The sequence below is a fragment of the Cydia pomonella genome, chromosome 24, assembly GCF_033807575.1.
Source record: "Cydia pomonella isolate Wapato2018A chromosome 24, ilCydPomo1, whole genome shotgun sequence".
Lineage (NCBI taxonomy): Eukaryota > Metazoa > Arthropoda > Insecta > Lepidoptera > Tortricidae > Cydia > Cydia pomonella.
Genome location: NC_084726.1, coordinates 4,408,600 through 4,696,957, shown reverse-complemented (window position 1 = coordinate 4,696,957; position 288,358 = coordinate 4,408,600). Strand labels below are relative to the sequence as shown.

Genomic DNA, 288,358 nt, shown 5'->3' with positions numbered 1-288,358 from the left:
AAGATCAGACATCCAACATTTATGAAACATCCAATTTTTTCTTCTTGATTTCGGGGTTGGTTCCATAGTAAAAGTTTCTCATAATGACCTATATATTCACCCCGTAAATTATTGCAGGTGACTAAATAAACGTCCTGTACCCCTAGTGTAAATTTAATGGACATCATAACGTGACGAACGCGTTTGCGTTAAGTCTCATTTTGTATAGGATTTTGAGTTTCCAAAACGTCCCGCTTGGCGCGCTCTTTCTAAATCCAATACAAAATGAGATTAAACGCAAACGCGTACGTCACGTTTCGAGATCGAATTTATTTACACTAGGGGTACTGTATAAAAAAATACTATAAAGTATATCGCCAAATAATATATTATAATGTAAATTAAGTAGGTAATACCTGTTGCAAATTTTGCAATGTTTAACTCACACTCACACTGAAATATCAGATTTTAGGAAATGACTAAGCGTAATACTTTAAACTATTTCGGATGTTAGAAATTAGAAACAATAAATCTGAATTTGTCAGCTTTCGCGTCATATAAAAGCATTATTATGCAACACTATTATAATTGTAATTACAATGACGTGAACAATAGTTTTCAAGTTAATTATATTTGGTCAGTGGCATACTTACCTAGCTATATTTAGTACACTAATCATGAGTTAATATATAGAAAGGATGTTAAAATGCTTGCGAAACAGAAAAAGAAACATTTTTACCATAGATTTATAATTAGCCTAGATGCCTAGTCGTACATCCCTAGTGAAGCCATTTCGAGTACGACATTATGTCGCCCTCGTGTCATCGTATCCGAACGGCCCTCGCAGTACTCAAGGTCGAGTTGGTTTGTGTACACCTCCCGGTTATAAATTAAAAAATACAAGAAAGATGGTTGTTTGTGCGGTGAATGGATGTCACAACACATCAGTGAATAAAAACAAACCGCCTGATATAACATTTCACGCGTAAGTATCCAGTTTAATGTGATATTTTTACGTAATTGTAAATACAAAAATCCAAATTTTCGTCAGCCGCCATTACTTATAAATGTTGCCAGGTGATATGAATCTTTTTTCCTCCAAATGAGGCATGACGATTATATTGATAAAATAAAATTAATATGCTTACTTTAAGTTCCTTGTATGACTGTAGAAAATATTCTTTTTTAGTTTTTCATTCTTTTATTTCAAATTATGTTTTGTCTTTGCGAGGGTTTCAAGTTACGAGAGTTAAACAAATTTTGCCCCAAGTGAAACACAAAACTTTTCACCACACCAACCCGAAGAAAATATTAAATGTAAGATATCAAATAAAATCAAACCAAATCGAATCCAAATGATCGTCATTAAATATTTATCATTTAAAATCATTATTCCAAAGTCAATTCTACCAGCTATTATCTGTGCACATTTGTACAATAAAAAAATAAACGTTTTTTACTTAAACATTATTTCACAAAGTACAGAAATGCATGCAGTCCTTAAAGAAACCTTGAAAGCTTTTGCTATAAATTTAGTGGTTAAAATCCATCTACTTTAAGGGGAATAAATGAACTCTGGCAACCCGTTTTTGTATGTATGTGTGTGTCGCTGAGCGTAAGACACGAGCGTCGCACGCACACATCGATCGTGTTTCGGCTTCACTTTTAACAGATTAGCCTTATGAGGACTAACTGTCTATGTGTGATAGGTCAGTGATTTTTACCACACCAGCTGGTAAAGGCTCTCATTATTATTAAAAACTGATGCGAAAGTTGTATTTTATCAACAAGGGTGGCAAAGTAAAATGATGTGAATTTTGTGTTGTTTCCATGGTAAATATTTAATAACATCTAGCTGGATTTGATTCGTAATGTTTTACAGTTAGTATTTTACTCGCGTTAGTGGTGAAAAAAAAATGTGTTGTCTTTCAGTAGCAAGGTTTGTTTAACCTTCGCGCCTTGAAACCCTCGCAACGCTCAGGATTTCACTTTTCGAAATGCTCGGTACGCTCGTGGTACGAAGTTAACGAAATCTTTCGCTTATTCGTGTATCAGTATTAGCACGAGGGGTTGATCAACAACAACTGCAAATAAATACTTAACTATTTTTTTGACTCCCAACATTTTACATGCCTACTATAGATGTTTGGAAGCTCTTTGCCTACTATTAAGTACTCAAAAAAAAATACATTTTGGACTTTTGAGAAACGTTGTTTTTCTATTTATTGTATTTTATGTTTATGTAGGTATATTGGTTCCGCAATAGTGATTTGCTGTTTTTATTGATATTGATTTGTATTGAAACTCTATTGCCATTATACTATCGACGTTACATCCTCGAGATTTAATTTTGACTAGGTAGTACACTGTTTAATGTACTAGGCATCCAGCACAATATTTAGATATAAGAAAATAAAAATGTCAATTGATCCTCTCGTTCTCTCCGCTGCGCCCTCTGTCGGCGCGCGCTTCACCTCATTCGCTTTTTTTGTGCGGGCATCGCAGTACACTCTCGTTCAAGTTTTTTCAATTTAAATTATGAATCTTGTGAAAATAAGTGAAATCTTACCGCATACGTATAAAAGGATATCACGACAACATGAGAAAACGAAGAAGACGTCGCTCAGAATATATTAACAAACGACTAAAACGCAGTGTGGATCGGCGCCATTATTATTATAGTGACGATGAAGGTGAGTTTATTGTTTCGAAGTAAATTTGTTAAAGCTGATTGCGCGGACACTATGGTGCAGGAGCGGCGACGGCGAGCCTCCGCTGTTTGCTACCTACCGCACATCTTAAAAAATGTAAACACACCAATCAAGTGCTTCACGGTTCGTTTATGAACCAGTTACCAATGTAATTAGGCGCATTTTACACGGATCGACATGCATGGCTATTAGAATGAATCTGTTACATAAATAGCCTTGTTAATAATGAAATATTCGTCCTTATGTAACTGTTTTTAAGCCCTACGCTGTTGTGTGCTGCAAATCCTAATATGTGTGGATATCGTATGTGTAATGAACACAATAAATTATAGTTATTTAGAACCGTGATGCGATTACGGTCAATAACTGGTCTAGAATTGCGATGCGATTGCAATCAATGACTTTAAACGTTAAGTTTGGCAACAAACTTTTTAATGTTTAGCCCTCATACCTTGACTTGTTTATAATAAGTTATTTAGAACCGTGATGCGATTACGGTCAATAACTGTAGTCTAGAATTGCGATGCGATTGCAATCAATGACTATAAACCAGGGATCGGAACCGGTTTTTTGCAAAAACATCGAAATAACCATATATATTTTATACTCAAAATGTAGGACTCAGTTGTGTTTTTAGATAACGACTTCGTATTATTACATTGCCCGATTAGAAATGAAATAATTAACAAAGAACGAAAAAATACCGTTTTCGTTCCCATACAAAAAATACCGGTTTCCGATCCCTGCTATAAACGTTAAGTTTGGCAACAAACTTTTTAATTTTTAGCCCTAATGCCATGATTTGTTTATAACAAGTTATTAGAACCGTGATGCGATTACGGTCAATAACTGTAGTCTAGAATTGCGATGAGATTGCAATCAATGACTATAAACGTTAAGTTTGGCAACAAACTTTTTAATTCTTAGCCCTAATGCCATGATTTGTTTATAACAAGTTATTAGAACCGTGATGCGATTACGGTCAATAACTGTAGTCTAGAATTGCGATGAGATTGCAATCAATGACTATAAACGTTAAGTTTGGCAACAAACTTTTTAATTCTTAGCCCTCATAACTCCACTTTTTTATAACAAGTTATTTAGAACCGTGATGCGATTACGGTCCTAACTTTTTGTTGTCTATAATTTTTTTGAATCGTGATGCAATTACGACCTTATTTAAAATACAATTTTGCAAAGTAAAATACAAATTCATGTCGAGGTATGCACTTCATATTTACGCACACATCAACGTCTGATCGATATATGCTCATACCTACTTGCTCGAAGTTGTTTTAGTTGCATGGGAACTCATTATTACAGTTTCCAAATGGAAAATTTCAGCGGAAAAATTACTAGTCTGACTATGAAGAAGTATCAGAAACTTCGACATCGGACTACTCTAATGCAGAAGAAATTAAATCGGTAGTAATACCGGTTAAAACTTCGGTCGACGCCCAGGCTACACAAACACCCATTTCTGGTCCTGTTGCAAGGCCCAAGCACTTTAACGCCGGAAGTGCCATCTGTGGAGTTGCCAGCTAATATCCTGGAGGCACTGGGTGGATAGCTAAACGTTGGGGGCGAATAGCAGTTGAGGGCGTAGGCAAAACAGGAAAGGAGGAGCTTTCAGAGAAATGTCTAATTCCGGAAAACTTTAAATTACTTAAAGCTCCTAAACTGAATGCTGAAATTGCAGCTGTAATGTCTGAGTCATCGAGGCAAATAGACAAAAGAATGGGAACGGCCCAAACCCAACTAGGATTGGCTATTGCAGGTTTATCCAAGCTCACAGGTTCCCTAATTTCAGAAAACATGGAAAAGCTTGCTATCATAAATCAGATGGCCGATGTTAGCCAATTAATAGCTGATCTTCATTCTGGGAATACCAATAGCAGAAACCTCGCGCCAGGGAAACTGGAGGATCACAAAACCCAGGTAACAGGGTTCGCGAACAAACAAGCTGGGTGGGTACCGGACTCGCGCCTCTCCTCGGCAGCCCCGGCGGACGACCTCGGAGAAGTACCAGCCTTCGTTGTCCAAGAGAGACAGCCGGCAGCCATGCAAACATCAATAGAGGTAAAGCAGCACTCAGGTAGACTCCAGTTTTACTTTGATAATTGGCGTGATATCACAGATGATCCGGTTGTTCTGCAGTATGTTGTTGGATACAAAATCCCATTTAATTCAATAGTTGTACAAGAAATTGAAAGATATTCGTACTGCCACAAAACTGGTACCTAAATCAGGATACCTAGCAATGATTGACCTTAAAGAGGCATATTTTTTAATTCCGAATCAAGCCTGTTTTTACTAAACTTATGAAACCATCAGTTATTACACATCTTGGAAGTAAAGGCTTAATGCTTGTAATATATCTAGACGATATATTGTGTATATGTCGTCCTTATAGCGAATGCCAGAAACCGTATCCCTCTTAAAGAAATTAGGATTTGTGATTAACGACAAGAAAAGTATATTGTAGCCAAAACAGACATGTACCTTTCTAGGATTTGATTTATAAATTTTCGCAATATAAGCCTAGAGTTGCCCTACAAGAAACGAAAACATATCTATGATCAGTCAAAAAATATTTCCAAAGAAAATGTTTTAACCAACAGAGAATTTGATACTTTTTCTTGGTTCTCTTACCTCTGCTTGTTTGGCAGTATTTTATGGTTGGTTATACACCAAACGTTTAAAAAGAAAAATTTCGTGCGTTAAGGAATTCAGGTGATAATTATGATATTAATATGATATTAAATGAAAAAATTCAACCACACTTAAAGTGGAGGCAGGAAAACATAATGACCACCAAAAACCCGATCCGATCACGCATACGCATTGGAAATATTTTTAGACTCATCACTCATTGGCTGGGGCATATATTGTAATAGTAAACGTTCTCACGGTTTCTGGAACGCTACATATAGGGAACACCATATTAATATAATATAAATTAGAAAGCTATTTATTTTCGCATCCTACTTATATAAAAATCAAGAGACAGCAAGGAGGCCGATCAAGAGTCCAGGCGCACCAATATCGATATAGAGTGGGAGTTATCAGAGGATACGGATACTCAAATTATTGACAAATTTGGTGTCCCTAACATCGATATGTTCGCCACTCGAATTAATTCTAAATGTCAGAAATATATCTGTTGGTTCCCGGATCCAAGTGCCTTCAATATTGATGCGTTTACAGTATTCTTTTTTCTACGCATTTCCGCCCTTCTCATAAGTTTTAAGATGCTTAAATAAGATAATTGCCTATAAAGCAACTGGCATAATTATTGTTCCCTACTGGCCTAGCCAGCCGTGGTTTTCGCTACTGACAGCCTTGTCGACGTCAGAATTTTTTTTCCTGGTACCTAGTATTAACTTGCTCCTATCCCCTTTTAGGACTTACCATCCACTCTGGAGGAAGTTTTGGTGGCGATGCTATTATCAGGAAAGCATTTTCTAGGCAGTCATTAATGCCCCAAACGATTGATATAATGATTTCAATTTTATCTGCAAATTCTTTAAAACAATATAATTGTGCATTGTGTAAGTGGTGGCTGCATTGTAAAAACAATAAATTAGATTTTTTCTCAGTGGACACATCCATAGTATTACATTTTCTAACGGAGCAATATCAACGTGGAGCTAACTATTCAAGTCTAAATACTTCTCGCTCAGCTCTATCATTAATTTTAGGAGAGTCGCTTACTAAAGATGTGAGTGAGACATGTGTCTATGTTTTTAAAGGGAGTTTATGAAACCAAACCCTGTTTCCCCAAATACCAAACAACTTGGGACCCGAATATAGTTTTGGATCACTTAACTACCTTATATCCAAACGAAGATATACTTGAGCCTGGATCTATTAACACGAAAAACCGTAACTCTGCTCGGATTGTCGACGGCACAACGAGTACAGTCGTTATCCTTGATTAAGCCTCCCAATGTTCAAATATATAAATATAACATTAAAATCATTGTTGATGATATAATAAAAACATCCGATCCCGGTAGGACAATGCCACGTCTCGTTATTCCGTTATTCCCCAATAAAGTAAAAATCTGCCCAGCCAGGACATTGTTAGCATACATGGATAGGACCCAAACTCTTAAAAATAGCGTCAGCATAGAACGACTTTTATTAACAATAAAAGACTAATACATAACGCTAGTTCTAGCACAAATTAGTTTCTTGATAAAACACGATGGTGACACTGGAATTGGGTACGAGCTTGTTCTATGCTCACAGCACATGGCACGCTGCTACCTCAGCGGCCAATCGCCAAGGCCCGTGAGTTGAAACAATTAAGAAGACAGAAGGCCGGTCCGGGAATTCGTTAGTATTCTCAAAATTGTACAATAGACCCCTAACAACTGAAGCAAATGCTGACAATGCCTTTGCTAAGGCAGTTTATAATGTCTGATTGATCATGAGCGTATATTATATAATCATACACATATAATGACAGAAACTAATTAAAACACCATGTGATTACAGTAGTGTTTTTTCCTTTAGTTTTCACCCAACTCTGCGAAAGGGCGCTAAACATCTACCTAGTCAAAATTAAATCTCGAGGATGTAACGTCGATAGTATAATTTATGATTAAACAAACTTACCTGAAGTGAAGTTTGATCATAATTATACAAGACGTTACATCCGAAGAGATTTAATGTCCCATCCCGCCCTGTTTGAATGGTAGTTAGTTGTTACATCTTACCATTCAATTCATCCCAAAATTTCGCAGAGTAGATGCCTTAACTCTCTAAAGTAATGAGGTGACGCGCGCGCCGACAGAGGGCGCAGCGGAGAGAACGAGAGGATCAATTGACAATTTTATTTTCTTATATCTAAATATTGTGCTGGATGCCTAGTACATTAAACAGTGTACTACCTAGTCAAAATTAAATCTCGAGGATGTAACGTCTTGTATAATTATGATCAAACTTCACTTCAGGTAAGTTTGTTTAATCATAAATTATTATTGCTATAAAATAAAATATATAGGTACCCACTGTTATGGATTTTTACTTACAATAGTTACAATAACAAATCATTTACATTCTGAAATTACTAACATTTGTTTGTTAGCAATTTCAATGTAAATAAATCAGAATATAAAATTCCCAGTTATTGGCTGTATTGTGGTCTCGGTTTGGTACTGACAGTACTGCCGGTCTAGCCAAGGTGACAATCGCTATCGCTTCGACAACGAATCGCTTTGTGTCTCTCTATCACTCTTCCATATTAGTGCGACAGTGACAGTTGCGTTTCGATCGCTACGGGAGCGTAAGCGATTTGCACGTTGGCTACGCGGCCTGGTTAGGTACTTTATTATGGTGTAGTTTTTGTAAGTACCTAATATTTGCCTAGGATTTACATAAGGGGATTTTCGGGAATTAAAAATCGATCTAGCTAGGTCTTTCTGGCTACCACCAGTTCGGCACTGATCGATATAGTTCTGTGGGCACTGACATAAACGCTATCGAGAACGTAACTTACTTTATTATTACTTACGAGCTTTTATTTACTTTCACCTGACCGTTGTCTGTTTGTATAAATCAAATCTTGCAAGTTAAATTTGACCCATTTCCCGGTTTCCGATGAAGCTGAAACTTTGCATACATATGTAAGTCGGGTGACAATGCAATATTATGGTACCATCGAGATGATCTGATGATGGAGACAGGAGGTGGCCATAGGAACTCTGTGATAAAACAACGTAACCTAATTGTGTTTGGGGTTTTTAGAATTGTCTCGGTGAGTATTAGTTACTTGTGGAAAGAAGAGTACAGTCAGCGATAAAAGCTTGTACCAAAAATATTTTTTTTGCCAAAAACTTATATTCTATGCATCTCGCTCGTACTGGCATATAAGTGGGAGCGAGGTGTATATAAAGTAAATTACGCCCTCGATAGCGTATAATTATGTCAGTTTTGAGTTTTTGACACAGTCAGTGACTCATGGTACACGGGTACGAGTATTTCTGCTTATGGCGAAATGCGCATTTTTGAGTTTTATATGTCTCCCAGATATTGATGATGGTACCGATGTTCTATTCCAGGCTCTGAACCTGCTTCTCCTCGCGACCCTGGCCAGCTGCGAGCCCCCGGTCAGATACAACCGCGGACGAAGCACTTTCCAGAACTCCGGGTACAACACCCCTAGCAACACCTACCTGCCGCCGGTAGACACAGGTAACCTTCCGGCTTTAACAGGTTAACTGACCATTGGAGGAAGTTACCTCGTTGCAATTAGATTAAAGAATTGTGTTATGTTGGTAACGTGTGCTAAGTAGTAAGTACACGCTACCAACACAACACACTCACTACTAACTAAAGAGTACCAGTACCAACCAGTACCGAGTTAGCGAGAATAGCGAGGGAAGTAGGTATCTGCACAACCCACCGCATTTATTCCCACTGGTTTGCCTGCTTCATACAGTACCCAGTGTACCCAATTTTTCTTCGGCTTACGAAAAGGGAAATAAATTAATTCCGGCTTGGCCGGCTTGCTTATAAAATATTTTTGAATGTTGCAAGTGAAAGTACTACATGTTCCATCTCGCGGCCGAGTTTATGTTGGGACAGTCTTTTGTTATTAGTAGATTTGTTAAACTTTTACTACTCGCCGATAGAGGGCGTTAAAATAAATACTATATCATTTGAAAAAAAAAACATGCAATGCTTACCTGGTAGCTATTTTATAAAGACTATGAAATCTAGCTTATTTTATGGTGGTTTGGTTTTAGAGTTTTTTTAGAGAAAAAGCAAAATAATGGTAGTATGATTAGGTACATATAGGTACATCGCAGACGCACGGAAGTGTAACCTACTACTACATTACTATTGTTTATACCTAGCTTGAATATTATACGGACTCTCTTTTGAGGACGGCTCTAGCGCGGCCCGGGCCGAGCCGAGGCGTCCGACACGTCATTTTCTATGACGGCTGATCGGTGATCACGTGCTGGTGCTTTCCATAGTACACGAAGCACCGGAAGCTACGGCACGGCCCTGGCCCGGTCTAGCGTAAGCTGCGTGATAAAATTGTTGTTACGTACTTTTATGACTGACTTGCTTTTCAGGGTTCAGTTCACCCAGCAACAGCTACCTGCCGCCCAGCAGCTTCGGAGGGCAGTACGAGGGCAACAACCATGGACATGATCATGGCCATGGTCACGATCATGAAGTAGTAAGTGATTTACGTTTTATACCTACTAGACTCACCTCGGTTTCGCCGAAATCTGAGGGCCTACCGCGAGTACCTTGAACCACTTCGTTCATCTTCTTATCCCTTAAAACCTTAATTTTTTAATGTACAAGAGTGATAGAGAGGCTGATAACAAATTTTCGCGGTAAACCGATAAACGTAAATAATTGATGTCCCCTTACTGAGCACTAGAAAAAAAAATACAAAGGTAAATGCCTCAGTTCTGCGACGCCTCTATATTAAGGTACCTATGCAGTTTACCGATTGACAGAAATACTCCTAATTTTAGTAAGAGTTGTAGGTATTTAATATTTATAGCTACTTCATGAGCAATGAGCCCATGAGCGTATCGTTTACCATAGCCGTTTTTCGAATGGTTTCTAAATTTTACGAAAGTAGTGCCTAAGTCGCAAACGAGTCAAAAAATTGTTTATAAGTAGTATGAATTAGGGTTATAAGTCTTACCTGTGGACATTATGAGAGAAATGGATCTTAAAGCAAAGCCTTTATTATTTAGCTGGACCCTTGATACATATTGAAGACATATTGAAACCTTGATTTTTTTTAAAGCTGTATGATGAAGCCTTATAAAAATGTGGGTACCCTAATTGTTAACTGAAAGAAAGACACCCGTATTATTCAACGTTTTTAGGGTTCCGTACCCAAAGGGTAAAACGGGACCCTATTACTAAGACTGCGCTGTCCGTCCGTCCGTCCGTCTGTCACCAGGTTGTATCTCATGAACCGTGATAGCTAGACAGTTGAAATTTGCGCAGATGATGTATTTCTGTTGCCGCTATAACAACAAATATAGGCGAGTCCGTCTCGACTTGTCCGGTTTTTAGCAATAAGATATAAGTTCAGTTGTTAGTAGAATATAATGTAACTACAACATAAATAAAGGTTTGTTTAGTCTACGTGTTATAAATAATACGAATAAATCCTTATCAAACGTTTTAATATTTACGTCCTCGACCTTTTTATATCGAAAACAACATAATGATTGATCGGTTTCAACTTAAACAAACCGACATCGGTCGAATAATATATGTCACCATAATCACCAAATGTTATACTTCTTATATAAAAATCTATATCCGCTACTTTCTTTGCTGTTCCATTCTGACAATCTATTTCATACAAAGAATCCAAAGTCATTCCAAAAGTTTTCTGTTCGTCTATTAGAAAATGATAAACGAGGGGCAAATTTTCATTTTTCACTGCTTCTTCCGCGCCATTCGGTACGCAAAAAAGTCCACATATATTCACAAAATGTAGGTTGTTACTGTAATCTACATCAAACTCCATAACTGTTTTCCATTCACCAACTTTACTAGCTTTTCTAGTGTTTCTAACTTTATAAATGCTATGGTTGTTTGCGTCTAAGACGTAGATTTCATTATTGCGAATTACAATTTTCATTATGTTAACGTTATACAGACCTAGTACTGTAGCATTTTTGAATACAGGATCGAATTTGTATAAGCCATCGTCTGAACCAAAATAGACATCACCAGTATCAAAATCAACTCCTATAGCTTTGTTTCTAGCTATCCCATCTATCTTCTTAGTCTCTTTCGTTACCACGTTGACGTAGCCTCTTCCAGAATTTTGCAACTCATCATCCATATATGTGAAGAACAGATTTCTGCTCGAAGAATCGTAGGTCAATTCTCTCGGGTCTTGAAATTGGTCTGTCAGTAACTCTTCTCTGTAGAATCTACTGCCGATTTTCCGAATAGGAACATTCGACACATACTTTGTAACTTTCGCTTCAACGCAGAACAGGAAAATCGCGAATATATAATTCATTATCACGTTTATTTGGTCTGACTCCACGCTGAGTACTGATGCATGTGTTTATACTTCCCTATTATCTGGTAAATTACTGACTTTATCATATTGCGACATTGAAATGTGACCCTTGCTCCTTCCTATTAGTGACTGTATTCGGTTGTGCCCTTATGGCCTCTATTCGTCACAGTGTATGAGCATGTTGGGGACTTATTATTTTACGCGTTAGAATTTGATCAACTTTTTATAAAATTTACACTAATTTACAATGTGGATTTAGTTTCGTGTTAATAGAATAAAATTTAGTTAAATAAATAATTAGGAAGGCCATACAAAGTAAAACCAAGACATTGGACTGAAACTAATGACAGTTGTATGCAAACAAAAATAGGCAACTACTAGTCTACTAACCTATTCTTAAATATAACAAGACAGATAATTTAATAAGTAGACGGTATAAGGTAGGTATATAAAACACTTTATTCATTTGCAAGGTGTAAGTCTCACAACATTTGTCGCATCAGCGTACACCAAGTTGTTCTGATTGTCAAATGCAACACCAAAAGCATCATCAATGTCCACATATTTCCCTAAATAATGATGCGTTTTATTCACAGAGTAAATACCATCTTGAACGCAAACATAGACATCACCATCTTTATTTTTAGTCAGTCCTCTTATGCGAATATCTTCACCAGATATATTAATCGCATCTTTCGTGCCTTTCTTTTGACTGTACAAACCGGAGCTGTTTGAGAAAAACAGTGTATTTTCATCGTCAATAAGAAAACTATCTACTAGAGTATCTTCCAGATCTTTGAACCTTGTTATTTCACCATTATCAAAAGTGTACAGGAACTGGGATGGAAAAATAGAAAAGTAGAGCACATCCTTGTAGTATATCGTCCAAATGTCGGTGCCGTTTGCTCCGAAAAAATCAGCTTTGTTTGCATTTGGTTTATATTTATATATTCCATCACTTCCACCGATATAAACTTCGTGAGTGCTTTCGTCTACCGCTTGTGCAAAGCCATTTGGGACGCCATCTATATCTGAGAATTCCTTTGTGTTTAAATTAAGCTTGGCAGATTTGAAGCCTTCTTCTTCACCTTTGATGGTGTAGCTGAAGTAAAGCGTGTTACTACTGAAATCTGTGGTGAGAAGGTACGGCCTGTCGAGGTCAGTTTTAAGTATGCCTTTGCTGTGTTGAACTCCGTTTACAAGAGGTCCTTCGCATTGAGTGTCTCGCTTTGTAACTCCAGCTTGGACGATGACTAGACTTGATATTAGGATAACGAGCTTCATGATTAGCTGAAATGTAAAAATGGAAATAATTAATCCAAAATAAAGGTTGTGAACTCGAAGTATATTCAAAGCAGTAAAGTATAATAAATTGAATTATTGTTCCGTCTTTTAAATGTATCAAAGGCATTTGACTCGGTAGTCCAGATAATTTATAAGTAAATTAGAGTTTTAACACTGTTAGAAATCCTGAATTACATAGAATTAAGTAATATCGAAAAATTAAAAGTTGAAAAGATCTAATAATATTTGAAGTTATAATACAGACAAAAGTTAAAAGAGCAAACTACGAATTATTAGTGTCCCACAGGGAAGCACCCTTGGGCCTCTGCTTTTCTTAGGGCCGCTAGCACCAATCACTTATTACCGTGGTTACCAGTACAATTTGACACTAGGGTAACGGTTTAACCAGTTAACCCCTTGTTAGTGGGATCGTGGAAGTGGCCCTTAGTGTCAACGCCTAGGTTATTCAATATAACAAATATCCAGCTTAGATTTTTATTATCTCTTATACAATATTGCTCCGAGGTTAATTTTCTCTATTTCTTAAAGTTTTAGTTGCATTCTCTTCAAGAGGTTGATTTGATACATTTTATAATTTTCAATTAGAGTTTAGTTTAGATAAAGTTTAAGTACCTACAAAATAAAATAAAAAGGACTTACCGTCTGAATCCGCGTGTTCATGACAACTAACATAATAATTGTTTGCGCACGCTATCATAGTAGAATAAAAGATGCATGGAGTAGCAGACCAAAAGTCATATCTGTAATAAATTCACATGAAGAAAATTTTACGCAAAATACTTGCAGCGATTAAACTACCATAATAAATTATAGACATATTTCTAGTACTTTTATGAAATTCCGGATCCCTTTGTTTGACATAATTATTGAAAGTCATAATGTAATGATAGTCATATTATCATTAGTCATAACTCTGAAACCGTTAACTTTTCAGGAATTTCCTTAGATTATCCTATAGATAGGTTAGGTTAGGTTAGGTTTGTTTTATGGCAATCCTGAAAAGTTACGCGTTTCTGAGAAAAACCAAATTATGACTAACGAAAATGCGGACAAACAATACATTATGACTTAAAACTTTATGGGAAACAATAGAGACCCATGAAATTCATATGAATGTACGGTACAGTTTACGGTATTAAAAGTAGATTGTTGAGCAAGGGATGAAGGGCACCCATTTCTGTCGAGCTTCACGCTAGTTGTAGCATCCTCCACCATGTAAAGGGTGCCGCCTAATTGTGGTGGAGAATAAACGCTCGACTAAAATTTCTGACTTTATGTATATTTTTTCATCAATCAGCTAGATCACAAACATCGACTACACTTAATGACTGCCAACCCACGAATGCTCACCTGCAGATATTTATTCATCAGTTTTACAGTACATATGGCTCTTGAAAGTTTCGATATATGCACGGAAAGTGCTCATTACCGCACGGGTCCGGGAAAGTAGCACCATATGTGCTGTAAAAATTTTAAAGGGTCATATGTACTGTAAAACGTTGTACGATACATGTGCGAATCGAATAGGTAATTCGCAACTCGTGTCGATTTAAAACACTCCCTTCGGTCATGTTTTAATTTATCGCCACTTAACTCCTACCAATCTACCATTAACCATTATCATTCCTGCACATCAATATGTTGCCAAAGTTATCCACGGTTGCGTCTGAATCCTAAAAACGCATTTGTTTCTCTAGACAGATCTAGTTTAGATTTTATAAATGATTATCTATTATGTTTTTCCTGTTGCGTCTTATGACTTTCTAACCTCGAGGCGAAACTAGGCCTTTATTGTTCATAGACAGTCTTCTAGAACTTTTTCTTTACCAAAAGCTTTGCCAAATTCAACATCAAATTATAAAAACGAACCACTCTACTCATCCTCTGTTCCAAATCATGCGAAATGACCCGCCGTAGGTTATCTTTATCGTGGAGTCGTAATGACAACTTCGACCAATCACGGATACATATTCGTCATCTTAGAACCCTAAATACTCGTACAAGTTGAGGTATAGTTGACAAGTAGAGTACTTCGTAGTTCGTAGGTACTATGGGTCTATGTATTGCACCAACCTTGATGGCGAGGTTTACGGTATGCAATGATAATAATGCACGGAAAAAATAGTTATGTAAAATTTACAGATAATTTGTAAAATTTACAGAGAAATCTGTAAATCTAACACATATCTCTGTAAATTTTACAAATTATCTGTAAATTTAACATAACTGTTTTTTCCGTGTGATGATGCAATGTGATGAAGCGCAGGCATAAATGATTGGTTGGCCATTTGTGGGTATTTAAGCGAACATTTTTCGAGGCATATATATATTTAGGTACAGTCAGCATCAAAAGTAGCGGATCAAACAAGGTTTCAAAAGTATTTACCATTCTGTAACAGCTCAACAAAATGTGGTGGTTCTCTATGTAGAACAATTAAGACGTTAAAAGATATACTTTTGATAGTAAATTTTAGAGATTTTTCAATATTTGGAAAAGTTATCCGGAATATCAGTTACTTTTGGCGCTTTGTTTCATCCGCTACTGTTGATGCTGAACCTATTTACTCATTATTTATGTCGTGGGTTAGTAGGTACATAATATGGCGACCGGTCTGGCCTAGTGGGTACCTATATAGTGGCCCTGCCTACGAAGCCGTTGGTTCTGGGTTCGAATCCTGGTAAGGGCATTTATTCGTGTGATGAGCACGGATAATTATTCCTGGGTCATGGCCGTCATGGGTATTTTCTATGTATTTAAGTATTCATTAGGGATTGCAATCCGGTCCGGCGGATCCGGTAATCCGGCCGGATCCGGCACTTTTCAGGAGCTACCGGATCCGGTAAAAATCACCAGATCCGGTCCGGATCCGGTAACATTAAAAAATGCCTAAATACAGCACGCGCTGTGCGTTTTAGAAGAGGAATAGGCGACGGATGAGAGGTATGAAGTTGAACAAAACAGAAAACGAATGAAAAAGTTTAAGTTTGACTGGGAACAGGAGAGGATTTCTTCTTCTTTCATATTGGTGGTACGATATGACGATTACATAAATACTGTAATAGAAGGAAAAATTAAAGGATGGAGATGCCATGGAAGGCAATTTTAATTTAAGCTAAAGAGAAGGTTAAGGTTATATCATAATGTTGGGATAGAAGATTAAAACAAAACAAATGAACAGGATTAAGTCGCCGTTTAGCTTACTCCGATTAAATTAATTCTCTCTTAAATTTGATAAATATTTATGATAAATTATAGATTCTTGTCTATTCAAATTTAAGAGAGAATCTTTTGTCTTTACAATTTCATCCAATCTTATGCAATTTCCTTTATATCCTGGTATGTGCTACTCTACGTCTAGTCAATTCTTTATTTGATCCATGTAACTTTTCTTAGGAAGTCCCTTTCCGCGATGGTTTTTAATCCTACACTCTATTATTTTGCGCATGAGATCGACATGTCATGTTTCTTTTCCCTTTAATTGGACCAATATACTTTTCTGTATTTTTTTAAAATCATATAGTTTACTACTTTCTCGGACAAAAAAATTAGAACAAGATAATATTGGAGCGCATTAAAAGTAAAATATCTTTATTCGTTACTAGAATGGATACCAACGTTACAAAGAATTTAATCAGAGAACAGTACCCCTAGTGTAATTTTAGTCGATAGCGAAACGTGACGTACGCGTTTGCGTTAAGTCTCATTTTGTATGGGTTTTTGAACAGCGCGCCAAGCGGGACGTTTTGGAAAGTCAAAAATCTCATACAAAATGACACTTAACGCAAACGCGTACGTCACGTTTAGCTGTCGAAAATATTTACACTAGGGGTACTGTTATGAAAACTTGTCAAACAAGAAGTGATATTGACATTGTAACACTTTTTTTCTACTAAGTTCTATTTTATTGTTAAGAAGTTATTTATTAACTTCAAGTTATAGATTTAGGAATAGGTATTACGCAAAAAAGTAGAAAAATATGTAATTTAATTAACTTAAATATTCCTATACCAATCCGGATCCGGTCCAGCCGGATCCGGCCGGATCATGGCCATCCGGTCAAAAAAATAAATTGCCTACATATTTGACCTTTGACTCTTCCGCTAAAAAACATACAATACAAACATACATACAAGGGTCACGTCCGGCTCGCGGGCCGTAGTTAGTACTAAAACGTTACTTTTGTTCCAGCCCAAGTCATACGAGTTCGGGTACTCCGTAAAGGACGCCCAATCTGGCAACGACTACGACCGGCGAGAGAGCTCAGACGGCAACGTGGTCAGAGGGGAATATAGAGTAGCACTGCCTGACGGACGCACGCAGATTGGTAACGTGTTTCCTTACAATAAGGTTGAGTTTAGAATGACACGACGTCTACGACCGACGATAGAAATGGCAACCTGGTGAGAGGGGAATAAAGAGTGGTGCTGCCTGACGGACGCAAACAGATTGGTAACGTATCTCTTTACGTTAAGGTTGAAGTTTGAATTACACGACGTCTACGACCGACGAGAGAGTTATGACAATGTGGTCACAGAGGAATACAGAGTGGCGCTGTAGGGCGGACACATGCAGATTGGTAACGTATTTCCTTACAATAAGGTTGGAGTTAGAATTATACGAAATTCTGCTTTAAATCGTTTTGAAATTAGTAAATAAGTACTACTAATACAGTACAGATTGAGTTTCTAAAAAGTGAAGTCAAAATACGACTAATATAGTCTATTTTTTCTACCTATTATAACAAGTGAAAGAGCAATACTAGTAACTTGTCGTAATAGCATAGTACCTAAATAAATATGGATTAACTACAGTGGGCGTGATGGGTGGATAAAACAATTTGCTACTCTAGTGTTCCATGGATCCATTCCATGCTTTGAGATCATAAGTGTACAAACAGCAACACTCTTAACTGTCCATCGGTGGACCTTATGCCTTTTGTAATTAGGTCCACCGATGGACAGTTAACAGTGTGGGCGATCGTACGGCCTTAGTGACAAGCGTTCAGCGGGGCGGGCAACGTAACGTCAAACGGCAAAGAACAATGTAATGTAAACTTGCTATGAACACCTCGCGCTCTACTCCGCTGAACACTTCGCTCAGTTTTTAGACTTACGCGTATAACATTTTTTTTTTACGGAAAGTCGTGTGAGTACTTATTTCTCTCAAAATTGCTGTTTATTTCCAGTGACATACCATGCTGACTGGCAGACTGGCTTCCACGCTGACGTCAGGTATGAGGGCGAGGCGCGGTATCCCGAACCTACTAGGAACCAAAATCAAGGTGAAAACTAAGAACTTTCTTCTTATGTCTACTTTTGGCAGAGTGGGCGCTTTGGTAATAAAAAAAGAATAACACCGAGAGCGACAGTATAATTATCTGATGAATCGGATCGGTAGAAAAAGGATAGCAGCATGATTGGTTATCTTCAGTTCCGTTAAATGTCGGTTTCGTAAGACAGCAAGCCTATACAAAGTACTACTTATTATACGATATCTAATCCTACGTTTACCTGCTTGTTTCAGGCTACAACTACCAACAACCCTCAGACTTCAGCGGTTCTTTGACTGGGTTTGGATCCCGCCCCTCCACCGCCTACGGACCTCCCGGCTATCATTGACCACCAAATATGTTTAGTTAGTTATAATGTAAGCAAACGTCATAAACAACAGAAAAGGGAGGGTGAAGACCGGCGCCTACGGTCCCGGCTATCATTGACCACCAAATATATTTAAATAGTTGTAAAATAAGCAAATATCTCCTACAAGCTGAACAAGCATTCGCGCGCAGTACCGATTAGATAAAAGTCCTTAAAGGTACCGCTCTGGTATAGCGAAAATTAATGGTCTCTTCTCCACGACGGATAATAATAGCCCATGGAAAATATATTCTTGCATAACAAATTCCAAATTCAAATGGCTTTTCTGATTTCTGTTAAGGCTATAGTGCGTGGTAGGGAAGTTATAAGTACCCTGATTACCATTGACCACCAATATTTAAGCTAGAGATACACGTGTAGACGTGTCAGTGAGACAGATCTGTACTTATATCTCTAGTTTTACGAGGTACCTATACTGCAAGTTACAAACTTTGATCGTGATGGTCCATAGGCAGGAAAAGGAACACGCTACATAAAAGGAGTGCAAATAGTAAATTCTTAAGGTTACAGTACAAAATACTTAGTTGTAAAACTTTTTGTGATAAAAGTGTTACCAGTATTTTATTTAAGACTTTTGTACCAGTATTATTTTGTAAGAAAATAAAATGCGAAATGAAAATAAGACTTTTTATTTATTTATCAAACAACTCGTTCAAATATCTACAATCTTCTATGGTGAAAAAGTTATTCTGATTACGTTAACAATTTTCATCCCACGAATCAGAAAAAATTGATACTGTTACTTGTTTGATATATTAGGTATTCAATATTTATTTATAGATTAATTACATATATTAGGTATATGTAGGGTTGCCATAATATTACCGAAACTGATACGGGACAATGGGGTTTATGGGGTAGTAATGGCGTTACTTGGTGCAAATACATAAATAGCTTTACTCTGTTATGCCCCTTTGCTTAGTTACATACTAGGTATTCTACAGCGGTATCGATTATACGGGACAAAAATGGGACAGGTACAAATACGGGACACGGACCTTCAATACGGTGAGAGACCCGTATATACGGGACGTATGGCAACCCTAGGTATATGTAATCTATACCTATATTGTTTTACATATCTACATGTAAAATATCGAAAGATATATCAGAAAAAATTCAGGTTCACATTTCCTACGTGGGATAAAAACATAATTCGAATTATTTTTTAAATACATACAATACCCTCGTAAGGCCCAAGGTCCTACCTATAGGACTTATTCAGTTCGATGTTTCATTTGTTTTGTTTCGTGCAATTTTCAAACAAAATAAAATCTACTGTATTCAGTGCACTATAGGTTCAAATTCCAGTGGCAAATTTTGGATTTTTCATTTCTATGGCTGGGCCTTAAGAGGATACAATAACGGAGTTATCTCAATATTTATACTTTAATTACATGGGTCCATAATATTACAATATGTTGGCATAATTCCAATAAACTTTACATAAGCCAACACCCAACCCGGCGTTTCTCGAGCGTCGGTGTCTAGAGTTAGTTAGAAGTTAGCAGCGATTTTGATAAGGCACTAAGGCCTTGACGCACGCGACCGACGGGGCAGCGAGCGGCAAATCAATGCCATTTATACCAATTTCTACATTGATTTGCCGCTCGCCGCTCCGCTGATCGCATGCGTCCAGACCTCGGCCCAAGGCGCTTAGCACCCTGGCTCCGATTCGCCTTTGATTCAGATAACCATTGTCTCTCATTGGTATAATCTGACATTGGTACAACTCCGTTATTTGCATAAATTAGAAAAAGTTTTACTTGTTACTGGCGCATTTTTAATCATCCTCGCACATTCCAAATCTTCTTGAAAATTATCCGAATTTAGTACTGCCATACCGACTGGCAAATTTATTCCAATAGATTTAGCGAAATAACCCCCCCAGGTGGCTATCCCTATAAGCTTTTTAGATTTTTCTTCCAGTATAACGTGCCCTTCTCCAGCGAGCCGTCTATTACACTTGTACCTACTGTAACCGTCCATAAGATCGCATGTATGGAAACATGGCACGAAATAGTGATCACTATAATATTTTGGCTCTTGTAATATTTCTGTATTGTAGAAATGTTGGCATATGAAGGGGCTTATGTAGACATTTGCTTGATACAAAGTCCCAGATTGTTTTTGATCCTGTAAATGTTGAGGTCTCAGTTATTCTTAAATACTTACACTATTTAGCTACAACGGGAATACTGTGTTTTAATACGGACAAAAAGTTTTAATTTAACCAACACAAAAAAGGGATGTACATGGATGGTGAGTTCAAATCCTCTACCCTACTTTATATTACCCCATTGCTAATAAATATTAGAGGTAGCCCGGTATTATAATTTAGATAAGTATATATATTCGATATCGTTTCGATTCGATATTCATATTCCTAATTAATATTATAAATGCAAAAGTAACTCTGTCAGTCTGTTACGTCTTCGCACTTAAACTTCCAAACCAATTTAGATGGAATTTGGTATAGAGATAGTTTGAGGCCTGAGAAAGAGACATAGGATAAATAAATAAATAAATATTATAGGACATTATTACACAAATTGACTAAGTCCCACAGTAAGCTCAATAAGGCTTGTGTTGAGGACACTTAGACAACGATATATATAATATACATATAAATATTTATAAATACTTAAATACATAGAAAACATCCATGACTCCGGAACAAATATCCATTGCTCATCACACGAATAAATGTCCTTACCAGGATTTGAACCCGGGACCATCGAGGAGGATGGAGGAGGGAGGATAGTTTTAATGGAATTGAAAGTGCCACAAATTGGCGGCAAAGCGTGCCTGGCTTTAAAATAACAATAACTTACACCATTGACAAATCCCACCGCCGTACCCTCGATTTCACCCATCTTACTCAGCCAGAAGTAATTCTCATCTGTCCTAGTGAACATTTCATTGTCCTGTTTGTCAAACACTTTAACTGCGTTCCATGTATGGTTAGTTTTGCTGACGACGATGAAGCCTATGTCGTCAAACATCTGTTTGGTCGGTTTCGAAGGTACTACAAAGGCTCTGGGTCGAAGTCTGGAACCTTGGTTGATCACAGTTGTAAAAGACACTTTTGCTCTAGAAATAATAGTTTTCTTAAAGATAAAGATAGTTTGCACTTATAAACGTCAAATAAAGCTAAGCCGTATTATTCACTTATAGCAGTCTGGAAAACTACTCGAGTTTTAAAGACGCTCATTTAGACGATGTAGTAGAAATCGCATGAGATTTTCGAAAAAAAAAACAACACATTTCAGCCAAACATCATAATCAACCTACCCAAAAAGTCTTAAAACTACTTATCTTCACACTAACAGACAATACTTTCGACAAAGAAACGCACTCATATAGTATCATCCATTTGGAAGCTAAGATGCCAGAGACCAGAGGCAGAGACACACGATACTCGTACTTGTAATTTTTTTTTGTTTTGGGGGTTAAAAACGCAAAAGGCGGATAAAGAAAATTAGATTTTCGCGGTCCGCCAGATACTTTTATTTTAACCGTTGTATGGCGGTCGCCGTCAGCGTTGAGCGTGCAAGTTCAGAGCGCGGTGAGAGCGCGCGTTTCGTGGTGAAGGCTTCGCGGCGGCAATGACGCACGCACCGCTCTGCTCTCTCAGTTCGTAACTTCGTACATTTAGGAAAGGAACTCATACAAAAGATATAGATGAAATGCGCGTGACATGTGCACAATAACAACTCGAGGACGAGCGGTAAATAACTCAATCCGATAAACCAATACCTATCAAGTGTGCGTGTGAAATCGGCTTGTATTAAAGTCACAGCTTTGTCAACCGATCCTACCTCTCAACTAATTTTCTACTTCTAGGTATGTACTGCACTTACTGATAGATACAGCGAGCGGCAGTGACAAATATTCTGTCTTCTATACAAGCCGCCGTGCACAGGTAAGGATGGTCTTTGTCCGGGGAATGCACAACGCGAGCTATCCACGGATACTCCTTCTCGTCTGTCTTATTTGCATCCTTTTGTTCGCTTCTTAATAAACTGAAAACTGTAAAAATAAATCGTGAATTGCAAGTGTGGGTACATAATTTCCAAGACCTGTGTGGATGTGTAGCGGGGAGTTAGACGTTAAGTTAAAGTAATCGTCCTACTGCCGTTGGCCGCCACGCTGCCCGCCCCGCCGAACGCTCCGCTCGTCACTCAAGCCGTATAGATCGCGGGCCAGGAACATATACCATCAGTCATCGTCGGCTGATACTTTGCCAGATGATAGTGATGATGAACAAATACAAAAAAACGATGTTTTCTTAAACCGTCTATTTTTTCTGTGTTCACTTAAACATCCTGTAGCTCCTAAAGTATTGATTGTAGAGTAAAGATAAACATAGCCAAATTTTTAATGCTATTCGTAAAGATATTCAGGATATGAGCAAAAATCTGAAAAAAGGTACGTTCAACCCCCTCCCCCTACACCGTCAGCAAAACCCCCGGTCTTGAGGACTTTTAGTATCTTAATCTGGACACCACAAGGTACAATAATGTACTATAATTTACAAAAACTACACGAATTATTTCCCCTGATTGCCCATAATCGGGTTAATTTTCTTGAGCTCATAGTATTTTTAATAAAAAAACACGTCATAATTGCTTACCTTCTTTCTAACGCTAAAGAAAACGAACTGTAAATGCATTCAACTATTTAATTTTTTATTTAAACACGTTGCAAGGATCGAGGCAAAAAAAAAATGCAAACAACGCCTACCTACCTACGTAAGAAACAGGGGTAACTTACCAGACCTATTCAGAGAGGGATTTTTTGGTAAGTTCGTCGGAATTATTTTAATTACTTCTTTTGCTGTAGGTTCCTTCCTAGGTTTTTTAGGTTTCTTAGTTTTTTGTCTCAACCAACCCGAGGGATAGTGATAGTGAGGATATTCGATCTGGCTCTCTCGGGATAATATAACGTTACGAACCGGAGATAAATAATCATCGTAATAGGAAGATATAAACGGTAATAGTAATACCACAAAAATCAAATACGCGTACATTTTATACTGCAAATGCTGGAAATGAAATTGGTTCGTAAACAACATAGTAACTAACTATTTTATGGCGTTTAGAATTGCGACACAAAATCAATCCTATTATGTTATGCGCTTAGCACGCTGCATCCGATTTGCACGTGCGGGCGGGAGCGGGATACGCGCATAGCGTTGTCCCGCTGAAACATCGGATGCAGTGTGCCATGCGCTGGGCGTTCGTTCGTCCATTCGCCGCCTTGGTGTGAGAGCAAGACATACCTATACGTGGATAGCGCTGTCTCACTCGCACACCGGACCGGCGATCAGATGCGCACGTAAAATTTATAAAACTTACTGCAATAGTTTTAAGACTTTCAACGCTAATCATCTTATAAAAACTTCGCGAACAACAATAGTAAAGTAAAAAAGTATTTATAACAATAGGATATAAATCGTACCTATTAATCAAAGTACCCTAAAATCAAGGACAGTTAAGTAAGGAACAAACCCGTGTAAGTTGGTGCGTTATATTGTATGTCTATGGTTGGTGCTATCTATAATAATGACATTTCGTAGCCGACATCTAGCGTCAAGTTGCGAATTTATCAATATTACTACTTGACAATAGATGACAGATGTGACGACGAATGAAAAATCTAATGCTCAACAATTTTCAGTTTATACCTCAAGCGGATTTACCGGAACTTCTTCTGCTTGCAATATTAGTTGTAAATTGTTTTGGCAATACATATTTAGTCCGTTGCGACACTAATGACATCTGCGGGCCTACCGCGAACCACGTTCGACGGGTTGCCTCCCTATCACACTTACGTACGAATTTACAAGTGCGACAGAGAGGCAACACGTCGAACGTGGTTCGCGGTAGGCCCTCAGACGTCAAGTAGCGGTACTGATAAATCCACTACTTGAAGCTTGATGTCGACTACGAAATAATCTGCGTTTTGATAAGAAAACGGATCCTCTATCCTTACTTATTTCTCTATGATAATGATGAGACAAAAGTGCTTTGCATAAAAATGAAGCGTTGTTATTTTTTATATAAACTTACCTTTTCCTAAAAGGATAAAGCTCTGAATATTACACGGGGATTTCAGCAATTCTTTGGGTTTGAATATACAAAATGATCAAGTATCCTCGTTGTAGTTGTTGTTAAAAAGTTGTAGACTTTTTAATCACATTTCTTTTTCTGGATCTTAGGTACTATAATAAAACATGCTATACATAAATATGCATTTTTATTAACTTTTTTTTTTTTTTTTTTACTGTTGACTTTAGCAAAACAAAGGCTGCATTACAATTAAAAAAATTATTTTTTTCCTTTAACATAAAAAAGAAGTATCACTTGCAGGTGTTACTATTTGATTTCCATCACTTACATTTTAACTTTATTCACACATGTCTTAATTAATTTGCCCATTCAGCAAGCTAAATTTAGCTAGGATGAAAACAGCCTTACTTTGGCCAATTTCACACACATGAACTAATACTTAGATAGCCTTAATCTTAGGAATTATTTACATTAAAATTAAATTTAAATTCAGAATCAGAGAATGTAAATTTAAATTTCTTGCTGTCTTGTGAATCAGTGACATTTTTCATACTGGTATCACTATTTTTATTGTCTATGGGTGCTGAATCACCTTCTTGTAAAGTGCTACCATCTACTGTGTTGCCAGTGTCAACTTGATCTGGAGCCAAATTGAAATTGAACCTAAATGAAGAGTCTCCGGTTGTCAAAAATGCTGATTTTCTGAGGAATGTTGCTTTTGGCTGGGCCGGTGTGTCTGTTATCTTGATTTTACTTGTCACTGAAATTAATATTTTTTAATGATTATGTGTGTTTATCCTCCTGGGTATCAAAATTTACTACTTTAAATTAAACTCTGTCAAGTTGACAAAAGGTCAAAACTTGATTGGGGGAAATGTACTATGTGTAGGATGCTCATTGTCAGGAGGTTATAAGAAAAACAAGGAACTTCACATTCTAATAACAAAAAAAAATTTTTATTATAAAATTGTTGTGAAATCGATAATTAATTTGATGACATCGAAGTTTTATAATTCCTTATAGGTAATCTATTTATTTAGAACCATTTGTTTTATTGGAACAAATCTTTTTTACAGTAATAAATTGCCATTATGAGAACTTTTTTAACCATATTCAAAATTTTGAAGAAGAAGATTCTTAACTCGACGGGAACTTTGTTTGACATCCCCAAATTAATATTACCTACTGGAACTTCTATAAAAAAAATATTTTTAGGTCTCTTGAATCTAATTCACTTACTTTTAGCCAGCTTCTTTTCTTCAGCCGCCATTTTCACCCTGTAGTCACCGAAATGCGTCCTCATGAGCTGCCTTTTCCGTATAATGGGTTGGCTGTTATTTTTTAACACATTTACCACCTTCCATGCTTCGGTCACTGAAAAGTTATTATTTAAATTGTTGGTATTTTTAACTTAACACAACAAATAACAGGTTATCTATAATTTAACGGCAGCTAAAAAAATAACTGTCTTTTAATACTTACATTGCCTTTCATTGCCTTTGTTTTCAGCTAATGTTTTCTCCAACTGTTGGATACACCAACACAACTCCAACTGGAATTGTCTTAAAGATTCTTCAGGATCTGCTCCCGCAGAGCTCTCGTTATCTACGTTCACCGACTTCTGAATAGAGGTAGGCTTCTTTTTCGCATGTAGCTTCGTAGGTTTCGGCATTATGAATATATCTAATTCAAATTAAGATAACCTCACGTTTTGTTTTGAGCTGTGTATTTTTTTAATTATATTTTGACATTGACGTCAGGAGATTTACGAAACGGTAAAAACCGAAAGTATTTTTAACTTGGTAAATACTCATACTTGGGAGTGAATAACTAGTATTTTAGCAAACGCTCGTTTGTGGGGTAAATCGTAAAGCGCACAATGGCGCCATTCATGTGTGACATAACGTGATAAAATTTAGAACTAAAACATAACCTCAAACGAATTTTGTCATATAATTTTCCATGAGATTTGTAGTATGCCGCTACCAAAATATGGGAAAATATTAATTTCGTGGTAATTACTTCAATATTAAAAATTGTACAGTGTGTATTTATTACGTTTACTGCGGTGAGACCCGTTGATTTGATATTTTTTTAGCTTTTCTAAATTGTTCTATTTTCAAAGATTTTTATCAAGTATGTATTCTGTAATCTGTTTCTTAAAATATGAACATTTTAACGGGTTTACATAGATTCATTTAAGATTATTAAGCATCCCAAATCAGTATAAGGGACGTATTATACAGTAAAGTTATTTCTGTGCTAATTTTCCTCATTTTTTAGGGTTTCCTACCCAAAGGGTAAAACGGGACCCTGTTACTAAGACTCCGCTGTCCGTCCGTCTCTCTGTCTGTCTGTCCGTCTGTCACCAGGCTGTATCTCATGAACCGTGATAGCTAGACAGTTGACATTTTCACAGATGATGTATTTCTGTTGCTGCTATAACAACAAATACTAAAAAGTACGGAACCCTGGGTCTTGTCCGGTTTTTTTTATTTTATTTACTGGTTCAAAATATAGTTCTCATTGGATATTTTATCAGCTTAAAACTCCTGTGTACATTCCCTTAAGCTAATATAATAGCTAAAAACATAATTATAATATACCCTAAGTTTTTATGTATTCAGAATATTCTATGTTTTCTCACTATCTCAAAATGTAATGACAATAATTTGTGTTACCCCTTGAAGGGCTCCTTCGCTCAGCAATGGCCTTAGTATCATATTATAGGGGGCAGTATAAATATCTCAAAGGGAAGAACTAAATTTATGTCATGTAGTAATATTTTATTTCCAGGGTTGGTATAACTGTAGCGAGTCTATCCCTGTTTGTGTTGTCCCGGAACTCTATCAATGCGCACCGTCTGGAGAACATGAGAGCGCGCGAACGCATGCGCAGAGCCAACGAAGGAGAATACCCTGATACCTACAGACGACTTTGAATTTTATTTTGTGAGTTTACATTTTACAATTTCTAAACCATGATCTAAAACATACTTTTTATTGTAATCATAAGCTCTTTGTATTAACTACGATGTTGGCGACAATCTATCACAATTATTATTATCTCCTGGTTGTGGAATATGTATTTTCAAATAACTATACCAGTGGGTCTCAAGATGTTGAATAAAAGTATGAAAAATCTCCAATTAAAACTTAAATAACACAAACCAAATCAAATAAAGGTAAAATGGGTTGGATGGACTTTGTATATGGACATAGTATGCTTGTTATATGTTATTTATGCAGAGAACTTGGCAAACAAATGTGTAACATAGACTCCTAAACATTGTGTACAGTCAGTAAAGCAATAGCTAGCTAGCAAGCAAACATATTTGTATTCGGTTAAATGGTTTGTTAATAATAATTATGTATGTCTGTTCCAGTTTTAAACGAAGCAACATAAACCATGGCGGTGCCCCAGCTGGACCCTGCGAAGCTGCAGCTCGTCCAAGAGCTTGAAATTGAGATGATGTCAGACATGTACAACCGCCTCGTCAACGCTTGTCACCGGAAGTGCATACCTGTCAAGTACCACGAGCCTGAACTAGGTTAGTCTATTATGTGAATTTAAACATTAACAAATTATACTGACAAAAAAAAATATTCAGCCAAATACACTGCTGCTATTATTTTGCTAGCAAATGTATGCGTGTAACGAGTCAACACAACGAGGGTGTGGATTGTTAGGGTCGGCAACACGCATGTAACTCTGGAGTTGCCGGCTTCTATAGGCTACAGGGACTGCTTACCATCAGGTGGGCCGTATGCTTGTTTGCCACCGCCGTAGTATAAAAAAAAGTTCTTCAGCTCGTTTTATTTTTATCGCATATTTATCTGGGTTACTTTTGTTATACAATGGATTTTTTTTTAGGTAAAGGCGAGTCTGTGTGCCTAGACCGCTGCGTGGCCAAGTACCTGGACGTGCACGAGCGCATCGGCAAGAAGCTCTCCAGTATGTCGCAGGGAGACGCTGATGCTGCGCAGGACCTCACCAAGATCAACCTCCAGGATAAGAAATAAGATGTGGACAGAGAAGTGACACAAGTTTTATCTTAGTTTTGAGTTGTCCATGCATTAAAAAAAGTACCTAGGGTCATTTAGACGGTGTGGGAACTCCATGATTAAAGGATCTACTGGATAAGACATTTGGGATGGGGTGAAATAGCCTTATGGAACATTCACTAGGAGTAGCAGAGAAAGCGCTATTATTAACTAAACTCACATTCAGATTCGCGCGCCGTCTAAATGAACCCTGCGTCACACAATAAATATTAAAGACGGGTTCTCTAAATAAGGTGAACCCTGAATATTCTAAATTATGAGATAAAAATATTGGGTCACTTTTTTACGTTCTCTTGACCTGTTGGGTAAAGCAATGAATCGTTGGTGAACTAAGTTTTAATTATTACTGACAAATAAATAATGAAAATATACAAAGATTACCCCCACGATTTAGATAATTTTGTTATTTCTTGTCAATGTTTATTTTCAAATCGAATATTAGGAAAGGTGTTCCAAGTTTTTCCATTCTGTAACCATTAACAATATACCACAGATGATGCATGGTACTGAAAATACAAAAAAAATTGGAACACATTTTTTTTATGGTATGAATAAATGATTTTGAGTCGGAAAATAGAAATTTAAAAACATCTTTTACTGTTAACAAATTTTAGAAACCTACCATGTGTATTTGCGAATAATATTGCAATTATAAAAATCATGTTAAATCACTGCAATTTTCTACCTCAATGTAACTGCATAATGCAAGATTTTATTTTATAACGATTCATTGCTAATAACAATAAGATATAGAAATCTACAAATTAAAAACTGTTTTAGAATTAATTATTATTACCAAATCGTCGGAATAAAATCCTTTTAATTTGCAGATTTCATAACTTTTTAAATTTATTGTGCACGTGAATTTCGGCTATTGTACACAAATTAATAAGGTATAATTTGCCTATGCATTTTATTAGTGGAGGTTTGTTAGATGTATGAATTTAGTGACTGTTAGTAATGTTGTTGGAAAATAAAATTAATACAAATCATTTTGAATATTTATTTGAGAATCCATTACATTCTATATCTACAACATCAATCTATGCTAACATATGCATATTGCACTCTCTGTAAACTACATATTGAAAAACGAATGGCTAAAAATACATGTTTATTATATTTTAGTTCTCACAACACCAAAGACGATTAAACTTGGTTATTATAGCAAACATCGATTAAAGTTGACATGGCGTACGCTATCAAAGTGACCTTAATGCCTATCAGGATAGGGTTTATATTAGCTTCTTTATTTTCTTTTCTCGTCCAAAGCCAGAAATTCCCCAAAAGCATAACCAGGCGAATAGCTCTTAACGAGTTGTCCAAGAACGTAAATATTTGCACAGAAAAACACAATACTCTTCAACCAAATAAGCATAAAAACCTGTCTGCATTTAAACTCGAGTAAATACGCGTAAAACAGCCAACCTGCTTGGGCAAATAACCAAACGACAGTTAAAAATAAACCATTGGCCGGTTTTAGCCTGAAATTGTGCACAACCAAAGGCAGCAAAGATATGAACCAAATGAAATATTGTGAAGTCATAACACTGTTATATGCGACCAGAACTACCGCTTGGAAAAATAAAGCAAAAGGCAGGGTTTTCGGATTTGTACCAAAAGCCAAACTACCCACGAACAATATAATACCTTCGAATATTTGAGCGAGAACTTTGACAACATCAAAAGTCAGCTGATCCATTGTTAAATACGAATAGTAGAAAAGCACAGAGAAATTATGGCGAGTATCTTTTCTGAACAGATGGTAAATGTAGGTTTCGAATAAAAAATCATAGCCGTATAATTTATACATATAGCAAGTTATAATAAAAAGAGTTCCTACACAACTCGACACCAGAGTCATTTGCTTCAGATTAGGCAAAAGAGAAACAATCCCATCCTTGATATTAGTATTTCTATTAATTTTATATTCGCCTAAAGACAAATACATGGGGAAACTGAACACCAACGGGTATAAACGTAGATGTATCGAAATACCTAATAAAATACCGGATAGAGCATACGTCCAGTTAGATTCTATAATATCAGTTTGTAAAAAAAGAATTGATAGTATAATGAAGAAACATGGTATTGAATCAGCATTACCTCTAGTAGAAATAGCAATACTTAAAGGGTTGTAAAGCCAAAAAAGAGCGCAATACACAGGTATATTCTTCATTTTATCTTTCTTAGAACGTAATTGATATTCCACTAAAATTTTAACTGCAACAGTGATCAAGATATCAAAGACAGAAAATAGTAATTTCCCAGAACTTTTGCCCCATCGTATATTACAGACTAAGAAATAAGCTATCAACGGGCTATATCTGTATGTATGACGTTTGTATGGAGAATGTCCTTTGGCAACATGTCTAGCCGCGTCAGTAAACACTTTATAGTCAACATCCGTGTATGGAACATCATATAACTTGTCATGTACATCTCCATACGCAATCAAAGCAACTCTGATGAGGATTCCTATAAAAAGGTGGCATACAAAAGGTATGTCAAGAAATTCCTTAAGCTTCATCTTAGATCCTTGTTTTCAAATCTTTGGCAGCGGATTGCAAGCAGTTCTTAAACTCCTGGAACTCTTTAGCGCAACTGTCTTTTTTCACCTGATCTTCAAGTTGTAAAACACAACGGGCGTATAAGGCGCTTTGCTTACTACACTTCGCAAATATTAGAGGGTATTTTGCGAATCTTTCCCTTGCTTTAGACACTGCTTCCATGCTACCTAGATCTAAAGCCTTTTTAAAGTAGTGGGGGGTTCAGAAAAATCTTCCGGCTCCCGCGGTCGAAGGAATAGGTCGTATAAGGGCTTGGAAAAGAAGATGCCCAGGCCTAGCAAAGTGAAGGTAACTTGAAAACTCTTGGGGTACTTGTACACCCAACTCCTTTTTCCGAGAGGCTGGCTTCGCTGACGTCTCTCTCTGTCCATTACTTATCTGTGGACGAACAAATAGTTATTTGTTAAAAGGGGGCAAAGTTGCTGTTTAACCGCTCGTACTAATATTGATACCTGAGCAAGCGAAAGATTCAGAAATCTCGAGAGTAGTGAGACGTTCGAAAAGCGGAATCTTGAGCGTTGCGAGGGTTTCAAGGCACGAGGGTTAAACAAACTTTGCCTCCGAGTGAAACACAAAACTTTCACCACACCAACGCGAGGAAAATACTAACAATACAATAGCAAAAAAATCTAATCCAAATGAACGTACTTAATTTAAAAAAAATATCATTCAAAATCATAATTAAAAAGACCAGGTAACATAAGGAAACAACTGAAAATTGCATCAGATTCTTTGCCCAACATGAGGATAAAATGCAACTTTCTCATTAGTCTTTTAATAATCAAGAGGGCCTTTACCAGTTGGTGTGGTGAAAATAATATTTCGTCGTTACAGCCACGGTATGTATAGCAGGCCAGACCTAATCTACGATAGATTATCTACCCGTACGACTTGATAGTGTGCCTACCGGCTGCGCCATGTAGGTAACGTTTACTAATAACATTTGTGACAGTCCACGGTAAAAAGTACTTTATGGTCGGTATGGAGTTACGGGCAATTTAATAATCTGCAATTGTTAAGCTATCGATATCAAAATAGATTATTGCCCTAAGAATTATAGTTACGGAGATATGATTTTTTGAAAAATGTACTGTAAATATGCAAAGTTTTGGAAACTGACTGTTTAAGTTTAGGTCTCTAAAAAACTATGTTACTGATGTAAGTTACATAGTGGACTAGGAAATCTGGTTAATTGGGCTTCTGTCCATCAAAATATATACCGCAAGTCTTAGAATTGCAAATTGAATCTTGTACAATCGGACAATTAAATATGACTGATGATTTATTTCAAGGATATGATGTTGTGTTATATTTTCTCAATGTTAGGTGTAGATAGTCAATATTTTATATGTATCTATTATAAGACAAGTTATTAACAAAATATAAACAAGAAAAACGAAAATTAGTAGTCAAAATTCTTTTATTTTTGATTTTCATGCAAAATCACAAACATAACATAATTGAGTTCTAATGTAACAATGAAACATTTTTTTTGCATAAATCAACAAAATCTGTTCATTAACATCAAATATAACTATTAACTTCGTTATCAATCATTAATCCTATCTTTTTAAGTCACTTAAAGTTGCATCACAATAATAGTCTTCGTTCCATACATTTATGAAAAGGTACCTTATGGAAACACATCAATACATATATTAGATAAATTACGATAATTTACATCCTAGAAACCCTTTTCATTCATGTTTACTTTTATTATTTTCTTATACTAAATTATCACAAATAATTAAGATCAGTTCTTTTTCGTAATCTACTTAAAACTAAAATTTGGTCTTATGTAAAGAAAAGGTGCCTTATGGCTAAGTTTAGTAATTTTAGTGATCGGCTTGCTCTAAACGCCTTTTTTTACAGAAAAATACACCCCCGCGAACTTGGTTTCTGTGACCCTCTTCACCACAATATGAGCATGTAGGCTTTTTGCGTTTTATGATTGGCAACTGCTGAATACCACTGGTACTAGGCTGAGGCTGACTAGGTAGTAATTCGAGAAGGCTTTCTAAGGGATCATTATCTTTAGATACTGCTAGCTGGGGAGTTGGGCAAAGTATGTCTTGGGATTCAGATGGTACGAATTGCCTAATTTTTTGAAATAGATACTTTTGTCTCTCGTAGGAGAGGCCTTGTGGTTGAATAACTTCAGGCATTTCATCATTCACAAATGTATCGTTGACTGACCCTCCCTAGCCGCCTCGACCGACCGACCGACATGCGAGGCACGGCGGTGACAGAGAAGGGACGATGAGTAAAGTTTTAGTGCGAGTAGTACAGATGCATGGCGGCGAACTCAAAGTATACCTATACAGACGTCGGCGTCGGTAGGAATACAAAATACAAGAGCTAAGCATAATTTTAAACTTATAATCGCCATAAAGTACCTTTTCTACTAAACTTGAAAACCATAATTAAGTGACTTTAAACTCATTTATACGGAAAATAAAAACAGGTAAAGAATTCTTGCATGTTATATTTCTTGATAAGCTATTAAAAATATAAACAGCATTTTTACCCATTTTTACGAAACATTTAATATCTCTGAAACTAAAAACCGCCATAAGGTACTTTTTGCCGTGGACGGTCACATTTTGTTAAGTTAATACTCTGTTTATTAATATAATTACATTAAACTATGTTTTACACTATGTGAGATCAAACATCAACATATCTCTGAGCCAGATCTACCAAGTAACACGGTTAATTTTAACCAGCGTCTGTACTAACAAACCCCGCTCGGCGCTCGCTGTCACTGTCATATGCATTGGGTCATTACTCATTTCAGACAGTCTGTAGTTGCGTTCGGTTACAAGCAATAAAAAAAACATCATTAAGGATTTGTTATGAGATTGAGACGGTTTCTTAGATGACATTTTAGAGAGATAATGTTGGTTAAGGTGGTTCGATTTTCATACAAAAAACAATCGCTATTTATTAATTAATTACACAATATTATTACATAAATAGTTGCGCATCTATCTACTTTCGAATATTCATTTGCGCTAAATTAATAGAAAAACTTTGTTTCATACAGAAATCATGCAATAATCAACGTTATATTTTTATAAATTTTTCTCATGTGTGTGTGACAAATGTCGTGTACAAATACATTGCGGCGTTGCCACTCCATGCTTCGGACGGCCATCGGCGCGACGTTGCGATGTTTGACGCGTTTTTAGCTGACTCTGTCGACACTGACACTCAGTGTGACCAGGCGTACGATAATTGTCGTACATGTACGATAATTTGGGCCCCGGTATGACATAATGTTCCAAAGAGCATTATCGTACACTAAAGTACTATAATTTCAGCCCTTGGATGATGCCACCTTAAAAGTCTAGTAATTTGAAGCGACATATGACACTTTCTCTCAGAAATAGGCTAAAATTAGTATATTTTGGGTGTTCGGCTCCTTGGTGTAAGTTTGAAGTTTAAAATGTCTCAATTTCCTGTATACCGTTTGAGTCTATCCCAAAAATACACAAACATAAACAGATTTTTTGCGCAATTTAGACAAAAATTGTCTTTTTTTTATTATTAATTGGAAATTTAAGCTTATTTTGCTAGACATTTTTAGGGACTGCCTTTTTGATTGGCGTACGATATTTTTTTCAACGGTACAATAATATTGACACTCAAGTACGATAATTCTCTTCCGCTCGCCTGGCAACACTGCTGAAACTTGACAGGACCTGGGGGCCTGCTACCGCGAAAACCTAAATTCGCAAATTGCGGGAATCTTTCTCTTTTACTCTGACTAAGACGTAATTAGAGTGACAGAGAAAAATGCCCGAAATTGACGAATTTCGATTTTCCCGGTAGCCGCCCTGGTGCTTGACGTACTTGATAGAAAACAACGCTGCCGCATGTTCTGAATTGTGATTTTATGTGTTTTTGGATTGAAAATGATAGCGACGTCTAAATCAAGTTACAAAAATCATCGATATTCTGGTCCGCGAAAAACCAGGAAAAGTGTAACTGTAATTGGAGTCTACAAAAATGACCAATTCATAGAAAATATGACCTAGAAACTAGTTCATTTTTATAAAACTCAATTTTGCCCGAGATTGTACTTAGGCGAATACCTAAGGGAGCTAAGTGTATTGATCTTGAATAATTAGTTGGCTAATATATGACTCCAACATGATATGGACATTTACATCATAACTATTATACCTAGTTGGTTACTAAGTTCTGTTACTCGATTTCTTTCTTTCTTCCTAGCGTTGTCCCAGCATATTGCCACGGCTGAATGGAGCCTGGGGTCCGCTTTGACAACTAATCCCAAGATTTGGCGTAGGCACTAGTTTTTACGAAAGCCACTGCCATCTGACCTTCCAACCCAGAGGGTAAAACTAAGCCTTGTTGGGATTAGTCCAGTTTCCTCACGATGTTTTCCTTCACCGAAAAGCGACTGGTAAATATCAAATGATATCTGTTCTGAAGTTCTGTTACTCGATTTGCAACCTCTTTATTCCCGTTAAAACAAATGCTACCGAAAAAATAAAAAATGGCGTAATGTGGTGGATTTGTGAGCTATAATTATATACCACACATAACGCTTATCTCGTCGTATCTATAATGAATTGGGGCCTAAAAGAGAATCGTATTCCAATTTTTTGAAACGCTTGTATTACTTTCTATATTAACTAAAAGTTGCCTTGCAAAGTTGCAGCTTTTATACTAAAAACGGCTTTAAATATGTTAAATTAACAAAATATATTTTGACAGATGCTTTCGCGCCCAAAACGCTCTTTGAAAATTGTGTGACGTCACAGTTTATGGTTTGACACATAACTACATACACACGTAGAAGATACGAACTGTCAACTGATATTTGTCATTTGTTGTTAATCGCCTAACTGTCAACAGTGTCAATCCGAGAGATGTGACGTCATCAGAATCTTCAATGACGTTTCGAGTTTGGTCACGTGACGTGTGCCAAAAGATATTTTAAATTCAATATTTACAAAAATATGGTCATTACAGGTCCCCTAAAAGTAGTTAAACGTGTTCTTATAATCCAAAAGAATTTATTGGGATACAATTATGCCCTAAGATTTGTAGATGGAAACAACCCTATTGCGTTGCACAAATGTGGGCACCCGCCAAACATGATTTTGGGTGTGTCATACTCAGGGCTAACACAGATTCATTTCTGTGAAAAAGGTGTGAAAACCGGAAACTGGAAACCGTTCTCGAACCAATAGTGAAGCCCTTCAGCCACACCCTATTGCAAAACCAGCCATGGATCTTTGAATAAGACTCAGCTCCTGCACATAAGGCAAAAACAACTCAAGCCTGGTTTCGAAGGAACAAAATTGACTTTATTGCCCACGAAGACTGGCCGTCCTCCAGCCCGGACCTTAACCCCCTGGATTATGCCATATAGCAGGTTATTGAGGAGAAAGCCTGTGCTAAACCCCACACAAATCTTAACTCCCTCAAGCGGGCCATAGTTAAGACAGTGACGGAATTAGACATGACAATCGTGCGTGCCGCTATTGCTGACTGGCCTCGTCGTTTCAGGGCCTGTGTCAAAGCCAGAGGAGGCGATTTTGAATGATATTGTCATATGTGATTCCTGATTTTGTGTACTTCATTTTACTTATTATTTTATAATATATACTTTATAGAGATGTGCCGACTACGGTTTTGGCCGACTAGCCGACTAGTCGGCAGTCAGGTGGCCGACTAGTCGGCCGACTAGTCGGCGTAGCCGACTATGGTCTTCGCCTAAGTTCGGGCGTAATCGGGAACGTTCGGGTCGCCTGATTCGCTGTCGCACGTGGTTGCGTTTTCATGTTTTGACTAGTTTTGTTTACCTTTCCGATTCACTTGTTGCTCCGGTGTGTTATTATTAGAAAAACATACAAAACGAATCGTAATTGTTGTTTAAAAGTTTAAATAAACAAGTAGTGATCTTTATAAACATTATGTCTAAAAGAAAATCACGCGTGTGGACATTTTTTGACGATGTTGAAGGTGATTCAAGTAAAGTAATCAATGCCAAGTACTTATTTCGTGAGGTGGACTGGTACCAATCGGCAGACACTTCGAGTGTGGTGGTTTTTTATTTTATTTCCTTATTTTTTTGGAAGATCTAGGCAGCCGACTATTCGGCTCATTTTGCCGACTAGTCGCCGACTATAAATGTAGCCGGATAGTCGGCTTTCCCGACTAGTCGGCGACTAGTCGGCACATCTCTAATACTTTATTAAACTTTCGTTGGTATATTTTATGTAGATAAAGATTATTGCAGTAACAGAATTTAATAACCAACTAGGTAGAAAACAATGCAATACATAAACACATAAATTGGATATGATGTGATCCGTTGAATGAAATTGACAATAAATAAAATAAATAAATAATTTTCTATCCCTAGGCATTGTGTGAAACTTCTAGTTGTGTCAAAATATCGGGAAATCAATAATATAAACAAACATGGTAAATATCTCATTTCTTTTTATAATGGTTATAAAAAGAAGGCCATGCAATTTTGTAACTCACTGTAATTTAATTAAATGTATCGTAAAGAAAGGTTTTAATTCTACTGTAAAATAGTACCTACTTTTTTAAAGGCTGGGCAGTAAGGGAAAACAGCGTTTTTTTTGAAAAAAATACTGGAAAATCTGACTTACAAATTTGGACTTTCTTAGGTTCATTCTACTTAGAATCTTCTCCACCCTAGCATTAAAAAAAGATATCCTAAAATATCCATACCATTACGTCACATTTTAGTGTGAAAGAAATTTCAGGGTAAAACCAAAATTTCAATACAAATTTTCGGGTTTTTATAGCACGAGGATTGATTATGCTAGTGATTCTGAGTTGGAAGAACCCAAAAATATCATGATGTGTGAGAATCAGATTTTTAATATTTTTATGGAAAAACGCTCATATTTCTCATAAAATAATTTATTAATAATAGGTACTTGATAATACTGATAACAAAAAAAAATTAATGAGTCTCGAACCCACATCCTCTTGCATGTATTTCCACGTACATACCGCAACGCTATTGAAGCCTACTCACGCTGTGCCAAATTGTCTACTACAAGGATCCCAGTACGACTGTTTGAATGTGTGAGTGATAGTTAGAAATAGAGTCAAGAAACATTCTGTCGACATTAAGGGGTAGTTTTTGTACAATGAAGTGTTCAATGTTTGTTTTAATAGTTCAATATTTATTTAAAGAGTGCGCTAAACATAATTTACAGTATAGAAATACCAAAGACTACTCCACAAAAAAATTAAAACTCGAAATTTGCAATTGTGGCGCCATCTACTGAGGTTTAAGCTTTGGGTAACCTAGTCGAACCACCTTAAGCTGGTTCTTTTTTGAATACACAATACCTTAACTAATTATACACCTAACGGTCAAGCACATGTCGCGTAAGCATTTATCTGCGCAATGCACTTATAAATAATTGTCATACTTGTCATACAATTTATTTTTCAATAAAATGTATGGAATCGAATGGCAAATGGTACCATTTTCTTTTTGAAAGTAAAAAAATGGAGACTCTGGACTTCTCAATAGGTATTTTTAAATTCCACTTTTTTATAATGGATTATCATATGGATTATTTTTATAACATGTGTCCAGTACCTAATTGGTCGAGAAAGGCGTCCTGTAGAGGAGAAAGGAGTAAACTCGGCTTCAGATCGTAGGCGGAACACACACACAAACAGGCTTATGTAACAGCTGTATAGCCCCGTCCCAGTTACACTTACTTCTGATTGGGCCTGTCAGTGACAGGGGCACACTCTCTCGGGTTCAGGGCGTAGCCGGAACACAGCAGAGACAGGCTTGTACTCGTACGTGAGGCGGTGGTTATATTGACTACTACACTTACTTCTGACAGTGCTGACTGGGCCTGTCAGTGGCAGGAAACTCTCTCGGCTTCAAGTCGTAGCCGGAACACACCAGAGACAGTATAGCTCCGTCCCTGTTACACTTACATCTGTTTGGGCCCGTCAGTGCAGGGACAAACTTTCTCTGCTTCGGATCGTAGCCACACCAGAGACAGGCTTGTACGTGAGGCGGCTGTCGCATTGATTACTGCACTTACTTCTGACAATCCTGATTGGGCCTGTCAGTAACAGGGGCGAACTCTCTCGGCTTCAAGTCGTAGCCGGAACACACCAGAGATACAGGCTTGTGTTTCAGACAGCACTGGCGCATAGCCTCGAACACGGCGTCGCAACGAACCTCCTGGAAATTGTTAGCTGGAAATACAAAATGGTTTTATTAAATGTATGTCGAGCGACAGCGATATTTTTAACTTTACGTATGTTTTTGCAATAAGCAATATTGAGAATGGTCAGATAACAGCGTGGGATTAAAACAGAAGGTGTGGAATGACATCTGTATCTGCCAAGGGCAGATGAAAATAAGACCATTCCCTTTCTTCATCGTGCAGATAAGATCACATACACGTTAGTACTAATAAGATGAAATAGAATCGTGAAAATAAAAGTACATAAGCTTTAAGTTATAAAGAAATTAAATTCTAAATATGGTATGTTAAGCCATTTCCGTAAGCAGTTTTTGTCCCATAGTAAATTTTAATTTCGCGCCTTTTTCTACTGACAAAGTTTTTTTTACACTAGGTATGTATGTATGTATGAAAACACTTTATTGTACATAAGGGACAGGTAAAGATACAATAAAAGGAAAAAATAATAATGCTGGCAATGTACAAAGGCGAACTTATCCCTATAAGGGATCTCTTCCAGTCAACCTTTGAGCAATTGAGAGTCAAAAGTAAAACATAAAGACAAACAAACACTATGTACGAAAAAGTAAAACTATGGTTCAATCATTAGTAATGATCCAGTGATCTGTTATTTGGATTCTCCCTCGCGGGATATCAAGTAGAAAAGTTAATATAGATACGACAGTTTCCCGCGATACCGAACAAACCGTACAAAAATAAAACAATTTGATATCTAAGGAATTGTTTTACTCTTACATGGCAACCAGTTGAGACAAAAACTTCTATTCTTTTCCTAATCTCAACATTTTATTTAAAGAAAAATATATTAAAACCTCCACAAAGTATTAGCTTATATATCTGTCATGATGGAAAAAATACTTCAAAATCTTGACATTGACATTTCATTATTTTCTCTAGATTTCAGTTCTAATTATTTTTGGTGACCAATAAAACCATTTGACATTGTGGACATTGTTTTTCTCAAGCTACCTCTCAGTTGAAAGAAGTGTAATTGACTTTTTGATAACGAATTCATTTATTCAAACAATTAACCCGTAGTAACCATATATTAGCTGATAGACACGCGTATTTACTCGCCGAACGTTTATCCAAACGGTACAAAATGTGCCGCTTTGGAGGCAGCAAATGAGCTGTCAGTGTAAACACTTGTGCTCATTTGTTCGATTTAGACAAAAGAACGGTGAGAAAGTACTCGTCTATCAGCTACTTAGATGTTTTAAAGTGTAATAAAATAAACACATTGTATTTTTTGCCTTTTCTAACAACATAAAGCCCGGATTCCCGGGGCATATCCATAGTAACATAATGATTGAGGTCGTTCACCCCTTGTCGAATCCAAAAAACCGATCACTTTATTCATTACACAAGTAAATAATTATTATATATACATATAATAATTATCAATAGATATACATATATAAATATATATATTATCACAATTAAATCGGTGGCAAACAAGCATACGGTCCACCTGATGGTAAGCAGCCTATGTACGCCTGCAACTCCAGAGGAGTTAACATTCGCGTTGCCGACCCCAACAATCCGCACCCTCGTTGAGCTCTGGCAACCTTACTCACCGGCAGAAACACAACACCATGAGTAGGGTCTAGTGTTACTTGGTGTTTTAAGTTGTTTAACCTATTGGGAGCGTGCACAACTGTCACGCAACCTAGTGTCCGCAAGTCTAGGGGAAAACATCACTTCACTACATCTTATAAAACTACTCCAAAACTAAAAACTACTGAACGGATTTTCATACGACTTTCATCTATCAATAGAGTGATTCTTGAGGAAGGCTTAGGTATATAACTTGTTAAGGTTTTGTGTAAATTGTTTGAAATATAACGATGTTGCCGGAAAAAATCACGCTGGCCAGGAGCTTTAATCGAAAACGCTGCCTATACCGTTTGAGCTATAACAACACAATGTATGGTGGGGTTGTTTCCCATTCATAGGTCTACAAAAAAGTCCGCGATGTTAAATGTCTATCTTTTAAGGATAACTTACTATATCCATTCTTAACTTCTAGAAAAAGATCACGTAATATGTGGCATTTGCAAAGCTATTTACATGGATACATTATTAACAATTATCAAAATAAATACGTTAGTTATATTAAGCATTTCATACAGATTACATTGGTCCCTTACACCATACAATTTAAATGAATATTTCAGGAGTAATCGTAAATCAAAGTTTCATTTCGAGCCATATAATTGTACGAAATGTTAAAGACGCTATCCGCAGTTAGTTCAAATTTTTACCACCTTTAGCGCTGGGATCGCTTTATTTACCCCCACCATGCACTTCGCACGTTCCCAATACATTTCCACAAAAGTTAGTGCAGGTATTATTCTATTCTGTGTATTAGACTATATGTAATTCTGAATATTAGTGTGATGTAGGTATCCTTAATTATGTAGGTATCAGGAATTTCAATGCCAAATCAACGACAACAATCAGCAATCTTCACCGTATATAGCGTCATGTTATCCAGATCTAGTTCAGCTAAATAACCGACTTGCTTGTCTGTCAATGTGTCATGCAAATAATCCAAATATAAGTATAGAGAAGACAAATCTCCCCCACGATTTGACGATTTTTTTCCGAGCTTTGACTGCCCTAACCGGATTGTAATTGGATTTATTGAGTTCCAACTCATACATCGGCTCCCCAAATGCGGGCGCCGTTTCCTTATACACAAATGTTAGATACTTACATAAACATAATACAAAAAGACACGCTTTTATTCAGTATAGACTGAATAAAAGCGTGCCTTAGAAAATACAGTGCTCGGGAGCAGAATCGTATCATTTTCTGCACAGTTTTTAGAACAAATACTAACATGAGAAATGAAAAATAATATTCTAACCGCGTTTGACAGCTGAAGAAGATAGCCCTAGGTACAAAGGGCCTACCGCGAACCACGTCGCACAGGCAACACGTCGAAATTTGTTGAATAGTCAAACGTGAGCACTCGACAACCTAGTTACCGCATAATGAACGGGTCCGTGTCCGTAAACCGCCAACTACAATTTTGCAACTACAACATTTTGCTCTACTTTACGCTTCTCAATATATCTATATCAATATAAACCTATAATGTAATGGCGTCTGCCGCGAATGCAGAAGGATTTTCGATTCCAGTCCTGGGCACTGGAGCCCCCCCCCCCCCCCTCTCTCGGTCACATTTTCAGCAGGTAGTTGGGCGTGATGAATGGTTTGTGAGAAGATGGATGCACTTCATGCACTGCACGTCCTTCTACAAGTTATAATGTGCTAATTATTTATTTTTAGATGTTAATATTGTAATTTGTGATGAATTGTGTCTATGTGTCTAATTTTCTCTGTAAGTTAGCAGTGGTTTGGTAATTGTATTGTTATGCGGCTTTACTTGTTAGAAGAGATAAATAAATAAACTTTATTTCGTATATTACATATATTTCAATTTATAATCAACCATTAGTTATAAAATTCCTGCACTTAGCTGACGTTATCTAAAAATTAAATTGACACATAGTGGGCGGGTCGCATAATCGTTACATGGAATTCCGAACGTACTGATAACAACTGATAAGAGTCGAATAGGCGGTGATTTTTTTCAGTTCACTTTGCAAAGAATATGATAATAAATATTTTTTATCAAAGTAAGCTTATGTTGCCGACTGTACTTTAAACAGTTAATTACGGGACGATTCCAACGAGACAAATTCATTAAGGTTGCATTGTTTTACTTTAATAGCCTTTGGTCTCCATCCCATATAGTTGGCCACTTTGGCCGCTACTATATATATATTTGATGCTTGCCGACATCTACTTTCCTCTTTTTCTTCTTCAATTTACAGTTTACTACTATTTACTAATTGCAAGGCCTAAGATAGGCGCAGAGAGTAAAAGGTGAATTGAACTTTACACGAACGCAAATAGGTCGATATTTCAACACAAAAGAACTGCGTGACCTGATGACGTCTTTTGTAGACGTCAGTCAGTTGACGAGTCAGCAAAACAAATCGAACCATGGCAGTCTCGTCAGAGACGAGTCATTAGTAAAGACTACTAATCTAACTGTGACAAAGCATATTCTCCAAATGTTGAACAGCACAGTTAGTAAAGTATGTGGGGGTTTTCACACATTTATCAGTCATTTTTGTAATGGTCCATACAACATTTATGGTTAACGGCGTCTAAAACCCAAAATTTGTAAGTACAGTCTTATATTCTCTTTTCTGAAAATGCCCATTATATGTGACACCGTAAGATTGTGCACCAGTTAGTTTACAAACGAACGTAGGTTAGGTTAGCTCGTAATATTCCTTCCGACAGTCACGTTTATAATTTAACTAGCGACTTAGCGAGGTTGTGAACTGACGGGAGAATTTTTTTTATTAAAAAACAAAACTACTGCGACATACGAGTATACAAGTCTTTTTGTACATAAATCAGTTTGATAGTTTCACTGGACTATAGTTACTGAGGTCGAGGTCGCAAAGTCTTACTTCGCCAAACTCTTCCTTATAGAAGAGTCTATTCTATAGACTATTGGTATGGCATGTCTTAGCATATATTTTGGGCAGTTTGTAAACAAAAGGGTCCTCTTATTTAATTGTCGGTCGCAGTAAGGCGCTTGCCATAAAGATTCAATAAGGAATCAACCCTATGTATGTCCCTACGACCGATATTACCCGATTGTTTTCAGTAAAAAGTAAAAGGTAAGGTTCGGCACAAAATATCATATGAAAAAAACAAACTTCATATATATATTACATTTTATTAACAATATGATATAATCGACATGCGACATGCGCTCTTAATCTCATTAGAAAAAAAGAATAATCCTTTTATACAATAAGACACTAAAACCAAAACAATATGATATACATATAACAGAATATGTTTTACATAACATGGACTTTCCCCTAATTTACATTATAATAACAGTGTTCAGAAATACGGTGAGCCATCGTGCAATCTATGTAGTTATGTAGTAACAGCTAAAGATCAAAATTACTTTTAAATAATGACTATTTTCTATTTCCATATAAAGTGATTGGATGATATTATTTTAGATGATGCGACTAAGATGTTTCAAGTATATAAATAAAATCGCAACGCCATTTTATTTAACTCTCAGAGAACTCACTAGATGGCGTTGCTTTATTTCTATGCCCGAGATCGCGATGTGGCACCATCTACAATTCTACATCAAAGTACGCTACTTTGTACGAGGTTGGCTTTATAGAAGTCGTTTAAACTATTTTCACGTATTATTATTAAACATAGATGGATGGCTCGCAGTTTTTTCTATACACTGACAATGAATAACTATGGCGGGCCGCCAGGCGAAGTTAAAATAATAAAAGTTTATAATACCCATCATATACAAGTCAAAAGCAAAGCTGAAATAAAACTGGACCCATATTTAAAATAATATACAATTTGGGCGCCATGACAGGCCCGCATCTTTTAAAACCTAAATTACTAATATTTTCATAATTATACAATGTTTAGTATACTTTTTACAGACAATTAGTCTTTTAGATTCATTTCTATCTTGTCGCTGAGGTTACTGAATCGTTAATATTTAACTTTTAAACCAACTTTTTGACTAAAAACGGAGACAACTAAATAAAAGTATAACAGTATCCATAAAAATAATCGTAATCCTTATTATTGTTGCAGATGAACGATAGTAGTATGGAGATTGACAATCTTTATTATTTACTTATCTTTGATTTTAGTGTCAAAGTGGCTAAAGCTTCGTTGTTGAGCGGCGTAGAAAGGACAACATACTCGAGAGCACAAAAAAGGGTTTCTACGGAAATGTCCATACAACGTGTCCTATTTTCATTGCTCTTGTGTACAAAGTTTGATTTCCGACTCAATTGGTAGCGTACACTTGATTGATATAAATTGATGATAATGATGCAATCATGTTACAATAAAAATATTGTATATATAAAATCACTGTACGGTGAAAAAGATACACTTTGATTTCTATACGAGGGTAGATCTAGGAATATAGGCTGAAATTCAAACAGGAAAAGGAACCCTATTTGTGTGTTTACTATCAAAAGGGTAACGTTACTGTCACAAAGGCAAAGATTAAATTAGAAGTGGACCCTATCACTATCACTACAACTTATAAAACTCCCCCTCCGCGTCTGTCTGTATGTATGTTCGCGATAAACTCAAAAACTACTGAACAGATTTTCATGCAGTTTTCACCTATCCATAGTGATTCTTGAGCGTTCTTTCTCATTCATCGCTAATCACAATACGTCGTTTTGCCTCTACGCAAGCATTTCTGCTACATACCGGGAAACCTATGTTATCGGCTACGACGTAGCGCTACGAGTAGCTCCACGGTGATTGTGTTAAGGTTTTTTGTAACCCGTGCGAAGCGATTCAACTCTTTTGACAGCTATTAAAGTTCAAATTTAAATAAAAATAATAATTATGACACGCTTTAAGGGGTTAAAATATCCGAACACAACAGTTAAGGTATTAAAGTGTATGCTTCAATAATTTTACTGTGCCTTTAGACTCCATTAGGATGCAACCGGGATAATATAAAGAAGGTAAAATGCAGTAAAAAACTACGACAGAAGAGAATGCTTAAAAATAAATATCCATTAGGCTATTTCCTAGATCTCCCTAAGTTCCTAAAATTCATGTGAGACATCTATCTACATATTCTCGCGTGTTAGTACAGGCACAAACCAGTATTTGTGACGCTGTCAGGCAAAAAGTACAGCTTCGGAAGTTGTTATAAATAACGCGCTAGGGGTAAAAATTAAGATGCAATTAAAAAAAGGAATTATTGACGAGTGCCTTTTGCCTGAGAACGTCACATTTGTTGAAGCAGTTATTAATCACAGAATCACTCACACTATGTGAGATACAATAGCAGTGGCGGAGCGTAGGAACTCGGTTTCAACCGGCTTGCCTTGCCTATTTAATGCGAGCAAAAAGGCATCCCAAATCGTGTTTGACGCACCGCCACTGTCCGGTAGTGACAATTAAACATATAAAAAGCTATTCTACCTGACAATACCTGATAAATTGATAATATAAAGTAATACTTGAATAGCGTTAGTACTAATGAGATTTCATCTCATTCACACATACTAAAACTGGCAGAGAACCAAAGAGTCAATACTTTTATCAAACATTTCAGAAAACAAATATCAAATGTGACGTTCTCAAGAAATAGTTTATGGTAAGCGACAATGTGGTACCTTTTCATTGAGTACGTCACAAATGTGTATTTCTGAAAAGGGACCTTGTGGCAAGCTTGACTTGCAGTCTCTTTTTAGAGTACGTGAGAATTAGTTCCCAAAATATGATAAATATATTCACCTTCTGTTCTATAACTTTTTTCATAGCTTATGGCATATTGTCGCTAATAACGGCACTATTTGATTACAAAGTGCCAAATATGATCCAGTCATATATACAAAATGTAATTTTATAGCAAAAACAAATTGCTTATTAACTGAATAGCGACTTGTATTATTAAAATATAACTTATAAAGCAGTGAATAGCTTTTTAGATAACATATTCTTTCAAAACAACTTTAAATATATAACTGTTTGATAACTCTCGATAATACAATTATTTTAACTAGTCATTGTTATAAATATTTTCTTTGAACAGAACATAATTAGGTATTTTGGATATTTAATTTTCTGTCATATTTTACCAAAATAAATGGTATCTGCCGAGTATAGAAAATGCATTTCTTTACATTACATCAAATTAATAACATTTACCCCCCTTTTTATATACAAACTTTAACTTTCCAGTCTTTTTCATAGTTGTTGACTTGTTTTGTTATTTATATGCAACTTAGCAAAACTACAACCACATATACCATTCTATACAAGGTGCCCGTGAGCATTGCGAGAGATTTTAACGGTGCATTCCTGATGGCAACAGAAGCAAAAAATGTTATACGACTTTTTGTGAAATTCAACAAAAAAAAATGTTTTGATTTTGTTTTTTTTTTTTCCCTTTTTTTGAATACTCCTGTACATAAAACGTAATTTTTATTGATAAAAACATAACCTAAAATGAACTTAAAAGTTTTTTTTTTTTTGGGAGTAGGCTCTCGAATACATTTTTTTAATTTTTCGATGTCAATCAATAGGTATGTCCAGACTAGACCTCAAAGTGGCAATACGCATTCAAAAATGTGTTTTGTACCGACTTATGGCGAAAGAATGATTTCGAAAAACATTTAATTATCTCTGAAACTAGGCCTAATCCAGAAAATTTTATATGACATTTTAGTTTCTAAATATTACCAGGAATGCATAGTTAAAATGTCTCGCAATGCTTACGGGCACCTTGTAAATACCCAACCTAGCAATCCTGGCATTGGTAATATTGAGGATTTATATATGTTGTAGCCCAAGGCATCATAGTAGTCCATCAAAGCTAAATTTGTATTGACTTAATTCAACAAAGTGAGCTAGGTCATTATAAATGTCATATTTTCATAGAAATTTGACATTAATGAAGACATTTCCACACTTGTTGCCATACAAATTTGGCTTGGTTTGACTCTAGCTAGATTTTATACATAAAAGGTTGAGTATGTCTGACTGAGACTGTTGTTATTTCACAAGTATGAATGTGTTGAATATTTCATTTTAAATGGCTTTTACTAGTTTTACTTTACATAGAATATAATATAACTTCTGTAAAAGCTACATCTCCTACTCTAACATTGGCTAGAGCAAGGCAACATTACAAACTGGCAATAATTGCCAGCAACGGAAATATTGCTGTAACAGTCATTCTGAAACTAATCTACAGGCTGATTTTCAAGCTTATATCCATCAAATAATTCACTTGTAAGTTTTGATTGTCTAATTTGTAAAATGAAGATTGAAGTTTATTAGGTAGTAATAGTAAACCTTACCAAATTGAACTGTTATTCAAGTGTTTGTAACATAAGACTTAAATGTCACTGTAAACTTAACAACGAAGCATTAATCGTAAAAATCATAAACTTTCAACTGAAATTTTTGAAAGATACAAGCTTAAAATCCGATTTTGAACCTTCACACAATTGTTTTCAAGTACGAAAACATACAGTTCATCTCGTCGTCCACAGTAAGGTTGACGGCACACATGCATATCGGCTATTGACTTGGCTCGGCTTCTGCACTTTCTGACCGGGTTACATTCACTGGCTTCTCCGCAATCTGTGGCTTCTCGGCAATCTGCGGCTTTTCTGCTACTTGAGGCTTCTCAGCTACCACTGGCTTCTCAGCAACTTCAGGCTTTTCAGCTACAGCAGGCTTTTTTTTCTCTGGATTTTCAATTTTTTCAGCCTGGTTATTCTCAATGTGTGTATTGGACATTTTGTTGGTTATTTCTACAGTTTTATCTTGCTCCATTTCAGAGGGTTTGTGGTCTTCGTCAATAAGTGGAGGGCCTTGTTGATGGTTCTCTTGGTGTAGTGGAGAAATCGCTCGACCCACATAATCGGAATTAGCTGCATTTTGCTGCCTTTGAGATGGGGTCTCAGAGGGATGCGTCAGAGTTTGTGGATGATGAGGATTATGTAACAGCAACCTCGATTTATCACTCTTTCTCCATAGAGTCACCTCCTGTTGTTTGAAGTAACGGCGATCTTCAGTATCCATCAGTACTAGATTTAGGTAATACCTGACGGAAAACTTGTTATTAATGTCTCTCATTGTCGGGGTCAAATCATATCCAGCCAGGAACACTCTTATAGGTATGCTTTCACCTCTCACCGGAGCCCCATCCATGATCTCATATTTTGCAACGGTTTCATTCTCTGTAAATGTATTTGGTCCTGATCCTGTTGTCTCACGTTTGATAATAGATATCTCCATATGTTTTATCTTGATACGGACTAGCAGAAAGTAGATTTTACCAACTATCACATCTTTGAGATGATACTTTGATTTGTTGTATTCAAACTCTATGTGGAGGCAGTCTTCAATGCCCACCTCCATTTTTATGGAGTTCAGAACGTCAGGGTAGCTACAGAGCGTGTGTACAGCGATGTCCACCTCCTTTACGACGTCGGTTAAGCGGCGAACGATGGTAGCGCGTAGGAAGTACCTCAGTCTGACGTTAGCGCCTGTGTACACCTCATAGGGCTTCTCTACGTTCGCAAATTCGAACGGATACGACGTATGTTGCAGGAGATCTCCAGGCCGAGCTAATTCCTTCACTAGCGATATGAATTCATGATGGTTACCTCTGTCGTAGAACAATTCGATCTGCCCTATTAGTTCGACCTTGATTCCTTGATGCTCGAGCTTCGACCCCGGCTTCCGTAGCGTGACGTTCACACGCCCCGACACCGTTTCACCGTCATAATACAACAGTAATTTCTCCTTTTTGCCGTCATCCGTTTTCACCTCCGCTACCTTCCGCTTGTCAGCATCGTCGAATACGATCTCTATATCCGCGGTTTGTCCGAATCCGAAAAAACTCATTTTCACACTGAACTGTTAATTGAACTCCAGGAAACTTTTTACGCTATTGTCGACAAGAACAATCACGTTTTGTTTAAGAAAAACATTGAAAAACGGCGATGAAACGCCCGCGAATCCGTAGAGGCGATTGAAGGTTGAAGCAAAGATGGCGACTAAATTCATGTCGGCTGTCGGCCGAGAGGTTGTTAAATGAAATAAATAGTAGAAACTCACCAACTAGACATCTCTGGATCTCACACGCATATTTCTTGCAAGGGTCGGCCGGCATATATGATAATAATTAGTACATTAGAAGGAAAATTTCAAGAAAATGGAATATTTTATCATGTGTACATTTGACAAATTTTACAGTGGCAACCTTAGAAAATAAATAGTGCGTTCAAGATCTGCTAATGGATAAAAGTAATAAATTTAGAAAATTCGAAACATAGACTTTATTACGTTTATTTTCAATATAATATTCACATAGTTAGTTAAATGTAATTATCCTTTGCATAAAATCGTGATAATTCTATTTTGTATTTAAATTTCGTGAATGCTTTCGACTGTCAATGCTGCCAACATAAGTCCTTTTTGCTAATAAATGGCGGATCACAAAATTTTGTAACAAAAGCGAGCCGTTATTTCTGTGAATAAATCGCTACGAAATATAATTTTACAATGGAGTTGACTCGCACAACACTTGGAATTGCAGTGGGCATTGCCGGGACTCTGTTCCTGGGGTATTGTGTATATTTCGACCAACAACGTCGCAAGGACCCTCTTTTCAAAAAAAAGCTCAGAGAACGTGAGTGCATTGTAGTTTTTTGTGTTTAGAAAACATTCTCATGCTCTATTTGAGTCTAATATCGTGCAAGTGTGAAGATATTTTATGTAAATCACACGCTGCTTGCGCACATCATTCATTTTACACTGTCAGTGATTGATTTATTTCTGAATAACCTACAAACCCAGTGATCGTTGCGCACTTGTGTATATTTTCGCTTCAATAAGCGCATAAATGTATGTACAGATGCGCTGAGGTAGCGCATGTGCGAGTAATTAGGCCAAATATTGTGTAACATGCAGCAATGACATTGGTTCGTTGATCGAAGTTCATTGGAAACAGACTAATGTCTCGCATCTTTTAGGGGAATTTACATTGTTTCTTCAACAAATATAGGTATTTTTAATTTACTTATGTAACTGTCTACTAACTTCTTAATTTTTTTTTTGCGTTTCAAGCACTGTAGAATAGCCAATATGATTTTAGGGTTCTATTTTCAGAGTTACATCTTAGATAAGTTGGATACCTTCATTCGTTAGCTGACTGACTTCCTAATCTTTCCTGCTATACCTGTTCCATTGTTTATAAAATAAGATCTGTTCAGAGCAGTCTAGTACATGGCCCAACATAGGGTTAGTTCACTATGAGCATTTTGCCACCTGTGACAAAATAATAATTGATTTGTACTACTAACATTTTTATAACAATAAACAAAACACAAATGGGTAGAAACATGATAAAATACTTACCACCTTATCCATAAACGTGTACTAAAGTTCCGATGCCCCTAATCATCATTTGTCCCTTTCCGACGTATTGGTATGATGCAAAGGGACAAATGATGATTAGCGGCAACTTTAGTACATGTTTATGAATAAGGGGGTTAAATTAAAAAGCATTATTAAGTGTATCTATAACTATAAATAATGGAACTTTTTCTAATAGGTTTTGATATATTTTATACCATTTATTTAAACGATTTATCTATTAATTTAAACAATAAATCATGTTAAGTATGGGCCAATCAAAAGGCTCCCTATGCAAGCACTAGTGTTTCACAAAAAGGTGGGCTAGGCACTCTAGGGTTAAGAGAAACTAATAGGTATAATATAAATGTGTTGCACATTATTTCTTTAAAACTGCAGTATATAATTTAGCTCAATATTTCAAGGGAAAGTTACACACAGACTGTATTATCTACACAACTCAACCATGAAACTCGTAAAAGTTATAGTCTATTTGTCTGTAATTTGATAGCTATAATTACTGTTTGCTTATTAAATTACAAAATAGACTTACTTTCATGCTTTTCTGATTTAACAACTTGTTAGGCTACTTCTTTGTCAAAACAGCACAAAAGCAACAGTCTTGGAAAGCTTTTGAAGAAACCTTACGCCTATGAGGTCATCCATAAATTACGTCATATGTTTAGGGGTTAAGAAAATGTGACACGATGCGACAAGGGCGTGGAGTCACAAACTTTGTGACATCACTTTAAGTTCTTTGGGGGGAGTAGTCAAATGTGACAAGTAGGGAGGGGGGTCAGAAAATTTAAATTCGTGTGATGTAATATATGGATGACCCCTTTTATAGTGGAATGTAGGAGATGACCCTTGTCTTGCATTGTTTCCCATCCCTATCCAGGATAACAACTATTAACCCTTTAATTACCTTTGGTACCTTGCAATAAGATTTTAATATCTTATTGCAAGGTACCAAAATATATATAACATTGCGGACTCGATCAAATAGTACGTAAAAGATATCGTATGATGCCGTATCTGTTGGTATATTATCGCTCCGTTTGTGACAGGCTTACTTAATGCTTAAAAAATTCTGCATAAGAAAAAAATTTAAAAAGATGATCTAATATGGTGGTCAATTTTTTCATATAAAATCTTAATAGGTATTCCCTAATGCCCTATAAAGGGTTTTAAGGATCAAAAAGGTCACAACCTTCCCTGTGTTGTGATTGTGACGGCAATGGTTGAATATTCGTCAGTGTATAAATGGTTGATTATAGTCCCATAATTATGATACGTGTACCATTTCAACCGTACCATATAAAATTTAAGGTGTGTCCATACACATCATAATTTTACACAGTAAATTTTTGGACTTACTGAGTATCAAATTTGCTAATTTGTACCATAAATTTGTTGTTGGCATTTAACATCACTGATATTCCTCATTATATTTGCAGGCAGACAGAATGCTCGCAAGAACGCGTCACGCTCAAACGCCATGGGTGGGCCCCTGCCAGATATGAGCGACCATGAGGCTATGCAGCGGTTCTTCCTGCAACAGGTATAAGAATATCTTTAATACACGCAGTTGTATTATAAAAAAACAAAGTTGAACAATAAAACTTATCTTTGCGATACAGTAAACTACATTTATAATAATTATTAATGAGGGCATCACTACGGGGGAGCAGGAGATCAAAGATTAGATAAAAATTAAAATGCATTTTCATCTTCTTCCCCTCAGCTAGGCCTTCAGCATATCAACTTGCCCTCCCCAATTCATCGGCTAGCAGCACTGATAAATCTTTAATAGGAAACAGGAATGGATAATAGAATGTTAGTAAGATTTGGCATTTAACCTTTTCGACGCCGTGTCAAACACAAAAGCTGTCACTCGGACGCCACAACACCAAATGTGAAAACTGAAATTGAACTTTAGCATATGCACGTAGGGCTATGTTGCTCTGTGGTCTGTGACGTATTAATCCGTCTTTGGCGTTGGACCTGCGGTGCGGATATATCGGTGTCGGTTGTGCGCAGATCCAGCTGGGCGAGGAGCTGCTGGCGGCCGGGGACCTGGAGGCGGGCGTGGAGCACCTCGGGCAGGCCGTGGCCGTGTGCGGCCAGACGCAGCAGCTGCTTAGTGTAAGGAACTTCCCATTTTTAATCTAAAGGAGCCTGGGGTAACACTCGATTGTTCCGGTGAACATTGAAAACACACAAATTCATGATCATACAATGGATTTTTAGAGAGAAAATTTAATGACAGATAAACTCAATTATCTATAATTTTCCCAAATACTAGTTATAGCCATCAAACAGCTTTGTTTGTATTAGGTATTTCGGATTTAAATTCAATTATAGTCTACAATTCAATTATATTTAATGTTCGCTACGTTAGTAAAAATAATGAGTGAAGTTTCAAAAATACTTTCTGTGTCGAGTTTATCAATATAAGAACACAGTCGTTAAACTTAGCCCCCATGTTCATTAAATTGGTAGCACTTAGAAAGGATGAATTTGTGCCATCATGTCGTGTTCGGGCCAGGATCCGTGCCGCCCCTTCATCCACCAGCACTCACCTTTTAGGTTAAATCTGGTCTTGGATATGCCAAATGCTATGTAAATTTGTTCAGGCGTTTTTTCTGTCTTTAAGCTTAGTATCATCCGAACATTGAATTTTATGATGTAAGCTATATACTAATTGCGCTAACATAAATTTCTAAAGTCTGTCTGTAATCTTTTCGTGGCTAAACTACTGGGCCGATTGACTGGGCCTTATGATATTTGATTGGCATGTAGAAAAGCTTAAAGATTTGTTAAATCTAACCGCAGATTAGTCAAATCTAACCTTTAATAGCGTGAATAGCACAATCTATATATTAATATTGACATCAATTTAAGATGGAAATATAATATACTCTAATCAGTATTATTCATATAATTCTGAAATATATTAAATTTATCCTGTTCAATTTTGTGCCTAAGATATCTATCAGTTCTTTCGGTTAGATTTCAGTGACCATAGATTTTCAGATTTGAATTCCATTGTCTCTATGCCACATAGACAGACATATACTAATTTTGTTGTTAAATGTACAAGTAAAATGAGGGATGAACAACCCTTAACTTAAATTATAGTCAGTACTATAACAGTCATAACAAAGAAGCGCTAAAATTCAAAACTTCACAGGTTAAAGTAAAAAAATACTTCTCAACACATTCCCAAAAAAGTTACTTCTGCGTGCAACGAATATTAAGCGGAACTCCATTTTCAACTCCTTCTTACCGTATAGAAAATAAACTTCCTACAAACCGAAGTTTGACAGCGATTCAGGGACGAATCGTGATGTCCCTTTCTAATGCATGGCACTATCCCTTTCGGCTATTTAGGGTTGTCAAAATTCAAGTCATTATCTTATCTGTGGTTGTGCATGCAAAGGGACGTCAAGTTGTGCCAACCCTAATAATTTCTCGGAACTATGCTGAGCCGAACGGAGCCGAGAACGCCCGAAAGGACCAGTTATGTCCTCCTGATATTAGTTGTAAATTGTGGAGCAATACGCTTTTCTTCAGTCACGACACTTGTGACATCTAGTGTCAAGTAGCGGTACTGATAAATCCGCTACTTGACGACAACGAAAATAATAAGCGTTTTGGTAAGAACACTGATGTATGGAATGAGCACGCTTACTTATTTCTCTATGGTGGCGGTTAAAACACTTTCGAGTAATAAAAAGTCGCAGTGTGGGGACCTAAAGGCACACGTCTCAGTTTCATTGTTCGATAACTCTGTCCATATACAACGTACGGCGACTCCCCACAGGCTGTACAACTAGTGAAACTCATAATGTTTGCATACGCTGTAGCTATCTGCCGGACAGTCTCATGAGAACCGTGGTAGTTCCTATTCCAAAGAATAGGACGGGGGACCTCACCAGTCTAAAAAACTATCGTCCCATTTCTCTTGGAACCATTACAGGAAAAATACTAGAAAGGCTACTACACCCGTCCTTGAAGCATAATCTGGAGTTAAGCGATGCGCAATTTGGTTTTCGTACCGGGCTCTAACAGATTCCGCTATATACAGCCTAAAGTCTACCGTAAGTCATTACCTTCATAGGGATACTTCGGTGTATGCTTGCTTCCTAGACCTTAGTCGTGCTTTCGACCTGGTAAATTATAATTTACTATGGGAGAAACTCGATAAGTCAGACGTACCAAAGCAAATCGTGAATCTGTTGAGATACTGGTATGAGAATCAGTTGAACTCAGTAAGATGGGGCGACTCGACTTCTAGCGAATACAGGCTAGAATGCGGAGTTCGTCAAGGAGGGGTAACCTCACCGGATCTCTTCAGTCTGTATGTAAACGACCTGATTGAGGAACTGAGAGGCACCAAGGTTGGCTGCCATATTGGGTCGACTTGCGTAAACAATATAAGCTATGCAGACGACATGGTGCTTCTCAGTCCCTCAATTAGAGGACTGAGGAGGCTGCTGAGCATTTGTGAAAGATATGCTTTAGAACATGGACTCCAATATAATGTTAAAAAGACCCAATTCCTTGTTTTTAGGGCAGGAAAGGGTCCGGATAGGGTTCCCCCAGTATTCTTAGATGGCACTGTAATCGAAAGAGTAGTACAATTTCGATACCTGGGGCACGTGGTGACGGAGAGTCTCAAAGATGATGCCGATGTGGAGCGTGAGCGCCGGGCTACTGCAGTTCGATGTAACATGCTTGCGCGAAGATTTGCACGGTGTAGTGACCCAGTGAAGCTGACACTGTTCAGAGCATTTTGTCAATGTTTCTACACATGCCAGCTTTGGGTCAACTGCACAAGACGAGCAATAAACACGATAAGGGTGCAATATAACAACGCGTTCCGTATACTTATGAAACTACCCCGATATTGCAGTGTATCGAACATGTTCGCGGATGCTAGAATCCCGGATTTCTATGCGGTGATGAGATCGCGCATAGCATCGTTTAGGGATCGCCTGGGCACATCGGACAATGAGATTCTCCGCACTCTGTCTGAACGTCTGGACTGCCGATTTTTTAAATACTGGGTAACAATGCATCGCGAACGAAATAGAAAATAAGTGACCAGTTGTATACATTGTAAGAACGTTTCTATTTTATTCTTATATACCTTTTTTTTACATTTTAGGTTATTGTATTTTAATGTGATATTGTAAATTTGTGATATGGGTACATTGCCTGAAATAAATATTATATTATATTATTATTAATGGCATGCATTATTGAAATGTTGCAGCCCTATCGACCAATGAAACTGGACCTTATACTTTATCCATCATGTTTCCAGGTGCTCCAACAAACCATGCCAGCCCCGATCTTCCACCTGCTCCTGAAGAAGCTCCCCGAGGTCTCGGAGCGACTCCGGGCCTCCATGAAGGCGAGCGGAGGCAATGTGCTGCAAGAGGAGGACGTGGAATAAGCAGGAGAGGCCTAGACGACATTGATTTGCACTTGCGGGACGTTACATACGAAGAAAAATAGTTTTAACCCATTCACCGCTACAGTTGCTCATAGCTGACAAAGGTTACGGTGTAAAATTAACCTTAATGCGTTTCTAAAATTTGAGACGAAAGTGGAGGACCCGTGCGAAATCGCCTTTTCATACAAACGTTGTCCTCATTTTCCTCTCTGGATATTAATGGATATTAACATTATTGAAAATATTTTGACACAATTTGTTGCATATGCACCATAGCTATGCCCCCTACATTTGATTTTTATCGATTTTTTTATTATTATAAGAGTTAGGAGCACTTAGAAATTTGGATGAAATCTGTTTTACTCTCCTAATTTTTACAATAATAAAAATATCGGAAAAAAGGACTATGATTGTATGGAGATATGGTCGTCCCCTTTCCTCTTAACTATGCTGTGTTATCTCTTCTAGTGGCAAGTGGCACACGTAATTTTTGAATTTTGGAATTTTGATTTTATTTCAATCAAGCAAATTTGAGGAGCGCTGGTAGCCTAGCAGTAAGAGCGTGCGACTTTCAGTCCGGAGGTCGCGGGTTCAAACCGCGGTTCTTACCAATGAGTTTTTAGGAACTAATGTATGAAATATCATTTGATATTTACCAGTCTCTTTTCGGTGAAGGAAAACATCGTGAGGAAACCGGACTAATCCCAATAAGGCTTAGTTATATCCTCTGGGTTGGAAGGTCAGATGGCAGTCGCTTTCATAAAAACTAGTGCCTACGCCAATTCTGGGGATTAGTTGTCAAGCGGACCCCAGGCTCCCATGAGCCGTGGCAAAAATGCCGGGACGAGAAGAGAAGAATCAAATTTAAATGACGTAATCAGTCGGGAGCCGACGCCATACCACTCCAAGAGTGTGTATAAAATAGTGGCGGTTAAAATGTTGAACTATTTTTTGTGCTTTTTCTTGCCGCTGGTGGGATGGGTTAAGTTACAAAAGTGTGTTTCTTACTAGAAAGGAGAAACAAGCGACTAATTATTATTACGGGGATGATGATGATAAATGAATATAAGAATTGTATTGTATATACAGAATGCAACCCTGCATAAACCTGAAATAACGGAACTAATTTCAAAGCATGCAGGTTCATTTTACAATGACAATCTAAAAACGTCGGTTAAATGAGACAGTGTCGCAATCGACATACATTTTTTCTTCCGGTTCGAGCGCCATCTTGATAGTTAGCCTTCCTTTGTTTTTTGTTCAATAATATTGTTTAAAGTAATATCGATAGCTTATTACACAGTAAACTAATGTGGTAGTGTGCAGTGAATGGAGAATTAATCTTGAAACGCATTTAACCACCATTTTGGAGTCAACGGCCGGTAGTCCACGTGCTACTTGTAAAGTCCAGCTATCGCTTTACAAGAGCTGATAAAATCACCGTACACTGTCTTGTACTAACCGTACAATGTTAGTCGTATTTAAGGCTCTTAATACCTTGATACTGGCGAAATAGTCCCACTGGACTGAAGCTATAATTTTAAAAGAATTAATGTTATTTTTCCGCAAGTGCAAATAAAGACTCGAAAACATCAAATGACTGAACATTTTCTCAATCCCCTTTCCTTTTGAGTCGAACGAACAGAGTTCTATGGCATATTGAACCCCATACAACATAGAACCTTGTCACTTCGAAAAACGACAGTCCAATCGTATTATTTGTTCCATTGCGTATTGGGCTGTTCTATTTTAATGTACAATTGGAACAATCAAACGAGGTAAAGTATTTTCAAATACATTACTTTATGTAACATTTCTTTATAGCGAATGTTAAAAGAATTAAGTTGAACAATAGCATGTAGTCTTAATTTTAGTGATTATTGATACAATACTTGTCTTTACATTTCTTAATAATTTATACGAATCATGCTTTATTTTTTAATGTCATGTCACTAACAATAATTAATAAATTACTCAGTTCTTTTTAATGCTGTAGTGTTGAAATATTTAATGTTGTGCATTGCCGACTGATGTTAACCCTTTAATCGTCTTGTCGGCATTTCTGGCGCCTATTACACGATGGCTCAGTTTCATTAGTTGATACCCATATGCAGGGTGCGGGAGATTTTCAAAACGAAAACCATCGAGTTTCACTAGTCGTTATACCGCCTGCGGGGAGTCACGCGCATGCTGTTTATCAACCCAACTATCGACTTATGAGTTTCACTAGTAATTATACCGCGCTTTATATCGACCTGTGAAACTGAGCCACGATGGGGAGCACGTACTGCCCGCCTAAAAGTAAGCGAACGACATAACCTAAGGACACTTACAGTAACGTCAGCGGTATATGCGCGTTAACATTTTCTAAATTTTACCTGTTCAAACGTTTTTTTTTAAGTGACATGTATATTTAAAATCTGTGCGGTAAGGATTGGCTGTGATAGTTCACAAATATAATATCCGCCATTTTTCAACATCGTGACTATACAAGTTGTTGTTTTAGGTTTTGTTCGCAACTGGTTAAGGAATGCTTGTGAGTTTTGATTGAGATTTTATTGTGAATAAAAGTTGTGTAAAAATGTTGCCTTTTATTTGAGTTATTCTAACTTGAAACCACCACGAATACACTACACCTTATAACACAAAGTCCCCGCCGCGTCTTTCCGTATGTATCTATTCAACATGTGTGTCGACGTCAAAAATATATTTACAGTTAGTGCCTAAACATTTATCAGTTAGATATTATTTTTTTTATACCACGACGGTGGCTAACAAGCATACGGCCCGCCTGATGGTAAGCGGTCACCGCAGCCTATAGACGCCTGCAACTCCAGAGGTGTTACATGCGCGTTGCCGACCCTTTAAAAACCTGTACACTACTCTTTTGAAGAACCTCGTACTGTATGTCGGTAGTTGAGAATTGTGCACCCACCCTAGATTATTAATAAACAGTCTTGAAGTCCAACTCGAGTATCATTGACGCCTACCCTGACATGGCGCAGCCGGAAATTATTTAAATGGTTCAAACAAAGATAAAATAGTATAAAAAGTTATAATATTTAATTAACAGGACTCAGTTGTTTATATACTAAAATGGAAACAGTGCTTACGCCTCCGTTACCGTTTACTTATGATCAAAGTTTATTGAACATTACTACGGGCAGTTTAAGTGATAGTTGGAAAAAATGGAGTAAGGGATTTACAATATATTTCGACGCGTGTGAACTTTCTAAAAAAACATCGGCCATACAAATAAATATATTGCTTCATATAGTGGGTGAACAGTGCAGGGAATTGTATGAACAACTAAATGTGAAGTGTACTACGGTAGAACAGGTTTTGGACGAATTTAAAAAATATTTTGATCAAAGGAAAAACTTAACGGTTGAGAGGCATCGATTTTTTACGCGAAATCAGGCAGAAAGTGAAACAATTGAACAATATGTGTTTGATTTAAAGAAATTATCAACTTCATGTGAGTTTGGAACTTTATGTGATTCCTTAATTAAGGATAGGTTGATATGTGGCATCGCGAGCAAAGCTATTCGGGAGAGATTATTACGTGAAGCCGACTTGACTTTAGAACAAGCTATGGAGATTTGTCGAGCGGCTATAGTATCTAAAGTGTATTCGGAAAAAATTGTTGAAGACTCGCGAGAGAAATCGGTACATAACATAACGACGGGTGACAACAACAATTCATTGCAAGATAATAATGTATGGCAAATATCACAAAGAGGAGGTTACGGTCGCGGCCGTGGACGGTTCGCGGGGTCGCGAGGCGGCCGTGGCGCCGGGCGCGGCGCGGGAGCTTGGAGCAGGAGCGGTTGGCGCGCGCAGGACTCGACCGTGTCGGCGCGAGCGGCGGCTGGCGCGGGCGGGAGCGCCGCTGGTGCTCGTAGTGCGGCGCATGTGTATAATAACGGTACTCGTTGTTGTAACAAATGTGGTACAACGCACGGAAACTATGCGTGCCCAGCGTATGGGAAACGTTGTTTACGGTGTTCGCGCATGAATCACTTTTCGCGTATGTGTGGCGTATATCAAATTGAGGAGTCGGACCAACAGGTAATATATTGTCTTAATAATGAGATAGATGAATGGTCGATTGTTTTAAATATTAATAGCCATAATTTAAGGTTTAAACTTGATACGGGAGCCGAAGTTAATGTTTTGCCATTACGCTACTTATCTCAAGTTGGTTTAAGCAAAGAAAATTTAATGGTTACCACGTCGCGGCTTCACGGTTATTCTGGAAAGAACTTGGAAGTTCTAGGCAAATGTTTTTTGAAAGTGGTATATAAAGATAATGTATATTTTTTGGAATTTAAAGTGGTGGATGTGCCGTCCTCTCCTGTATTAGGTAAATATGATTGCAAGGTAATGAATTTGGTTAAAAGAGTATTCGCAGTGAGTGAAATGGAGCAATTGAACTCTCCGGCTTTTGTTACGGAATATAAAGATGTATTTCAGGGTATAGGTTGTTTGCCTGGTAGTTATAAAATTAGAGTGAATCGCGAATGCAAGCCTGTGGTGCACGCTCCAAGAAAGGTACCAATACCATTGCGAGAAAAACTAAAGGCAAAGTTAGAAGATATGGAGCGACAAGACATCATAGCAAAGGTTGAGGGCCCTACTGATTGGGTCAACAGCATGACTATCGTAAAAAAACCAAATGGAGATCTTAGGATATGTTTAGACCCGAAAGAATTGAATCAAGCTATAAAACGAGAACACTTTAGGTTGCCTACGTTAGACGAAATAGTTTCGAATTTGTCAGGGGCTCAGTATTTTAGCACACTAGATGCTACTAATGGTTTTTGGCAAGTAAAAATAGAAAATAGTGATCTTTGCACTTTTAATACACCGTTTGGGAGATATAAGTTTCTACGTATGCCCTATGGAATATCGTCTGCGTGTGAGGTTTTCCATCGCAAAATATATGAGAATTTTGACGATATCGAAGGAGTTTGTATGTACGTAGATGACATTTTAGTCTTTGCAAAAACGAAATCTGAGCATGATGAGAGGTTGAGACAGGTATTAGAGAGATGTCGTAAAATTAATTTAAAATTAAATTTTGCTAAGTGTAAATTTGGTCTTGAGGAAATTAAATACTTAGGACATAAAATTACGAGGAAAGGTCTATACCCAGATGATAGTCATATATCGGCTATTATTAATATGCCTAGGCCACAGAACAGTAAGGACGTTGAACGTTTGTTAGGATTAACAACGTACGTGGGTAATTTCATACCTAATCTTTCTAATAAAACCGAACCACTCAGAGAATTGTTGCGGAAAGATATAGAGTGGCATTGGAGTGAGAGACATGAAAACACATGGAATATCATAAAAAAATGTTTGTCCGAAAAACCAGTGCTACAATATTACAGTATGTCTAAGCCCATAAAACTTTCAGTAGATGCGAGTAAGAGTGGCCTGGGATGTGTACTTTTACAAGATGGTCTGCCCGTGTGTTATGCCTCAAAAGCACTTACAAAAACTGAGCAGAGATACGCACAAATAGAGAAAGAGTTATATGCATGCGTATACGCATGTGAGAAGTTTTATGGTTATATTTATGGGCGCTCAGATATAACGATTGAAACTGACCATAAGCCCCTGTTGAGTATAATAAAAAAACCGATTGTGGATGCCCCACCCAGATTACAGCGCATGCTATTAAGGCTCCAACCATATTCATTTCAGCTGGTTTACAAACCAGGCAAGCAGTTGCATATCGCGGACGCTTTATCGCGCGCCTACGAGCCGCCCGCGGCCTCTTCCAGTGATCATCATGACCTGCAAGACGAACTTACAGAGGCGGTGCACACAGTGTGTGCATACAATGAGCTAACTGATACGCACTATTTAATAATACAAAAAGAAACAGATGGTGATAGTGAGATGCAGCTGTTAAGAAAGTATATTAGAAAAGGATGGCCAGAAGAAAAAAAAGACGTAGAAGATGTTGTGAAGCCGTATTGGCAATACAGAGAGGATTTAACAGAAGGAAATGGATTATTATGGAAAGGATGTCGAATAATAATACCTAAAAAGTTACGCGGTGACATGCTTCAAAAGATACATTATGCGCATTTTGGCCTTGAAAAGTGTTTGTTAAGAGCGCGAGAGTTATTGTTTTGGCCCGAAATAAACAATCAATTAAAAAACTTTATATCAAATTGCCAAGCGTGTTTAACATTTAGAAAAAACAACACAAAAGAAAAACTAATTCCACACGAAGTACCAAAGAGACCATGGTCTAAAATAGGTATTGACATATTTCATATCAATCGAAAAAATTACTTACTGATTGTCGATTACTATACCAAATATGTGGAGGTACGCGAAATGCGTAGCACACTCTCTCACGCGATAATAGATGAGTTAAAATGTATATTTAGTAGTCACGGAATACCCGAGATAATTATGTCCGACGGAGGACCTCAATTTGTTTCACGTGAATTTAGTAATTTTGCAAATGAATGGCAATTTAATCACGTACGCTCTTCTCCTCACTATGCCCAGTCCAATGGACAATCAGAACGCAGCATTCAGGTAATAAAAAATATTATAAAAAAATGCACCTATACGTCGACCGATTTTCGCCTAGCCTTGCTAGAATATCTTAACACACCAATTAGCGAATACTTACCCTCTCCGGCAGAATTACTTCAAAATAGAAAATTACGTAGCATTCTACCACTACGCGAAACAGTCCTAGATGCGACAGTTAATCACAGCGTTAGGAACAGATTAATTGACCGTCAAAATAAATATAAAATGTATTACGACATAAACGCAAAAAACTTATCTCCCTTAAAAGTAGGGCAAAAAGTAAAGGTAAGGCATGACAATAACAGCATTTGGATAAGCGGAACGGTTAGTAAAATTTTAAGAGATCGGTCATATCAAATATTAATGGGAAACGGTAATAAAATAATACGGAATAGACGTCACATCATACCGGACTCCCCGCACCGTCCGGAAACCGATCCGGAGTATGGGTTCGATTACGACCACATTCTTCCGCCGCAAATGCAATTCACATCAACTTCGGTTCCCAATTCAAATATTGTTAATGTAAACACAAACCAAACTGATTCTTATGTAACTCGTTCCGGCAGGACAGTGATACCTCCCAATAGATGGGGCAATTGGAGTATATAACTGGAATTCAAGTATACCTGCCTGTTGGAGACCTGCCTGCCTAATAGGTTGTTAAAATAAGTAAAAATGAATACTCAAATATACTAAGATAATCGTTTAGTAGATTAATTTGTCAATTTCGATAAATTTAAGTAAAATATTATATTTAATGTTTATTTAGGTATGCATACATTATGTAAAAAAAAAAAAAGATAGTACCTAATAATAAACAAACATTATAAACTAAAACGCATTTAATATTGTATAAAGAAAATAAATATGTTAGAAAGTTAAAAAAGTATGAACAATTTAAAAATAATAATAAGATATGTACTTCATAAAAACAAGTAGGTACCTAAATAATGTTCAAATTCAATAAATACTTATTTTATTAGTTAAAATTGTAAAAGTAGAATAATGTATTTAGTAAAAACAAAGAATTATATAATATACAAATGTTATCTAAATAACTAATATTATTGTATAGGTTCTTTACAATCTATGGAAAAGCATAGGTTTGTTTAAAGTACTAGGTTAATAGAATTAAGGTAATGCATGCTTCTTTTAAGGATGTTGTTTTCTTATTTTTGATTTTAAGAAGGAAGATGTCGGTAGTTGAGAATTGTGCACCCACCCTAGATTATTAATAAACAGTCTTGAAGTCCAACTCGAGTATCATTGACGCCTACCCTGACACTGTAGACCCTCGGGAAATCATTCCACAGGCGGAATTTTTGAAAATTCGAATTTCGCGTCTTTTCTACTGACAAGTTGGTGTGTTTGAGTATAGTTACATACCGTCATTGTTTAAATAAAAGCTTTCAAGTATTAAAGCTAGGTGTAAGGATAAATAAAAGTATGAAACCCATATCAGTCACCATTATATTTAACAAGTAAAATTATAAAATTCAACAAAATATGTCATCATAATAAGTACTCGTATATCTACAATTAAACTAGTAAAACATTATTTGTTCATAATAAAAAGTACAACAGTATATATTAGAATGTACAATTTTTCAATGGTTCCATGAATGTTAAATATTTGACACAACCAAAAATGTCACACACCCGCCAACATGATTCGTATAGTTGTTGGCTTTGTAGCTGGCCCCCAACGGCTTATCCTTTGTCTATTGTTAACTAAAGCACTTACCTGTAAAAAAGGGCCGGGTAACTTTAAGCGATTATTTAGTTAGAACTCCTATGGTAACTGAAATAAGATTCAAAATTAACAAATGGAAAAATAATTTGTGTGGTCCCTATACGGTTACTGAGTGCCGGCGAGTCGAACGCTACCCAACCAGTCTAAAATGTGTCCTCAATATGCGGAACAAAGGCGCGTTATCGGAGAGCGCACCTACACTGGTTTTTTGAGCGTTGGACTAGCCCGCGCTCAGATGCCAATTAGAATTATACGACCCTTTTTTGCAGGTACTGGCACGCGCGGTTTTAGTTAACAATAGACAAAGGATAAGCCGTTGGGGGGCAGCTACAAAGCTAACAACTATACAAGCTAATAAATATAAATATTTGAAAGCAACAACTCGCGACGCCTTGAGTTCCTAGTATAGATCTTGTCATCCACGATGACGCGCAGATTTGTCAAATCTAACCTTTATTAACATGGCAATACGAATCAAGCCACGCGCCTTTTTGAATAACACGATCTATATCATGCTAATTTCGAAACTCAAAGCTTTTCTAACTCCGTCTCTGAATCTTGCAATGTAGTAATAGAGGTGTAAACACAGAAACTCCGAATCTAAACATATTTGCATATCAAATGCAAACTTGTTTTTCCAAACCGTGTAACACAAAGATACCTAGATGCGTGTAACGTGAGAAAATAAGTCCAAATTACTTTAGTATATATTTTCGCTACACACTATTTATGGTCAATGATTGACATAAATCTGGCAGTGTAATAGCGACCTTAATCCATGTGCATAAGGTTCTATATCACATACAATTCCTTTGTCTATGAAGTAAAAACCAATGTAAATAATGTGATAAACCAATTAGACGATTTACAATAAAATAAAATACCAAAAATCAGGACTTTACAACAGTAGAGCTTCTAATAAGATCCTGCGTTACCTTCATAACTTCTAAGGCGCCTTTAGAAATAAGAGATTCAGCCAAATCCTTACCCAAAAGATCACATTTCTCTATAACATCTACAGGCATATTCGGATTTTCTATTAAACCACAAAAAATCTTAGGCGTTTTTAAAGCCAGTATCTCCTCTAAACTTCGAGTGTCTTCGCAGTTTAAATTTCCCGCTCTTTCCGTTATCCTTCTATTTATTTCTTCAGGATGATTAGGGTCGACGTTGACGTCAGTTTTGAGTTTTTTACCGGTTTTTTCGGTTTCGTCCGGGCTGAGTTTGTGCTTGACAGTTTTTCTTATCTGTGGGAAGGTTTGTTCGAGGGAATGTTCTATGGTGGTGGCGCCGTCGAGGCTCCATACTGCTCCGGATATGGTCAGTTTGAATTGTGTGTCGAACGGCTTCAGTCTTGTGGATACGCCGACGGGTGCGCTGCAGCCTCCGCCTGGAAACAAATCATCATCATCAGTAATTCAGTACCTACTAGTGTTGCCAAGTTGTCTGGGTTTTTGCCGGCTAAGGGAGACCTTTGTTTATGGTTCGTTTGGCACTTGAATTTTCACATAGTTTGGCGCGCTGAAGACGTTTTATTGTTTTGTGACTGGCCCCTGAAACTCCAACCAAGACTCCAGAGCACAGACTAGGACTTATTGGGATTTAGTAGTTACCTTCACTGCAAGCTTAGTTGCCGTAGCAAAAGTTGACATTCGTCTATCCTTATCGACAAACGCTAATCGAAAAGTAGATGTACGCGATGACAGGTGTAGGCGAAAAGTTGTGATATTTTCCGTATCTTTATAGGCTTTATATCTAAGTTCCAGTAGAATGGCAGAATATCAGCGATGTGGCTTGCCGCGTCATCATGCTGAGCCAGCGCCTATTCTCTGCCACGACACATGGTTTTGCATTCAAGAATTGTAAACTAGTTTTAAGAATAATTCTAAGCTGCATGTTCTTCTTATTGTCTATACCTACCTAGCTACCTACCATGTATGTTGTGGAAACGAATAAAGTTTTATCTATCTATCTATCTAATGAATGAATGAATGAATGTTTATTTGAGACAAACAAGCGTATATCGTTGGGAGTTACATTTTTGGTTTTGACCGATCCTTGTTTTGCCATGATTGGCGTACAAATATTGTTTTTTACTTACTAACTAAAATAACTAAATTAAAAATAGAGAAATAAGTATGTATAGAGTGCTCTCTCATCAGTTTTCTTAACAAAACGCTTATTATTTTCGTAGTCGACATCTAGCGTCAAGTAGCGGTACCTATAAATCTGCTACTTGAAGCTAGATGTCGCGACTGACGAAAAGTATACCCTTGCTCAACAATTTACAACTAATATTACAAGTAGAAGGAATTGAAAATAGAGTTCCGGTTATAATATAAGCTGAAAATAGAGACTTTTTGAATATTCGAACTTTTCGTTCGTCGCTACATCTAATGTCGACTACGAAAATAATAAGCGTTTTGGTAATAAAACTGATGTATGGAATGAGCACTCTATGATTATTTATTACTCTTTTTCTGTGGTTCCACTTGCGTTTCTTATAAAAAAATGACAGTTTAGGCACGCAAAAAATTTTTTTTCGTGTTCTCTCGCCCCATAACGGACAGGCGCATCATTCATAATTTTCCAGAACTTACCGAGTGTCTTGAGAAAGCTTCTCTCCGCCAACACCCTGCAGTAAGTCTCGGCATGGTTGAAGGGTGCTAATAATGATAATATTGCATCATTGTCGGCGCGACACTCCACAGCTAACGCGCCCTGCCCTACTGCGTATTTTATTTCTGCGCACGGTAGGATCTGAAAAAAAAAACCACAATTTAGGGTCACCCCACACAGGTCCAAAAAATCCGATGCCATAGACAATATCTGAACTTATTTCATCCAAAACAAATAGTCGGACTACTAAAACTCACAAATTGCAATAAAATAATTGTATCTACAAAAATCGACCTTGTTTTTGGTTCTCGTCGTTCGGGTAACTATGGCTGTTAACTTGTGGTAGTAATTAGGGATTTATGGTTGTCACCTGATGAAATATATATATCTCGTATCTGATATTCCCTTAAGTAGGTTAAAGGATCCATCCTCATCTGATTAAACACCCCGTGAGTTGATTCCATACATGACGTATCGTACGTAGGTAACCTATTGGTATTTGATAGATGATGTATTTTTGAACAATTGAAACCATATATGTCTTAATATAAACGTAGTATTTTTTTAATTAATCAAAATCTATTATTTTACGAAAAATATCCAGAGTTCCATAGTAACAGTCCATAAATGTATACATATATTTAATGAAATAAAAAACAGTATTTTCCTAAAATAAAAATCATCTAACTCCTAGAAAACTATAAAACAGTTTACTGTTATCATACTGACCCAGTCACGATATTTTCCCATGTCTTTTTAACTTCGATTTCGTTTATCGGGGCTCGTTATCAATATCAGCCTAGCGATAAGAACACCGTAAAAACATGATGATGGTGCTATTTCTGCGTACCATGTTCATCTCATCTCATTTATTTTTTCAATCAATCTATAACACTCGAACGAGAATTTAACTATAAGTAACAAGACTAAATGCATACACAACTGAACATTTATGGGTGTTGTCATTGTTGTCTAGCCTTTAAAGCATGTTTCGGTGTTATTGACCAGACGCAGATCTTCATGTTACACTTCTATTTAATATCATATTTGTATTCCTCGTTTTCGTCTAGTTTCCGAAGGCGATGACCGAAAATTCATTCATTCATGAAAATTCACGATTTTCGTCCGGTTTTGTGAGCGAGTATCGTTTGTATTTAAGTTAGCAACTGTCAAAACTGAAATCCTAACCTTATCCGTTGCAGCCCGGCAGCCGTAAACAACAAAGCTGAATATTCGCCAATTTCGTCCAGTTCAGTTCCGTCAAGTATTACGGTTACTAAAGACAGTTTAATGAATCTCCATCCTATCCTTTGCAGCCAAAAATAAGGCTGAGTATTAGCTATTGCCATTCCCCGTTTTCGTCCAGTTTCACGATTGAGTGTTGTAATATTACCTTATAATCTTAGATATTAGTCACTCCCCCTACACGCTGTAGTCCCGTGGCAGCCAGGAGCATAGCTGAATATTCCCCACTTTCATGTAGTTTTGCAGGCAGTCTTATTAGTAAATAAGGTCAGTTTCATAAATACCAATGGAATACTAATCTTAGATATACGGTGACTCCACCTCATCCGTTGCAGCCCAGCGGCCGCCAACAACAGCGCCGAGTATTCGCTACTTTCGTCCAGTTTCATCAAGTACCTATTACGGTTATAGTATAGATAGTTTAATGAATAGTTACCGTAGATATTCGGTTACTCCATCCGTTGCAGCCAACAATAGGGCTAAAAATTCTCCATTTTCGTCCAGTTTCCAGGCGAGTCTTGTTAGTAAATTAAGGACAGTTTGATAAATACCAATCAACCTTAGATATTCGGTTACACCCACCCCATTGGTTGTACCGCCCCGAGGGCTATATTCGTCCAATTTCCGTAGGCGAAAGTCACAAGTAACCATTATAAGCAGTTTTTATTACTACAAACCTTTGATATTCGGTCACTCCACCCCATCCGTTGAAGCCCAGCGGCCGCCAGCAACAGCGCCGAGTATTCGCCGTTTTCGTCCAGTTTCCGTAGACGAGTGTTAAGGTTGCCGCGAACGTCGCGGACACACAATTGTGGGTGTTTGCCGCGGAGCTGCGCTGTGCGGCGGAGAGATGACGTGCCTTGAGAAAAATAAGTACGTGGTTAACTAGGATTTTTTTAAGTCAAGGCCTAGGGCGCAAATTATACATACCAAAGGCTAGAAAAAAAGAAATGTTTGTAGATTAGAACGAATTATTGCAAACCTTTGTATAATAATAGATGACAACGCAATGTCCTAATAAAAAAATCATAATTATTAATAATGATTAAAAATGTTGTACCAAAGTTTGCAACTTTTAAGTATCGTTTATAGTTTTGTTACATTGTGTTGAGTTGTTGACTTAACTGTAGTTGACTTGAGGGGTTAACAAGTTGTTATATAACAATGAAATACAAAGTATAGCAGTAACGGAAATACAAACGTGAACCATAAATACATTTTATGATAAAATCTTTTGGTAGGTATTTCACAATTACCGTAAATTTCATAATGGCAACTTACCAATGACGGAGCCTTCTGGCAGGGTCTCCAATGTGTGCTCTTTCAGGTCTTCCCTGAGCACTAAGGCATCTCTAGGATCTTCCCTATAATAACGTTCAAGAATAAATATGAATGGAATAATACACCACAATAGGTCAAAACTGTCCTAACCGGCCATTTTCTGACCAGTGAAATTCACTACTCTCTATGAAACGTCAAGACGATTTATTACTAAGGAGTTAGTTAACATACATAATACAAACTTGATCTATGACGTCATAATGAAATTTATATTAATTTCTGCTGATTTAAAAGTGAAAAACATGTTTGATCTTGTTTTTCAGTGTTTTTGCCTACTCGTATTATAGCAGGCTCGCGCGGTTATTCCTCGTTTTCGTCCAGTTATTATCGCGCGAAGTTACCGAAGTTGGATAATCTATGTACAAGATCTTATAATTAATGTAGAGAATACACACAAGAACAGATTTAAGTCTAGTAATACACACAAGACATTTTCTTTTGACCGCCTAAGACGTCATATGACGCGCGCGGCTACAGCCCAATAATAAAATAAAAAATAAAAATCATTTATTTCAGATTTGTTTAAAAATCCATAGAATGTTAGTTTTAAATTATATCATTATGTTAGTATTAGATTAGATTACATTAAATTAAATTAAATTAAATTACCTTATAAATTATTACAGATAAGTTACAAATTATTAAATTAAATTACAAAATTATTTAATGAAATATAAAATTATAAAATTATTTTACATTAAATTAAATTATTCTGTTTTATCTTATTTTCATAATTAACTAATTTTATCATTTTACCCTCCCCGTTACAATCTTTACCCAGTGGCCCAGAATGGGGCAGTCAAGGCGTCCAGCCACCATCTTCAGGATGACATTACCACTACCTCTCACTCGTCTCAGCAGAGAGGCAATCCTCTTGCGTCTGATGGCATAGAAGTCATCTCAATATCAACCTTAATGCGTACCGACAAGGTTCACAATTACGCGCCGCGTGCGATAGGCGTGGCGTTCAAAAGGTTAACACATTGAGTACCGGGAACCCGGTTGGCGGGTTCTCTTTCGTAGTCGCTTTCGTCTAGAAAGCGGGAAAATGCTGGGATCGGCTACGAGCGTAGCGCTACGAGAACGTTGGTAGCGAATGTGTTAACTAAATACATTTTTTAAACAAATCCTTAGACTTGACATACCTAGTTAAAAACATAAAAGTCCGTCTAAGTTTACTTTGCACCAACTTCAACGGAAGAAAGTGAAGTAGTATGATCATAAATGTCATATTTTTATAGAACTTTGACCTAAATGATGACATACAGTCACGTCTGAAAATATCGATACGGAAAAAGTGCCTAAAATATATATATACATATATATATATACACGACCTTATTGCCTATATATATTAAGGTAGTGTGTATTTTTGGCACTTTGCCAAACAATAAGTTACCTTTCAAACACTGCTCCTATAGCCAACCCCTCCGGCAGGGACGTCGGCAGATCCTTCAATGAATGCACCACAAAGTCCACCGTGTCGTTCCTCAGGGCATCTTCCAGGTCTTTGGTGAAGAGAGACTTCTCGCCGATCTTCGGCAGGGACACGTCTAGAATGCGGTCTCCTAGGGTTGTCATGGTTACTGGAAATAAAGGAGGAAAATCAAAATTTCTGTGATAAACATAGCCCGGTCTGAAGGAGACAATATTGGTTTTCGTTAAATAGTGCATATCAAGTTCATGTCGCCGTGTACCGAAATGGAAGGGGCTATACAAGTATTCTGCTGTATAAGTCGATACCAATAAAGTTTGACATATGCTACCATTGTGTAATTCAGAAATATTATAATTGTTATTACAATGATATGAACTTAATTAAACTTTTGTGAGTGACCCGAATCATTGTCAGATGTCGGACATTTAGATCATGGTCACCGATTATATAAAAAACGTGTAGCCAGATTGAAGTGGGCTGGTCGAGTGGCGACCACGGAGGAAGGAACGTCCCCAAAGTAGACCCTAGATGCGATGGGATGACAACATCAAGAAGTGGGGAAGAAGTGGCTTCAGGTTGCAGTGACGAGTGGCGTAAAATGAAAGAGGCCTACACCCAAAGGGTAGAGACGAGTTAAAGAGAGAGATTTCAACTTGATATACCGCAGTATGGTATACAAAACCCTGATCACAAACACTTGAGTCAATATTTATTTAATGCATTTTTGCACCAGTGCTATTGTTACAGTTGAAACTACATTTTATTCAATACATTTTTATGGATTGAATCAACTGTTCTACTAAGTTCTGTGTAATAAGTCCCATAAAATTTCTAGAAACTTATAGGATATAATAACTCTTTAACAACTCACCAATAGTAAACTCTTTCTCGGGATGTATTTTCTTCAAGCTGTCTATTACAAAGTTTGTTTGTATGAGCGCCAGCTAAAACAAAAATAATAAAAATGTTAAATTTTACTTGTCTATAATGACTATCTGCTAACATACATATCCAGTAAGTATACATTTTTGTGAAATAAAAATTAGGAAAGTGTGAGAACTTAATACATTATCTTAATAAGTGGTCTGGTGTTTTGGTAAACCCTACATGTTTAGGTAAACCCTATAGTTTACCTTAATGGCCTTCTAGCCTACTCGGTTGACTACCGAGTACAGAGGGTATCACCAGCTGATGGGGGGCAGTTCATATGGCCAATATTCAAGGGGAGGGGCATACATTTACATAGTTTGAAATGTTATTCTCTATATAAATTTTATTCGGGATTTTTAAACAAAAACAACTTAACTTATAATTACATCTAAGGAACAGTTTAAAACGTCACCGAAAAGGCATCCACTCACCTTAATATCAAAATATCTATATCTATCTATTATATATATATTGTCTGGTACACATGACACAAGTCTTATTGAGCTTATTTTTGGGGGAAGGTTGATTAACCCATAATAATTATTTATTTATTTTAAGATTTTTAAGTAGTCTGGTGTACATGTTTTGTTGAAACTATGGAGTTAACCATAATATAAATAACTTTGTCTATGAACTCCTGGACCGGACCATGTAACAACTTTGCAAGAAGGATAATCTTAGTAATTTCTGCAAGTACAAAAGTTTCCTCACCAAGTAGATACGGAAAATCCTTATCATAAAAAATATGTCAGCAATTAATTTCAAGAAAATTAAACTCACCTCGCTTTTCCTTGAACCGACACGTATAACGGTTTTCACTTCGTTTTCCATTTTCAATAGCTTCCGATACAGATTATTGTATGTAACTTACATAAAATTATAATAGGATGTTTCTAACTTTAAGGTTATGTCATGAATTGCACCCAATTATTCAAATTATTGTATAAACAAATTGGATAAGTAGAGTATCTAAGTGACTTGTCACTAACACTGTAGTGGACAAGTTAATTAGGGACATAATTTAAAAATCAAAGTTCAATCAAAACATCGCTTTCGCAAGGTGATTGTGCAACTGTCATGTCATTTTTTTTTTTTTTTTTTTTAATTTATTACGAGCATTGGCAACTAGGCCATCAGCTCAAGCATGAAATACAAAAGTAACATAAGTACTTATAACTAATTCACGTAAAAATGAGACACGAATCTAATAGTTACATGAGATATTTACAATATTTACAAACTACCTATAGTATGAGTAACAAATTGATAGATTACAGGATATAATTGTGGATATTTCATAAGGCCCTGTACTGAATTTGGCAGAACTTGCAAACCAGTATCCATACACATAGCAACAAACGATAACCTTTGTAAATTAAATGAAGGACAATGGAAAAAAATATGTTCAAGATCACATACATCAAAATTACAATGTGCACAAACAGCAGAATCACTTAGCTCTAATCTAAAAAGATGTGCGGGAAAACGAGCATGACCAATGCGCAATCTACATATAGTTGTAATAAATGCCCTTTCTACATATTTTCTTTGGTATTCAAACCACGACTTGGAGCTGGGTGCCGGGACTATTTCTGCAAGCCATTTCCCTTTGACTTCTTTGGATTTAGACCATGAGTTATTCCAACGTCTAATCATAATTTCTTTAACAAAAGGTACTAAATCGGATTGAGGTACTTTTAAATCACAAACTTGTATATCTTCTGTAGATTTGGCAAGCTTGTCTACTAGTTCGTTGCCAAAAATTCCTGAATGTCCCGGAACCCAGCAAAATTCAACAGTAATATTTCTATTCAACAAAGAACTTAAACAACTTCTCAACTTATAAATTAAATAATTTACAGATGCACTTACACATTTACTTTTAAGCGCTTGTAAAGCGCTCATCGAATCAGATAGAATCAAAAACTTATTTTTAGTTATATAATAATTACGAATATGTTCTAAAGCATAAATTATGCCTAATACTTCAGCCGAAAATACTGAAAAATAACTACTACATTCAAAAACTTTTCCTATGTTCAAAAAAGAGTCAAAAAATGCAAAACTGGTCCTATCTTTAGTTTTAGAGCCGTCAGTATATAACTTAACAAAATCAGTCTTATCATCAAGAAACTCCAAAAAGTCATATTTCGATTCAAATTTGACCAGTTCAACAACCACGTCTCGCATAATATCATTGTAATCATGTTCAAAACAGGGAAGCAAATTAGACCAATACACTATATCTTGAAATTCAAAGTTTAAGTAAGTTATAACATCACTTATGGAAGAAGAATTAGGAAACGGTATTAAATTATAATTTGGAATATTGATATTATTTAAGTATCTATAAATTAATTCGTTACCACGACTAACTAATTTAAGAACATACTTGTCAGTGATGTAACATCTGCGTACAAATAAAGGAACAATGCCAGCCTCTATTTCCAGAGAATTAATTGGAGATGACGTCATAGCCCCCGTAATAATTCGTAGGGCCCTATTTTGGATAATATCTAGTTTCCTTAAAAGATGGGTATTCGCATCAGCAAAAAACATACAACCATAGTCAAAATGACTTCTAATTGTCGCGATATATATTGTTTTAAGGACCTTAGGGTCTGCACCCCATTTTACTCCAGTTAACGACTTCAATATGTTTACACCCAGTTCAGCTCTTTTAGAAATTGAATCAATATGAGTTTTCCAAGAAAGATCATAATCAAGAAATAGGCCAACGTATTTGACAAAAGACTGAGCAGGAATAACGTTAGAATTGTATAAAACTTGAGGATAATGTAATCCATTTTGAGAAAAGAGAATTACAGAACTTTTGGAAACATTAACCTCCAGTTTTAGCGAATTTGTTAATATGCAATGAATATTACGCAGACAACTGTTCGTAATAGATTCACCATTTTTTATGTCATTACAATTTACATATAAAACCAAATCATCAGCGTAAAATAAGTGCTTAACAGAAGACGGAATTTGTTTCATGAAACAAACTTAGAATGAATATAAGAGGAGATAATACAGAACCTTGAGGAGTACCCTTTGTAGAAACTTTAGAACCTATTAATGTAGATTTATTAACTTTTAGAGTTACAGATCGATTGTTTAGAAAATTGAATAACCAGCGTAAAATATGACCAGGAAACCCTAATAAAGATAAACTTTTAATAAGGTATGCGTGATCTATGTTATCAAACGCCCCTTTGATGTCTAAAAAAACCGCCAAAGTATATTGATTAGAAAGAAAATTGTTCTTAATATCCCCAATTAAACAACTTAAGTTATCTATCGTGCTTTTACCTTTCCGAAAACCATATTGAGTACTTGGAATGACTTTGCTATTTTCTGTAAACCACTCAAGTCTATTTTTTAAAATGGTTTCAAAAACTTTCGCAAAGCAAGACGTTAAGGAAATTGGCCTATATGACTCAACACAATTAGAATCCTTATAAGGTTTTAGTATCGGGACGACATGTTGCATTTTCCACGTTGGGGGAATACAATTACTTTGCCACAAATCATTAAATATTTTACAGAGTATTGTCTTGGCATGAAGAGGTAAGTTTTTAATTACTTTGTAAGAAATTAAGTCAGGACCAGGTGAAGTTTCTTTTTTATTTTCTAATGCGGCTAAAAATTCACTAATAGAAAATGGGTTGACCATCCATTGAGCCTCCGGGCAGCCACGATTTTCAAAGTAATCATTAAGGTCACTATTTGATACTTGATTATTTTCGGAAACAATTCTGTCTAAAAACAATGTCACATTATCAGGATTTTGAAAAAAATTTGAAGATGAAGAAACGGTATTCAGTTTTGCATGTTTAAATCTACGTATATGGTCCCAAATAATTTTACTCGATGTCATACGATTAAAGGAGGAACAAAGATTCAACCAACTCACGCGTTTAATTTCAAATAATGTTCTTTTCTTTAGAGCATCTAGTTTTTTGTATATAATGTAATTCTCCATAGAAGGATATTGTTTGTAAGATCGTAAGGCAATTTTAGCTTGTAAAACTACACGGTCACATTCATCATTCCACCACGGGGTAGCTTTTAAGGATTTATTTGTGTGATGGTAACACTTTTTAGGAAATGTCATTAATATGTCATGCAAAATACTCAAATACTTCTTATAGTTTTCTAGAGGGTTATTTACAAATTGAAAAACTTCAAATTTATCATCACATAACTTGTTAAACTTAGACCAGTCAAGCTTTTTAAAATTTACCTTAGCTAGCGAATTATCATCTTGTTGAAGATTAATACCTGGACCCTTAAATAAGTTATTAGAATAATATGTATGAGTGGGCGAGTCAAAAACCACACTAATGAGCAAAGGGAAGTGATTACTACTAAGAAGATCATCAAGAACAAATACCGAACAACTAGAACTAAGAGCTCGGGATGCGAATACCAAATCCAGAACATTACCTTGTTGGCCAAACGGAGCAAAAGTGGTGATAGTGCCATCATTTAAACAAATTAAGTCAGAATTCTCCACATAAGCATGAAGAGCTTTGCCCCTTCCATCATTGACTCTTGAACTCCAAGATGAGTGATGTGCGTTGAAGTCACCTATTATCAAACGATTATTACTTACAAATTTTGAACATGTATCTTTCAATGAATCTATAGTAAACTTACCATTTGGAGGTGGAGGAGCGTATACACATAACAAATCTAGAGAAAAATTATGAATGTTAATATAAATTAATATATTTTGAAAATGGTACTGTGATAAAGTGTTGACAATACTGAACTTGTATTTGGAACGAATTGCAATTGCAACACCACCATGGGGATGGTTTGAGTCTCTTCTAATTACAGTAAACCCAGGCAATTTGATAATTTTGCTAGGGGTCAGCCAAGTTTCATTAAATAGTATAATGTCGACACTTTCATCACAGCTATGCAAAAAATGTATAAGTTGACCTAGTTTTGGAAATAGACTTCTGGAGTTCCAATGAAGTATTTTTAATTGTTTGATACCCAACCTGTCCATAATTTAAGTGGTAAAACTTGTTACAAGCAGCTCTTTAATCATTTGGGAGGATATTGGTAAAGGACCAGAGGAAGTATTATTGACTTCTCTTTTTTTCATTAATTCTACAATTGTTTTGGTGATTGCATTAAGGACAATATCAGAATTAATAATGTCAGCAATCATAGCACGTCCGTGAGGTGTTTTAGCAGGTGTTTTTAAAATCTTACTATTTGGATTAGTACTATTATTAGGTGTAACAGCTATTGCAGCTGCAGTTGCATAAGAGAATTTGCCATTTATCTTGTTCTTAATTTGTGCAATTTTTTCTGCCTTCACTTTACAGGTATAAGAAACTGCCGAATGGGGTCCACTACAGTTTGAGCACTTGAAGACTGATGGTGTGGTACATTCTTTGTAAAAATGACCCGCCGAACAAATGGAACATACTTGAGTGCTTTTACAAGCTCCACTGCCATGTCCAAATTTATAACATCTGAAGCACTGAAGCAGAGGTCTGATGTATTCCTGTACAGGCATCCAGATATGGTCATAGATTACATGGTCGGGTCTAGACGAGGCCATAAATGTAACCAGGACGGTTGGGAGAGGTTTGAATTGCCCATCGTCCTGTTTTTTGGTAAAGCGCTTTACACCAAGAATCATACAACTCGCTTTTAAGTCCTCAAGCAATGTCTCCTCACTAAGATCCACAGGAGCACGAATAATTCCTTGGCACTCTATGCTGTCATATGGAATTGTTGCTTTCCAATTATTTTGTTGTAGTACAGGTTTGTTTAGCAAAAATGCATTTGCATCCTTGGCACATCCGAAATAAACTTTAACATAAAAGTTACCAGCCGCCTTTACATATTGCACCCCCAAAATCTCTTTTAATATTCCATTAACTTTGAGGATGTCCATGGGGACTTTATGAGTCAGTTCATTAGAAGCAGATTGTAGTAGTACAGGATACTCTTTTTTTGTCAAATCTTCATATATGGGGTTGTGGTCTTTGAAGAGACCGCGACGACTTCGTATGTATGTCATTTTTTGCTTACATGATGTGACTTCTGTATCAGAAACATCTTTATTTCTTCTTTTTGTTGAAGTTTTGGCGGTTTCTGTTTCCATGGGGGAGGGGCCGCCGCCCGCACCCCCGCCTCCTGGCCTCATTCAACGAGTAGAATCAGAAATTTAATCTAACATTAAATTTAATAATAAATGAGCAAATATATCTCGGTTTTGTCAGTAAAAAAGGACTTAAAACATTATAATTAAAATATTTTCAAAAATGCCGCCTAGTATTTTCGGTTTCCCGCCCTTTTTTTCCTGTCATGTCATCCCCATTGTCATGAACTGTCACTGTCAAAAATTATAGTGATGTACCCTTATTACTTTATTTTACCGGTAAATAAAAGTATTTCTACTTCTTTTTTTAGTAAGAATACCTGTTACTTCTTAAAAGTAATATAATACTTAATAATCCACCTTTACACGGCTGCCAATATCATTTCCAGACAAAATAAAGCCGGAAATTACATTATTAAAACACAACGTGACACCGTGTTGAGTCAATCAAATCGTATTATTTTCTAAGGCCAGAATCACACTATGAATGCTTGAACACCCGACGCGACGGCACGTAAGCCTTGCTGGTTTCCAACCTAAGTGTCTACAGATTACCGTACCGCACTAAGGTCGCAGTGCGTTGCGGCGCAAGCATCGATAGTGTGTAAGGCAAAGAATACAATACTCACTAGGAGGTGTAAGTTGTTCACCGTCCGTGCGTGTAGGTTACAGGTATAAGTTAGAGCGAGAAAGAGACATTTTGACCTCACCAAGGTCACTCTCCGGAGCGGTAGTCTGTTATGGCTATTAAAGTATTAGTTTCGAACCGTGTAGTTTAGATCTGGACAGCGGTTTTTGCATGAGTGCTTTTATCACGGGAAGACAACAAGGTCTCACTCAGCTAACCAGAAAACGATATCACTTAATATCATGCTTTGTTTTTGTTAATAAATGTACTTTACATTGAATTTAGATCTAAGATAAGTACCTTACCAAATATTGTACGCCTTTGTAAGGCAGGATATGGAGAACATGACTCATTTACCTAAGACCTTTGTAGAACCCATAACCATACAATAAAATATTTTTGATTTTTGATAAATATTAACTCTAGAAATGCAATGCAATGAATGTGATTTACCTTGTTGACTAGGTAGCTAACATGGATGGTAGGATCAACTAGTTGTGCTATACGCGTGCGCCCGTAAGGGACAGAACATACGCAATGCGTCAAATAAAAAACACGTTTTAACATTCCTGACAACATACCAAAAACATCCTACGTATAATAATTTGGTTATTTGTTGCCCTCCATAAGCCATACTAAAATTTACGGTGGGGAATAAAAAAAAAAGAAACTGACAAGGACAAATAATCATAGCGCTTTCTCTGCTACTCCTACTGAAAGAGCGTCTCGTTCGGTCATCTGCCGGCTCTACCATTTCATCTCTATATTCTCTATACTTATTGTGCCTCTATGGTAGCAAACTAGATATCCAATGCAAGGTGTAACAAAAATAGTGGGAGTCCGTTAAAAAAAAGGTATATCCTAATCGGAACACTATACCGATTAGGAAAAAATCGAAGAGATATTTTTTACGCAAAAGCGTTTGGCCTATGTATGGATGGATAGTTGGCTAACTTGGACGACCTGCCCCATAAAAAAACATGTTCTATTTTTTCTAATCACAACACCCCGTGCCCAAGAACCCGTATGTGTTCATTTTGAACTAGAAACGGGGCGTCCGACACCGAAGGTTTTAAACAGATTCCCACATTATCATCACTATTTTTGATACATATGTATAAGGGAAGAGAGGGGTTAATAAAATACAAAGTATTCTTATTTAACAAAATCATTATATTTCTACCAGAAATTACAAAAGCTTGGAAACATACACGAAATTATACTTAATGCATAAGTTGAATAAACCATTTAACTACGGACCAAGTCAAACTTTCTAGACGAATATTGAATGTAATAAAAATCAATCACAGACATCTTACTAACGAACAGCAAATATATATAAAAATTCGAAAGGTCCACTAACGGCTGAAATCAATAAGGCAAGTATGTCAAAAACAATTGATAATTATTTTAGAGTCAGCTCTGCCAAGTTGTAAGTACAGTCAGCAAAACTTTATTATCTTAGCACCCCTGCTTATAAAATATGCATGTATGCTATTAAGCTAATAATTTTGTTGACTGCATATAATAAGAGACAAATCTCTATAGCCCCAATCAGACAAAAATCAATCAAGACAAGTTAATTCAATACATTTGTTGATACCTTTTTATTTGTCGAGGGCCAAAAATTCTTAGCAGAGACGTAAATAATAGAAAATTAAGGACGCGTAAAATAGTGCAACATATATTATACAGATCAGATGATGGTTAAAGAGCTCTATACGGCGTGATAACGGCACGGAATTACAATGTACGGGCTTTATACGATTATCGAGCGCTAGTATTTAACGAGTTGACGCGCACTGTCCAATAGGCAGCGCTTCCGTGTCTTTCAGGCGTTCTAGAAATACTTTCATGTCTTTTCCCCGTCGACACCTTTGGGTCGTGTCCTAACTTTATTTGCCTGCAGCTCGACCTGCGGCCTTGCAACGAGGGCAATGTGGTTCGTCGAATGTGGCGTTGTGGTGCAACTTTCCAGTTCATTTTTGACACAACTAACCATGGTCGTATCCGAACTCCTGCAAGTCAGTTTTGCTTGCACCGCGGTCTATATGGATTTTTGAGAGCTGAAATCACTCCCGCCCCACCATTTCGCGCGTAATTGCGCGTCGGCGCCACTTAAACCTTTTTTCCAAGTTTTTTTTTCACATTTGGCATTTTGGCCCTCGTACCATTTGGCGCCTAGAGCAGCCGCCCCACTTGCTATACCCTATATCCGGTCCTGCCAATAGGGCTTCAATATTTAGCACGAATTTACGTGAGAGTCAGAATGGCGGGTGTACCTAAATAAAAATAAATGAAAAGCATACCATATTTTTGTACCTAATTTGTACTATTTAGTACCTCCGTTAAAAAAAATTGTACCTCACGGTACACAAAGTTATCATCAAAAAACAGTACACCCGCCATTCTGACAGTCAGAACTTGGAAACCACAAATAATATGGCTCATATTATAATTGAATATGAAGGTACAAGATTTGGCTTTTATAGAATTTATCAATAACCACGGGAATGTAGCGTAATAAAGTACACCCACCATTCTGACTGTCAGGATGGCGGGTGTACTGTTTCTTGGTAATAACTTCAAGTACCGTGACGTACAATTTTTTTTAAAGGAGGTACTAAATAGTACAAATTAGGTACAAAAATATGGAATGGTTTTCATTTAATTTTATTTAGGTACACCCGCCATTCTGACTCTCACGAATTTACGCGTTTGTATTCCTATTATTCATTTGGGCTATTAAATATGATTATTCTATTTTAAGGCGGTTGAATGGAGATGGAGTCAGATTGAATGGTTTGACAACAGTCGCAGCGTCAAGCGCTCCGCTTGCTGCTCCGGAGGCGGCGTCTGTTGTTAGGAACAGTGGTGTTTCTGGTTCTTGCAGATTTCGTTGATCTGCTTGGTGATGATCCTGAAAACAAACTTGGTTTTAATCGTTTTTTTACACTAAAGTAATTATACACTTTTATAATCAATTTATTTAATTATGTTACTTTATTGGACTCAATATTAATTCAAACAATAATATTACTTAGCTTAACCGAGAATATAAGGAGCATAAAGAAAGTATCAAGGTTGGACTGAAGCTAAATCCTGATAAAACAAAGATTATGACCAACAATAAAAAAATTCCCATAACAGTGGCAGAAGCCCCAATAAGCTATGTGGATGAATATATCTATCTCGGACAGTTAATGGCCACGAAGGACCCTATTGACAAAGAAATAGACAGAAGAGTAACAAACGGATGGAAAAGGTACTGGAACCTGAAAGAAGTGATGAAAGACAAAAGTCTCCACATCGCAACAAAATCGAAACTGTTTAACACCTGTATTTTGCCAGTTCTAGTATATGGAAGCGAAACTTGGAGCTTAACAACAGAAAACACTGAAAAACTGGCCACTTGCCAAAGAGCGATGGAAAGGAGTATGATAGGACTAAGGCGAGCAGACAAAGTTAAAAACACCATCATCAGAAAGAAAACAAAAGTGCAGGACATAACCAGAAAGATCAAAAGGCAGAAGTGGAAATGGGCAGGTCACATAGTCCGAGGAAAAGACAAGTGGAGCAAAATAGTCAGCCTATGGTATCCACGAATAGGAAACAGAAAGCAATGCAGGCCCCAAAAAAGATGGGTTGACGAAATAAGAGAGGTGGCAGGTTTAACTTGGTGCAGAGTAGCCACAGACAGACGAGAATGGAGAAGACTGGAGGAGGCCTTTGCCAATTGGCAACCAGATGAGCAACAGTGGAATAAGAACGAAATTTACGAGTATTGAACGGCATCTGTCAAAAAAGGCTTATAATAAAAATAAATAAGGAGCATAATATTATTGTTATCACAATCAGCACTAGGTATATCTCTGCTACTATTATTTTAAATAGACAATATTATTTTAAATGCACCTCAAGATGGCATATTTAACTTCTTGGATGTTAGATAGCCATTACGAGCTTATTTCACCTTACTTGAGTCACAGATACAGATATTCCTTTCCCTTGTGAATCTCCAGGATGTGTGGATGGTGTAGATATACCTTAACATAATAAAATCAATTGTACTTACTTTTAATCTTGCTAGCAGGAGACTTTGGGCGCTCAACAATCTTCACTTCCTTCTTTTTAGCCTTCAACTTCGTTTTTGGCTCAATCTTTTTCGCATCCAACTTTTCAATAGCAACCTTAACTTCCTTTATCTTAACGCTATCCACGCTAATTTTATTCCTCCTAGTCTTTGCTTCAGTCTTCGGTTTTTCTACTTTTTTCCTCATTGACCTGGTAGTTCTTGTAACAGGCTCCAAAGGCATTTCTTCAACTTGTTTCACAGCTTCCATCTCTTTTGCTTCTCTCTTTTCTTTAATCCTATGAATTTTAATCATTGCTGGAGTATATCCTTGAAGTTCTTTCGGTATATCTTCCGTTTCTTTAGCTTTGCCGGCAAGCCTTTTCTTAAAGTTAGCTAAGACTTCTTTCATAGCGGGTGTCCATTTCACGCCTTGCAAGTAGTCTTTTTGCATCAACGGGGACTGTAGGGAGTCGCTACCTTCTGATGAAGCATCTGACAGTTTCCTGATCCTGTATTTACAGGTATCTTCGTCATCGTCTTCATCACTGTTGACTGTGTTACGCTCCTTACGAATAATATCTTCTGGATTTTGAGCTAGAATTTCTGCCCAAGTAAATTGTTTAGCAGAACCCATGAAATTCCCAAACTTCCCAATGCTACTTCTGTGTGTTCTTTTTCCCCTGCGTTTCTGCACTTTTTTCTTTGATCGTAAGTTTTTCGGGGACAACTTTTTGCCCAAAATGTCGTGAGGCATGAGCGACTTTTTCAGACGAGCAATCAAATCTGCATCAGAAACGAAAAAGTTTCTGGAAGTGCATGGCTTTCTTATGCCTTCACTAGATATATTGATAGTTTGCTTTAACAATTCCAACTTCAGGTCATTTTCAAGTGAGCACACATTCTCTCTTTCATAGCTTTTCTTGATCCCGCTTCTGGCTAAAAAGTCTGTTGGAGTGTTCTTCCTGCCAAACCTTCTTGAGTAACACAATTTGCGGCCCATCGGTGAATTTGGAGGCTCAGCTAGCTTCAAAGACACTTCCTTATCTGCATTCTTCATCAATTCACTCTTGAATAGACTTCTGCAGTGGTCATAATCGGGCTTCTCTGTAAATTCTAAGCTGGTGACGTATTCCAAGTATTTCTCCATGAACTGGGGATAAAACTCGGTTTTAAAACTGGTTTTTAAGAACGACTTTATATTGCTCATGTAATTTTTCTTTAAAGCGTGGACTAAGTCAGGTTCAGCAAGAACTTCCGCAGTCTTCCAAGGTAAGGATCCAGTTAGCCAGTCAATCAGGTTGTAGCCAAGTGTCTCAAGGTCCGACCTTCTAGAATGAGCTCCAATATGAGAATCCCTGGAGCTGTATTCTAATGTTCCATCATGAGCTTTCCTCGCGTCCATGCCAAAATCTTTATGCTTGCCTTCGGAATCTAGAAACTTGGAAGCCAAACCATAGTCAAGCAGATAAATCTGTCTATTTGACTGTGAAAGAATCGCTTCTTTATGTATTTCGTCATTATTAAATATATCAGTTTTCTTCCTTTTCGTATCTTCATAGAACTCTGCAGTAGTTCTAATGAGAGTTTTATTGCCAAAATCATCAAGCAACTTCTGGTACGACTGATCGGAGCAAACTGAGCTAGTCATGTCCTCATAGTTGACATAACTCGATAGTTGCCTGAGATTGAAAGCGTGGTGTCTGTGTAAAGTCCTACTGTCTCTATCGTTTAGTATTTTCCTTAGCTGTTTAACACTGGCCAGTCTTTTCTCATCACAACTATTGTTAAGATTTAAGCCTTTAGAGTCTTTAATCACATAATCCTCATCATCATAATAGTTTGAAGCTCTCGACTTCCCACTTTTAACTCGCCTGTGTTTTCCTGACAACACTGCTACTTCTTTTGTTTCTTTTTGGAAAGATTGTGAAGTTTTTGCCATAGGGAATTTATTTATTTTGCCACCCTCAAATCCGAGCATGAGATTCGAGCTTTTTATATCCGAATGCGTGTATCCCTGATTGTGTAGGTACTCTAAGACATCTAATATCTGCAAGGCGAGTACTAAAACATTCTTCAAGTCTAGTACTTTGGTCCGAGCAATGATTTTGTGCAAGTCTATGTCATAACGAGGTAGGACAAGGAACCTGTATTTCATGCCAGTCTTTTTGTCTATAAAGGACCCACTTGCAATGTATACAGGCATGCCAATGCGTTTCCGTTTGTTTTGTTGGCGCCATGCTTTTACTGAAACAACAAAAACGTTATTACTAGAGAAACTATTGCAGAATAGGGAACACTAATATAGTAGATTATTCTGTGTGGAACAGGCGGCTTCGCTTCAAATACATAGTGCTAGCCAAAGTGGCAAGAAAACTTTCTTACGATAAGAATAAGGATTTACGATATATTTTGACACTTTGTGTATTGTATCACTATACATTTGACGCTAACTTTACCACTGAGTTTCTTGAAACTTGGTATTAAATATCATTTGATGGGTACCGAGGGCTCTTTAAGGAAGGAAAATTTCGTGAGGAACCAGACTAATACCACTAAGTCTTAGTTTTGCATAGGCAACCCATAGGGGTTGGAAGGTCAGAATTTGATGGCAAAAAGCGAACCATTTCCAGCACCGTCAGATTACAAATTTGATGAATTCTTTCAACATATCCTTACTTTTTGCCACTTGAGAAGTACGAATCAGGCAATGCACTTCCACAAACAGCGGACCATTGGAGTGTGGTTCTATCTTGACCACATAGTTGGCGTTTAGCTTAGTGACCTCTTTGTCCACGTTGTCGGACGCCAGATAAATTCGACCGAAGCTGCCACGGCCTGAAAAAAAAAAACATTTATACAATACAAATTATACAATATTATACACACACATATGATTTGATATACAATAGTCAAATCAATACAAATACAATAGTCAGTCAGTAGTCTTTCAATAAAAAGAATCGTGCCTTCGGTTCGGGCATCCTGTAGTCTCATGGCGACGAGAGGTCGGACTGAACTAGAGCGAGGCCAGAAGAGTTGCTGAGGATAAGAAGGCGTGGCGCGAGCTTGTGAAGGCCTTCTGCACCTCTGGGGTGGCTTACGACAACTACAACATATGATTCGACAGAGGCAGGCCTATGGAACTCTCCGCGCGAGCTCGGATTTATGCCAACAAATCTCGTCCAAACAAAAGCAAGCCACTTGGTTGCCACACGCGCTCGCATACGCACGTCGTGTCGCCGCGCGCTCGAATATGCCAAAACGTAGATACGAAAGAAATGTCTCCGTCACGAACAAATAACCAGGCCCCTCTTTCCCTCTGGGCACGTGCCCGGGGCCCCCAACCTCACGGCCCCCGTTTTTTTTTAAAAAGTGCCCCCGTTTTTGAGTGCTCTAGGGCCCTCTATTCCTGAGTGCCCAAGGCCCCCGCGTGTATAAAGACGGCCTTGCAAATAATACAGGTTGTAGTGTGGACGGATGCAAAAACAACAAAACTAATAAAAAATATCGTTTTGCTCTTCCGATAAATAGGAAAAGTAAGCAGATATTCTCAATATAAGTACACCTATTGTTATTATTTTTAATTACCATATTTGCAGGCTGCGTAGGTGGTATTGAATTTCTTTAAAGATGTAATATTTTTTACGACAAATTAGCTCATACTTATTTTACGCTATCCTTTTATCCACCTAATGGCAAGTTCTAATACTAGTTTGACAATTAAAACTTATATTTGTACCTACTTAAGGTATCTTCTATAGAATCTACAGTTTAAGTAGGTACTTCATTTGTAAAATAATTTCCAAGCGTTGGCAACCCTAGCGTTGTGCCAGTGCGCGTGGTGCGGCGCGTTGAAGGTCACTCCATAGTATTTTTGTGTAGGTATTAAAATGGTAGCCATTTGCCATTTCTTTGAGAGATAAGTATCTGTTCGTAAGAACTATTATATAATCTGTGACAGAGGGTAACAGGATTTCACTATGAGAAATAAAGCGAGAAGTTTCCCATATAAAATATAGAACAGTCTTCATAACAGCACCCTCTAGTCTATGCAGCAAGTGATAGCATTTCAAACTGTTTTGTACAATTGGTCTATATTTTGCTAAATTTTATGATTTAGGTAACATGGTATTATGTTTGTCCTTAGTAATAATCCGTTTATTAAGTTTGAAAATTACTAAACCTACTGTCAATATTCCAGTTTGATACTGTTGAAAATTCTACAATATTCCAACAGAAGTACCAATTACCATTATGATGATTATAATCATTAGTAATTGCCAAATCGATCCACCTAAATCCAGATAATAAATATACATATTCTAAACCTTATTCCAGTGACATAAGCTCCACTAAAATCTTTATTTGTGCTCTGAACAATGGACTGAGCAAATCCATTTTGTTATATGTGTGGGCGACAGATAAAATTGCAGCTATCAATTCATTTCCACAAATGAGTTTCCCATTTAGTGAGGTCATAAAACAGATGTGTGTTCAAGGTTGACTTTAGCCAAACATAAGGTTTCCTATATTTAGCCGACCTGAGGAAAAGACTTACTGATTTTGGTTAATTTTTGAATAGATAATTAAATATTCATAAGAAATCAAGTTAAGTGTATTACAAGTTCTTATGGAAGACGACATATCCAATCTATTTTACAATGACAGAAGAAACTTCCTGTCCGGCATAACTAAACTGTGAAATGAACGTCACCCTTGATATTTCCAATCCTATAGAAACCTGCTAAAATCGTAACTCGTTCCATCCTAAAGGCCAGCCACGCACTTGCAACCCCTATGATGTTGCATAGTTCTGAACAAAATTGAATAGTTTGCCTATATCTATTTGTGTACTTTTAATGTGTTTATGTGGTGTTATGTGTATATGTATGTATTGTTGTATGTGTAAATTACATGAAGGGAATAGTTTCGTGTAAAATAGTTAGCAAACTATTTAGTACAAATAGATTGTTAGCTCCAGATATGCTTTGAAATGTTAACCCTTGGAGTGGTAGGTTTAGGTTGAATTTTATTGCTAATATCGACTCCATAGCTCGCTATTAGTCTTACCATGCGATAAAAACTTTGATGCCTGGTTACGATCATCACATATAATGAATCTAGGTACTCACTTTAGTCTTTTGAGTTTTTCTAATCCTAATGATACATAAACAATATTCTATATCTGACAGCATTTTAGATTACATACAATTTTAGGTTATTTGGTAACTCAAGTCTATTTTTGAAGTATTCATTGCAGTTATAAGGGAAAGTAAAGTTAGTAACGACTATTTAGAGCTAATTACTCACCTATAGGCTTTCCAATGCGCCATTTCTTCTTTTGTATGTCCGAAAACACAATACCTGGCGGCAAGGCCTGGTCGTCGGTAAAACTAGCGTCCAAGCTCGGACATAACAAAGAAAGTTGCTCTAAAACCACTTTAGGTTTCTTTTTAGGGGGCTCCGGAGGCTGCACGGCCTCTGTCCCGCGCCGCGGCATAGTACTATTGACTAGTTACAAAGTGAAAGACCACAATAGTGATCAGAATTTCTTTCTAACAATTAGCCCCGATATCTAAAAAAAACGTAACACAATGAATATAAACATGTAAAGGCTTGATCCTAATTGAATAAAAGACAACGTGCGCTGCAATGTGACAAAGAAATGCAATTAAATCGGCTTAAATTGTTATTCAACAGTCTTATATCTAAAATCACATCACAGAGGCAAATAAATAATCACGGTCACAACTATCTACTATTACATCTAGCGCATAGATTGATTTAAACAATTTACCAGTGAGAAAGTTCTATGTTTTTTTATTTAAATTAACCCACGAAGTGCAAATCTTGATGCACAACAACTGATTTCATGTCCGCCATGTTGTTAGAAATCATCGGGTGACGGTCGTGTCGTCCGATCAATGCGGGTGACGTCACATGACGCATTGGTGTAAACGATTTGCACGATAATATTCCATGTATTGTCAGACCGAAAACGACTTTAACCGAATGTAATAGAGTTTGCTTTGTATCATATATATGAATAATTTTTAATAACTCAATTTGCGCCAATGTATTTGATCCCAGTTCAAAAACTTCAACGTCCGTTGGAAAGTTGTAATGAAAAACTTTTTAAACTTTTCCATTCGTTTTTTTTTTTATGGAATGTAATTATATATATTTTTTTTTACAGCATAAAGTGATTACTCCTTTTATACATTTTTGAGATGCCATTTTTACTGTGAAAGATAAAGACAAACACCTACTTTAGACTTATAATCAAGGCAATAGCTATGAAGTTTGCCCCATACAAAAGAAAATGGTGCAGAATTAGCGTTAAATATTTTTCACATAGCTTAGGTACTAGGTACGGGAACAGCTGTCATTTCCATACAATTTATATCCTTAAAAAGCAAAATCTCATAAAATATTGATATGACAGCTGTCACCGTACCCAAGCTATATGAAAATAGTGTAGAAGGATTGACATAGAAAAATATTTATTTGGCATAAAATCAAACATAAAAACAACAAAGTAAATAATTACACGTACATCAAATAGGATGCCACTCAGCATGAGCCGCGTCTTTTAGACTGTTATATATTATGTTTTAATGTTATGTGTTATGTTAGAGTAAAGTACCTTCGAGTTTTACCTTCGATTGTACAGTCCGGCTCCGTGACTATTGAGCCATTTAGGGTTCTAGCTAAATTGGACAATCCATGGAGTAAGTAATAGACAACCAATTTAGCTAGGACCCTACTGGGATACCTATGATATATTATTAATTATTATACTCTTTGAGCGTCTTTTTGGCGGCGTGGTGAGTGACTTTTAAATAAATAAAAATGGGTTCCTTTTTTGCCATTTCGGCTACGGAACACTAAAAAATGGTAGGTAATAGAAAATAGGTAGGTATATATTTTTTACTCGTGCATGATTAAGGAATCTTCTTATTCTTCCTCGTTTGACCAAGATTCACCCTGTCCTCCTCGTCCTCTAATACGATTGTCCGGTCGGCCAAAGTATTTTGACAGATGGCGCCAGCATAGCTTGTCCCATGCTTGTCCTGTTCCCTAGACTTGTGTCCAATTCTTGTTTATTTTTATTTTTATGGCCTATGGGATATAGAGATATAGAACAAGTTTGTTTAATCTATTTCAATAGACAACAATGGTCCATATAGGCTCCTGGATATTTAGCAAAGGGCAGGCTTACGTTGCACTCTCTAGATGTAAAACCTTAGACGGAGTACATGTTATTAATCTAGATCCAAGTCAAATCAAGGCACTACAAAGTTCTATAATATAATACAACCGCCTACGCACATTATACCCCGACTTGGCCAAATTAAACATAAACCGAAACCGTGTAAGAAAAATTGCAGATAATGAATGGGCAATTCATCCTAATATTTCAAAGGTAGGTATAAGAAAATATAGAAAATAATACAAAAAAGAAAACTATACAGCGTAAACGTAGAAAAATACGAGATTAACGAGAGAAACGTCATTTACGAGAGAAAGTTGCTGTAAAACATTTAGTGGGGTTGAAATCTAACTTGTTTATAATACAATAGGTATCCAGCCTTCTTAGATCAGATGTAGTGCACATGCATCAGCCGGTGAGCTAATTTTGGCAAAATTCCGGCACCGGCCGGCAAAATTTCATGTCGTCAGCAAAGCTGAGCAACTTAGAGAACTGGAAGCAGCTACTATTATGTCGTTAACAAAGATATTAAATAGAAGTGGGCCCAATAAAGCCCCTTGGGGGACTCCACTTGGTATAGATACCCAGCTCGACATATATTATTAATCAATCACCACGGACTGGCACCCATTTTTATTGAATTGCACTAATTTTTTTAATAAGGCTTCATAAATGGCATGTTAAGACCTGTTAATATTGACAGATAATTGACAGCATCATAGCATTATGTCATCGATGGCACCAGTCGTGTCAGTATAAACAAACCGATAAATTATTAAGCAAAGGCAATTATGAAATTTAAAATTGTACCTCTATTCTATCCGAATACCTAATTACCTAGGGCAAGGCAAAAAGTAGTGTTAAGTATGATGAATTGACATTAACGTAGGAAATTTCTTAAATAATTAAGTGTAACTGTACATTCATTCTAGGGCTCCGCAATTCCGCATCATACCTTGAAGCAGCCCAAGATAGCTTGAAGATACTATTTTAAACTTATTCAAAAGTACACTATTTTCTATCGCATATATCGCAGGCAGAGTGAAAAGGACAGTGCTATAAGCGCATAAGTGCATCCCGTTCAACGCACACAACGACACGATTGCATCGTTGCCATCGTTTTATTTGATTTCTCATTCACTCGGCGGCGGACGGCGAGGCCGCACGCCCTGTCGCGTCGCATTTCCCGGTTTGTTTGTCAACAAAAAGTAAATATGTAGCGAGTTCAGTGTTTTTTTGTGACATAAACATTGTGTTTGTAAATGCTGTAGTGTTGGAAGATGGACGGTGCTAACGACTCGGACCATTCTATGACTTGGGAGGATTTTTTCGGTACGTACCTTATGAAGTGACTTACGCTTACGTTCTTATTAGTTTTGCGCTCGTAACTTCATTAGTGAGTGAAATGAAATATTATATGAAAATAAATAAAAAACTTGAAGTCGTGTCTATGGAGTAAGGATTAAAAAAAAGGTTTTTATTATTAAAAAGTTTGAATAATCAGTGCTTGCGAATTTCTCGGCCGTAGAGCAGGTTTGTACAGCATTTCCCCTTATGGCAGTATGGTTGCGTCGCCTGTGCCTTTTGCACTTATGTTAAAAACGTGATCAATCACTTTGCTCTTTATACTTCGTGTGCCCGATAAGAAGGAATTTATTAAAACATACGCACTTGAAACGAAGGTGTGTGAAAGATATTGTTATGTTGGCTACAAAGCTACACAATATGACTTTATTTGTTATCATTAAATTGTACTAGTCGTACCTAGTACAGTACCTACTGAATTACCTATTACCTGATACCTGGTAGGTACCTAAGTTATTGATTACTGTGGCATTCGACTAAAACTAGGAATAATTTAACGGAAAAGTATTCATATTTATTTCTTATTGGATTCATAATAGATTAAATAGATCCCAAATAAAAGTTATTTTATTTATTTGTTTATTTACCTATACAAGGAACGCCAACACCTATAAATATAAACACAATTATAGAGGGGTTGGGGGGGTGGAGATGGTTTTTTTCACATTTTCCTTCAAAAATCTTTGTTCCACTATGAAAAAAATATATATTTTGGAGTGTTCAATTTTAGCTCTTTCAAATGATATCCCACGTGACCTAGTAACCTAGAATTTGAAAATTTGCCCTATATTTATATTGGGCATAATCAATACTTAATAAAAAAGAACACTTTTAATGTCTCTGGGTTAGCGTTTTTAGGGTTCCGTAGACAAATGGCAAAAAATGGAACCCTTATAGATTCGTCATGTCCGTCTGTCTGTCCATTTATGTCACAGCCACTTTTTTCCGAAACTATAAGAGCTATACTGTTCAAACTTGGTAAGTAGATGTATTCTATGAACCGCATTAAGATTTTCACACAAAAATAGAAAAAAAAGCAATAAATATTGGGGGTTCCCCATGCTTAGAAAGAACTGAAACTCAAAAATCTTTTTTCATCAAACCCATACGTGTGGGGTATCTATGGGTAGGTCTTCAAAAATGATATTGAGGTTTCTAATATCATTTATTTCTAAACTGAATAGTTTGCGCGAGAGACACTTCCAAAGTGGTAAAAATGTGTCCCCCCCCCCTGTAACTTCTAAAATAAGAGAATGATAAACCTAAAAAAATATGTGATCTACATTACCATGCAAACTTCCACCGAAAATTGGTTTGAACGAGATCTAGTAAGTAGTTTTTTTTTAATACGTCATAAATGGTACGGAACCCTTCATGGGCGAGTCCGACTCGCACTTGGGCGCTTTTTTCATAACTACTTATTCCAAATTTCAAATCGATAGGTCAAGATGTAATAATATAATTAAATTTTTTATAGTTACTTAGAGAAAAGTGCAATTTAATAATGTACAATATAAAAATAATGTACAAGTATTATTTACTATAACCTATGTATAGGCCGTGTTGTACGTAACGTAACTAATATGAGTAATAGTAAGCAAAGTGTGATATTGTGAACTAGTTAACCTTTTATTTTGCTACACCCTTTCCAGGGTCCATGTATGTAACATATATTGGAATGTGATTGGTATGCAAATAAAAAAAAACCTCTATCTAAGATATTTGGTAATGTATCAGACAGACGGAGGACGGACAGAGTCGCACCATAAGGGTTCCTTTTGTACCTTTTTAACACGCTTTTATTAGGTCGACCTGTATGTAACTATGTAATGGAATCTAAGGTAACTAATTTAATCATCTTCCAAGGATCGTAGCGCCATGAAAATTGGCAGCTGTATGTAGTTCTGATGACAATACAATAATATGGTACTGTCGAACTGATCTGATGATGGAGCCGGAAGATATGAACTGGAACTTCATGATGGAACATCGTATCATAGCTGTGGATTTGTTAGAAAAGTCTTGTAATGAACTTTGACCACAATTAGGTTTGAAGGTCTGACGATGAAGCCGGAAGATAGGCACTGTCATTCCATGATGGAATATCGTATCATAAGCGTGTTTTCTAGTGTTTTTTAAACTACTTATTAATTATTGGTACGGAATCTGAAAAAATTATATCAAGATCTGCAACGGTTCTCTAGCACAGAGCGTGGAAGTGTTATTGCTGTTATTATTAAGCGTCATAATTTCATAGACATTTGACGTTTATGATAAAAATTCACGATGTGCTAAAAAATCGCTGCAGAGTTATCTTGGTCTAACTCTAACATTGATGCTATGGTAGTAAGTAGCAACTTATTGTTAGTAAGGGTTACGTGCGAGTCCGATTCTCACATCGCTGATTTTTTAAGCGCGTCTTGGCATTGACCCTGAGATGCGTCAGACCATTTTTTTCTCCGACTAGTTCCATGTATGGGTCAACCGCCTAAACGCGTGGAATGAGGAATTCTTTGTTTTTTGTCAGAAGTCTTCCATTGTCTATCAGTCACACAGAGGCCCTACCACGAAGAATAAAAATCGAATTTTCCTTATCTACCTCTATAATCGCTCTTGCATATTCGAGCGATAAAGAGGCATTAGACAACGAAATTTCTATTTTCGTTTTTCGCGGCAGTGTCTCAGGTACTTAGTACCTAAGTATGTCTAATAGCTTACCTTAGCCTTCATCAAGGTAAAAATAGTTTTGCTACCTAGCGACGATCCGGTTCGAAGAACCCAAATATGGTACAGTCACCACGCGTAAAATTTGGCTGAAGGTAATACAGAACTTTTGTTTGCGCACTATGGTACTAATTACAACAAAATGTTCGCTGTAATTAGTACGATTGTGAACTAAGGGTGACGATATGTTACTCTTCGAAGGCCGTAAAAAAAAAATTATCTTATACTTAGTAAGGCATCTTACGATATATTTTACCTACCATTTGACAGAGTCCACACGACTATAATGTTATTAGTACCTTACTACTTCTTACTCGTACTTACCATTTCTATAGCAGAAAAAGCTTCCAGAACATCAGTGTACATTTTTTGCGTTTGCGTTAAGTCTCATTTTGTATGAGATTTATAAACATCGCGCCAAGCGGGACGTTTTGGAAACTCGAAATCCCATACAAAATGAGACTTAACGCTAACGCGTACGTCACGTCTCGCTATCGAATAAATTTACACTAAGGCGTACAGTTTAGTAAAAATTTGTTGCTTTCAAAATTATCCTGTTTTATAGTTACCCTAATGAAAGATACATTGATTGAGTAAGATGCATAAATCTAAGACAATTTTGTGCTTCGAATTTAACAGGTAAACGGGATGGCGCTGTACAGCTCCATACATTTTGCGGTAACTCATATTGTCAAAAGTTGACGTTTGACAATTAAGTGACCGCAAAACGTATGGCGCAGTACAGCGCCATCTGTTTTGGATGTCAAACGTCCGATCTGGCCTAGTGGGTAGTGACCCTGCCTATTAAGCCGATGGTTCCGGGTTCAAATCCTGGTACGGGCATTTATTCGTGTGTGTGTGTGTGAGCATGGATATTTGTTCCTGAGTATTGGGTGTTTTCTATGTATTTATATATTTTTAAATATTTATATATTATATATATCGTTGTCTAAGTACCCTCAACACAAGCCTTATTGAGCTTACTGTGGGACTTAGTCAATGTGTGTAATAACGTCCTATAATATTTATTTATTTATTTAAACTAAGGGGCACGTTTTTTTTCTTAGACTTTACTTTTCTATTACAATCAATTCTTTTTACCCCAATTAGGGCTTGCAATATGGGATAATGGCTCGATGACTCAATATTGGCTCGATGAGTATTAGTAGCCTGTGGAAAGAAAAGTACAGTCGGCGATAAAAGCTTGTACCAAAAATTTAATTTTTGCCGAAAACTTATTTGCTTGTAGATCGAAAACGGTACGTCCAATGGAAGATTTGTCTTAATCATGATGACAATTGATATCTGAGGATCCGACGATCCGAAAAGGTACCTTAACATGAAGTCGTACTCGAAAGTTTGTAAGATATGGCCGCCACTTTGAATTTAATTTTTTTGGTATACTTAATCATATAAAAAATCCGAAAACGCCTTTTTACTAGTGTCTGATCGACCAAACTCTCTATTGTAATTGATTGTGGTTCTTGTACATCGAGTGGTTTAACAATCCAAGGAAAAATGTATCTCCTAAGGCTCCCAAAATTTATGCACATCTCCTGGGATGAAACGAATTAATCGACATTCATGCCAATATCATTTCTTCCTATTCGCAATTCTACACAGTCTGAATTCCTCACAGTAAGTATTCAACCACATTCGTTATTGTGCACAGTTATTATTTGTGTACAGTAGCGATTCAGCCTTTTCGCAATTCTGCACAATCTGAATTCTACACAACGGCATTTCACCACAGTCGCTACTGTGCACAGTCATTATTTGTGCACATTAGCGATTCTCCCTGTTCGCAATTCTGCACAATCTGAATTCTACACAACGGCATTTCACCACAGTCGCTGCTGTGCACAGTCATTATTTGTGCACATTAGCGATTCAACCTTTTCGCAATTCTGCACAATCTGAATTCTACACAACTGCATTTCACCACAGTCGCTACTGTGCACAGGTCTTCGTATGTTTTTTTTTTTAAATTTCAGACTTTCCCATAGGTACTGAAAGTAGATTAGAAAACATAGTAGTGTGACTACTGAAAAATATAAGTGAAAAGTTTCTCTTACTGACCAATTGAAATGAGACACCCGGTATAGTACCTAGGTGTTATTTTATTCATGATACAAACTGCCAAAAAATATATAGATGATGGACGTACTAAACAATTTCCACTATGGGACCAACCACGAAATTAACCAACCAACCAACCAAGACTTATAGCCGTTGAAATACATTTTGATCGATCGAATATCGATGTTTTGTGTGAGGTCGATATTTTTTTGACATTTACGGGGTTGGTCCCATAGTGAAAGTGGTTCAGTAGGTACGGTCGCGTGCATAAATTTGTGACCCACTTAAGGTTGCACTTAAGGATGCACGCGACTGTCTATCTTTATCACTTTTTGACAGTTTGTAACACCTTGTATATTAAACGTGCGGAAGTGGTAAAATAAAAAGTGGCAAATGATTTTAGGGTAATATGTTATAGGGTTTTATTCCATAAAAACCTTGACGTGTGAGGTATTAGGAAGGTTTTTAGGTCAGAAAATAATTTGTAATATGATACCCGTCATAACGTAGGATTTTTTTAGTATGTAATCTCAATAGCATATATCAAATAGTTCACTTTAAATCGGAATCACTTACTATGACTGTCGGAAAACCACGGAACCCTACAACTAAGCATGACCCGACATGCTCTTGACCACTTTCTAGTGGTATGGAACCCTTCATGCACGAGTCTGACTTGTACTTGACTATATTTAAACTTTTGAGGTACCATCAAACCCAAAAAATTACAGTTGACTAAATATATCGACTAAAAACGAAAAAATAAACTATTAATGCGATTAAATGATATTGCGTAGAATTAAGATTGTGCGAGATTGCGAACAGGGAGAATCGCTAATGTGCACAAATAATGACTGTGCACAGTAGCGACTGTGGTGAAATGCCGTTGTGTAGAATTCAGATTGTGCAGAATTGCGAAAAGGCTGAATCGCTAATGTGCACAAATAATGACTGTGCACAGTAGCGACTGTGGTGAAATGCCGTTGTGTAGAATTCAGATTGTGCAGAATTGCGAAAAGGCTGAATCGCTACTGTACACAAATAATGACTGTGCACAGTAGCGAATGTGGTTAAATACTTACTGTGAGGAATTTAGACTGTGTAGAATTGCGAATAGGAAGAAATGATATTGGCATGAATGTCGATTAATTCGATGAAACAAACTCGGATTGCACGCATTTAGGACTGAATGAGCGCGTTAAAAATTGGAACTGGAGTTTGCTGGGAATTAATTCTTCGAAGAAATCTAATTTGATTGGCCTAATACCAATTCTAAGTAATGAGTGTTTCTGAAAACAGCTAACGGTTAAAATAGCTGGCATTCTCTAGCAGGTGTTTAATTAAAGTTAATCAGCACGTGCGTAGAAGAATGTATTCAGCACCTACTATCTACGCAATCTAAGCATGCTAGGCGGTCATCAATATAAAGGATTGTTCACACGAGCCTTGTATTGATATTCTAATTTAAATTATGTATGTACGTGTCCCTGTCTGTTTAAGTTAACTTCGCACCGACTTTAACAGTCAAAAATCGAAGGGAACCATGCCAAAACGAAACCGAGAGCAAAAACGCGTGTAAGCGAAAACGAATGTCGACAGTCGAAAAATCGAATATCGTTAGTGTTATGTGTCGACAGATTAACATCCCTAGTGCGTAAGATATTATAATATAATTAATAAACTAGATTAAGTGCGGGTAGTTGGAAAAACTCGCGCGGCTAGAAGATGTTGATGTCAACTGCCATTCTTCGAGACCACGGGGACAACGCCGTCCTCGAAATGACGGAAGTAAATTTAAAACTTAATACGGGACTTATCCCGTTTCTATGAGTTAACCCTTTTCCAGGCCGCACCAATCTACAAGGTTTTAACAAAAATTCAAATATATTCCAATAAATCCAGCTTTGATGATTCATTTGAAGACAAATGAAAGACAAGAAAAATAAGAAAGAAAAGTCCATAATATACGTGTATAAGAATTTTCAATGATATTCGATCCCGCATAAGAGTTAAGAACTTCCAGAAGCCGAGTTTAAGAATAAGTTCAAAAACATATGTAACGCATGCTTATACACGATTATTGACGAATATTTTAGTTATTTGTTTTAGTAATTACCCATGTAATTTTATACTTATATAGAACCTTTGACATTCAACAATTGTAATTTGAAATTTAATTTAATAATAATTGCAATATTGATAATATACATTAGGTATTAAAGGTTATAATATGAGCATAATATACTTACTTAGTATTTATGACGTTACATGCACGCAATTAATATTCACATGTATGGCATTACCATGTCATGGAAAAACCATTTTCACATGCCTTATGGCAGAACTTAAGGGTCAACAATATATCAAATCTACTGTACTTGTGAATAAACTATAATTTATTCATTCAAGTGAGGAGATGTCATTATCAACATATTTTCATGAAATTTTACATTAGTGATGACATCGCCACACTTTGTCCGACTCTAGAAGCCTTCCCAAGAAGGCTTCAAGCCTGATATGAAATAAAACGTTGAATTGAATACATCGTATCGCATTTCATTGATCTTGACAATAGGTAGGTACCAGGTACCTAAGTATTTGCATAGAGACTTATGCAAGCACAACCTTTTTTGATGTCGCATTTACCTTGCGATGACGGAAATTCTATTAGAAATTACCATATCCTCCTTTCAAGCGAAATGTTGACGTTTTTCTCTGCTGCTATACAAATGGTATAACTACATCCTTTACCCTATCAAAGCATTCAAGTTAATTTTGTATTTACATCTCGTGAATCTCGTGATCGGTAAGAAATATTAAAGTTGTATAAAATGGTAAGTCTATTTTGAATCTTATTAGAATTATATACAGTTGATATTTGTCTAAATAGGAGCTGTTTAGGTAACGATTGGTACAATAATCGTGTATGCCGCATGCAAGCCCATATTGGGCTATTACAAAGTGAACGTCCCGCTGTGACTTAACCGTTAGGTTTGATGTTTAGTTAGCTAATTAAGGGACAATTTACACTTTTGTCGAACACTAAACACGTCATTATTAATGTGATTATTAACTTTAAATCCAATTCAAATTTACTACAATCAGTGATTCTAGTGTTTAGGCTGTTGAATAAAAATTCAGAGAAATCATCTACATTCGCGATTTCATATGAAAACCAATTAATGAACACTTTACACAACTTATCCTAAAAATATACCAACAGTTATTTTATTATTTATTATGGTCGATTCTCTCAAAAAAATTGAAAATAATTTCATTGAAAGTTTAAAAATTGTCACATTCACAGAGAGAAAAAAAAGTCTAGATTTAGATAAATGTAAACTTCGAAATCGGCGATTTATGCCGCAAATGTAGTTTATGTAAGAATTGTACTACTTTTAGATAAGTACTTATTACTTTTGAATTACTTAATATGATATAGTATTAAATCTTTATAAATTATTACAATCCTTTGTCTATTGTAAGCTTAATTTGTAAGACAACTCTCGTACACCTACTTATCGAGTACGTGACATGATTTTTTGTTGATATTTATTTAAATGCGATGAATCATTGTATAAGCCGAGTATCTACTTACTCGTAGGTAGTTTCTCTTGTCTTTACAATCCGAGAAAACATTCAACAATTATATTTTGTAAAATAAAAGGAATGCTTTATATAGTTCGTCAGTAGAAAAAGGCGCAAATTTCAAATTGTCTAATGGTACATTAACCCTTCGCGCCGACATTTTTAAAATTTACCCCTTTCTTCTGACGGAAATGGCTTGAAAGAATATACCTATGCGAACTTGTTTTATAAAAAGCTAAATTAAAAAAAGTTGTAGACACCATTTTCCTCAGAAAATCCTGTTTAATAAAGTTTTAGTAGGTATTGCAGTTATTTTTTAAAGATGTTCTTTTATAATTAAATAGACACTAATTTCACGCTATATCGAGTCCTCAACTTGTGTTGCAATAATAGAACAAAATTAATGAAGTGTGCTTCCTCTGAACGCGACCGTTCGCCCGGAAGTTGCATTTTATATTTTTTCCAGACAGTTGCCAGATTGGAAGCGTATTTTTCTATTAAAAACGAGCGAACGCCGTTGTTGTTAAAATTAAAAATGGTGCGCGAAAAGTTTTGCTTGCGGGTTTTTAATCAAGATAGTCTTTAGTTTCTACGAGTGTTCTATTCAAATACAAATATACCGTCTAATTTTATCTTAAATGAAAAAGAACACTTTGCATTTTTTTGTATTTAGAATTCTCCACAGGGTATAAAATATTCACGTGTTCCAGAGATGAATCAATTTCCGTTGCGTGGAACATTGTTATTCGTACAGGTAAGTGGAATGAAAACCATTGTTCTGTAGATTGGCAAAGCTGGAAAAAACATTAGTCATCACAACAGCTGTGTCTAACTTTATTCACGGCTTCTATAATATGTATAGGACTGAGAATACTGAGATATGTATTTAGGAACCTAGATTTTACTTCTCAGTACCTACGACACCTATATAGATAGTTACACGTATTGTCTATGTAAAAATTTTTTGGTAAAGGCTTTTTGTTAGCTTTTGCAAGTATCTTGTTCTTTTAAAATTATTTTAAGCTTAATAGCATCGTTCGCAGACGTTTCTGCTTGTAAAAAAATAATTTAGTATGGATAGCAGATCATTACTGGTGAATTTCCAATATGACTTGGAACTCCGGTAGTCGCTAGGGTCCCCTAGACCTATATGGTGGGAAAATTTGCTGCCTATGGATGAGGTCTTGGTGGCTCAGATGGCAGAGCGCTGGAGTATCGATCCAGATACCGTGAGTTCAAGTCTCACCCAAGGCAGTAATTTTTCCACTTTTAAATTTATTTTAAGCTTATTTCTTGTCATCTTACGGGCGTCAGATTTAGTTGAAATGTGGGAGGAGTATTGTATACGGTATAGCACCATCAATCTGGTCTAATAAAATGATGGAACTCAATGGTACATGAAGAATGAGGTAGTAACTAGTAACTCTAAGTTTGAGTTTCACAAAGGTGCGGTTCTGAAATTAAGGTTTATATTTAAAAAATACTTTAATTTCAGGCCCTCCTTATTACTACATAATATTTAAACTAAAACGGTTCTAAACAATCCCACCTGGCCAAGACTAAAGCCTTTATACTTTATAACGTTCACGATAATCTATCGACTGTAACATCATTATTTTACAACGCTCCATCGACACAATTAACTGATTATTCATAATCCTTTTTGCAACGAGATAAGGTCCACCAATGATGAGTACGTTGTTAATACAGCCAAAGCGGTCGTTACTAGAAGCAGGCTTTTTACTTCGCTTTTTACATCATTGCGTGAGTTCTTATTTAATAACGTAGGTAGACGCATCGCTATAAAAAAACTAACGAGTTCTTGTACAAAAAAAACTCGGTACATTACTGAGATCATGAGTCTCCAATAATAAAGGAACAGAGGCTATTGTGGATAAAAACTTGGCACAGATAAAAAAAAGAAAAACAGTTAAAAGGTTGATAATTACTTGTTAGTCTACTCGACATGTTCAAAACGGTGAAAAATAGAGAGTTTCTACTCCTGAAAATACGTGTGATACCTCAAGGGATTCGGAATGATGTGATGTCTAAGTGTTTATTAGTACACAAAAAATTTCAGAAGTTATAGAAAAAAAAGGCGGAAGAAAGAAGATATTTACTTTTTCGCCAACATCTCTAAAAGTAATAATATTTAAGAAATCTAAATAAAGAAAACGAAAAAGTCCCTACTTGCAGAACTATATATTTTTTTCTTTTTTTATACTACGTCTCCATTGGTTATACTTTTTACTGAACACATCTCTCCGCGCCGGCACACGCGCGCGGCGTGAAAAAGCGAGTACGTAACATTCAATATTATTTGAAATGTTCTAAAAATTTGAAAAAAATATGGTGGCACTAAGTTGTTCCTCTTTAGTGCTAGTTCGATAAATTTAAGACTGGCGGTTATAAGGTTATAACGTATAATTTTTCTCGTTATAGTTCCTACGAATACGTAGGTTTTAGCATTTTATCTTTACTTACTCGTAATGTAACGATGGAAACTTTAAAACGTGTTTCGTCTTTGAGGTGTACGCTATATACACGACACGAATAAAGTCAAGTTAGCAAACCTTAACAAAAAAACCCAATTGAAACTGCACGTCTTCCCAGTACAAAAATCTGTACAACTTCCCCCTGCAAAGTTATATATGTATATCTCGTATATTTATACATCTCTCCTAAAAAGCCTTTTCCTAAAGTTGTAAGAGCTAGTTTCGCATAACATTCAACGCCAGACAAATTGAAATTGGCAGACTTTGTCTAATTGGACTTTAAGGCACATACTTCCGTTAAACTTCTTCCAATTATTCTAATAGTCTACGTCTCTGATTCGCGACGTTTATAAAAGTCAATTTACGGTGACTAGGAGTTATACTGAAGTTATTTGATTAATTAAATAGAAATTCCTTTCGGCTATTCCCCCTGTTCTTAGAGATATCTAATAAATGATTGCTTAAATTTATATAAAGTGGTAAGTTCTATATGGTACTTATAATGAGATATGTGTATATTGTGTGTGCAAATTGAACATATATATTATATATGACGATAAAGATAGTTTATTATTCAAGTAGGCATATTATAATGCGCTTATGAACGTCAAATAAAGCTACACCGGCTCTAACCCTATACCTCTGACCCGAGAAGATTTAAATCCCCCTTCAATTGGAGGAGCGTATCCCAATATGGACCGGCAAGAAACTCGGCGGGACACATCTTTTCAAAACATAACATCTTATAACTAAAATGCATTAAAAAAACACAATTTAGATTATTCATTCAGAAAACAAATCTACTTACAAATTATACTTTTAACATCAGCTAATTCAACATTTACTACGTAACACCGAATGGTTTGGATTGAAAACACTCTTGTATCTTCTTTTGTATCTCAAAATACTCGAGCGAGACGTTGGTAACCCCAATTAGTTGGTACAAGTGCTGTGAGTATTTATTATATCATTGTTATTAATTAAGTTTGGTATTTTTGTCATCTGTACTACAGCCCCAAGTCGAACCTATTGTCATATAAGGCAATATTGTACATTGTTGATTGTAGAACTGTTGCTGGTGTCTGACTCTATTTTATCTATGGCACTCAGTTATGACTGTTGAGAGTAACCTTGTACTCGTACAATGTACGCCAGACAGCTTGGCATGTTGATGACATTTTACGTTAAGAGAACATTTGACGCGTTCAACTTTGATAATCTAATTAGATTCCTTGTAGAATGTTATGCTATGTATGAGCGTTAACATAGAAAATATAGTTTAATGGGCAGCGTAAAGGATCTAACCGCAAAAATGAATAAATAGTATATTATACAAAATTTACTATGAAGTATGAATAGGTACTGAGTACTACTGAGTGGAATAAGGTTATCCGGCTCGAAGGACCAAAAATGTTTTTTATATCAGATATTAGAGATTTTAAATATTACTATAATTATTTCTGACAAGTTTAGTAAGATACACAAACTTTTTTTACTCGTATAACTCGCGTTTTTTGCGCCCAGCGTCGAGGTACCACCATCATTATACTAAGCTGATTAGAAAACGTTTCAGTGACATTATAGTGTTTTAGAGATATGTGTTAGGCAAGTTTTTGTTGTACTCTATTGAAAACGATCAAGCTTGAAGTTTTTGTATCCGCCTCGATTTGCTTAAACGCCGAGCTTATTAAGTACTTGCAATAAAAGCTGAGCAGTAAGTGGGTATGTGTGTCAGTGCGCAGGACCACTGGCGCCGGCGCAGGGCTGGCAATCTTGCCAGTTGACAACCTTGGCCAATCTGTACTCATATTCAGAATGGGCATGAATTTCTGAAGAAGAGTAAAATGTCATCAGTTTATGAGCAATATTTTTTGATCGATGAAAAAAAAATATTCAGCAGAAAAAGGATCGAAATTTTTATCGACCTTTCGACTATTATTTATTTAAAATATGATCTAGAAATGGAGCCTCGTAGGTATTTCCTTTTGCTGCATATTCTAGTGACTAGAAATAAAATAAGCTTTATCGTATAAGTGTCTCGTTGCACCTTGCACCGCAACTCTGGCGAAAGCGAGTTCATTACGAGTAAAATGTTTTCATTCGCACGAGTTCGGGAAACGGTACCTTCCTATTCCTTCTAAATACGATTAACTGTACATATGTTTATTTTATTTTAATGACCAATCTTCCTTATTGCTATTTTAGTTTAAAAAAAAAGGTTTATTGTACTGTGGCAACCCTAAAGCCGCAGATAAAGTGTCTTGTTGCACCGCAACTCTGGCGCAAGCTAGATCATTAAAACATGCGCATGAGTTCGGGAAACGGTAGCTTCCTGTTCCTTCTACACAGGATTAACTGTAGTTGTAAGGTGCATTGGGATAAGTTCGAAAGCGGGGTAGTTTGGAAATGGCTAATATCTACTTAACTAAAGTCAGACTAGAAATATATGATCATTCTCAAGAGGGCGCTGCTATTCTTAAGTATAGGGTGACAGTTTAGTTTAGTAAAAAAAATTAGTTCCAATGACATTCCGCAATATGGCGCGTAATCATATATTACTGGTCAGACTTTAAAATCACTTTCTATTGTAGCAACAGCCTGCAGGATGCTGTTAATTGATAAACGTTGCAGTAGCCTAAGTGTGTTGCTAAAGATTTTATGTTGTTCTAAAATTCTTGTATGACACATTTTGACACAAAATCGCTTCTCCTGTAAAATTACTAAAATGGCACTTATAGCGTTGTGCCTCTCAGGTACGGTATGTATTGCTTCAAGTATAAAATGAAATGCTTATTCTGGTTTAATAAATATTAGCAATTTTCAAAAGTATCCGGCATACGAAGTTACGAGCATCTTATATGTTTTTACAAGCTTTTATTCAGTTTCACTGGTCCCGTTGTCTGTGTATAATCAAATCTTCTCTTCCCGGTATCCAATGAAGCTGAAAATTTGCATACATATGTAAGTTGGGTGACAATGCAATATGGTACCATCGAGCTGATTTGATGATGGAGACAGGAGATAGCCATACCAACTCTGTGATAAAACAACGCAACCTAATTGTGTTTGGGGTTGTTAGAAATTTATGACAAAAAACTTATTTATATATTTGTGAAACTGCAGGCGTAATGATAGACTTATACATATATTATTTTTAACTTTAATAAACTTTCTGAACGTTTGTATTGCAATAAAGCTCATCACAGACGGAGCGATAATATATATTAATATACCGTAAGATACGGACAGATACCTTATAGTTTAGCTAACAGCTAACACACACGCCAACGATACCAAAATATACATCGCTGTCTGTCTAGCACCTACATTGTGAGAGAGACGAAATATACGGAAATATATCGTAATATACCGAACTATATATCGCAAGGTATTTTACGATGCCTTGCTAAGAATATCGTAAGATACCAAAGTATTATATTATAGCTTCGTGTGTGGACTCAAATGGTACGTAAAATATATCGTAAGATGCCTTAAGGTGGTTCGATTTTCATACAAAAAACAATCGCTATTAATTAATTAATTACACAATATTATTACATAAATAGTTGCGCATCTATCTACTTTCGAATATTCATTTGCGCTAAATTAATAGAAAAACTTTGTTTCATACAGAAATCATGCAATAATCAACGTTATATTTTTATAAATTTTACTCATGTGTGTGTGACAAATGTCGTGTACAAATACATTGCGGCGTTGCCACTCCATGCCTCGGCCGGCCATCGGCGCGACGTTGCGATGTTTGACGCGTTTATAGCTGACTTTGTCGACACTGACACTCAGTGTGACCAGGCGTACGATAATTGTCGTACATGTACGATAATTTGGGCCCCGGTATGACGTAATGTTCCAAGGAGCATTATCGTACACTAAAGTACTATACTTTCAGCCCTTGGATGATGCCACCTTAAAACTCTAGTAATTTGAAGCAAAATATGACACTTTCTCTCAGAAATAGGCTAAAATTAGTATCTTTTGGGTGTTCGGCTCCTTGGTGTAAGTTTAAAGTTTAAAATGTCACAATTTCCTGTATACCGTTTGAGTCTATCCCAAAAATACACAAACATAAACAGATTTTTTGCGCAATTTAGACGAAAATTGTCTTTTTTTTATTATTAATTGGTAATTTAAGCTTATTTTGCTAGACATTTTTAGGGGCTGCCTTTTTGATTGGCGTACGATATTTTTTTCAACGGTACAATAATATTGACACTCAAGTAGGATAATTCTCTTCCGCTCACCTGGCAACACTGCTGAAACTTGACAGGACTTGGGGGCCTACCGCGAAAACCTAAATTCGCAAATTGCGGGGATCTTTCTTTTACTCTCACTAAGACGTAATTAGAGTGACAGAGAAAAATGCCCGAAATTGACGAATTTCGATTTTCCCGGTAGCCGCCCTGGTGCTTGAGGTACTTGATAGAAAACAACGCTGCCGCATGTTCTGAATTGTGATTTTATGTGTTTTTGGATTGAAAATGATAGCAACGTCTAAATCAAGTTACAAAAATCATCGATATTCTGGTCCGCGAAAAACCAGGAAAAGTGTAACTGTATTTGGAGTCTACAAAAATGACCAATTCATAGAAAATATGACCTAGAAACTAGTTCACTTTTATAAAACTCAATTTTGCCCGAGATTGTACTTAGGCGAATACCTAAGGGAGCTAAGTGTATTGATCTTGAATAATTAGTTGGCTAATACATATATGACTCCAACATGATATGGACATTTACATCATAACTATTATACTTAGTTGGTTACTAAGTTCTGTTACTCGATTTCTTTCTTTCTTCCTAGCGTTGTCCCAGCATATTGCCACGGCTCAATGGAGCTTGGGGTCCGCTTTGACAACTAATCCCAAGATTTGGCGTAGGCACTAGTTTTTACGAAAGCCACTGCCATCTGACCTTCCAACCCAGAGGGTAAAACTAAGCCTTGTTGGGATTAGTCCAGTTTCCTCACGATGTTTTCCTTCACCGAAAAGCGACTGGTAAATATCAAATGATATCTGTTCTGAAGTTCTGTTACTCGATTTGCAACCTCTTTATTTCCGTTAAAACAAATGCTACCGAAAAAATAAAAAATGACATAATGTGGTGGATTTGTGAGCTATAATTATATACCACACATAACGCTTATCTCGTCGTATCTATAATGAATTGGGGCCTAAAAGAGAATCGTATTCCAATTTTTTGAAACGCTTGTATTACTTTCTATATTAACTAAAAGTTGCCTTAAAATTCAGCTTTTATACTAAAAACGGCTTTAAATATGTTAAACTAACAAAATATATTTTGACAGATGCTTTCGCGCCCAAGACGCTCTTTGAAAATTGTTGACGTCACAGTTTATGGTTTGACACATAACTACATACATACGTAGAAGATACGAACTGTCAACTGATATTTGTCATTTGTTGTTAATCGCCTAACTGTCAACAGTGTCAATCCGAGAGTTGTGACGTCATCAGAATCTTCAATGACGTTTCGAGTTTGGTCACGTGATGTGTGCCAAAAGTTATTTTAAATTCAATTTTTATAAAAATATGGTCATTACAGGTCCCCTAAAAGCAGTTTAACATGTTCTTATAATCCAAAAGAATTTATTGGGATACAATTCTGTGGCCCTAGTGAAAAAGAGTACAAGTCTCTGGCAGCGCAGGTGTAAAGGGGTGTAAGTTCCACGTAACACTTATGCCCTTATACACCTAAACTGCCAGAGACTTGTACCCTTTTTCACTAGGGCCACAGAATTATGCCCTAAGATTTGTAGATGGAAACAACCCTATTGCGTTGCACAAATGTGGGCACCCGCCAAACATGATTTTGGGTGTGTCATACTCAGGGCTAACACAGATTCATTTCTGTGAAAAAAGTGTGAAAACCGGAAACTGGAAACCGTTCTCGAACCAATAGTGAAGCCCTTAAGCCACACCCTATTTCAAAACCAGCCATGGATCTTTGAACAGGACTCAGCTCCTGCACATAAGGCAAATACAACTCAAGCCTGGTTTCGAAGGAACAAAATTGACTTTATTGCCCACGAAGACTGGCCGTCCTCCAGCCCGGACCTTAAGCCCCTGGATTATGCCATATAGCAGGTTATTGAGGAGAAAGCCTGTGCTAAACCCCACACAAATCTTAACTCCCTCAAGCGGGCCATAGTTAAGACAGTGACGGAATTAGACATGACAATCGTGCGTGCCGCTATTGATGACTGGCCTCGTCGTTTGAGGGCCTGTGTCAAAGCCAGAGGAGGCGATTTTGAATGATATTGTCATATGTAATTCCTGATTTTGTGTACTTCATTTTAATATATACTTTTTTAAACTTTCGTTGGTATATTTTATGTAGATAAAGATTATTGCAGTAACAGAATTTAATAACCAACTAGGTAGAAAATAAATTGGATATGATGTGATCCGTTGAATGAAATTGACAATAAATAAAATAAATAAATAATTTTCTATCTCTAGGCATTGTGTGAAACTTCTAGTTGTGTCAAAATATCGGGAAATCAATAATATAAACAAACATGGTAAATATCTCATTTCTTTTTATACTACGTCGGTGGCAAACAAGCATACGGCCTGCCTGATGGTAAGCAGTCTCCGTAGCCTATGTACACCTGCAACTCCAGAGGAGTTACATGTTATTTTTATAATGGTTATAAATAGAAGGCCATGCAATTATGTAACTCACTGTAATTTAATTTAATGTATCGTAAAAAAATGTTTTAATTATTCTACTGTAAAATAGTACCTACTTTTTTAAAGGCTCGGCAGTAAGGGATTGCTTTAATTTTAGAACAAAACAGCGTTTTTTTTTTTAAAAAATACCGGAAAATCTGACTTACAAATTTAGACTTTCTTAGGTTCATTCTACTTAGAATCTTCTCCACCCTAGCATTAAAAAAAGATATCCTAAAATATCCATACCATTACGTCACATTTTAGTGTGAAAGAAATTACAATGTAAAACTAAAATTTCAATACAAATTTTCGGGTTTTTTTAGCACGAGGAGTGATTATGCTAGTGATTCTGAGTTGGAAGAACCCAAAAATATCATGATGTGTGAGAATCAGATTTTTAATATTTTCATGGAAAACGCTCATATTTCTCATAAAATAATTTAATAATAATAGGTACTTGATAATACTGATAACAAAAAAAATTCTAATGAGTCTCGAACCCACATCCTATTGCATGTATTTCCACGTACATACCGCAACGCCATTGAAGCTTACTCACGCTGTGCCAAATTGTCTACTACATGGATCCCAGTAAGACTGTTTCAATGTGTGAGTGATACTTAGAAATAGAGTCAAGAAACATTCTGTCGACATTAAGGGGTAGTTTTTGTACAATGAAGTGTTCAATGTTTGTTGTAATAGTTCAATATTTATTTAAAGAGTGCGCTAAATATAATTTACAGTATAGAAATACCAAGACTACTCCACAAAAAAATTAAAACTCAAAATTTGCAATTGTGGCGCCATCTAGTGAGGTTTAAGCTTTGGGTAACCTAGTCGAACCACCTTAATATAAGATATCTTTTGGTATTTTATCGCTCCGTCTGTGACGGGCTTAAGGATTGTCATGCGAATGCGAGTTGCGACACATCCAGCTGGCTGTCGCATGTAAAACCTATAAGATTTGTGGTTGACTAGCTAGCTGTTTGGTATATTAACTGGGCGAAACAACTATTTCTTGTTGATATTCTGCCTTGTCAGCCAGGCGACAACATCAGTAGCATAGTTTGTAAAGAACTGTTGTACCACGTTATATTATCGTGCTTGGTAGATGGCAGACGGCCCAATGTGCAAAGAGTTTATAATTAAAATACAACTTATTAATTGTTAATTTAAATACGATATCCAGGATTAAAAGAGTGACCCAGGCGGCCATAAACCTCAGCAACAAATGACCAGAATAATTTAAACTTTCTTGCAAACCTAAAATACAAAAAATACAAAATTATTTATTTGTCCGACATAGGTGTACATAGGATGTTACAGATCAGTTTCACTATGTGGCGCCTTACGGCATACAAATTTTGAGAGCATGCATGTCAAAATATAACTGTATGTATATATTTACAAGTAAATATAATATAAAAAGCCTAGCTGGCCTTTAGCTGATTTATGTCTTTGCAATTAAGTTTGACAATTGTCAGATAGGTAACTATGTGTATGATGTTGATGGTATAGTAAGTGCTTTCAATGGAACCTCCATTTCGAAATGTTTATAGTCGTTTAATTATTGGAAACTTAATTAAAACCAAGTAATTGGCAAGAAATAGGAATATTACTTACACAAGCTCAGCTTTATAACGGGCCCGAAATTGAATACTTTGCGTTGAAAGTGTCGAAACGTTCTCCTCCCTTGATTGTAATCTCGCTGGCACACATTAAGGAAAAACACAGATAATATCAATAAGGTTCTTTTATGTTTTATGACTTTTATGAGTAAAAACCGCGTATAAAATTTATAGAATAAAAATCACGTCTTCAGCAGCAAATTGTAAACCATGTAATATGTCCGAATACCTACATATTAGTGCGACTAAACAGGGTTAGCTAGTTCATTTCTTTCGCATCGCGATCGTTTATTTCTTACCCCGAAAATACAATTCGTAGGAAGTTTGCTTTGTGTACAAAACATGATTCACAAAAAGATCAACAGTGCAGAAACGTAAACGTGCGTGTACGTTTACCACAACACTTGATGTATACTAATGAATTAAATTGTTTTTAATTATGTCATTTTGATTTGTCTGCATCCACCTGCAGAGAAAGGAATAAAAATAAATACTTCTGTTATTATCCTGGAATAAAACAACTTATCTACAAACCTGTAAATGTGCCGTATAAAAGGAAATAGCCACTTATTTATGTCTCACCTGTATCCGTGACCAAGGAAATTACTTAATCTACTCCGAACCTCGGCCGTCGAGAGTTATGCGATAATGCCGTAAATTATGATGAACACTACAGAAAACTTGTAAAGAATGTCGGCCATCTTTACAAAAAGGCATTAATCATCAGTTTGGCCAACATGCGAACGTAACTGTTAAAATAAAATTTGGAAAAGGAGCGCGCGAAGGATGAAATAAAAATTAAACAAGTGTATTTTACTCTCTATCATTATGCACCATTTATTTTTTTCTTTACTCAGATAACTAGCTGATTGTGTAATTGTGTGAAATTGAACAGGATTGTAAGTAACTTATTTCCTTTTCTGCCGGAAACGAACTATCTCTACAGACATCTGTTAAATCTACATCAGTGGTTATTTAACCTCCTTTGCCCCAGGTGATATGTAAGATGTAGCGTATTACAAATGCTATTTCTGGCTTGATTTAATAAATATTTGTGCAACAATCGGGAATTAAAAGGAAAACATGATTGGAAAAAAAATTATATGTATCTCCAATTTCTATTGTACCTGCTAACGTATCTATTAACCCCCCTTATTCATGAACATCTAGTAAAGTTAACGAGCCGCTAATAATCATTTGTCCCTTTTTGACTTATTGATATGACGGAAAGGGACAAACGATCATCATTGGCTTGTTAAATTTAGTAGGCGTTTATGAATAACGCCATAAATATGCAAAAGTTTATTATGGGTAAACATGTAGGTAGCCTCAAATTGTGTCTAATAATTTGTTTTTAAAATAATACCGCAAATCAGACTGTGAAGACAGTTATAAACGTTAACTAATAAGATAGCCATTGATTTTAGTACGAAATTAATTAATTGACAATGTTTTCACTTCTAAAAGTGGCTGAGTGGACGAAATTTTTCAATTTATGTACCCCTTTTTCCCTTATCAATAAAGTGGTACATATACAGATCATTTTAAATACACGACTGCTGACTATGCAAGATCATTTGGACCGTATTATTTTATGCAAATTGTACATAAAGTATACTTAAACATCACATGTTTATCGAGACCACCGAGCGTGTAATCCTCGTTTATCACGGCTGAATGACTCGAGACATGGTCCGTTGTGATATAGTCTGTGGCACAGCTCTGCGTTGTCTATGGCAAGTTGAGTGTTGATAGATCAAGGTTACGTCCGGGCCGATTGGCGCCCAACGTGTGACTCGGTTAAGCTGGCAACTGCAGATGGTATTAATTTATTCTAACTGGATATAAAGTAGGTACCGTCGGGGTTACAGTTACTAAATGGTCGAGCTAAGTTTATTGCAAAGGCATAAAAGCTACTAATACTCACTTGATGAGTGGTGGTGTTAACGATCAATTTAGTTGATTAGGTACGGACTGAATTAAAGCATTTCTACACCACGTTCCTTCTAATCAGTACAGTGTAAAGAAAACAGTTATTTTTTGCTTACTATTTAAGATGGTCTATACTCCTAATAGTTTAGAGTGTAAAATGTAAGCAAATATAGGTAATACAAATCAAATTTTAATACATTTCATTAACAAATAATATAGCGAACAAATATGTTATTTCCTGAAACAAACAGTGCGTTCGATTTCCCTTTTGTTTAAAATTGCACAATCTTATCATTTACGCCTCAACTCCCTTATTCCACTGTGATAAAAGCTAATTTCCTCTAATCTTCATGATCGTAAGTTGGCTAAACTGCAAACTTGTATTGTCAACGTCACAGATATGTTTACAATTTTGCTCCTCACTCCATTGTAATAAGACTAAAAATGGATACATATTTTTGACGTGTAGTGTACGCATGCGCACGCCGCAGACACCGTCTAGACGGGGAGGTCTTTTATCACGTCGAACTAGCAGGCATTATACAGACGACATGACCAGTATGAATAGAGCTTTGATGTTTGAATTTGGAACGCGACGATATTAACGTATATTCGTATTTTTTAGAATTAGTTTTGATCTTGCCAGTGGACATAACATGGAATCCAGAATGAAAATAAGCGGTTAAAACATAAATTAAATAATAAAAGGATAAAACACAAATTAACTAATTGAGGCTTGCAGCGCGTTTATTAATAAGGGGGTGTTTCAAAAAGAATAGTTTTAAGTTGTACTATTTTGCCCTGTAAATTTGGAACATCAATGATTTATATCGTTGATGGTACTCGTACTTATCTATTCAGGTATTGAATCAATAATGAGTATTTAACCTCAATTTCACAAATATTATTGTTATGTTTTCGTAGCTTGTTCGTATGCAAGGTTCAAGATATAATAGTCGTTCCCAAAAATGCACGAAATGCTTTTGGCATTGGCGGCGGGCCAAAATATTACGGAACGCTACAGAGACTGGATTCAATAGGGGATGCAGATTATTTACTTGACTTTCGTTTAAATGCTTTAATTGTTTTGGATTCCACAGCAGCGGTAGGTTATAATTAGGCATCGTAATTTCCAACACACGGTAAGATTATAATGAGCTATAGAATAGATATTAACATTAAAATTAGAGTCCACTAAGATTAGAAGTGGAAATCTGGAAATTCGAGAGTCAGTGCTTGGGTTTACATAGTGAGTATTGAGTTTTTTACGCGTTTCAAACCACGAGGTTAATTTAATACCACAGACCTTCACAGACAAATAATGCGATTTGCGCGAGTGGAGCCCTTAAGTTTTGATACTGTTGCATCGCAAATACCCGGGAATCACGGAGTGCAGAGCAAGTTACTCTGTGAAGATGATTCTTTGAACAGTGCCAAAATATCTAGGGTACTCATTAAACAAATATACAACTTTACGTGGAAAATATCCTTATTAGATTTACAAGATTAATTACGAGTTTTGACTACGATTTTGAAAACTCGTAATTAATTAAATAATTATATAAATCCACTTGCCATCATTTTCTAATCTACATTGTTTTGTATACGTATATGTACTTGACGGTGTTTTCTCGCATCTGTATTTACATAATCTGTCGATTCTGTCGCCCGTCAGTCGCATGCGGGTGATAACGCCACAGATAACAAACGTCTTGCCATAGAGCAGGGGTGCTTTTATTGCCATGGGTGTGGATTTTTGTCAGGGCTGCCAAGAAATTCTTTTTTTTGGTCGGAATAAGAATCCAGTAGTTAAATCCTCCAAGATTGTGTACATAGTATCTACTTATGTTTATTTTTGGTGAATGTTGAAAAATAGAATGGAGGCATATATTAATTAGATGCAAAAATATTTTGTGTGTATTTATGCTTTTTATTATCGTCACGTAAGTGCAATTTATTATTGTTGTTGTTATTTCTGGTTTTTAATACCCAGTTTATAAAGATACTTGTTAAAAATATGTGTAAAATAATAAAATGAATCATTATATTATATAGGTAACGATTTGTACGGAAAGTAAGTGTCAAAGACATTATTTATTATACTGATATTACCTAAATAATATTTAAAACATTACTCTGCAATACTCAAAAGTCGAACGTGAATGACACATATATGGTTCGTTTTGTGCTTAATGGCATTACGTAGTATGCATTACCGTTTTTATGATCAATAAAGCGTCTTATATACATAAACGTTTCAGAACGTCTTAAATTACATATGCAATGAACCGAGACCAATTTATATGCACAAATATGTCACTCAATTTATTACTGGCCACGAAGACGTAAACGTCAGATTCCAATTTTAAAACTTAATTCGTCCAAGGGTTGTTGAGCTGTCAAACCAATAACCGTTTATTAATGGCTGAAAACTATTTCAAACAAAGTTGAATCTTAAGTCGGAGACAAAAGGTTTAAAATTGAAGTGCAATGATAATTGCTCTCATATTGATGCATCGCATAGTCTGTGTGAGATATTCTTCGAAAAAGTTGTCGTTCTTGTTTTTTATGGTGGTACTCGTTTTTATAGTTATTATATCGGCGCCTGTAAAATTGAGTTATGCGACGCGACTCACGCGACGATAAACGACAAACCTCTACTTGCAGTTAAAAATTGATATTGTGTCGTACAAGTACAGTCAAGTGCAAAAATATGTATCGAAAGAATCGTCTCATAAGTATGGTACTACGCTCTTATTACACTGGAATAAGATGCTATGGGACATATTTTTGAGTAAGATGTGTACACCCATATTTTTACACTTGACTGTACTGTATGAGAAATCAGTACTTAACGGTATTATCTTCAGTTTTGCGGGCGAAAAATATGTTTGGTTGTAAAAGGGACGCAGAGGTTATGTAAAAAAGGAATAGTGTACTTATGCTATAATTATATTTTGATAGTTAGTTATTCTTTACGTCGTAACAGGTATTTTTTTATTTACTTTAAACTGAGTGAAATAAACATTTTGTAAAATTTCCCTACCCACACAAAATGTATATCATTCTAATATTTCTTATAAAAATGAAAGATTTAAAGTTTGTAAAAAAATCGTCTTAATTTGTTTGCCGTTTTTCGCAATTATAGTTACATTTTCAAATCAAGCAAACCTAGCCGGCGGTTATAGGCTCATCTTATTTTCAATTACATAAGACATAATTTAAAAAATGTTTTTTTTTTTTTTTTTTTTCTATTTTCGTGTGTTGACAACCCTACGCACCCTAGTCTGCAGTTTGGGATAGGTCGGCGCCGGTCGATAGTCTTCGCCATTACTTCTACACGCTGTTAAGGCGCATAATACATAGCTGTAATTCCTGTCGAGACGTCTTTGACGATGGTGTTATTATCTCATTGATGTAATCCTCGAATGAGGGTAGAATTGTCGATTTTAAAGCATGGACATCACCACCTGTCAATAAATTAGTGTTGTTTTTCATAACTAAATAAATTTATATCATAAATAAACCATCTAGAGCGCTGGTGGCCGTGGCCTATAGCGGTAAGAGCGTGCGAGTTTCAATCCAGAGGTCGCGGGCTCAAACCCAGGCTCGTACCAATGAGTTTTTCGGAACTTATGTACGAAATATCATTTGATATTTACCAGTCGCTCGGCGAAGGAAAACATCGTGGGGAAACCGGACCAATTCCAATAAGGCCAAGTTTTTACCCTCTGGGTAGGAAGGTCAGATGGCAGTCGCTTTCGTAAAAACTAGTACCTAATTGTTCGACGAGAGCTGATTTATATTGTCAGTGACTCGCTATTGACAAATAGAGGGTGAAGAAAGCATGAAACCGTAACCTGTCAATAAATCAGTTATATAGGTAATAATAGTGCTGTCAAAATAATAAAGCACGCACTCAGTGACAATAGGGAACTTGTAAAATTTTTGTTAGAGTGCAAAAATCGTAATATTCATAATCAGGCCTCGGAGTTTTTTTAGCACGGTAAGACTAAGGAGAGCTATGGAGTCTTTGTTAACATTAAAATTAAGTTCATACTCATACTCATCCTCATTAATTTAGTTCATAAAATAAATAATAGCTATAAAAAATACACCACCATCTTCATTGACGAGTAACAAATAATATGAAGGTAAACAACCCCATAGAATTAACAATCAATATCCATAGAACACGTAGCTATAGGAATGAGTTCTTCAAAATCTTCACATGGTACGTGTACGTTGTTTATTTCATCAGTCCAGTTGTAAAATTCAGCGGCCAGTGACAACGTATAGTTCCTTATCTTAACAGTAATTATAGTATGTAGGTACGTTAAGTACTTAAATAAAATATTGGAGCGATGACACTGCAATATGGGTAATATAATAATATTAACATACACATATACATATTATTACTTTTTTATAATATAACATTTAATTAAATATATGTAAACAGAATTAATTACATATAAGTAGTCTAAGTATTTATAAAACGATTCGGACGAACTTAATTAATGAGGATGAGTATGAGTATGTATTTAATTTTAATGTTAACAAAGACTCCATAGCTCTCCTTAGTCTTACCGTGCTAAAAATACTCCGAGGCCTGTTCATAATCAATGGCCACTAGTGTTTCTGGTTGGTTCGAATCTCAGTAAGGACATTCTGTGTAATGGCTCCTCTAGACGATGACCCAGTGTAGGCCAGTCCACAAGGGACGCATTTATGCGTTAGAGGGAGCAAGTGATAATGCTATCTTATTCCACCGCATAGCTGCGTCCCTTAGACTGGCCTACGCTGGGCCATCATGTAGAGGAGCCCTCAAAAGCGCGCGGAATGTTTTCAAGTAAGTATTTTGTTTTACCTGTCTATTTATATCTTCTATATCCACGACATAAACAAAGACGAAGGTAGGTACCTACCGTGGGAACAGGAAAGCTACTGTTAAAAGTATCATAAGTTTTTTGTTTGAAATTGGTCATAATCATAAGTCAACGTTATTGGCAAAAGGCAAAACAAAATAACAATGGGTACATGAAAATACGCAATAGCGGGCACTCTGTAGAAAATTACATTATGTTAGCACAGTAGGCCTTTTAATAGTAACAAGTAGGTAATTACTACAGCATGAGAAACTCAAACATTTACCCAGAAACCAAAACGAAATGAACTTAGCAGCACGTATTGACTGATTTATAGCTAAACGCCCCTCTATTACTTCACTGGGGGAAACTAAACGTAATTTGTTTTTACAAACTTAAATTTACCGTCGTGAAATATGAATTGTATCTTAACTGTAAAGACATAAGGTTGAAAATTGAACGTAAATAGTAGATTTAGGTGCAAATACTTGTGAGTTATGGTTATGGTAAAATGCACAAACAAAACTAATTGACAATATTTTAAGGTCAGAATAGATAGTCTAGTTCAGGGGTTTAGTTATGTATTCTGACAATTATATGCATATACTTACCTAATTCTAGTGTTTTAGTTTTAAGTACTTAGGTAAAAAAACTAGTTGGCTATAGAGAATACAAGTAGCAGGTGTTAAGTAATGTAAAACATATTCTATCCTCTAGTGAATCAAAAATATATCAATATTCCTGTAAAACTTGTATTCGGACCTATTCTGAGCAATTATATCCTGATATAAATATAAACTTAATCAAGCCATCCAATGCGCAGCTTTTGGCAGATATAATTTCCATTGTATTATGCCGGCATGTGTTTAAAAAGTTAATCTCGCTTTGTTGTCTGTGGTTAGCGCCAAAACACGTTTTCATTGCATTCATTTTGTAACGCCATCTTTTTAAAAAGTTTATCCGGCTTTGTTGTCTGTGGTCCGGATGGGCATTAATATTTGGCGCCAAAATATGGTTTTTTTTTGTACAATGAGTATGACTTGGATGAGAGGCCGTTAAGCCACATTGCGTGGGAAATGGGGGTGTCTAATACAGTAATTATGTTTGCGATTGAATTATTTGGAGTTATGAGTATGGGAGGGCAAAATTGCTTTATTAATAAAGCTCTTGTTAAAATAGTCCTTAAAATAGCCAAAGCGTATCTGGCGCGGTGCTGGCGCGTTAAAATATGACGATGAAAATAGCTCTTAGGGCATTCATACACTTTGGTATAGGGGTGAGGTCTGTCATGATTCATAGAAAATGATGTTTTTTCTTTATTGCAATACAATAAAGAATAAAGAATAAAGAATACATCAGCACAGTACTAACATGTATGTACAATCGTAAATATATGTACATATATTTATAAAGTTTCGTGCTTACAGTGAAGTGCTGAAATGGAATGCTTCCAGAAAGATTAAGCCATATGTATTAGGCCGAATATGTTTTTTTTCTATCACATCCGTATTAAAAAAAGTTTTATGTGATTCATTGATAAAACGGATAAGTTAGAACCGTGACATTTTCCTGCTCAAGGGCGTAGCCAGCCAGTGAAATAGGGGGGGGGGGAGGGGATAAGTTGATATTGAGACGCCGCAGAGAGATACATTGTACCTTCCCATGTTCCTGCTAAATAAAGATCGAAAGTGACGTTCCGTCGTTAACTAGTCAGTTATTTTCCGAGCGAGCTACTAACGAGGTGGTGAACAATGATTGTCTAATTCTACACGACATGAGCGATCAGTACCCCTAGTGTAAATAAATTCGATTTCCAAACGTGACGTACGCGTTTGCGTTTAGTCTCATTTTGTATTGGATTTCGAAAGAGCGCGCCAAGCGGGACATTTTGGAAACTCAAAATCCTATACAAAATGAGACTTAACGCAAACGCGTTCGTCACGTTATGATGTCGATCAAAGTTACACTAGGGGTACAGATGATTACACGTTTACACAGAAACTTGTATAGATGTAGTCATAAAAACTAAAAAGAAAAAAATAAGCCTCTAGAGAAAGTCAAATAATGTGGAACATAGCCATTTTAAATAGTCGTGACCACGAGCGAGGAGTGTATGACAAAACGCAACACAAGCCAAGTCACCCATTCGCTGCGTTTTTTATATAACTCTTTTTAAGTTGTTCGCTCTCAGAGCTCTCCTTAAGGTGCAGTAGCCTCAGAGAACGGAGTTTTTGAAAAGTCGTAGGGCTTTTTTAGATCCCAATCCGGTTGCCGAAAAATGTATTAGCGATCTTGAAGCCTTTCTCTAGGGACTTCAGAGCCCCTCAACGTGCTCACTAGCGCCACTGCTAAATAATTATTAAATTTAAACAATCACAATTATTTCCCAGTGGCGCTAGTGAGCACGTTGATGGGCTCTTCAGCGATTTATTATTATAGGTACCTATAATAAAAAATTACTTTTTTTATTATTAAAACAAAAAAAATCAAATAAAAAAAAATGATATCCGCGACATTCCGCGGTCCCGGGCACGCACATCCATCGCACTCTCGTTTATGCTCAGTGAAAATGAAAGAAGAACACGAAACTAAGGCCTTAAGAATCCTGCCCGGAGCGTATTTATAGAAATCAGCTGACATACGTTTTTAATGAATACTGCACCAAAACGTAATTTTTATTGACTTTGGTAAAAGAGTTACGAACAGGAGGTATTCCCTTACCCACTTCAATCCATCAAAAACCGCAATATATTTACTACAGCAGATTTAGCAAATTAGCAGCAACCAAAACAATCCATTAGTACAAAGTTGTGTTTAGACAGCGCCACGAATAGCGAGGTGAACGGCCGACGATACCTGCCTCATACTATACTTCCGTTTACAATACAACTGATATAAATGTGTAGTTACAGATGAATGTTTTGGAACGCATCTGTTTTTGCAAATAGGTATACATTCAATTGTAGACTAGATAATGTAGCGCTGTATGGGGTGACATCGAAAAGTTTGACGGGTTCAAGCTGTTTAAGTTTACAAATTACATAACAATTTTTCTTAGATCCCACAGGGTTACAAAAAATGCCCAGTTAAACAGAAAGAACGCTAATATTAGTCACATTTGTGGGTATTTACTGGACAATAGGTACGACGAAGTATAGCTTAAAGTAATTGTATCGATTGGCCATCAAAATATGAAAAAATACATATACAATACAATAGCAAACCTTTTTTACAAATTGACAATAATATCTCTGCTTAATATTGCTTTGTAAGACTGATTAACATAAGGTGATTTGGGGCAACACTTAGTTACTTATTTAGTTAGTTCTTCTGGGCATTTTCCGCAAATCGACAACCATTGTGCCTATTTCGCGTAAAACGAGGTAGCACTACTCTAACCACCCCAGCTGTTAGTAAAATAAACTATGTTCGTCTTATCCCACTTTACCTTAGATGATACAAATAGACTTTAGTAGAATCGGTTGAGAAATAAAACCAATAGAACAGCCGGACATATGAAAGCATTTTTGTCCAAGCTGAAACGTATGTTCTTTGTGGGAGGAAAGCGTAATTGACGTAATTGTGTAGACTAAACACTAACAACCAAAAATGGTCACGCGGGTCACATCGTATAGAAACAGAGGTTGCACTAACATAGTTCGGCAATCGATGTGTCATTGAACTTGAACTGTAATTGGGGTGCGACACGCCCTTGAACGGTGGGAACGGCTGGCCGCCCCCTCGGAGCGATTTATGTATATGTCGCAGAGCTCTTATGAGCTTATGAAGACTTGAAATTTTCTATGCCTGAGCGTGTTTGGACTGATTATTGCGAATTGTGATTATTTGAATGATCCGACAAGCTGTGTTTATTGGTTGCTGTCCATGGGCTTCGCCAACCCCCCCCCCCCCCCCCCCCCCCCCTCCCCCCTCCCCAGAAAAAAAATTCCTAAATGTATGCCCCATAAGAAATGCATAAGTCGTAGTGAAAATTTGTCAAAAATCTTTTCTAAGGCATGTATAAGTTAATCTATATGGTTTACGATATGTGCTTGTGCTGCACTCTGGTGGTATTAGGACTTTGAACTCCAACAGGTGGACTGCCTTTTTTGGCCTGTTGAACCTTTATCTATTCCCATTGTTCTTGACTATATATCTTCTAGCTAACCTCATCAATATTTTCGGTCGCTCCCACAGCTGTCACGGAGCTATTTGCTAATTATTTAATTAAGTCACGACTGCGATAATTAAGTTGACACGTCAATTAAGCGTCACCTGCTGTATTTGCATTGTTATTTGTATGCTAGAAGTTTTAGACGTGTCTAATATATATAGCTAAGGATAATACACATACATGTTTATTTATTTATTTAATCTTTATTGCACAAAAGAAAACCTTATAGTACAAAAGGCGGACTTAATGCCATGAGGCATTCTCTACCAGTCAACCTTTACATATAACACAATACTATTTATTGCATACCTCACACAGTTTACAAGTACATACATGTACAGAAACTTAAATAAAGAAGAGGATTTAATAGAGGTGATAACAGGGTATAGTCAGACCAATATAAGTTGGCAGCGATTTTGACAGCTCAGACTGGGCAAGTGTTATTTTAAACGTCAAACTTCTATGAAATAATGACGGTTACTTAACACTAGCACACACAGATAAAAAATATATCTTAATTCAAAACGCAAAAGTCTCTTGCGCACAGTTGCTTCAAGAAAATAATAAATTGGTTAGTCCAATAAATATGTCTTGAGTTAAAAACATCATGATTTTTTAAAGGAGAATAAAAAATATTTAGTTTTATCCTTACACATTTTTATAGCGAATGGTAGTGATTTGAGTTAAGATATTAATTATTCGCCACAATAAAAAAACGTCTTAGCAAGAGATATAGCACGCTCTTAAAAAACGGTTTTATCTTGAGTAACTCTTCCTCAAACTAAAAATATTACCATTCCAAAGAAGAAGCACCAAAATTTTCCTTTGAGACTTTAAAGTTTTTAGACAAAAGCGATAAATTATTAGTTTGATGTTTTCAACCTACAGTCAAGAGCCAAAGCTATTTCAAAGAAGAAGCACCAAAATGTTGCTTTGAGACTTTTAAGTTTTTACGCAAGAGCGATTGATTCTTGGTTAGATGTTTTCAATATACAGTCAAGAGCCAAAGCTATTTTAAAGAAAAAGCACCAAAACTTTGGTTTGAGACTTTTACATAAAATAATATCAATGTATTTGATGAAGAAGACAAAAGCGCTGGTGGCCTAGGGATAAGAGCGTGTGACTTGCAATCCGGAGGTCGCGGGCTTAAACCCCGGCTCGTACCAATGAGTTTTACGGAACTTATGTACGAAGTATCATTTGATATTCACCAGTCGCTTTTCGGTGAAGGAAAACATCGTGAGGAAACCGGGCTAATCCCAATTAGGCCTCTAGTTTACTCTGTAGGTTGAAAGGTCAGATGGCAGTCGCTTTCGTAAAAACTAGTGCTTACGCCAATTCTCGGGATTAGTTTCCAAGCGGACCCCAGGCTCCCATGCGCCGTGGCAAAATGCCGGGACAACGCGAGGAAGAAGAAGAAGATGAAGAGGATTATTGAAAAGTTTAGAACTGCAAACATTATATTTTCAACGATTGACGAAAATCATGTTGGTTAAAAAAAAAAATCTTTATTCAAGACATACTAAACTTGGCGCTAAGAAATTTCAGCTCTAGATATAAATAATATCATATTTCACATTGAGTAGGTAACGCACTCTTGAACCAATGCTTTTTCTTGTTTTTATGGAGAAATATTATTCTCAAATCAATGATTAACACTAAGAAATAACTTAGGTTCAATTAAAAAATACAATACATAAAACAAACCGCAAATGCTCTTGGTGAGAATATTGAACTTTAAAAAAAACTTTTTATAGCTCGGATAGAGAATTGAATTATTTAGCTTAAATAATAAATTTTGAAATATTTTATTTCTTGACACATTTTATTGTTACACCTTATATAGGAAATACAAAATGTCTTGACACGAGTATTTTTTTGGCTGGAGAACTATCTTTTTTCTGTGCAGGCTGTGCTATCAAAATCGCTGCCAACTGATCTTGGTCTGACTTTAATACGTTTTCTTTAACAAAAGGTTTGATTTTGGAAAATCAATCATTGACTTTACTACACCCCCTGCCCCGATATTTTACACGTGTTAATAGTTTTTTGATCGATTTAATTAATTTCCTATGATATTGTGGTATTCCTCCAACATCGCCGCATTCACGTTGCTCTCCAATCGATTAATAAAGTAGCCGAAAAAACCTCGCGTGATTTGTGCACAAGCCCTTGGATGCAAATAAAGATCTCTCAATGTATCTTGGCTAGGCACCCTAATGTTTCAAAGGAACAAAAGAGGTTTCTTAATAACTTTTGTTTTCTGAATGCGTATGACGGCAAAGTTATCTTTCCGCAAACCATTCATGTAATAAATCTACTTCTAATCCTACTAACTAGGTAAAACACACAAAACAAAACCTTTATCACGAATCCTAAAGTCTAAACCCAGCACAAAACTTATCTTTGGATTTTAAATCTTATAGCCCAAGGGACAAGGTTTCAAACGCCTTAAACTCATCTACCCTTTGTATTAATGTTAGTGCTTAAGTCTATGTAGTAAGGTTGAAGATCGTGTAGATATTAATGCACGTGATTATGGAATGAATCACGACACCTTTCTGGGAAGCACACGTGTGAGTGTTGACAGAAAACTTGGTTTTGCTTATCTAATTGAGCAACAGATAGGCACAGGCATATGGTTAATCTTTGTTTATTATTTCTACTAAAATAGTATGCTACCAACTTTGGGAGCAAATTAAATTATTAAATAAAAAATTTGATTTGTGTTTTTTAAGTAGTTACACTTCTATAAATTATAAACTGAAATAGATGTCATATAAAAAAATTGGTCACATTTTTTTAGTTTATCACTATACCTTATAAATAAAATCCTCCGCCGCGTCTGTCCGTCTGTATGTCTGTATCTTCGCGACTATTACTCTCGCTAAACTACTGAACGGATTTTCATGCTGCAGTACCTATCAATATAGTAATTCTTGAAGATAGTTTAGGTGTATAATTACTATCTGTACGAAGCCGGGGCGGTTCGCGCTACTCACATCTATTTCAATTCATTATTTGGTATGTTGCCTATTTTCGCGAAATTCAAAATTGTTGTTGTATTGTATTTAAGCTGGCATATTATTTATAGACTAACTAGTTATGTTACTAAACTCTGCAACTATTTTTATATCAAAGTGTGAAAGTGTTTATATAAAAGTCTTATTTTTATATAAATTTGACATTTAATCCGTCCAGATGCAGAATGCCGTGCAGTGAACCCTACTATATTTGTTGAATATATAAAATTTACTTAGTAATTATTGCAAATGTTCTAAAAGATTTTAAAATTGTTATGATCCTGAATTCAAATATATTATATACCATTTAGTATATATAGCTTACATTTATGTAAATCGAGTATTTTTTATAAGTTGTCACTCGGCCCGATTCGAAGAATGATTAAGACACGATAAGATCTTTAAAAGATCGATAACTAAATGAAATGTCAAAATTGACGTTTATGTCGACTCCGCTATCATCCGAATAAGATCTATCCACGATATTTCTAACGTCAAAGTGACATTGGTTGCCCGAATCGAGCTGATTCTGTCAATTATACGACAAACAAACGATATCTAAATGAGAACTTATCTAAACCAGAACTTATCGTTATCGTATCGCATTCTTCGAATCGGGTCGTCTGTTTTGATTTTCAATATATCACCACCACCCACTTACCACCATAAAAAACGTAACATGGAACAAACCGATTAATATTGTATCAACATTTATAAAATGCTCTCATAAATGTTTCATAACTGTTTATATAAATATCTGTCTGTCCGTTAATACGATCCAGATGGCTTTAAGGTCGCCTCTACAACCAATACAATCATCCATTCATCAGATATATCTGATACGTGATAATCAATGTGTATACGCAGTGCAGTAAAAACTACACGCAAGTTAATGAAGTGTAAATTATTCACTTTATGCATATGTGCACGCATTCATACCGTATGCAATGTAATATTACAGGATTCGTTACTTCATTCATCATTTTTAAAACAATACGAATACATTTCGCGAATACCGTAAAATAAGTTACTGTAAAAAAAAAAATGTGACACGCTTTTTTTTTATATATATATATACGTCGTCGGTGGCAAACAAGCATACGGCCCGCCTGATGGTAAGCAGTCTCCGTAGCCTATGTACGCCTGCAACTCCAGAGGAGTTACTTGCGCGTTGCCGTCCCTTAACCCGCCCGCCCCCCTCGATGAGCTCTGGCAACCTTACTCACCGGCAGGAACACAACACTATGAGTAGGGTCTAGTGTTATTTGGCTTCTATTTTCTGTAAGGTGGAGGTACTTCCCCAAATGGGCTCTGCTCTAGATCTGGAATGACATCCACTGGCTGTGCCCTACCACACAAAGCCAGATGACATTCACAATGCCCATACCTCTCTTTTGAACGTAGTTTAAGGACGTACCTGGGTCGGGCTTTTATTCCTGACTTTACTTCTGTCTATTCGAGACCTCTCTAATGAGGCCAAACACGATGAGTTTGTGTTCTTCCATCAAGGAGATCTTTTGGCTATCTTTCGACTGCATCATCAGATCAACTCCATGTTGGAATATTATTGAATTGTCATCGGAATTATGGAAGTACTCCTAATTTCAACTGAATCAGATATCAGGAAGTGGCTCTAATTTAAGTTGCAAGATTGAAGTAAACATCCCAACTTTGCAGTGAAGTTAAATAAAAGTCTGTTTTTACATACATATCAGAAGCGCACTTTAATTGCAGTACTGAATTATTTTATTAGGAGATAAGATAAGATAATATTTTATCGTAAAGATGTTTAAAAAGTATTAACATGTTATTAATGTATAAAGGTATCAACAATTTTGTCCATTTCGAGCGTACAATATAGCTTTATTAGGTAGTAAATATAATGTCTAAGAAAGAATAATTATAAAATTTATAAAGCTGGTCTAGTCAGCCAATCTTTTAACATATGTTTAAATTGAACTCCATCCAACGACTTAATACTTTCAGGCAAGTGATTGTATATTTTTATATTCTTCCATTAACATTAGTGCTCTTATTTAAATTATAACTTGAAGGGCGGACTGTGATATGTCATATCTGTATTGAGATCGTATATTTTCCTTAGAATTACATTATTTAATAAATATGTCGTTGTATTCTTTAACAAATAAACAAATCACATGTCAAGGTCAATATTTTATTATATAGGAGTAGAATACTTAAGGAACTTTGAGTGCCTATAATTTCCTTTATGTCATCATACTGGCGCCATCTACCGCAACCGAAATCAACAACGGTATGATAACAACCTAGCCTGCCTAGAGCATATTGTATATTTGAAAAAATATAGAGGGAAGGTCTTTCTAAGATGGGATCCTGTACTATAGAAGGAATCTCGTGTAAAAACGTGGTAATGGTACGTCGCATGTCGATAATAAGGTTTTAATTCCTTGATTATATTTTAATCACGGGTTGGTTAGGGTAACGCGTGAATCTATTTAATTAATAAACAATCTGTTACGAGGCAACTTTCTATTGTTATGCGTGTTACACAAATGGTTATGATATGATACACAAATAACGAGGGGCTACTGCGGACCACGTTCGACGTGTTGCCTCTCTGTCACGCTTACGATTTACAAGTGCGACAGAGAAGCAACACGTCGAACGTGGTTCGCGGATAGGGATTGCAATCCGGTCCGGCGGATCCGGTAATCCGGCCGGATCCGGTACTTTTCAGGAGCTACCGGATCCGGTAAAAATCACCGGATCCGGACCGGATCCGGTATAATAAAAAAACGCCTACATACAGCACGCGCTGTGCGTTTCAGATGAGGAAAAGGCAACGGTTACGAGGTATGAAGTTGAACAGAACAAAAAACGAATGAAAAAGTTTAAATTTAGTAAGTTAAAAATATATTTATTATGACGATGACTGGGAACAGAAGAGTATTTCTTCTTCTTTCATGTTGGTGGCACGATATGACGATTACATAAATACTGTAATAGAAGGAAAAATGAAAGGATGGAGATGCCATGGAAGGCATTTGTAATTTATGCTAAAGAGAAGGTTAACGTCGTGTCATAATGTTGTGATAGGAGATTAACCGACTACAGTTGGGCTCATCAATATGTGTGAATGAAGAATATATGATAATATTGATAATCTTTTGTTTTCTCCGATATATGTATATATATGATAAAATATAGATTCTTTTCTATTCAAATTTAAGAGAATCTTTTGTCTTTACAATTTCATCCAATCTTATGCAATTTCCTTCATCTCCTGGTACATGCTACTCTACGTCTAGCCAATTCTTTATTTGATCTATGTAACTTTTCTTAGGGAGTCCCTTTCCGCGATGGTTTTCAATCATACATTCTATTATTTTTCGCATGAGATCGTCGTGTCGTGTGTTGTTCCTAATAATTTGACCAATATACTTTTCCATAAATTAAAAAAAAGGACAATTTTTTAAGTCATACAGTCTACTACTTTTTCGGACAAATAAATAAGAGCAAGATAATACTAGAGCGCATTTATTTAATATCATAATTAGTTAAAAGTAAAATATCTTCGTTAAAAGTAATAAATAATAGTAAGCGTAGGAGTTTAAAATAGAGTTCCGGTTACTCTGGTTATAATATTAGCGGAAAATCGTTGAGCATTAGACTTTTTGTCGAGTAGCAGTACTGAGAGTTCCGCTACTCGATGCAAGATGTCGACTACGAAAATAATAAGCGTTTTGGTACCAAAACTGATGTATGGAGTGAGCACTCTATGTACTTCTTATTTCTCTATGCTAGAATGGATGTCAACGTTAGAGTTTGTGAGGAAAGAGAAGAGTCGTGGAATGTATGGGGCCCAATACATTCCACGACTTCTCTTTCCGAACAGACTCTACAAAGAATTCAATCAAAGAACAGTTACGAAAACTTGTCCTTTCAAGGAGCTCCAATTCTCACCCCACATCCCATCATCAGGTTTTGGATACTAATCAAATTTATAGTTGTAAACGAAAATTTGAGCACTTTAGAATGGTTAAATATAATAAATTACCGATTTAAAATTTTGTTTTTAAAATGATATTGACATTGTGACACTTTTTACTACCAAGTTCTATTTTATTGTTAAGAAGTTATTTATTAACTTCAAATTATAGATTTAGGAATACGTATTACGCAAAAAACTAGAAAAATATGTCATTTAATTAACTTTTATATTCCTATACCAAACCGGATCCGGTCCGGCCGGATCCGGCCGGACTACGGCCAAAATCCGTCCGGATCCGGCCGGATTGAAAACCAATCCGGTTTGCAATCCCTATTCGCGGAGAACATTCAAAGCGAAACCATAATCAGATTGCTTAGCATGCCTTGACTTCAAAAAATGGAGGAGTATGTTGTTGTTATTGTATTTTATTACCCGTTATGAGGTTGTATTCCCATTTGTCCTCGCCAGGCATAGATGGGAATAGATGCTGCCTATAAGTCTCCGCCCTATGTATGGCGGCGATCACGTGGGGTGGGGGACAAATAGGAATACACCGTTTTGAGAAGAATTGCGAAACAAAATACAACTAGACAGGATAACTAAGATACATACATATATCTCTCGATATAATTTACAAGAATGTGGATCATGTGGAAATCGTATCAAAGAATATTTCCTATAAGATTGCGCTTAGCTAAGGCTAACCACTGCTTCCTATTCTATGACCTCGAGTCATCATGATATAATGTCGTTGCAGGTTTTCCTCTGCTCCTGTTTTGAGATCCTCTTACGAGTTACGACCTCGATGTTTTATTTAGCGAAGGCAAATACAATACAGTGTTCACCGTCCACAATTCACATGTTTAATATCAGTAAATCGCTAGTATTGCATTATGCAATACGTAGCGTGAATAACTCCGGTTGACTATTCCACGACAGTGACGTGTAGGTTTTGTGGGAACGGAGTGGGGTACTTAGAAAAGATAGGACTATGTAAATATTATTAAAATAACCTTTTTTTATAAGCGGTCAGGGGCACAGGACAAGACATTGTGCATTGGACAGGACCAGAAAGCGTTACAGAGGATAGGCCTTTGCCCAACAGTGGGACACATTTAAGTATAAGCTAGTAAAAAAATGTGTGTATAAAACAGACAGCAACCACTCATCAAGACTTGAGCCTCCAGGCGTCGCTATAATGGAAAGTACAAGCTTACTTATCCGTCTAACTTGGACCTTATATCATTGCAACAAGGCATACGAACTGCCAATTAAAACATGTGTGTATTTAACAGAGATTCGCCCATTAATCTCACCCTAACCGGTGATTAGCCGAGATTGCCCCTCATTCATTAACATGCACGTGTTGCATGCAGTTTTCACTTTATACGGGTGATGATAACTTAGGGGAATATGGAGTTTCTCTGTAGCACAGAATATGTAGCACAATAAGCACCAGGAGTAGCGTATATGCAACTACGTACCAAAAGTTTCTGTTGTCCTCGAATACTTTTCAGAATAGAAATATATGTATCTCGATAGTTCTGGGTCAAAAGTATCTGCAATAGTTGAATTGATGTATATACGAGTAGATCGTGTCATTCACGATGACGCGTGCCTTGACTCGCATTGTCATGACATTACAGGTTAGATTTGACAAATCTGCGCGTGATCCTGGTCCACGGTTCGTAGATGACACGGACTATATACAGACTCTTTTTAGTAGTAGTAGTAGTAGTAAAACACTTTATTGTACAAAAAGAAACATAAAACAGGAAAGAACACACATCATTTGTACAAATGTCAACTTATCCCTTTCAGGGATCTCTTCTAGTTAACCTTTGAGTAATTGAGGAAGACTTGGAGAACGGTAGACATCAAAAATGTACTAAACGGCATAAAAGAAAATATTTCATTTCCTAAAAGATAGGTAAACCTTTAAGCCCTATAATCTACAATATATAAATGGGATATGAAATAAAACAAATATGTAAATAGTTATACATATATAATACATATATACAAAACTACCTAACCGCACACATCTTTTTGATTTTTTTATACTACGTCGGTGGCAAACAAGCATACGGCCTGCCTGATGGTAAGCAGTATCCGTAGCCTATGTACGCCTGCAACTCCAGAGGAGTTACATGCGCGTTGCCGACCCTAACCCCCTCCCACCCTCGTTGATTAAGTTCCGCCCGAAAGCCACAACATTTTTAAATTCGCCTTTAGCGATGCGACCGATTAATCAGAATCAGAAACTGTCTGACACTCTGCTTTTGATGCTGACTGTACTAGGTACGTACAGAATACTCACTGTCAACAAGATCGATCTTGGACAGCCGAAGGCTGCTCAGGTGCTCGGAGCAATCCCGAGAGCAACCGTACAAAATGAGAGATATACTCAACCTCGTACCACTGTTAGTTATATAATAAATATTACTACTAATTTTCTGTATTAGCAAGATAAAGGAATTCAATGTTGATCATTGAAAGGCGATGGGAAAATCACCAGCTGCATATATGTTGGTTTTGAATAACTACTCCAAATTTAAATTCTTTTCTATGACACCATTTCCACGCAAGATTAAACATTTTCTTCTCTCCTCTAATTCTTTAGACACGTACTTTTACCAACATAACAAAAGATACAAACAAGCTCTCTGCAAAGTTCGGTCCAAAATACGGGCTTCGCACAGTTCTGCTAACTATCATACAAATAGTACAAATATAGGTACACCTTCGTTTGTTTACAGGGACGATTCTAATTGGTTGCGAGAGCGGGAAAACCATTGTAAGATGACCTCTAGATACTTTAACTTTTTTGTGGTGAGAGATGATCAACCATGCTTGTATTTATCTGAACTACGTTCCTGCTAATAGTTATGAACATTGGGTAAATCCACTCAAGATAGACCAACGACGTGAAACACAAACATGAAAAGTGTAACCTTAGTTGTAACTAATCCTGAGGGTCACGGGCCCTGCGCTCTGAGCATACGTTTCGTGGCCAAAACGTAAGATTTATTTATTATTTATTTTTTTAAACTTTATTGCACGATAAAAATAAGTACAAATGGCGCGCTTAATGCCTTAAGGCATTCTCTAAGAGATCACACTTCGCTCTGTTGAAATCAAATTCGTTATAGTTTTTCACCGTGATGTCCTGATGTCTATTTAGATAGTAAAGAAGAAATGTCACTTTTAACAGTTGATAGCTGATACTTATCCATTACAAATTAATATCTCAATAGACCTCCGTGTTGTACTGTTGTGTGTAGACGTAAACCATTGCAACAACTCACTTGCACCCATCCCTTGGCTTGGCTAGCAAATGAAATTACACTCGTGTTGAAACAGAACTTGCTTTACAATTACAAATGAAGCCTCAGAATCAGAAGCCCTTTACATTATGCAATGGCTTGCATGTAGAATCATGTTGCTAATCGAATAATCTAAAGGCAGAGAGAGACGGGCACGGACAGCAATGCAACATTACATTAGGTACTTGAAGATTGATGACACCAACCCATGTCATGTTGTTGCTACGAAAAAGAAATTGTAAAATAATTAATATATCCCTATTAATATTAATTATTATTATAAATGCGGAAGTAACAACTTTTCGATGAGGTACCAGACATACAGACAGACGTATGTAGTCTGGTACTTCGTAGAAAAAAATAAGATAATTTGAGGCCCGAGAAAAGACATAGGATATTAATTTTTATCAATAATAATTATCATCCCACGCAGACGAAATCACAGGCAGGCGCTAGTGTAATCATAATTTATTAATATTTTTACATTTTACTTAGGTACAGCCTTTAAAGTTTATTCCGTTAATTTTGTGTAACTGTTTAATTGTAATTAAATAAATTACTCTATGATGATCAGCTATCTCAAATAATTGAATTTTCCATTGTCCACAGGTAAGATATGGAGAGATATTGATATGGGAGTGAAAGAACTCCGAGACGTTCCGTAAAAAATACCCTCAACAAGCTACAGACGATCTGGTGAAGATTATATGTAGATGTAAAATAGAAACACGATAGAAACAGATGAGAACCATTAAGTCGAGGATCATCTCACTAGTATCAAAATGAATTTGAAGATTCTACACTTAGTGTAATAGTGTACTAAATGCGTCTGTAAAAACACGGAATGTCACCGTATACCCTAAAAATGTGCCTAAAAATCTTCTAAGTTACGAAAACGTACCTATGCAATTATCGTAACTCAACGGAAAACTACGTAGGTACATTTTTTTGGCCTAAAAAAGGCTACAAAATAAAAATTGGCCCTAACATGGAACGTTATTAACTATCCGTTAGCAGTATGGGGTTCTTCAAAAAAGAAGTGTACAGGTTTTTAAAGGGTCGGCAACGCGCATGTAATGCTTTTGGTGTTGCAGGCGTCCATAGGCTATGGTGACTGCTTACCATCAGGCGGATCGTATGCTTGTTTGCCACCGTCGAGGTATAAAAAAAAAACTCCTTTGAATTTAGTAAGGTGCGCTCCAACTTTAGCCAGCTAAAGTGAATCGTACATCTTATGCTTAGATACGTTCTTTCATTAGAGTCAAGCTTGACTTTTGAGCGTTGGTGCTCTTGTGCAATGTTTAACTTAACATTCACTGAGACTAGCATTTAGCAACTTGCAGCCATTATACAGCCTATGTAAGTAGTCAGTATCGTCGACACCGCTGAATGATGGTCGTGAGCATCGCGTAAGATCGATCACCACGCTTTCTGAAGTATCCAGACGGGATAATCTGATTGATTTTGTGGTGTAGACGTAAAAATAAAATTTACTCGGATCCTATCGTCCCACTTGCTTCGGTTATAAGATTGTGATTTTCGGATCTAATGAAATCTCTCGAACGACTTGTACCTATGTCGAATCGGTGCAAATTATACCTATTTCGTCGACTATTAGGTACTTATTGATACTACTGATGTACGATTCCCACCGACCGGCCGGAACGCATCTTAAGTATGTCTATACATTACGTATGGCAGAGGCGATGGAATGCGTTCGGAGCCGTCCACGTCCACGATCAGCCGACCGGCTTGCTGCCATACAAATGTGCAATGCGCTCCTACTCCGCTCGTTCGTTAGGAATCGTACTTTACGAGTAAATACGAGTAAGTATTTATTTGTTCGACATGGAATTCAGATAAGTAACTACAAACAGTCTAAACCTTCTTTTTTGAAGTCTCGCAAAAGTAACAAGCGGTTGAAAACAAATAGCTACCCTCGCCCGGGGGTATAATTACAATGTACCCAGTTCGAGTGTATAAACTAGACGGTAACCGCTTGAAGATCATTGGAAAAGATTATCCTGTGTACTGCCGGTATCGTATTCTGTACACTTTAGAACCAAGAACAGATTCTTTAAAAAACGTGAAAATTAACAGTTTTGAATGATTTACGATTAGTTTCATTTAATATCGGCCCGGATATTTTATTATTTTCGAGCTATCGATATTTCGATCACCATTGTTACCAGTGAACAATAGTGACAATAGTTGCCTATTCTCGGTCTCGGCAAGAATCTCGGCCCATTTTGGCCGAGAGCCAAGACCGAGAACTCGGCTCGATTTTTGGCCGAGAATGCCGAGACCGAAACCGACATCTCGGTCGGACCTTAAACAATACAAGGTGCATGTAACTGCATTGAAATATCGGGTGTTCGAAAATAATACAATAGATAATCTTTACTGGCACACCAGTCACCACAGTAAACGATACAGGTTAAAGCAAACAAAAAAGATACCTAGAGACGGACAAATAAGCGGTCTTATCGCTAAAGGGAAAGAGCAATCTCTTTCAGACAAGCTTTACAACAATAACACAAGTAGTATGTAGGTAGTAATGAATTTGCAAGTGTCCATAAGCTGTGATAAGTGCCTAAGACGGGCTGCATAGTTGCCAATGTTGCCATCGACGTAGTATAAAAAATCGTTTGCGACCAAATATATTCATTAGTTTCTCAGCGACAAATCAACGCCTAAACTTACTAACTGAACTAAAAATAAACTTTGGGATTGAGTATTAACTGTCCACTTGCCACAAGGTTCTTCAAACTGTGTCAGTCTTTTGAATTCGCTTCTTTACCGTGGGCGAACCGGCCTGTGTTTCATTCCAAGTGGAGGACACTTAGGAACAAGTCAAACTTGCAACTTCCCCAGCGAACAGAGGACCCGAGATGTCAATCTGACGATTTTTTTGATGATTAGTATGCAAATGTGCAGACGAATTGTCTGATGGTAAGCAAATTACCATCGCCCATGGACACGTGCAACACTAGACGGGTAACAAGTGCGTTGCCTGCCTTTAAGATGGGAGTACGCTCTTCTTGAAGGGCGTATCGGTCTGGAAATACCGCGACAGTTCATTCATAGTAGTTTCCATTGACGCAATTTCAATGAATGCCTTATTATTTTTGGGACTTTCAAAAATATCACGTAGATAAAACGATCAATCGGTTGCTTCAAAGATCTAAATGGGATTCAATAATCATTTCCGTCATTTGCCTTCACGTACCTGCCATTGACCATCGCTTCGATATGCCTATGCCCTCGGTGTGAACGAGTACTTTAGACGAAGATTGGCTACTGCAGCCACATGTGGGTGCAAGAGCGGGCGGACCAGCTTATTTCCCGCACCTAACGAATATAATGCACTCGCTGTGGTCGAAATCGGCTAGGATAAGAGAGAGAGATGAGGTTGTAAAGGATCAATACGTAAAATTGACAATTGCAATTGATCTTTTTCGTCCCGGACCGGTTCTAGTGCGCTTCCAGATTCAAAAGTTGTCATATTGTAACCACGAACATCTAAATTCGAAATTTTATATCCCTCTATCGCTCGATGCAAGAGCAGCAAGAGCGACGGAGAGGTAAATATACGAAACTGCTGTTCACAGCACCCCAGGGTGTATTGCCATGTGTCCCCGCCTCATGAATGGCGGCGGTCACGAGGGACGGAAACAAATGAGAACACACCCACCCCAGATCTCAATCCCAAAAATTGGTTATTCTGAGCGCTCGCCTCGTTTCGTTCTGTAACAACGGTGAATACAAATTTTGGCCCACGCTGAGTTTTTCATCCCACTATTACAATCATTCTATAATTTGAAGTGTATTCGTTTCGTTTAGTACCTTGTGAATCGGCTCTTAAAACTTTGTAGAACACAGTTCACACTAGTTCACAGTTATAAAAAAAACAATTTGTTGTAGCCTTTTGCTTTCGAAAATTATAAAACATACATAACGAATTTAGAATCGAGTCAGTAGACCAACATTGCGCTTTTAAAAATGATAAAACAATGATGCCGTTAGTAAAAAAAACGAGCATCTCCAAGCAATGTCATTCATATTTCCGAGTTTCTGAACGCATCTTTTCCTAGAACTAACACCAAATTATACGTGCAGCCGTTGAACCGGTACCTGGCTCTTGTGAACAAAAACTTAAGGGTGATTTTAACTTGGATTTGTGTTATTACATTGCAAATGTGGTCAGCAGAGGAAATTGCCGCCATGTCTTTTAGCAGAGTGCAAATTAGAGGCTCGAAGTAATAAATTGCGGAATCCAAGAAGATTAATCATAAAAATGACATGGTTATGGTAGTGCAATTTGTTCGTCTTAATTTTTACAGTAATAAAATAATTGCGCGGTCCATCATAGATAAACGAGATTTTATACTTTAGTTGGTAGTAAAAACTTTACGAGTTACTTTCTGAATTTGATGGAGTTACTGATCTCAATGCTAGATTGTTAATTTGTTTTCATCACACTTGCTCGAAAAAATCTTATTTCATGCAGGTATACTGAAGGACAAAGGCATGTATTGTTCCCGCGGGAGTTATGGATTGTAAAAATAAAACTATAACTAGCTTTTTAAAATTGTGTCACTAATTCATACGAAGCAAGTAGTTATAAATGAGTTTTACTTTAAAAATGGTGACGTTTATAATTTAGTTTTATTGTTTATGTTAAATTACATAATTTGATTAATTTAATAGCCGTTTAAAATATTTTTGCTCCGTCTATCTGTGCCTTCCATGCCTAACCTGTCAAAGAATGACAATATGGCGGACGAATTTTTGAAATGTCACCGTATTTAAGAATCATTTCGCTTAAAAAATTTTTTTTTTCGCAAATGTGATGAAAAAATTGTGTGTAACTCGGGGGGTAAGAATATTCGGATGGTAAGCAGTCTTCGTAGCCTATGGATGCCTGCAACTCCAGAGGAGTTACATGCGCGTTGCCGACCCTAATAACCCTCCCTCCCCTCGTTGAGCTCTGGCAACCTGCAACCTCACCGGCAGGAACACAACAGTAATAGGGCTAGTGTTACTTCCCCAGTTGGGCGCTGCTCTAGATCTGGAATGACATCCGCTGTGCTGTTCCCTACTACACGAAGCTAGACGACATTCACAATGCCCATACCTCTCTTGTGGACGTAGTTTAAGGACGTACCCGGGTCCAAATCAAATCAAATCTAAAGACCTCGTTTGCAAAAACCTACAACTTAATGTCTATTTTTCAGTACTTTATTTTAAAGCTCTATAAAATCTAATTTCTTCTTGAGACTTTTCTAATGTGCCTTCAGGTCATCATCCGATTGTATCTGTTAACGTCGTAGTTTAAATTCGGAACAACTTTGGGGAGATGTATGACACCATATTGAGATAGAGAAAAGAAAACCATTACATCTAACAATAGTAACAATGTGCCATAGACTTCACACGCTGAGACCGTATCCGTATAATACGCATGCAGCATATCAATGCTTACGCCTACCATTTCAAGCTTACACCAAACATAATGACGAATAACGCTGTAACTAAACGCAACACAATAAAATCATCACTAACGAGCTACACGTATAAAAGCAACAATATCTATTGCGATAACTTTGAACCCATAATCAACATTGACGCCGTATTAGACCATCAATCCACCTTAATTTTCATTGTTATGACTTTCTCCATCCATATTTGAAAATGGAACTTTCGTTTCGAAATTCCAAATTCAAGTTCAATGACAGATGACGCAACGAAAGTGACAGCTTATTTTTTTTAAACCGTTTACGGATAAACTTTCATCACCTGTCGGAGTTGAGCGGACGATTTTGTTTTTCTTTTTAATTGCTTTCACTCGATTTTTATGGCAACATTGCAATTATCGTGAGTTTAATGCGTAATAAAAATAAAAGCGAAGGTCTGAGAAAGCGTAACCAACATGCCAAATAAAGGGGAGTAATGGTTTATAAGTAAAAAAATATATTTTTAATAAAATTGTTTCATATTTAAACAAAAAACTTATCTTTTTTCGCTTATTATTATGATAGTAATTGAGATCAAATCAACCTTATTATTCAAAGTTAGACATATAAAAATATCTACTCAACATCGGCAAGAGTAGACAAACATTCGCATATACTCATATAGCGTAAACTAAAATATTTAACTTCTTAATTTAAATACTCTTTTTATTGTGTTTGCACTACGAATAACAATAATAGTACCGACTTTGGCTTACACGTAAAATAAGTAATAACATATCAATTTTGCGACAGCTATACAGAATATGGCCATTTTGTTGGCATTAAATAGTTTTCAACTAAATCTATCAGTCTAAAATCATGTTAAGTACTAAGGTCTTCAACAGGAACTGTATAAAGGCATTTCGGTTATATTCTTTAATAAATTTCCATTAACACTTACATAATAATTAAGTCTTAAATCTCAGTCAGCTTTTTTTAAACTTTATATCAACACTTAAATAATAATTAAGTCTCAACTTTCAATCAACTTGTAATAGACATAAAAACCAATAGGTAGGTAGGTACTTTTATTTGGAAACTACTGTAAATTGTATTTACTTAAATTGATATTATTGAATACAATTTGTCCCCGTCGAGAAATTTTTGGTTCGGGCAATATTAAAAGAATGTCATCTAAATGCTTCATAGTACATGCAGATGTCAACTCTTGGGTAGAAAAATACGAATCCTGTATTAAATTTCGATTCTTTCACTTTCCTCACGAATTTGATTTCGGGGACGTTACCTTTCATAGTTATTACTTTTCCTACAAAATGCTTTACACTCTTTTTGGTTACGAACTTTGCCAAAACCCAGGAGCCTGTATTTAATTTCTTATCGTCCTCTATGAGATACCCAATATCAGAAATTCCGAAAGGTATCGGCGGTTCTATATTTTCTTCTTCTTGTTGTAAATACGCCGCGATATAATCGTCCATTGTCCCATATTCGGAATCATCCGTAATCTAATCTACTTATTGACTTTCCTCCAAATTGTTAAAGCCATTTCCGAAAAACCAAACACAAGAAAATATTTAAATTTGGAAACAATTAAGTAATGTCATCCACCAATTAATGTGGTACTACAAATTTAACAACCCTAGGTGTAGGCGAAATTTGGCAATAAGACGGACGCAAACTACCCTCACCAATGTTTTATCCACTTGTGACTTCTAAACGTAAGCTAGCCATTAAATACTAGTTTCATTTGAAAAACAAATAGTTATAGGATATAATCATCTAAAAAGTTTAACATTACCTGGTCCGTATCACTGTTTAAAACTTAAGTTAAAACACTGGATTAAAAAACGTCTCGTCGGTGTCGCGAAAAAACCTCACTGAACGTCAACTGTGTGAAGTTAGCCGCAGGTTGTTCGAAGAATGTTGACACCCATAAAAAATACTTTGTATTTAGCAGTTTTATGTAAGGCTTCCATTAGAAACATTTTGTTAATGGCAACTAATGTCAAACTAGGCGAAAATAGGTAGCACAGGCGAAGATAAGAAACTCGACGGTAATAAAAATAAAAGCGAAGGTCTGAGAAAGCATTTTGTGTAACACCTGTTTCTTTACGTGAAACACGTTTTAGTACATTGTGCAACGAGGGGGGGTAAGTGAAATTTCGGATACGAGGGTGGTAATTCCCGACAGCCGCAGGCTGGAGGGAATTAAAGACCCGAGTTTGCAATATTCTTACCCCCGGAGTTACACACAATGTTTTTCATCACACTTGCGAAGAAAAAACTAAATTTTAAGCGAAATAATTCTTAAATACGGTGACATATCAAACGTTTGTCCGCAATTTTGTAATTTCTCGACAGGTTAGGCATCGAAGGCACAGACCTATTTGGCATTCAGCCACAATTGAAAATTATGTAAAAATATTATAAACGGCTGTTAAATTAATCAAATTAAATAATTTTAAACATAAACAAAAATATTAAATTACAAACGTCAGTTGTATGTGTAACTTGGTTTGTATGAATAAGTGACATAATTTAAGAAAAAAGCTAGGGAGTTATAGCTTTTTTTTCACAATCCATAGCTCCCGCGGGAACAAAATAGGCCTTTGTCCTTCAGTACACCTGCATGCAATAAGATCTTTTTCGAGCAAGTGTGATGAAAAATATTTTTTGGTAGCCAAATGGTTCTTGCGTATGTTTTTGTTTAAAACATACGTTCGTGGCGTGGGTTTCAATGCCTATTAGTCTGTATATAGGTATAGCCGCCCAGCAACATATGAAACCGCCTTCCATTTTCGAACCTTATTTCAAACAAAACAAATTGCACTGCATTTTGTCTTGGTAGGTTTTGCTTTGTAGGTGGCTACAAGAATGAATACTAGGCACTTGCCTTCAAGGCTGTTTTGTATAATTGTATACAGTAATTTTTGTGCTGACAATACTAATATTTTACTGATAAATTCAAGTGTTGTGCAACTTTACTTGAAGGCGTATAAAACAAGTAGGAGTAACCAACTTATGTACCCAAGTCAGCACATTAGCTCTATAGAAAAGTAGATACTTCTGTTAGGGCATTTACTACAGTACCTACAATCCAAGTTGCGTATCATTTAGGCAAGTTGTTTTAAAATGAGAGTGTAATTTAGATTGTAGATGCGGCGCCGGCTAAATAGCTCCGTGTGACTCTTAAGAGGGTAGAATAGCTTTTTGAATTTAATGAAATAACGGTAATTTTTTATGAAATTCCATTTCGGGGGGAAACGTTTTCCACTAACTAAATCTTAACAAATCCCGCCGTCGCCGGCCTTAGCTCAAAAAAACCCTCGTGTGATAGGACCTACTTATTATACTGTGTGATCTGGGGGCCTACCGCGAAAACCGAAATTAGCAAATTGCGGGGATCTTTCTCTTTTACTCTCACTAAGACGTAATTAGAGTGACAGAGAAAAATGCCCGCAGTTGACGAATTACGATTTTCCCGGTAGCCGCCCAGACATTTTAACGCCGATTGAGAGATTTTTTGTTGGATAGACCGACCGTTGTATTCTTTTAGTGAATTTATGAACGATTAATAGAGTTTGACAATCCTCTACAGGAGATACTATCATGACCTTGTTTTTAAATCCTATAGTATCCTGTAATTATTTAATTTTTAAAATTGATACGTTATTGATTATGTTTTTGTATATCTGTTTTGACGATCATAATATGAATTCTTGTAGATTGACAAGCCTGCAATTTATAATGTAATCTGTATTATAAAATAAATAAATCTAAAACTAAATCACTTTGATTTTGATGTCGATCGCTTCAGCATAATATATTCTAGGTTTATAGGTTTCGTTTTTTTTCAATTTTTTTTTTGTTGTGCAAATTTAAAAAAAAGGAAATCCTATAAACCTAGTTTTTCCTTGTGTCAATAACATAATAAAAAATCATGGAGAATGGAAAATATTTAGAAGTGGAAAAACGTTTTCTCTTTTTGTATGGTCGATCACGTGCACTTCCCTCTTAACGACGGATTGTTGAATTTATGTTTATGTTTTGTTTGGAATTTCTGTTATTCCGCGTCATTTTTACGAGATTTTATTTCTTATCGTAATCAATTAAAGACAAATAAAAAAGTTACAGTATACGTATTTCATTTCTCATCACCCAGCTCTTAAATAAGTACTTAACATTCTTTGAATACTTGTAGTCCCATTGTCCATTATTTTTAAGTGCCTCAAACGACCTCAAAAAATATAAACGTTCACTCTTTAGTAATATAGTTATATTTGATAACTTTGTGTTAGTCACATAGTTGTAAAAAATATATAACTACACTAGTTGTAAAAAATGCATAAAATAGAAAAAAAATATATTTTCGCGTCACAAAATTATAGTTCAATATGAGTTCAAACGAAAATTGTCATGGCGATGGCGTATGTACGAGCGAAATAAGCTAGTACAGTCAAGGTATTAAATATCGACACGGACAAAGTGCCAAAAATATATATACACGAACTTATTGCCTATACTTAAAGGCAATGTATACGTATTTTTAGCACTTTGTCCGTGTATATATTTAATACCTTGACGGTATCTATTTTGTTGAGACTGCATCCGTGTAAATTTTAAAGGGTCATCATGGGCTCATCGTTACGTGTGTAAAAGCGTAGTAAACTTTCGTATATAAAAATACTTACAAGTTTAACAATTACATACATCAGTTGCTTTACTGTGCGACATATTTATAAGTTATGCAAACTATGGTAGTTGTGTTTTCTGGTTATAAAGTAAGTTATTTTTTCGATGGAACACTTCCCGAATTCCGATTGAGCTGAAAATTTTCATACATATGTAAGTCGGGTGACAATGCAAGATTATGGTACCATCGAGCTGATCTGATGATGGAGACAGGACTATAGGAACTACGCAACCTAATTGTGTTTGGGGGTTTTACAATTGTCTCGATAAGTATTAGTTGCCTGGGATAAAAAGTACAGCTAGCGATAAAAGCTTTTACTAAAAATGGTTGTTTAGAAAAAAAAACATATTATAAATATTACAAAACTTACAGCAGGCGTCTAAATTGGGTAACAAAATTTCTAAATTGACACATGGCTTTCACCAGAGATAATCAATGTCACAGAAATAGCTCAATAATCGCGTGGGCGTATTGAAAAGTAATTTATAACTCGCCATAGAAATTATGACGTTTGGGTGCATTTGCGGACCGTTACTGTCAACGTGATATACCATTGTAAATAAAATGTCCGCTTTCACTGATACTGGTATTACGGAGAAATCCCTATTGGGTGAGATGAAAACTTTAAAAAAACTTCTAAAAGGAGTTTTCACAAAAAAAAAAGCGTTTTTACAAGCTTTTATTTAGTTTCACCTGTCCCGTTCTCTGTCGGTCTGTAAACAAACCTTGCAAGTTAAATTTGCCCCACTTTCCGGTTTCCAATGAAGCTGAAAATTTGCATATATATGTAAGTCGGGCGACAATGCAATATTATGGTACCATCGAGCTGATCTGATGATGGAGACAGGACTTTTAATTGAGATAATTGTTTTTTTTTTCTGTATAGGAGTGATAGGCAGCTTCTTACGGACCCGTTTTTTATATTTTCCTGCATCAGTCCGTCACCTGCTGGAATTGTTAATGTTTTTTGTCTGTTTCATTCTTCTCCTTTAATAGACTTTTGATTTGAACCCAATAATCGTTGAGAGAACGGCACTGCAGGACGTTTGATCTTACTCTGCTCTTTGGCAATTACCAAATGCGAATTTTTTTACGAAGGAAATTGTATGATTTTCGACTAGGTTTAGAATTAAATAACGCAAATTTTCGATTACCTAACCTTCGTACGACGAACTGAACTGACTTTCGTCGTAGATCGTTCCACTTTAGCCGCATATGAACCACAGTTTTTACGATAAATATGACAGGCATGCTTCGTTTTTTCGAATTCTATTAGCAATCTTTCTGATGGGCCTAGGTGACTTGCTCCTAGAGGTCTGCCGCTTCGAGGCCTCTGTTCAAAAAACACTATACTAAATTAGTTATTTATTATGAAATGCGCGAAACTTTGAGGTAATTTTAAGTGTTTCGAAACCAAGCATATAGAATGTTACCAATTTTCTTCCTATTTGGAAAATACCAATATTCAGTGATCTTTTCTATTTACCGGTGTATATTAGAATATATATATTATAATAATAAGACTTTTGATCGCGGTAATAAAATCATAGTCATCTTGCTTGGAATGGACAAAATTACAGCCGTTGGTTTTTATAGTTTTATTTCGGTACAGGCCTTAACCTACTGTAACAGACGTCCAGTTATATACTTATATTTTTAAATCTATACCAAATATGCCTATTGCTTGACCAGTTTAATTTGCGAATTTTGATTAAAAAACATCATTTACTTTTTTCTGTGTCTCAGAGGATTAAACTAATTGACGTTATCGTGTTATGAGTAGGTTTAAATTAAACGGAAACTCGACTCTATTGTCAATGTGGTAAGAATTAGTTTGTTTTTGTCTCATTAAAAAAACTAGGCCGCCTGAGTTAAATGTATTTAAGTATTTAATGTTTTGCTAGAGAGGAACTTAAGGAGAAGCTGTTTGATATTTAATTTTACAGTAGGTACATATGTTCCTATTTTATCGCACTAGTGCGATAATTAGCACATTACGTAGCTATGTCGAAAATGTAAAGGGCCATATGTACTGTATAACGGTGTACGATACATGTGCGAATAGATAATTCGCAACGAGTGGCGAAAAATAAAACATGACCGAAGGGAGAGCGATTTTTTATTTTTCGCACTTGTATCGTATCGTATTATGATTATGTAAATCGTTTGTAGAATTCATACAAATACAATGTAACATTTAAAATGTTGGCAAGGACTCGAGTCTCCAAGTCCTCCCAGCTTGTTTTTTTTTTATATTTTTGGGGCATTTTCCAGATTTGTGCCTGCGTCTAAACTCCATCAAATCATACTAAATGTATGAAAAGTTTAACAGAGTTGAGGCTGACCGCAGTCATATAATTTGAGAACAACCCTTTTAGATGATTTATTTTTAGACCAGCGGTTGAACAAAAATGGGTTTCGATAATATTAAAGTTTTTTCTTTTTTGATATGTCATTGGGAGTATGTTAAATAATACTTTGGTAAAAAGTTAGAAATTTTAAGGTTGAGCTTTCGGTTATATTTAAATATTTTAATTTTTGCTAATAACTAAGTAAATATAGAATTAAAGTTACAGAAAACTTTAGCATATCGAATAACACTTCAATTTATGTACAATTTTCAGTTTTTAGAAATCTGGAACAGCTGCTTTCTGGTAAACGTAAAAACACGAGTTATTTTGTAAATATAGAATTAGAGTTGCTGATATTGCAAAATTACGATATTATCGATCAACTTAGTATTCTAGTAAAAAGTTAGACATGTAGACAATGTGCTTGTCTAGATATTGATTTCAGGTTAAGCAGTATAGCTAATATTGAATTAAAGTTTGTAGAGTTAATAATAATCGATCATCAACAATGATCTCAGTTACTAAACAAAAATTTAGAAATATAAAATCACGGCGACACTCATTACTGATATGTATGCATTCCTTGCTTATATAAATACGTTACGTTTCAAACGCGCGCAAGTTTGCGCGCGCCGCGCGCTGTGGCAGGAGGCAGCGAACAACGGTAGTGGGGAGCGGGGTGCCCTTGACTGCGTCTACGGTCCATCATAAAAATTCCTAAAGCGTGTTTTAAATTAATAGCAATAGAAAATTGTTATTTTGTTGTTACTATAATAGGTATTGCCCGCGGTTTCGTTCACGTAGAATTCGTTATCGCGTTACATGAATATTATTTATTTATTTAAACTTTATTGCACAAACAAAAAAAACACAAATGGCGGACTTAATGCCAAAAGGCATTCTCTACCAGTCAACCATTGGGTCAAATAGAAACAAAAAAAACACATTCTCATACAGATGACCACCCTTCCTTGTACCATTTTAAAAGCCAGTTGCAGCTTTTCTTTCCCGATTTTTTTCAGATGTTTGGACTTGGTATTTTCCTCGCGATAGTTATTTGTTTTAAGGGGAATGTTGTCGTTAACCGCTAATGCTAATATTGATAACCGATAGTTATATAGAGATACGTTATAAGGTATATGCACCCTCATGTTATTTATTTCTGATAAGAAATAAATGTAAGACAAAATTCACAGTGACACATTTCAAGTAGGTTGCCTTGTAAGATTGCGTACGGATAGTTTTTTTGTTTGTTATTTCATCGTATGATATATCAAATGAAAGCTTATTTGAAAGTTGCCGTATTAAAAAAGTTGGTCCAGTTAATGGTCGCCTAGATTAACCGATTTTTATATAAAATGTAGGCAACCATGGACTGGACCAACTTGTTAAAAAGGCAACCTAGTACAGTTAGTAATATAGTACCTGGGCGACCGAGCTTTGCTCGGTTATAACTATTTATTGTAATATGGTGGTGATAATCTACATAAACTTAAAAAGTAAAATGTGAACTGACAATTATTATTATTTACAATCGATTTTAACCTTACAGCACTTGTCACAGAGTAACGCCATCTATTGTCGATTTCTCTTATTACATAAGTCATTTTTTTTACTAAATTAAACTTGTGTAAAACAATAAAAATTAAAACATTATATATAAACTTGAACATATAAAAAAAACAAAAGTTAGTCACCGGGCGAGATTCGAACCCGTAACACTCGTTTAGCAGTCCGCGTCTTAACCCGCTGGACCAGACGGACAGTGGCCGGCAACACGAAATTAGTCACGATATTCTGCGTCGAAAGAATAACGCATGAAAACTCGAAAACACGCGTTTTCCCAAACATAAGACTAATCTAGATAGATTGTATACCCCCAAAAACCCCTATATACCAAATTTCAGCGAAATCGTTAGAGCCGTTTCCGAGATTACAGAAATATACAGGGTGATTCATGAGACGTGAGCAGGACTAAGCCTACACAATCAGTAAATGTTAATGAACCGTTCACCATCATATTTAAGTAAAACAATCTCGCTTTATTTCTGTTATTTAACTTTTTGGGAAGGACAAATTTGATAATCTACAATCATGGACACCCTACAACACTTAATTAAGAAAGATAAAACCTCTTTAACCGTTATGACAGCAGTTTGATTATGAAGAAAACAAAATGTCACACTTGAGTGAGATACGATTTTTCAAAAGTAACCAGACTCCGATGACATTCAATTTGTCACTTGTTATGGATAAAACAAATAGGGTGACCATACATGGTGTAAATAAATTATAACATTTTTTTTTGAACAGTAAAAAATAAAAGAACGTTAATCTCACAAATACTGGTACGAAACAGTTGCTTATAACTTACTGAATGCTCAAGCTTGATCCTGCTCACGTCTCCTGAATCACCCTGTATATATATATATATATATATACAAGAATTGCTCGTTTAAAGGTATAAGATAAAATAACTTTTCTTTTGATATATCATGTGACGTTTTCGTTTACACAGTAAAAGCACAGTGTAAAAAGTAACAGTGGGCCGACGCCTTTGATGTTTGCGTAAATGCCGACACCGCTCAAGGTCTCCGTACCTACCTAGGGTTATCACAGACTTACACAACTGCCCAAAAGAGGATGGAAATGTTTTTAGTTTTCATGTTGTATGATGTATGTGTACTAATTTTACAAATGACGTCCATTTTGGAAATAAAGATGGCGTACGTCACTTTTTTGAAAAAGTCGTCATGGGTGTTGTTTTCTGGGTTTTTAGGGGTGTGGATTTCAAAAATGGCATCTATTTTGAAAATAAATATGGCGGACGCTACTTTTTGAAATGGGTGTCGATGTGTGTAACCGTGATATCAACCACCTTTAATTCTAAAATGGTCTCTATTTTTGAAATCTGCACCAACAAGAACCGCCAAAATTGACGTCATTTTTGTAATTGGAACCCCGAGGAACCTCGGAGATGACACCCATATCGATTTTTAAGAAAAATTAATATCCGCCATCTTGGATTTCAAAATAGACGTCATTTTCGTAATCGGAATCCCGAGGAACCTCGGATATGACACCCATATCGACTTTTAAGAAAAAATAATTTCCGCCATCTTGGATTTCAAAATGAACGTCATTTTCGTAATCGGATCCCCGAGGAACCTCGGAGATGACACCCATATCGATTTTTAAGAAAAATTAATGTCCGCCATCTTGGATTTCAAAATGAACGTCATTTTCGTAATCGGAACCCCGAGGAACCTCGGAGATGACACCCATATCGATTTTTAAGAAAAATTAATGTCCGCCATCTTGGATTTCAAAATAGACGTCATTTTCGTAATCGGAATCCCGAGGAACCTCGGATATGACACCCATATCGACTTAAGAAAAAATAATTTCCGCCACCTTGGATTTCAAAATGAACGTCATTTTCATAATCGGATCCCCGAGGAACCTCGGAGATGACACCCATATCGATTTTTAAGAAAAAATAATGTTCGCCATCTTGGATTGCAAAATGGACGTCATTTTCGTAATCGGAACCTCGAAGAACCTCGGAGATGACACCCATACCGATTTTTAAGAAAAATGAATGTCCGCCATCTTGGGTTCCATAATGGATGTCATTTTCGTAATCGGCACCCTGAGGACTTTCAAAAATAATGAAAACATCAAATACTACATGATACATATACAAACAGAAGCAAGAAACAATTTCTTGCTTTTTAAAGTCTTAAACTACTCATAATTTCTTAAAATAAGTTATAAAACATGTCCGCCATTTTGAATTTGAAAATTGATATCATAATTATGATATATTTTTGTTTACACTGAGACAAATAATTAGCACATGTCGTATGAAATATTTTAATTGTGTGTTTTTATTTATTTATTTTTATATTACGTCGGTGGCAAACAAGCATACGGCCTGCCTGATGGTAAGCAGTATCCGTAGCCTATGTACGCCTGCAACTCCAGAGGAGTTACATGCGCGTTGCCGACCCTAACACCCTCCCACCCCTCGTTGAGCTCTGGCAACCTTACTCACCGGCAGGAACACAACACTATGAGTAGGGTCTAGTGTTATTTGGCTGCGATTTTCTGTAAGGTGGAGGTACTTCCCCAGTTGGGTTCTGCTCTAGATCTGGAATGACATCCGCTGTGCTGTGCCCTACCACACAGAGCCAGATGACATTTACAATGCCCATACCTCTCTTATAATGCCTGTGCTAAAAATGTGATTGCGAACTACCTGCAATAACTATACAGTACCTGGGCGACCGAGCTTTGCTCGGTTATAACTAACTATTTATTGTAATATGGTGGTGTATAGGTGATAATCTTAACTACATTCTTTTACTAAATTAAACTTGTCTAAAACAATAAAAATTAAAAAATTATATATAAAATTGAACATATAAAAAAAAAACAAAAGTTAGTCACCAGGCGAGATTCGAACCCGTAACACTCGTTTAGCAGTCCGCGTCTTAACCAGCTGGACCAGACGGACAGTGGCCGGCAAAACGAAATAAGCGACCATATTCTGCGTCGAAAGAAAAACGCATGAAAACTCGAAAACACGCGTTTTCCCAAACATAAGACTAATCTAGATCGATTGTTTACCCCCAAAAACCCCCATATACCAAATTTCAGCAAAATCGTTAGAGCCGTTTCCGAGATTCCGGAAATATATATATATACAAGAATTGCTCGTTTAAAGGTATAAGATAATTAGGCATTAAAACACTCGTGTGATCTTTTTAAGAAACTCACTTCGTTCGTTTCCTAAGCCCACACTCGTGTATTTTAATGCCTTTTATTATGTAGCAGTAACATAAACTACTAATATATGTTGAAAGTAAGTACAGGCGGCTGACACAATGGTAACAAAAGACAAAAGTTTTGAAAATGTAATTTTCATCATCGTCACTTGGCTGTACATTTGAGGGCCTATCGCGAACCACGTTCGACGTGTTACCTCTCTGTCGCACTTGTAAATTCGTACGTAAGTATGACAGGGAGGCAACACGTCGAATGTGGTTCGCGGTAAGCCCTCTGATGCCACCTCCATTAGTCTTTTGTACGCCGGTATAGCCTTCGACTCAATGTATAATCTACACTTTTTATGGAAACGTAGTTCCTCCTTCCCGTAGAAATATTTAACTTTCCCATCACCAAGAAAGATTATTTGCTCGCAGTTATTAGCTGCTCAATTCCTCGTTTTTTCTCTGTTACTAAGTCAGTACAGTACACATATCAAACATTTTTCACTCATTTTGAAGTCATAATAACTTTTATTCTATAATTAAATTCATGTAATGTCCGCATCTAATTTATGTGCACGATAAACAAACAAATGAATGATTTGAAAGAAAAGACAAACAGCGCTTGCGAAGCTGAGCGGGGGGCGCGGGCGGGGCGAGGTATCTATCGCTCACTAGGTCGGCTACGATAGGCTCCCGGGCGCCGAGCCGACATGTTGACGGACCAGCGCGGCGTGGTTATGAATTTCGCGCTTTTTTAAGTTGATTTTACTATAACAATGCAAGCTACACACAGATATTTCTTACTTTCCATAAAATGGCTGCATATATTATTTTATAGTAATAGACTTATCTCTACGGACTTTAATTCAATATTAGATCTTACAGGACAAAAAACGCATATTAATTGTAAAGCACATATCCTATTCTTCAAATTTTTTGCCTTGCCTATTAACTTAAGAATTTAGATATGATATTGTGGATTTTTCAAACTTTAATTCAATATTGACAAAATAATAAGCTAATTTGAGTTTGACAAAGTAGCACGTTGATTTTTTTTCTAAAAATTTGATAGCATAAAGGCTCATACATATTATAAAAGACGATGCTTAAATTTTGTACTTTAATTCAATATTCAAAATTCATCAATAAAAATACATAAATACCTTATTTATATCTAACGCTCGTTCTAAATTTTCTTCATATATTACAAATATGCTTAAAAATATGTCCCATACCAGATAAACATCACTTTTCACTCTTTAGAATTATCGAAACTTATAGGGCAAAAATCCGGTCCCACTATTGGTCTATTTATATTCATTTTCATTATTTTATATTCACATATGATGTGATTATAGTCCCAGCTTTCTTCTTCTTCAGTCGGTCCCTCAATGCTGAGGATCGTGACATCATGTCCTCCTGTTGAAGACCCAGATTCCTACTCCTATTCTCGCCAAGCGCATAGCCTCGTGCAGTTTTAATTGCATAGGTGCAGTGATTTGAGCACACCATCTAGTAGGGGGAGGGCCCTGAGGTCTGGTGCTTTCAACTTTGCCCGTCATAAGAACTCTCTCTAGGCTATCCGGGGAGGGGCGTGGGAGATGTCCGAAGTATATGAGAGTTAGGTCCTGGCATATCGTTGACAACCGGCGTTTTATGCGTAGCTCCAGTCCCAGCTTTAGTTTTTGGTTTTTAATTTGGGATAAAACTGCCATAAACCTCAAACTACTATAAAAATATGATAGTTTTGTACAAAACAAAAACTTTAACGACTCCAGACAATTAGGCATATCACAATTAAGCATAGGTTTGAAGAGGGTCGAATCGACCCGATGCCACAGAAAACTCGTAAGGAGACTTAAGAGTGTGCGTCGCCTTATAGAGTGGCATTGACTAGGGTGACAGTGTCAGTGGCCGTTCGTTAATCCTAGTTGATTTGCATGCGAGATGACATTTCATTAGCGATATAATGAGCACAGGCCTGTTTCTTACAACTGTCTTTCAATGTCACTGGAGCCCGTCTAATGGCTGTGGGCTAGTGGGACAAAAATATCATAATCGTCAAACTACTGTAATGAAAATATGTTTTTGTTGTGCAAAAATAAATTAACCTTTAATCATTGGAAGCCTAACGTCGCCTCAACACATCTATGGCAATTAGTTACCATAGAAAATAAGCAATAATTAAGTAAGAAAACTGCAAGGGGTCGAATTGACCCGATACCGCACAGTATATGTAAACTTTTGTTCGAAAGCATAACGTCGTCTTAAGAGTGGCATTGACTAGGGTGTTAGTGTCAGTGGCCGTTCGTTAATCCTAGTTGATTTGCATGCGAGATGTCACTTCATTAGCAATATAATGAGCACAGGCCTGTTTCTGTCTCACAACTCACGAGTCACTGTCTTTTCAATGTTGCTAGGACTGACGCTCGACGGCGTCTAATTTTCATACAAAGTTATGCGTTTTTACAATTTTATATTTCATTTGAAATGTTTGTACGTATGTATGTTATGGCCAAATCACGCAAGGCTAAATAAAATAAATAAATAAAATAAAAAGCTTTTATTTCGGACAAGATAACCGATATTACAGCATAAAATACAAAACAAAAAAAATATAAATACAAAGGTAAAACACAATAAATTAAATAATTTTAGTTTAAACATTATTTATTACGTACTCACATAAATATATCAAACAATTAAAATATTTATAGCGTCAATTAACCCCCTTTTTAGGGTTCCGTACCCAAAAGGTATAACGGGTACCTATTTCTAAGATTCCGCTGTCCGTCCGTCCGTCTGTCTGTCCGTCTGTCACCAGGCTGTATGTCATGAACTGTGATAGCTAGACAGTTGAAATTTTCACAGATGATGTATTTCTGTTGCCGCTATAACAACCAAATTCTAAAGAGTACGGTGAACGAGTCCGACTCGCACTTGTCCGGTTTTTTTTAGAAATCTGCCACTAAGCAGCAAAAGGATTTGTCGATTGTGGGCCGCTCGGCGTTATCGCCATCTTGTAAACACGATAATAACTGCTATTGAGGACAACCTACATTACACAGTACATGTATATTTGCTAAAAACATGCATATATGTTTACTCTTAAGAGGTTTACTTATTAGGCCTGGGAGAAAAAACTGAGTTATAGAAGTGTAATAAATACCATAGTTCACCAAAATGTATGTCGTCAGGTGACAAGCAAAACTCACTAATTACTATAAAATATATAAATAAAAATCAATCTTATTTTAGTAGTAATATTCATTATGGTTATAAACTTATGGTGGTAATTAGTGAGTTTTGCTTGTCACCTGACGATTTATAGAATATAGATTGCTAACAGAAGCGTAGAATATAAAAGTGCGATCATATCCAGCATTTTTTTATGTAATAGGCCGCAAACGAGCAGACGAGCCGCCTGATGGGAAGCAGTCATCGCCGCCCATGGACATAAGCAACATCGGAGGAGTAAAAAAAAACATTTTACCCCTTATAGTATCACTTTATTGTCCGTCCGTCTGTCTGTCTGTCTGACAAGACCCTTTATCTCGGTAACGCGTGGAGGTATCGAGTTGAAATTTAAACCATAAATACCTACTTAGGTCTACAGTCTCTTGAAGCTGGAACAAATCAAACTTCTAAGTTAACATAAAAAAGGCCGTTTAGCCGCACAAAACGTAGGTTACTTCTCGTTGACCTAGAACTATGAAATTTGGCATGTTATATCGTCTTACACAACAAGTATCGGAAAAAAAAACTATACTTAAATAAAAAACTTAATATGTAAAATTTGTACGGAACCCTCGTTGGGTTAGTCAGACTTGCACTTGTCCATTTTTTGTTACAAGTTTTTATTGCTGACTGGCCTTTTCGTTCAACATACCATTAGAACACCAAACACAATTAGAGATCACAGAGTTTCCTGTAGTCACCTACAGTATCTATCATCAGATCAGCTCGATGATACATACATACCATAATATTGAATCGTCATTCAACTTACATATGTATGTGATGGTTCAACTCAATCGAATAACGGAAAGTTGGGCTAATTTAGCTTGAAAGATTTGACCCGAAGTTGCAAGTTAATGTTAAATAAAAGCTTGGAAAAAAAACGGAAAACGTGCGAGTCGGACTCGTTCACCGAGGGTTCCGTACTTTTTAGTATTTGTTGTCATAGCGGCAGTAACTCAGTAAATTTCAACTGTCTAGCTATCACGGTTCATGAGATACAGTCTGGTGACAGACTGACAGACAGACAGACAGACAGACGGACGGACAGCGGAGTCTTAATAATAGGGTCCCGTTTTACCTACTGGGTACGGGACCCTAATCCTAACCCTAAAAATGAATTAATATGGAGTAGTTCGAACCACCGCCAATGGTGTAAAGATGTGCCTACGCTAAAACGGTAAAAAGTAACCGTAAAAAGACCTAAACCACATCACAAGAGCCGCCAACTCATAATCGTAAACTTACAATGAAAATGCAAAGCGGCGGCTTCAAAGTGTTGCCAGTAAAAAGTAAAAACATGGTGTTGCGGCAAAAAGGTTGGCAAAAAGCGTGTTGCGGTTTTAATATTTACTGGCGGGCGCAACCTTTACAAGGACTTTTCTTCCTTTCGATTTCCGTTAAGGGCATTTTCTGAGCTTACTAGAAGTGTGCGATTTTTGTAAAAAAGTTTCGTATCGCACGGTACCGACAAGGTGGATAAGGAATTGTGAAAGGTGTTAATTGTCTATGCCGTGAACAAAAATATTGAGTTAATAGTGTCGTGTCCTAAAATGCTCAGTACCCCTAGTGTAAATTTAGTCGATAGTGAAACGTGACGTACGCGTTTGCGTTAAGTCTCATTTTGTATGGGTTTTTGAACAGCGCGCCAAGCGGGACGTTTTGGAAAGTCAAAAATCTCATACAAAATGACACTTAACGCAAACGCGTACGTCACGTTTCGCTGTCGAAAATATTTACACTAGGGGTACTGATAGTTGGAATACTCCGAATGCCACAATAAGTTAGGATTGCACAGTGACGTCGCTTATGACTCGAGTTGCATGAGCATTACACACATAGCGCCATGGGGCGCCACCGGCGCTTACAGGGTTGTCACGTTCTGTCATTCTGTCAGTGTATGTCGGGAATCAGGCACTGTACCCCTAGTGTAAATAAATTCGATTTCGAAACATGACGTACGCGTTTGCGTTTAGTCTCATTTTGTATTGGATTTAGAAAGAGCGTGCCAAGTGGGACGTTTTGGAAACTCAAAATCCTATACAAAATGAGACTTAACGCAAACGCGTTCGTCACGTTATGATGTCGATCAAATTTACACTAGGGGTACTGATGTGTATGCGGACAGATCTTCCAGACATAACCATTTTTTTTTTTTTTTTTTTTTTTTTTTTTTTTTTTTTTTTTTTTTTTTTTTTTTTTTTTAAAAAACTGATCGGCGATTGGCTCTAGTCACACCTGATGGAAAGTGAAGACAGGGCCTAAGATGGAGCTCACCGGTTCAGTAGTAGCCTATTCACTCTTGCTTTAAAGAGACCGAGGTCATATTTATCAGGGAATACAGATGGCGGGAGCGCATTCCATTCTTTAGCCGTCCGTAACAAAAAAGAGGAGGCAAACCGTTTAGTGCGAACAAATGGAATGTTTACCACGAACGGGTGCATTCGCTCCCCACGCCTGGATGTCCGATGATGGAAAGGGGAAGGTGGGATCAGATCGTGCAGTTCCTGTGCGCACTCCCCGAAATGTATCCGATAGAACACCGATAGGCTAGCGACTCGACGGCGATGCTCAAGGCTCTGTAATTTTATTAGACACATCTTTACTGCACTGCACATCAGTTGTTTGTATTCCCAACACTAAAAGGTTTAAAATTTAAATTTTTATATCTTTATTTAGGTGTCTTAATCCCCGACGCAAAAAGAAGGGTGTAATATGTTTGACGCTAATGTCTGTCTGTCTGTGGCATCGTAACACTTAAAAGGATTTCGATACGGTGATGAAGCGAGTTTCCTTGCGATGGTTCTTAGTTATGTTTGATAAAAATCAATCGAGCAGTTTGAAAAGTATCAGCTCTTTTCCAAAATTATGTTACGCATTTTTGGTATAAAATGGATATGTTTTGGCATAATGCGTAGGGGGTTTTAATTTTTTTTTTTATATCAATTGTTATATTTATACTCTGTTGGTAGCGAAAAAGCGTATAAAATTATAAACTGCGTATTCATCTCTCTTTATCACTCTTCCATATTAGTGCGACAGTAACAGTTGCGTTTCGTTCGCTACGGAGCGTAAACGATTGGCACGTTGGCTACGCACCCTGATTGTAGCAAACAATGTCACTTACTGACTTCTACACCTCAAACTTTAAAAACCTTTACCTCTTTCGTTCTTTGTAGAACCCCATACATGTAGTCTCTTAAATCTGTTACAGTTTCATGTTTTAAGCTCTTTAGCTCTAAGATAGTCGAATGCAATCGTGAATTAATATGAATTTGAATTTCTTTATCATTTCTAGTTTTGCGAGTTGACAACCCTAGCCCGCATTTAATTGCCACAGCGTGGTGGTAGCTCAGACAATGACAAACGTTCGCCGCGCGCCGCTTCTCAAATGGTCCGGTTACACGCAAGCCCGATTAGGGTTGTCGCTTATTAATGGCCGAATTTAATGCAAGTTGTGTTTATGATAATCGGCCTGATTTCATGAATGTAACATGAGTCGGACTGGTCTTTTGACCATATGTGACTGTTTTTGTTTTATTTATCTTTTCGTGTTTTATAATATCGGTTTTATTTTTCACAGTAATAAAATCGGTTTTCACAGTAATAAAACCGATGAATTATTAACAGTGGTCATGTAAGTTAAAAGCACCGAGATGTCGGTACACGTGACTCGGGACGAGTGAAGAATGACATTTCCGCACGTGTATCGAACGACGTTTTTTAATACAGTTGCGAAAAAATAAGAAAAATAACAAGTATTTTTTTATGCATGTTCTAAAAGACAGAAACAATTGTAAATATAAAACATTGTACTATTATTACCTACGTATCGTTATATACGATTATTTGTGTATCGTATATTTAAATTGCATAAAAACAATATCGAATGTTGCCTTTGGAAATGTATAACATATATGCTTGCAGTAAGAAAAAAGGCCTCTTCTTTGACAGGTGTTTCGGTAACTATTCCGTTCCATTCAGACAATTTATCATGTTATAATAATCAGAATCAGATTTTTAATAGAAACTAACATTAACATTCATCAATAAGTAGTCATGAATGGGAACAAGTATAAATAAAAATAGAAATGTGAAAAGCACTAGTTCGGGAAAATCAACTTACCTTTCGTTTATTTAAATTGTATGAAAACAATATCGAATGTTGCCTTCTTAAAACATTCTTGCAGTAAGAAAAAACGCCTCTGCTTTGACAGGCGTTTCGGCAGCTATTCCGTTCCATTCAGACAAGTTATTAAGAACGATTTTTCAATATTCAATATTAAAAAATAAACGTGTTATAATGATGAAGAGGTAAGTAATAAAATATGAAATATGCTTATACTTATTATTATTACATTAAGAGGAATTCCTAGTGGTGATTTTTCCATACAAACGCTCTCGACTATTTCCTCCCTGGATTTTGAACCTAGAGCAATGATTTTTTCAAATAAGATCAATATCATCAATATCTGTGCCGCTATGTTTTGCTTTTTTGGATTATTTTATTTTGAAGAAACTTACAGCGCCTCAAAAATCGCAAAAACGGCTCAATTGAATTGGCTGTAAAAAAAGGCACAGTATACAAATATGACAATAAATATCCAAAAAATCAAAACATAGCGGCATAGATTATTTCTTCCTCTTGCAATTTCCAAAATTTCATAATGATTGGTTGCGTTTTGGAGGAGGAAACAGTCGAGAGCGAAACCTCGATTTTTGAGTTTTTTGCGAGTGAATTTTAGTCCGAGCTGCAGTTGTCCTTATCGCACGAATTGGAGGCGGAGACAGTTTATAAATATACGTACACAGACGGATTAGTGATGGGCATAACATCCTTATTAGGGATTGCAGAACCGGTACTGTTTTAAAGAACCGGGATTTTCGGTACTGGTGGAAATAGGAACAGGGATTTCCCGGTACTTTCGGAACTGGTCTAATTATTTCATTATTTTAAATAAAACGACAGCATTTTGCGAATTTAATAATCAATTAATCACAATTTCTTTGACTACGTATAATCACAATAAACATTTTCGCAATTTTTTTCTTCTATCCGATCTTCGCCCTGTAATTTATTTTGCGTATTGTGACGAAACTGTTTTTGTTTTAATGTATAATTTCTTTTTCGATATTTTTTATATAACTATCCAATCAAAACAGACCTAGGACTGCTGCAGACCGATATCCGATCTTGACCCTTCCAGGTAAAGATCCGAGAGAAACAACCCGATCTTTACCTATTTAAAAAACAGCAGTGATTGTCAAACTTTAAATTTTCTTCAATTTACCTACTGACCTACTTAATTATCACATTTATTGTTTTCTTGATCACACTTTCGTACCATTATTTTTATCCAGTACCACTACCAACGCGACGGTAAATCAAAAGGAAGAGATTTTGGGAGTCTATTTTGTATGTATGTATATTGTATGTGTATGTACACCTACTTACGGACAATGTAATTTTTTTAATTTCCGCAACTCAAAGGTAGCCTGGAAGAGATCGCTTTTTAGCGATAAGACCGCATGTTGTTTACCTGTGCTTATGTTTCTGTTTTCTTTTGTATTGTTTTCTTTTATTGAGGTGTGCAATAAAGAGTATTTATATTGTATAGGGATGATGATACATGTTGAATTTTATAACAAAATCGAGTAAAATAGATAGCAAATGAGCAATTTTTTGCAATAAAGTACTTACACATACAGATGCATATGTAGATGTGCACGCATACATACATAGCTACTTTCGGATACAAAATAGAGATAGGGCTTCGAAATTATTTTCCTTAAAATGCTTTAAGAGGGCTCCCTTTTCCTATATATTTACTTTACTCTTTACATACGATCCTTACATTTTATAAAAAAAAGATTGTATATCAACTATATATATAATTTAAAAATTATACCAATAAAATCGCAATTTTACTTATTTTCCATACTTCAAGATGGGCTCTCAGTGACTTTGACCTTTTTAAAGAACTACTTAGTCTTTTTGATTTCTAAGTTTGATTCTTATTTTTTTGGCGACCTTCATTAAAAATGACTGGGCACGATTATTTTTTTATTCCGATTTTTGTCCCTCCTACTTAAGCACGTAATATCTTCCAGTACATTCCTTTCAATAAACAATACATTTACACTTTCACTAAACCTGTACAGTTCACGAGATCTTAAATTGTCAAAACTTCGAAACCTATCTATTATTTTAGTCGTTTTTATTATTTTATTACTTCGGGTAAACCTTACAATAAGAGGTTTCTTAGCACATTGCTTACATATCAAATTGCCTTATATTAGGTATCAAAGTTTGAGAGCCACAATTTCCTTCTGACATAGGTATCAAAGTTTGAGAGCCACAATTTTACCAATTTTTGTATCAGGGTTAAGATCGGATTCTAAAATACGAATTAAAAACTTTCGATGACAACTTTTAAGTTTGTAATTATTGGTGGCTGCAATTTATATACATTCGAGAAGGGTAGAAACCGGACCTATTTTTTTGTGATATCTTATTCTCTTTCCATTAGAAGCAACTTTTTTTCACCATCCTATGTTCTCCCTTGATGGCAAAACACTCGTTACCCTAAAAAAAGTATGTCTCATCTTTACACAGGTACAAAACTGAAACCGTTCTATATTGAAGATTACCAAAATTCAGGCCGAATCTACGGTTATTATTTAACGATTTGCTCCGTACTTCAAGAATCTATCATGTGCTGAGATCTTGAAAAAACGTTTTTTCACGAGTTCTCTCAATTGGTCCCAAAATTGTCCGGCATTAACCCAACATACTTTACTCAGATTGTCATTGCGATACGTTCTTCAATAAGGCGACCCAAGTTTAGCCCCATCGTACTACAAGTAAAATAGATTGTAGTTTAACCATATATTTATACCTACTTACAAAATTTCACAACACACCATGATCACACCCAACTTACTGTCACGGATAGGTACAGTCAAGTGTAAAAATATGGGTGTACACATCTTACTCAAAAATATGTCTCATAGCATCTTATACCAGTGTAATAAGAGCGTAGTACCATATTTATGAGAAGATTCTTTCGATACATATTTTTGCACTTGACTGTACGACGACGACCGAAGCAGGGACATCATTCTTTTTTGCAGTTTTTACCTATATGGTAATTAATAGATACAGTATAATATAAAAATGAAAATAGTACATTACGATACAAGTGCGAAAAATAGGAAATTCGAAACGAGTGGCGATAAATTAAAACACGACCGAAGGGAGTGTTTTAAATCGACACGAGTTGCGAATTACCTATTCGCACATGTATCGTACAACGTTTTACAGTACATATGGCCCTTTAAATGTTCGACACAGTAACATAATATGCTACTTCTCGCACTAGTGCTATAAAGTAGCCCCATATGTACTGTAAACAATATTATGTGATCAAAATATGAGATCTGTGATATGAGACCAAAAACAACTTGCTTCGGGCAGCGCAGGATGAATTCCGTCCGGCTCGCGGGCGACGTCGACATGTCGACGCAACGGCGCGCAATGAGTGAGCGCTCACGTCTCGCGTCTGTGTGTGTGCACTCACACTTAGATAGCTCCCGCTCCCGCCCACCGCAGCGCGACAGAAACATAGCTTCAAAAATTCGAGATTTGAAAAGTTGCTCAGCTAGGAATTGCTCTTAACAGGAGGTTTTTATATTGATTACGACTTTTAAAGGAAACTAACATTAACACTCATTAATAAGTAGTCATGAATTGGAACAAGTGGAAAAGTAAAAAGCACCAGTTCGCGAAATCCAACTTCCCGCACGCTATACAGCTACGTAAAGTAGCACTTTTTGAGCAACTGTATTAAAAAAGGTTTTCCATGTCGAAGTCGGTTATAAATGCAGAAATATATAGCGTAATAATTCATAACATAACACGCACACGTTCTTTGCCGCATCGGGTCGAAAAAGCCCGACACTCGTGGTGCTCGACACCTTCCCGTGGTGTGTTAAAATACCAATTTATAAACAAACAAACAACAATATAAGCTATATTCATACAATAACAATAATTACTCAACAGAAAATTCCTGATATTTCCAATGTACGAGGGTCATGCCAAAAGAAATTAGATACTCAAAAGTTACCGACTTTATTCTTTATTACAGCTATCTATTTTTTCGAAGTAGTCACCGTGAACACGTATACACTTTTCCATCCGTCTAAACCACTTAGAAAATACCGATGACCACTCTTCTTTAGATACCTCAGAAATTTCATAATTATACGCAGCCAGGGCATCTTCTTTGTTCTCAAATCGCCTTCCTTTTAATTTTTCTTTAATTTTGGGAAATAAGTAAAAATCGCAAGGGGCTAGGTCGGGGGAATATGGCGGGTGGGGCAAGATAGTCACGTTTTTTGAGCTGAAATAGTCAAGTGTTCTAGCAGAAGTGTGAGGGGCAGCGTTGTCATGGTGCCAGAGCAGGTGCTGAGTTCCCGATTTCGGCCGCTTGTCACACCAAGCTGACAGTACTCTGGGGGCACAAACTGTCACATACCATTCAGAGTTGACTGTCCTTTGATCTTCTAGCACTATCGTAGCAATATGTCCCGTCTTGCAGAAAAATGAGGCAATCATTTGTTTTTGTGTACTTCGGGTTCGGCGACATTTTGTTGGCGTCGGCTCATCTTCAAAACACCATACTGTGGACTGCCGCTTTGTTTCGGGGTCGTAGTTATATAGCCATGTTTCGTCACCTGTAAGTATATCATATACATTTTTTTTCTCGCCAGCGTCGAATTTATCTATCATAAATTTGCACCAATCTACGCGGCGGTCTTTTTGCAAATCGGTGAGTTTGTGCGGCACCCATCTTGAACAACGCTTATGAAGGGCCAGATGATAATGAATTATAGTTTGCAATGCTGCTGATCCAATACCCAGCTCACGCTCGAGCTCTGCATATGTAATTCGTCGGTTCGCACGAACATTTTTTTCCACAGCCTGTACGTTTTCTTGAGTGACTGCGGTTGGCGGCCGTCCGGTCTTCGCCTCATCTTCAAAGGTCTCTCGTCCCCTTTTAAATTCAGCAAACCAATTAAAAACAGTTGCACGTGAACAAGCAGACTCGCCAAAAGTTGAAACTAAAAGTTCAAAACACTCTTGAGGTTTTAAACCTTTTTTAAAATCATAATAAATCATAACACGAAAATCACGTCGAGTGAGCTCCATTGTTGCGAAAATTTCCCTCCAAAATTACCCAGAAAAAAAATAATTAAAAAAGGAATCCTAACATTTTCCGAGTGTTCCATATTTGAATTTATTAGCAAATAACCTACCTTTACAATGGTGTATAACTGGCCAGTATCGATCAAATGACCATAGAGTATCTAACTTCTTTTGGCATGACCCTCGTAAATGACAACTTTTGTATGCATGAAGCGTTGTATGCAAATCTAGGATATTGTCATCGCCTAACTAGTATTTTTCACTTAACTAGCGTCAAAGTGACCTCAGCCATCGTCGGTACTACTCGGTAGTGTACTAACAGTCTAACATTTCGCTTGTAGACACTTTTATCAACAAAATTGGGCACGTATTCAGTTTTCAAGTGCACTTTAAACAAATAATCCCTAAGGGCCACCCCACACTAGCGTCTCCCGAGCGTCGGCATCTAGTCAACTCTATGGCTGCTGCTCGATGCAACGTTGGCGCAACTGCGCAGTAACGTCATATTCCATAGCGCTGACTAGTCGCCGACGCTCAAAAGACGCTAGTGAAGGGTGGCCCTAAAACCAACTGAACGTGTATGTACACATTTGCTGTGGCTGAATCAGTTTGCAGACCATAATCGTCATTACTGTGAGTTTGAGTTCCGGAACTATTCGCTACTACAGAGGGCGCAAAGGTTAGGGGAAAGGTTTTTTGATAGCTTTAGTTTGTCCGCCCGAAGCACCAACTGGTGCAACTTTGCTATTTTGTTTTTCGATGTTGTAGTGAATAATAAAACTTTATTTATAAGAACCATCTATAGCATCTGTATACCTGTATGTATAAAAAGAAAAAAATCTGTAGCTTAAAGTTAATAGCTTAAAACTTCATTCTAGATCAGTTTATACTGTTGCCTGAGAATGTGGGAATAAACCTGTTATGATAAAATGTCGGGGTTTGGTAGTGACACAAAAGGCGTTTGTAACCTTTTATTTTTAATAACTTGTATGGTAATGTGCTGACAGTCTTTAGGGCTTGGTTTCACTTTTGTCGGCGAAAGTGAATGTTTTTATTGAATATTTACTTGTACTTAAATTAAGATATTCATTATCAGCAAGGTTGTTTCACTGCAACAATTCAAGTTTGTTTTGCAATTATTTATGATTTCTGTTTAATTCCTTTTGTGGTGGTCCTTTTTTAAGCGCAAAGGTAAATGTACCCATTTAGGAACCACGGACAAAAATCAAAAATAAACCTCAGGTCTATGTGGGGAAGACCATCTATCAGAAGACCTAACTCTTACGTTTGTACACATACCTACTGAACTTACAGAAGGTCGGGAGAGCAGGAGCTAAGCTCTCCTTCTCTGACTGTGTATGAGCGTACGTATATAAATACGAGAGTCCTCTTCTTCTTACCCATTTTTTTATATCTCTCCACACTTTTATATGTCTTCACCACATTCACCTTAAGGCTAAAATGACCTAACTCACGATGTAAGTTCATATGAAGTGGTATTCAAAATTACACAGGGTAAATGCTAAGCGGATTGAAAAACAAGGATTTTTTTGATATCATTTAGGTATTATTTGACGAACGTAGTAGAAATTATGAAAATAATATTTTAAAGAAATTTTAATCTAATTGTTTTTATTTGTCAGTCCTATTTTGTTTGCTAATTTGGGGACAAATAAGTAATAGATTGTAATTGTAATAGTCAAATTCAAAACTAACTTTTTTTGGGCGGCGTGGCACGGATACCTACTGATATTATCAGACATATCAGTTACCAAACAAAATGTTTACAGTTACCAATTATATGTATTCTATGGACTCTATGGTGTCTGTAAAAACGCGTAACCTTAACCCGTCATAAAATGACTTAACCGAGTAACACGATAGCTCTAAAAAACTCTATAGCACGACAAACTTACATTTGCTGTCAACTGTGGCGCTACAATCGCAGACTTGTTTGTATTTTATATGAGGATAACTAAATTACGGTGTTCGCTAGCGGTATAGAAAAATTGGTTTTATTTTGAAAATGGAACAGTCGGACGCACTTGCAAAGTTTGACGTGCTGTTACAAAGCATCTTAATATGTATGTAAATACTTTTAGTTCTAATTTTGAACAGTGGAACAAATAACTATGATTCCTTTTAGCTTTTGAATTCAGAATAACATGACAATGTTAAGCTTGCACCTAGTAGCGCTCTTAAGTGAGATCCCATACAATTTAGCATAGGAAGATTTTAGTTACGGTTTTCGTGACCGGTAAAGTTAACTTTGTTTTGATTGTATGTTAGTGGGTTCCTAATAACTTCGATTGTTTATACTCGTAACTAGAAATTTTATTGGGACGACCTAACCGATACAACTGATTTACATAGATTGGTTTAGAAGATAAGTTGTATAAAAACTTCTTGACTTAGTTTTACAGTCTTCGAAATAAAAAGTGTTAAATTTGATGTTTTTGTCCAATTTCTAATTGCCACGCGTGACGACCCATTGAGTATTACAAAGGTATATCTCTTTGAAACGTTATCTTTATCTCTAGGTACTCTTTATAGGTAAATGGTGAATGGATCGACACATTCGGCTAAGATTTTCAATCCTCCAAAAATTTGGCTATTGAATAGTAAGCTTTATTTGTAAGAAATTGTTTTAATTTATTAACAAATGTATTGTTATTTTCTTCTGATTTAATCAGTCTGGGTATGTTTTTCTTTCATAGCAACCACCAACAGTTTTTCTAAGTTGTCAGGCTGCTGCGATGTAAAATAACCGGCCATAAAAAGTAAAACAAGTTACAACAAAGGATGGGATAGAGTTACGGCAAGCATGCGGAAGGTCGGCCCTTTGTTTTACGAGATGCCTCGGTACAGTGAGTGCCACCCCGCACTAGCGTCTTTTGAGCGTCAGCGTCTAGTCAGCGCTATGGAAAATGGCGTCGCTGCGCAGTTGCGCCAACGTTGCGTCGAGCAGCAGCCATAGAGTTGACTAGACGCCGACGCTCGGGAGACGCTAGTGTGGGGTGGTCCTTCTAGTTATGTAGTTAGTTATTTATATCGGGATTTTACGCAAGTTTGTTTTCAGTGAGATATGTTTAAGGAAACATCATAATCTATTTTGTACTAGTTACGTATACACTGCCTTTCTTAACTTGTATGCTTCTGTTTTATCTCCTTGTAATAAAAATAAAAAGATAAATAAGTCTACATCATCACCATCGGCTTTTTGCCGCGCCGCGGCTTAAATATGGGAGCTTGGGGTCCCACCGTGAAAAGTCCAAATTAATCCCAATAAGGCCTAGTTTCCCCTCTGGTTTGAAAGGTCAGATGGCAGCTGCTTTTGTAAAAACTAGTGCCTACGCCATTACTTGGGACTAGTTGCCAAGCGTACCCCAGGCTTCCATGAGCCATGGCAATCAGCAGGGACAAAGGATAGAAAGCAGATAATAATGATGGCCTTTTCTTGGCAACATAAATGTATTTTGATAAGATACATTAGGACTTATTAGGATGCCCAGGATCGCAAAGTGGAGCAAAGCAAGTAGGAAAGCGGACCCTGACAAAGGCCGGGTAACGGTAGAAGAAGAAGACATTCGTAAACTCTAATCATAATCATTCTTTATTGCAACCATGGTACAGTATAGATGTTATACATGATTAATGTCTCACATGGACCCTCTCTAATGTCTCTTTTTATAGATAATAAATTATGTTTGTTTTTTTTTTATTTGCTACTAAAATTACGCCACTACTCTGGGTTCCTACTAAAATTACCCCACTATGCTGGTTCCGAGATATAAACAGTACCTATAAACACACATATGACAAGAAAGAACAAAGGGACATGAACTGAAACCTAAACCCTTTTTCTTCTAAACAAGTAAAACACGTTTAAGGCGAAAACCACTAAAACGAAGCATGGAAATAGCTATAGAGTTGCGGTATGCCACAGATGGCTTACCCAGTAGATGAATGACCGATTGAATTTAAATTAATATCCAGTATTTTTCCAAAACATGCGTCGCTGGATGAGCTAATCCGTCCGACCATCAATGTGCCTGCTCTTCTTGAGCCGACTGGCATTATCAGGGATGACGGCAAGAGGCCTGATGGGGTGGGGTGTCTTTGGTCCCTTGGAGCCTGGGACGGATGTTAGCGTGGGATGCTACCTGCGTAGACACACTGGCACCGTCCCAGCTCCAACGAACTAATGTGAAAGCGGGCGCAGCGGTGGAAAGCGTCGAAATATTGAATCGTAATAAATATAAGAGCCTCGGTAGAGACTGTAGAGCAGGGGTGGCCAACTTGATTAGACTCAAGATCTCCTGTTTACTAACGAAACCTTGTGCGATCTACCAATTACATACTTCTTGAAACCTTAAATGAAACTGGTCTACGTATTTATATTTTTTGCCTTGCCACGATCGACTGGACTAACAGTTCCTGTTGGCCACCCCTGCTGTAGAGAGTACCATTTTGTACCATTTGGCGTTGAGACTCTAGGTCCAAGCTACGTTTTTTCTATACCTGTTATGTATTTTGTTTTTTACGAATAAACATATTTCTATTTTATGACGTTACCTTACCAGAATACACCCAAAGCCATTAGATAATATTAGAGAAATATACCCAAAATTGTTAACTCACTGTCCACAAGGAAGGCACGTTTTACCTTAACGCTTAATAATGCAGTATCCGTGGGAGTTAGTCTATGGGTGACGCTATGCGGAAGGTCGTGTGGCATGCGTTTATGTCTTGTTTAAGTATAAAGACCTAACTGGGCTTATAAACACGCGTATAGTTACGATATCATCAGTAGCCACAGTCTAGGTCGAATAGATCTAGACCTAACTTCGGGAAAATCGAAATTGCTTAATCTGTCTATATCGCCCGAATAGATATTCATGATATGTTCATAAGAAACCGATACGGCTACAAACAAATAAAAAGCGGCCAAGTGCGAGTCGGACTCGCCCATCAAGGGTTCCTTTATGACGTATTAAAAAAAAACTACTTACTATATAGATCTCGTTCAACATTTTACCACTTTGGACACACATTTTACCACTTTGGTAGTGTCTCTCGCGCAAACTATTCAGTTTAGAAAAAAATGATATTACATAAAGAGTGATAAAGTCGTAAGTCGGTGTCTGAGTATGAGTAACCACAATACAAGCGGTGACAAGCCTTCTTGGCTTACCGTGGGACTTAGTCAATTTGTGTAATAATGTCCTAAGATATTTATAATTATTTATTTATTTAATTGACTAAGTCCCACGGTAAGCCAAGAAGGCTTGTCACCGCTTGAATTGTGGTTACTCATACTCAGACAGCGACGCGACTTACGACTTTATCACTCTATACGATGCATCTACAATTTACAGAAGGCTTTGTTACTTTTGTTCATCATCATTTAAGAGCATGGCTCTTGTCGGTGGAGTAGACGCCAGTTTTCGCGGTCCTCGGCCAAGTTCTTTAGGTCCCTGTAAGACACGACATTTACTTTTCCTTTTAGTTGCTGCGTGTAACTTGCTCGTGGTTTTCGTCTTCCTCTTCTACCTTCGATCTTGCCTTCCAAAATAGTTTTAAAGAAAGTGTCGTGTCTTATCAAGTGACCTATCATTTTTCCTCGTCTATTCTCTATGGTCCTCAGTAGGTAATGTTACTTTTGTTGTAAACTTTTAAATCGCATTGCTTGTTACTTTTTTTTTGTTTCTAGCCGTATAGGTTTCTTATTGGTATCTTAACAGAATATTGTACCATCGCCCACACTGTAAACTGTCCATCGGTGGACCTTATTACAAAAAGCATAAGGTCCACCGATGGACAGTTAAGGGTGTTGCTGTTTGTACAATGTTCAATAGTAACTACTGTCTGCCATTACAGCTTTTTATAATAAATTACGTATGGAAGTACAGTCGGCATTACTCATACTCATACTCATTTATTGGTAAAATATACAATTTTACATGTCAGCAATAAAATACACAGTTGAAATTAAATTAAATTAAAAATTATTTACTTGATCTACATTCGATTAAAATAAAAGGATACAAATACAAATAAATAAAAATGACAAGTTAAAATTATTAAGTTATTCGGATAAATTAAAATCATACATTAATATTATTTAAGCTACATTATGTTATTACATTTATAATTAAGAAATTCATTAATGTCATAAAAGCTTGGATCATTACCATTAGTAGTAGCGAATGGAACAAAACACCAAAAGTGCCGCCTGGGTGGCTAACGATAGAGTAACCCAAATGATGGGGTAACCATGACCTCTGGGTAACCATTTAATAGGGTTACCTTATCGAAACGATTAATCAATTGAAGGGGTTTTCCGATCCCTGTCCGTAGCGAACGAAACGCAACTGTCCCTGTTGCACTAATACGGAAGAGTGATAAAGAGAGATGACTACGCTACGCTACGGGGCGTGACCGATTGGCATTTTGTCTACGCACCCAGTAATAGTATACCAAACAGAGATATCTCTCTACAATTCGTGTTCAAAGGTATTCTGTCACAAAGTTATTGTTCTACATATAGAGGCAAAACTCGAATTTAAACTGTAGTGAGACATACTTACATTAAACTAATTTCACGATTTACACTCAATGTTTTCAGTAAATCGCGCGAAATGTTTCGGAGAGTCGAATTCCTTTCTCAAGCACTAACAGTGCGAACAGCGTTCACGACGGCCGTGCTTCGCGTACTGTTGCGCGCCACTATGGCCGTACGCGAAGCACGGCCGTCGTGAACGCAACTCGTCGTCGTGAACTGTTAGTGCTTGAGAAAGGAGACCTAGGCTCTCCGAAACATGTCGCGCGAGTGACTAAAAACCCATGAGTTTAAACTATAAAATTAGTTAAATGAGATAATTCATTATTAAGCTTTTAGAGAATGTTAGATACTTTAGCCTGATCCGCTACTTTATATGCTGACTGTACTAGATACTTTTAAAATGTCAATGAACAAATAACGATGTTCATAAAACTCTCATTTTACGACCAATGTTTATAATTATCTTGTAATACAAGCATAAGCTTTTAAGAAACTATTACGATAATATGCCAATTAGTAATGTTATTTTTAACATAATATTAACTTCCCCGTGTGATTATTTATTCTGATGAAGAAAACAAACTTGAATGCAAAATACTTTTAAAAATATTTAAATATTTAAACTAAAAACATTACATTTTTTCTTAAAACAAATATACATATTTCAGATATATGAAACGTTTTTTTGTGTTGCTTAAGTTATAACTAGTATGTATCATACATACATACTTTATTTATTTATTTGTTTTTTTACAAAACGTTTTAAAATATTGCTCAATCATTTAAGTAGGTACAATAATAACACAAACAATGGTTTCGTAAAGGGTAGCTTTATTGTGGTCCCATCTATTTCTCTGCATCAGTCCATTTGTCATAAAATAATAAGTTAATATCATAAATTATACATTTACAACAGGTATAACAATGTCACTTTTTGTTTACAGGTAAGACCCGGAAAGATAACCGTTGCTGATATTGTTCAAATAACCGCCATTCCAAGGTATCAATTTACCAGAAAAAAACTTTATTTACCGCCACGCCACATTGCACATTGAAACACGTCTATCGTGCACGGCGCGTCATCGTGAACCTTGTCGGAATGCACGAAGGTTCATATTGGGCTGAAGCCGCGCGCGTTACTTGACGTCTTTGGCGGCCAAAGGGTTATTATAGATCGTGTCATCGATGACGCGGACCTTGACTTGTATTGTCATGTTATTAAAGGTTAGATTTGACAAATCTGCGCGTCATCGTGAATGACTCGAACTGTATTTGGAGTATTTTCGATATTTCACCGACACCTGTAAAATTTCTACCGCTTTATGCTTTAAAAGTTGAATGTCCAATTCGTCCTTTAAGTATTTTATGTATTTTTTTTTATATATACTACGTCGGTGGCAAACAAGCATACGGCCCGCCTGATGGTAAGCAGTCTCCGTAGCCTATGTACGCCTGCAACTCCAGAGGAGTTACATGCGCGTTGCCGACCCTAACCCCGCCCCCCCCTCGTTGAGCTCTGGGAACCTTTCTTTTTGGTATTTAATGAAAGCTACTGCAATTGGTTTCAAATTTTCAATATTATTAACCAATTAAAACTATGGTTTTTTTGCTCCAGTCATGGGATGTATGGCGCCATTAATTTTCAATTTCACAAATATCAATGAAAAATTAAACTTAAGCAGCTCTTTGGCTCTTGTTTATAGTAAAATATTGCCAGCGATTAAAAACTGATGTTAAATACTTGTTTTACAGAATTTGTCTATACCATCCCATTACTGGTGCCTGTTCCATTATAGGGTGTTGTGTTTACTATACGTCTTTAGTTATCAATTCCACCATAATTCGTTTTAATAGATGGTGAGGTTGGGAGTGGGGTTCCTGGTTTAAAATTATTTACACTATAGAAACGGTAGTTAATGTGTAAAATCGTGAAAGTTTAAATCAGTGTTATACTTTAAAATATCAAAGTTAAGGTGGATATAAAATTATAATTGAAATAATCCCGATACATATCTAATCCCAACAAACATACCTAATAGTAATAATTATTGAACACACAAGAGCTCAAAACAATTGAGAACATCCTCCTTTTTGGGCTGCCCCCCTAACTAAATGTATGCCATTAACTGGTGACGGCCTCGTCGGGGCTTTAAAATACATAGATAAGTGTATGTATTGTAATACATTTTTTATCCAGAACAGCCAAAGTGGTGCGTAGAGCCTAGTCTAACTTAAATCGTATCTCCAACTGATAGTCAAATGGGACATGCGAATCATTAATCAAGTAAGGCAATATTATGAAAAGCCTAGATCTTAGTACTTGTTCTCAGGCACTGGATTGCACATATTTCACGCGGTAAAATCGATTACAGGGTCGTATTTTAAATATAAACAGTATTATACCTGCGAAAGTCATGAATAAAATTGTGTTTGTCAATTACTTTATTACGCTGTGCTAATTATTAGGTGCAGCATAAGGGACATTTCCGCAATCTCCTAATAGAGTCAAACCAAGATAAGATGGCAGCGGTTTTGATATCTGAACCTGTGCAAGTGTCAAGTAAACGTCATAATTTCATTCTACCCTACCGTCCACTGTTCTTAACCTGTATTTTTTGTTAGAAGCTTTCTTTAAAAAGTCGCTGAGTGGAGCACAGACGGTTTCCACGCAGTGCTGCGTAAGAGGGTGGCGTCCCTGTGGGACCGCGTGCGGGGCAGCACCAACACTCTCCTGAGGATGATTGCGGAAAGGGTGGATAGCCCTCTTATAACTCACTGGATGACAATGCATGTTAGATCCAATGAGCATTATGTGTTCCACTAACATTAATGTTAACTTTATTTTTAAGATTTTTCTTGTTATTTTACTAACAGTCTTGTAGACAAAAATATGGATACTTGGTGTCTGAATTAAATATTTTCATTTTCAAAAAGCTTTTGTGGGGCCCTTTTGATTTACGAAAAGGTTGCGACTGTCGTGACTCGCATTTTTTTTTGCACAACGAATCGCGTAAAAATATCTTACTCGATCTTTTTTGTAGAGCAAGAGTTTGTCATTGTATTTTTACGAGTATTATTATGCAAAAACGATTTCAGGCGATTAAATATATGTAGAAGTAGCTGAACGGGCGAGGTATTTAGTATGATAGTAACACAACTACGTTTTTAGGACATTAAGAGCGTGTACAGCTAATTTTGACCTCGAGGGCCGTTTAACGACTCTTGCTGCTAACTGTATTATGATTAGATTAAGTTTGGGATAAAATGTCAAAATACTGCTTGCACTCTTTAAACTTTGCCTTGGCGTAGTTCACATTCATAACTAGTTTTGATAAATGACACAAGCGTAGTGAATACAGAATCTTGTACACTCGACGCCAATGTAAACGGGGCACTATTTAAAAAATTCTGTACAAACGGTCCCGATTGCGTTGCTCTTTAATGTTGTTATCAGACCTCGTATCATTTCGCGCGATATGGGATTAGAACATTTAGAACGTGCTAGAACCATACAATGAAAAGATAAATGTATTTGTAGGAATGAATGAAAATAGCCATTGATTTCGGTCTCTGAATCATCCATCAGTTGAAAGGACTGGAAAGGCAGACTGGGATGGGATGCGCTCGTTTTTTGCATCCTATCCTTGGCGGCCCTTGTGCTTCTCTTCGGGTGATCCTTCAGCATGTGCGGATGCTATAACTGATGTGCTGCGCCAAGGTATGGAATACTTTATTCCTTTTTCCGATTCAAGCACATCTAGCAAAACACAACCCTGGTTTGGAGCTGAGTGCCGACGTGCTGAAGCACAGAAACACGAGGCCTTCCTTGCCTGGGCTGATGCTCGAAACCGCAATGCTAGTGACATACCAGTTAAGAAGAGAGCCTATAATAGGGCAACCAAGTCCAGTAAAAAGGCTCTACGGAAGGCTCGATTTGACCATATACGCCGGACAGGAAACAAACTTGCTGCGCACCCTACGGGTAGTAAAGCGTTTTGGACCCTAGCGAAATCAGTCGAATCGAACTTCTGCCGCCCCTCACTACCCCCACTGCTGAAACCAGATGGGTCACTTGCCCACACTGCTGAAGAGAAAGCGAATTTATTTGCTTCCATCTTCGCTGAATCTTCACGTCTAGATGTAACTGGCGCAAAACCTCCTAGTCCACTAGTTTGCGAGACTTCTATGTCGGACATACGCATACGTCAGACGGAGGTCCGCAAAGTGCTGCAAAACCTAGACGTGAACAAAGCAAGTGGTCCTGACGGTATTTCAGCCATAGTTCTTAAAACCTGTGCTCCTGAGCTATGTCCCATATTGACGCGCCTCTTCCGCCTCTCTATGACTACCGGTCAGGTTCCGAAATCTTGGAAGCTTGCTAATGTGCAACCAGTACCGAAAAAAGGTAGCCGGGCTGACCCTGCCAACTATAGACCGATTTCGGTCACTTCCATACTCTGTAAGAGTATGGAACGTGTACTGAATAACCGACTCCTGGCATACCTAGAAGCGAACGACCTGCTCAGTGACCGGCAGTACGGGTTCCGCCGAGGCCGGTCTACTGGAGATCTTCTAGCGTATGCCACCCACATCTGGAGTGAGGCCATCGAAAAGAATGGAGAGGCTTTAGCCGTCTCTCTAGATATATCGAAGGCTTTTGACAGGGTCTGGCACGAGGGCCTTATTAGCAAGCTACCGTCCTTCGGTTTTCCCCCTAGTTTTTGTGACTGGGTATCAGACTTTCTGAGGGATCGATCGATTCGTGTGGTCATTAATGGCTGCTCGTCCGATCAATTGGCAATCAATGCCGGAGTCCCTCAGGGGTCCGTGCTTTCAGCGACCCTTTTCCTGCTCCACATAAACGACCTGCTGAAACCAGGTACGTTCGGATATGCAGATGACACTACGGTTGTTGAAAGCTACATACCCAATTCACGAGCTAGTGGAGTCCAAATACAGGCGCTCAGGGAGGCAATGGTCGAACGCATGAACGTGTCACTAAAGGCAGTCTCTGATTGGGGTGAAGCCAATTTGGTCTCGTTCAATGCTAGTAAGACCCAGGCGTGTCTTATCTCCGCCAAACGGAGTCCATTCCATCTGACTCCTACTTTCCGAAATGTATCCCTTCCGATAACCGACCATCTTGAGCTTCTCGGAATCTCGCTGACTTCGAAACTCAACTTCGGCCCGCACATCGAGTCGAAAGCACAGTTAGCAGCAAAAAAGCTGGGCATCCTCAACAAGGTGAGGCAGTATTTTACACCTAGGCAACTGCTCGACCTTTACCTAGCACAAGTGCGATCGTGTGTGGAATACTGTTCGCATCTGTGGGATGGTTCAGCAAAATACCAGCTTGAGGCGCTCGAGTCAGTTGAGAGGAGAGCCAAGAGAATCATTAATGATGACGATCTGACGAATGCTCGACTCCAAAGTCTGGAGCATCGTCGCAAGGTTGCCAGCCTAACGATCTTTTACAGGATACATTTCGGAGAGTGTGCCGAGGAACTGCACAACCTTATTCCTCCGTCCCCATTTCACCATCGGACTACCAGACAATCGGCACTCCGGCACCGCTTCATGGTAGGTATTCCACAAATACGCACGAAGCGTTTTGCTTCAACATTTCTTATGCGAACTGCCAAGGAGTGGAATGCCCTGCCCGAGTCTGTGTTTCCGCATGAGTACAATCTGGGTCTCTTCAAGGCTAGGGTAAATAGGTATCTCATAGGTAAGCGTGCTCCACCGTAGACCGCATCATCACTTACCATCAGGTGAGATCGTGGTCAAACGCTTGCCTATCGTTATAAAAAAAAAAAAAAAAAAAAAAAAAAAGGAATTACATGAAGACTTACTTGAGGGAAGAATAGCTTTGCGATCCAAACGAAATAACGGTTATTTTCTATGAAATTCCATTTCGGGAGAAAACGGTTTTCACTAAATAAATGTTAACAAATCAGTTTGGTTTTGATGTCGATCGCTTCAGCATAATATATTCTAGGTTTATAGGTTTCGCTTTAAATAAAATGTATTGCTAATTTTGAAAGAAAAAGGAAACCTATAAACCTAGTTTTTCATTGTGTCAATAACATACTAAAAAATCGTTGCAAATTTTGAAAAACTTGAAAAACCTATAAGTACTTAAACCTAATTTTCATACTAAGCAATCCGATGGAAAATATTTAGAAGTGGAAAAACATTTTCTCTTTTTGTATGGACGAGTGTAGTAGATACCCCTATAATGGAACAGGAACCGGTAATGGGACATAAAACCACAAATTTTGTAACATAAGTAACTAAAACTAGTTTATAAGCACTGGCAACATACCATACGTATACTTCCCTCTTAAGCTTAATCTTAGAAGAGTGATATTGTTAAGGTTTTTGAAAAATCGTACCGCTTTTTTAGATAACAATACTTTAAATTTAATTCAAACGTTTAAAAAGTTTGTTACCTTGTCGCAGTGACAATCAGTATTAAAGTCGCTAAAGTTCTAATTTTTTTTTTTGTGACGAGGTATAGGTAATGGTACAGAAAGCAAATTAAGTTTAAAAAACCTTACATTTTGAAACTTTCCGGTCCTGATTTTTTTGCTCATTTCCATATATTATTTCAATATTCACATTATTGCGATAAATTGGTCATTTGCTATATAATATTTTACTAGTTTTTGTTATAAAATTCAACATATATCATTGTCATCATCCCCATTGTGTCGATATTGGGGTCGAGTGTACATTCCTGACCTAGACCGATACGCTTCATCTGTCCTTTCCCAGCTTTCTGACTGCAGGAAACACGAACTATGGGTTTCTACATTAAACCCCGAACACACTAAAAGCAGTGCCTGGGAACGATTAAATCCTAAGGCATTGAGGGTAAGACCGTCTACTTAAATGAAGCTAAACCTTTATAAAGTTATAAAGGTGACATTCAGATGACAACTGCAGCAACGTTAATGCTGCAGCGTTGTTGGTGCAGCGTTTGCTGCTGCGGGAAGTGGGTGATGTCACTGGCAATTTGCCTGTAAATTGTGTTGCTGTATTACCACATGGCTGTAATTAAAAGGTTCAATCCTTCACTCATTTCAACAAGGAAATTGATAGTGATATCGATCAATTATTTCTACTGCAGCGCTGGACTGGATTTTAGCAGTAATGCTGCTGCTGTAGCCATACGAATATTACTTTAATTCTCGTGTTGGTATACGTAGGTACTCCGCTTAGACACGATAGTAAGACAATTTTGTTCTTAACGTCTTTCTGACCACGCCACGTGTCTAAAGTCTAAACGTTCAGTCTTATCCACATTGACTTTATTCGAATAATATTAGTATATTTTTGCGAATGAACTCTCGACAGTTTCGACACGGAGATGTTTTTGAATTAAGATCAACCGAAATTGAACTTGTAGAACTTGAGAGAAAGAATCCAGTCTTGAAAGATAGCGGAACATAACGGTCTTTGTAAAGTATACACGAGCGGACAGAAGCTAAAGTACTATATATTGAAAGTGCGAGTCGGACTCGACCAACGAGGGTTCAATAATTTTTAGTATTTGTTGTTATAGCGGCAGCATAAATACATCATCTGTGAAAATTTCAACTGTCTGCGGTACATGAGATACAGCCTGGTGATAGACGGACAGGCAGACAGACAGACGGACGGACGGACAGCGGAGTCTTAGTAATAAGGTCCCGTTTTTAGGGTTCCGTAGCCAAATGGCATAAAACGGAACCCTTATAGTTTCGCCATGTCCGTCTGTCTGTCTGTCTGTCTGTCTGTCTGTCTGTCTGTCTGTCTGTCCGAGGCTTTGCTCCGTGGTCGTTAGTGCTAGAAAGCTGAAATTTGGCATGGATATATAAATCAATAAAGCCGACAAAGTCGTACAATAAAATCTAAAAATTTAATTTTTTTTAGGGTACCTCCCCTACACGTAAAGTGGGGTTGAAATTTTTTTTTCGCTTCAACCCTAGAGTGTGGGGTATCGTTGGAAAGGTCTTTCAAAACTAATAGGGGTTTTCAAGAAACATTTTTTGATAAAGTGAATATATTCAGAGATAATCGCTCCGAAAGAAAAAAAAAATGTGTCCCCCCCCTCTAACTTTTGAACCATAGGTCCAAAAAATATGAAAAAAATCGTGGAAGTAGAGCTTAAGAAAGACATTAAATGAAAACTATAGCAGACATGATCAGTTTAGCTGTTTTTGAGTTATCGCAAAAAGTTTTCCCTTCATAGTAAAAAGACTTACTTTAATTAGGTACTGATTATGCAAATTTGCCTATTTGTTTAACTCGGGTGAAAGGTACCGTTTCATCCCTTGGTTAACAATTTACTATACTTTAAGCTCCAGTTTAGCTTATTGTGACAGAAGAGTAACTACGGAACCCTACACTGAGCGTGGCCCGACATGCTCTTGGCCGGTTTTTTATCCTTTGGGTACGGAACCCGAAAAAAGGTTGACAAAATAAAAGATAACAAGAAAATAGCAAACCGTCGGTGCGCATCAAATTCTTTGGCCCTTGAGGCAATTCGTCTTTAGATAAGATCTCCCGCGCCCTACGAGACAAATTCTTTGCCATTTTTTACGAAGAAAGTAATATTAGCGGAAGTTACGTTCATTAATAACCATTTCTGTGATTAATTTCTTTTGGATTTTTGGTAGGTAATTTTTTTTAAGAGAATTTTTTATCAAAGTTTCAGCAAGGCGCCGACGGAGGCTAGTCATCAATAATTACAATTTGTGTGATGCTCTACGTTAAGTTTTACTGGCGGGGCGCATTCCTCCTATGCATTCAGTGTAATCGCAGTTTTATAAGGCGGGCACGAATCGTGCTGCGAGCGCATGCGCGATGCTAATGTAGCAACTAATAAGGTTGTGGAGAAATTATGAAAGTAATGCTCTATGAGACTATGGCTTTGTTGGGTTCCTTTATTATGCTAAAGAATTACTAAAATAGATCAGTGTAGTAGGTATGGCCAACTATTCTCATCAATTCATCACTAAAAAAGACTTTCCTATGAATTTAAAGAAAAGGGCTGACTTTTTCTATTGACAAGTTGGGTGTGTTTCAATTATTTCAGTATACCTACCTATAAGAAAATCGAAACAAAACGATAAATTAACAAAAAATAAAACCGACTTCAAATATTACCAAAAGCGCCATACATGTACCTATAACATTTGAAGAGTTCCCTCGATTTCTCAACGATCCCATCATCAGACCCCGACTTGGTGCCAACGGGACCATATCGGGGTTATACCCGTTCGATTAAAAATAAAATTTTGGAAATTGGTTCACAATTCTCGGAGATATCGAGTAACATACATACAAAAAAAAAACAGTCGAATTGAGAACCTCCTCCTTTTTTGAAGTCGGTTAAAAAGACCCTGCACAGGTGGGCGGTAATGGGTTAAGTTAGGTAGTTGTTTTGTGCTGGCGAGGTCGCGGAAGCGTGCTTTGGCGTCCCTGGGGCCTCGCCATATAGCGTGGAGACGGCAAATAGAGGGGTTTTTAGTGGGTACACCATGGGTAGGGAGTCCCACATAACCACCGGGGCCCGTCCCAACGCCTCGGTGGTATGCGTAACGCATTTTCCACTCTTAAAAAAAAAAAAAAAATTGTGTTCGCAGTTTACTAAATAGATACCAAGAAATTTCCAAACCTTTCATTCATCACGCTCGTTAGACCGTTTAAATATAAATCATAGAATTAACTTTTCAAGTTCACTCATTTGTCTTCCAATCGCCCTAAAACAATTTAACACTTCTCCGACACTATAATTCTTAGTAATTGCCTAAAATACGACGACCAACGGAACGGAGCAACTATAGGAATACAAAGTTAAGTTTGCCGTCGAAAATAGCGCTGTAGTAGCAAGCTAGTGCTTGAGAATGGTAGTTCTAAATTTAGCCACCCGCACAACTAAAGTTTGCAAGTAATTTTGGGATGCTACCCCACCAGCCGCCATTTTCTAACTTTGTCTGACATTGGAATTCTACTTTTGAAACGAAACGCAAAAGCGCGCCGAGATTGGCAGTTTCGTTTTTTAAATTCGCTCGGCTGGTTGTGAATTCGCGCGTGCTAAATATCTCATTATGATTTTTTTTTTCACTTTAACTTAAGTCTGCTGTCTGTTCCAAAAGTAATTGTGTTTTTTTTTAAGTGACAATGGCTGAGAATTTGGCCTGTGTGTTAAAAAGTTTTCATTCCATGTTTATGGGTAAGTGCCTACTAAGAAATAGCTCTAGATTTTGGTGTGTCATATTATGAGCCTGAAATGCTTTTTAATAGCTTCATAAAATAAATCACGCAACGGAGACTTAATTGTATAATTGTTATTAACTTTATCATTGTCCTTAATACATAATAAGGACAATGATAAATAGGAATGTTATGACATCATACATTCCTATTTAGTTTCACTGGTTATCCTTTAATTAGTTCTATTGACGTATATTAACTAAGTGAATTTAACGCCACCTACTCTTAAATCGCTCTAAATTACATCACTAGATGGTGCTGTAGAAAAACTGAAACGTCGATACAGTCCCATCACTGATTGATGGTATCTTGTTATCCCTGACCTCACAGGGACATAGGGCTCTCAGAAGGGACTTCAATTTTTCACGGTCCAGCGCGGCCGCCTCCAGCTCCGCCAAGTCTCGTCACTAGTTTAGTGTAATCAGAGACATAGCGGCTTAGCAAAACAATGAATGTGTTTATTTAATAAATGTCATATATCTGTATGTGACATTAGTATAGAACTATATAATGTTCAAAATTAGAATAAATTAATAGTTTAAAAAACACTAGAAAAACACGCTTATGATACGATATTCCATTATGGAATGCCAGTGCCTATCTTCCGGCTTCATCGTCAGACCTTCAAACCTAATTGTGGTCAAAGTTCATTACAAGACTTTTCTAACAAATCCAAACACAGCTATGATACGATGTTCCATCATGAAGTTACAGTTCATATCTTCCGGCTCCATCATCAGATCAGTTCGTCAGAACCATATTATTGTATTGTCATCAGAACTACATATAGCTGCCAATTTTCATGACGCTACGATCCTTGGAAGATGCTTAAATTAGTTACCTTAGATTCCATTACTTAGCTACATACAGGTCGACCTAATAAAAGCGTGTTAAAAACTGGGATATATCGATACAGTCCCATCACTAGTTCAGTGTAATCAGAGACCGGGTTAACAAAACAATGAACGCGTTTACTTTCATCGTGGACATGTGTTTTATGTACATGCACTGGCTCTGCCTTCACTAACGATTATATAATTCAGTATAAATATTAGTGTTTTGTTTAATGTTTGATTTAGTAAAGTAAAAAAAAAAATTGATTAATTAATTATCGAACGTTTGGAACTTGTACCTGCTTAAAACCATACGCAAAGGAAAACTAAGACAACATGCAGAAGTTTCAACAAATATAGCCACAAGTTTTCCAGCTTTTTGTTCTATGTAATATCGATTTTAAATAGTTATTATCTACTATTTACTTAGTTAGGTACTTCATATAGAAATAGTCCTTATTGACTATTTCCTTAAGCCGCAATATCTCTGCTTTATTGTGCACATCTTACCATCTACTCAAAATCTATGGAATTCGGTTAAGACTATTTTTAAATGCTTCATTTGTCCTACTCAATAGGTCATTGACAACAAAAATCAAACATTCGAAGTTTATAAATTTCAACTCGATTTGATATATCTCGCATAGTGTACTACGCGCACCTATTTATAAATAACGAGCAAGATGCAGTACGAGTAAAATTAAATCAAATTTAATATTAAAGGAAAAATTCCCAGTCTATGGCTTGCCTCGGACTTGCGACCTTTCGGAACACCGATCCGATCGCTACTACCAACTGAGCTACGAAGGCTTTACAGAAACGTGCGAATACTTTATGCTTAACACGTCTCAGGCATATATGCATATGTCATTAGGCATATGAGCATATGCCTGCGCATAGCAAGATCTACCGTCAGAATGTTCTATCTTATTTTCCTTTAATATTTAGAGTTAAAAGATAAAAAAAAAACTTACCTAAGTATTTCGTTTTAAAATATATTTTTATAAATTGTATGCTAGTATAAAGGTATATATCTATGGGCCACTAGTTGCTATATAAAATTTATATAATCGCTAGCAGACGTTTCTGCTTGATCAAAATATAAAATCAAGTTGAGAATTTTAAAGATAGAGTGTGGCTCTTTCTCGAGTGTTTGACCAACTCTAAACTAGAATTTTGGGAATGGTGAGGTGGTCAAGTCACTTGAATCGAGTGGAAAGCGTGACTAGGAATAATAAATGAGTATAAATTGGTGTTAAATTAAATGGGGTTGGCCGGGTCAAAGCATTTTACAGATGGCGTCTATATAGGTTTTTTCTGTCAGTAGTCAGTTCTAAGAAAAGTGTCTATACTCTGGCACAGCGACCTTTTCAGTAGAAAAAGCGGTAAAATTAAAAAATCTGGCGCGAATAGTTGCCTCCCCATAGAAAATTGGGCATTTTTATACGAACTTTGATCTTATACGAAATTTTCCGTTAGGCTTAGGCTGCTTTAGGCTTTCCTTCCGCGGTAAATAATGTTTTTGTTTACCCCATTGAAACCATTTTTGAGATAAAACAAATCATACATATGTGTATAGGGATATAAACGTTAGCTAACGTGTTATTGCTATTCATAATCATATAAACTAGTACAGTTAAAAAATATTTTGAGAATAAAGTAGGATTTTTTTCAGGAAACAGTTAATGAGACAAAACCGCTCGAGGGCCGCCGCCGTAGGGCAAACATAAAATTTTGGATGACTAGACAAATTGTTGACTGCGTAATATGACATATGACACTAACAAACACTATTAAATAGGTACCTATTTATTTATAAATAATAAAACTAGGTCTCTCCTGTTTCCTCTCCTGTAGTCGCAGGGCCACGTGTAAGGATATTGTGACTGCGCTTTTATTGTGCGCCCGCGCTGGCGGTAGGGATGTGCCCAATCACCGTTCATCGGTATTTCGTTATTTGGGCCGATTTTTATTTTGTTGTCGTTTTCTTCTGTTCGTTAGATTTCGACAAAATTTCAATGCAATTCACCTAAAAATATATATGTCCTAAAAAATTCCCATGAGTTACAAAAATGTATGAAATTTTCGTTTTAACAAAAAAAATCTATTTATTTTGTCATTGGGACATTGGGATTTTATGTTTATCTTTATACCGCTAGGAATGAGCAGGTCTTAATCTTACCAAGTTAAACAAAATATGACAAAAAAATACATCAAAATTAAAATCAGCCCATTTCTTAATTTTCCGAAAATCTTACTCAATATTTTAACTGTAAAAGTTTATATGTTTGGTACGTTTTATAACTTACTTACTTTTACTTGGGATACTTTGGTTAAAAGGCGGTGCAATTTATGGTCAGTTGCACCAACTACAAATGACGACTGAACTACGGCAGTCGGCAATCGACAGTGACCTATGAAATTTCTCATACATTAAAATTTAGCGAATGTTTCAATGGTGACGGATGGTTTGGTGTAATCGACCCTTAGACTTTCATCTTAATGGAGAGGGGTGGGACCAGTTTAACGACTTCTACTCTGAGGAAGTCGCGGGCATTTGCTATATTCTATAATAATAATACGATAAAATATTAGTCTATAAACTTTACGCGAAAAGACATATATACGATAACTTGCAGTTTACCGAGACACCTGTTTGGAGGTTTATTCACTCTTTACGAATCTGTTGTTTGAATGAATAAATTCAGTAAAATAAAAACTTGCTTGTTAAACGATAATTAGGTCTACAAGTGACGCCTCACCCATCCAATAAACATAACGATGCCTTGCTCATAAAGTTCTTGATTAAACCCATAAAACTGTCGTTGCATCGACATCGATAGACCGTAGTGACGTAAACCGTTATCGACCTACAAAAGTTATCGATAAATCGTTAAGACGTATGGTCCCGTGCAATATGATGTGTGAGGTCATTGTACCAGTGCAACGGTAGCTTAGAAGCAAAAGGGCTTAAGGGAGCGTGAGTTCGTACGGTTTTAATACTTTTTTCTTTGAGTTGCAGCTGTAGTGCCAACATACAGATGATTGAGTTTACTTTTTAATTTAGTTCTGGCTCTGACGTAGGTTGTTAGAACTTTTAGAGACTTTACAAGTTCAACTTTGTCTGTCGGTTGGTCTGTTTTGAAATCTTAGCATGATTATTTTTAATTCAATTGAAATGATGGGCGTACCTACCTACCTAATATGTGTGATGGTGATGCATTGATGGAAAAGAAAAATATAATTTTAAATTTAAAAAAAATAGTGATTAAAGATATAATTTTTTTTAGCTTTTTTTTGACATAGTCTGGATCTGGACTGCTGTATGACCACCTTGCTCTTCGCTACTTTCTTTTTCCAATAGTTTCCAAATATCTCACCTTGTTCGAAAACTTGTGACCACCAAATATCACATATTTAGTTCTCCTGGCACACACATAGACATCTATGTATATATTACTTACTTTTACTCTCTAGCCTCTATGGCAAAAAAAAAAACAGGTATTTGCAACATCTTTCTAATGAAAGTAATTTATAAAAAAGTATACGGGTTAACGAACTAAACGTCATAAGTAATAAAGATTCAGTGTGTAGCAGTTCTTTGTAGGTAGCCTCTTAATGAATGAGTCATAGTTGACCGTGTTGTAATTATGTCAAACACTAAAGATAGTATAAGTGCTTTCGTAATATGTGCGCTTCCTGAGCCCCTAGTGTAAATTTATTCGATTTCGAAACGTGACGTACGCGTTAAGTGTCATTTAGTATGGGATTTAGAAACAGCGCGCCAAGCGGAACGTTTTGGAAACTCAATGTAACACTTCTTTAAGAAAAGGAGTTACAACTGAAATTAATTAATAGTCAACGCCTAGCCAAGGCTAAACAAACAATAAATAAACAATATGGCGACCTCTTAATAACTATTGGCTAATCGATAATGAATTGAACTTGAGGTCGAAGACATCCTACGCTTGGCGAACCTCCTGACTGACATTTATAATGTGTAATTTATTTCTGCTTATAATCGTATAGCTTTAAGAGCCAGCATAGACAATTAGACACATCTGGGGGCCTAGCCAAGATGATGTTTGCTGTAATGCCGTGTAAATATTATGTTTATAAATAAATAAATGATAATCGTTGATAGAAAACGCCAATCGAAATCTATTGAACTAGTCACGTGACTTTTCGTAGCATCTGTCATTTGATGTCGATATCGATTCCCGATATATAAATATATATATTTTTTGGTATAGCGTTTGTCGATGTACGATTGTACAAATGTCTCTAACTGTCTACCACATCCATAAAACTTGTGACCTTGACCTAACCTATGCTATCAGACAGATTTGGCAGATGTTGTAAGTAAAACTGACATTTAGAACCATACAATAATCATTCGAATTTAAATTTAGATGTGTATGCAGTGGCCATTGAAGTAACACATGCATATGTTAGATCCGCAAATAATATAGCCAACTTGAGCAAAAATAGTGCCATAACATCTTAAATTATGATAAAGAATTCGGAACTGTAATTTAAACTACTTATATGTTTAAATAAGGAGGATAAAGCAATGACGATTTCATAGATCGTAAACGTAACACTAAACACTTTTCATACAATACCTTTTATGCAGTTAATTATAAACGCATGGGAATAATAAACAGGGTTTAACATAATAAATCTGGTTATTATAGATCAAGTAGTAATAAAGTAATGTTATTTACTATCCCAATTACAAGTACAAGTTTATAATAAACAGCTTTACAAACTAACTTCATCTATAAAAGCGGTTAACCATGAATTCTTGCACTTTATAATTCATTCAGAAACACGTCATACTTATCTACCAATTAACATTTGCATCTAATCGCTAGCTCTTTATATGTTCTATTTCCCTATTACGGAGAAATAAAGCTCAATATCGTAGGCGAATGTAATTCACTGACCGCAAATGGTCTTGTCGTTTAATTGGTAGTATTTTGTTTGTGATTCACCAGCCAGTTACGTTTAGACCAGCGACAGTGTCACATCACTATTATTGTTCTTTTTAAAATTTATGTTTTTTTTTTCTTTTTAAATCCAAATGTGGCGTGCATTTTGAGACATACAGCCTGTGATTGTAACTGTGACAAGTGTTGTGTTAAGTTTCATCGATTTGAATGAAAGTGTTGTTTAATAGTGAAGTGTTTCGAAGTTTTAAAATGATGTTAACGGTGAGTATTAAGATGATTCATTTAGAGGTATAGGAAGATTTTGTTGGAAATATACAGTTATAAGACGTAGGTAATTCGTTTATGTAGAAATGTTTGTGTGTAAAGTATCCTTCCGTTACTTTTAACGGTTTTTAGAGCGCAAGTGGGAAAACCTACCATTCAAGTATCTCAATACTTACCTGAATTATAATATAACAATTTATAATAAACCTTTGGAATTTCGTCTTCGGTATGTGTATTGTTCTTAAGACTTGAAATAAATAAATAATAGAGCTAGAGCCGAAATGTCATAAAAAACAACAGTAGCTCTTAAAGTGGCAATTAAGTAGTTTAGTAAATTACTGGTTCTTGTTATCACTATCTTTATCTTTAGAGGTAGTGCTTAGTTTATCTTTTTAGTACAATTCTGTTGTTAGAAAAGGTAATTAATACCTGTACAAAAGTCACGTTGAAATAGGTTTTTATTGTCTATTGTTTTTGTTACCTACGTAGTAAATCTGCACAAAGGGGTATTTAATATTTATCACTTTAAGGGAATCGTTTCTAGCGAGTGTGTGACGTGTTTACCTATTATTTAATATTCTCTGGCACAGTTACTTTGTCAGTAGAAATAACGGCAATTTTTTAAATGTAGGCGCGAAGAGTTGACTTCCCGAAGAAAATTTGAATTACGCGCCTTTTTCTACTGACAAGTTGGGTCTGTTTGAGTATAGTAACTATGACATTATAGAGTTGACAGTGAGAAATGGTAATAAAAACGTTACATTAACCATACATTAAAAACAATACCTATAGTAAACACCCATAAAATAGAACAGGCACCAGTAATGGGATGGTATGGACAAATCCTGTAAAACAAGTATTTACCATCAGTTTTTTTTTTAGCGCTGGCAACATTTTACCATAAACAAGAGCCAAAGAGCTGCTTAAGTTTAATTTTTCATTGATATTTGTTAGCTTGAAAATGAATTGCGCCATACATTCCATGACTGAAGCCAAAAACCATAGCTTTAAATAAAATATAAAGCACGAATTGGACATTCAGCCTTTAAAGCGTAAAGCGGTAGAAATTTTACAATATCAGTAATATCAAAAATATTTCAAAATTCTCTTAAATGTCCCATGATTAACGTTAACATATATGTATTCCTAAATTTCCTAATAGTACAAATATTTAATTTATTTATCGATTAAAACACGAACAAAGGGAATAAGTTTTAAAAAGCTGTCACATATCATATCACAGTAGTTTCCTTAGCTATGTCATATAAATTAAATTACTTTTTATCATGTCATTGCAATTTGTATCTCCTAGCCTGTAAATTATGGTCGATATTTGAACGGAAAAATCGACTAATAATTTCAACTATTATAAATAGCATTATGTATAAACAGCTGTTTTTCTTATACCTAGCATTTCAATTCAATAACGGCTAAAGTTAACATCAGTCAAGACCGTAATTATGCCCTTATTCGACTTATAAAGCGGTTGTGGTGACATAACATGTGTAGTGTTACTTCCTGCTTGCTTCTTTGTTTGTTTTCGAGATTACACTGTGGTTCCCATGACAGTAGTTTGTGGTGAATAACAGTGGCATAAAGATTCGTCATTCGAGTTTTATTTACAAGTAGGACGTAAATCATAAATCTTTTATTGCGAACCACGGTACATAGTTGTTACAATTCAATTAACTCTGCGTTCATAGTTTCTGACTTGGGGCTCAATTCTCGATCGGTATTAGTCTAATATTATAAGCAGGGATCGGAACCGGTTTTTTGCAGAAACATCGAAATAACCATATATTTCGGTTTATTTTATACTCTAAATGTAGGACTCAGTTGTGTTTTCAGATAACGACTTCGTATTATTAGATTGCCTAATTAGAAATGAAGTAATTAACAAAGAACGAAAAAATACCGGTTTCGTTCCCATACAAAAAATACCGGTTTCCGATCCCTGATTATAAGTGTGTTGCCATGGTAACCCATACGTCTTGACAGTGCGTGGACTAATAATATTAGTCTAACACCGTTCGAGAAATGGACCCAAGAATACTACCTATAGTGTAATATTTTGCTATTTTGAAACCTTCATATTTATGTTATTTAGCATTATATATGCGGAAGCTTGTAATTTGCATGTAGTAGATTAGTCTATTAATCTATGTATTTTAGGCAGTAAACATTCCAAATAAAATAAAATAAAATAAGTAAAATTATAGGAACACATGGCACCGTAGGTAGCACAAAAGGGTAGGTATTGTAAATATTCTTATAGACGTATAAAAAGAAAAAAGTCAATACCTAACCTACCAACTATTACTTCAGAGTTCAGATTATCGGTTAATTTGGATGATTTGTTGGAATTACGGCTGACGACATTCTAAAGTACCTATTTCGAAAGACTAAAATAAACATATACGGCTACCAGCAGTTTGACCCTGCCAGATTCGCTAGCGTGTGCGCTTACTTTCTATCCATCTCACTCGTACTCGCATATTAGTGCTAGTAATAAGTTACTCAGACACTGCTATGCCATGTATGCTATGCTATGATATGTGTATGGCTATTGGCTACTTAAGTGGAGTTTGACATTTGTTTTTTTTTTCTTAGCAATGTTTTATTTCGGTTTTTCTTTACATGCAATACAGATAGTTAAAATATAGAACAGTCACGTTTAAAAATATCGACACGATTGAAGTGGCAAAAATATGTATACGCGACCTTATGGCCCATATATTAGGGCAGTGTATACATATATTTTTGGCACTTTGTCCGTATCGATATTTTCAGACGTGACCGTACTTACCTATATGTTATAACATGTTAGATATTATGCATCAATTACAAATGTTGACAACGCATACATGTATAGGTAGTTTAGTAGGTATGTAAACATAAATCCGGTATCTGATTTCCTGTGATTTGTTTATTTTGGTCAGTTCTGTACCCCTAGTGTAAATAAATTCGATTTCGAAACGTGACGTACGCGTTTGCGTTTAGTCTCATTTTGTATTGGATTTAGAAAGAGCGCGCCAAGCGGGACGTTTTGGAAACTCAAAATCCTATACAAAATGAGACTTAACGCAAACGCGTTCGTCACGTTATGATGTCGATTAAATTTATACTAGGGGTACTGATGAATAATAGTGCGATAAGCAATCTCTTACGGAAATCGGTAAAGGACGTTTAAATAGTTATTAAACACAGATTTTAGACCCCAAAAATAAAGCACTTGATCCTAATAATATTGTCTTATTATAGTTTTCATATAAGTTCAATAGGGTTGTGATTATAAACAAAATAACACAATACAAATGTAAACTCATCAACAAACAGTGCTAGGAAATTATTAAATACAAATAATTTTTTGTTAGATTTTTTTTTAATGATTAGTAATAAGTATTGGTGGAAGTAAAAAAAAAAAGTATTACTTAATACTTAGGCACCACCTACTGTTATGGATTGTCGACCACATTAGGCATTATATTTCCTTTTCTATATATTTTTTTAATTTGCCTGTAGATAATATTATGACTATACTAATATGATTAATGTAACCAAATTTCCCGAACACAATTTAGTTTTAAACAATACAATACCTTATAAGTCGCTTTTTCCCTCTTCTGTCTTATGAAAGGTGAACCATATCCAAAGTGAAATTACATTAAATAATTATTTACTGCGCGAAACAAGGAAATATTCACATTTATAACATTAACGCCAATTCATAAAATAAGGTAGGATATGACTCGTCCACTTAATTAAAACAAACACCTCATCTATACTTAGAACACACGTAATGAAACCGCAACGTTGGCAGAAAAACTACACCTTTATTTCAAATAAAAAAAACCTTCCTCGCCATTGTTGTCTGTGGCGCGTGCTTGGTATCGCGTTAGATTATCACGTCTATGCTATGAAATTAATAAACTTCTTGGTTCTCATGGACTCATAAAATCATGAACTAATTATATTTATGTCAGAATATAGAGAGTAGCAGTAGTTAATTTGTGTTACATATATTTAATAACGTTAAAACCTCTTCCTAAATAGAAAGTCACTTAAATTTCCTCTATACATACTCGTAAAGTTTTGATTGATGGGCATAATGAGCACTATTTATATAATAAATTAAACTTAGTAATATCGGTTCTGAACCGTTATATTATTTCGTTTATTAATAACCGGTTATTTAATTAAACAAGAACTAAAAAGTGCCGTTCTCTCTCCTTACCGGTTAGAAGAGGGAACGAATATTACCGGTTACTTACTCTTGGATTTCGGAGACTTTCGGTTAAGCTCGTCTTCATACGTGAACGAGATAGCAATACTTACATGTTTCCGAGCTCTAGATGCGCCATAAACGGACTAAGTACTAAAAGCACACCGATTCAGTGGCTTCCACGTCCTGTAACCTTTCATATACCGCCTCGCCTCCTCACTTATGCCGAGTAGACATATTGGGCCAACGTATGGCAATCAGGGACGTGGTTATGCGTTCGTAAGGGATGCTCCCGGGAATAGCCGGAAATTTTAATATGCGGATTTCCCGGGCACCATTAGTTCTCTTCTCCGCTCCGCTAGGCTCTTATCGTTCCGTTCATCTCAGCAGCCTTAGCAAAAAGGCAGCCTTACTTATGAAGTGAATTCTTTTTGAAAGCTTATATAATAACCAAAGCAATCCGATGTATCTTAACACGACTGTACCCAGTTTATCTATTCTCCCTGACCCGATCTGCTCATTTCAAAATGGCCACCCAGGCGGCCGCCCCGGGCTGTGACGCAACGCAAACAATGCCATGAGGAAGGCTTCCTAGTGCCAATTATTATGTTTGCTAATATTGCCAGAGAAGAAAGCAATATGTGTAATTTTCTTTGCAATTAAGTATCCTTACCACGAGTTTGTCACTGACGTATTCCCTAGCAACTGCGTGAACTAACTCACAATGCAACCCCCCCTCGTGCTGACATTGGTGCAAGCGAGACGCACTGTGTTTGAGGCGTAAAACTCATGGTGAGGGTAAAGTAAAGCGTGACTTAGTGGACTTGACGTCCTACTTTCAATCCGAAGGTCATCGTCAAATCCTGGCTCGTACGAACGACTTTTTCGGATCTTGTGTGCGGAATTTTGGTCTTTTGATACTTACCACTTTTCGGTGAAGGAAAACACCGTGATAAAATCTGTATGTGAAGTCCCCAATCCGCTATGGGCCAGTGTGGGGACTATAGCCTTATAAAAAGCCTATAGCCTTTCACAAATGAGAAGAGGCCAGGCCAAAGGTTTACCGAAAGAAATGTCTTTACTTTAAGGGAAAAGCTTCTGTACAAATTTAATATTTTACTTTTTTACCACAGCATTACAAATAAATAGGGTCACTGCGACAATTCTATTGTCATTTTTCCTTGAAATGCCAAGACCAGCTATTGTATGTTTCAAGCAATTGTACTGTAATAGAATAATAATTAGGTCTTGTACTAATAAGAGTTACGCACGACGAAACTAAGGTTATTGCTAGAAGTTCTCGAGGAACAAAAATTAAGAAAGTTATGTTGAGATGGTTTGGAGATTTGACACGTGGAAAGAATGAGTGAAAGAAGGCTAACAAAGAGAGTGTATAAGAAAGAGTAGAAGAGGGAGCTGGAAGGGGTAGACCTCGGCGGACTTTCTCTGATCAAATCGGGGAAATCCTGAACAAAGGCCAGGTCAAGAGCACCCTGAGCCGGCGAGTGTGAATGTTATGAAAGTGAAGGAAGCAAAAGAGGTACTAGTATGTCAGGATTGTAGCAAGTGAAAATCCGTGGTCTCTGTCTACCCCTCCGGGAAATAGGCGTGACTATATGTATGTATGTATGTTCTTGAGGAAAAAAAAGGATTTGAACCCGGGACCATCGGCTTCATAGGCAGGGTAACTACCTACTAGGCCAGACCGGTCGTCTATAATTAATTGTTATGTTTTCTACCAACATCAACAGTAAACATACGTACATGTAAAACCACACCACCTACAATATCGTACGATGACATTAAAATCACTGCACTATCTTATATCCGTTGCACATAAAACCTTTGAGACTTGAAATTGAACCCTATCTTCATAACAATAAAGTTAGAATTGATAACAGCGAGCGACCATCGTTGACACGGTTAATTGACCTTTTGTAAACCTTATGTTAACGAGATAAAGCCTACCTGTGATCAGTTAAAAGTGTTAATAGTACATCAAATTTACCTCCCACGTTATGAGTATGAATCATTTAATAAACGTAAGGAGGTGTGTTGGTTATATAGTCTGGCCTGCCAATAATCTGCCAAGATACGTCAAACATCTGCTAAAGATACGATATGGATTAGATATGTCAGTGTCAAAAATGACGTTTCTTCAATCAAAAAAGTCACTCTTGACACTGACATATCCAATCCATATCGTATCTTTAGGAAATTTTTGACGTATTTTAAAGTTCGAATCGGACCGTGTGTCTCTCTTTATGTTTAAGAGGATAGGCCACGGCCGTCCCAAAACCGCCTTTTAATAGAAACTTAGTCCTCATTTTCCTCTCTTTATATTAACATTATTAAATATAACTTCACACAGTTTGTTGTATATCAACCACAGCGTGTTGTACGAAATCCTAATATTTTTTACACTAATAAAAAAATCTAATTAAGTCAAATATAGGGGCATATAGTTATGGTTAATAGGTATACATCAAAATATGTAAAAACATTTTCCCTTATGTCAATATCGAGGCGGTAAATTATAAAAAAAATCACGTCAGCAGCTGGAACAAGGGTAATTTGTTGCTTAAAAACAGTGAGCAAAATCGAATTCTGCTCACTGAGTGAGACAAGATAACATTCAAGTGACCTTTATATTCGAATGTCATTTCAACGTGCGGGGCCTAATACAAGTTCGAAATATTTGTATTCTATTTTCTTTGTCCGTTTCACGTCATTAGCAAAAAGAAAGAGACAAAAATAAGTGCATTACGTAATTCAACGGTATATTGACGGTTTATATTAGACCCCCCAAATAAGTCAGAGAGATCGTTCCAAAACACCCTACGAGTCCTCAATCGTAAAAATTATTTACTGAAATAAAAGTTTAAAATTTAATAAAAACACCATATTTTACGTATTTTATTATACAATCAAAACAAAGAATTTAAAAAAATACGCAATTGTTACGCAAAGTAAATAATTCTACTTTTAACGATCTCTACTATAGTTGACAAATGGTTGTATCCGCAATTCGGACCGTATCTTACAAAGTTTTTTTTTTTTTACAAAAAAGTTGTCGATTGAACTGTCAATTGATGTTCGTTACTTCATTATTTCCGCATTATTTGATTGAAATTTCTTTCGTTTTGTTTTATTGCGGTGATTAAACTTAATTGTTAGAATACCTTAAGAAAACATGAATGAAATAGTGATGAAGACGGATTACATTTTTTCAGGTTGTATTTTTACCTTTCAAATATGTTCACACTGCTGTCGTGAAATTTTTTGTGTACTACACGAGATCAAAGTTATTTACATCTCATGCGCTTTTGAGTCCCTTACTGCGCTAAGGATTCTAAATAAGATTCACTCGCTACGCTCGTGAATCTATTATAGAATCTTTCGCTTGGACGGGACTCAAAACAAGCACTCGAAGAAATATCAAACTTTGCTCTCTTGTTGTACAAATAACTATTTTGTTGACAATGCTCGCTGAACAAACTTTATACCCTCCCGATTATTCTATAATCCTGCTTATATTATTTAATCTGGCGAGACTAGCTTGTCATACGAGTTATTCGAATATTATATGTATCGTCTGGCTAACACAACTTGTCAGTCGTAAGTACCCGGAAAACTATACTCATCCCTTTCTTTGGGGGATAATACTAGCTTAAGACAAAGACAGTATGATTATCTCTATCTATGTTTGTAATAAGATAGACCTGGGCCATTATAATTTGTATGTTTAATTTTTTATATATATGTTCATTGCTAGATCAAGCAAAAAATGTTTCCGTCAGATACTCATATGCGTACCTATTTAAATTTAACGGTACACAAGCTATAATCGTGATCGTGTCAAGGTGATGATTATAATTAATGTTATTGCGTAAATCTCATCTTATACTAAAACAGTTAAATACAAGAGTTCCATACTTGACATGGTTTTTAGAATCGTGACCTTCCATACTACATTACAAAGTTATTTTTAGCGATAGTCAAATTGAAAGTTGTTGTTGATGTATACGATTTCGGTACGTATATTAACGTATGGAAAGACGATAGTTCAGGAAAGTATTTTCTTGCTGCGTCATTTTAATCTGAAAATGTAACTTTGTAATAGTGGCGCCAGAAAGTTTTTGGGTTAATTTAGGAATTAATATCAGCCTTATGGTAAATATATGCATCAAATGTAGACAACTCTGCTGTCAATTGCTTTGTTAAATTTGTTGTAATAGAAAAGTTGGTCGTTAACATAATCTTTAATAATGCCCACGTGTATCGTACAACGTTTTACAGTACATATGGCTCTTTATAGTTTCAACATATGCACGGAAAGTGCTCATTCCCACACGCGTGCGGGAAAGTAGCACCATATGTACTGTAAGCACTGTTATAGTCGTGGCATTCCATTAATTACGCGATGGGGGTTGTCAATCTCAGTACTATTATAGTTGTTAGCTTTGTAGCTGGCCCCCAACGGCTTATCCTTTGTCTATTGTTAACTCAATCCGCGCGTGCCACTACCTGCTAAAAAAGGATCGTATAATTCTAATTGGCATCAGAGCATGGGCTAGTCCAACGCTCAAAAAACCAGTGTAGGTGCGCTCTCCGATAACGCGCCTTTGTTCCGCATATAGAGGACACATTTTAGACTGGTTCGGTAGCGTTCGACTCGCCGGCATGGCAGGTAACCGTAGAGGGACCACACAAGAAATCGCAAATTATTTTTCCATTTGTTCATTTTGAATCTTATTTCAATATGTACCCATAGGAGTTGTAATTCAATAACCGGTTAAAGTGACCGTGCCATTTTTTTATGCAGGTAGTGGCACGCGCGGTTTTAGTTAACAATAGACAAAGGATTAGCCGCTAGGGGGCAGCTACAAAGCTAACGACTTATACCACGGTCTGAAATTACCAATGTAAAGTAAACCATAAATTAATCAATAATTAAAGTCCGTGACTACTCATTTTATTTATCTTTCTAGCCGCTCTAGCATGCAGCCTCTAAATCTAACAGTAAAACCAAGGTCCGGCGCATGAATATTTATCAGTCGCGATGGCTCGCTGACAGATCAGTACGCATTTCGCATTTTGCTATCAGTCTGCTGCGTAGCCAACGTCTTGGTTTCTAACCTTGCTTTTTGGAAGAGCGGAGTTTTCTGTCACAAGCATATTTGTTATCCCTAGTATCCCTACCTATATTGTAACAACACTTACAAAAAACAATAAAATATTTTCATTCTTTTCCCGCATTTTCAACGTGCCAATCGTTAACGCTCTGTAGCGAACGGAACGCAACTGTCACTGTCGCACTAATATGGAAGAGTGATAGAGAGAGATGACTACGCTACGGAGGGTTAGCGATTGGCCTGATTATTGATTACTGACAAGATATGAGGACCTAAACAGGGTGAAGCAGAAGATGCAATAGTTTTGTCACGTGGTCAGTATCCTCTGGGGAAATCTTACGCTTTTTCGAGCTATATTCAAATATAACGCGCAGCGTTAAGCGTTTTTTAGGGTTCCGTACCCAAAGGGTCCGTCCATCCGTCCGTCCGTCTGTCACCAGGCTGTATCTCATGAACCGTGATAGCTAGATAGTTGAAATTTTCACAGATGATGTATTTCTGTTGCCGCTATAACAACAAATACTAAAAACAGAATAAAATAAATATTTAAGGGGGCTCCCATACAACAAACATAATTTTTTTGCCGTTTTTATAAATAATGGTCCGGAACCCTTCATGCGCAAGTCCGACTCGCACTTGCCCGGTTTTTAAATTTATAGGTGGCAACACTGAGGCAAATAATAAATATTAAAATAAATATAACATTAACATTCTTACTTCTTCGGGGTCATCCATTAATTACGTTACACGAATTCCCTCCCCCCCCCCCCTTCTTATTACACCTGAGCCCTACGGCTAAGATGGTCGGCTCTTTATCATTTGTCACTGATGTCACCATGCCTGTCACGTTCTAACAAGTATGGTGCGAAAGTGACACATGACATGACAGATGATAAAAATGCGACCATGATACCACTGCTGGTCACACTTGGCAAACCCCTCCCCCTGGTGTGACATTACATATTCGGCAATTTAATTTTTAACGAAACCGGCAATTCGAATTAGTTAATATTATTTTATAAAAAAATATTTTTGGTAACATACATTGTATAACACAAAACCAATAAGGTATCAAAATTACATGAATAAAAAGATTATCATTGCATAAACTAGTTATTTAACTGAAAAACGAATACAAAAAAATAAACAAAATAGTGTTCGGTTACAGGTGAAGTTAAAGTGACGTCACAAAGCTGTGCCTCCCCCCTTCCCCTTGTCACATCACATGTCCCCTTTCGTATGCTAGTGTAAAATTTTTGGTCGTTCAAAACATGAAATGAACTTATTGTTGAGTATGTTGACATCCTTGAGTTCAAAGTAGAGATGGACTGATCAGTGCTAAAGCATACCATGGGTTAAGTGACCATTGGTGGACCTTACGTCTTTGCAATAAGGTTTCAGGGGCCCATTTCTCGAACAGTATTAGACTAATATTATTAGTCTATAAACTGTCAGATCGTATGGGTTTCCATGACAACAATAATAATATTAGCCTAATATGGTTCGAGAAATGGGTCCCTGTGTGGAAGATTGTAGAACATTTCTAGAGCCAAAGTTAACAGGATAGTAGAACCAAGGTCCGATGAATATTTATCAAGAGTCCCCGATAGCGGCCAGCCGCCGGCTGGCTAATTATGAAAACATGGAGATTCTTTATACGAGTAATGCGATCTCGCGAAAACTAGTTCTCTAGATCTATAACTAAGCTTTGACATACATAATGGTCATTACTAAGTACCTGCTTACAGGAGCATTCCGTGAAATTGTCTTCCGTTGTCCCGTACCAACGCGAATTTTCTCAAGATTTGCAGGTACAAGAGCTTCTTCCTTTTCTGTGACTAATGGTGAAAAATATGCACAGATAAATAATCGCCTGCTTTAAACGCCGAAAAAAAAGTTGCAACACAAGAAATAAAAAGAGTCCGTACGGGACAGTCCGTGGAATGCTCCAACACAAAGGTGGGTAAGGAAGGTCTTTTGGGCGCTAGGGCACTAGATTACCTTAAATCTCTGTTTTTCAGTCTGTGGATTGTCGCGGATGGGTATATTTAGGGGTACCGATGGTGAATTTGCTTACATAATCTTGTCTGTCAAAGTGTTTCGGCAGAAAAAGCCTTAGCAGTTCATACCTACCGACTGGGTATATTTAGGGGTCCTGATGGCCAGCTTTGAGAGCGTCTGCCAATCACTTCCGGCAAAAACAATACAGATATCGCTTTTCTGTGTCTACCAGTACATTTCTAACTGCTGCCATAAGTATTTCTGTATCGGATGGGTTAAGTCAGCCCCTCTTTTTCGCACCGGAGGTGGCCTTCTTTTTTGTACTTTCGGCATGTCCCGCCGTGACAGACTATCAAATTCGGATTTAGCATCACTTTTATCGGAAACCATTCTGCATTCGCGCATATTAGCCATTGGAAAACGTTATGCGTGGTAAGGCAAAATGGACGGTCCGGTGCTGCCAATATTGTAAGCAACGCTGTAACAATTTATTATTAACAATGGTCAAATCAGATGGCATTTAACTTTATGTAATAATACCCAACATGGTTTGAAACAAGTGTACCGATTAAGAGATAAATCTTTTATTCGATCATCTTCCATTTACGCAACCATTCACTACTCCATTGTGTAACAGTAAAATAAACCTTAACGTGAATGAAATAAAGATTACTATTCAAAAACTGTTTCCACGGACGATGTTAAGAATGTGATAAAATGATACCATAACCTTTAAAAACAATAGTCAAGACGCGTTATTTTGGCGCGCAAACGTTATGTCATTCGGAACAGAAACAATCGTTATCGATGAAACGTCACTATGCCTTGTTTCTATGCGAATAGATGCCGCAAGCGTCATAGAGGTAATAAATAAATAATAAATATTATGCGACAATCATACACAAATCGACGTAGCCCCTCTCCACAGTACGCTCAATAAGGCTTGTGTTGTGGCCGTTGTGGGTACTAACTAGATGACGATATAAATACTTAAATACATAGAACACATTCATAACTCAGGATCAAATATCTTTGATGAAAACGCAAATAAATGCACACAAAACCAAATGGTAGTCAGAGCAAGATAAGTTGGCAGCGATTTTGACAGCCCAGAGTAACTGTTATTTTATACGTCAAACTTCTATGAAATTATGACAGCACTTTCACAGGCTGGGCTATAAAAATCACTGCCAACTTAGCTTTTGCCCATAGATGGCGCTGTACACAGTTATTCCTAGTATACTTCTGGTCAAAAGTCTTTCGTGATTATTAGTTACATGAGAAAATTGAAAGTTTGTACGGAACCCTCGGTGCGCGAGTTAAACGAACTCGCATTTGACCGGTTTTATAAATATGTTATTGACACAATGAAATTCTAGGTTATAGCTTTTCCTTTTTTCAAAATTTGCAAAACAAAAAAATATTCCAAAAAAGCGAAACCTATAAACCTAGAATATATTATGCTAAAGCGATCGACATCAAAATCAAAGTGATTTGTTAAGATTTAGTTAGTGGAAAACGTTTTCGCCCGAAATGGAATTTCATAGAAAAATTACCGTTATTTCGTTAGATTCAAAATGCTATTCTTCCCTCTCAATCATTCTCGCATTTATAAATGAAATCAACTTTTTGGCGCGATACCTTATTGATCGAAGCGTTAGCGAAGCGTCCGCTTCAGTTCGGGCTAAAATGTTTTCGTATGTTGGGATGTTTTCTTCTTACTTAATACTTACTCCTCTGGTGCAGCGACCCAAAGAGTGTCTTGGCCTTCAACACGACTGCTTGCCACTGATCCCGGCCCTGTGCAGCTTCTCGCCAGTCTTTAACCTGGAGCTCGCGCAGATCCGTGTCCACCACATCCACCCATCGATACCTAGGTCTACCGGCCGGGCGGCGTGCTGTCGGTTTCCGAAGCCTTTGCGCCTTTGTGACACCCATGATATTTGGCTCAGCTACCTAGTTTTCTTCTACAGTACGTAATTCTGAACCGATTCTCGTGAAATTGTATGAGCAGGTGATGATTAAATAAACTTTTTTGTCGATTCAGATTTTGGATTTTTTTCAAAATGGCGGAGCCATGAAGATTCGTGAGGTCTACATCTCACAGAACCACTAGTTCATTTATTTATTAAGGCTTTTTTAAACCCTTGGCTTAAAGACCATCGTGTGCAAAATCATTTAGACTTTTACCTTCCTTGTTCTTCCACAATCCTCATTCTGACATACCAATTTGTCAGTAGAAAAGGCGCAACATTCAAAATTTGTATGGGACATCTACCTTTTGGCTGTTTACTGCTGAGAATATTGGCTCATCAGACTGAGTATGATTTTTTTTATCCATTCATTTGCATTTTTTTTTAATAGCGGTGATAGGGATTCGCGAGTTTTACCGCTCACAGAACCACAATAATCTGGCAAGCCTACATTGTTAGTAGAAAAAGGCGCGAAATTCAATTTTTTTTTTGTATGATGGTCCTCCGCGCCTACAGATTTCAAATTTGCCGCCTTTTTCTACTGACAAAGCTGGCATGTGAGAGTATAGTTTATAATAAAAAAGGTTGGTTCACCACAGACAATTTCCCATAGTTTTCTACATAACTTACACATCGCGCCGCGCCGGCGCCGACCGCCATCTTGGTTCAGTGCATACACGGACAGGAAGAGAGGGATAAGTGTGGTCGGCTTTTTGTTCCGTTTGGAGTGCCGGGAGTTTTTGGGATAATCGCGGCGCTTATAAGGATCTGTGGCAGACTGTGTGCATTTTTAGCTTAATCAGCCCCTAGGACACAAATGCATGTTTAATAGAAGAATTGCTTGATAAACTTTTAAAACTTTTTGGATCATACTAACCTAAAATCTAAAATAGGTCCATAATAGTTATAATATTAGCGTACCATTAACATTATCGTCTCCCTCGAGCCCCTTTTCAGATTTAATAATTTTAGGTAAATACATAGTGGTCTCCTAAAATTATGTGTAAAAATCTCAGAAATTGAGGTTTCATTCTCGACATTTTCCTCCGAAATTTTGGGAACGGTATGAGAAAGAAATTGTCTGTCTCTGGCCGTTTTGATTTTTGCGTTTATTGTTGCCGATTTTGTACGCGTAAGGGGTCTGTTTACGGCGCATTTATTTGGCCGGTTTTAGCGCTTTTTAATAACCTACTTCTTATACAAACAAGAACATCAAATTAAGCAAAACGTACAGACACAGGTATTGGTAATATTGAACTCATATAAAACTATTCATCTAGGTCCAAAATCCAAAGAGGCAAAATCGAGAACGTTTGTATGGAAAAAGGACCACTAATTTTAAGTTGCCTCTTAAAATCCTAAACTCTTCAAACGCGTGGCCACAAAATCCCTCTGCTAACTATGAATGTTTCGACCATTCATCGCGAGTTAAGCCATATCAGTAAGATAAGCTGAATTAACTTGTATTACTCATAGTACTCTGTCGGTCTAACTCACTTTGACGGTTTGCTTACAGCACGAACACTAAGTTGCAGCGACACGGTTCTAAATTATGCTTAACGCTTTGTTTGCGTGAGTCTTGTTAGCTTTAAATTGCAGTTTAGATAAATGTTTTTTCACTATTACGTTCTTTGATGGAGCGTAAGCAAAGTTTTTTTTTATGGAGGATAGGCAGGCGTTTGACCTTTGACCACGATCACACCTGATGATAAGTGATGATGCGGTCTACGGTGGAGCACGCTTACCTATGAGATACCTATTTACTCTAGCCTTGAAGAGATTCAGATTGTAGGTACTCATGCGGAAACACAGACTCGGGCAGGGCATTCCACTCCTTGGCAGTTCGCATAAGGAAGAAGTAAAGTAATTTGAAGCAATATTCGACTTTTCTCACAATATCTATGATATGGCGCAGCGCATGCAATATGGTTACTTTTTGTGCTTTTGAGAAGTGTCGATTTCACCAGTGAAATGTGAGTTTTGCTATTTTAAACGGAATAAATCAGAAAGTTTAAGGTAGACATTATTTACAATACCACGCCTATTTATACAGCACTTTTATGTCTATGAAATCCTTCAAAATTCTAGAAATAACTAGAGTCAGACCAAGATAAGTTGGCAGCGATTTCGACAGCCCACACAGTGCAAACTAGTGTTATTTTAAACGTCAAACTTCTATGAACTTATGACGTTTACTTAACACTTGCACAGGAAATCAAATTCGTTGCCAACTTAGCTTGGTTTGACTATAAGTCGGAATCCACTAAATTGAAAGAACAAGTACTTGTTTACACAATTATATTGTTACACTCTTATGTAGCCTCTAGCAAATACTACCGTTACCTAGTTTGCGTCGGGATCAACGACATCTTTAGGATAATTCGAACAACAATCTAAACACATCTTCTCATAGGACAACTACTTAGGAAGTGGCAAGCCAAAGAAAAATCTAAAGAAAGTAGAAAAGCCGCATTCAAGAAATCGGTCAATGAGGCAGTTTCTAAAGTAATAGGTAAAAATTGGCCCATTAGGGCTCGTCCGATAGTTTCTAAATTGCTACCTAGGTCTCACTGGAGTCTGACTAAGTGAGAAGTTTATAAGTACAATATGGACTTGACGTGAGTGTTATTGCGATAACAATGCAAAAATAAGGTGAAAAGTTTAAACGGACTAAAATTTCAATGGAGAATGTTCTTCGTTCGTTGGGATTTTTATTCTTTTGCATCGCATGTTCCCTGATCTTTCAAAGATGACTGGACCGATTGTTTTTTGTTTATACTTGACATCAATATCACTATTAAAAAATCTCAATGCGCTTATATCTTTTAATGTTTCTTTGGTTCATATATTTAAAAGTTAAACATTGAATGTGTGTAGTCTACATTTCTACATTGTAAATGTATACTATAACATCTATACTCTGGCAACCCCATTTTGTCAGTAGAAAAAGGCGCGATATTCAAATTTCCTATGGGAGGACAACCATTCACGCCTACTGTAGTAATTGAAACAACGCCATGACAGCATAGACAATCTGTTTATTTTTTAAACAAGAAACAACACTTGTCAATGTGCAACATAACACCTTTCCACTAAAATTGACACAACATTAATCAGACTTAAATCTCTCGAATATAATTAACTACTCAACAGTACTCTCTGTGAGTGGACACAACAACAGAAATAAATTCTAACATTACACATGTAACAAAATCAGAATCCAATTATATCCCTCCATTCACTTTCAGGTGGTATCACAATAGGCGGATCACACTCCTGTGACAGATCTCTGACCCATCTCTCTGGTGTATCGCTCATGGGCTCCGGTGGGACTCCAGTCTCAGAATCCTGGTCCACGCTGTTATCTTTCCTTGCTCTGATTTGATCAACATGACGTTGATGTACCACCCCATCTTCAGTTTTTACCTCATAGATTGTTTCACTACTCCGTTTCACCACCATTCCTTTCATCCACTTCTCCAAATTACTATTATATTTTCTTATGTATACTTTTTGGTCAATCGAAAATTCTCTCAAGGCCTTACTTGATGCTTGAACAATCTTTTTGCTTTGAGTGGACTCAGGATGCAATGTTGATAATGCAGTTCGAAATTTCCTGTTGTTTAGGAGTTCTGCTGGAGTCTTCCCTGTCACTGTACTGGGAGTTGTTCTTATATGATACAGGAGTTTTGCAATTCTTTCCGGCCATGGTATATCACTCTGACGCTTGATTTTGTTCTTAATTGTCTGCACCGTGCGTTCGGCCTGTCCATTCGAGTTTGGATGATAAGGTGGTGAAGTTATATGTTGTATAGAATTCCTCTTCAAAAAAGTTTCAAATTCATCAGAGACGAAAGCAGTTCCATTGTCTGATACGAGTAAATCGGGCAATCCCTGTTCCGCAAAAATCCTCCTAAGCGACTGTATCACTTGTGTGCTTGACATACTAGACATTACTTCTATTTCTGGCCATTTCGAGTATGCATCCACCAGTATCAAGAAGGTCTTATTCATGAATGGGCCCGCAAAATCAATGTGCAGGCGTTGCCATGCTTTCTCCGGCATAGGCCATTCTCTCAGTGTTGCCGGAGGATTGTTGCGAGTCAACTGACAGCGTTCACATTGCTCAACAATTTCAGTGATATCTGCATCCATACCTGGCCAGTAAACGTACGCTCGTGCATAGGCTTTCGATTGTACCATGCCAGCATGCGGTGCATGTATAATCTTTAATACTTGACCCTGCAATTTCTCTGGTATTATGACCCTATTTGAAAACAATAAGCAATCTTTGCTGACTGAAATTGCATCTTTCCTTTGTATATAGGGTAGCAACATGCGGTCATTGCTCTCTGATGGCCACCCATGTAAAGCAAAAAACACAACTTTTTTTAACACCTCATCCTTCTTAGTTTCACAGGCAATATCGCCTACAGAAACTGTCCACCCTTCTGGTGTTTGTTCTAGCAGTAACACTTCTGGCAAAGGAGCTTCCTCCTGCACAGGTTCTGGACTGCACCATCTGCTTAATCCATCAGCATTCTGAATTACCTGGCCTGGCTTATACAAAATGTCATAATTGTAACTAGCTAAAATCAGTGACCAGCGTAGCAAACGTGGAGAGATCTGGTCTGGAATTGGCTTTCTTGGGTTCAAGAGCCCAATTAGCGGCTTATGGTCTGTAACTATGGTAAATTTGACTCCCACCAGGTACTCTCGGAACTTCCTTAGTGCATAAATAATAGCCAGGGCCTCCTTATCCAGTTGGCTGTAATTCCTTTCATGCACCTGCATAGTTCGTGAAGCCATTGCAATCGGTTTCTCTTGGCCATCTTCAAAAACATGACTTATTACAGCTCCCACGCCATATTCCGAGGCATCGCAAGTGAGAATTACCTCTTTATTCTTGTCAAATTGCACTAGTGTCAAGTCAGAGGTTAACAGCTGTTTAGCCTTCTTAAACGCGTCTTCCTCTAGCGTTCCCCACTTCCAAGTCCTATTTTTCTTCAAAAGCTGATGCAGAGGCTCTAAGATGTCAGACTTAGCTCTGTAGAACCTTTCATAGAAATTGATTAGGCCTAAGAATGCACGGAGCTGTTTCAGATCTGAAGGGCTTGGTCTTTCTTGGATTTCCTTAATCTTTCTTGGGCAAGGGTGTATGCCATTTGCATCAAGAACATAGCCGAGGAAGGTCACTGATGGTACCGAGAATTGACACTTGTTAATGTTTATGGTGAATCCCAGCTCTTGAATACGCTGAAGTACCTTAGCTAGCCTTGCAGCATGTTCAGTCTCATCAGTACCTGTCACCACAATGTCATCTAATAGAACAGCGACACCATCCATGTCTGCAAATTGACTTGACATCACTCGTTGAAATATGCCTGGTGCTGAACTGACCCCAAAAGGTAATCGGTTTACCTTCATCAGTCCTAATGGGGTATTCCATGTCAAAATTTCAGCTGATTCCGTATCTACTAACATTTGTGTATAAGCTTGCTTCAGATCCAGTTTTGAAAATATTTTACCTCCAGCCAGTAATTGGAATGCTTCCGTTGATGTTGGCAGTGGATAAACATCACAGTTTATTGAGATATTAACTGTAGAACGGTAATCGCCACATATTCTCAAGGTTCCATCTTCCTTCCTTACAATGCGGAGTGGTGTAGCCCAATCAGAATATCTCACAGGAGTCAACACTCCAATTGCCTCAAGTCGCTTCAGTTCAGTTTTCACCTCTTCTCTAAGAGCATAAGGGATAGGTCGACATTTCAGAAACTTTGGTTGAGCTTCATTCTTCAGAATTAGTTTTGCAGGCGGCCCCGTATAACAACCCAGTTGATCACTAAATACTTTAGGGTATTTCAACTGCAGTTCTTCTGGTACTTGACTTGTCCAACAGAGTCCTTCAACTTGTATGCCCAATGGCGCAAACCAATTTCTTCCCAAAATATTAGGTCCCCTGTCTTCAGCAACAATTATTGTTAATTCATGTTCAAGCCCTTTGTATCCAACTTTAACTTTAGCTAATCCCTTCAGCTTAATTGGATGCCGACCCCAGGTGATAAGGTTTATGTTAGCATCCTCCAATTTAATCTTGAACTGCAGATTTCTCCATGTTTCATATGAGATAACAGTACGTGCAGCCCCCGAGTCCACTTCAAACTGAACTTCTTTATCATGCAACTTGATTATAGTGAAGATCTTGCTACTAGCTTGCTCAGCACTTGACTTGACATGTACTTGCAGGATTTCATTCATGTAGGCGAAGTCCTCCTTGCTGTCGTCCAGTTCTTCAACTTCAACCAGGTTCATTTTCTTCTTATTACGATTCCAACATACGGCAACCGTATGGCCCACCTTCTTGCAGTAGTTACAGTTTGCCCTAGCAAATTTACAGCCTCTAGGGTTATGATTCGCCCCGCAGTGACGACAGGCAGTCTCGCGCTTTTGCGAGCCGACGTTAACTAGGTTGGTGTCCATCGGTTCAGATATACTTGTGCTCGTTGTTGGTTTGGTCTCCAGAGGTGTTGAGGTACTTGTTTGCGGGTAAAGGTCGCTCACAGTTTGCTCATATTGAACACTTCGGCTTACGGCTTGTGCGAACGTTAAATTGTCCGTTTTCAGTAATTCTCGCCGCAAACGCACATCTCTAACTCCCAACACCAGTCTGTCACGCAATTGTCTTTCTAAATCACTGAAGTTACAATGCACTGCTATCGCTTTAATGGCCGAAATAAAGGATTGCATTTTTTCACTTTTCTCTTGACATCGTAGATGGAATTTCCCGGCTTCGAGTATTTCGCTTTTCTCGGGCGCGAAAAACTTGTCTAATACGGCCAAGATATCATCAAAGTTCACTTCCACGAGTTTTTTCGGCGCCACTAATGAACTTAAAAATGCAAAAGTATCTTTTCCACATTGTGAAAGGAAAATGGCGCGGGCACTTTCTAGGTTATTTTCCACGCCCAGTGCTTGTAGCGCAAATAACATTTGTTCTTTATACACTTTCCAATCGTCCTTTTTTTGATCGAAAGCCCCGGGCAGCAAGAAATTCGTATTTAACGCCATTTCGCTAATAACAACTAATTAAATTTCCTCGAATCGCCAATGTAGTAATTGAAACAACGCCATGACAGCATAGACAATCTGTTTATTTTTTAAACAAGAAACAACACTTGTCAATGTGCAACATAACACCTACTTTTTTTAAATTTGTCGGCGTTTTTTCTACGGATAGAAATGGCTTGCCAAACTATATATCTTATAAAGTATGGTTCGCTATTAAGTAGGAAAGCGTAAGGTTTATTAGGAAATTAAATAACACCATAGACAATTAAATTGACAGCAGCTTTCTCCATTAGACATGCCCAGTTACAGCAATAAGCGGCTAAGACCATTTTCTTTTCCCACCATTTTCAAATGACATGTGATTACTCGATTGTCTATGCATTAACTGATTGTCTATGGTCGGGTAGCGTGCATTACCGATGGCTACGAACTTTCACTTAGATTGATACGCTGTCAAGACCTAGGCTACCTGAATTTAGCTTTCTGAGAATACTAATGAGGGGGCGTAAAAGAAAATAAGTCGGCCAAAAGCATGTCGGGCTCCTTGACCTGTTTAGGGTTCCGTAATTACCATTCTGTCGGAATAGGCTAAACGGGGCTATACTTGCCGCAAAACTAACTGGCCACTGAGATCATAATGCTATCTCCTTTACCCTTGGTTAAGAGTGAAAGAGATGGCGTTATGACCTGACCGGCCAGATAGTTTTGCGGATAGTATAGTTAGTATTGTAATACTTTATAACCATAAGACTACCTTCACAGCGCTTGTATGTCTTTTACTGAGAAGACTGCAATAACTCAAAAGTGCTGGTGGCCTAGCGGTAAGAGCGTGTGACTTTCAATCCGGAGGTCGCGGATTCAAATCCCGGCTCGTACCAATGAGTTTACGGAACTTATGTACGAAATATCGTTTGATATTTACAAGTCGATTTTCGGTGAAGGAAAACATCGTGAAAAACCGGACTAAGCCCAATAAGGCTTAGTTTACCCTCCAGGTTGGAAGGTCAGATGGCAATCGCTTTCGTAAAACTAGTGTTTTAAATTAAAAAAAAAAAATTGCCCTTTTTATTTTACTGTTCTGACGCCATGCATGATTAATGTATCCATGCCAAATAGAAAAACCGCGGACGGACAGACAGAACCCTACAAATCCCCTCACACTAGTTTTTTGGAAGTTTTAAAAATGAATTGCCCTATCTGATCAAATTCCTAGATCTGCGCCTGTTACGAGCTATGATATGTTACTCGGTCAATCCTGCAACAGTAAGCACGTAAATGTAAAATTCAGAGCGACAAAGCTCTGTGCACGTAATAACAGCGCGGCAGGAAGCCGTTTCTAGTGCTGCTAAATACGGAACCGAAGCGCTTTTGATCTCGAATGTACCGTAGGGTTGCCATTGCCAACGCTGCAATTCAATGTATTGAGTTAATAGGGAGTATAACTGCAATATTCTGCCACCAGAGTGCAGCACTAGCACCTTTCGTACACCATAGAGTAACTTATACTGTTTTTTGACAAGTTTTCACAGATATTAAAATATGACATTGATGCATCAAGGCGATTTGTTTACAAAGGTAGGCACCGGGAAACGCGAAAATCGAAATTTAGTTATCTACCTCTTTATCGCTCGAATATGCAAGAGTGATAGAGAGGTTAGATAACGAAATATCGGTTTTCTTGTTTCGCGGTAGACCCTCAGATTGTGATGGATTGGTAGTGGCGCTCCCTACGCAGAATTTCACGTAATATTAATTATTAATTTTTGCGTGCCGTCATAACTAATTTTTGCTCCGAAAACAAAAGTACGACGAGTCATTGCTAGACTCAGGGACACATCAAACTTAGCAAGTTTACTAACAAAAACACACATATAAAAAAATACCTAGTATTGGTAGTCTAATAATATAAACTACACTACATACACTTAATTTATTTGGTTCTTTATGTATCTTATTTTTACTACTACTTTACAACATAATCAAGCTCTAAACATAGCTATGATTGGCAAAGAGTGCTATATAGTAAGCTATTCAGCCAATCTCTTAAAACACTGTGCACTCCTTTTTGAAGAACCCTATACTGTAGTCCCTCGAGAAAACCTCATCAGGGAGTTGATTCTACTGGCGAAGCGTTCGCGGAAGGAAATCCCTTTTGATACGCGCAGCGCGTGACCAAGTAAGTTCCACAGTTCCAGTTTAAGAGGGAAGTTATAGCACTTGATCACCCATACAAAAAGAGAAAACGTTTTCTACTTATTAAATTTTTTCCATCCTCCATGATATTTTAGTATGTTATTGACACAATGAAAAACTAAATTTATAGGTTTTCCTTTTTCTCAAAATTTGCAATACAACTTTTTTTTTGTTTAAAGCGAAACTTATAAACCTAGAATATGTTATGCTGAAGCGATCGACATCAAAATCAAAGTGATTTGAAAACGTTTTCTCGGAAATGGAATTTCATAGAAAATTGCAAAGATATTCTTCCCATATTAAGGTGCCGTAGTTTCAGCTCTTTTAGATAACGGTTGCTAAAAATGTAATTAGCAAGCTTGAGGATTTTCTCCAGGGACTTCATCGATTCGAATTTTAGACTTTCTTTCCAAAGAAAAAAATTACGAACATAGGTCTAAAACGCACTTTAAACATTTGTCACAATTTTAGAACAAAAGTTAAAAATATGAAAATTGCTTCTAAAAATGTACAATTTTGTTTTGAGGCAACATTGATTACTTTTTTTCGTTAAAACTAACTACAAAATATAATTCAAAAACATGATGTCCGCGGTCCCGAGCACGCACATCCATCTCGCTCGCGTTTACGCTTAGTGAGAGTGAGAGAAGAACACGGTCCAACGGGGGCTTAAATAATTGTACATTATTGTTTTTGTTTTTGTGTACTTTATAAGAAGAAGCCAATTTACTGATAAATTGTATACCACATTAATAATACGAAAATAACCTACATTAAGACATTAGATTATTGTATAGATATTATTGGCCCTTTATCCGTATTTGTGACAGACTGTACCGGTCGTCTTTTTTCTACAGAAATATAGTATTTTTCTCAAAATATTGAAACAAAAAAGTATATTTGAGGCGAATTGCGGCGTTTAAAAATCCAAGTCGCATCGCATACGATGTAATATCTGTGACATTTGTATACCCCTTTCTATAGTACAATTGATTCAAATATAGTACGATACTATATTATAGTATGGGTGGCAATGGCAACCCTAGGGGCAGCCCTAGCGCGTAACTAGCATGATGTTAACGGCGTCAATACCACGATAGTTGTCTCTATTTTTAACTGTAAAGGAGCATAATATTACACGCAGACAAAACCTATTTATTTGAACCAGGAAAATAGAAAATTGAATAGAACTTTGTCTTTTCATGTGAACATTGGTGTCTTAGAAGAAAAATATTTTACAGTACATATGGTGCTACTTTACCGCACTAGTGCTGAAATTAGCATATTACGTTACTATGTCGAACATTTAAAGGGCTATATGTACTGTAAAACGTTGTACGATACATGTGCGAATAGGTAATTCGCAACTCGTGTCGATTTAAAACACTCCCTTTGGTCGTGTTTTAATTTATCACCACTCGTTTCGAATTTCCTATTTTTCGCACTTGTATCGTAATGTACTATTAAGGACCTATTCTACTTGTCGTGTGCTGCAGTTCCTTATGTTATTATCACAGACGGCTTACCATCAGGTGGGCCGTATGCTTGTTTGCCACCGTCGTAGTATAAAGTTTCTTCTGACTTGAACAAGTAAGCAATGAAGAAGTGTACACTAAGTAGTAGTCTAAGTAAGTAGTATTCTACTTACTAGAAGAAGAATTGGCCACCACATCTATAGCAGATGATTGTTGCAGCGTCGGGTAAAATCAGGTAAAAATGAGTACATAGTACATAGGTGTAATATCTATGTAGGTAGGTAATAATAATGAAGCAAAGAAACCATGAGAAAATCCCATTGCGTTTTCCCGTAAAAACAAAATAAAAACACAGAACCCTAATTGATGGCTTTACTAAAACGTAACTTTAGAAGTAAATAAAATAAATACACTTCTACAGTTTACAAATTGCCTGTATGGCTGTCACACTACATCGTTCGTGTCATCCACGATGACGCGCAGGTTTGTCAAATCTAAGCTTTAATAATATGACAATACGAATCAAGGCCTGCGTCGTCGTGAACGACATGATCTATAACGACAGATGTAGATTTATAATCGTTTCCTGAGAAATAAATTTATATCTTGTTAAAATTTTACGAAATTGGGTGACATTGATGTAGGCTGAACTTTGATGTTTATATTCTAGTTACAAAGTTGAAATAATTATTGAAGGAAATGGACTGTTTGCGGAAGTTTTTTAGTATTTTAGTTGGTTTTGTGGTCATATATCAAGTCAAATCGAGCGAAAAAACTTTATTAGAATTCGTTGGCTGGTAAAGTCAAAGTTTAGCTCGGCCGTTCGGCTGTTTCCATCAAATTTTGTGAGCCAGTTCAAACTTCATACTTCAAAAACCGTTTATTCAAGTAGGCTTAAAAATAAGCAGTTTTGACTAGTCATAAATATCCCATCAAAAACATTTTCATGTAAAATGTTGCCAAGACGAGACCATATGGCTCGCACTGTCGAAAAGTTATCAGATCTCTTGTAAAGCCAAGCTTCTCACTCGACAAGCCCTAACTTCACAAACTCTACACCTTAGTCAAAATATATCGCTTGGCCGTTTCGCTACCGTCACATGGGCGTAAGGTGAAAAAATTATTCACTATTTATTATTTTTTATTTTACAATACTTCTTGTAGTAGCGATCTCTTCTTCTATGGCTTTTTTGGGAATGTGGTCATTTTCAAGTCAGTCACGTAGTCATACCAACGCAGATGGGCTTCTCTCATTGTGTAGTGTGTAAGTTTAGCTTTTACATTTACAACAAGAATCGTGCTGTAATTAAACATCGAACATCCTTGTATATAAACGCTTGTTTAACGCAAATAAACGATCATTCATTCATTCATTTGTCTGGAATCCTAGCAAACTTAAACGCTCCGCGTACTTATTCGTTCCTTATATTAAGCGCGTGACTTCCGTAACGTGCATTTTCTGTTTTTTCCACTTTTCGTGTCGGCCAGCATTCAGAGCCATGAAGAGAGGATCTCACTGCTCTTTTATACACATTTATTCGAACTCTACTATTGAACCCAAAAATTATCAATTCATAACAATGATATCCGCGGTCCCGCGGGCATGTACAGTCGCTCACGCTCAGTAAGAGAAAGAGAAGACCCTGAATTCACAGCGCCTTAACCTAATAAATCACCTGAACCCTCATGAGACTCACGAATCTCATGACATTACCTCAACACCCTTGATCCGTTGACCTTTCACACAATGGCGGAGCGAATTATGAAAGCGTTTGACAACTGTCGTTCCTAGCACAATGTGTTTGACGTACAATGGATGGAAATTACATCAATAACTATTTTAACTAGCGGGAACTGACGGGTGTCAAGGCTAACATAGTTAACACTGCACGGCGGTCTAGAGTGTGAGCGAGATAGCGCTATGTAGGAATGTTCCGCTCACACTCCAACCAGTCTGAAGACCGGACTGCTCAGACACGCCATACAGTAGAGCCTCGCTAATCCGGTGATCCCTGTAATCCGGACGGTCTCGCGCGGGCGCTCTTTGCAACAATTGGTATGAACATCGATTCCGGATGGATTGAACGACTGTCACTCTCAATATCGTACGACTAGATTGACATTCACTAGGTATTGCAAAAAGGTAAGCACACGTCGTATGGAAACTGCAATACGGCCACATGGGCACGAAATTCTTTAAACGATATACTTATCTTTCTTTTTTATATTCAGGTTGAATCTCAAAAAAATCTAAATATTTGAGATTTGGCCGTATTTTATATATCCTTACTTCCTTGCTAATATTTTACCTATATGTTCAAAGTCTATCTCTTGTGAACAACATATACTTATTACTTTACACTGATTCTCGTTTATGGTAAAATGTTGCCAGCGATTAAAAACTGATGGTAAATACTTGTTTTACGGGATTTGTCTATACCATCTCATTACTGGTGCCTGTTCCATTACATGGGTGTTTACTATAGTCGTACGACATTTGAGAGTACAGTACCCCTAGTGTAACTTTGATCGACATCATAACGTGACGAACGCGTTTGCGTTAAGTCTCATTTTGTATAGGATTTTGAGGTTCTAAAACGTCCCGCTTGGCGCGCTCTTTCGAAATCCAATACAAAACGAGACTAAACGCAAACGCGTACGTCACGTTTGGAAATCGAATTTATTTACACTAGGGGTACTGTACTCATACAATTAATCCGGTATCGATGTTCATACAAGTTACATGTTATGTAATGTATGAAGGAAGACTGCAGTCTTGGACGGAAGCGCTCCATTACTGGGGCCAGAGTTCACTGGCACACGGGGATCTCATAGAGTTGTTACAACAGAACAGATATATAGAGTTGTGGCGTAACTGGTGAGCGAAGAGCTGGCGGCTTCCTCGCACAACGTATCAGCATTGCAATACATCGAGCGCCACCAGTATCCTTGGTACAATGCCTCAAGGGACTAATTTAGATTTAAGCTAGTTATAGTTAATACCTCTGTATGTATACGAAGTATATGATGAGAGATAAATAGTTTTAAATTTCACCTTTATGATATTAATTAAACATGTACAGAAATTTGTTCGTCGACACGACCCTCTATTTATTTGCGACAATACAAATATACCCTTTTATACAAATAAATCATTGTTATTGGATAACAATGATTTATTTGTATAAAGGATCCTACTTATTATGATAGTAGATTTTTTTCATAAATTATAACACGTGAAAAATTCACATAGTTATACACCAACGTTTCACAAAATGTGAAAACAATCTATTTTTTTTGTTGTCTTGTTTTTGACCCCTGTGTCACGCTTGTATCTATATGTCTTCTATCAAATAAATAAAAAAGTCGAGTGCTGTATATAATAAAGTTCATCTCAACTCCGTCACATTTTTTGGGGACAAAAAACAATGCAACGAAAATAATTTTGATCCAACTAAGAAAGTGAATGACAGTATAAACACAGATAATAAACGCCCATAGAAAAAAGTATGGGGGTAATATCATCTCTTGTGGATCTACGAGGAGTATCGCTTTAAGATGAGTCAGTATTTTTATCTACCGTAATGCATTGGGCGAAGTCCACCGGCCCGATTCGAAGAATGAGATACGATAACGATAAGTTCTCATTTAGATATCGTTTGTATGTCGTATAATTGACAGAAGCAGCTCGATTCGGGTAACCACTTCACTTTGACGTTAGAAATATCGTAGATAGATCTTATTGGGATCACAGCGGAATCGAAATAAACGTCAATTTTGACGTGTCCTTTAGTTATCGATCTTTTAAAGATCTTTCCAAGATCGTAAACGTGTATTGTATTGTATTGTATTCGGGCGATTTTTCCGCAACTCGACGACTTGCGCCTATTTTGCGTGATATGTTGGGGGTGGGCTAGTCCTGCCAGCCAGCTCCTCGAGGAATCCTATCAAACCTTTGATGTTGAGTAGGACCTCGGGGAGGTCTCTCGGAGATCCGATATCCGATAAACGTGTCTTAATCATTCTTCGAATCGGGCCGCACATCTCCCAATCGGAGTTCGAATATACAAAGAAGATGGAGTTTTGATAGTTCTTATATTAATTCGCCGCAAAATTGCATAACCACGTCGACAATTAATATCATTCTGACCAGGGCCGAATTTAGGGGAGGGCAACCGGGACTACAGCCCCGGGGCCTCCACAAAAGAGTGGCCCCCACAATAGAGACTTCAGAAAATTGACCATTATATTTGGAAAATAATTTGGGGCCAGGGGGTCTCCACTCCTTTGTTGCCCCGAAGCCTAAAGACCTCTAAATCCGGCTTTGATTCTGACTATTCTGAGTCCCCTTAAATCGTCTTATACGTCATACATGAAACTAAATTTCATTTAAAATTTTATTTTGTTATTTGTATTTGCGTGTAGTAAGACTGTAATGCTATTAAACCGCGGGCCAGGAGCATATTTCGTCAGTCATCGCCTCCCGGCTGATACTTTTCAGATGATATTTCTGATGAACAGATGATAGTTTAGATGCTTTTTTAAACTAAACAAACCGTCATTCAGCCGGTTCTATCGCGGTGGAATGGCCGTCAGCTGTAAAATGAACATGTAAAAATATGCACCTTACCACTTTATGTGTGGCAAAGTATGCGTAATGTGTAAATTGCGTAATCCGTTGATGGCTTTTTAGGCGTTAACGCCTGATGAAATGCTTCATGCAAAGTTTCATGATTTGTTATTGCTATCACAAAAGGTATAGCGCTTATTTTTAACATGTTCATGCGACCAGCTGATGTTCTTACCACCGCGATATAACCGGCGGACGATTTTTTAAACTAACAACAGCATCTGAACTATCATTTGACAAAGTATCAAACGGGAGGCGATGACAATTTTTTTTGTTTTACGTGTTTCGGTGGCTGCCATTCCTCAACCCACCATTGGAGCAGCAGCTGACGTCCACGAGGGTTCATCATACCTAGCCGATAACCACTACACGAGTTTTTAGCCGGGAGGGAGGGATGTGTACATTAATAATAATAAAATAAATAAATGAATGAATTGTATCATCTACATCACATGTTTTTGCACCGCGTATAACTTATCTGCTTTGCCTAAAGGTTGACTGGTAGAGAATGCCTTATGGCATTAAGTTCGCCTTTTGTACAGTGTGTTTTCTAATGTGCAATAAAGATTAAATAAAATAAATGGCGCCATGTGTGTAAAAGCAAATTGCCTAACAAGTAGGTGAACTAAATTCAATTGAAAAAAATAAAAGCATCGTTTGCAGAGGATTTTCCTTGATATATTATAATTGATTTAAATTCAATTGATCGATTAAACGCAACAATGTATACAATATCGCATGCGTTTTGTTGCAAGGTGAGTGGAGCCCTTTAATTGTTATATCGTGAGTCACCGCGCAGGCGCGAAGGAAACCATTGTTTTGATTTTGTTGCATGCGTTGCATTCTTGCTTGCATATTTCATACGTTAATATGGATTAACACTAAAATATGCAGTGCTAAATTACATGATTAATCAAAGCGATATAGATTTTTTTAAGTAATATTAAATGTCAGTTTTTACTACCAGGTTTTTTGTCTGAAAAATGAATTTTGGGCATATATGTCATTTACCATACTACGCCACTATACTAGTGCTACGCCAAATCTTGGGATTAGTTGTCAAGCAGACCCCAGACTCCCATGATCCGTACGTGGCAAAATGCCGGGACAACGCGAGGAAGATTTTATTTACCACACTGTGTTTTATCTGCAGTCACTTTTCTATTTCTAATGAACTAGAATCCATTAAGGGGCTCCCCGCGGTTTTCATCGATTTTTGACAAGTTTTGAGTCGTAACTCCTAATTTTGCATTACAGATAGAATTATAAGACAAACGGCTATCGGTCTTCAATCTTTTATCTCCATTGTGGTCTGCCGGATTTTGAAAGAAAACAATACTTATTTTTATATGATTTTTTTGAACATTGTCTAAAAATACACTTTTTTCGTTACTTAATTGCTGTGAAGGATCTTACATGTCTACATATTTGGGTTCGAAATCTACATATTTGGGTTCGTCTTTGACGTCTCTAAAAACTGGTCAGAGATTTTAATTTTAAACTAATTAACACAAAAGTTATGGCCAGAAAACCAGGTTTCTGGCCTAAAATTTTTCAACTTTGATGTGAAATATCTCGAAGACAATGAACTTTCAAGTAAATATGGAATATTATATTGCTTATAACAGTTGCTGTTAATATGATAAGCTACAAAAAAAAAACATTAGAGAACTAAGGGATTCAGAGCGAAGGTCATTGGCACCAGGGAGTCCCACAATAAGTAATTTGTTTATTGTTAACTGTCATCGTTATAACTCGGTGTCATACTCGGTGCTCGGTATTTATTGAAACAATGAATTTATAGCTTTTGAATACCACCAGTTTGACTCACATATTCGCAAGAGTGGGCGTAACTTACTTTCTATGCATCTCGCTCGTACTGGCATATTAGTGCGAGCGAGATGTATAGAAAGTTACGCAGACGTTAGCGAATAGGTATGTCAGTTTGACACTGCTAAGGCAGTCATGGTAAGGTTAGGTTAAGGTCATGTTATTACCTTACATTCGATTTACCTATGCACCAGAATGCCATATTACCCTTTATCTTAACGACAACAATTCAGATGGTTGTAATAGCCTCTAAACAAAATAAAACCTTATGTTCAGAAACACAAATTCAATGTAAATATAATGCCAATCTAATATCAACCCATCATCTTGGTTAAAGTGCTCTTTCACATGGGACTACAATCAATAATGAGTCCAAATTATTTTTTATTAATTATACTTCAGGATGTAACTAAAATAGTGGGGATCCGTAGGGCATTTTCGGTATTGTGTTCTGATAAGAAAAAAGTACCTGCCGAGGTTTTCCCGAGGGTCTACAGTATGAGGTTCTTCAAAAAAGGAGTGTACAGATTTTTAAAGGGTCGGCAACGCGCATGTAACACCTCTGGAGTTGCAGGCGTCCATAGGCTACGGAGACTGCTTACCATCAGGCGGGCCGTATGCTTGCTTGCCACCGTCGTAGTATAAAAAAAAAGTAAAAGAAAAAATATTTCCTTGCGAAAACATTTTTTTTCTATGGGGCAGGTCGTTTAAGTCTGCTAATTCTCCGTAGGTACAAAGACCAAAAAAAAGCCTTCTACTTTTCCTAATTTAATTAAATGTAAGTACAGACAAGGTAAGCTATCTTGACGTGTCTTTCTATTGAAAAACACTTTTGAAAAATAAGTCACGGCAAATATATAACAATTATAAAGCATATACGATCATTTTCATTCTTTTGCTTTCATAAATAGTTACTGATTTAACCATTTGCGGTTATTTAAAAAAAAATCTAAAATTCAGACAGCATTGCTATTTGATAGTCCTAAAAATACTGCGTAAGAAAAAATACAAAAAGATGAGGTTATAAAGTGGTCATTTTTGCCTTACAATACAGATTGCGGCCTATAAATGGTTAAAGGGAATTAAATGCGCCTTTTGTACTAAGGTTCTTTTGTGCAATAAAGTTTAAATAAATAAATAAAGCCTCCTCTACTATCGTTTTGTTTTAGGAAAAAGGTAAACATACTTGACGTCTTTTTATTGAAATAAGCTTTTTAAAAATCAGAAACTATTACTTATGAAAACAAAGTAATGTAAATTATCGTATATTATTTATAATTGTCACATATTTGCCCTGACTTATTTTTTAAAAGTGTTTTTCAATAAAAAGATAAATCAAAATCGCTTACCTTTTTTTCTAAAGCTACAAAACGCAGTTTAAGACGTCAGAGACAAGATACAAAGTGCAATTAAAGCCGGTTGATCGGCGGATCCAATACGATTCCAATATAATTTCAATAGATGCACGAGAATACGGCCACAGATGGGTATAGCGTCTAAATATGTTTCCTTTTTATTATCGTGTAAATTGACTTTAGCGCCCGAGGGTTACATTTAGATTGGATTGAGCTTTGACAATGTGTAGTTTGTATGCAGGTAACAGAAAAATGGTATTACAAGTACTATTGTAGTTTAGAAACGAAGAGTAATTCAGTTCCAGATTATTTTATTTGCGATAAGTACATGTACATGCAAATACAGTTATACGGGTATATACAATTATTTACAATATATTACATCAATCTTGTGGTATATGAATGTCAAATATTATTATTATAAAAAGTGATCCTTACAATATATTCATAAAACAATTTAATTAAGTGCGTTGGCAAAATATTCGTCAATAGTGTAGAATGGTCTATTTATAAAATAATCTCTTACTTTTATGTCAAAGGTTTTTAGATTACTGCATTGTTTTATGTCGGTACTTAATTTATTAAAAAATTTTGATTGCGATATTGTTAAGGCTGTTATTGAAGTGGATAAAGTTAGATTTAGTCTGAACAAATTTCGATTTATTTCCGAGATTAAAATTATGAGTTTCTTCAGCATTTGCATATAGAAGAGTTGAAAAACAGGCGAACCAGGCATGTCATTCGTAGTGATATAGGGTCCGTGCGCGTTGGAGGGTCTGCCATTTTCTTGTGCATAGTAGATTCTGCCATCTTGTGGGCTACATCGGAACAATAAACATCACATTTACGCCTCGCGCCAAAAATCTGACGGCTCCTGTGCTGCCTCCTACAGTTCATGCACGCTCCCTATAGGAATATCATAATAAATGTCAAATTCTATGAAAATATGACGTTTATTATGCCACCCCCACAACTATCTAACCCCCTTAATCATAACACTTTACAAGCCTCAATTAAATAGTTATATTTTTATCCTTTGTGTATTTGAAAATACATACGTCAAAATGACAGACATAATGTGGCTTTCCTTAGAGAAGGGTCCTTATGCACATGAAGCATAAGGACCCTTCTCTCATGGAAAGCCACATAGATAGACAAACGATTAATAGCTAGAGACAGTTCAAGCTAAGATTCTGATAGCCTAGACGGTGCAAGTGTTATTTTAAACGTCAAACTTCTATGAAATTATGACAGTGTACTTAAAACTTGTACTGTCTGGGCTATCAAAATCGCTGCCAACTTAGCTTGGTCTGACTCTAATGGAAGCTTGTTGCGCGTTTATAAATAAAACGTCATAAGACTATGTTTTGTGATAAATAGATTGTCAAACGTACCATTACGAAATAGCCTTAATAAATGCCAATAATGCTAATTACTAGCATTTACGACACAAGACAGTTGATTCTGACTGTCCAAAACAGTATTTATCACCACATCCTTTTGCTACGTCAACATCTAACATATTTTAAATAATAATCGACCCTGTAGTTATAGAAGTAAGGTTCAAAGTCAAATGACGAATAATGATAAATAAGGGCGAATTGTAGGGTGACCAAAACAGCGTAGTCACGCCTCCCTTATCAAACCGTTTAATAACCTTAAAAGGTTCTTTTTGAGTGCGTTCCTTAATGACATAATCGTGTAAAAGGGGTATTTTGTTGAAATGTTTTGATTTATTTCTTGATAGTGATCAGATTAAAAGATAAGTTAAAAACAGAAAATACTTGTGACAGTAAAACTAGCATGATAGTGCATGTTTTCGGTACAAAACTGACGCGAGATAATGACAAAAATAAAAACAACCCTCTCTATGCCTTATATTAGATATCTATTTCTTTTAGTTTATCTTTTAACGTAAATTGGCTTTTGCCTGATTGACTCCTTAACCTTTTAAATTTAGTTTTATGATGTTTTTTCTTACAATCTTCAATATTATTTTTTGTAATTAAAGTTTAATTCTTAAACTACTCCTAATTTTCAATGTATACATAAATACACTTTATTACGATTCATAAATGATTTTAAATATCCTACATTGCCGGATTTGGATTGGTAACCCCGTACACCATTAAAAAAGTCCACAGTCAAGTTCAAGTTTGCAAATTATAACTAAACCATCACGTAATGTACAGGTTATAACCACACTACGCCATGATGCTGATTCCAGTTTAAATCTAGATTCTAGACACAATCTAAAGCCTGCACTTAAATCTTCAAATCGCTTAAGAATGCAGATCCATTAAATTGCTATTACTAGCTGATTAAATGTCAATCTACAACCCACATATCAGTAAATGCAATCACGACTTTAATTCAAGAAAAAGAAGGTTCAGAATTAATTGAAAGATTCATCGGAAATGATTCGTCTTTATTACGTGCAGTTTTAGAGCTGATTGATGATTCTTTAATTGTAAATCGAGTTAAGTAATCTAATTCTTTATTGCTACAAATTATGACATTGAACGGTATATTTTAAGTCCATAGACATTATAAATATATAGTTTTTCACACAAGTCTTACCCGCAACTCTTTCCGCGTCGAAAAAGCCACTTTCGTTTATACTTCTTCCCATTAAATTAAAGGTACCTTAGGAAATTATTTTCAGTGTAAAAAACAATGTGTTTTACTGCCAAAATCTCTGTATGTCTTCAACCAAATGCGTCCAGCCTAAAACATTTTACAAATCAAACTTAACATTTTCTTATTTTAAAATAATGTTCTTCTAACCACGTAAGGCCCACCATAGACAATTTTCCTATTTTTAATTTGAACCTTGATAAGTAAATTGGGATGAATTTCATTGGTTTGAAAAAGCAATGAAACAAAAGAAATGTTTCTTTATTTGGCCCACGAAAGGTTCTATTGTGACCATTATGTACATTGAGCCTTAGGAGGTTAAGGGACCTTAATCACGAAGTTCAATATTTAAAATTACTAATCTAATTTTTTCTTCTATTGTTACAGGTAGCACGACAGATCTTACACCAACACTAATAGGCATATACGACTCCTTGCTAGAGCCCAAAAGCCTAAGACCAGAAGCTAGCGCTCTAGAGAAGGCTAAAGATGCAAGAAATGACCCACCAGTAGACCTCATGATCGAAGAAACGCCTAAAGATCCCTCCAAGATGGTAGGCAGTGTCAAACTACCCATAGCAGCAGTTAATAAAAGTTCCCTATACAAACGGTGCAATGGTGAAAGTGATACCAGTGAAAAAGTGCAAAGGACGTTTAAAGACAAAGTTTCAGAGACAGCTTCATTTGATAATTTATCGCCGAATGTAAAAAGGATGATTTCAAGTGCAACAGAGACTACAACGTTAAAGTTTCAAAGGAAAGGGAATAACGCTAGAACTTCTACTAGACAACGATCGAATATACCTCTGTTTGGAGCGACATCGAAGCTAACTCAATCTGGTGTTGATATCTTAGATTCTGTAGAAATTTACGATCAACCCTGTGGTATTAAGAGCTTTGGTAAAAAAGTTGAAGAAGAATCTCCATCGAAATTACCTCTAAAGCCTGATTTTAGAATAGACGAACAAACAACATACGATGTCCCAACGAATAATAGACCAGCAATTTACGATGTGCCTGTAGCAAATAAGACAGCATTCGAATCTCTATCATTACCATACATCGACCAATCTATTGAGCTCTCTATATCTTCAAATGATAGAGAATTCGATATAAAACTGTCATCAAAAGACAATTCTCCTCAAAAACCAGTAAAGACCGAAGTGCCTTCAGATACATTCCCCAATGGAACCAATAGTTTAAATAGAAAAGACTTTGTTAGTAAGATTGAGAGTCCGTCAAAACTAGCCAAAAGTGGTCCTTATCCCGAAGTAGTAGGATCGACGGGTAATTTGAAAACGATACCAACGAAAGAGACATTGCATCCACCGCCCATAGAAGTGACTAGACCGCTTTCTATGAGTTCCATTGCTTCTTCTAGCTCGACCTCAAGTAGTGGTGTCCAGAATAAAGGAGGAGTAAACTCTGCGTATTTGGCGTCTATCGAAAGTTTGGATGACCATAGTGATGCTGATATTGCTTCGGCGAATGGTAGCAATAATTTTGTGAATAGTGCGGGCATTTTGAACAAAGGCGCGACAGAAGAGAGGCACACAGAGACGATACCACGTAAGTTATTTTTTCCTCAATTTATACAAGAATTGACTTGATTTTGTGTTTTTATAAGTCACATAGTACGTCGCATCTAATTCTCAACCTATTGCAATGTGAATTGTATTTTTTGTTCTTTGTAAACTAGTTTGTCAAAAGAGAAGGGGTTTGATTTGATTGAATTGTTCCTGATATTTTGATCCCTTAAAGGCGGGATTCCACCAGTCTGTGGCACAAGCATATTCAGTACAAAAATGCTTGTGCCGCACAGTGCCGCACATTGGTGCAATATTTGGATCTTTCGCGAATTTTACATAGTTACATTACTTACATTATGTGCATTAACTTTCCAAAAAGCGAGCCTTTCGCAAAAAGACGAATCCGTGACACACTTTTTCGGACCATTATAATATTTCAGGGCAATCCTGGAACGAGGTGTCAGGGCTATCGCAGTTGGAGCGCGTATGCGCGGAAATCGTGCAGACGGAAAACGTCTACGTTGAGGACCTGCGACAAGTCGTTGAGGTAAGTTGATTACTTCTTTTTGTTCTGATCTGATGTATCATGTAGGTACAATCGTTCGCACTAATAACTGGCAATTTTTAAATCTCTAATACTCTGCTGGTCAGTTCATAGTGTTACTGTTAGTATGTGGTAATCCACTCCTATTTCTTTTTTTTAAGTATCTTTGTGTTTTTTTTGTTTCGTTTAAGTTTACCACTACTTCTGATTTGTTTAACGGAAATAACAATGTCGTATTTTTATCTGTTATTTTTATTTCTGGCGTTATTTAATCAACATTGTTAAGGCTATAATTAGCTCCTATACACGATTTTTAGCATTTTTAATAGAGTTATCATTTTCATTACTATCATCGAAGGGATCGCTTTTCTTATTAGCGCCATAGTAGCTAATTGAAAATAAAGCTAGGCATAGAAGTTATCAATAATTTATTGATATTTAATTCGCGAATATTTATAATTCTTACACATTCTATGTGTATGTACACCAACTAACTATTTCTAACGAATATACGAGTACCTACTACATTATTACATGTCCATGTTTGCTTCGCTACTAAAATTGTCACCCATTGGATAGTGATGATAATTTGTGTCACAAGTGATACATTAATTAATTGGATGGTATTTGAGTTGAGACATGATAGGTATAGATATTCAATTAGAATTTTTTGAATACTAGCTCCCTAATTGATGCGTCCGTTAACCTTAATAATAATAACATACACGATTATTAATCCATCATGAATTTCACTTCTCTAAAATGTTCGCTTAATAACAAAACATCAGAAATGTTTATATACTCAAACAGACATACCGACATAATTAAACAGTTCAACTCGGACCACGGGATGTTAGTTCGTCATAAAACAAACATAATCTAAATAGACAGGCGTTAAAGCAATCTTAAAATAGTCTAAGCGAGCGATACATTTCTACTATAATGTTCCTTTAATTTTAAATTCTTCGCATCCTTTGAAATTCGAACTGCATTTTTGAAAGAACTCCCAAAAATGTTTTCATCAACTATTTTACTTCCGAAAGTAGAATGTTTCCAATGAATCTCATATTTTTCTAAATTGTTTTGTAATAATTATTTCGGTAATTTACTGAACAGATTTTTAGGTTTTTTTGTGCATTTAGCACAAAAGTTTGAATTCAAAGTTTTCAAATTTATTATAAAGAGATGTCTTGAGACCGCTCGCTCGCGTTTAAACTCGTGTAGTCTAAGACTGATGTCAGTATGTTCTTGGTACCTACTTTATGTATTTTAATTTACCCAGTTTATGAAATTCGCTAAAGAGATTTTAATCCCTTTTAACTCTTATTTTTGCTTTGACATTATATTATTCACTTTTAGTTTCTTTCAAATTAGAACTGTAATGATTATACTTAATGCAAAGTCACTGTTTCTTTTGAACTAAGTTAGCTTCCTAAGCAACTATCGACTATAATGTTAAAATAGTTACAAAAAAACTGTGCGGGCGAAAAAACCTTATCCGTTTGGAATAAAGCTTGTATTTGCTTGAAATTTAGTTTTCTCAAGCTTGTCTTTCGTTGCAGACGTTTTCCGATGTCTTTGAAATATAACTCTAACCTAATTTATTGCGGAAACTGTTAAATCATTTTATTTAAATTTTTAATGGCGTAGGAAATTCGAGGAAGTTATTTTTCAGATGTGTATTTAATGGACGTTTCCGAATTCCAAAAGCTGTAGGGGTTCGTTTTTAATATGAGAATTAAAATATTATGTATTGAATTCACTTAAAATAATATACATATAATAGTAAGATAAATTTGTACAGTCAGATATAATTAGGTACGAGTACGATACGAATGTGCATTTTGCTAAGAAATTTGTTTTTGTAATACACAAAAGATGCAGTCATATCTGATCTATTTAAAATGCAAAAATTTTGAATTATTAGTACGGCAGTACAGAGTACATACAATGAATTCAGTCGACCGGCCATATGCCGCAATGTAACGAAGATAGCATGTAAGTACTTTATCCGTCTAAATGGGGCTTTAAGCATTGTTTCTTATGTTTCACATGGAGGCAATGTTGAGGATGTTTACGGGAAAAAATCACGGGCATCAACTTATCTTGTTACTGAACTTAACATCACTGCATCACTGCGTATGCAATTGATACGTAGTGATGTTAAGTTCAGTAACAAGATAACATTAAGAATAACTTGCTTCACCTGTAAAAAAGCTTTTTTGTTTTTTTCTACAACAAAAATTTAAGGCACAAGTTTTGTTTCAGTGATTCTTTATCATACAGCTTTTAGGGTCTGTCATTAAAAGGAAAATAATAGCGTTCAAGGAGTATAGTTGCCGAAATAATATTTGCAATAATCTCCAACAACTTGAATAATAAATGCGATGCCGATTGTATTCTGTCATAGATTATAAAATCCTCTTTAATATCCTAACCCAACCAAGTCCCGAAGTACCGTAAAAATTCACCTTCCTTAACCAGACCAGTTCTCCCACTTGGAACACTTCCATGCATCCAACAAACCGTCACTTTGACAGACCATCCATCTAACTGTACCAAATAAATAGACCTCTAATTGTAACATACTCACTCTCAATGATAGCTCTATCAATACTGGTTATAAACATACGTTTTATGCGTGCGATGTAAGCGATTTTCAACTTTATTTCCATCAGCATTACGTCAAACGACACGCATTGAACTGAATCTTAATCCTATAGTAAAATCAGATACAATCAGGCACTCACTGCACGCGAATACGTAGTGTGCTCTCTGTCACACCTACCCGTCGTAGGTAACTATGACAGAGAGAACACTACGTACTCGTGTGCAGTGAGTGGTTGATTTTAGTTTAGTCGCAATCTTTTTTCTGCGTGTATTTAAAAACAAACTCAACCTTAACTTAAAGGGATAAGGTTGATATTGAATGCATGGTTTTATAGGTCGTAACGGGATGGCCCAATATGGGGATGATTGGTGACAGTGACTGGGAGATCTTTAAATGTCTAATGCATTTTTGCACTAGCCTAGACTCGACAGACCGTTATGTTCCTAGATTTATTATAATGATGTATACCTAGATTTAATATTGAAGTCTGTTCTGAGAAAAAATGCGTAATCTTACAAAAACAAATTCTAAGAAATATTAGAAAAATACACTTATAGAAGTAGGTATGTAAACTCCCATTTCCCAATTATGGACATGGGATCCTATAATGGGAAAATCCAATAAAAAATCGTGTAAGTAGGTTTGTTTCATATACCTAAAAGTAGGTACCATAAATTTTTAGAATGTGTCCTAAAACTGCTAAATTATACAGTGTCCGAATGAAGTTTCAGTTTCGGTAGGATTCGGTATAAAAATCATGTTTAGGCCGAAAGCTCGATTTCGCCTGAAACTAGAGCTTGTTTCATCAAACACTTTTCAAGGGCTTCACTGAGGCAATCTTCACATTGGATGCGGAACCGCACGCCGCTCCGGTGCACATGCATAGCGCTGTCTCGCTTACACACCGGAGCGACGTGCGGATACCGTGCGGTACCGCAGTGTGATAACCGCGCGTAACCATCAGGGCTATAACCGCGAAAATCGAAGTCCGTCAATTACGGGCATTTTTCTCTATCACTCTAATTACGCCTTAGTGAGAGTAAAACAGAAAGATCCCCGCAATTTGCGAATTTTGGTTTTCGCGGTAGGCCCCCAGATACGTACAGTTATACGAAAGATTGATTCTAATTGAGAATCGTGAGCGTAGCGAGGGACTCAAAAACACGAGATGTAAAATAACTGCTCTCGTGTGACACATACAATTTTTCACCTCAGTAGTGAGAACAAAATTCAACATCAAGTAAAGTTAACCACATTTATTTACATGTATGAATGAAAGGCATCATCATTATGACGAAAGCTTCTAGAAATATTCCTGTATTCATGGCCTGGAGTGACGAAAGTAGGCTTGTTCGAGCTGCTGAGGTGAAAAAATAAATTTCGCTGAAACGGACCGCCGTCGCCGAACAGGTTTCGCATAAAGTTGCGTTTTTTATCGACGCCATCTAATGTCTCAATCTAAGCCAATTAGCCACTAAACCCCGTTTAACCGCCGTTTAGTATCAGGCTTTCACCGTTACGTCGCTTTCTAGAGCTTTTGCTAATTAAACACTTGGCGACAGGACATTTTGTACGGAAATAGTTTAGTCTTAGTCTAAAAGTAAGTAAGGAAATCCTGGGACTTACCTAATTTACGAATTATATTAACGATTCTTACAAACCTCGTTCTGCCGCGTTGATCATATTTTTCTTCAATAGGCAGGTCCACACAGAGTGAGCATACGCGCGAGGCTATTTCCTCACGCACAAACCGGCTAGTTTAGACGTGTACCTCGGCCGAGGCGGCGCGCTCGAGCGAGGAAAACGCGCGTGCCCCCTCGGCCGAGGCATGTCTACACTGTTAATAACACAAATACTAAACAGTTCCTCCTCTGGAGTTGCAGGCGTACATAGGCTACGGATATGCTTACCATCAGGCGGGCCGTATGCTTGTTTCCGACGTAGTATAAAAAAAGTTCCATGTTTTTATGTGGATTGGGTAGGTATGAAACGTCATCTTATTTACATAATAGATATATACAGAGATACGACTATTACTATAACTATGTAGTTTAAAACTAAAGAAGGCCTTTGAGGCATTGTACCAAGGATGCTGGCAGCATTTCCTCATTATATCGCAATGCTGATACGTTGTGCGACGAAGCCGCCAGCCCTTCGGCCACCAGTTACGTCAACCAGACGCTTCGCGATTTCTGCGGTGGCATCATGGTTCCATTTTTATCACTTGTCACTATGCCCGTCACTTTCACGCTTACATACTTGTTAGAACGTGACAGGCATGGTGACAAATGATATGTGCGCGCTGGGACGTCAATGCCGTCGTAAAGACGACCAGGAGCAACACCGATGTGTTGCGGGCCTTTGAGCGCCACGTCGACCAAGCAGTGATCTATTGTGACGGCCCTTTAAAGTTCTTTCTAATTCCCGTTGAATCCAGGTAGTTCCAGATTCTCTGGGCCGTAATGTTCTGTACCTTATGAGGTTGCAATACATGCCGCCCAAAAGACAGGATGTAGTCATAGGAATGTGCGTTGCATTCTCTCCTGGCAGAACCTGCATGTCGCATCTTGTTTATTTCCAATTTGAGACATGTGTTTGTTCAATTTAAGCCGACCACTGCTGAGTACTTAAACATTCCGCCGGACGATATAGGCCGGTTAGTTGTTTGGAGCTGTCAAATATTTGTTCTAACTGACAGGCCGATATCGTCCGGCGGCCTGTTAGTCAGTGGTCGGCTTTACAGTGCCCTGTCAAAATACTAGTCAGAAAAATAAAATTTACTATATGGAAGGTAGAGGCAAGGAACAGAATCTCCATATACCAAAAAGTGTCCGAGAAAAAACCATAAATAGGTGGCGCTACAATACCTAGAATACTTGAGAAAAAAATCTAATCATAGACAGCGCACTTCACTCCGTCAATAACGCCACCGGTGTGAAGTTAGCAGCCAAAGTTAGCAGCCGCCGATAACCCAACCAAATTAAGAAGTCAAAATTTTAAACGTAAAAAATGTCATAGAGAACCAGTAAAAGAGCACCTGATGCATGTAATTACAAAGTAAACAGACCAAAAAGGACTAAAATTAATGCAAAACTAAAATATATTCACTTTCGTCAAAGCACTCATGCTATCTGTAATATTGCCTAGTAAAAAGGCAAGCAAGAGGTTTTCAAAACCGTTTCCATGCAGATAGATAGCTACATAATCAAGCTAAAGAGCTGCTGAAAGCTTTAAGTGATACTCGACCATTAACTTGGAGAAAAGGGGAGACCAAGGCAAACTGAACACAAAATATTCGAAATAGTTGCAATATTCAAAGATTTTTAGCATGAAGGACGGCAAGCAAGGGATTATCGACCTATGTGATAGTTAGCTAGTAACACAACCAATAAATGATTGTGCATCACAAGTTGATACTCGATCGATAAGACTAGTCAATTTACTGAAAAGTAAAATATTTTTATAATCTAAGTTAAGCGGCTGCTGAGAGCTACGAGTGCTAAAACGACCAGCAAGAGGTTTTTGAAACCTGAACTATACAGCTAGATCATCAGGCTAAAGAGCCGCTAAGAGCTTAAAGTGATACTTTACTACTATCTAGGAGAAAAGGGAAGACCAAGGCAAATGTAGCCAAATTATTTAAAAATGTTGCAGTTTTCAAACATTTTTAGCATGAAGGACGGCAAGCAAGGGATTTTCGACCTATGTGACAGTTAGCTAGTGTCACAACCTACAAATGACTGTGCATCGCAAGTTGATACTCGATCGATAAGACTAGTCAATTTACTGAAAGGTAAAAAAAAATGATTTTCTTAGTTTAGTGGCTGCTGAGAGCTACAAGCGCTAAAACGGCCAGCAAGAGATCTTTGAAACCTGAAGTATACAGTTAGATGATCAAGCTACACAACTGGTCAGAGCTTTAAGTAAAACTAGACTACTATTTGGGGGAAAAGGGGAGACCAAGTCAAATATACCCAAAATATTTAAAATAGTTGCAGTTTTCAAAGATTTTTAGCATGAAGGACGGCAAGCAAGGGATTTTCGACCTATGTGACAGTTAGCTAGTGTCACAACATACAAATGATTGTGCATCGCAAGTTGATACTCGATCGATAAGACTAGTCAATTTACTGAAAAGTAAATAAAAAATGATTTTCTTAGTTTAGTGGCTGCTGAGAGCTACAAGCGCTAAAACGGCCCGCAAGAGAACTTTGAAACCTGAATAATACAGTTAGATGATCAAGCTACACAACTGGGCAGAGCTTTAAGTAAAACTAGACTACTATTTGGGGGAAAAGGGGAGACCAAGTCAAATATATCCAAAATATTTCAAATAGTTGCAGTTTTCAAAGATTTTTAGCATGAAGGACGGCAAGCAAGGGATTTTCGACCTATGTGACAGTTAGCTAGTGTCACAACATACAAATGATTGTGCATCGCAAGTTGATACTCGATCGATAAGACTAGTCAATTTACTGAAAAGTAAAAAAAAAAATGATTTTCTTAGTTTAGTGGCTGCTGAGAGCTACAAGCGCTAAAACGGCCCGCAAGAGAACTTTGAAACCTGAATTATACAGTTAGATGATCAAGCTACACAAATGGTCAGAGCTTTAAGTAAAACTAGACTACTATTTGGGGAAAAAGGGGAGACCAAGTCAAATATACCCAAAATATTTCAAATAGTTGCAGTTTTCAAAGATTTTTAGCATGAAGGACGGCAAGCAAGGGATTTTCGACCTATGTGACAGTTAGCTAGTGTCACAACATACAAATAATTGTACATCGCAAGTTGATACTCGATCGATAAGACTAGTCAATTTACTGAAAATAAAATAAAAAAATGATTTTCTTAGATTAGTGGCTGCTGAGAGCTACAAGCGCTAAAACGGCCAGCAAGAGATCTTTGAAACCTGAAGTATACAGTTAGATGATCAAGCTACACAACTGGGCAGAGCTTTAAGTAAAACTAGACTACTATTTGGGGGAAAAGGGGAGACCAAGTCAAATATACCCAAAATATTTCAAATAGTTGCAGTTTTCAAAGATTTTTAGCATGAAGGACGGCAAGCAAGGGATTTTCGACCTATGTGACAGTTAGCTAGTGTCACAACATACAAATGATTGTGCATCGCAAGTTGATACTCGATCGATAAGACTAGTCAATTTACTGAAAATAAAATAAAAAAATGATTTTCTTAGATTAGTGGCTGCTGAGAGCTACAAGCGCTAAAACGGCCAGCAAGAGATCTTTGAAACCTGAAGTATACAGTTAGATGATCAAGCTACACAACTGGTCAGAGCTTTAAGTAAAACTAGACTACTATTTGGGGGAAAAGGGGAGACCAAGTCAAATATACCCAAAATATTTCAAATAGTTGCAGTTTTCAAAGATTTTTAGCATGAAGGACGGCAAGCAAGGGATTTTCGACCTATGTGACAGTTAGCTAGTGTCACAACATACAAATAATTGTGCATCGCAAGTTGATACTCGATCGATAAGACTAGTCAATTTACTGAAAAGTAAAAAAAAAATGATTTTCTTAGTTTAGTGGCTGCTGAGAGCTACAAGCGCTAAAACGGCCCGCAAGAGAACTTTGAAACCTGAATTATACAGTTAGATGATCAAGCTACACAACTGGGCAGAGCTTTAAGTAAAACTAGACTACTATTTGGGGGAAAAGGGGAGACCAAGTCAAATATACCCAAAATATTTCAAATAGTTGCAGTTTTCAAAGATTTTTAGCATGAAGGACGGCAAGCAAGGGATTTTCGACCTATGTGACAGTTAGCTAGTGTCACAACATACAAATGATTGTGCATCGCAAGTTGATACTCGATCGATAAGACTAGTCAATTTACTGAAAAGTAAAAAAAAAAATGATTTTCTTAGTTTAGTGGCTGCTGAGAGCTACAAGCGCTAAAACGGCCCGCAAGAGAACTTTGAAACCTGAATTATACAGTTAGATGATCAAGCTACACAACTGGTCAGAGCTTTAAGTAAAACTAGACTACTATTTGGGGGAAAAGGGGAGACCAAGTCAAATATACCCAAAATATTTAAAATAGTTGCAGTTTTCAAAGATTTTTAGCATGAAGGACGGCAAGCAAGGGATTTTCGACCTATGTGACAGTTAGCTAGTGTCACAACATACAAATGATTGTGCATCGCAAGTTGATACTCGATCGATAAGACTAGTCAATTTACTGAAAATAAAATAAAAAATGATTTTCTTAGATTAGTGGCTGCTGAGAGCTACAAGCGCTAAAACGGCCAGCAAGAGATCTTTGAAACCTGAAGTATACAGTTAGATGATCAAGCTACACAACTGGTCAGAGCTTTAAGTAAAACTAGACTACTATTTGGGGGAAAAGGGGAGACCAAGTCAAATATACCCAAAATATTTCAAATAGTTGCAGTTTTCAAAGATTTTTAGCATGAAGGACGGCAAGCAAGGGATTTTCGACCTATGTGACAGTTAGCTAGTGTCACAACATATAAATATTGTACATCGCAAGTTGATACTCGATCGATAAGACTAGTCAATTTACTGAAAAGTAAAAAAAAAATGATTTTCTTAGTTTAGTGGCTGCTGAGAGCTACAAGCGCTAAAACGGCCCGCAAGAGAACTTTGAAACCTGAATTATACAGTTAGATGATCAAGCTACACAACTGGGCAGAGCTTTAAGTAAAAGTAGACTACTATTTGGGGGAAAAGGGGAGACCAAGTCAAATATACCCAAAATATTTCAAATAGTTGCAGTTTTCAAAGATTTTTAGCATGAAGGACGGCAAGCAAGGGATTTTCGACCTATGTGACAGTTAGCTAGTGTCACAACATACAAATGATTGTGCATCGCAAGTTGATACTCGATCGATAAGACTAGTCAATTTACTGAAAAGTAAAAAAAAAAATGATTTTCTTAGTTTAGTGGCTGCTGAGAGCTACAAGCGCTAAAACGGCCCGCAAGAGAACTTTGAAACCTGAATTATACAGTTAGATGATCAAGCTACACAACTGGTCAGAGCTTTAAGTAAAACTAGACTACTATTTGGAGGAAAAGGGGAGACCAAGTCAAATATACCAAACATATTTCAAAAAGTTGCAGTTTTCAAAGATTTTTAGTATGAAGGACGGCAAGCAAGGGATTTTCGACCTATGTGACATTTACCTAGTGTAACAACATACAAATGATTGTGCATCGCAAGTTGATACTCGATCGATAAGACTAGTCAATTTACTGGAAGGTAAAAAAAAAATGATTTTCTTAGTTTAGTGGCTGCTCAGAGCTACAAGCGCTAAAACGGCCAGCAAGAGATGTTTGAAACCTGAAGTATACAGTTAGATGATCAAGCTACACAACTGGTCAGAGCTTTAAGTAAAACTAGACTACTATTTGGAGGAAAAGGGGAGACCAAGTCAAATATACCCAAAATATTTAAAATAGTTGCAGTTTTCAAAGACTTTTAGCATGAAGGACGGCAAGCAAGGGATTTTTGACCTATGTGACATTTAGCTATTGTCAAAACATACAAATGATTGTGCATCGCAAGTTGATACTCGATCGATAAGACTAGTCAATTTACTGAAAAGTAAAAAAAAATGATTTTCTTAGTTTAGTGGCTGCTGAGAGCTACAAGCGCTAAAACGGCCAGCAAGAGATCTTTGAAACCTGAAGTATACAGTTAGATGATCAAGCTACACAACTGGTCAGAGCATTAAGTAAACCTAGACTACTATTTGGGGGAAAAGGGGAGACCAAGTCAAATATACCCAAAATATTTCAAATAGTTGCAGTTTTCAAAGATTTTTAGCATGAAGGACGGCAAGCAAGGGATTTTCGACCTATGTGACAGTTAGCTAGTGTCACAACATACAAATGATTGTGCATCGCAAGTTGATACTCGATCGATAAGACTAGTCAATTTACTGAAAAGTAAAAAAAAAAATGATTTTCTTAGTTTAGTGGCTGCTGAGAGCTACAAGCGCTAAAACGGCCAGCAAGAGATCTTTGAAACCTGAAGTATACAGTTAGATGATCAAGCTACACAACTGGTCAGAGCTTTAAGTAAAACTAGACTACTATTTGGGGGAAAAGGGGAGACCAAGTCAAATATACCCAAAATATTTCAAATAGTTGCAGTTTTCAAAGATTTTTAGCATGAAGGACGGCAAGCAAGGGATTTTCGACCTATGTGACAGTTAGCTAGTGTCACAACATACAAATAATTGTGCATCGCAAGGTGATACTCGATCGATAAGACTAGTCAATTTACTGAAAAGTAAAAAAAAAATGATTTTCTTAGATTAGTGGCTGCTGAGAGCTACAAGCGCTAAAACGGCCAGCAAGAGATCTTTGAAACCTGAAGTATACAGTTAGATGATCAAGCTACACAACTGGGCAGAGCTTTAAGTAAAACTAGACTACTATTTGGGGGAAAAGGGGAGACCAAGTCAAATATACCCAAAATATTTCAAATAGTTGCAGTTTTCAAAGATTTTTAGCATGAAGGACGGCAAGCAAGGGATTTTCGACCTATGTGACAGTTAGCTAGTGTCACAACATACAAATGATTGTGCATCGCAAGTTGATACTCGATCGATAAGACTAGTCAATTTACTGAAAATAAATAAAAAAATGATTTTCTTAGTTTAGTGGCTGCTGAGAGCTACAAGCGCTAAAACGGCCCGCAAGAGAACTTTGAAACCTGAATTATACAGTTAGATGATCAAGCTACACAACTGGGCAGAGCTTTAAGTAAAACTAGACTACTATTTGGGGGAAAAGGGGAGACCAATTCAAATATACCCAAAATATTTCAAATAGTTGCAGTTTTCAAAGATTTTTAGCATGAAGGACGGCAAGCAAGGGATTTTCGACCTATGTGACAGTTAGCTAGTGTCACAACATACAAATGATTGTGCATCGCAAGTTGATACTCGATCGATAAGACTAGTCAATTTACTGAAAAGTAAAAAATAAATGATTTTCTTAGTTTAGTGGCTGCTGAGAGCTACAAGCGCTAAAACGGCCCGCAAGAGAACTTTGAAACCTGAATAATACAGTTAGATGATCAAGCTACACAACTGGGCAGAGCTTTAAGTAAAACTAGACTACTATTTGGGGGAAAAGGGGAGACCAAGTCAAATATATCCAAAATATTTCAAATAGTTGCAGTTTTCAAAGATTTTTAGCATGAAGGACGGCAAGCAAGGGATTTTCGACCTATGTGACAGTTAGATAGTGTCACAACATACAAATGATTGTGCATCGCAAGTTGATACTCGATCGATAAGACTAGTCAATTTACTGAAAAGTAAAAAAAAAAATGATTTTCTTAGTTTAGTGGCTGCTGAGAGCTACAAGCGCTAAAACGGCCCGCAAGAGAACTTTGAAACCTGAATTATACAGTTAGATGATCAAGCTACACAACTGGGCAGAGCTTTAAGTAAAACTAGACTACTATTTGGGGGAAAAGGGGAGACCAAGTCAAATATACCCAAAATATTTCAAATAGTTGCAGTTTTCAAAGATTTTTAGCATGAAGGACGGCAAGCAAGGGATTTTCGACCTATGTGACAGTTAGCTAGTGTCACAACATACAAATGATTGTGCATCGCAAGTTGATACTCGATCGATAAGACTAGTCAATTTACTGAAAAGTAAAAAAAAAATGATTTTCTTAGTTTAGTGGCTGCTGAGAGCTACAAGCGCTAAAACGGCCCGCAAGAGAACTTTGAAACCTGAATTATACAGTTAGATGATCAAGCTACACAACTGGGCAGAGCTTTAAGTAAAACTAGACTACTATTTGGGGGAAAAGGGGAGACCAAGTCAAATATACCCAAAATATTTCAAATAGTTGCAGTTTTCAAAGATTTTTAGCATGAAGGACGGCAAGCAAGGGATTTTCGACCTATGTGACAGTTAGCTAGTGTCACAACATACAAATAATTGTGCATCGCAAGTTGATACTCGATCGATAAGACTAGTCAATTTACTGAAAATAAAATAAAAAAATGATTTTCTTAGATTAGTGGCTGCTGAGAGCTACAAGCGCTAAAACGGCCAGCAAGAGATCTTTGAAACCTGAAGTATACAGTTAGATGATCAAGCTACACAACTGGTCAGAGCTTTAAGTAAAACTAGACTACTATTTGGAGGAAAAGGGGAGACCAATGCAAATATACCAAACATATTTAAAAAAGTTGAAGTTTTCAAAGACTTTTAGTATGAAGGACGGCAAGCAAGGAGTTTTTGACTTATGTGACATTTAGCTATTGTAAAATCCTACAAATGATTGTGCATCGCAAGTTGATACTCGATCGATAAGACTAGTCAATTTACTGAAAGGTAAAAAAAAATGATTTTCTTAGTTTAGTGGCTGCTGAGAGCTACAAGCGCTAAAACGGCCAGCAAGAGATCTTTGAAACCTGAAGTATACAGTTAGATGATCAAGCTACACAACTGGTCAGAGCTTTAAGTAAAACTAGACTACTATTTGGGGGAAAAGGGGAGACCAAGTCAAATATACCCAAAATATTTCAAATAGTTGCAGTTTTCAAAGATTTTTAGCATGAAGGACGGCAAGCAAGGGATTTTCGACCTATGTGACAGTTAGCTAGTGTCACAACATACAAATGATTGTGCATCGCAAGTTGAAACTCGATCGATAAGACTAGTCAATTTACTGAAAAGTAAAAAATAAATGATTTTCTTAGTTTAGTGGCTGCTGAGAGCTACAAGCGCTAAAACGGCCAGCAAGAGATCTTTGAAACCTGAAGTATACAGTTAGATGATCAAGCTACACAACTGGGCAGAGCTTTAAGTAAAACTAGACTACTATTTGGGGGAAAAGGGGAGACCAAGTCAAATATACCCAAAATATTTAAAATAGTTGCAGTTTTCAAAGATTTTTAGCATGAAGGACGGCAAGCAAGGGATTTTCGACCTATGTGACAGTTAGCTAGTGTCACAACATACAAATGATTGTGCATCGCAAGTTGATACTCGATCGATAAGACTAGTCAATTTACTGAAAAGTAAAAAAAAATGATTTTCTTAGTTTAGTGGCTGCTGAGAGCTACAAGCGCTAAAACGGCCCGCAAGAGATCTTTGAAACCTGAAGTATACAGTTAGATGATCAAGCTACACAACTGGGCAGAGCTTTAAGTAAAACTAGACTACTATTTGGGGGAAAAGGGGAGACCAAGTCAAATATACCCAAAATATTTCAAATAGTTGCAGTATTCAAAGATTTTTAGCATGAAGGACGGCAAGCAAGGGATTTTCGACCTATGTGACAGTTAGCTAGTGTCACAACATACAAATGATTGTGCATCGCAAGTTGATACTCGATCGATAAGACTAGTCAATTTACTGAAAAGTAAAAAAAATGATTTTCTTAGTTTAGTGGCTGCTGAGAGCTACAAGCGCTAAAACGGCCCGCAATAGAACTATGAAACCTGAATTATACAGTTAGATAATCAAGCTACACAACTGGGCAGAGCTTTAAGTAAAACTAGACTACTATTTCGGGGAAAAGGGGAGACCAAGTCAAATATACCCAAAATATTTCAAATAGTTGCAGTTTTCAAAGATTTTTAGCATGAAAAAAATTCATTTTAGCGCTTGTAGCTCTCAGCAGCCACTAAACTAAGAAAATCATTTTTTTTTACCTTTCAGTAAATTGACTAGTCTTATCGATCGAGTATCAACTTGCGATGCACAATCGTTTGTAGGTTTTTACAATAGCTAAATGTCACATAAGTCAAAAACCCCTTGTCTCCGTCCTTCATACTAAAAATCTTTGAAAACTGCAACTTTTTTAAATATGTTTGGTATATTTGCCTTGGTCTCCCCTTTTCCTCCAAATAGTAGTCTTGTTTTACTTAAAGCTCTGACCAGTTGTGTAGCTTGATAATCTAACTGTATACTTCAGGTTTCAAAGATCTCTTGCTGGCCGTTTTAGCGCTTGTAGCTCTCAGCAGCCACTAAACTAAGAAAATCATTTTTTTTACCTTTCAGTAAATTGACTAGTCTTATCGATCGAGTATCAACTTGCGATGCACAATTATTTGTAGAATTTTACAATAGCTAAATGTCACATAAGTCAAAAACCCCTTGCTTGCCGTCCTTCATACTAAAAGTCTTTGAAAACTGCAACTTTTTTAAATATGTTTGGTATATTTGCATTGGTCTCCCCTTTTCCTCCATATAGTAGTCTAGTTTTACTTAAAGCTCTGACCAGTTGTGTAGCTTGATCATCTAACTGTATACTTCAGGTTTCAAAGATCTCTTGCTGGCCGTTTTAGCGCTTGTAGCACTGAGCAGCCACTAAACTAAGAAAATCATTTTTTTTTTACCTTTCAGTAAATTGACTAGTTTTATCGATCGAGTATCAACTTGCGATGCACAATCATTTGTAGGTTGTTACAATAGGTAAATGTCACATAAGTCAAAAATCCCTTGCTTGCCGTCCTTCATACTAAAAATCTTTGAAAACTGCAACTTTTTTAAATATGTTTGGTATATTTGCCTTGGTCTCCCCTTTTCCTCCAAATAGTAGTCTAGTTTTACTTAAAGCTCTGACCAGTTGTGTAGCTTGATCATCTAACTGTATACTTCAGGTTTCAAAGATCTCTTGCGGGCCGTTTTAGCGCTTGTAGCTCTCAGCAGCCACTAATCTAAGAAAATCATTTTTTTTTTTACTTTTCAGTAAATTGACTAGTCTTATCGATCGAGTATCAACTTGCGATGCACAATTATTTGTATGTTGTGACACTAGCTAACTGTCACATAGGTCGAAAATCCCTTGCTTGCCGTCCTTCATGCTAAAAATCTTTGAAAACTGCAACTATTTGAAATATTTTGGGTATATTTGACTTGGTCTCCCCTTTTCCCCCAAATAGTAGTCTAGTTTTACTTAAAGCTCTGACCAGTTGTGTAGCTTGATCATCTAACTGTATACTTCAGGTTTCAAAGATCTCTTGCTGGCCGTTTTAGCGCTTGTAGCTCTCAGCAGCCACTAATCTAAGAAAATCATTTTTTTATTTTATTTTCAGTAAATTGACTAGTCTTATCGATCGAGTATCAACTTGCGATGCACAATTATTTGTATGTTGTGACACTAGCTAACTGTCACATAGGTCGAAAATCCCTTGCTTGCCGTCCTTCATGCTAAAAATCTTTGAAAACTGCAACTATTTGAAATATTTTGGGTATATTTGACTTGGTCTCCCCTTTTCCCCCAAATAGTAGTCTAGTTTTACTTAAAGCTCTGACCAGTTGTGTAGCTTGATCATCTAACTGTATAATTCAGGTTTCAAAGTTCTCTTGCGGGCCGTTTTAGCGCTTGTAGCTCTCAGCAGCCACTAAACTAAGAAAATTCTTTTTTTTTTTTACTTTTCAGTAAATTGACTAGTCTTATCGATCGAGTATCAACTTGCGATGCACAATCATTTGTATGTTGTGACACTAGCTAACTGTCACATAGGTCGAAAATCCCTTGCTTGCCGTCCTTCATGCTAAAAATCTTTGAAAACTGCAACTATTTGAAATATTTTGGATATATTTGACTTGGTCTCCCCTTTTCCCCCAAATAGTAGTCTAGTTTTACTTAAAGCTCTGCCCAGTTGTGTAGCTTGATCATCTAACTGTATTATTCAGGTTTCAAAGTTCTCTTGCGGGCCGTTTTAGCGCTTGTAGCTCTCAGCAGCCACTAAACTAAGAAAATCATTTATTTTTTACTTTTCAGTAAATTGACTAGTCTTATCGATCGAGTATCAACTTGCGATGCACAATCATTTGTATGTTGTGACACTAGCTAACTGTCACATAGGTCGAAAATCCCTTGCTTGCCGTCCTTCATGCTAAAAATCTTTGAAAACTGCAACTATTTGAAATATTTTGGGTATATTTGAATTGGTCTCCCCTTTTCCCCCAAATAGTAGTCTAGTTTTACTTAAAGCTCTGCCCAGTTGTGTAGCTTGATCATCTAACTGTATAATTCAGGTTTCAAAGTTCTCTTGCGGGCCGTTTTAGCGCTTGTAGCTCTCAGCAGCCACTAAACTAAGAAAATCATTTTTTTTTTACTTTTCAGTAAATTGACTAGTCTTATCGATCGAGTATCAACTTGCGATGCACAATCATTTGTATGTTGTGACACTAGCTAACTGTCACATAGGTCGAAAATCCCTTGCTTGCCGTCCTTCATGCTAAAAATCTTTGAAAACTGCAACTATTTGAAATATTTTGGGTATATTTGACTTGGTCTCCCCTTTTCCCCCAAATAGTAGTCTAGTTTTACTTAAAGCTCTGACCAGTTGTGTAGCTTGATCATCTAACTGTATACTTCAGGTTTCAAAGATCTCTTGCTGGCCGTTTTAGCGCTTGTAGCTCTCAGCAGCCACTAATCTAAGAAAATCATTTTTTTGTTTTACTTTTCAGTAAATTGACTAGTCTTATCGATCGAGTATCAACTTGCGATGCACAATTATTTGTATGTTGTGACACTAGCTAACTGTCACATAGGTCGAAAATCCCTTGCTTGCCGTCCTTCATGCTAAAAATCTTTGAAAACTGCAACTATTTGAAATATTTTGGGTATATTTGACTTGGTCTCCCCTTTTCCCCCAAATAGTAGTCTAGTTTTACTTAAAGCTCTGACCAGTTGTGTAGCTTGATCATCTAACTGTATACTTCAGGTTTCAAAGTTCTCTTGCGGGCCGTTTTAGCGCTTGTAGCTCTCAGCAGCCACTAAACTAAGAAAATTCTTTTTTTTTTTACTTTTCAGTAAATTGACTAGTCTTATCGATCGAGTATCAACTTGCGATGCACAATCATTTGTATGTTGTGACACTAGCTAACTGTCACATAGGTCGAAAATCCCTTGCTTGCCGTCCTTCATGCTAAAAATCTTTGAAAACTGCAACTATTTGAAATATTTTGGGTATATTTGACTTGGTCTCCCCTTTTCCCCCAAATAGTAGTCTAGTTTTACTTAAAGCTCTGCCCAGTTGTGTAGCTTGATCATCTAACTGTATAATTCAGGTTTCAAAGTTCTCTTGCGGGCCGTTTTAGCGCTTGTAGCTCTCAGCAGCCACTAAACTAAGAAAATCATTTTTTTTTTACTTTTCAGTAAATTGACTAGTCTTATCGATCGAGTATCAACTTGCGATGCACAATCATTTGTATGTTGTGACACTAGCTAACTGTCACATAGGTCGAAAATCCCTTGCTTGCCGTCCTTCATGCTAAAAATCTTTGAAAACTGCAACTATTTGAAATATTTTGGGTATATTTGACTTGGTCTCCCCTTTTCCCCCAAATAGTAGTCTAGTTTTACTTAAAGCTCTGCCCAGTTGTGTAGCTTGATCATCTAACTGTATAATTCAGGTTTCAAAGTTCTCTTGCGGGCCGTTTTAGCGCTTGTAGCTCTCAGCAGCCACTAAACTAAGAAAATCATTTTTTTTTTACTTTTCAGTAAATTGACTAGTCTTATCGATCGAGTATCAACTTGCGATGCACAATCATTTGTATGTTGTGACACTAGCTAACTGTCACATAGGTCGAAAATCCCTTGCTTGCCGTCCTTCATGCTAAAAATCTTTGAAAACTGCAACTATTTGAAATATTTTGGGTATATTTGACTTGGTCTCCCCTTTTCCCCCAAATAGTAGTCTAGTTTTACTTAAAGCTCTGACCAGTTGTGTAGCTTGATCATCTAACTGTATACTTCAGGTTTCAAAGATCTCTTGCTGGCCGTTTTAGCGCTTGTAGCTCTCAGCAGCCACTAATCTAAGAAAATCATTTTTTTGTTTTACTTTTCAGTAAATTGACTAGTCTTATCGATCGAGTATCAACTTGCGATGCACAATTATTTGTATGTTGTGACACTAGCTAACTGTCACATAGGTCGAAAATCCCTTGCTTGCCGTCCTTCATGCTAAAAATCTTTGAAAACTGCAACTATTTGAAATATTTTGGGTATATTTGACTTGGTCTCCCCTTTTCCCCCAAATAGTAGTCTAGTTTTACTTAAAGCTCTGCCCAGTTGTGTAGCTTGATCATCTAACTGTATACTTCAGGTTTCAAAGTTCTCTTGCGGGCCGTTTTAGCGCTTGTAGCTCTCAGCAGCCACTAAACTAAGAAAATCATTTTTTATTTACTTTTCAGTAAATTGACTAGTCTTATCGATCGAGTATCAACTTGCGATGCACAATCATTTGTATGTTGTGACACTAGCTAACTGTCACATAGGTCGAAAATCCCTTGCTTGCCGTCCTTCATGCTAAAAATCTTTGAAAACTGCAACTATTTGAAATATTTTGGGTATATTTGACTTGGTCTCCCCTTTTCCCCCAAATAGTAGTCTAGTTTTACTTAAAGCTCTGACCAGTTGTGTAGCTTGATCATCTAACTGTATACTTCAGGTTTCAAAGATCTCTTGCTGGCCGTTTTAGCGCTTGTAGCTCTCAGCAGCCACTAATCTAAGAAAATCATTTTTTTTTTTACTTTTCAGTAAATTGACTAGTCTTATCGATCGAGTATCAACTTGCGATGCACAATTATTTGTATGTTGTGACACTAGCTAACTGTCACATAGGTCGAAAATCCCTTGCTTGCCGTCCTTCATGCTAAAAATCTTTGAAAACTGCAACTATTTGAAATATTTTGGGTATATTTGACTTGGTCTCCCCTTTTCCCCCAAATAGTAGTCTAGTTTTACTTAAAGCTCTGACCAGTTGTGTAGCTTGATCATCTAACTGTATACTTCAGGTTTCAAAGATCTCTTGCTGGCCGTTTTAGCGCTTGTAGCTCTCAGCAGCCACTAATCTAAGAAAATCATTTTTTTATTTTATTTTCAGTAAATTGACTAGTCTTATCGATCGAGTATCAACTTGCGATGCACAATCATTTGTATGTTGTGACACTAGCTAACTGTCACATAGGTCGAAAATCCCTTGCTTGCCGTCCTTCATGCTAAAAATCTTTGAAAACTGCAACTATTTGAAATATTTTGGGTATATTTGACTTGGTCTCCCCTTTTCCCCCAAATAGTAGTCTAGTTTTACTTAAAGCTCTGCCCAGTTGTGTAGCTTGATCATCTAACTGTATACTTCAGGTTTCAAAGATCTCTTGCTGGCCGTTTTAGCGCTTGTAGCTCTCAGCAGCCACTAATCTAAGAAAATCATTTTTTTATTTTATTTTCAGTAAATTGACTAGTCTTATCGATCGAGTATCAACTTGCGATGCACAATTATTTGTATGTTGTGACACTAGCTAACTGTCACATAGGTCGAAAATCCCTTGCTTGCCGTCCTTCATGCTAAAAATCTTTGAAAACTGCAACTATTTGAAATATTTTGGGTATATTTGACTTGGTCTCCCCTTTTCCCCCAAATAGTAGTCTAGTTTTACTTAAAGCTCTGCCCAGTTGTGTAGCTTGATCATCTAACTGTATAATTCAGGTTTCAAAGTTCTCTTGCGGGCCGTTTTAGCGCTTGTAGCTCTCAGCAGCCACTAAACTAAGAAAATCATTTTTTATTTACTTTTCAGTAAATTGACTAGTCTTATCGATCGAGTATCAACTTGCGATGCACAATCATTTGTATGTTGTGACACTAGCTAACTGTCACATAGGTCGAAAATCCCTTGCTTGCCGTCCTTCATGCTAAAAATCTTTGAAAACTGCAACTATTTGAAATATTTTGGGTATATTTGACTTGGTCTCCCCTTTTCCCCCAAATAGTAGTCTAGTTTTACTTAAAGCTCTGCCCAGTTGTGTAGCTTGATCATCTAACTGTATACTTCAGGTTTCAAAGATCTCTTGCTGGCCGTTTTAGCGCTTGTAGCTCTCAGCAGCCACTAAACTAAGAAAATCATTTTTTTTTACTTTTCAGTAAATTGACTAGTCTTATCGATCGAGTATCAACTTGCGATGCACAATCATTTGTATGATTTGACACTAGCTAAATGTCACATAGGTCAAAAACCCCTTGCTTGCCGTCCTTCATGCTAAAAGTCTTTGAAAACTGCAACTTTTTTAAATATTTTGGGTATATTTGCATTGGTCTCCCCTTTTCCCCCAAATAGTAGTCTAGTTTTACTTAAAGCTCTGACCAGTTGTGTAGCTTGATCATCTAACTGTATACTTCAGGTTTCAAAGATCTCTTGCTGGCCGTTTTAGCGCTTGTAGCTCTCAGCAGCCACTAAACTAAGAAAATCATTTTTTTTTACCTTTCAGTAAATTGACTAGTCTTATCGATCGAGTATCAACTTGCGATGCACAATCATTTGTATGTTGTGACACTAGCTAAATGTCACATAAGTCAAAAATCCCTTGCTTGCCGTCCTTCATGCTAAAAATCTTTGAAAACTGCAACTTTTTTAAATATGTTTGGTATATTTGACTTGGTCTCCCCTTTTCCTCCAAATAGTAGTCTAGTTTTACTTAAAGCTCTGACCAGTTGTGTAGCTTGATCATCTAACTGTATACTTCAGGTTTCAAAGATCTCTTGCTGGCCGTTTTAGCGCTTGTAGCTCTCAGCAGCCACTAATCTAAGAAAATCATTTTTTTGTTTTACTTTTCAGTAAATTGACTAGTCTTATCGATCGAGTATCAACTTGCGATGCACAATTATTTGTATGTTGTGACACTAGCTAACTGTCACATAGGTCGAAAATCCCTTGCTTGCCGTCCTTCATGCTAAAAATCTTTGAAAACTGCAACTATTTGAAATATTTTGGGTATATTTGACTTGGTCTCCCCTTTTCCCCCAAATAGTAGTCTAGTTTTACTTAAAGCTCTGCCCAGTTGTGTAGCTTGATCATCTAACTGTATAATTCAGGTTTCAAAGTTCTCTTGCGGGCCGTTTTAGCGCTTGTAGCTCTCAGCAGCCACTAAACTAAGAAAATCATTTTTTTTTTACTTTTCAGTAAATTGACTAGTCTTATCGATCGAGTATCAACTTGCGATGCACAATCATTTGTATGTTGTGACACTAGCTAACTGTCACATAGGTCGAAAATCCCTTGCTTGCCGTCCTTCATGCTAAAAATCTTTGAAAACTGCAACTATTTGAAATATTTTGGGTATATTTGACTTGGTCTCCCCTTTTCCCCCAAATAGTAGTCTAGTTTTACTTAAAGCTCTGCCCAGTTGTGTAGCTTGATCATCTAACTGTATACTTCAGGTTTCAAAGATCTCTTGCTGGCCGTTTTAGCGCTTGTAGCTCTCAGCAGCCACTAAACTAAGAAAATCATTTTTTTTTTTACTTTTCAGTAAATTGACTAGTCTTATCGATCGAGTATCACCTTGCGATGCACAATTATTTGTATGTTGTGACACTAGCTAACTGTCACATAGGTCGAAAATCCCTTGCTTGCCGTCCTTCATGCTAAAAATCTTTGAAAACTGCAACTATTTGAAATATTTTGGGTATATTTGACTTGGTCTCCCCTTTTCCCCCAAATAGTAGTCTAGTTTTACTTAAAGCTCTGACCAGTTGTGTAGCTTGATCATCTAACTGTATACTTCAGGTTTCAAAGATCTCTTGCTGGCCGTTTTAGCGCTTGTAGCTCTCAGCAGCCACTAATCTAAGAAAATCATTTTTTTATTTTATTTTCAGTAAATTGACTAGTCTTATCGATCGAGTATCAACTTGCGATGCACAATCATTTGTATGTTGTGACACTAGCTAACTGTCACATAGGTCGAAAATCCCTTGCTTGCCGTCCTTCATGCTAAAAATCTTTGAAAACTGCAACTATTTGAAATATTTTGGGTATATTTGACTTGGTCTCCCCTTTTCCCCCAAATAGTAGTCTAGTTTTACTTAAAGCTCTGCCCAGTTGTGTAGCTTGATCATCTAACTGTATACTTCAGGTTTCAAAGATCTCTTGCTGGCCGTTTTAGCGCTTGTAGCTCTCAGCAGCCACTAATCTAAGAAAATCATTTTTTTATTTTATTTTCAGTAAATTGACTAGTCTTATCGATCGAGTATCAACTTGCGATGCACAATTATTTGTATGTTGTGACACTAGCTAACTGTCACATAGGTCGAAAATCCCTTGCTTGCCGTCCTTCATGCTAAAAATCTTTGAAAACTGCAACTATTTGAAATATTTTGGGTATATTTGACTTGGTCTCCCCTTTTCCCCCAAATAGTAGTCTAGTTTTACTTAAAGCTCTGACCAGTTGTGTAGCTTGATCATCTAACTGTATAATTCAGGTTTCAAAGTTCTCTTGCGGGCCGTTTTAGCGCTTGTAGCTCTCAGCAGCCACTAAACTAAGAAAATCATTTTTTTTTTTACTTTTCAGTAAATTGACTAGTCTTATCGATCGAGTATCAACTTGCGATGCACAATCATTTGTATGTTGTGACACTAGCTAACTGTCACATAGGTCGAAAATCCCTTGCTTGCCGTCCTTCATGCTAAAAATCTTTGAAAACTGCAACTATTTGAAATATTTTGGGTATATTTGACTTGGTCTCCCCTTTTCCCCCAAATAGTAGTCTAGTTTTACTTAAAGCTCTGCCCAGTTGTGTAGCTTGATCATCTAACTGTATTATTCAGGTTTCAAAGTTCTCTTGCGGGCCGTTTTAGCGCTTGTAGCTCTCAGCAGCCACTAAACTAAGAAAATCATTTATTTTTTACTTTTCAGTAAATTGACTAGTCTTATCGATCGAGTATCAACTTGCGATGCACAATCATTTGTATGTTGTGACACTAGCTAACTGTCACATAGGTCGAAAATCCCTTGCTTGCCGTCCTTCATGCTAAAAATCTTTGAAAACTGCAACTATTTGAAATATTTTGGGTATATTTGACTTGGTCTCCCCTTTTCCCCCAAATAGTAGTCTAGTTTTACTTAAAGCTCTGCCCAGTTGTGTAGCTTGATCATCTAACTGTATAATTCAGGTTTCAAAGTTCTCTTGCGGGCCGTTTTAGCGCTTGTAGCTCTCAGCAGCCACTAAACTAAGAAAATCATTTATTTTTTACTTTTCAGTAAATTGACTAGTCTTATCGATCGAGTATCAACTTGCGATGCACAATCATTTGTATGTTGTGACACTAGCTAACTGTCACATAGGTCGAAAATCCCTTGCTTGCCGTCCTTCATGCTAAAAATCTTTGAAAACTGCAACTATTTGAAATATTTTGGGTATATTTGACTTGGTCTCCCCTTTTCCCCCAAATAGTAGTCTAGTTTTACTTAAAGCTCTGCCCAGTTGTGTAGCTTGATCATCTAACTGTATAATTCAGGTTTCAAAGTTCTCTTGCGGGCCGTTTTAGCGCTTGTAGCTCTCAGCAGCCACTAAACTAAGAAAATCATTTTTTTATTTACTTTTCAGTAAATTGACTAGTCTTATCGATCGAGTATCAACTTGCGATGCACAATTATTTGTATGTTGTGACACTAGCTAACTGTCACATAGGTCGAAAATCCCTTGCTTGCCGTCCTTCATGCTAAAAATCTTTGAAAACTGCAACTATTTGAAATATTTTGGGTATATTTGACTTGGTCTCCCCTTTTCCCCCAAATAGTAGTCTAGTTTTACTTAAAGCTCTGACCAGTTGTGTAGCTTGATCATCTAACTGTATACTTCAGGTTTCAAAGATCTCTTGCTGGCCGTTTTAGCGCTTGTAGCTCTCAGCAGCCACTAATCTAAGAAAATCATTTTTTTTTTACTTTTCAGTAAATTGACTAGTCTTATCGATCGAGTATCAACTTGCGATGCACAATTATTTGTATGTTGTGACACTAGCTAACTGTCACATAGGTCGAAAATCCCTTGCTTGCCGTCCTTCATGCTAAAAATCTTTGAAAACTGCAACTATTTGAAATATTTTGGGTATATTTGACTTGGTCTCCCCTTTTCCCCCAAATAGTAGTCTAGTTTTACTTAAAGCTCTGCCCAGTTGTGTAGCTTGATCATCTAACTGTATAATTCAGGTTTCAAAGTTCTCTTGCGGGCCGTTTTAGCGCTTGTAGCTCTCAGCAGCCACTAAACTAAGAAAATCATTTTTTTTTTTACTTTTCAGTAAATTGACTAGTCTTATCGATCGAGTATCAACTTGCGATGCACAATCATTTGTATGTTGTGACACTAGCTAACTGTCACATAGGTCGAAAATCCCTTGCTTGCCGTCCTTCATGCTAAAAATCTTTGAAAACTGCAACTATTTGAAATATTTTGGGTATATTTGACTTGGTCTCCCCTTTTCCCCCAAATAGTAGTCTAGTTTTACTTAAAGCTCTGCCCAGTTGTGTAGCTTGATCATCTAACTGTATACTTCAGGTTTCAAAGATCTCTTGCTGGCCGTTTTAGCGCTTGTAGCTCTCAGCAGCCACTAAACTAAGAAAATCATTTTTTTATTTTATTTTCAGTAAATTGACTAGTCTTATCGATCGAGTATCAACTTGCGATGCACAATCATTTGTATGTTGTGACACTAGCTAACTGTCACATAGGTCGAAAATCCCTTGCTTGCCGTCCTTCATGCTAAAAATCTTTGAAAACTGCAACTATTTGAAATATTTTGGGTACATTTGACTTGGTCTCCCCTTTTCCCCCAAATAGTAGTCTAGTTTTACTTAAAGCTCTGCCCAGTTGTGTAGCTTGATCATCTAACTGTATACTTCAGGTTTCAAAGATCTCTTGCTGGCCGTTTTAGCGCTTGTAGCTCTCAGCAGCCACTAAACTAAGAAAATCATTTTTTTTACCTTTCAGTAAATTGACTAGTCTTATCGATCGAGTATCAACTTGCGATGCACAATTATTTGTAGGATTTTACAATAGCTAAATGTCACATAAGTCAAAAACCCCTTGCTTGCCGTCCTTCATACTAAAAGTCTTTGAAAACTGCAACTTTTTTAAATATGTTTGGTATATTTGCATTGGTCTCCCCTTTTCCTCCAAATAGTAGTCTAGTTTTACTTAAAGCTCTGACCAGTTGTGTAGCTTGATCATCTAACTGTATACTTCAGGTTTCAAAGATCTCTTGCTGGCCGTTTTAGCGCTTGTAGCTCTGAGCAGCCACTAAACTAAGAAAATCATTTTTTTTTACCTTTCAGTAAATTGACTAGTTTTATCGATCGAGTATCAACTTGCGATGCACAATCATTTGTAGGTTGTTACAATAGGTAAATGTCACATAAGTCAAAAATCCCTTGCTTGCCGTCCTTCATACTAAAAATCTTTGAAAACTGCAACTTTTTTAAATATGTTTGGTATATTTGCCTTGGTCTCCCCTTTTCCTCCAAATAGTAGTCTAGTTTTACTTAAAGCTCTGACCAGTTGTGTAGCTTGATCATCTAACTGTATACTTCAGGTTTCAAAGATCTCTTGCTGGCCGTTTTAGCGCTTGTAGCTCTCAGCAGCCACTAATCTAAGAAAATCATTTTTTTATTTTATTTTCAGTAAATTGACTAGTCTTATCGATCGAGTATCAACTTGCGATGCACAATTATTTGTATGTTGTGACACTAGCTAACTGTCACATAGGTCGAAAATCCCTTGCTTGCCGTCCTTCATGCTAAAAATCTTTGAAAACTGCAACTATTTGAAATATTTTGGGTATATTTGACTTGGTCTCCCCTTTCCCCCCAAATAGTAGTCTAGTTTTACTTAAAGCTCTGCCCAGTTGTGTAGCTTGATCATCTAACTGTATTATTCAGGTTTCAAAGTTCTCTTGCGGGCCGTTTTAGCGCTTGTAGCTCTCAGCAGCCACTAAACTAAGATAATCATTTTTTTTTTACTTTTCAGTAAATTGACTAGTCTTATCGATCGAGTATCAACTTGCGATGCACAATCATTTGTATGTTGTGATACTAGCTAACTGTCACATAGGTCGAAAATCCCTTGCTTGCCGTCCTTCATGCTAAAAATCTTTGAAAACTGCAACTATTTGAAATATTTTGGGTATATTTGACTTGGTCTCCCCTTTTCCCCCAAATAGTAGTCTACTTTTACTTAAAGCTCTGCCCAGTTGTGTAGCTTGATCATCTAACTGTATAATTCAGGTTTCAAAGTTCTCTTGCGGGCCGTTTTAGCGCTTGTAGGTCTCAGCAGCCACTAAACTAAGAAAATCATTTTTTTTTTACTTTTCAGTAAATTGACTAGTCTTATCGATCGAGTATCAACTTGCGATGTACAATTATTTGTATGTTGTGACACTAGCTAACTGTCACATAGGTCGAAAATCCCTTGCTTGCCGTCCTTCATGCTAAAAATCTTTGAAAACTGCAAATATTTTAAATATTTTGGGTATATTTGACTTGGTCTCCCCTTTTCCCCCAAATAGTAGTCTAGGTTTACTTAATGCTCTGACCAGTTGTGTAGCTTGATCATCTAACTGTATACTTCAGGTTTCAAAGATCTCTTGCTGGCCGTTTTAGCGCTTGTAGCTCTCAGCAGCCACTAATCTAAGAAAATCATTTTTTTATTTTATTTTCAGTAAATTGACTAGTCTTATCGATCGAGTATCAACTTGCGATGCACAATCATTTGTATGTTGTGACACTAGCTAACTGTCACATAGGTCGAAAATCCCTTGCTTGCCGTCCTTCATGCTAAAAATCTTTGAAAACTGCAACTATTTGAAATATTTTGGGTATATTTGACTTGGTCTCCCCTTTTCCCCCAAATAGTAGTCTAGTTTTACTTAAAGCTCTGCCCAGTTGTGTAGCTTGATCATCTAACTGTATAATTCAGGTTTCAAAGTTCTCTTGCGGGCCGTTTTAGCGCTTGTAGCTCTCAGCAGCCACTAAACTAAGAAAATCATTTTTTTTTTACTTTTTAGTAAATTGACTAGTCTTATCGATCGAGTATCAACTTGCGATGCACAATCATTTGTATGTTGTGACACTAGCTAACTGTCACTTAGGTCGAAAATCCCTTGCTTGCCGTCCTTCATGCTAAAAATCTTTGAAAACTGCAACTATTTGAAATATTTTGGGTATATTTGACTTGGTCTCCCCTTCTCCCCCAAATAGTAGTCTAGTTTTACTTAAAGCTCTGACCAGTTGTGTAGCTTGATCATCTAGCTGTATTCTTCAGGTTTCAAAGATCTCTTGCTGGCCGTTTTAGCGCTTGTAGCTCTCAGCAGCCACTAAACTAAGAAAATCATTTTTTTTACCTTTCAGTAAATTGACTAGTTTTATCGATCGAGTATCAACTTGCGATGCACAATCATTTGTAGGTTTTTACAATAGGTAAATGTCACATAAGTCAAAAATCCCTTGCTTGCCGTCCTTCATACTAAAAATCTTTGAAAACTGCAACTTTTTTAAATTTGATTGGTATATTTGCCTTGGTCTCCCCTTTTCCTCCAAATAGTAGTCTAGTACTACTTAAAGCCCTGAACAGTTGGTAAGCTTGATCATCTAGCTGTATACTTCAGGTTTCAAAGATCTCTTGCTGGCCGTTTTAGCGCTTGTAGCTCTCAGCAGCCACTTAACTAAGAAAATCATTTTTTTTTACCTTTCAGTAAATTGACTAGTTTTATCGATCGAGTATCAACTTGCGATGCACAATCATTTGTAGGTTGTTACAATAGGTAAATGTCACATAAGTCAAAAATCCCTTGCTTGCCGTCCTTCATACTAAAAATCTTTGAAAACTGCAACTTTTTTAAATATGTTTGGTATATTTGACTTGGTCTCCCCTTCTCCCCCAAATAGTAGTCTAGTTTTACTTAAAGCTCTGACCAGTTGTGTAGCTTGATCATCTAACTGTATACTTCAGGTTTCAAAGATCTCTTGCTGGCCGTTTTAGCGCTTGCAGCTCTCAGCAGCCACTAAAGTAAGAAAATCATTTTTTTTACCTTTCAGTAAATTGACTAGTTTTATCGATCGAGTATCAACTTGCGATGCACAGTCATTTGTAGGTTGTGACACTAGCTAACTGTTACATAGGTCGAAAATCCCTTGCTTGCCGTCCTTCATGCTAAAAATGTTTGAAAACTGCAACATTTTTAAATAATTTGGCTACATTTGCCTTGGTCTTCCCTTTTCTCCTAGATAGTAGTAAAGTATCACTTTAAGCTCTTAGCGGCTCTTTAGCCTGATGATCTAGCTGTATAGTTCAGGTTTCAAAAACCTCTTGCTGGCCGTTTTAGCACTCGTAGCTCTCAGCAGCCGCTTAACTTAGATTATCAAAATATTTTACTTTTCAGTAAATTGACTAGTCTTATCGATCGAGTATCAACTTGTGATGCACAATCATTTATAGGTTGTGTTACTAGCTAACTATCACATAGGTCGATAATCCCTTGCTTGCCGTTCTTCATGCTAAAAATCTTTGAATATTGCAACTATTTCGAATATTTTGTGTTCAGTTTGCCTTGGTCTCCCCTTTTCTCCAAGTTAATGGTCGAGTATCACTTAAAGCTTTCAGCAGCTCTTTAGCTTGATTATGTAGCTATCTATCTGCATGGAAACGGTTTTGAAAACCTCTTGCTTGCCTTTTTACTAGGCAATATTACAGATAGCATGAGTGCTTTGACGAAAGTGAATATATTTTAGTTTTGCATTAATTTTAGTCCTTTTTGGTCTGTTTACTTTGTAATTACATGCATCAGGTGCTCTTTTACTGGTTCTCTATGACATTTTTTACGTTTAAAATTTTGACTTCTTAATTTGGTTGGGTTATCGGCGGCTGCTAACTTTGGCTGCTAACTTCACACCGGTAATAACGCCTAGGTTCTTAGCTACTCTAGCGCTAATACTCTCTCTGGAAAGATTTGGAACTATTATTTATGGCTGACAGCTGGACACTTTTGCAACAGTTCTGCCTAAGGAGATTCTGTTCCTTGCCTCTACCTTCCATAATTTACTAATTAACACCGGTGGCCCCCGTCAAAATGACAAAGTCCTCGCGCCAAAAATGGCTCCCGGAAGTGGGTTGGCGCGGTCTGTCAAAACTGTCATGTTGTCAACGGTAATTAGTGGAGGGACGAGTGGACATGTCACGAGGACCGTTAGCGGGTGAGAAATAGGTTTAGGAGAATATATTAACTGACACTGACAAACTGGCTAACAGGCAAGACAACACCAAAAAAGTAGAAAATTTCTTATATTATGTAAATAGCGGTGGTGGCCGAGTGGATATGACGTTCGACTTTCAATCCGGAGGTCGCGGGTTCAAATCCTGGCTCGTACCAATGAGTTTTTCGTAACTTATGTAAGCTGTCATTTGATATTTACCACCAGCTTTTCGGCGAAGGAAAACATTGTGAGGAAGCCTGCATACATCTACAAATTCAAAGGTGTATGTGAAGTCCCCAATCCGCATTGGGCTAGCCTGGGGACTATAGCCCGAGCCCTCTCGCGCATGAGAGGAGGCCTGTGTCCAGCAGTGGGACGTATATAGGCTCAATTATTATATATATGGAAATAGATTGTACGGACCAAGCAAACTTTACATACCTACCTATACAGGAACCTACCTACCTATAGTCTACCTAGTACCTACTAGAAAAACGTATAATATATAGTTATTTAAATTGTTTTTTTTTTTTATTGTTGTTAATTATGCATGTTAATTATAACTATTATAAGATGTATAACTCAGTCCAAGGGCGCGCTGTACGAATCGTCGACGATCCCAAACTCACAAGCGGCATTGAACCTTTAAGGATAAGGAGAGACTTTGCCTCCTTGTGTGTGTGTTCTACCGCTTGTACAATGGGCTGTGCTCTGAAGAATTGTTTGACATGATGCCAACGGCCACTTTCTATCACCGCATATGGAAAATTTCATAGTTCACAGCCGATTGCCGTTGATCAGTCCGTCAATAAAATTGTGGTTCTGCAACTGAAATATGTGTTTGTTAGAGACAAAATTTATAAACGTATGCAAATGTTTGCGAACAAGTCCCAACTATTTCCTTGCAATCTTTTATATTTTGTTTTTTATTTTGTTTTGTTATAACATACCTACTGCATAACATACAGCAATAAATAATGATTTGGAATCGATACTCGCGTGCGACCTAGGCTAACATTTGACCTGGATAATGCCTGCGGCGTACGATGCTACTCTTTGTTGTTTTACTACTCGTACTTACAATTATGACCTCGCGTTTAACCGCATTCATTACATAACATTAAGTAAAAAAGTATTAAGTATAAATAGTTTGGTAAACCAAAGAAAAAGGCGCAAATCTGAAAAATGTAGGCGTGAAAGGTAATACAGGCGCCTTTTTCTTCTCACAAATTGGTTACCAGACTATAGATGTTCACTGTTCTGTTTTTTTACAGAAAAGAAGCCTGTTCAATATACTCCACAAAGCTCAACCAGTTCCTAACTACGTTAAGCAGTTAGCGTGCCCATAAATATTTCTAGATACAGAACTGGGCTACCGTTTATTATGCAGGGTGACTGGGGCGCGGCCCTTAGCAAGCGGGTTGTTTTTATAAGAGGTAAAAATAGAAACGAATGAAGCCCTTAAATTAATGTATGCCGGGCGTGATGAAAAATGCGTGGAACACCCATTGGCGTCGCATAAGGTAGAAGTACTAGTGCTCGACGCTGCACTAGTACTCGACATGGGCACTTTATGACAAAGTGACAAGGATTAACTTCAAATACAGAATAATTTTCGTTGTTCATATTTAACCTATATTTACAGTACATATGTGCTACTTTATAGCACTAGTGCGAGAAGTAGCATATTATGTTACTGTGTCGAACATTTAAAGGGCCATATGTACTGTAAAACGTTGTACGATACATGTGCGAATAGGTAATTCGCAACTCGTGTCGATTTAAAACACTCCCTTCGGTCGTGTTTTAATTTATCGCCACTCGTTTCGAATTTCCTATTTTTCGCACTTGTATCGTAATGTACTATTCTATGACATAAAGTGCCCATGTCGGTGACTAGTGCAGCGTCGAGCACTAGTACTTTTACCTTACAAAGTTTTCACTTTTTATCCGAGTTCAAAAATAAGGTTTTCAATTCGTAAACATTCAAAAATTTATTCCGTAAGTGGGGTTCTTTTACAAGTCAATACAACATTTACCGTAACATCATATAGTGACATGAAAAACACATAGCAACATTTATAAATACAACAGCCAATACCTGGGTAAACATTACATTATAAGAATCTTAAAATAAATAATTACTACAATATGTACAACAGAGATGTATAGTCTCTCCAAGTGTCAAAATGAAAATTATACTAAATCAATAAATCGCGTCTAGATTGTTAAGCTAGCAGTCTCAGGAACTAATTCTACATAATACATAACTAGTATGTGTCTAATAAGTCAAGTATATTAAACTATATTACAGAGACGTATAGGCTCCACGGTTAATACATTAAGTTTGGAAATTATAAAAGGTGGGGACACGCTCTGAGAAAGATAATAATACCCATATACATATACCGTCGGTTTCTAGAAGACTCTTGGAACTCCATCTCAGAGATTCGCCCTACAACGAGAATCATAAGTACATAGTTGATAAGATATTGATATATTTAGATCTTACTTTGCCTATTAGTAGCAAATTAGCAATGCATCAAAGCCCGATATCAACAGGATGGCAGGCAGGCTAATTTAGCTTTGTAGGACGTTTGGCATAACCTGGAACCAACACTCTCAATTCTCCAGGAACTTGGTATTAAACAGCGACTTTCTTCTATCGTCCAGTGTCGTATTCTCACTTTCTTTGGACATACTATACGTCGAGACGATACATCTGTGGAACAACTTGTAGTGCAAGGAAAAGTCGAAGTCACAAGGCGCGGTAGGTCATCAATGCGTTGGTCATACCTAGTCAAAAATGCACTCAATGGACCACTCCACGAATGTACAAGAAGAGCTACAGTGCGTGAAAAATGGCGACGGATTGTGAAGCTTGCCACCGCCCTGATATGACCACGACCACTCTGACAAGAGTGTGACGACAAAGAAGAAGGATGAAATGCTCTACTTCCTCAAGTTAAGCATTCATTCATTCTTTTAAAATTATGGTTTCAGTCCAGTGGAACTATTTCGCCAGTATCAAGGTATTAGGAGCTTTAAATACGACTAAAATTGTACGGTTAGTACGAGACAGTGTACGGTGATTTTATCAGCTCTTGTAAAGCGATAGCTGGACTTTACAAGTAGCACGTGGACTACTTCCCATTGACTCCAAAATGGTGTTCAAACGCGTTTCAAGATTTATTCTCCATTTACTGCACATTACCACATTAGTTTACTGTATAATAAGCTATCGACTTTAAACATTATTGATGAGCAAAAAACAAAGGAATTAATCACGAAGCGTGACTATCAAGATGGCGCTCGAACCCAAAGACCTCTGAACCCTCAAGTTAAGCAAATTGGTGGTAATGTAGAGTTCTATGGATAACCTGTCACTGTTGCTCAGTAATGAATAAATGATACTATTTTGTCATTAAGTACTGAGTAAAAAAAACGATAAATATAGAGCGCTTGTTAGAACAGAATGCATTTCATTAAGTCCATTATTGGTACTAAATCTAAAAACAACATTTTTGTCCACGCATTGGATGGAAATGGGTATAAAAATAATACTACGTCATTAAGGTTCCGCTTATATTTAATGCTATAGATTTAATTGGTTTAGTTATTTTTACGAGCTTTTATTTAACTTGCCCTGTTAGTATGTATGGGACAAAACTTTAACGTTAAGTTTTAAACCGCAGCCAAATAACACTAGACCCTACTCATAATGTTGTTTTCCTGCCGGTGAGGTGAGGTGAGTAGGGGGGGTAAACAAACCGCTTTGATGCATCTATGTCATATTTCATAACATTTTCATTATTTGTGAAAACTTGTCAAAATACAGTTTAAGGCATAGTATGTATAAGTTACTCTATGGTTTACTAAGGTGCTAGTGCTGCACTCTGGCGGCAGAACATTGCAGTAATACTCCCTATTATGGAGTTGGTCTTAAACTACTTACGAGTACATAGTAATAATTGTTCAATATAAATAATTAATAAATAAATATTATAGGACATTATTACACAAATTGACTAAGTCCCACAGTAAGCTCAATAAGGCTTGTATTGAGGGTACTTAGACAACGATATATATAATATATAAATACTTAAATACATAGAAAACACCCATGACTCAGGAACAAATATCCATGCTCATCACACAAATACATGCCCTTACCAGGATTTGAACCCGGGACCATCAGCTTCGTAGGCAGGGTCACTACCCACTAGGCCAAACCGGTCGTCTCGTAATTTAATATGGCCTACAGAATATGACTAAGGGTAAACAAACCATCCTGTATGATTCGTGACGGAACTGCACTTTTATCCCAAACTCACGCTTGTCCAAATTCTCATATGTTTTATTATATGGACATGTCTAGTTTATTTATAGTTATAGCTCTACGAATGCGTGGGTCTGCGAGATATAAATACTTTTGACATATGTGGCCATGTTAGGTCCACTGACACACTTAATAAAACACATTATAGTTCGTGTCATCCACGATGACGCGCAGATTTGTCAAATCTAACCTTTAATAACATGAAATTACGAGTTAAGGCACGCGTCTTCGTGAATGGCACGATCGTAGAAAATAGTGAATTTAGAGATGGTTAGATTTTGACTGCACTTCAGAGAATTGAAATTGTTTTTTTTTTTCATTGAGAATGATTATACAAGTTGACCTGTTTTAATTGTCCTTGAGTGTAACTGTCTAGTGACATTAAGACACATTGTCATAGAAAATATTAAGCTATAAGTGGTTAGATTTTAGCTGTACTTGAAAGAATTGAAATCGAATATTTTTCTATGAAAATGTTCATACATAGTGACCCGTTTTCATTGCCTTTGAGTGTAACTTATAGAAATGCAAATAAAGAGTAGGGTTAAGAATAAGTAAGAGACTGAGTGTTTTTGTTACAAATAATACAAATGCGAATAATTCATCCAAAATGTTATTTTTCCAACGTTCGGTTGGTCCGTTATTTTACTACTTAACTTCCTTATGAATAAAGCTTAGTTCCCGACCTAATATATATTTATTTTGAGAAACAGGCCTGTATAAAGACCGTAAACTCGTGCGCAAGAGAGGTATTAGAATTTTAAAAACCTTAAGTTGATTTGATAAAGGTTGTAACGCAGTTTATTTCGCTGATACTTTAGATAAAAACTATTGTACCTGTTATACATATATACTAACGGGCTTAAAACTATCCCTTGGACCCGGGTATGTCCTTAAACTACGTCCAAATGAGAGGTATGGACACTGTGAATGTCATCTTGCAGGTAGGGCACCGCACTGCGGATGTCATTCCAGATCTAGAGCGGAGCCCAACTGGGGAAGTACCTCCACCTTACAGAAAACAGCAGCCAAATAACACTAGACCCTACTCATCGTGTTGTGTTCCTGCCGGTGAGTAAGGTTGCCAGAGTTCAACGAGGGTGCGGAGTGTTAGGCTCGGCAACGCGTATGTTACAGGTGTTGCAGGTGTCCATAGGCTACGGAAACTGCTTTAGCATCAGGCGAGCCGTATTGTTGCTGTTGGTGGCCGTTGTTTGCCATCGACGTATTATTAAAGAAACACTATCTTCATAACAAATTTCATCTAAATGTGTTTCTATTAAAATATTAGTAGAGATTGATGCGCGCGAAATATTGCCTGTACTCGCAAACAAAATATATCAAATCAAGTTAAAGTTTCGAAGTTCGAATAGGCCGTATCGTATAAATGAGTGTGGAGACACGTGGGTTGGCGTAGGGAGGCGCCGGCGCTTAGTCGACACTATCGACTTAACGCCGACTTAATCGATGTCGACTCCATAATGAAATTAATTGGCTAATTAACTAAAACATTATTATTTAAACTTTATAAAATGAACGACATTATCATCGCCAATTTCTAATTTTCAGGCTTAACTTAGAGGTTACTCTAGGTTATTTTTTGTCTACTTAATTAAAAAAAAACCGGACTAGTGCGAGTCAGACTCGCCCACCGAGGGTTTCGTACTTTTTAGTATTTATTGTTATAGCGGCAACAAAAATACATCATCTGTGAAATTTTGAACTGTCTAGCTATCACGGTTCATGAGATACAGCCTGGTGACAGACGAACAGAGAGACAGACAGACGGACGGACAGCGGAGTCTTAGTAATATGGACCCGTTTTACCCTTTGGGTATGGAACTGTTAAAATTACCTAGAACAGTTATGAGACCAATCAAGCACCATTTCGAGTTCAAGTAAAAATTAATTAATTTTACAGTAATATACTGTAGAAGTGTAATGTGTGTGTTTGACGACCGGTCTGGCCTAGTAGGTAGTGACCCTGCCTACGAAGCCGATGGTCCCGGGTTCAAATCCTGGTAAGGGCATTTATTCATGTGATGAGCATGGATATTTGTTCCTGAGTCATGGGTGTTTTCTATGTATTTAAGTATTTATAAATATTTATATATTATATATATCGTTGTATAAGTACCCTCAACACAAGCCTTATTGAGCTTACTGTGGGACTTAGTCAATTTGTGTAATAATGTCCTATAATATTTATTATTTATCTCTTTATTTATCTTGTGTCTTAGATTAGGCATTTTATAATATGACTATAAAAGTAAAATACAACAAATCATACAAAAATAATACAAAATACATATAAACACATTATAAAAAACCTAACCTAGGGTGCCGCCAGCAGCGGGGCAGGGCCCAAGCTGCCGGTGGTCAGGGCCGCAGAGAGAGGAACCGGCGGACTATCCGCGCCGTGTCCAAGATCACCGCCTTCTGCATCTGACCCTTGATCCAACCACCTAGCGAGAGTCTCTCAAGGTGTTGGTCGAGACTCTTCGCTATGAGACCATTCGCTGAAACGACTATCGGGACAATGATCGTCGAATCAACATCCCACATGGCGGTTATCTCGTGAGCCAAGTCTAGGTACTTACTGGACTTGTCCTTCTCGGCTTTCACGAGATTCTCATCATGGGGGATGGTGATGTCGACGAGCACGGCCCGGCGTTGCGATCGATCTATTATCACGATGTCAGGCTTATTGGCTACAATAGTCCTGTCAGTGATAATAGATCGATCCCAATAGAGCGTGGCACGACCATTTTCGAGAACTGGCGCAGGTGAGTACTTGTAGTACGGTACTTCGCGGTCCACAAGGCCGTATAGAAGAGCAAGTTGCTGGTGAATAATCCTGGCTACGAGATTATGTCTGTGCAAGTACTCGCCGTTAGCAAGATGAGAACAACCGGAAATTATATGCCTGAGTGACTCTCCGGGACGGCGGCATGCCCGACAAATGTCGACCGTACCGTCCTTCAGGATATATTTCCGATAGTTGTTCGTCATCATCACTTCGTCCGCAATTGCACAGGCAAAACCCTCGGTTTCTCCGAAGAGGTCCCCGAATCGTAACCAGTTCACCGACGCGAGCAGGTCCACGTCGGGTCCCGTGAGGGCCTTGTAGAACCGCCCGTGTAGCACCTTACTCTCCCATGCCGCCTTGCGATCCGCAGTACTTAGTACCACAGGTTTGCGCCAGTTCTCGTTTGCCAAGGAGAGCGGCGTGAGGTTCCTGTCTACTGCCACCACATCACGATGCATCCCACACTCGTTGTTAAGGAAATAATTCCTGAGATTGCACACCTCGCGGTTGTGGAGATCTTTGGCGTTTAGGAAGCCTCGACCTCCACACTTCCGTGGGATGTACAATCTCGTAACTGACGAGCGTGGGTGTAGCATACGGTTATTATTATTATATCTCCTTGGATTTCACGGGCCTATAAATCCCGGTCTTTTGATAGGCTTGCATGGGGATATAGATCCAACACGTAGAGGCCTCTTGGAGAGCTTTAATGTCATGTAGAACGCCTGCTGGAACCCGTTCACGGGCGCAACAATAGACACCAATGAACCGGTCGCAACAGGCATTGGGACTATTGTAGTAAAGTGAACAGTATAACGGTCTATGGATTGAAGTTTGGGAGGACAATGAGACTGGGTTATTGCAAAGACGTCCGGACACCTGCCATAACAATGTTTTCACTAGTTATCGAGGCAGGCGGTGACTCGCCGCCCACTAGATGGGCCCCTGAAAATGCCGTCGTGAAGACGACCGATTATTATTATTATTTATAATTGAAAAAAAAAATTAAATTCTAAGTATTTTCTTTAATTTAAACTAATTATTACTATTGATGTCACAATAATCGAAATCGATATCGTAATTACCGTCCCAACACTAATGAACTGGTGGTCTGTATCTGTGGTGGGCGACGCACTTAAATTTAACTTTTTATCGACTGTCGATAAATAAAAATGGTAGTGGGCGTGACTGTTATTTATTCGATATGCATACGAGTAGTCTTGCATTTAATGAATTTAATTATGTTTTGTCAACGCTGCTTGATAAAGTACAATTCAATTCGTTTTCAGAACTTTTAGAAATGATAATTTATTTTTATAATTTATAGGTTTGACGACCGGTCTGGCCTAGTGGGTAGGGACCCTGCCTACGAAGCCGATGGTCCCGGGTTCAAATCCTGGTAAGGGCATTTATTCGTGTGATGAGCATGGATATTTGTTCCTCAGTCATGGGTGTTTTCTATGTATTTAAGTATTTATAAATATTTATATACATATTATATATATCGTTGTCTAAGTACCCTCAACACAAGCCTTATTGAGCTTACTGTGGGACTTAGTCAATTTGTGTAATAATGTCCTATAATATAGGTAATAAGCGCTGGTAGCCTAGCGGTAAGAGCGTGCGATTCGGAGGTCGTCGGTTCAATCCCCGGCTCGTACCAATTATTTTTTCGGAACTTATTTACGAAATATCATTTAATATTGACCAGTCGCTTTTCGGTAAAGGAAAACATCATGAGGAAACCGGACTAATCCCAATAAGGCCTAGTTTACCCTCGGTGTTGGAAGGCCAGATGGCAGTCGCTTTCGTAAAAATTAGTGCCTACGCCAATTCTTGGGATTAGTTGTCAAACGGACCCCAAGCTGTGGTCGATGGCCAAGGGGAGCGGAGGTGGGGCATAGATGTAGTTAGAAATTTTATTCTCTAGGGGGGGGGGGGGGGGGCGACAAACAAGAAGCATTGCGGTAATAAAAATAAAAAATCATACCATAAATATAAATTGTACTAACTCTACGTTAATATCTAATTAATCTGATATACATGTTACAATACAATTAAAATTGAAATAAATGAGAAAATAAATTTGATTCACATTAATTAATTGTTTAACATTGATTTGCATTGCAGTAAGTGCCGGCAAAGTATGAAAAGCCGGGACAACGCTAGGAAAATGATGATGATTGATGACCATCGCCAAGTTCGTGACAATATTTGAAAATGCAAACTTCAAACTGGTAGCTTATGTAAAACCTGACCCACTGTTCACCGTCGGAGTGGGCGCTAACCAATACGTTCTTCCGGTCTACATTCACAAGTGGTCTGTTCTATATTCCTAATAAGTGAGCATTAACGCCATTACAGAGTCATTGCACAGATTTATACTCGTAATGATAGGAGAGAGGAGGAGTTTCATAAGAACTATAGATAATAGAAGAGGTAAGATGCTTGGGCACCTGTTACACGACGAATTTATCAAAAACATCATAGAAGGGAGAGTTGAAGCAAAGAGGAAGGGAAGACCAAGGAGAGGGTACATGAATTAAATAAAGGAAAAACTCAACGTCGTGTCGTATCAGGCTGTTAGAGAAGGCAGAGGATCGCTAAACATCTGATCTGACGACCGATTTGGCCTAGTGGGTAGTGACCCTGCCTACGAAGCTGATGGTCTCGGGTTCAAATCCTAGTAAGGGCATTTATTCGTGTGATGAGCATGAATATTCGTTCCTGAGTCATGGGTGTTTTCTATGTATTTAAGTATTTATATATTATATATATATCGTTGTCCAAGTACCCTCAACACAAGCCTTATTGAGCTTACTGTGAGACTTAGCAAATTTGTGTAATAATGTCCTTAAAAAAAACCATGGAAATTGCTCCACCAACAAGAGTCTTTCTCTTAAATATATGATAATGATGTAAAAGCGGGCGCAGCGGCTGAAAACGCCGAAATTTTGAAACGTTTTAAATATAAGAGCCTCGGTACCATTTTGTACCATTTTGGCGTTGAAACTTGGCGTTCGTGGGGTCACAGCGCGCTCAAGTTTTTTGCAGAAATCGCGAAGCGTCTGGTTGAAGTAACTGGTGACCGAAGAGGTGGCGGCTTCCTCGCACAACGTATCAGTATTGCGATACAACGAGGAAATGTCGCGTGCATCCTTGGTACAATGCCTCAAGGGCCTATTTTAGATTTATGCTAGTTATGGTAATCCTCTGTATATACCATATTGTTATTGTATTTGATGATAATGATGAATGGTAGCTGACCGAACTATCGCGACGAGCGAAGCGTTTCAGCTTGGGCAAAATGCTTTCTTACATCTGCTGCGGTATCATGGTCGCATTTTTATCACTTGTCAAGTCGTGCGTCACTTTCGCACTTACGTACTTGTTAGAACGTGACAGGTATGATGACAGATGATAAGAAACCGACCATCTTAGCCAGGCAGTTCTACATTCGATTCGGCTACATCTGTACGTATACGTACCTTATATATATATATTTTAACTTAATTACCTTATCAAAATTATTAGAATTCAAAATTTTCATGTTTTTATATTTTTGAATGAGAAATCTCAAATATACAATTACAAAAAGTGCATGCAGAAAAAACGCAAACAAAAAATACAATCAAAAATAAAACATACAGGAAGGACATGCGTATTTTTTTATGCTAGGAAATATACTAGTCAGTTTGCTCTGGCTCCTACACTAGGCTCAGCCTGTCTCGTAGGTAACCCAGACTCAAAAGAGTTTATACAATATATATATATATATAATGGCTTCTCTACACGATTGCCCAGCGCAGGCCAGTGATATTGCTATCTCATTCCACCTCATTGCTGCGTCCCTTAGACTGGCCTACGCTGGGTCATCGTGTAGAGGAGCCCTAAGGTACGTATAGGTGTATAAATGATCGAAGACAGTCTAAATCGGAAACACTAGCTAATTTTCAATTTTGCATTCTTGTGTATATTCTTGAATCTACAATGAAGTTGTAAGGAAATAGGTAAGTAACTATGGGAGCATGTTGACGATTAAATTTCATTGTCACGCGCCCGTGTCACTGCCTGTGCCGTGGTATCAGCGTGTTTGGTGTGGGCCAAACCGGTGCCACGAGTTGCGACACGCATTGTTTGTCCACAGCGCTGTCTGAGCCGCGTTTAGACTATATTAGTCCCAACGGGAGAGTACTAGACTTGACTATCGCATATTATCAGAAGGGTACCGGCCCTATTATCAGAAGGGTAGGCGAATAGCGGAGTGACTAAATTTCATTGTTACGCGCCCGTGACACTACCGTCGCCGTGGAGTCAGTGTGTTTGGTGTGGGCCAACCCCCAACCCGGTGCCGCGGGTTGCAAACTTGCGACACGCATTGATTGTCCGCAGCGCTGTCTGAGCCGTCTTTAGACAACAGTTCGACAGTACTCGGGAGATTATAACTTGCCCAAGTACTTAATGCACTGGTCATCTATTGGATTAGGATTTAAACGGTAAAAATGGCATCACTATAGTAAGTATTGCAGATATATATATCGCTATATACACAGGGACAAGGAAGATTTCATTGATTGAATAATAAAAATATACCTTTCAACTATAACTTTTTTATGTTACAAAATATAGCGGTGCTATAATAGACCACAGGATCCCACCTGATTACAAGTATTTATATATTATATATATCGTTGTCCAAGTACCCTCAACACAAGCCTTATTGAGCTTACTGTGAGACTTAGCCAATTTGTGTAATAATGTCCTTAAAAAAAAACCATGGAAATTGCTCCACCAACAAGAGTCTTTCTCTTAAATATATGATAATGATGTAAAAGCGGGCGCAGCGGCTGAAAACGCCGAAATTTTGAAACGTTATAAATATAAGAGCCTCGGTACCATTTTGTACCATTTTGGCGTTGAAACTCTAGGTTCGTGGGGTCCCAGCGCGTACAAGTTTTTTGCAGAAATCGCGAAGCGTCTGGTTGAAGTAACTGGTGAACGGAGAGCTGGCGGCTTCCTCGCACAACGTATCAGTATTGCGATACAACGAGGAAATGCCGCGTGCATCCTTGGTACAATGCCTCAAGGGCCTATTTTAGATTTAAGCTAGTTATGGTAATCCTCTGTATATACCATATTGTTATTGTATTTGATGATGATGATGAATGGTAGCTAGTAGTAAAAATGGCATCACTATAGTAAGTATTGCAGATATATATATCGCTATATACACAGGGACAAGGAAGATTTCATTGGTTGAATAATAAAAATATACCTTTCAACTATAACTTTTTTCTATTACAAAAAATCCAGCACTGCTATAATAGACCACAGGATCCCACTTGATTACAAATATTTGAAGTGTTTTCAGTCCCGAAAATAAAGCTACCTAATAACTAGTTCATTACCTAATAACTTGGAAGGTTAGGTTAGGTTTGTTTTATGGCAATCCTGAAAAGTTCTGAGAAATACCAAATTATGACTAAAGAAAATGCGGACAAGCAATACATTATGACTTAAAACTTTATGGGGAATAATAGAGACCCTAACGCTAACCGGACAAGTAACTCTACTCTCGAACTATCTCCAAGCACTCTCCCAATGTAAACACTCCATACCGGGCGCAGTGTAAATATATCCACTACCTACGCCTAATAACATCATTATATGCATATTATGCATCGTCTAGATATCACTTTAGATACGGACTTCCGCTGTCATATGAAAATTTAATGTAGATGATCTTGGGTTTCATACGAGTAGGAACTATGTTACTGATAAGGATACGTACGTAGATATACTATATTTTATTACATGGGCTTTAATGGATGTGATATGAGATCATTGAATATTGTATTAGTTAAGCAGGTGTAAATCAAATAATGAAAAATACGCAAGTACGACCTATAACGAGTTAGCACTGATTAACTAGCACGTTATCTTTGCGCGGATTGGCAAAGTAATATTATTTGTCTTAATTAGGTGTAAATCAATCGAATCACAGAATGAAAGGAGCGTAGACGTCAAAACTGTTGATACAGGGTTTATCAACGTTTGTCTATACTCTGCGAGTTGTGTAGATCAGAGCCCTACCCTGCTATTCCCAAAATAATGAAAAAAAAAATTCAATCGATGACATTTTTATTGTACAGGAAAGAAATTAGTTTTAATTTTTATCCGAATTTAAATTCTGTACCAGCCATCTTTGATTCAACAACAATAAACACACAGTGTGACGTTACAGAAACCGTGCATAGAAAGATAAGATATACAGTGACCCGTTTTCAATATTCTTTAGTGTAGTTCCGTCAACTAATAGGGCATGCCCATAAGGACCTTAGTTTCTCTTTCGAAAGGGTCTGAGAGGGAACTCGTGCGCGTTCAATAATCAGTCGGTAGTTAATTGTTCTAGATAGGAAACGTGACTTGATTTTGGTTGAACTGTTATTAGCAATGTACGAATGAAAATCGTAGTCCTGCATTTTTAGAGATTGCAGAAAATATCAGAAATTTTAGGTCTTTTAAGAAATTTTCTTATAAGCCTTGGGGAGTTTGCGGTAACTGCGAAAGCGAGATAATTTTGTAAATATCTGCTTAACTAGAGGCACTTCTGACTGTAGCAAAGTAAGCATCCGCAACAATCTCGGCCGAATTTCACCTTCCCATACAAACGGAGTCATTTTAAAACTACGTGTTGGATTGTAATGAAACTTTGCACATAGGTACAATGTCATGAGGTATATCTATGCATCTAATTAGTTTATATAGCTCCAGACAATTATATTAGGCATAGATATACCTTATTCTATTGTAAGTACAAAGTTTCAGAACAATCTAGCAAGTCGTTTTAAAATGAGAGCGTAACTACTTACGATTGTATGGAGAACCGTGCTTGCTGGAGACCCTTATGCTTATTTATGAATATTTTTGTCGATTTAGTTATTGGATATTTTTCAAAAAGGAGAAACCAAGGGGGCTTGCGAAGTCTAGTCTGGGTTTGTTAACTTTACGTTATTTTCTCGTAGAAGTAATACGGCACTAATCGTCAGTCGACCTCATCTCATCCAACGGAAGAATGTGCCATACTCGCCTTATCTTTACAGCTATTTATAGCATTGTCTTAGCGTTTCTAACCGCACACTATAAGTCTATAACCTATACGGCCAATTCCTATTATTTTACTTGACCACAAGCTCAAAAACTAACCCTAAGTATACTTTGCACATTCCTTGAATAATCAACTTAAAGTGATTATGTTTAGAGTTCAATTCAGTTAAGCCATCTCTTACGACTTACGATATTTTGGAACGCAACGTTTAAATGAAATTCGAAATCATACAAACAGTTCGAAAACCAACTTTACGCGCTTGAATTTAGATTGCCATTTACCTTGAAAAGCTTGGTCGGTCATGATGTTATGGATTGGGTGGGTATTAAGTGCAATTTTGCGATGCATTGTCGTAGTGTAGTAACCCCGGTTGTGGTATTGGAATTGACCATTGTGCGAAATTTAACGGGTCTTGACCTATACCTACTATAACTAATAATCCTAGTATAGCAGACTTTAGAACGTAATGAGAATAAATAAGTATTAGTTTAATAATAATTGGTGTAAAAGGACAGTTTTATAAAATATTTTACAGTATTTATGGTGCTACTTTACCGCACTAGTGCGAAAATTAGCAATATTACGTTACTGTGTCGAACATTTAAAGGGCCATATGTACTGTAAAACGTTGTACGATACATGTGCGAATAGGTAATTCGCAACTCGTGTCGATTTAATTTATCGCCACTCGTTTCGAATTTCCTATTTTTCGCACTTGTATCGTAATGTACTATTTCAAAAAAATTCTGCACATTTTCTATTAGCCTACCATTTGCGATACCTACGGTTAGAATTACCAAACTGAACCTTGACTTGTTTGAAATATAGATACCTATACTGAATCTATGTTTGTTTAATTCCAGGGCTATCTGCATGAGTGGCGTCGTTTCACCACGTTTTCTGAAGATGAGCTGACGGAGCTTTTCAACAATATAGAGGACATCTACAATTTTAACAGGTTAGATAAAATATTATACAAATTAACCATTTTACTACCTATTTTACTGTCTAATCTTAGAATAAAAAAGTCTAGAAATCTAGTTCCATAGAGTTGATTACATGAAAAGTGAAGCTAAAATAGCGCCATCTTTTTACAAGCTTTTATTTAGTTTCATCTGTCCCGGGGTCTGTCTGATTTGTGTCTGTAATGAAATCTTGCAAGTTAAATTTGACCGACTTCCCAGTATCTAATGGAGATGAAAATTTGCATACATATGTAAGTCGGGTGACAATGCAATATTATGATACCATCGAGCTGATCTGATGATGAGACAGGAGGTAGCCATAGGCACTCTGTGATAAGACAACGCAACCTATTGTGTTTGGGGTTTTTATAATTGTCTCGATGAGTATTAATTGCCTGTGGAAAGAATAGTACAGTCAGCGATAAAAGCCTGTACCTGCCAAAAATGAATTTTTTGACAAAAACTTATTTTACAGTACATATGGTGTTACTTTATCGCACTAGTGCGAAAATTAGCATATTACGTTACTGTGTCGAACATTTAAAGGGCCATATGTACTGTAAAACGTTGCACGATACATGTGCGAATAGGTAATTCGCAACTCGTGTCGATTTAAAACACTCCCTTCGGTCGTTTTTTTATTTATCGCCACTTTTGCAGCTGTTTAACTTCAAGGAAGTTAAACAGCTGCAATAGTACATTACGATACAAGTGCGAAAAATAGGAAATTCGAAACGAGTGGCGATAAATTAAAACACGACCGAAGGGAGTGTTTTAAATCGACACGAGTTGCGAATTACCTATTCGCACATGTATCGTACAACGTTTTACAGTACATATGGCCCTTTAAATGTTCGACACAGTAACGTAATATGCTACTTCTCGCACTAGTGCTATAAAGTAGCCCCATATGTACTGTAAAAATGTTTTATGCAATATGCTATGATATTTCTGTGGTAGCATGTAAAAACCGAAAAGAAAACCAGAAACACTTTCGCGAAATGACAAATTAGCCTAATACTTTGGCATAGTGAAAAGAACTTGGGAATCAATATAACCATCACAAACTTGTATCTCGTAATTCCCTTCATTCAAATTTCAACAGTAATTCCCAGCAATAAGGTTGTATTTTGAAAAATGTTATTGTATGAAATACGAGTATAATAAAGTTGGTGGTCACCCTTGCTGCAGGGGTGTTGTTATAATACGGAGGGTAGTTTGACGAGGGTTTTAAAAATACGTGTATAATGTGACGGCTCGGACAGTTGGGGTTCCGTAGGGATTAACTTTTTTTAAGTGTTAAGTGTACAACTTTAAATATACCTAAAAATTAAATTTAAAACCCCCTACGCTTTATGCTAACAATATTTATTTATGCCAAAAATAATTTTGGGAAAGACCTGATACTCATCAAACTGATGGGTCGATTTCTATACAACATAGCTAAGAACATAACATAGCAAGGAAACTCGCTTTCACGTAAAATAAAACGGCATCGAAATCGGCCCATCCGTTGTACAGCTACGATGCCACAGACAGACAGACATTGGCGTCAAACATATCACTCTTTTTGCGTCGGGGTACTCGGGGGTTAAAAATGACCTATGTCGATATTTCATTTCGTCAATCCCTAGTTTTTACGGGAAAAAGTTCTAGGTATAGTTAAAGTGTTCCTGTTAGTAGGGAGTATTTTCCCGATACAAACTATTTTCTTTTGTACTCCCCCCTTGGCAAGGGTTCCGTCAGCCGTCGGTCGTTTCCTTAGGGTTCCGTAAACACGGAAGCCTTTTAGTTTTCGACGATTTGACACGCTTGTCGGATTTAAAGGGATGTGAAATGTATTTATGAATTATTTATTACTGAAAACGTATTTTAAAGTTGCAATTTCGGGTTGGTGTTTTTTATTGTTACTTAAATTTATGTATTCATGCACGGAATAATAACTGTATGAATTTATAAGAGAGATATCTTTGAAGAGTTTGAAAAAGTCTTGACGTTCAGAGTAGTATAGCCATCCATGCCGTAATCGGCAACGGCGACCCTGGCTAATTATGAGCGTGAGCTCTGATATGGCTTGCAAAGCCGAACTTTACTTTTACTATCGCAGGTGGGACAGTACAGTTGACCAGAACTATTGTAAGTATTACCTTGTGGAGACTGGTCTGTTTATGCTAACTTTATTTTTGAGTATAATTACAGTGAGACACCTCATTCGGTTCTCGTATGTTTCTTTTATCCTAATGAATGTTTTAATTATACGGAATTTTGTCTCTTACAGACTCCATACATCTCTAAGGATAATTTGATATAAGTCATTTAGTTCTGACATTTAGAGATATTTACACCACTAAATAATTTTAGTTTTTTTTTGTATCTGTTTGTTTTTTTTTGTGATTGTTTTTTATACTTAATTGTTGATGTGCTAGTTTTTGCTTGTATGTAAATTCCATGTTGAGTTACAAAAATGCCCTTGTGGCCTATATGCTGAATAAATGTTGAAGTTGAAGTTGAATTAGTATATAAGGAGGGTTCCGGCCGGGATTTACGTATCTGATGTTTCCGCTCAGGACGACTTCGACATTATCCTAAACTTGGCACTTTCCTATCTTGTCTCTTTTTTAATTTGCCATTTTCTTACCTGGTCTGTTTCCCAAACTTGTCGCATCAAGGCCAATGAGACAGGCGTCTTCAAAGTTCCTTACGCTCACCTTAACACGAGAACGCCATTCTGGCCGCTGAGAAGCATACTCCTCCCATTTTCCAAGTGCTATACCGCAAGCAGTTAGGTGGCGCTTAGTTTCAGAGTAGTAACAAATAATTAAATTGTTACATGTGTACATTCTTCATTATTGTTTTAATTTGCATTAAATTGCCTATTTATAGGTAAGTAGTACTTACTTACTGAAAGACCTATACTTAGAGTTGGTAAGAACTCGATCTTGTAAGTCTTGAAAATCTCCAGTCGTTATTACGCGACTCCGCGCTTAAAAGACTTCCTACTCGACAGTCCTTCATTGAGTGTTTAAGCGCAACTTAAAAAAACTGGAGTCTTCGAATAAAGACTTCGTCAAAAGTTTTAGGTTTTATCTACGAGCAACACAAAGTAAAATTGACATTTTTCCATGTGTGTATAACCCATGAACTTGTGTGCAGACAATGCCTTTTAGAAAACTTTTGTACATAATTTAAGAGTTCTAGCTATTAAGGTTAGGACTCAAGTTTCGACTTAATGACTAGATTCTGAAAATCTGAGTCAAGTCTTAAAGATCTTGAGTCTTAACCAACACTACCTATACTTTTAGGCCACAAAAGGTTATACCTTCACATTGACAAGAGATCATAGCATTAATTTAACGGTAAACAGAATTAACACATTATAATGATAATGTTATTAATGTAAGTTTTGATTGAGCTTCACGACGGATTGCGTAAGTCGCTCAGTATTTGGGTCGCGTGTTTAAACTGCTACCTCTCACTTCGTGAACTATTGTTAGTTGCCTTTGGCTATTACAAATATTACTACACGTTTAACCGACTGACGAATAAGGGGGTTTTTAGATTAAAGATAAATACAGTTTATTATTCAAGTAGGCAGATTACAATGCGCTTATGAACGTCAAATAAAGCTACACCGGCTCGAATCCTACACCTCTGCCTCGAGAAGATTTAAATCCCCCCTCAACTGGAGGAGGGTATCCCAATATGGGACCGGCAAAGAAATCGGCGGGAGACATCTTTTCAATACATTAGATCTTATAATTAACATGCATTAAATAAGAAAAAAATAGTTATTTACGATACAAGTGCAGAAAATAAAAAATTCTCAACGAGTGGTGATAAATTAAAACACGACCGAAGGGAATGTTTTTAATCGACACGAGTTGCGAATTACCTATTCGCACGTGTATCGTAAGTTTTACAGTACAAATGGTTCTTTAAGCTTCCGCACGCGTGCAGAAAAGTAGCACCATATGTACCTACTGTAAAAACAATTTGAATTACAATAACAACAGTAGGTACTTTTCTTTGTAAAAATTAGATTTAAAAATATATATGAACATCAAATCACACTCATAGCTCTTTCAGCAAACGCATCGATTTCTTACAAAAGGAAAATAAAATTATTTATTTATTTTATTTATTTATTTAAACTTTATTGCACAATACATGAAGAGTACAAATGGCGGACTTAATGCCAGAAGGCATTCTCTACCAGTCAACCATGAGCCAAACCGAAAGATCCTAATTGGTGCAGGGTCAGAATACAGAGTAAAATGACAAAAATATCACAATATTACCTATATAAAATTATACGTACATAAATAATATGATACATAAATATAAATACATACATATATAAATATATACCCATTGTGAAACATCATGAGGACGACCTTTGAACCTTGTCAAACAGATGCTTGCGCAACATGCGCTTGAAGGAGAATTTGTTCTGGGCTTGTCTCATAGAGAGAGGAAGATCATTCCACAGCCGGATTGCCTGAATGTTGAAGGAATTCGACATGAAACCTGTACGATGTCGAGGGACAATAAGTTGAAGGCTACGGGAGGTTCGGAGATCGGTGCCGGGGCGCGGAGTAACAAATTTGAATTTGGAACGAAGGTAATCAGGGGCTGAAGGATTAAATAAAATTGTAAACAAAGTGCAGAGAATACGCAAGGATCGACGTTCACGAATAGGGAGCCAGTTAAGTTTTTTGCGATAAGCAGAGATATGGTCGTATTTTCGGAGTCCAAAGACAAACCGGATGCAATTATAATACCTAAATAAAATATTTGATGTGCTTTCTTACCTGTGCTGTGTGATTACTGATTTGGTATAGGTGCAGTCGCCATTACCGTCAAACATGTTCTAACATACTCTCCACTTGATAACAGAACCGTGTTTTTTTAAAATATAGGAGACAAACGAGCAGACGAATCACGTGATGGTAAGCGATTACCGTCGCCCATGGACACCCGCAACACCAGAGCTTTCCGGATATACCGTGTTTAGATATGTATGAGCTAGACCGCTTTGATTTGGAGCAATTTGCGGTTAAAGTGCTGAAAATTTTAAAAATACGTAATATAAATTTATATCATAAACATGTTTAGCGAAACTACATAAGTAGCTTTATTATATAACTTTGTTACAAGAACAAAATGTAAGTAAGCCTTCCACTCAAACCGCAGACGATCCTATGTCGCAAACACCTGATATCTACCGGGATACACTTGCACGTTGGTACCGCAATCGAGATAAATCGATAACTAGCTATATTATATTTATCACGCGATAGAGACAATTTAAATATATGTATTTTTACCCATTGACAAAACGGATATGTTTAGATAAACATGTTAAATTGAGGGTCAATTTAAATCAATGACAAAAGTAATTTATCTGGGACGATCTATGAGAGGTTGATTTCTTATTGAACTTTACGCCAATGGTAGTAGCGTCTCTAATATTGGCAATAAGTACCTTTTTGGTTATAAACAACACTACCTTACCGCCAACTAGCTCTATGCATTCATGCGCATACACAAAAGCAATGAATGGTTTAACATAATAATTATTCCGTTTCGAATTTAACCTTCTCGTACACCTGGGTTACGGCGTTTGATTCGATTTTGTACTGTATCTCTACCTAACAGTGTTAGAAAAATGGTGGGTTCCCAAAAGTAGGCGTGGGCGCTAATGGGTTAAAGGGAATAATGATCTAATGATTAACAAGTTCTTAGCCATTTCTACTTAATAGATATATATTCAATTTACGAAGCAAAAGCTGTTGCTAAAATCCATTAAAGGTTATACGTGTAATAAAAGTAGGAAAGTAGCCATATAATGTTTTAATATCCCACAATGTTAGCAGTAAAGTTCCCGTTTCGTAATCTCGAGTTAATTGCTCAATACGTGTAGTACTACCGGTTGCGGGGAGGTTTATATTTATTATGTACTTGCTCACAGGAACGACCACATACCGAAACATGAAGCCACTTACTTATTCGCTAGGTGCACGACTGGCGCTGCCTTTATTTTGTGGGTTTTTTCTACGTTAAATCTTATGGAGAAAAATTAGTTCAAACGGCTGCCGCTTGCACTAATATGAGAATTTTACTTGTTTGTGACAATCAGCGCCACTTCTCCCTCCACCGACTTCTCACGTTCCCAATTGGGATATTTTGAATGAACTGCTTACACTTTTTATAATTTCATAAGCAGTTCCACGCATGAGTTTCTATAAAAAATACCCAAAATCTATAATAATATTCGAAAATTTCCCTCGATTTGTCAAGAACCCGTTCATCATCATGACAATGTAGGCAATAAAAATATTAAAAAATCTTTCCAATTTCCAGATCCCTCTGCGAAGAGCTAAACACCTGCCGCCTCGACGCCACCTGCATCGCCCGCTGCTTCGTGAACAACACCTCCGGCTTCTCCGTGTACACGTCGTACTGCACCGGCTACCCGCGCACCATGGCGCGGCTGGCGGCGCTGGCCGGCGGGAGCCTCAGCGCCAGGGAGTTCAGGGAGAGGCAGTTGGCTCTCGGGCATCCGCTGCCGTTAGCGAGTTACTTGTTGAAACCGGTGCAAAGGATATTGAAATACCATCTATTGCTACAGGTAAGATTTTTAGGTTATTTTAAGTAAAATCTAGGAAGGCGATTTTTAGGTTTTCGGGCACCTCGTATTTTCGCTTGATAGTACCGATTAGTGTCAAACATTGGTAGTATACACTTAAAATTTTAATTTTCTGGGTTTTTGGGAATCAATGTTGCAAGTTTATTCGTTAAATTTCGCTTTGAAATAAATAAATAAGATGGTAGTCGATTTTTAGGTTTTTTTTTTATACTACGTCGGTGGCAAACAAGCATACGGCCTGCCTGATGGTAAGCAGTCTCCGTAGCCTATGTACACCTGCAACTCCAGAGGAGTTACATGCGCGTTGCCGACCCTAACCCCACCTCCCTCGTTGAGCTCTGGTTTTCGTGAAAAAAGCACGTGATAATAGCTATAAACTCTTATCGCTATTATATCCGTCTATAGCACAAGGTATAATCAAGGATAATAACTTGATGTTTCTTTTCATACCAGTACCCCTAGTGTAAATATTTTCGATAGCGAAACGTGACGTACGCGTTTGCGTTAAGTCTCATTTTGTATGGGTTTTTGAAAAGCGGGACGTTTTGGAAAGTCAAAAATCTCATACAAAATGACACTTAACGCAAACGCGTACGTCACGTTTCGCTGTTGAAAATATTTACACTAGGGGTACTGAATACGTCAATTTAAGGCCAGTACACACTAGAGGCGTATGTAACACGTCTCCGCAGCTCTTCCAAAATGTAGGACATAAACTTGCTGCATACGCCCATTAGGCTTAGCCTTTATTCCTCATTTGCCAAAAACCCAGTTCATTTGTTAAAACTCCCGTATTTAGATGTGTTTTGTTAAATGTTCCAGAACGTGGTGAAGCAATGTGCGACAAGAGAGACGGAGTTTGCTTTAATGCAGATGACGGGCATCGCGCAACACATTGACGACATGAAGAGGAGGCACGAACACGCTGTCAGAGTACAGGCAAGTCTTTATCACCTTGGCTTATGGCGTCATTTAGAGTCACAGACCAAGCTAAGTTGGCAGAGATTTTGATAGCCCAGACGGTGCAAGTGTTAAGTAAACGAGACTATTTCATAGAAGTTTGATGTTTAAAATAACACTTTAATTTCACTGCCTGGGCTATTAAAATCGCTGCCAACTTATCTTGGTCTGACAACTATGTAGTTTTTCTTCCCTTACGAATCGTGTTAATTCTTAACCCTGCAAAGAATACTGCAATTAAAACTATTGAGAGTTATAAAAAAAAATTAAGGTTAACTCACACGCATATTAGAAGTCACAATTAGTGCGACATGTTATTCAGACTAAGCTTTTTTTTTATATCACGACGGTGGCAAACAAGCGTACGGCCCGCCTGATGGTAAGCAGTCACCGTAGCCTATGGACGCCTGCAACTTCAGAGGTGTTACATTCGCGTTGCTGACTCTCTAAAAACCTGTACACCCCTTTTTTGAACAACCCCATACTGTAGACCCTCGGGAAAACCTCAGAACAACCGCACCGCTGGAAGGATGTTGTGTAGTGTGCAGTTGCAAAGTGTGGGGATCTCATTGTAAACGTTGTTGCGACTGCAACTTAATATTATATAAAAATCAATGCAGTAGCTAAACGCAGCCGTCGGGCTCGGCTAGCATTCGGAGGCTTTTTAAAAGCACCAATAGGAGCGCTCCACATAATCTGTTTCGCGGCCAATTGGAAGCATTTAAATCTGAACCTTTTGTACTGATCAAGTAAAATATTGCAAATCACTCTTTCATCATCCTCCATACTATAAACACCTACTTTCTACATTGAACCGTTTTGGCAAGAACCCTTGCAAACCAGTACCCCTTTGGAAGATTATACTTCACTTCATTATAAATCGAAGTTTTATTTAAGTCGTCGAGATCCTGACCTGCACGGCGGCTACAAACGTCAAGCTACTTTGAAAACGACGTTTTCAAAGACATTTTCACACTATGTCACGATGTTGTGAACTTGTGACGAGTCGGTGCAGTGTCTATAATTTGTTGTGTTTTACAGGAGATCCAATCGCTCCTATACGGCTGGACTGGACCGGATCTGACCACGTACGGGGAGCTGTGTGCCGAAGGGACATTCAGGTCTGTAGCTATAGTCCGGCAAACGCAACTTGATAGTAAGTAAGAACAAATAAAACTATACTCATCCCTTTCTTTTGGGTATTATACTCTGTATCTTTAGGTATTAAAATAAAAGTATACAAAATCTACCCTCAACTGGGTCCTTAAGCCATTTGAGGGTAGATGTAAACATTACATGATCGAATAATGTAGGTCAAAGTCAAGTCACAGATCCAGGCGGTTTTGTATTTGGTTGGTTAACCAATAAATGTTATAACTACCCGAAATTGTACATATTGTTTGTTTCCTTTTATTTAAATACCTAAAGATACAGATTATAATATGTATTATGTAAGATAAAGACAGTATGATTATCTCTGTCTGTTTGAAATGAGACAGCCCCGGGCCAATATCTCTACTTAATAATGTGCCATCAGAGAGTTGCCAAAATGGCGAAATTGTCACATGGAAATTTTTCGAAAACTTATCAATTTTTTGTATGGGAATCGAAATTTTCCATTTACATAATGAAAGTTTCCGTTGTTTGCTGAAATTGTCTTGAAATTACCTTGAACTTTTTCAACACTTTGGAATCTTTCCGCAACTTGAACTTCAGTGTAGCTACTGAGTCTTAAACAAGTAGAGGTAGTTGATACTACCCAAAAAAACAAATACAAACTTCTTGGATAAAACAGATTCCGACGAATTTAGAACCGTTTTTTGAAGTCCGTGAATGTAACAAAAATTCTAAACTTCGTACTAACGTGGAACGTGTTGAACGACTTGATTCTTATACTATTTTACTTCTCCAAAATATTATACCATATCTTAAGATAATCGTAACATTTGCATGATAAATATTCGGAAATGCTGATTGATTTACTGTTCTTAAACAATTGTCGTAAGATAGCGTCTTACGCTAAGATAAGCGCGTCTCAACTTTCATCTTAAAAGAGCCCTAAATCCACTCGGCTCTCTAATCCCAATACGTTTTTAAGAGCAGGTCAAATAATGATAACGTTCAATTTCATCCTGAAGCGTCACTAGATCCGATTCTAATTCTACAACTCTGCGCAGAAACTAGTTTTCAAGTTAATTACACGCGTAGGTAACTAATTTATTATTTATAATGCGTTTCCGCAGAGTATTCGGCGCGAAGGCGATGCGGCACGCCTTCCTCTTCGACAAAATGCTGCTGGTGACGAAGAACCGTGAGGACGGGATCCTTGCATACAAGTCGCATATCATGGTAAGTTGTAGCTGCTTTTGGTTTAAAAAACCAAACCTAAGCTTTGATTTAACAATTGCAAACTCAATAACTATCTTGGCATGCTTATGAAGATGCTTATTGGCACCAATGGTACAGTCGAGGAAATTGATTCTTTAGCAGTTAACGTGTCACGTTACAATGGACAGTTCTTACCATAAGTATGAACAGCCAAATTTACTTGAACCGCAAGTTGCTAAAGAATCAATTTCCGCGACCGTACATTGATTAAGATGCGTATAATCTAAGATAATTTCGTGCTTCGAATTTGACAGGTAAACGAGATGGCGCTGTACAGCTCCATACATTTTGGAGTAACTCTGATTGTCAAAAGTTGACGTTTGACAATTCAGTGACCGCAAAACATATGGCGCAGTACAGCGCCATCTGTTTTGGATGTCAAACTAAGGGGCACTTTTTTTATTTAAACTCCTTTTTAGGGTTCCGTAGCCAAATGGCAAAAAACGGAACCCTTATAGATTCGTCATGTCCGTCTGTCTGTCCGATTCTGTCACAGCCAATTTTTTCCGAAACTATAAGAGCTGTACTGTTCAAACTTAGTAAGTGGATGTATTCTATGAACCGCATTAAGATTTTCACACAAAAATAGAAAAAAAACAATAAATTTTGGGGGTTCCCCATACTTAGAACTGAAACTCAAAAAATCTTTTTTCATCAAACCCATACGTGTGGGGTATCTATGGATAGGTCTTCAAAAATGATATTGAGGTTTCTATTATTTTTTTTTTTTCTAAAATGAATAGTTTGCGCGAGAGACACTTCCAAAGTGGTAAAACGTGTGTCCCCCCCCCCCCCCCCGTAACTTCTAAAATAACAGAATGAAAATTCTAAAAAAAAATATTATATACATTACCATGCAAACTTCCACCGAAAATTGGTTTGAACGAGATCTAGATTGGTTGGATTGGTTTGATCTAGTAAGTAGTTTTTTTTAATACGTCATAAATGTTACGGAACCCTTCATGGGCCAGTCCGACTCGCACTTGGCCGCTTTTTTTATTTAGACTACCTTTTTATTATAATTAATTATCTTTGTTAGCACTTAATATGTGACTTTTCCTTAGAAAAGGGTCCTTATGCACACGAAGCATAAGGACCCGTCTCTGATTGAAAGCCACATATCCCTTAGTAACGTTTTAGACATTTCAACCCGTCGTATTAGACCGCGAGCCAGGAACAGATTCCCACGACCAATCGCCTTCCGGCCGAAAACTCGTGCAGTTGTTAACGGCTAGGTATGATGAACCCTCGTGGACGTCAGCTGCCGCTCCGTAGGTAGGTTGAGGAAAGGAGGAGAGGAGAGGAGGAAGGACAAAAAAAATTGGCTACGCCTCCCGTTTGATACCGTGTCAAATGATAGTTCAGATGCTATTGTTACTTTTAAAAAATCGTCTGCCGGTTATATCGCGGTGGTAAGAACATCAGCTGGTCGCATGAACATGTAACAAAAAAATAAGCGCTAGTTATACCTTTTTATGATATCAATAACAAATCATAAAACTTCGCATGTAGCATTTCATCAGGCGTTGACGCCTGAAAAGCCATCAATGGATTACACAAGTTACACATTACGCATACTTTGCCGCACATAACGTGGTAAGGCGTATATTTTTTACATGTTCATTTTACAGCTGACTGTATTTCCACCGCGATACAACTGGCTGACGGTTTTTTAAATATAAAACAGCATCTACATATAAACTATCATCTGACAAAGTATCAGCCGGGAGGCGATGACTGACGAAATATGCTCCTAGCCCGCGGTCTATATGACGTGGAAACTGTTTCATTAGCTTCAAGCCTCCTCATCTTATAAAGTTTTCGGTTATACCCTAGAATTTATCGGGCTTTTTTAAAACGGGACCCTATTACTAAGACTCCACTGTCCGTCTGTCTGTCGTTCTGTCACCAGGCTGTATCTCATGGACCGTGACCGTGACTGTATTTCTGTTGTCGCTATAAATAAAGGCCGTGTGTTCAAGTCTCACCAAAGACAGTAATTTTTCCACTTTTATATTTATTCTCAGCTTAATAGCATCGTTAGCAGACATTTCTGCTTGTTAAAAATTAATTACCAAATAGTTAAGTTTTGGAGGTTATGTGCACCATTTTTTTTTATCCATACTGATGTACGAGTTTTTACTCGTCCAATCTAATTTTAACCTTAAATTGAAGGTAGTCTAAGGCGCACGGCACACTGCATCCGATTCGCACGTCGCTCCGAAGTTCACATAGCCCAAATACACACATACAATAAGAGACATTATAGCGACATCCCGCTCGCACGCGTGAATTAGGTGAAGTTATACTACATGAACGTGAGTAAATAACCAACCCGATACCACAAGTCATATACTTACTTGTAAATTTCAGTGCAACAACATGATGCTGGTGGAGTCGATCGCGGGCGCGCCGCTCTCCTTCCACGTCATCCCGTGGGACGCGCCGCGCGCGCAGCTCACGCTGCAGGCCCGCTCGCCGCGCCACAAGCGGGAGTGGACCCTACTGCTCAAGCGGGTAAGTTCACATTCGCTCGACAAGCTTACGTTCCACGTCATCCCGTGGGACGCGCCGCGCGCGCAGCTCACGCTGCAGGCCCGCTCGCCGCGCCACAAGCGGGAGTGGACCCTACTGCTCAAGCGGGTAAGTTCACATTCGCTCGACAAGCTTACGTTCCACGTCATCCCGTGGGACGCGCCGCGCGCGCAGCTCACGCTGCAGGCCCGCTCGCCGCGCCACAAGCGGGAGTGGACCCTACTGCTCAAGCGGGTAAGTTCACATTCGCTCGACAAGCTTACGTTCCACGTCATCCCGTGGGACGCGCCGCGCGCGCAGCTCACGCTGCAGGCCCGCTCGCCGCGCCACAAGCGGGAGTGGACCCTACTGCTCAAGCGGGTAAGTTCACATTCGCTCGACAAGCTTACGTTCCACGTCATCCCGTGGGACGCGCCGCGCGCGCAGCTCACGCTGCAGGCCCGCTCGCCGCGCCACAAGCGGGAGTGGACCCTACTGCTCAAGCGGGTAAGTTCACATTCGCTCGACAAGCTTACGTTCCACGTCATCCCGTGGGACGCGCCGCGCGCGCAGCTCACGCTGCAGGCCCGCTCGCCGCGCCACAAGCGGGAGTGGACCCTACTGCTCAAGCGGGTAAGTTCACATTCGCTCGACAAGCTTAGGTTCCACGTCATCCCGTGGGACGCGCCGCGCGCGCAGCTCACGCTGCAGGCCCGCTCGCCGCGCCACAAGCGGGAGTGGACCCTACTGCTCAAGCGGGTAAGTTCACATTCGCTCGACAAGCTTACGTTCCACGTCATCCCGTGGGACGCGCCGCGCGCGCAGCTCACGCTGCAGGCCCGCTCGCCGCGCCACAAGCGGGAGTGGACCCTACTGCTCAAGCGGGTAAGTTCACATTCGCTCGACAAGCTTACGGGCATGTGGGCTCCTTTATCAACGCGCCATTTCCCGTGCGGCACAAGCGGGTTGGCGCTGAAGACGTTTTAATGACACGCCGTCTTATTTGCGCTTTTTAGGGTTCCGTGTACCCAATACCCAAAGGCTAAGCCCTATCTCTAAGAACCGCTAGACAGTTGAAATTTTCACAGATGTATTTCTGTTGCCACTAACAACAAATACTAAAAACATATTTAAATGAAGCCCCCATACAACAAACGTGATTATTTCCCGTTTTTTTGCGTAATTTGTAGTAATAATGGTTTTTTCATTATTACTAAGGCGTATAAATTCACATTAAGATATTAGGAATGCTCTATCTTCTTAAACATGCAGTACAACACACAAGACAGTTCACGCAGCAGACACAAGCGAATGTAAGCGCTGCTGTTAAAGCCACCTCAAACCAAAGTGTTTGATAAAAAATAAATCCAGTAGATAGCCAAACAAGTACGCTAAGTTAGTATTGATTTGTTTTACATGTATCCAATTTTTCTTTGTTTTCAGGTTATTTTAGAGAACTACAACGCAGTGATCCCGTCCCACGCGAGACAACTTGTGATGGAGCTCGGACAAAACAAAACTGATGGTAAGTTTCTAGTGTCTTTACATCATTTTATTCATAGGTTAAGAAAACCTAGAAAAAATAACTTTTATACGACATTTTAATCGTGAAAACACTCGATATCAATATATTTAGTACAAAATAATAATTAACAAAATATACGGCTTCAAAGACAACTAAACTAAACAATCATTATGAGGTTTATATATTTTGGTCTATAAACGTAAATTTTTGATACGTAATGTATGGGAGTGTCAAAATTTACTTCTAAATGGCGGCACTAAATATGTTTTTTTATAAAGAAATAGTTTTATATGGTTTGAACATTTAACTTATAATATTTTATAGGTAACGCTTTCAAATTGTGTGAAAACTCTGTTAATATACATATATATGCTCTCATTACAGATGACATACTGGCAGAGAAATCTCACAACCTAATAACGCAAGCGTCAATGAGGAAACAACTCTCAGCACCCGAATACCTCGAGAAACGGAAGCTAGAGCGAGAGAGAAGAAAATCCTTCGAGAACGGGGCGAGAGGCAGAATGAAGAAGAACATGAAATACAGCGTACCCAACAACAGAACAAGTAATCAAGACTGCGACTGTGCACAGGTATCTTTAGAGAAAGGGACAGACTATACATGCGATACTTGTTATATAGATCTCTGCTCGGATTGTGAAGCAGAAATATCCAAAAAAGACAAAGATTGTAGCTGTAGCCATGATGACGGTAAAGAAAAATGCCCTGAATGCGACAGAGCATTACAATTCATTGATTCAGGTAGCGCTGAACATTTAGAGAGAAAGCAATCTGTTTGCAAATGCTCTGATTTCAAATCATCTCAAGAAAGCTTTGCTAAAGAATACAACGGTTCTTTGAATAAAATCAGAGGATATCATTCTTCTGATAATATCGTAGGTTACACTGACGCTAAAAGTAAAGATGATCTTAGCGACACTAATAATTCTTTAGTAAATGTTCGGAATATACCTAAATCATGTCTAAAATGCGCGAAGATAAAAGAAAATATAGTGACTGATTCAACTAGTACTATACATTCGAGGAAATCTAGGTGTAATGACAATGACAAACACAAGACAGATACGTTAAGGTCCAAGTCTAAAGAAGATCCTCAACGATCTAAATTGTCTAAAATAGGAACGTGGAGACGTAAGTCTGAACCTGGTTTGCAACAAAATACAGCTATCATGATTAAGAAAAACATGGATAGTGATACTGACAGAAACGAAGGGAAAGGTACAGAAAAGATAGAATTTGAATGTCGTAACTGTGGTTCGAATAAAATCACCAGAAAAGCAAAGAATACTGAAGGTGTTATCATATCAGACCCTGAAGTTGATGCTAGAAAGAGCAGTAATACTAGTTTGAAACCAACGATTGAAATAAAAATGTACAACACAAAGAAAGTACCAAAGAAAATATCAAAACTAAAGAAAAACAGAGCAAATGGATTACGACTCGGGACTGACACCACGGCGAAGTTCTATGCTGATTTCTCAACGGACGTATCCACTGAAAATATTCTGCACATTTCTGAATCTACCGACAGTCTGAATGTTGACAAATCCAAGGACAGCACACCTAGCTCAGTTGTACCAGAAACTATTAGCAAAGACGAAGACATTGACGAAGAAACGTATAAAAAGTTAATAGAAAAGACAGATTCTTTTAAAAAGAATGAACTAGAGAAAGTCAAGTATTTAAACAAGCAGAAAGTAATAAATGAAGGGTCTGAAACGGAAGAAAAGATTGAAACAAGAGAAGACGCCCCGAGTGGTGAAGATGTAGAACAACCTTTGGAGCAAATAATATCGCAACTGTTGATGCAAAATCGAGAGTTCCAGAAGTTATTAAAGAAACAACAGCTAAGGAATAGCGCTCAACGAAGACACCAGAGACTACTAAAGTCCCATTCAAATCCTGAACACCCAGTAAATAAACCTAAATATTGCCGGCAAGCTTCTGAAACTTTACTAGTAAGTAAAGATGAACCTGACGTACAAGTATTAAGTCCCCCAAATGAAATAAATGATGCATCCGATGATGATCACATTTATGAGACTTTAAGGGTAGAAAACAGAGTTGAAGATGGTTTGCATTCATTGAATTCTAAGAGTAAATCTATTCAGCATACGTCTCATGTTCCCAGACCAAAAAGAATACCTTCACCACCAAATGCTGCCCCCACTAAAGTTGTTAAGAATGTAGATTCTGATTACGTATACCTTTCTTTTGATAAACTGAACAAACTTCAAGACAGTGAAGGCATATATGATGTACCTGTCAAATCTCCTGAAAAGGTCAACCCTCAAACTGAAGAATGTTATGAGACAATGGAACATCGTGGTTCTGCTATCGACAATAATACTGAAAATCTTTATGATAGCCTAATGGAAATCTGTAGAAGAAAGAAAGATACACCAAACACACTACCCGGGGATTACTTGCCTATGAGTCCCGAGCAGCAAAGTCCTAATACACCAGAAATTTGGCTTAGTAGACAAAAAGAACATTTCAATGTATCAAGAGATAGAAAATCTGGTTCTTTACCAAGAAGTTTTCAAGTAATAACAAATAACCAAGAAGAAAATACGTTAAGCTCATTCAAATGTAAACCCAACAGTAACAGCAAGACATATTTGAATAGAGATGGAAAAGTTATGAGTACAGATAGACCATTCACAATCGCATCAGATAAAAGTGAAATTAGTTATGACGATGTTGAAAATTATATGAGTGAAGGAGACATACTTAAATTCAACAAAACTACTAACTCCAACGACAGTGATTACGTGCAAAATATCAGTCAATCTACATTAGAATTAGAACAAGAAATCGACAAGTGTTACAAAAATAATTTTGAAAAGGATCTCGATGCTAATAAAAATCAAAATTTGCTTACCGTTTCTCAACCAAACTTGAATACATCTACTACATCATCATGTGAAGTATTACCGTTAGAAAGCAATGATGACAAGAAAGAAATTGATATCATTCACCCGGAACATAAGATTTACAAACCAACCAGCAACATGTTGTCTCTTAAAAATGTTTTAAGTCGTTTTAAGAATAGGTCGCCTCCGAAAAATACTGAAGAAGAAATTAATGCTAATGATCAAAGTAGTCCAGAAATAAAAACGGACGCAAAGAGTCCTACGAGTGAAAAACGACCGGGCTTAAATCCAAGAAGTTATTCCAAAAACCTTTTACAAAGGTTTAGAAGTATTATAGGTGATGAACATTCAGATGACAATCAAAATAGGACTGAAACTAAAAAAAATACTGATGATATAAATAATTCAGTGAAGACAGATATAAAAGTAGTTATCACTTCAACAGATGTCAGTCCCACGACATCTACCGTAGTGTATTCCTTCAACAATGATCCTATGAGTAAAAGTGTCTATGAGCAAACTACTTTGACAGAGAGTCAAAACGAAAAGAACAATTTAGAAACTTTGTCACACAGTTGTGACAGTATTCCTCAGAAACCTGAAGTAATCAGACCAAATTACGAAAAGAGCGTAAGCATGGTGACTAACATATCAAATGCTTCTTCTCCGTCCAAATCTACTAGTAATTCCTATCAAAGCTTAAATAAACTACCAATTTATATGCAAGGAAGTAAACATTTAGGGGCCAGGATAGCACAACGCGAATATGCAGATCCAGTCACGTTAGTAAAAGAAAAATCTGCCTTAAAGAATGTTAATGTACTTATTAATAAAAACGCCGTTAGACCTGATAGTTTATTTTCAAATTCGTCTTTTGTTACTACGTCTAGTGAAAGCGCAGATCACGAAGTAAAGCAAGAAGCTAAAAAGGATAACAGTAACGATAAATCAACAAATTCAGATGAGAGTTTCTACGAAAAGTCATTTGAGAAAATAGAACACGTGGTTGACGAAGATGTGTATAGAGATTCAGCTGTGTATTCCGACCAAGAAGAAGTTGAAGAATCTAAAACTGAATCGTCTGATGCAAAATCGGTTAGCAAAACTGTTTCGAGAATAGAAAGTATCAAACACAGTTCCTCATTTAGAGCACAAAGGGTAACTGTGACATCTAGTGTTTGTAATACTAAAGCCACAGTAGCAAAGAAAATCCCTGATAGTAACGCTAAAACTAAAATTGAACAGAAAGGTTTCGATAAAGATAAGCCAAAAGCACCTCCTGTTCCAGTCAAACCAAAAATTACTAACATCCCTACACCCATGATGGTTAAAAATGTCGTAACAAATAAAAATAACCTAGCAAAGAATCAAGATCAGTCATCATCATCAGAGTCAGTTAATATAAAAACTATTCGAAGAAACACTAGTTATATTCACAAAATAAAAAATGAAAACATAGAACCAACCGAAGGCAAAGTCGAAAAAAAAGTAAACGAAGAGGGTAAAGAAGAAACAGATGGCTCTGGAATACCTAAGCCAACAGGTAATATACAAATCAAGAGGTTAAGTTTTGAAAGAGCAAGTCTCGACTCGGCAACAAGAAAAATAAGGACGAACGAAACAAAACGAACGTCAGTAGAGCCACAGAAAACGTCAAAGAGCGTCCTTGAGAGGAGAATGGAGATAGAAATGATGTCGAAAAGTTTGACGAAGCAAAGTCAGATAGCGAAGAAACCAGCAGCAAAACCTAAACCGATTTCTACTAAAGTTGCGAGTTTCGAACGAAGCGTAAGCGAAGTTAGAGGCTCAACTAAAGGTACTAGCTTTGAAAGAAGTGTGAGTGAGGCTAAGAACGAAGTATTAGTTGAGGCTACTGTTTCGAATGAAGAAAATCGGGAAGAGAGTAAAACAGAAGTTAGCGATGATGCGAAAAGTAGTTGGGTGAAGCAGGTTGTCAACAAATTCCAATGAGTTTTATTGCTGAGCACCACAAATGTATTCGATCATGAAAAACACAAAAATTTTCATATATAAGTAATATCAAAACGATTTAATTTCATGCATTATGTATTTGAACTGTAAACGCGTTTGAAAGTATGCCAGTATTTTTACAACGTAACAAAAAAAGTTTGTTATTAAAATGTCATGAATGTTAAAATTCTATAAAAAAAATTGTGTTATAAAAGTTAACAGTTAGCAATTGTTACACGCAAATTTTCCAAAAACAACTGGTCATATTTTTTCGTCAAATAAGTTGATATTTTAGTATTTGCTCTCCGTATAAACGTAATGTATGGCATTTAAAGTCCGTCTGGTTATGTACGCCACTTTTTAAATTCATTATACACGTAGGCGTAGATATAAGCGTAATTGTTGATTGTAAATATTTTAACTATCAAACCTCCCCGAGCTTTGATATCTTGTGCCATAGACAAGAGAAGATAATTTAGTATATATTTTATCTGTATTATAATTATATTCTATGCACAAAATAATGGACACGCACAAAGAGGCAGCGCCGAAATTTATGACGAAAAATTATCATTTGACTTTTTATCAGCATGTATCTTTGTGCAATCCTTTATATCTTATGCTCACTATGTAAATAAATTTGTTAAAATGCTTATTTTGCTATGTATTTATTCAAAAGTGCCATTGCAAATGATATCTCATTAGGTATAATATACACAAAAATAATATTTCCGTGCAATTTGATTAACGATTTACTTAAAAGTATTTATTATTTCATAGGTTTAGTTTTTGTTGTAGTTACTAACACCAAAAAGTAGATTTTGTTTATAGTATTATTTTTACTAATTTTATACGATACGTTGCTGTTTATTTTTTAACATTTGACATTAGTTTGTTAATTTCATTTTCGTGTATTAGTACATTGTCATTATCATTTTGTTTTAGTAAAAGTATTGTAAGACATTTTCTGAATGTTATACTTAATTTGTCGAGACTGCTAGGAAGATAAGACTATAATTTTATCAATTAACAAGTTTTAACCGTAATTAAATTAAAATAATCAGAAATATATGAACTTTTCAATTGATACAACGCATCGCATAAGCCAGGAGCCTTCAGTAAGAAATGCATATATGTACTTGGGAAAAAATCGACCTATGCCGCCATGACACCGTTGGCTGATTGGCTCAGGCACCTGCCGCGATAGTAGAGGATTCATATATATATATTTCTGGTAACACATAGTTAATTTCAACTAACACGTTTTAATTAATTGCATACATTTTAAAGTAAACTAGCACGAATATTTTTATAAAATGTCAAGTTATATCCCAACGAGTTAGACCAGGAGCCAGTAATTCAAATAATAACTTGTTTGTAACATTTTATATTGACGTTAGCCTTGCTGGCAAGGAAAAAAACGACTTGAAGTTACTGGCTTTAATGAAAAGGAACAGGTATATTATGTATTACAAACGTCAATCATGAAATTGTATCCCGAGGTGTACTCTGAATTTAAATGTAAATCTTATCGTTCTTTCCCTTTTTCTCCCTTTCCCAAAATACGCAATGAAAGGGATAAAATGATAAAATTGATGTTTGGGGCAGTTTCGTATTTTTATGAAACTGGATAATACATTGGTACCTATACTACTTATATGTAAGGTAGCAACGATTAGATAAGTATTACTAATGAACTTTACAATGTCAAGGTAGCCTTTGATAACAATAAAACATTTTTTTTCTTAAATTCATGTTTAATTTATTTCCTTAACCTTTCTTATGTGTGTGGTACCTAATTAAAAATCATAGGTTTAAGCGTCAGTTGTGCCAAATATAGCAGAAAAAAACGTTGTCTAAAAAATGCAAAAAAATACTATGTAAGTAAATTCGGTCAAGAGTCTTATCATTATCATACATCGACAAAGCGTTAAACGTATACCTAATTGTTTCCCACAAGCAAACTCACTCTAAGAGTTGTGTGGGACTACACCTATTCTAGATTTAACGGCTAGTATTTTCTATCCCTAATCTAATTAAATAAATTAATTCTAAACAAAAAATAACCGAAGTAACAAATAAATGAATGCCATTATTTTATGGTTTTAGATACTGCTGACACGCAAGTCTAGATACCTACTCTAGATCATACCGCCTAGCATGACTTGCATTCTCGCGTGCGATACCATATATCTAGCGCGACTTCAACTATGGACTCGCAGTCATACAGACGGTTATAATGATATAAATAGAATGGATTTAGGGTATTAGGGATGAATGCAAAAGCACATGAAACCTCAAAAAGTCCTTTAACCTTTTCAACGCTTTTCCACACGTGTCAAGAAATGCCATGGACGCCAAAAAGTTAACTGGTGAAGAGCGAATATGAAGCTTAACTGACAGTACAGGAAAGTCGCTTTGACAACGTCCGCCATAGCCTTTTTAATGGTCATTGGCGTCG

The 288,358-nt window shown here is 37.0% G+C and overlaps 14 protein-coding genes and 1 long non-coding RNA gene across 18 annotated transcripts in view; 6 read left to right on the top strand and 9 right to left on the bottom strand.

Annotated features, from left to right (window-relative positions):
* LOC133530974 (pro-resilin-like) overlaps window positions 1-19,306 on the top strand; it is a 27,268-nt gene extending 7,962 nt beyond the window's left edge. Inside the window, exons 3-7 of the mRNA XM_061869041.1 lie at window positions 8,759-8,891; window positions 9,782-9,888; window positions 17,216-17,351; window positions 18,213-18,308; window positions 18,551-19,306. Of these exons, the coding sequence (XP_061725025.1) occupies window positions 8,759-8,891; window positions 9,782-9,888; window positions 17,216-17,351; window positions 18,213-18,308; window positions 18,551-18,645 (567 nt within the window). The 3' untranslated portion in view covers window positions 18,646-19,306. The remainder of the gene's footprint in view (window positions 1-8,758; window positions 8,892-9,781; window positions 9,889-17,215; window positions 17,352-18,212; window positions 18,309-18,550) is intronic.
* On the bottom strand, window positions 10,848-13,817 carry LOC133531092 (ommochrome-binding protein-like). The gene is made up of 2 exons (XM_061869195.1): window positions 13,666-13,817; window positions 10,848-13,011 (listed from the first exon to the last, which is right to left on the bottom strand). The coding sequence occupies exons 1-2, from the start codon at window positions 13,696-13,698 to the stop codon at window positions 12,184-12,186; spliced, it is 861 nt and encodes a 286-aa protein (XP_061725179.1). The 5' UTR covers window positions 13,699-13,817; the 3' UTR covers window positions 10,848-12,183.
* A 654-nt stretch (window positions 19,307-19,960) lies between the features above and the next one.
* Window positions 19,961-26,714, bottom strand: LOC133530973 (UPF0488 protein CG14286). 3 transcript variants are annotated; one of them, XM_061869037.1, is made up of 5 exons: window positions 26,241-26,520; window positions 25,998-26,132; window positions 22,548-22,716; window positions 21,519-21,777; window positions 19,964-20,820 (listed from the first exon to the last, which is right to left on the bottom strand). In XM_061869037.1, the coding sequence occupies exons 1-5, from the start codon at window positions 26,428-26,430 to the stop codon at window positions 20,422-20,424; spliced, it is 1,152 nt and encodes a 383-aa protein (XP_061725021.1). In that variant the 5' UTR covers window positions 26,431-26,520; the 3' UTR covers window positions 19,964-20,421. The 3 variants fall into 3 exon arrangements, with proteins under 3 accessions (XP_061725023.1, XP_061725021.1, XP_061725024.1); XM_061869039.1 differs by lacking the exons at window positions 25,998-26,132; window positions 26,241-26,520 and adding an exon at window positions 23,461-24,156 and having other exon boundaries at window positions 19,961-20,820; XM_061869040.1 differs by lacking the exons at window positions 19,964-20,820; window positions 21,519-21,777; window positions 22,548-22,716 and adding an exon at window positions 24,759-25,518 and having other exon boundaries at window positions 26,241-26,714.
* On the top strand, window positions 26,688-29,814 carry LOC133530976 (mitochondrial import inner membrane translocase subunit Tim10). Its single transcript, XM_061869043.1, has 4 exons — window positions 26,688-26,826; window positions 27,555-27,709; window positions 28,144-28,308; window positions 28,632-29,814. Exons 3-4 carry the CDS (start codon window positions 28,167-28,169, stop codon window positions 28,778-28,780), a joined length of 291 nt encoding a protein of 96 aa, XP_061725027.1. The 5' UTR covers window positions 26,688-26,826; window positions 27,555-27,709; window positions 28,144-28,166; the 3' UTR covers window positions 28,781-29,814.
* On the bottom strand, window positions 29,815-31,352 carry LOC133530971 (GPI mannosyltransferase 1). The gene has a single exon (XM_061869035.1). The coding sequence runs from the start codon at window positions 31,350-31,352 to the stop codon at window positions 30,072-30,074; it is 1,281 nt and encodes a 426-aa protein (XP_061725019.1). The 3' UTR covers window positions 29,815-30,071.
* Window position 31,353: 1 nt separating this feature from the next.
* LOC133530977 (uncharacterized) lies at window positions 31,354-31,693 on the bottom strand. Its single transcript, XM_061869044.1, has one exon. It carries the CDS (start codon window positions 31,552-31,554, stop codon window positions 31,354-31,356), a length of 201 nt encoding a protein of 66 aa, XP_061725028.1. The 5' UTR covers window positions 31,555-31,693.
* A 12,705-nt stretch (window positions 31,694-44,398) lies between these two features.
* LOC133530970 (vacuolar protein sorting-associated protein 26B-like) lies at window positions 44,399-50,321 on the bottom strand. Its single transcript, XM_061869034.1, has one exon. It carries the CDS (start codon window positions 50,133-50,135, stop codon window positions 48,801-48,803), a length of 1,335 nt encoding a protein of 444 aa, XP_061725018.1. The 5' UTR covers window positions 50,136-50,321; the 3' UTR covers window positions 44,399-48,800.
* Window positions 50,322-50,695: 374 nt separating this feature from the next.
* On the top strand, window positions 50,696-59,693 carry LOC133530975 (mitochondrial import receptor subunit TOM20 homolog). The gene is made up of 4 exons (XM_061869042.1): window positions 50,696-50,922; window positions 53,105-53,208; window positions 53,688-53,792; window positions 56,980-59,693. The coding sequence occupies exons 1-4, from the start codon at window positions 50,796-50,798 to the stop codon at window positions 57,109-57,111; spliced, it is 468 nt and encodes a 155-aa protein (XP_061725026.1). The 5' UTR covers window positions 50,696-50,795; the 3' UTR covers window positions 57,112-59,693.
* Window positions 59,694-60,024: 331 nt separating this feature from the next.
* Window positions 60,025-64,290, top strand: LOC133530867 (uncharacterized). Its single transcript, XM_061868924.1, has 2 exons — window positions 60,025-63,098; window positions 64,074-64,290. The coding sequence occupies exons 1-2, from the start codon at window positions 60,208-60,210 to the stop codon at window positions 64,288-64,290; spliced, it is 3,108 nt and encodes a 1,035-aa protein (XP_061724908.1). The 5' UTR covers window positions 60,025-60,207.
* Window positions 64,291-65,133: 843 nt separating this feature from the next.
* On the bottom strand, window positions 65,134-74,085 carry LOC133530972 (porphobilinogen deaminase). The gene is made up of 7 exons (XM_061869036.1): window positions 73,788-74,085; window positions 72,949-73,021; window positions 72,039-72,225; window positions 70,580-70,662; window positions 69,976-70,157; window positions 68,035-68,194; window positions 65,134-66,824 (listed from the first exon to the last, which is right to left on the bottom strand). Exons 1-7 carry the CDS (start codon window positions 73,836-73,838, stop codon window positions 66,325-66,327), a joined length of 1,236 nt encoding a protein of 411 aa, XP_061725020.1. The 5' UTR covers window positions 73,839-74,085; the 3' UTR covers window positions 65,134-66,324.
* Window positions 74,086-74,240: 155 nt separating this feature from the next.
* LOC133530969 (uncharacterized) lies at window positions 74,241-76,894 on the bottom strand. The gene has a single exon (XM_061869032.1). The coding sequence runs from the start codon at window positions 76,005-76,007 to the stop codon at window positions 74,241-74,243; it is 1,767 nt and encodes a 588-aa protein (XP_061725016.1). The 5' UTR covers window positions 76,008-76,894.
* A 1,139-nt stretch (window positions 76,895-78,033) lies between these two features.
* Window positions 78,034-79,341, bottom strand: LOC133530866 (uncharacterized). The gene has a single exon (XM_061868923.1). The coding sequence runs from the start codon at window positions 79,183-79,185 to the stop codon at window positions 78,034-78,036; it is 1,152 nt and encodes a 383-aa protein (XP_061724907.1). The 5' UTR covers window positions 79,186-79,341.
* Window positions 79,342-80,920: 1,579 nt separating this feature from the next.
* On the bottom strand, window positions 80,921-90,038 carry LOC133531005 (uncharacterized). Its single transcript, XM_061869081.1, has 5 exons — window positions 89,641-90,038; window positions 89,154-89,418; window positions 86,520-86,678; window positions 83,844-86,087; window positions 80,921-82,688 (listed from the first exon to the last, which is right to left on the bottom strand). The coding sequence occupies exons 2-5, from the start codon at window positions 89,341-89,343 to the stop codon at window positions 82,591-82,593; spliced, it is 2,691 nt and encodes an 896-aa protein (XP_061725065.1). The 5' UTR covers window positions 89,344-89,418; window positions 89,641-90,038; the 3' UTR covers window positions 80,921-82,590.
* Window positions 90,039-92,187: 2,149 nt separating this feature from the next.
* LOC133531004 (uncharacterized) lies at window positions 92,188-287,647 on the top strand. Of its 2 annotated transcripts, none has more exons than XM_061869079.1 (11): window positions 92,188-92,388; window positions 220,481-221,662; window positions 222,063-222,169; window positions 266,892-266,986; window positions 273,357-273,624; window positions 274,465-274,581; window positions 275,644-275,723; window positions 276,846-276,951; window positions 279,364-280,389; window positions 280,948-281,029; window positions 281,414-287,647. In XM_061869079.1, exons 1-11 carry the CDS (start codon window positions 92,337-92,339, stop codon window positions 285,895-285,897), a joined length of 7,599 nt encoding a protein of 2,532 aa, XP_061725063.1. In that variant the 5' UTR covers window positions 92,188-92,336; the 3' UTR covers window positions 285,898-287,647. The 2 variants fall into 2 exon arrangements, with proteins under 2 accessions (XP_061725063.1, XP_061725064.1); XM_061869080.1 differs by lacking the exon at window positions 92,188-92,388 and adding an exon at window positions 185,040-185,568.
* On the top strand, window positions 138,183-140,799 carry LOC133531163 (uncharacterized). The gene is made up of 2 exons (XR_009801487.1): window positions 138,183-138,858; window positions 140,500-140,799. It is a non-coding gene; the product is annotated as an uncharacterized LOC133531163 (long non-coding RNA).
* Window positions 287,648-288,358: the final 711 nt, after the last annotated feature.

What these genes read in the sequence shown, in the direction of transcription:
- LOC133531092 (XM_061869195.1), bottom strand. Translation starts at nt 13,698, where the DNA reads ATGTTAGTTGTCATGAACACGCGGATTCAGACG. An exon ending in TGAACACGCGGATTCAGACG is followed by an intron (nt 13,012 to 13,665) that starts GTAAGTCCTTTT and finishes TTTACATTTCAG; the next exon opens with CTAATCATGAAGCTCGTTAT.
- LOC133530973 (XM_061869037.1), bottom strand. Translation starts at nt 26,430, where the DNA reads ATGCCGAAACCTACGAAGCTACATGCGAAAAAGAAGCCTACCTCTATT. An exon ending in AGAAAAGAAGCTGGCTAAAA is followed by an intron (nt 22,717 to 25,997) that starts GTAAGTGAATTA and finishes TTATTTTTACAG; the next exon opens with TTTTCAGTTTATTAAGAAGC. An exon ending in CGGTGGGATTTGTCAATGGT is followed by an intron (nt 20,821 to 21,518) that starts GTAAGTTATTGT and finishes CAACATTTACAG; the next exon opens with GATCAAAAACAATCTGGGAC.
- LOC133530976 (XM_061869043.1), top strand. Translation starts at nt 28,167, where the DNA reads ATGGCGGTGCCCCAGCTGGACCCTGCGAAGCTGCAGCTCGTCCAAGAG. An exon ending in GTACCACGAGCCTGAACTAG is followed by an intron (nt 28,309 to 28,631) that starts GTTAGTCTATTA and finishes ATTTTTTTTTAG; the next exon opens with GTAAAGGCGAGTCTGTGTGC.
- LOC133530971 (XM_061869035.1), bottom strand. Translation starts at nt 31,352, where the DNA reads ATGAAGCTTAAGGAATTTCTTGACATACCTTTTGTATGCCACCTTTTT.
- LOC133530977 (XM_061869044.1), bottom strand. Translation starts at nt 31,554, where the DNA reads ATGGAAGCAGTGTCTAAAGCAAGGGAAAGATTCGCAAAATACCCTCTA.
- LOC133530970 (XM_061869034.1), bottom strand. Translation starts at nt 50,135, where the DNA reads ATGAGTTTTTTCGGATTCGGACAAACCGCGGATATAGAGATCGTATTC.
- LOC133530975 (XM_061869042.1), top strand. Translation starts at nt 50,796, where the DNA reads ATGGAGTTGACTCGCACAACACTTGGAATTGCAGTGGGCATTGCCGGG. An exon ending in AGCGGTTCTTCCTGCAACAG is followed by an intron (nt 53,209 to 53,687) that starts GTATAAGAATAT and finishes GGTTGTGCGCAG; the next exon opens with ATCCAGCTGGGCGAGGAGCT. An exon ending in AGACGCAGCAGCTGCTTAGT is followed by an intron (nt 53,793 to 56,979) that starts GTAAGGAACTTC and finishes TCATGTTTCCAG; the next exon opens with GTGCTCCAACAAACCATGCC.
- LOC133530867 (XM_061868924.1), top strand. Translation starts at nt 60,208, where the DNA reads ATGGAAACAGTGCTTACGCCTCCGTTACCGTTTACTTATGATCAAAGT. An exon ending in GTAGAAGATGTTGTGAAGCC is followed by an intron (nt 63,099 to 64,073) that starts GTATTGGCAATA and finishes AATACGGAATAG; the next exon opens with ACGTCACATCATACCGGACT.
- LOC133530972 (XM_061869036.1), bottom strand. Translation starts at nt 73,838, where the DNA reads ATGGAAAACGAAGTGAAAACCGTTATACGTGTCGGTTCAAGGAAAAGC. An exon ending in TCGGTTCAAGGAAAAGCGAG is followed by an intron (nt 73,022 to 73,787) that starts GTGAGTTTAATT and finishes TTTTTGTTTTAG; the next exon opens with CTGGCGCTCATACAAACAAA. An exon ending in GCCAGAAGGCTCCGTCATTG is followed by an intron (nt 70,158 to 70,579) that starts GTAAGTTGCCAT and finishes ATTTTTCTCAAG; the next exon opens with GCACGTCATCTCTCCGCCGC.
- LOC133530969 (XM_061869032.1), bottom strand. Translation starts at nt 76,007, where the DNA reads ATGAAACAAATTCCGTCTTCTGTTAAGCACTTATTTTACGCTGATGAT.
- LOC133530866 (XM_061868923.1), bottom strand. Translation starts at nt 79,185, where the DNA reads ATGAGGCCAGGAGGCGGGGGTGCGGGCGGCGGCCCCTCCCCCATGGAA.
- LOC133531005 (XM_061869081.1), bottom strand. Translation starts at nt 89,343, where the DNA reads ATGCCGCGGCGCGGGACAGAGGCCGTGCAGCCTCCGGAGCCCCCTAAA. An exon ending in GCGCATTGGAAAGCCTATAG is followed by an intron (nt 86,679 to 89,153) that starts GTGAGTAATTAG and finishes TTTTTTTTTCAG; the next exon opens with GCCGTGGCAGCTTCGGTCGA. An exon ending in TCCTGCTAGCAAGATTAAAA is followed by an intron (nt 82,689 to 83,843) that starts GTAAGTACAATT and finishes GTTTGTTTTCAG; the next exon opens with GATCATCACCAAGCAGATCA.
- LOC133531004 (XM_061869079.1), top strand. Translation starts at nt 92,337, where the DNA reads ATGGACGGTGCTAACGACTCGGACCATTCTATGACTTGGGAGGATTTT. An exon ending in TGTGCCGAAGGGACATTCAG is followed by an intron (nt 275,724 to 276,845) that starts GTCTGTAGCTAT and finishes GCGTTTCCGCAG; the next exon opens with AGTATTCGGCGCGAAGGCGA. An exon ending in CGGACAAAACAAAACTGATG is followed by an intron (nt 281,030 to 281,413) that starts GTAAGTTTCTAG and finishes CTCTCATTACAG; the next exon opens with ATGACATACTGGCAGAGAAA.